The sequence below is a fragment of the Pleurodeles waltl genome, chromosome 8 (assembly GCF_031143425.1).
Source record: "Pleurodeles waltl isolate 20211129_DDA chromosome 8, aPleWal1.hap1.20221129, whole genome shotgun sequence".
In the NCBI taxonomy this organism is placed as follows: domain Eukaryota; kingdom Metazoa; phylum Chordata; class Amphibia; order Caudata; family Salamandridae; genus Pleurodeles; species Pleurodeles waltl.
This window is the reverse complement of record NC_090447.1, coordinates 356,841,727-357,130,084: the sequence shown is the minus strand read 5'-3', so window position 1 is coordinate 357,130,084 and position 288,358 is coordinate 356,841,727.

Below are 288,358 nucleotides of genomic sequence, written 5' to 3'. Positions count from 1 at the left end.
TCCCGCTTTAATTTGCGTGCTTTTCTTTGTGTGATCTCATTTTGATGAAGTTCAATAATCTCATGTAAAATTCTATAGTTTTTGGCAGTTGGTTCTTCCAAGTTCATATTTTTAATTTCTAGTTCTAAAGACGAGATATCTGTTTGCAATCTAGTCACTTTTCTCTCCGAGTTTTCTATAAGGATGTTCATTAGTCTAAGTGAACTAGACAACAGTTCCTGTTCCCAGCTGTCCAGTAAATCTGGGTCAAGGCCGTCAAAAGTGGGAAAAATATGTGAACGTAGTCCTCTCGGTATCCTGTTAAGTTTTACATATTGTTTCAAGGTGGCCCCATCCCACCATTTAGATACTTCTTGCTTCATTAGTTTTTCTAGTTTGAAAAATTTGTCACGGAGTCCCTCTTTCTTCGATTGTTGGGCACCTAATGAGTGTGACTTAGGTATAGTTCCTGTCTGCTCTAAACTGCCAAAAATATCTGCAGCTAATTTATCCCGATCCATGTTTACAATATCAGTTACAAACACACACTACAAACAGTATAATAGTACAAATGGTCTGGAGCAGCACCCCTATGTGCAAGAACACAAAATTAGAAAAAAACCGCTAGGAAGAAGGACATAGGAAACGGGCGCTCACAGTAAGTCCATACAGTCAAGTTCACAGAGTGTTTTTTGTCATGGTGCTCATGACAGGAGGATCTTCCTGACTCCTCCAATGTTTCAAAGGAAACTGACAGTAGCAACAAACAGCTGTCAGAGCACTCACAAGAGTAAAATTTAAGAGTATGGTGATGTAATAAATCCTCTGTGTGAAGGGCAATCACGCCAGGCTCTGGTTCAGGATAAATTTATTTCTTGAAGTAGTTCAATCATGATAGGAAAATGTCCTTTGATAGGAAAATGTCCTTGAAATCATATACAATTAGCCTCCACAGCCAACACGTGTTTCGTCCAATGAGAGATCCCTCTCACGGACTTCATCAGGGCTTAAAATCAGGTACTGCCTGTGTTTAACGGTACACTTATCGTGATCTAAGAAATCTCGTGTGATGAACGCAGTTAATTATCGCATCCCGGTATAGTACTGCAGAAATCCTAAATCAAATATCACATTGATGGAGTCTCTATTGTGTACCCCTATTTCCCCCTGTTCCAAGACCTTGTTCTCATTCCTTTCGTTGAGTCTGTATGCTCTACCTCTGCCCCCCGTCTAGTTTTTCTGGTTCTGCTCTGTGTCGACTCCCTTCCCATTGTCCCTGTCTTATTCGTTGGACCTCCGCTAAAAAAGAGGGAGTGCCGTGTTGTTCTATCCTGTCCTGTCTAGAGATGTTCGAATTAGAACTTATGTCACTAATGTTGGTAGATACACTGTTTAGTGAAGATGAGGAGCCCGCATCATAGTTTTTTGGAGGTTCACATTTTTTAACTAGGTGATCATATTTCCGGGAAAATGTAAAAATCCTTCCATTTTTATAATCTAACTCATCCCGCTTTAATTTGCGTGCTTTTCTTTGTGTGATCTCATTTTGATGAAGTTCAATAATCTCATGTAAAATTCTATAGTTTTTGGCAGTTGGTTCTTCCAAGTTCATATTTTTAATTTCTAGTTCTAAAGACGAGATATCTGTTTGCAATCTAGTCACTTTTCTCTCTGAGTTTTCTATAAGGATGTTCATTAGTCTAAGTGAACTAGACAACAGTTCCTGTTCCCAGCTGTCCAGTAAATCTGGGTCAAGGTCGTCAAAAGTGGGAAAAATATGTGAACGTAGTCCTCTCGGTATCCTGTTAAGTTTTACATATTGTTTCAAGGTGGCCCCATCCCACCATTTAGATACTTCTTGCTTCATTAGTTTTTCTAGTTTGAAAAATTTGTCACGGAGTCCCTCTTTCTTCGATTGTTGGGCACCTAATGAGTGTGACTTAGGTATAGTTCCTGTCTGCTCTAAACTGCCAAAAATATCTGCAGCTAATTTATCCCGATCCATGTTTACAATATCAGTTACAAACACACACTACAAACAGTATAATAGTACAAATGGTCTGGAGCAGCACCCCTATGTGCAAGAACACAAAATTAGAAAAAAACCGCTAGGAAGAAGGACATAGGAAACGGGCGCTCACAGTAAGTCCATATAGTCAAGTTCACAGAGTGTTTTTTGTCATGGTGCTCATGACAGGAGGATCTTCCTGACTCCTCCAATGTTTCAAAGGAAACTGACAGTAGCAACAAACAGCTGTCAGAGCACTCACAAGAGTAAAATTTAAGAGTATGGTGATGTAATAAATCCTCTGTGTGAAGGGCAATCACGCCAGGCTCTGGTTCAGGATAAATTTAATTCTTGAAGTAGTTCAATCATGATAGGAAAATGTCCTTTGATAGGAAAATGTCCTTGAAATCATATACAATTAGCCTCCACAGCCAACACGTGTTTCGTCCAATGAGAGAACCCTCTCACGGACTTCATCAGGGCTTAAAATCAGGTACTGCCTGTGTTTAACGGTACACTTATCGTGATCTAAGAAATCTCGTGTGATGAACGCAGTTAATTATCGCATCCCGGTATAGTACTATACATAGAATTTTACATGAGATTATTGAACTTCATCAAAATGAGATCACACAAAGAAAAGCACGCAAATTAAAGCGGGATGAGTTAGATTATAAAAATGGAAGGATTTTTAAATTTTCCCGGAAATATGATCACCTAGTTAAAAAATGTGAACCTCCAAAAAACTATGATGCGGGCTCCTCATCTTCACTAAACAGTGTATCTACCAACATTAGTGACATAAGTTCTAATTCGAACATCCCTAGACAGGACAGGATAGAACAACACGGCACTCCCTCTTTTTTAGCGGAGGTCCAACGAATAAGACAGGGACAATGGGAAGGGAGTCGACACAGAGCAGAACCAGAAAAACTAGACGGGGGGGCAGAGGTAGAGCATACAGACTCAACGAAAGGAATGAGAACAAGGTCTTGGAACAGGGGGAAATAGGGGTACACAATAGAGACTCCATCAATGTGATATTTGATTTAGGATTTCTGCAGTACTATACCGGGATGCGATAATTAACTGCGTTCATCACACGAGATTTCTTAGATCACGATAAGTGTACCGTTAAACACAGGCAGTACCTGATTTTAAGCCCTGATGAAGTCCGTGAGAAGGATCTCTCATTGGACGAAACACGTGTTGGCTGTGGAGGCTAATTGTATATGATTTCAAGGACATTTTCCTATCAAAGGACATTTTCCTATCATGATTGAACTACTTCAAGAAATAAATTTATCCTGAACCAGAGCCTGGCGTGATTGCCCTTCACACAGAGGATTTATTACATCACCATACTCTTAAATTTTACTCTTGTGAGTGCTCTGACAGCTGTTTGTTGCTACTGTCAGTTTCCTTTGAAACATTGGAGGAGTCAGGAAGATCCTCCTGTCATGAGCACCATGACAAAAAACACTCTGTGAACTTGACTGTATGGACTTACTGTGAGCGCCCGTTTCCTATGTCCTTCTTCCTAGCGGTTTTTTTCTAATTTTGTGTTCTTGCACATAGGGGTGCTGCTCCAGACCATTTGTACTATTATACTGTTTGTAGTGTGTGTTTGTAACTGATATTGTAAACATGGATCGGGATAAATTAGCTGCAGATATTTTTGGCAGTTTAGAGCAGACAGGAACTATACCTAAGTCACACTCATTAGGTGCCCAACAATCGAAGAAAGAGGGACTCCGTGACAAATTTTTCAAACTAGAAAAACTAATGAAGCAAGAAGTATCTAAATGGTGGGATGGGGCCACCTTGAAACAATATGTAAAACTCAACAGGATACCGAGAGGACTACGTTCACATATTTTTCCCACTTTTGACGACCTTGACCCAGATTTACTGGACAGCTGGGAACAGGAACTGTTGTCTAGTTCACTTAGACTAATGAACATCCTTATAGAAAACTCGGAGAGAAAAGTGACTAGATTGCAAACAGATATCTCGTCTTTAGAACTAGAAATTAAAAATATGAACTTGGAAGAACCAACTGCCAAAAACTATAGAATTTTACATGAGATTATTGAACTTCATCAAAATGAGATCACACAAAGAAAAGCACGCAAATTAAAGCGGGATGAGTTAGATTATAAAAATGGAAGGATTTTTACATTTTCCCGGAAATATGATCACCTAGTTAAAAAATGTGAACCTCCAAAAAACTATGATGCGGGCTCCTCATCTTCACTAAACAGTGTATCTACCAACATTAGTGACATAAGTTCTAATTCGAACATCTCTAGACAGGACAGGATAGAACAACACGGCACTCCCTCTTTTTTAGCGGAGGTCCAACGAATAAGACAGGGACAATGGGAAGGGAGTCGACACAGAGCAGAACCAGAAAAACTAGACGGGGGGCAGAGGTAGAGCATACAGACTCAACGAAAGGAATGAGAACAAGGTCTTGGAACAGGGGGAAATAGGGGTACACAATAGAGACTCCATCAATGTGATATTTGATTTAGGATTTCTGCAGTACTATACCGGGATGCGATAATTAACTGCGTTCATCACACGAGATTTCTTAGATTTCTTAGATCACGATAAGTGTACCGTTAAACACAGGCAGTACCTGATTTTAAGCCCTGATGAAGTCCGTGAGAGGGATCTCTCATTGGACGAAACACGTGTTGGCTGTGGAGGCTAATTGTATATGATTTCAAGGACATTTTCCTATCAAAGGACATTTTCCTATCATGATTGAACTACTTCAAGAAATAAATTTATCCTGAACCAGAGCCTGGCGTGATTGCCCTTCACACAGAGGATTTATTACATCACCATACTCTTAAATTTTACTCTTGTGAGTGCTCTGACAGCTGTTTGTTGCAGGCTTCTTTTTGGTTTGATAGGGGTTTGGCTGTTTTCAAGGGGCAGATGTTACAGGGGAGGACTTGGCCATGGAAGGGATGGGTTTGGGTGTGGGTTGGGACCTTTTGGCTTTGGAAGGGGGGTACACAGGGGTAAGGGCAAGGGCAAACATGAAACATTCTTGGGGGAAATGGGTAGGTGTTTAGGAGGGATTTGGGGTTGGGAAGTTGAGGAAGTGCTTGCGTCAGGTGTGGGTGTGGCTGGTGGTGGTACTAATGTGTGCATGTCTGAAATATAATTGTGTTTTGTTGGTGTCTGTTGCATGTGTAAGTGTAAGCTTTTGTGTCTCTTGGTGAGCTGTGGCATAGATGTGATGGGTAAGGTGGGAGTGGTGGATGTGTCTCTGTGGGTGGGGGGTTCTGGGGATATGGTATGACTGGTGGCTGCGTCTGTGGGTGTTGGGGTGGTGTCTGGGGGTATAGGGTGAATAGTGGATGTATCTGTGGGTGTTGGAGTGGTGTCTGGGGGTATGGGTGATTGGTGGCTGCATCTGTGGGTGTTGGGGTGGTATCTGAGGGTTTAGGATGAGTGGTAGCTGTGTCTGTGGGTGTTGGGTGGTGTCTGGGGGTATGGGGTGAGTGGTGTCTGTGTCTCTGGGTATTTTGTTGGTGTCTGGGTGTATGGAGTAAGTGGTGGCTGTGGGTGCTGGGGTAGTGTCAGGGGTATGGTGTGTGTGGCGGTAGGTGTGAATAGGGTGAGTGTCTGTTGAGTGCTTGGGTGCTTGTGTGTCTTGTGGTGTTTGTGGTTATGTGTGCTGCTTGTGGCTGTTGAGGTGTATGTGTACGTATGTGTAAGTGTGCTTGGGACAGATATGGGAATAGGGAAGTTAGATGGGGAAGAGGGAGAGGGGGATTGTGGGGGGTGGAAGGCAGCTGTGAGGGAGGTGGCTGGAGCCTGAAAAGATCTCTGTAGGCCAGACATAGCACTGTGAGTGCCATCCAGGTACGCAACCATCTGTTGGAGCTGGATGCCCTGCACTGGGATGACATTCAGATTTGTAGTCTGACACACAGAAATGCTCCTCAGGAGTTTAATAGCCTCCTCTCTCACTCATGGCAGCAGGGGCAACAGGGGCAGGGAGTGAGGTGCCTGGTACGAAGGAGACGGCTACCCCTTTGTGGGAGCAGGCCGGTCCACCTGGGCGGAAGCAACAGGGAAGGTGGAGATGGAACTGGGGATGGCAGACAAGGATGGAACAGATGTAAGTCCTGAGTGTTCTGCCTCCGCTAGCATTTGTCCACTGGAGGTCGACTTGGAAGAAGACAATGTTGAAACGGTGTCTTCTGTGGCATTCCCCTCACCCTCTGGGTCACTGGGTCCCTCTGTGTGTGATGTTTCATGACTGGAGGTACCATGGCAAGCTGTTTCCCACTGATGTCAGCCCTGTCTCCTCCACTTGCCTGTGATAATTCTGAAATGACAAAGACAAATAGGGTCATTCCATGTGCCTGAACACAACAGCTTTGATTAGACAACATTACCATAATGTACAGTAGCCCCCAGCCACAATGTCCTTCAAAGTGGCTTTATCGTTTGTGGCAGAACATGCATGCATGCTACATGAATTGGAAACTATTGCTCACAGGAAAATCAGAATCATAGGCAACTTCAATTGCATGAGCAAAGTTGTCCAATCCCAATTCCCCTGGATCAAGTAGGAAACATTGTCACCTTGATGATTTGGCTCTTGTAGCACCCTTCAGTAACATCTTGGCATCCAATCTTATGGCAATGCCAAGTTCATTCTCACAGATTTTACACAAGGTCTTATAATCAACAAATGTTCATATACACAATACCACATCATGATGAAATGATGGGCAGATAATCCAGTCATGTTGCAGTACATACAGTAGCCAGAAGAAGATGACATGGAAAACATCCATGTCACACTGTAAAAACTCACCAGTGGTCACTTCGCAATATGTCCAGTGTCTAAATAGTCTCATGGAATTTGCACTAACGTTGCTTTGCTAGATAACACATATTGCACAGAAATGTACACTGGAGACAATCTGGTCAAAATAGCTGAGAGATTTGTCTACAAATATCCACAGCACTATGAATCAGCTAGGCCTTGGGAAATCACCTGTCTTGCTTGGTACTCTTCTAACATTGCATAACTAAAAGGCAATAGTCCATTGAATGTTGTTATGGCTCAGGGAATCTCTATTATCTGAAGAGGGCCTTTAGCATGTTTCTCAATGGGAAGGCACATCACTGTACCTTTTTATCATGGAAACACACATTCCATTTGATTACTGAGTGTACACACTCACATATGATTCCAACATTCCTGCATGTCACTCCCTGATGCATGTCAACAATCAGGGAATGAACCTTCACCAAATAACATGTGCAAAGCACTTAGCCAAATTATTCAACATCAATTTCATGTAAATGTACATTGTGAATAATTACTGTAGGTCTACCTGTCATGTCCTTTATTGCATCTGCAATTGTTCATGACAAATGACATGCAGTACGAAAGTTAGGGTATGTGTGGCCCAACAAACAAGGTTGACACACTCCTGTCTGTAGTACCACATGAACTGTATACCCATCATAAAAAATATTTTCCAAGAGATTTTGGCATGGACACATTTGTGATGGAATCAGACATCATAACACGAAGACAGGTAGATCATGTATGTAACAATAGTTGAAATGATACTATAAAAGTGCAAGGTACAGTTGCTAGCAAGTAGGCACAAATACTGATGCCAACAGTGATATTACCAAAATTATGTAACTGTACATTCCCTACTTACCAAGGGCAAGTATTACTCAATGACTGCACACAAAGGACAATGTATGCTATGTCACATGCATGATGGCCACCATCACATGACAGACAGTAGTAGCGCACCAGTGCTATTGAGACACTTAAGACAAGTGGCCTGTTAGGTATAGATGCCAATATACTCTCTTGAGCAGACACATGGCTGAGTACAGTGATCTATAACCTCATGTAGTTTGGTGTTGGGGCTGACACGCTGAAGACAAGAGGACTGTTGGGTACAAATGACACCTACAACATGAAAAAACATGAGATAATTGACAACTGTACTCAGCCATGTGTCTGCCCAATAGAGTATAAGAGTATATTGGTAGTGGACTGTACTCTGTTGTGTCCTTGGTCACCAGGACAATAGGGAAAGCATATCAGCATGTACCAACTACCATACCTACACAAAGGATAACACATCTTATCTGTCACACATGGGCCATCTTCAATATTCATGGGGAGGTGGCTGCCTCTAACACATCAACATGGCAATGTAACAGGTAGACATCTGCCCAGGACTCACCCCCTTGTAGCTGCTGTGCATCCCTCAAACACCCATCAAGCTTGGGTTAGCTCAGTGCCAGAATGCGGACCATCAGGGGCTCAGAGTCCGGCATGTGCTACGTCCACGTTGGGAGGACCGTCCAGGCTGGACAGCCATGATTTTCTGGGCCCGCATCTCAGTTCCTCCCACCTTTTGCGATAGTGGATGCTCTGCCAGCGATAGACCTTCAAGGTCCTCAACTTCTGGGTGACGGCTCTCCAAATTCCTTGTTTCTGATGGGTGTTGGCCTGTATGGATGCAAACGACAAATGAAGAGGTCACAATTGCCCTTTTTAGGGTAACTGGTGTTGCTTGGGCTCTCTTTATCCTAATGAGGCTGCTGGATGTGGATGACAGCAACACCTGAATTGTGGGGAACTAAGGACCTCATTATGAACACGGTGGGAAAGACCGCACCGCCGGCGGTGACGGTAACTACCCCCAACAGGGTGGAGGTCTGGACCGCCAAATAACAAAGTACATGAAAAACAAACAGCCTGAAAAACATTCACTGCCAGCAGAGGAGTGTCGACAACGATGGAAGATGCTGCCCACAGGCCGACGGAAAGGCCTTATCCGCCCAACCAATAATGAAGCACTAGACCGCCATCAGTTCCGGTACGGGAACCACTGCCACTTAAAGCCAGACGGAAATGAACCAAATAAAAGGAAACAATCACCGGAGGCACACAGTACACGCCGAAGCAGACGTTGAGAGAGAATTGGAAATCATGCCAGTGCTGCTCCTTGCCACATACCTCTGCGACCGTGACCGCCGACGAAGATGATGACAGTAAGTTACATACCCACCCGCTCCACCCACCATGCAACGCACCCACAACCCCTCACAACATCACAAGCCATACCCACCTGAGCAAGAGGTACTTACCCCACAGAAGACCAAGACAACCTGCCCAAAGAATACACATGTGCACAACAACCCCCCACAATGAAACAATGAACCACGTATCCTGAGTGTGCCAACACCAACACTGGGCACACAAATTTTATTACAGCTCCTGTAACAACAGATTGCCCAAATGAGGCCATTCACCAGTCCAAATCAAAAAGGCTGATGGGCCCAAATGGCCCGAACTTGACTCCCACATGTGCACATGGTACTCTACCATAAAGGGACTTCAATGTGGCAGCCAGGCACCTCAGGGAACAGGGGTAAGGGGTGGTGAGGGTGGGGACTTACATCTAGAAGGGGGGGTTTGGGCTTCCATTTAGGAAGTGGAGGGGGTTTGGTTTTAGCCTTCGAAGGTGGGGTAGACAGCTTGGACCGGGGGGTGGCAGATGGACCAGGGCCAGCATGGGGCCTCTTGCTCACTGGGAAAGGGGCATGGGAATTGGAAGGGCGGACAGGGGTGGACTTGGACGTGGAAGGAGTGGACAGGGCAAGTAGGTGTGCACGTTTAGGGATGAGACAGGGTGGGCCAGTGGGTTCAAAAGGGCTGCACAGGACAGGAAGTGTTTTTTAGGGGCAGTTGGGGTGGACCTGGAGGAAGGTGTGGAGTGGAGGTAGAGGGAGTGGTTGTAAGAGGTGTAGGTGTGCATGACGTGGATGCAGGTGCCTGTACAGTATGCTGAGGTGAGGTGGATCTGTGTTGGGTGGGTGTCTGGGGATGTCTGAGTGTAATGGAAGGAGGGGGGTGGACACAGTGGGACAAGACATGCTGCCAGTGTAAATGGATGTTGTCTGGGTGTCTGCAAGTTTGGTGAGTGTGCTGCAAGTGTTACTCAAAGTAGTTGTGGTGAGTGCAGGTTTGGTGTCTAGGGTGCATGACTGGATGTCTGATGTTGTGGTGATTGTAAGAATGGGGCCAGCAACAGTGAATGAGGGTGCAGTGCTTGTGAGTGTGCATGTAGAGGTAAGAGACAGGGAGGCGGAAGAGGTAGACACAGTGGGGGAAGTGGATGTCGTTGTATGTGCCTTTGTATGGTGGCTGTGTGTATGCCTGTGGTGGGAAGTGTGGTGCTTGTTTTTTTCTGTATGTTTTTTGTGTGTTGAGGTGTGTGCGTGGCTGCCTGAACGTGTGCTTGGGATGGGTGAAGGGAGTGGGGTGCTGGAAGGGGTAGAGGTGGTTGGAGGGGGGACGGAAAGACCAGAGACACTGGCTGCCGTCAAAGAGGAGGCCAGAGCCTGAAAAGAACTCTGTAGGCCAGACATGGCACAGTGAATGCCTTCCAGGTATGCATTGCACTGCTGCATCTGGGATGCTCGCCCCTGGATGGCATTCACGATGGTTGTTTGCCCTACAGAGATGGTCCTCGGAGGTCAATAGCCTCCTCAGTGAGGGCAGCATAGCTGACTGGGGCCGGAGATGAGGTACCTAGGGCAAAGGAGACACCCACCCTTCTGGGTGAGCGGGCATGGGCAACTGGGTGGGGTGCAACTGGGTGGGCGGTGAGGATATGAGGGATGGCAGAAGAATGGGTAGGCCCACTAGGGTCCCCCACCACCAGGGAACTCCCATCGGAGGAGGTATCAGAGTCACTACCTCCAGTGGTAGTTGCCTCCCTCGTGGTACTCCCCTCGCCCTCCAACCCACTGGTCCCCTTGGTGTCAGTAGACTCTGCCTCCTTGGAACTGTGGGCTGCTGCATCCCCACTCGCCAGTGCCACTGCTCCCTCGCCAGATGATGCTGATGTACACAGGCAACACAAGAGTACAGGGGTGGGGAGACAAAACAGGAGAGAACAATATTAACACCTGAATGGAAGTACATATTTAATTCACTCATACTCCCACCCATCTAATACACCAACATGCAGCACCTACACCTATAGTCATGCCTATGCCCCTGACTAGTGGCCACAACCCTAGTATACAACCATCTCCCACGTTACAGAAGGACCTGAGGAACTGCAGACCTGTCCCTTATCATCTAATTGACCATGGTAGCCGTATTGCTATAAGACACCAGTCAGAGTCCCTGCCACTAGACGGCATACATACTACAGCACCCTCAGACATCCATCAAGGAGGCATAAATTGGTCTTCAGTGCAGCCTTCAAGCGCCCATCAAAGTTGGGATATGCCACTGCCAGAATGTGGCGCATTTGGGGTGTCAGGGCCCGATGGGCACCCCTTCCTCGTTGGGGGGACTTCCCCAGCTGGGCCTCGTAGGTTTTCCTGGCCTAGCACCACAGGTCCTCCCACCACTTCCTGCAGTGGGTGCTCCGCTTGTTGTAGACCCCCAGGGTCCACACCTCCCTGGCGATGGCCTGCCAGAGTCCCCTCTTCTGATGGGTGCTGACCAGTAGTAGAAACACAAGAAAGAAACACTGAGGTCAGAATAAGCACATGTGATACCACTGGCCATACATCCCCTATGGGACAGACACTTTAAATAGCATTACAACACCTCACTCACGCAGATTGTCATGCATTAAACGGCTGTGCAGTTACAAATTGTGCACACATGTTTTCAGGCATCCACCACCATCACACACACCCATACACCCCAATCTGCCTACTCACCTGCACCTCTGGTTGACCATATAGCTGTGTATTCAGGAGTAGGACCCTGTCCACCAGCTTGTCCACCTCCTCCGTGGTAAAGGCCGGGGCCCTTTCCCCTGTGACTTGTGCCATTTGAGAAACCAGAGTCAAGACACAGCAGCACACTCAGTGGAGTACTTGCATGCACGGAATCCGGGAGTCAAGTGAACCTGGGGTGACGAAATGGCGTACGCTCCGTGGCAGTTTGCACCGTCACCGGCGATCATGATAGGCCCATATTCCCCATTGACATCCATGTTAACCAATGAATGGGTGCCTGGTTGTGAACAGCGCCTTTCGCCATTGCAACAACCGCTAGCGGTATGAGGTCACTTCCACTGATACAAATCAGAATGACAGGGGGCTCCCATTTTGCAAGTACTACGCAGATATTTTTAGGTCATCGGCCCCTTGAGGGCCCTATGGACCCCAGCGCTCATTCGCATGCACAAATGACAATTTACTCACCATAACAGCCAGATGTATCAGTTAAGACATGTAACTCCAGTTGTACATCCTACACTGCTTATGTGTGATCTACATGTTGGACACCAGTGTTTCATACACAACAGGTTGTGAAAATGAATTAGTGTCCCTCACATGTGTCCTCTACTCCTCCTAGGTACAGAACTATGTGGCGAGGGAGTGCCCCATCTGTGTACAGACCTCCTGTTGATTTGGAGACCATGGTGGAACGTCACATCATTATCAATTACAGACTCACTCGTGCTACTATCCATGAACTTTGTCCATTACTGGATCCTATACTGAGACCAGCAAATTGGAATCAGCATGCCATCCCTAATGAAGTGCAGGTGCTCTCTGTACTCTATTGCCTGGCCACGGGCTCATTTAAGTTGACAGTGGGCATGGGTGCAGGGTTTTCACTGCCAATGTTTTGCCTGTCCAGATTTCTGGATGCATTTGTATAACACCTGCAGACATATGTGAAGTTATCCCAAAGTGATGAACTACCTGCCATCAAGTCAGAATTTTATGCCTTTGCCAACTTTCCCCATGTGATAGGTGCCATCAATGGCACCCACATAGCTCTCATCCCCCCAAGAGTAAGTGAACAGGTGTACAGAAACAGGAAGAACTTCCACTCCATGAACATACAATTGGTGTGTACTGCAGACCAGTACATTTCACATGTAAACACCATGTTCCCTGGATCAGTCCATGATTCATTTGTGCTGAGGAACAGCGGTGTGCCACACATGATAGAACAACTACAAGGGGCAGAGGATGGATCATAGGTGAGTGTGTCTGACACTTTTACTGTACATAGCTGACAGACAGGCTGTCTGCAACTGAGGATAGTTAGTTACAGTCCTGTTTCGCCCACTTTTGCAGGTGATTCTGGCTAACCCAACATGTGACACTGACACCAGTGAGGAATCCTAGAACAGATGCGGAGGGGAATTACAATGAAGCCCATGGACGCACTAGGATGGTGATAGAGCGCACTCTAGGTCCCCTGAAGGCTAGATTTTGTTGTCTCCATCTCTCTGGGGGATCCTTGTGCTATGGCCCTGAGAAGGTGTGTAGAATAGTGGTGGCCTGCTGCATGCTGCACAACGTGGCTGTGAGCAAATCTATCCCCCTACTGGAGGAGGAGGGTGGTGTATATCCAGACCAGCTTCCTCTGAGGGGGGATGAGGGTGATGGTGATGATGAAGAGGGGGAAGATGTTCACTCCAGGAACCAATTGATCCAACTATACTTTCAGTGACTATGAGGTACTGTTCACTGATGATGTTCTATGCACTGCACAATGTCAGTCTGACTTATTCACTATGGGGGGGTGGGGTCTGTAGCCATTGACACGTTTACATGAATTTCAGGTGCCATGTGACATGATAACCAACATGGGGTACATTTCTGTTCACTCCACACAATGTTGTGTGCGGGGTGCCATTCCTGCAATAAAGGTATGATTTTTATATTTATTTTCAAATGCATTCACACTTACAATTGAATCAACATAATTACAGGGGACTTTGAAACTGGTGTACATGTGTTACAATAGTTGTCAAGGATGCATTGGTGCTCTTTACAGTGAGAGGGAGTGGGCTGATGGTGGATGTCCATACTGGCTACATGGGCTCAACGATTGGTGGCAGTGGGTATTGATCCATCTGTACCTTGCAAGTTGTTGGTTTGCTATTGGCCGGTGAGGATGGTGGAACAGTGGCACACTTGGGAGACAGTATGTGTCAAAGTCACTTTTTTGAGGGTGTCTTGGTCTAGGCAGGTGTTCCAGTGCCATATCTGGGTCTGAGGGAGCGTTTGAGAGTCTGGTGCTTGGCTGTATGGGTAGGGGTGCTGGTCTCCTGTGAGTCCTCAGACAGTGCCACCAGTCTACTTGCTGCTGCCAATGTTGATGGCTGGTCAATGTCCTGGGCAGTGGTAGGGGCTTCCTGGTTTGTGGGGGTCTCAGGCTGGGCTGAGTTGTGGTTCTGCAGCACCCCTGCAATAGTGGCCATGCTGGCATTGACTTGTTTCCACTGCTTCATGGTCTCTTGATGTTGGGCTATCTGTAGCCTTTGACTCTGCTCCAGGGTGGCCTGGATCTGGCCCATCCTGTCTTGGGTATGATGGTATGCTCCCAGGACCTCTGATATCACCTCCTGGGCTGCAGCATCCATCCTTTGGCATACCCCCTGGGCCACTGGTGCCCTCCCACTGGGCCTAGCCCCATGTGCCTGTGTCCCCTGCACAGTTCAGGCAGGATCACTTGTACTGGGGCCATCATCATCCTGCCTGTTGGTAGGTGGAGACTGTGGCCTCTGTACCTGTGTTCCACCAGTCTGTGGCCTGGATACACTGGTGTGGGGTAAATTGGCATGTGCAGATGTTGTTGCCTGGGTGGTAGGGGTGTCAGTGTTTTCCTGGGTGGGGCTGCTGGAGGGTGACAGTCCAGGACTGTGTGACGGACCAGGGTACTCCTCAGTGTCCATAGTTCCCTCTCCAATGTCCTGAATGGTGCCTCTGTCTCCATGTGGGGCACTGGCACTCCTTGTCCTTTCTGTCAGGGTGGCATGGGTGGTGGTGCCTGTGGTGGGAATGGACATGTAAGTTACATTGACTAATTTGGATGAGGGTGCACATCTCTGTCCTATTTTGTGCAGTTTATTCCCCTTTTGGGCATTGCAGGGACCTTTTGTGCGGTTGCCATTGCATTTTTTATGGGATGTGGTGTTGCATTGTGGGTGGTGTAGTGCCATTGTGATACCTTGCAGGGGTGGGTGGCCGTGCACAGGGGGAGGGATGTGAGCCTGTTGGTGTGTTTGTGGGCATGCAAGGTGAATGGATGTGGTGATTGAGGCCAGGGTGGGGTGTGATCCTGGTGGTAGTTGGAGGGGTGAGGTGGTGCATGCATTCAAAGTGTGGTGGATATGGGGTAATTGTAGATGACTTACCCGAGTCCATTCCTCCAGTGAGTCCCGTGAGGCCATCGGGGTGCAGGATGGCAAGTACCTTTTCCTCCCAGTCGATGTATTCAGGGGTGTAGGTGGGGGTCCTTCACCAGTCTTCTGGACAGCAATGTGGTGCCTGGATGCCATGGACCTCACCTTTCCACACAGGTCGTTCCATCTCTTGCGGATGTCATCCCTCATGCGTGGATGGTTTTCCACTGCATTGACCTTGCTCACTATGGTCTGCCATATCTCTATCTTCCTGGCAATGGGTGTGTGCTGCGCCTGTGCCCGAAGATTTGTGGCTCGACTTTGAGTATCTCATCCACCATTGTTTTTAGCTACCTTTCTGTGAAGCGTGGGTGCTTAGGGGGTGCCATGGTGTGTGTTGTGGATGGTGTTTTGTGTGGCTATTGGTGAGGGTGATGTTTTGTGGTTGGTGTGTGAGTTGTGTGTTGTAGCGTTCTGTGTCTGTGTGTACTGTTGTCAGTCTGGCTTATCTTGTTGGCTTTGCAAAGGATTGTGTAGTGTGTCTGTGCATGTTTTATTGTGTTGTGGATGTGTGTCAGGTATGTGGGTTTCAAACTTGCCAATGTGTGCATTTCTTGCTGTTGGGTCCCATTGCTGGCCGTGGCGGTCTGTACCGCCAATGGTCGTTCGGCATCCACTCACCGCAGCGGTGATTTGTGCATCATTATTTTGGGGGGTGGGAGATTTGTGTGCTTGGCGGTGGTGGGGTGGGATGTGCAGCCTTTCCGCCAACAAGACACTGGCGGTGGCTGGTGGAAACAGAAATATTGGCGAATTCTGGTTTTGGCATCTTTATATGGCAGATTTCTGTTCACCGCCAATGGCGGTCTTCTGTTCACTGTCACCATGGCGGATGACGATGTTTACCGCGTGTTCATAATGACCCCCTAAGTCCAATCCCACACCATGTGACAACTATCGGCCTAATCCGTTTCTGGCCAACTAGCAGAGCTTCATCTCCGCCCAAAGGCAGGGATGATTTGTGGCAGCCAGATGCATGAGAAGATGACTTCTCAGGGAAATTGTGGTGGATCAGATCTCAGCCTTTTCACTCAGTTACTAGTCTCACACATGCAAAGACAAACAGAGGCAGAAAATGGTTCAATAAGATTTATTGAATTAGCTGCTTCTTAGATAAAATGGCATGAAATGCAATATTGAGAATGATGCAACATACTAGAAGCAAAATGATGACAGGGAAAGTAAAACCCAGGAAAAGTCTCACCATACTGTCACTATGAACAATATATGCAATTCCTACCTAAGCTATGTTAGAGCAAAGCAGGATAAGTCCTAATCCACCCTTCAGGATTCCCCCCTAGGAAGACATCATCCTCCATACTTGAGCAAGGAAGCCTGTTGTCTATAGAGACATCATCCCCATATAGGCCAGGGAACCGGTAGTCTCAGCAAGCAGCTGTAACAAAGTCAAATGGCATGCGGTTGTGTTCATCTGGCTGGAATCTCCCTCTACCGTGTATGAGACAGGGAGGTGTTTTCATTATAAAACAACTGATGTTCTGCGAAAATGTCCCTATATATGGATGTGTGTTTTCTGCACATTTTAGACATGCAGTGTACCACTTGTGCGGACAATCCTTTCTCGCTGCAGCCTGGAGGAAAGCACAGAGTGGAAAGAATATTGTGCTAAAAATTTAATACTTTCGTAGGCGAAAGGACAACTAGAGAAAGAAAATGAAACACCACTACCAAAGTGCCAGGTTCTGAGATAATAAAACTGAAGCAGAATAAAAACATTACTAGGCTAAATGGCACAAGCAGCAGGCCTAGTTCCTAAAATAACGTGCCCAGAGACATCACTGAAATGGCTATACAACACTGGTTGTTTAACACACATTTTGTAAACACCTGGCACAAGCATTTTTCTAATTGTCAACACACTAAGGCTTAGGTGAGACAATGAAAGGGCTGGCATGGGTGTCAGTGAAAGCTTCTTCTCTGTGGATGTATGGGCACATGGATTCTCATACCACTTCTGAGTGGGTTTGTGTGTTATGTCCTGGTATCACAGGAGACACCCTTTTCCATATGTGGAACTGCTACAGAGATAACATTCAACATACCAAGGTATGTTTGGTCTGATCGGTTGCATGTCACAAAGCTAGTGATTCACATGTCATGATCACCCCTGAATTAACCAACTAACTGCACTGTGGGTTTGTCACATGCAAAAGGCCTGTACTGTTCAAACAATTTGTCTTGGTGGGTGGGAGTTCAGCCCTCAAACATCGTAATAAGGGGGTCTGGAGAGTGTCGCTGTAGGGGTCTTTCTGGGACCGCTGCAGCGGCCATCTGGCAGTCCGACTGCCAAACTCGTAATCAGGCCTTTTAGTGCCTAATTTCAATCTTGGTGGATGGAATACTCTGTCACAAATGTGATAAATATCCTGTCTGCCATTTTAAGATTCTCATAGGATATAATGGGATCACAATACAGCGGACGGAATATCTGTTACATTTGTGTGTTCCTCTCCACCAAGATCTAATTCAGACCCTTTCTGTTATGCAGCTGCAGATCTTCCTCTGCATCCATGCAGTCAAAAATAGTAATCCACCAAAATTGAGGGATAACAAATAGATAGGTAGTAGTAAAAAAAACAAAAATGGCAGCTAAATGAAACAAAAAAACACAGAAATGAAAGAGAAATAATGTAAAAATATTGAATAAATGTATGAAAAGACGTTATCAATTATTAAACATGTAAAACATGTTGAAAATGTACAAAAATGTTAACAAATTGTAAAGTATTAATCAAATAATAGTATAAATATATACAATTATTTAATATATATATATACTGAAATAACTTATGTTTAAATTATTTTGAAAATATGGTTCTAAAACAATTTTAGACATGTTAAAAAGTTTTAAACAATGGAAAAAAGTGAAAAATGTACATTATTTGCATATACTTTACATTTATCTATTAAAAAATATAAAATAATGATTTATTTATTTAACTACGTATGTTAATTTTTAAGTTGAAATATATATGTCTAAACATGTAAAAATATACATTAAAAACAAAGTTCAAAAACATAAATGAAATTTGAAGAATGTGTTACATGTCTTTATTCTACAAAACTATTGTTATTAATGATAGTATTGCTTACAAATATACAACTATGTATTTGTTATTATATTTCTAAACACAAACAGTACTAATGAAATAAGAAACTATCTCTTCTACATACAAATAAAATTAAAACAAAGGATTTCATACAAACATAATAAAATTAAATATAATCATACTCCAGCATAAACCATTTTTATGAAAGTGTTGGACACAAAAGGGGTGATATTTACTACTGCAACTGTAAACTCAACCAATTTGGGGACAGTGTTTGACAAGACAGGGGTAACATTTACTATTCTTACTTCAAACTAAACAAATTTAGGGAAAGTGTTGGACACAAAATGGATGTTATTTACTATTTCCACTCCAACCTATACCATTTTGGGGAAGGTGCTGTACACTAAAAGGGTTTGCAATTCTCACTCCAATTTATATCAACTTGAAGAAGGTAATGGACACTAAAGAGGTGGAAAATAATGTTCAAACTCCAATCTAAACCAATTTGGGGACAGAGCTGAACACTGAAGGAATGGTATTTACTATATCCACTCCAACCTAAATGAATATAGGGACATTGGTAGACACTAAAAAGGTGACATTTACTATTCCCACTTGAATCTAAACCAATTTGGGTAAAGTGTTGGACACCAATAGGGTGACCATATTGAGGGAATGTGTTGGACACTGAAGAGGTGACATTAAATATTCCCTCTCCATATTGGTGGAAGATATTGTGGACTAAAGGCCCACTATAGGATTTTGTGGAGCAGGGCAACACATCAAGCCAAATTGCTGTTCTGCCCTCCTTCACAGGGAAAGAGCAGGAATGTGCTGTATTTATCCGCAAAAACGCATTCCTGTCCTTTTCACCTGTGCTTATGTCCTTTTGACAGGCTAGCCCCAACGGAGGATCCCGTGCACCATAGTGCAAAGGTGCATGTGTTGCATGCAGGATTGTTTTTGTGCAGGAAGGACCACCTTCCTGCACAAAAACAATCCTGAGAGGTGTTTCCCACTTTCTATGTATGCTGCAGAAGGAGACAAAATGGAGAAAAATAAAGATATTTCTCCTCGATACGTCTCTCCTGAAGAGGTGTGTACTTTTGAGACATTCCCAGCTTTACCATGTTTTGTAAGTCTAGCATAGCTTAAAAAATATGACTTAGTGGTTTGGGCCATGCATGTACCACATTGCATGGTGTGAGCAGGGCACAAACCACTCATAAATATGTCCCTAAAGGGGTGACATTTATTATCCCTACTCCAATATAACCACACTGGCGGAATGTATTGGCCAAAACAAAATTTACATTTACTATTCCCACTCCAATATAACCACTTTGGGGGAAAGTGTTTGACACTGAAGGAGTAACATTTACTATTTCCACTCCAATCCAACCACATTGGGGTAATGTGTTGGACACTTAAGGGGTGGCATTTACTATTCCTACTCCAAAATAACCATATTGCGGGAATGCTTTGGACACTTAAGAGGTGACATTTGTTATTTAAACCCTAATATAACCACATTGGGGGGAAGGTGATGGACACTGAAAGGGTGACAGTTACCATTCCCAATAAAATCTAACCATATTAGGAGAAGGTGTTGGACACTAAACAGGTGCAATTTAATATTCACAATCCAATCTAAGCCTATATGAAGAAGGTGCTGGACGCTAAAGAGGTGAAGTTTACTATTTCTACTGCAATAAAAAACATTTTATACAAGGTACAACAAATTAAACATGTTTATTCACGATCAGTATTCTATACTCCAACACAATTTTTTACTATAAAATAAACTAAAATGTAATCTTAAAACACAATAACTAATACCTCAAACATATATATTCATATTTAAATATTAATATATAAAAATGTATTATTGCTATTTATAATAAACATGTTTTTAAAAATATTTACTTCCATTGCTCAGCTTTAAACCATAAAATAAAAAAAGTCATAATCCAAACTTTACAATACTAGAATAAAAAAATAATACCACCACCTAATAAATATAATTAAAAACATATTTTCAATATACAATTTCAAAACAAAAACAGTTTTTTAATATTTTGTATTATTTAAATTTAATTTTCACAAAAATTAAGGATTGTAAAACTTTCGTATAAAACAATTCTAATTATTTAAGCTTATGAATTTACACTTAGATTTTTTCATGTGTAATAGTATTATAATTTACTTTTTTTATATTCAAAAATATGGTAAATGTAACAACATTGACATTCTGTTTTATTAATTATGTTACAATTTATAAAAAAATAAACATACAAAACTGTAAACTATGAATTTGCATATCAATAATTAACATAAAACATAAAATGTAATTTAAAATATATGTTTTTCAAAAAGCTCCCCACCCTCCTCATCCTGTAAAAATCCAATAAAAAGTTATAAAACTGATATTTATATACATTAACAAAACTAAAAATACAAATGTCAACAATTTCATAACTAAAAAATTATCTTACTAAAAACACAAATCAATAAATTAATAAACCTATATAATCAAACACCCTACAATAACTTACGCACTATTAGCACTTACAAATAATATTACATACAACAATATTTTGTAAATCAATGTTTTTTAAAACAATATTAAAGAAAATCAACAGTTCCTCAAGAAGTTTGCAGTTCACAAATTACCAGGTGCAGAATTTCAGATGCAAAAAAGAAAGTTTATTTGATTCACCACATGAGGAGTTTTGGCCAAAGGCCTTGATCACATGACTACTTCTGTTTAAAACACCATTAATACTGAAAAACATAGAGAAGGGACAAAGGCAAACATCAAACCACACTTAAAAAAATGTATGTCTGCCATCTTAGGGTGGCCTTGCATTCTTCTTAAGTGATACATATTATAAATAACACATCACATTTATGCAACTTCTATATACCCGGAAACAAAAATGCCCCACAAAATGAAACATCATATACAGAAAAAATGAGACATAATTTACCGAAGAACTGAACAAAATCAGGTTGATGTAAGGATTCTAATCGTACCCCCATCTATATACAGACCGGGCCGAGCTCACTCTGAAGTACAAAGGCATAGATCAAAAGCATCTCCAAATTAATCCCAAATACAGCAACTCTTTATATAATGCTGAGGGCACTGAGGATGGGAGTGAGATAAAATGGTACTTGAAATAAGTCACAGGAGCTAAATGCAGACCTTGATGCCCCTATTAGCAAGGACGAATTCTACGTAGCACTGATGGCTCTTCCCTCGGGTAAGCCTAAGGGGGTGGATAGAATTCCATAGGAATTTTACAATAATGTTTTTCATATCTTAAGTAGTGAAACAGTGGATATGTTTTTTGTAGTTCGAAAAGGGCTTCAGATACTGGGGTCTTGGCCTATGACTAATATTGTTGTGTTCTCCAAGAAAGGCAAGCCCTTGCAATACCCCATTTCTTATCATCCCATTACTCTAATTAACAGTGACACTAAGATATATTCTGTGTCAAATAATTGATAATCTGGTGTCCCCATGTCAGCATGGTTTTATTCCCTCAAGGGAAACCACGGATCATGTCCGCCAGGCGATCACTCTGTTTGATGCTGGAGGCGGTGCAGAGGAACCCATGGCTTTGGCAATGTTAGATACAGAGAAGGTGTTTGATGGGGTAGCCTGGGGCAACCTTTGAGCTGTCATGAGGTGGCTTGGGATTAGGCGGGCCTATATCACTGCAATTCATACCATGTATCGGAAACCCATTGAACAGCTTTAAGTCATGGAAGGGGAATCTGACCCTATCAAAATCTCGAGAGGGACAAGACAGAGGTTTCCCTGCTCCCCGCTATTATTTGCCCTCTAGATTGATCATTTGATCCTGAGTTTGGAGGCTAATTCTTTGATCAAGCCTGCGCAATTTCGCAGTAACTATGCTAAGAACCCAATTACGAATTTGGCGGGCTGTCCATCAGCATTGCAGACCCATGGACAGGAGACCATTGTGGAGCTGAAGGTACCTCCCCGGCACAATTACGATGTTTCCACTGGGCTGACCGGTGGAAACCTGCCTACTAGGAGGTTTCCGCCAGTCAGCCCAGTGGAAACAGTGCAGCTGCATTGTCCTCGACTCCTCATGGAGCCAATGCCAGTACCGTCGCACAGAGGGTGCTCTCAGCACCCTCGGAATGTGCAATGTCTGCTCTAGCTGACAGCGGACATTTGGAAAGTACTGGGCAGGGGCCCCCCTGCAGTACCTTTCTGCCCCACATGAAAAGACTGATGGAAAGGGAAGTCATGATCAGCATGGTGGCCCTGAACTCAGCGCCGCCGTGGCTGACCACGACTTCAGCCGCCGCCGCCGCCAACTGGTCAGGAACCATGATCCTGGCGGTGGTGGCTGTCCCCTGGCAGTCTAACTGCAAGGGTTGCAATATGATGGTCGGACCACCAGGACTGAGGCTGTCCAACTGCCAACACGAGTTTGGAGCTCTTAATTGGGCCCTATGAGTTTGGTGTATGCTGACGATGTTGCAGTTGGTACACCTTATCCCGTGGCTTCAATGTGGTAGGCTGAGAAGAAAGCCTGTGTGTTTGGATATACTATCTGAGTCTTACCCTCAATATTCCCTCATACAGGGTAAGACACAGATTGTGTCATATCCAGGGGGCACAGGTTAACACTGTTAAAAAAATGACTTATTTGGGGATTAATATTGAAGCAGATTTAGACCACTTGGTGGAATCTAATCTTGCGCTTGTGCTATCTAAAATCAAACGAGACTTACAAAGGATGGACAATTTATAGCTGTCCATCATTGGGCATTGTAATATCATCAAAATGCTGTTTTTACCCAAGGTACTTTATCAGTTTAGATTCCACTTGAATTCGTGAATCACTGGTTCAAAAGATTAGTAGTTTTCTCTGGTTGTACTCTAAAGTCAGAAAGTCCCTTAAATTCCTCACTCTTAATAGAGAGAGGGAAGGCTGGGCCATTCCTAACTTTAGATTGTATCAGTGGGCTGATGCTTTGCAATACATGAGTTCAGTGGTTCCCAACCTTTTGACTTCTGTGGACCCCTACTTTATGATTACTGGATCCCGAGGACCCCCACTGACTCGTTCTTGGAGTCCGGGGACCCCCCACTAAGTCATTACTGAAAGCTGGGGACCTAATCTTTTAATATTTTTTAATTATCTAAGCAGTCGCGGACCCCCTGAGGAGGCTTTGCGGACCCCCAGTGGTCCCCGGACCATAGGTTGGGAACCACTGCATGAGTTCTCTTATTGGGGTTTGCAATGGTAATCGCGGTCTTAAAGACATGAGCCCCCACATTTATGAGTTACTTTTCAGAGAAAATGCTAGAAATGTTTTTTGGAAAATATTTGAGGCAAGTTATTTTAAAAACGTGAAATTGAAGACTCTTAAGGCAGCACTGAAGGGATGGTTGGCTATGAGGGGGAAATTAGTGCTGGGGAAACTCAACCTCTGTACCCCAAAATGGGAAAACTATGCCCTTCCCTTTTTGACCCACGACCCCTGCTGCGGTGTGCTAGATCTGGCATTCTTAAGGTGGTCTTACCCCAGACTTTTTGTTATTACCTGCTGTTGTGTTGCTGTATCTTTTTGTTGACCTTAGGACTCTGAACATGTTACCATTACTAATCAGTGCTAATATGCATGTGCTTCTCCCCTAAAACATGGTAAACATTGGTGTATACACAATTGGCATTTTTAATCCCTCATAGAGTGATATACCAGATATCCAGGGTCTGTAAGTTAAATGTTACTAGAGGACTTGCAGCACTGATTGTGCCACCCACTTAAGAAGCTCTGTAAACATGTCTCAGGCCTGCCACTGAAGAGCCTGTGTGTGCAGTTTCACTGCTACCCCGATTTGGTCTCTAAAACCTCTTGCCAAGCCCAGAACACCCCTTTTCTTACATACAAATTACCTCTAAAGTAGGCCCTACGTAGCCTATAAACCATGGTGCCATGTAAGCAAATGGCAGGATACATATCTTTAAGTTTTTAATGTCCTGGTATTGAAAAACTCCTAAAGTCATTTTTTATTACTGTGAGGCCTGCCCCTCTCATAGGCCAGCATTGGGAATTCCTTATAAAACTTTAATCTCCAATTCCTAATCTGAGAGGAGTAGCTGCATCATGTGTAGTACAATTGGAATGGTAATAATAAATCATCTTTACTGGTAAAATCAGATATACTATCACTATTTTAGAGAGTGGACATGTCTATGCACTCTCTGCCCTGTGTGCCTACAGCGTATCTCCAAATAACGTCTGGCTTGGGCTAGGTGACAGCTACACTTAAGCATTCCGTTCAGACACCCACAACACAGGATACTCAGCTACATCTTCCTTCATCTGCATACTGATGGGTCTTCCTGGGGAGGAGGTTGGGAAGGGCTCACAATTGCATGTCAAAGGGTAGTACCCATAGTCCACACTAAGGGGCTGATTACCTCCAACTGCCAGTCTGGAGCTGAGGATGACATGAAAGCAGGACTCTTTTGTAGTAACCCCTACATCAAAGGCAATTGTCAGTATAAGTTCTGGGTCTCTTGACCCACTCGAGTAGTACACTTCTGGATTTAAATTAAACTCTGCTGGAGTAAAGACGGTGGTGCTGCCAGGATTGCCACTCTGCCAAGACTGATTGCTCCCAGGAACTGCTGCCCTCCCTTGTTGTGCTGCCCTACTGTCTGCTGATCTCTCCCCTGCCAAGAACACCCAGAGTGACTCCAAGGGCTTGCACCCTGTTCTCCTTGTGGTCTCTGGGACATCAAAGACCTCAGTAGGTACTTCTCATTGACCTCACGCCTGCATAATGTTGCCTTGCAAGGATCAGAGCCCCTGCACCTCTGGGACTCCAGTGCATGTGGAGCGCTTCAACACGTTCTACTTCAGCATTCCCTTAGTTTTCAACTTCAGTGTGAGCATAGCACTACCACCCTTGGCTACACTGCTTTTCAGTTTCAGTGTGCGGTGCTCTGAGACTTTGCTGCACTGCTTCTCATTTCTGGTGTGCTTCTGACTCCGCTGCATCGCTGTTTCTCCTCCAGACAGTGTGCAACCTTTCAAGACTTTGCTGCGCCTTATCTCAAATTCTGAGCACAGGCCGCACCCCTAACCCTGATCTGCATCATTTTCCACACTGCCAGAGCGTGGGCCGAGGTTCCAGCATCTCCTCTTACCCACGCCGCCGGAAGCCGGCCAGGAAAAGTAGAGGAGTTGCAAGGCACTGCAAAACCCCAGCGATGTCAGCCAAAGACAGTTACTGCGGGAGCGGTATTGGGGAACCAGCCCGGGCCACCTTGCAAGCATTTAACCCCAGAGGGCAGTCCCGCCCGACGAGACCCTGCGCAGCACCGTCTGTTTGTCCTGAGTCTGCTCACTTATGGACCCTGAGACTCACCAACCTGTCAGAGAACCACGGCGTGGTCGACAAGCTTGAATGCCCTGCCCTTATTCGACAGTAAGAACATTACCATATCTCCCTTAAAGGGAGGACCTGCTATTTTCTTAATACTGTGATTCTTGATGAGACTAATCTAGTAACTTTAACCCCACATATCTCTTGATCTATTGATTGTTTTTTGTTGTTTTGGTCTTGTTTTAACTAGATAAATATTCTCGATTTTGTCTAACCGATTGTGGAATCTTTTTGTGGTGTCTTCATTGTGTTAAAGTAATTTAAGTGCTATACAAATACTTTACACATTGCCTCTTAAGTTAAGCCTGACTGCCCTGTGCCAAGCTACCAGAGGGTAAGCACAAGTTAAATTTAGGGTGTGTATCTGACTTACCCTGACTAGAGAGGTGGAAACCTCTGCCAACTAGAGACCCCTTTTCTAACACCATGGCTTGGAAATTCGAGGGCTCCAGAGATTAGGAGATGTTTATGATGGGGATAAAATAAGGTCTTTTGAAGAACTACACAAGACTACGGGCTGGATGGAAGGGAGGGTTACAGGTATCTTCAAATTTAATGTAGATGGATATTCAGCTCTTCCTCCATGTTCAATCCTTGCGGTATCACAGTCCCTAAATCAATAATCCACCTTGATTCTCTTTGCCCTAACCTGAGCTCCCTGCCCCTCCCCTCACACTGAACATTAGCTGAAATATGTTTGATGGTAAAAACACCAATTAAATCCTATCTTGGTAATTGTGTTAAACACAATGTCTTGCCTTGGGGTAATATTAAAAACAACACCTAAAACAATATGTTTACCTTTGATATTCCTGGGGATGATATTTTTGACATCCCATTATTCTTGACACAATATTTTTGTATCACAATATTTTTGTTTCAATATCTTGTCCACCACTACCCACCACCAAACCCTCTCTCCTCTTTATCTCACTCTTGCATGCTCCTTTTCACCTCTGCATTCCACATTTGTCACAATTGTTCTGTCTTTCTCTCCTCCTCCTTTTGTATTTACATATCAAAGTGTTTTGAGAAAAAAATAAGTGTTGTTCCCCAAAAATGAGTGCTGATGGGCCCCACCTGTAGCCACTGGCGCAAATTAAGCACTGGTGACCAGTGAGCAAAGGTGAACTCAAGTGTGTGTTCCTGCAAGTAGTAATCCACAACCAAGATTAAGGGACCTATGAAATAATATAGTTTAATTTCTTTATTCAAGGCTCCTGTCATGGAGGGCATTAATTGCTTTTGTCACCTGAATACAGATGAGTCACACTGTGCTCACTCTCCAAAAATAGAAACATTCCAGACTGCTTTTAGATGTTGTTCGTGCACAAAATTGCCATATTTTGGTTTCCACTGACATTTACTTTGTTTTTAAGTGCTAGGAGGTTTCCCAGATATGAACTGGAATAAGCATCTTACCTACACCACTCAAGGTTGAGAAGTAACTGTGGAAGCTGATAAAGTGTTTGTTTCCCCTTGGCACTGATAGAGATTTGCATTATTTTTCTATTGGACTTTTACCAAGTACATTGCATTTCCTAGCAAGCAAAATAGGATTTTGGCCCGCCACTGTCATTTTATGATCAGGCCACTTCTGTTTTACCAGCAATGGAATTTACAGTTCACGAGAAAGGCAGTACGTGACTTATTTTGCAAGACGCAGGAAAGTGCTGTGCCCTTGTCATCATGAGATAACTGGTAACATGTGTTTCATTCCATATCAATTGTCAGACACTGGATGACAAACAAATTTACTCTGATGTAAGTCTTCACCAGCAAAAACAAATAGCAACAGAAGCTACCAGTTTGTTGTCACATATGCAGAAGTAGCCCAGTGCTTATTAATAATTCCTGTCATGACCTTCAACATAGTGCCAAAGGTGACAATGATGGCATGGATGCAAGCGTTCATTTTTTTTTTTTCCCTTTTCTTTACACTTCTGTATACATGGTTATGCTACTCGCAGGGGGAGTTAATCTCCAACCCATTTACTGCACTTCCCATCACAGTTCCTGTGTCCCCCTGTCCTCCCCACCTGTAATCATCTCCATTTCAGAAGTGGTGCCCAGTACCCAGGAGAGAGAGGTGAGGTAGACATTTGGTTTCAGGGTCCTACTGGCATCTTTACTACACGACAGTCCAATTATCTTATGCCTAACCTGAAACAAACCCAAAACATCTGTATTTCATGTCCTAACAACTGTAGCTTTAGCATATTAGACTGAGATACTGGAGAAGGAGCCAGCAGAAGCAGACAGAGATGGGTATACTTGTAAAGCAGTACCACATGCAGTTCACTATAAGCTCATGAGTGCAAGGTAGAGTGAGAGGTGCAGTGGCTGGTGAAACTCCAAAGTGGTGGAGGGAGTGAGCCCGGCCAACATAAGGGTGGTTTGTGACACCTCCTGGTAACCTATGCAAATTTGCCTCTCCCCAGAAGCTTTTGACTCTTTGAACAACTTTGGGTGCCTTTATAATTCCTCAAGTAGATGAGTGTTGTTGATATTTTATGCCTTCTGCCCTAACAGAAACGAATGAATTACTACTGGCAAACACTCATGCTGCTGTGTCCTGATGGGAATTACTCAAGTCAGTGCTGGAATTTGAGAATTCAGCTGCCGTCCTATGCACCACTGCTTGTGTATGGAGGACAGCTCTGAGCTATCCCCACACATGAGGGAGAAAATCCCTCTTGTGCAGGCACCAGAGGGATTTCCTAAAACTGAAAATATTTTTTTTTTTCATTGAAATGATCATCAGTGCGGATGGTGGGCTGACATAATTTCAATGAAAATTAAGTTGAAATGAGCTGATCGGCTCATTTCACTTTCACAGCCTCAGTGCTAGTGGGGCTACCTCAGCCCCCTGAGCACCGATGCAGATGGGAGAAGTATCATTGGAAAGGGGAGAATCTTAGTAGTAGCTTTCCCTAGTGGATTCCTGCTTGGAGATCGCTGCAGGTTGGTGATCTCCAAGCAGAAATCCACACACTAGACACCAGGGAGAGAGAAATGCCCCTTGACAAGGAGTTGTGTTCTCCCCTTAAAAAAAGATTATTTATATAGTCTTTCTGACTCCGAAGGGGCTAGATGGGGGTTATTACCCCCATCTGCCCCCTGAGTGGGGCAGAAAGCCCACTAGACACCAGGGATTATATTTTTTGAGCTGTAGGGTTGAGGTCTGCCCAGTATGGGCATGGCCATGCGCTTTCTGGGATTCTGAGTAAAACAGTCTGGAGAGAGTCACCCAATTCACCCCACCTGATTTGTTAGGTTTCCCTAGGTGCTGGCTCAGCTGGGGCCAAAAAACCACAGCTACTCACTTTGCAAAAAGGGGTCAGTTTTGTGTAGAAAAAGTTAATGTATTCATGTTGTGTTTTGGGCTGTTTTCTGTAGCAGGCACTAGGCCTACCCACACAAGTGAGGTACCATTTTTATGGAGAGACTTAGGCAAACACAGAATAGTAGAACACTTGTTATTACCAATTGTAATTCTCTGCATTTGCATCTTCCAAATGTAAGACAGTGTGTAAGAAAGAAGTCATTTTGAGAAATACCCTCTAATTTACATGTTTGTATGGGTACCCAAAAATTCAGAAATGTGAAAATATCCCCTGCTTCTAAACTGCATTTTTTGTGCCCATTTAGGAAATACATAGGTTTCCTTGATACCTATTTTTCACAATTCATATTTTACCATATGAATTGCTCTATACCTGTTACAGAATGAAACCTGATGGGTCTAGACAGGTCCAGCTTTAGACCTGTGGAATAGTCTTTTTTTTCCTCAGATTCACACACTGCCACCCGACAAATGCACCCCTCATCTCTCCGTAGGCCCCCTTTAACATACATTCATTTGTTTTAAAATGCTTGTGTGAAGGCTGGCTTTACTAATCCATCAGCAATCCACATACAAATATAGTTCTGTTCTTTGCAGCAAGAATATTAACCCTCTACGCTACTTTATGGAGAGTAAAAGCTGCCGCTAGACAAGACTCCCATCTCTCTACCTAGCAAGAACATTAACCACAAGTATCTTGACATTTTAATTGTTTCCTGAAGGCTGGACGCACAAGGAACTTTTCAGCAGGTGCTTTTAAATTATAAATCAAAGCTAAACACAGCGCCCCCCTGACGTCAGTGCCTCCTAATCCAGGTCAGAACACGGTGCGGCCTCACCGTTTGCAATGCCCTAAAGCTGGCTCTGGGTCTAGTACATGCAATGGTATATAGGTTTTGTAAATCGGCCATTGTGATAAGAAGATACAAATGAAAAGGTTATCACAAATGCCTACATTTTCCTACTAATTTTCAAAGTTTTTATTTCAACATTTGATTTCTTTAGGAAAACACTGAAGGATCTACACAAATGATCCCTTGCCGAATTCAGAATGTTGTCTAGCTTCCAGAAATGTATAGTTTTCAGGGAGCCACTATTGGTTTTACACTCATATTCACCACAAACTGGAAGGAGGTTGAAAGCATAAAAATAGGAAAAGCAGGCTATGTCCCAGTAAAAGGCTAAACTGTGTTAAAAAATTTGGCTTTCTGAATCATGTCTGCCTGTTCTAGGAAGCTCGGAAGATGGTGATTTTAACACTACAAACCTTTTGTTGATGCCATTTGCAGGAAAAATGACACTTTCTTCTGCAGCACTTTTTCCCATTGTCACAAAAATAAAACAAAATGCAGCTATATGTTGCCTAATTTCTCAGTCCTCTCCAGGGAAATCCACAAGCCAAAGGTACATTTAGAATATCCAGGACTATGGAAAAAAAGAGCACACAAATTTGGCATGGATAACGTATGTGGACAAAACGTTATGGAGGCCTAAGCATGAACTATCTCGAACAGCCAAAAACGGCTTAGCTCCAGGGGGGAAATGCCTAGTTGTGAAAGGGTTAATGACAGGAGCTGCTTCAGTTATCGGCTCCAGCTGCGGATCCACATGGCTGAGTGGCACTTGTATGCTGGTCCCTGTATAGCAAATACATACAGTCTTTCTCATAAGAGTTAACCCGCATTAGTGAAGGCTTTCACCCAATTCAGTCCAGGCAGATGGCCTACAGTGAAGGTGAAAGATTTGATTTCATGACGGACTGCCAGTACTACTTGGGAGGCCTGTAAGCATGGGGCTGAATCTATCACCTATTAGGCAAGGCTATGCTATTCCTGTCCTCAGCAAACCTAGAAAGGGTGTCCTCAGACAATGGTGCAAATCCACTCCATCGATTCGTGCTGCACGAATTGCTAGAAAGGGTAGTGATAGAGCGGTCCGTAGTAATAATTTACCTGTGTTCGGACGCTCTTTAGGCCGATGGATCTTTTGACTTAGTGGGAACTCTCTGTACTCTTAATTAATCAATTTCATTAAAATCAATAATCAATAACGAACATAGGCAATACCTTGAACAACATAACACTTAACAATTAGTCCAGAATACATTTCGGCGGACCCTGACCTTTCAGCCAGGAATAACCACACCAGTTTATTCAAAGTTAGTGAATTTTATTTCCCTATATTAACAAAGCTAGCACAATATAGATGTGTCTCAACACCAAATGATAAACATATATGAACATTAATAGCTGTCCATAACGTCGAAACAAGTGCAATCTATGAAGCATTTGAATCACAAGGCATTCGATAATAGCAATGCAAATCACTAATACGATAATCTGTAATGAACAAATGGCATACATTTAGTCAGCATAACAAGATCTCAAATTGCATCGTGCGACATATGGAATCCTCGTCTAACCTCAAATTAGCATCTGCATGTGGGACTTCATGCAAAAACAATTTAGCAATATTAATTTTAGAAAACTCCTAACTAGGGCTCCTATCAAAATCAGCAGTTGGTTACCTAAAAGAAACACAATGCAATTTTACAATTTCCTTTCATATTTACCAATTACGATCAGCATACAAGGAAGTCTTCGTCTCACAGGTACCGTTCTTCGGTCAGCATGGGTACCGTTTCTTGATCAGCATGGGACGGGGCATAAGGGGCAGGGGTGAACAGGGCAATTGCCTCACGGCGGCAAGGTAAAACTACTACTTCATGCAAAGGGACAAATCAAAATTAAAGTCTCTAGGGCAAGAATCATTTAAAGTCTCTTTCTCTCGATTAGAGAAAGAATCAAAGTCTCTTTCAAAATGGCGTCGCAGCAAAGTGGGCCATAATAGCTACGAAATCAAAATGGCGGGATGTCCGATGATAGAGAGATGATAGCGCAATGGCAATCATAGCACGTAATGGCTGTAATGGCTACCTTCTTCTCGTGCACCTGGGTTTTATAGACAACAGTTCAAATCCAGTAGGGTCTTCCATTGGAGGGTTCATAGGTTAGCTTCAAATTGACCAATCAAAAACGACAGTTCTCAAGCTTTTACTTAAGCATACATTATCCTTGGAGATGGGTACGCAAGTTGCAACATTGTCTACCAATTAGCTCACTTTCAGAGCCTCCATTGTCCGCACCTGCAAATCGACCTTGAAGGAAAAGAAAATATGCCAGGCTGGCACGAAACCTTAAGATAAGCATGTGAACAGTTTCTGTGGAAAAGTACAGCTTCAAGCAAAAATACACGTTTATTAGCACAGTGGAAAAATACGGGCATCTAAACCGTGAGACCGGGCAACTAGGCCAAAGCCTCCGCTAAAGTAATGCTAAGCTAAGGCATTTCAAACAAGCAAATCATAGCACACGTTTATGATTATGTCGGATTAGTGCAATTCTAATACACCACGTTATATAAAGCACGCATATAAATGATGGCAAACTACTCTGAGGGCACATTTTGTCCCCGTACAATCTTTATTAGTTCGATTAAAGTCACACATGATGATTTCAGCACTACGTTTAAGCGTTAATAAATCAAAACCTTCATTTTCTGCTTCATCAATCCCTCCTCTGATGACTACTTGTCATCACACCAAACCACGCCCACAAATTTTATTCCATTAAAATTCTGTCAGTTCCCTTTTCCTTTTAGTTCCCCTAGTTTGCGCTTTGTATTCTTCTGCCATTCTTTTCATTATTCTCTCTTCCTTCCTTCTTCTAATTCTTTCCATAATCATTATTATTCCCCTTTTTATTCCCCAAATTCCAAATATGCAAATTATTACTATTAATATTCCTTCTATTATTTTCAATAGTATTCCATTCCAAATTCCCCCAATCCAATGTCCCACTGAAGCAAGTCCCTTTCCAACCTTCTCCCACACTCCTGGTTCTTTCAATTCCTTCAAATCTGCACTTTCTTTTGTTAGATTAGCAAGCATAGTCTTAATTTTCACACTATTGTCAGGTATATAGGTACAACAGTGTTGCGCACCAAGCATTTTGCAAACACCACCATCCTTGGCTAAAAGGATGTCTAAAGCAAGCCTATTTTGAAGAGTCATAGCTCTTTCCGCTGCAAGTTCAGCATCTATCAGGATTATAGCACCTGAAAACTTTGTCAACATGTTATCCACTATAGTAGACAACTTTCTTATTTTGATAGAATTCAACACAACTCCCAATGAAGGAATCATGGCTCCAAATATATCTCCTACCACAGCAGCTGCCTCTCTTTTCTGGATACGATGGGATCCAGATGTCTTTTGAATCATCGATACGTCATCCAGTTGATAAACCTTTGGGAACACTATACCCAAATAACATCTCCCCCACCATCGCTTTGGAAGACGATAATAGGCATTATACCCACAAATGTAATATACACCTGGAATGACAGGGTCAAGTCTGTTCATCATGAATGTCCATTTGGCCTTAAAAATAAACGTATGTTTACACTCACTCGCTCCTACAAAAATATTATCATAATAAGATTCACCTCGATATATACAAATTTTCCCTACATGCCAAGCATCTAAAGCTATTTTCCCTTGTGTCTTTATTGCAGCAAAATCATAGTTATCTACTGAAGTCCTCTTATGTAGCTCTTTTTCTAATTTCGCCTTCATCTGTGCCCTTCTATCATCTGTGCGATCTAAAAAGCTTATTTCTACAGCAGAGACTGAGCAAGTAAGGTTCTCCCTATGAGCATGAGCCGTTTCAAAAGGTTGCATTGGTTCGAAAAATTCCCTCATTATTTTAGCATCCCAATCTTTAGCAGTCTGGCTTAGCTGCGCTATTATAGGAACATAAGCAAAGGTAACATCATAATTCGAGTAAAAATACTGTATGTTAGTTTGACCATAAAACCTAGACATTACTATACTACATGTAATCCCATATATAAGAGGCATGTGGTGATAAGTTACCCCTTCCTTTACTGATGTCGGTATCTGTGTACACACATAACAATCTTTCGCATCCATAGTCTCAACATACTCTGTTAGCAAGCGATAGAAAACGTTATACGAAAGCTCTTTCTTGTCGTGCAAGAGCCTCTCATCCAATGCTAGTCTTTTCAATGGTGTTAGTTCAGTGACAGTAACAGGAGCAAAAGTAGAAGCCTCAATATTCTCACTCTCACCCTTTCCATGCATTCCAAGCACAATTGCCATTATTATTATTACACATGTAATTACCAAGCCTATACACACATATTTACAATATTTCTTTCTATTATTTTGCGTAGCGTACCTAGTCATGATCTGTATAGAATCAGAGAGCTAGAAGCACCTATAAATGAAACTACTTAGCAATTCAGTTACAAAGCTGAACGAGCGCAAGGTTCACACCGTCTTCTTCAAAAGGCCAGTCACTTTTCGGTTAGCAGCATTTGTCTCAATTTGGCAATAACTCAGTCTTTATCAGTTTAGCAAGTCTCATCCGGTTTAGCAATGTCTCAGCTGGTTGTTTCTTTCACGTTCTTTCAATCGACAGAGTCTATGAAACTTTTCTTTTCTATTGGTATCTCTTCTTCTTCTTCGTTCTCGATGCTTAGAGATACAAACTCGTCAGTCCAATCGTCATTGACTGCATATGCCCATTCAGGACCGGAATATCTCCTGTTTGGTATCCTTTTCCTTTTCAATTTTGCTTCTCTTTTCGACTCTGCCTCGCTGGCACTTTCCTCTTTTGTCAAGTCTTTTTCCTCACTTGACGATTGTTCCACGACAGTCACTTCCTTTCTTTTCTCTTTCACTTTCGGCCTTCCTCCTTCGTTCAAACTTTCTTTACCCCTTTCTTTTATTGGTGAGATACTTAGGGGGTTATTCTAACTTTGGAGGAGGTGTTAATCCGTCCCAAAAGTGACGGAAAAGTGACGGATTTACCACCAGCCATATTACGAGTCCATTATATCCTATGGAACTCGTAATACGGCTGGTGGTATATCCGTCACTTTACCGTCACTTTTGGGACGGATTAACACTCCTCCAAAGTTAGAATAACCCCCTTAGTCTTCTCTTTGCACCATGTCCATTTGATGGACCTGCGATCTTTTCTGTGGAAGCTTGAACCTTATCGTTCTGTTCTGCCTCGTTCCCTCCTTCTGGGGAATCAATCACGTTCTCTTTTTCTTTTTCTGTATCGTCTGCTTCTGGGAAAGCCCTCCTCTGATCAGGCTCTCCTGCCTTTTCACCTTCTTCGAGCCCTTCGTCACCGTTATTTTCTTCAGGCTCTTTATCACTTTCAGCTGCTTCAGGCTCCTTATCACCTTCAGCTGCTTCAGGCTTTTTGCTACCCTCAGCTGCTTCAGGTTGTTTGTCACCTTCAGCTGCTTCGTCGCTGTCTGAACTTTCTCCTTGGTCTCCCCCAAGCGAGTTGGTGTCTTCGTCTTCAGAGAATATCTCCTTTTCTCCAATTTCTGCCTGTTCGCTTTCAGTTCTGTTCTGTTCTGTCTCAGCACTCAGCACTGTTTTATCAGGCACTGGAAGTTTCAGCGCTTCAACTTCCTCATCTGTGGGACACAACACCTTCTTTGTGTGACTGGCGTGAATCCAGTTGGGAACCCCCGCACACTTCACAGCGGTAGTTGTCGTCAGGATCACTTGGAAAGGGCCTTTCCAACGGGGTTCCAGACACGACTTTCTCACGTGCTTCTTTACCACGACCCAGTCACCTGCTTTCAGTGCGTGTCCTGGACCTTGGATCGGTGGCAAGGTGGTCGCTTCCACCTGGTGAGAGAAAGAGCGAACCACGTCAGCCAGTCCTTTGCAGTAGTCTAACACCATATCATCTGTAATATTCAAAAGCGCGTTTGCGGGAACTGCAGGAAGTCTCATAGCCCTGCCCATGAGTATTTCATGCGGAGACAATCCAGCCTTTCTATCAGGAGTGTTTCTCATTGACATTAGCACTAAGGGCAATGCGTCAGGCCATTTCAAATTTGCCGATGCACATATTTTTGCCATTCTCGATTTCAGCGTACCATTCATCTGCTCCACCAGTCCTGAGGCTTCAGGGCGATAGCTACAGTGCAGCTTTTGCTCAATGTTCAGCGCTTCGCAAAGTAACTTTATCACCTCGTTATTGAAGTGACTTCCCCTATCTGATTCTAAAGAGATCGGGAATCCGAAACGTGGTATCAACTCCCTCAACAATAGCTTCGCAACTGTAAGGCTGTCATTTCTACGTGTAGGGTATGCCTCAATCCAGTGACTAAAAATGCACACAATCACCAACACATATTTCAGACCCCCATGTACAGGCATCTCAATGAAGTCCATCTGCATTCGACTAAAAGGCCCGCTTGCCCTACCAATGTGGCTCGCGTTCACAACTGTTCCCTTTCCTGGGTTCATCTGCTGGCAAGTGACACATCGATGGCAAACTGCTTCTGCAGCTTGACGAAATCTGGGGTTAAACCAGTCAGTTTTGAACAATCTTATCATGGCATCTCTCCATAGGTGAGCCTGCCCATGATAGAACCGCGCAAGCTGTGATAAGAGACTGTTTGGCAAAACAAATTTTCCCTCATGTGAAACCCATAACTCATCTTGTCTCTTTATACATTGTGATTTAATCCAGGAATCTCTTTCATCCTCCCTGACATTATTTTGTAATGCTTTTAGTTCATCTATTGTATCTACGACCTTCAAGGCAAATGCTTCAGCTGGTTCGAGTTCTGGCTCATTTATCATATTCCAATCATCCCTGAGTAATATACAGTTCAAGGCACAAAATCTTGCGACTTGATCCGCATATGCATTTCCCAGAGACACATAGTCCTGTCCTTTCGTATGAGCACTACACTTTACCACTGCAACTTCGGCTGGCACTTGAATGGCATGTAACAATTCCCTTATCCTCTCCCCGTTCTTCACTGGGGATCCTGAAGAAGTCAGGAACCCTCTCTGTGACCATAGTTGTCCAAAGTCATGCACAATCCCAAACCCGTATTGACTATCTGTGTAAATGGTGACTTTCATCAATGCAGATAGTTGACATGCTCTGGTAAGGGCTACAAGTTCTGCTACTTGTGCAGAATAGACTCCTTGAAGCCATCCCGCTTCCAAGACCCCTGTCACAGTACATACAGCATATCCTGCTTTCAAAATCCCCATCCCATCTCTTAGACATGAACCATCAACAAAAAGAATTTGGTCATTTTCATCAAGCTTGGTATCCTTGATGTCCGGTCGAGGTTTTGTGCAAAATTCAGTCACCTGAAGGCAGTCATGCTCGACGTCTTCAGCGTTCTCAATTTCAGCATTTTCTCCAGGAAGCAAGGTTGCTGGATTCAACGTAGTGCACCTTTTCAGCTGCACATTCGGTGAGCCCAGAATTATCGTTTCATACCTTGTGAGTCTTGCTCCAGTCATGTGTTGCGTTCGGGAGCGGGTCAAAAGTATCTCAACTGAGTGAGGGACCATGACTGTTACTGGGTGTCCCATCACTATTCCTTCACTCTGAGTGAGGCTGATACCAACTGCTGCTACGGCGCGCAAACACCCTGGGAGTGCTGCTGCAACCGGATCCAAAGTAGCTGAAAAATATGCTACTGGTCTGTTTACGCCACCATGGGCTTGGGTCAAGACAGACAAAGAACATGCATCACGTTCATGACAAAACAATGTGAAAGGCTTTGTGTAATCAGGCATACCTAAAGCTGGAGCCCTGCACATGCATTCTTTTAGTTCAACAAAAGCATCCATCTCATCTCCTTTCAGCTCAATTTCATCCAAGGCATCCTTCTGGGTCAATTTCAATAGAGGCTTTGCTAGAGTCGAGAAGTTGGGAATCCACTGGCGACAATAACCCACCATTCCCAAAAACTTCCTCACCTCCTTCCTTGTCTTTGGTGGACTCATTTGGAGTACGCTTGTAATTCTTTCCTTCATTATTCTCCGTGACCCTTTCTCTATTTGGTGACCCAAGTATTTCACTTTCTTCTGACAGAACTGTAATTTGGAAGGAGACACCTTATGTCCATTCCTTCCCAAATGGTTCAACAGAGCAATGGTATCGGCTGTGCAGCCACTTTCTGTCTTTGATGCAACCAGTAAGTCATCAATGTACTGTACTAGAATTGACTCGAATGGCAATTCTAATTCTTCCAAATCTTTCTTTAGAATCTGATTGAAGATTGACGGTGACTCAGAAAACCCTTGGGGAATTCGACACCAACTGTATACTCTGTCTAGGAATTTGAAACAAAAGAGGAATTGGCTGTCCTCATGAAGAGGCACAGAAAAGAATGCTTGTGACAAATCGATGACTGAGAACCATTCGGCATCGCAAGGAATTTGAAACATTATTACAGCTGGATTCGGTACGACAGGGCAGCACTTGACTATGATGTCATTTATTTTCCTCAAATCCTGCACGAGTCGGACCTTTCCACTCGGCTTTATTAGTCCCATTATTGGTGAATTACATGGACTGCTTAACACTTCTTTCAGTACCCCCTGCTTTACAAATTCGTCAATGAGTTGAGCAACTTTCATGAGGGTATCTTGTGGCATGTGGTATTGTGGGGTCTGGGGAAAGATTGCATTGGGCTTTACAGTCACTTTCACTGGTTCCGCTCCTTTCATCAATCCCACCTCCTTCCCTGTCATATCCCACACTTCCCTTCCGACTGTTTCCCGTAATTCAGCTGGGATGTCCTCTTCAGTCATCATCGGGAAAAGACAAATCAGAGGATACTCTTCATCTACAGTTTCCACCTCATCCCCCTCTACACTGTCCTCTTCTTCCCCGTCACTACTCGTCTGGATGGTTATTCCTTCGTTCGAACACATGATCGAACAACCCAATTTGCACAATAGGTCTCTCCCTAACAGTGCTATCGGGCTTGAGTCACATACCACAAACTGATGTACCCCTTGATAGTTACCGATGCTGACTGGTACCGGATCTGTAATTGGGTTCGTCAGATGTCTGTTTGCTACTCCCACCACTTGAACTGTCCTCCCTGAGAGTGGCAGATTTGGTACTTCACTGCTCTTAACTGTTGAACGCGTGGCTCCCGTGTCAACCAAGAACGAGACACGATGACCCATTACTCTTCCCTCTACATACGGACGCCTTTGATCAACTTCCAAGGATGCCGCAAGCACACAATCTCCTTCTTCTCCTGAACTTTCACTCTCCCATACGTTGTTTATTCCACTCTCACTGTGTAATGGGAACTGTTGTACTGTGCCATTTGTACTCATTACCTGACCCGATACCTGTGGAGGAACCATCACTTGCTGCTGACTCATTGGTGCCAAGGGTATTTGCATTTGCTGATTAGGTACCATAGGTAACTGCTGTGGCATTGGCTGCATTTGCGTCATCTGCATACGAGGCATCTGCATCTGCTGCGGCTGCATAGGTTGCAATCCCTGCAATTGATTTACGGTCTGAAAGTTTGGGCTTGGACCTCTCATTTTCGGTCCCCTCATTGTCTGAAATGCATTGACATCATTGTTTTGCTGACCAACACCTACACCTGCACCTGCACCTGCACCTTCCTGCACCACCATCGGGCACTCGCGTTTCCAATGACCTACAATTCCGCACACGTGACACGGCATCACCTTCTTCATTGCCTGCACACCCGTCACAACAGTGTTCAAATCCGGACCATTATTCACAAAACCTCCTCTGCCTCTGCCTCTGGCCTGTGGCTGAAACGCCATGTTTCCCTGTAACTGCGGCTGCGGTTGTGGTACCTGCTGTTGGAACCCTTGCATCCCTTGCAAACCCTGCAAACCTTGCAAACCTGTTTGAGCTGCCTTAAGCTGCATCATCATCACCTTCTCTTTCAACTTTTTCTGTTTCACTTCGATTTCGTCGCTACAGTATTTCGCATAATTCAACACCTCATCAATCGGTTTCGACTGCCAACAAATCAAATGTGACTTTATCATCTGACTTATCTCTGGCCTCAGCCCTTCCCCAAATCTGAAGACAAAATGGAGCAGGTCCTTCACCTCTATTGTTTCTGTGCCACTGTAATTCTTGAACGCCTTCAACAACCTCTCATAGTAACTATGAATCGATTCTTTAGCCTCTTGGGCAGTTCGATCAATCTTCTGCCAATCCACGTTTTTCGCGGGTACCTTCGTTTTCAAATGCTCAATCACCTTATAGTACAAGCTCATCACCATAGGTGATGGTGCGCCCGTCTCCCTGTCTCTCTCTGGTTCACTTGTCGGCCAACCTACAGCTCTTTTGCAATCCTCCCACAAATCTGCCGGAACCACAATCTCAAACAGAGTGTTCAGGTCTTCCCAGAGACACTTTGCAAGCTTCACAAACCTGTCAGTCTGCTGATACCATTCAATCGGTTTCTCTCTCAGTTTGGGGAAATCGTCCGTAAAAGACTGAATGTCGCTTCTGTGCCATGGTACATGTACTAATTTTCCCCCTGCTGTCTCCCTCATTGGTAACATTGTTACTGTATCGCTACTCTGCGGTCTTTTCTCATTGTGCTCTGTAGCACTGTCCCTCCTCTTTTCCTTCCTCTTTACCCACCTGCTTTCCCATTTGTCTAAGCACCTCCACACTTGTGCACTCTGCAACAATTCTCTAAGGTGTGTCTTCATGCCTGCTGACCTCATGTGTTCAAAATCTGTGGTCCCAAAATCTAACCTGTAGCTCCTGCTCAAGTGTTTCATCTTATCTATGTCAACCCCGTTTCTGTCAGCTGCTTCCTGCAAGCTCTTATGTACCTTGTTCACTTCCTTCGTAATCCTGGGACATAGATACCTCAACTCTTCTTCCGTGTAGGACTCTAACCTGTTCACACCCATGGTCCCTTCCACCAATTCTTGTGCTTTCATGTTCAACCTAACCCTATTCATATAGTCTTCTCCTTTCCCACTGGCTGAACTTTGTGTAGAATTCAGACTGTTGAACCACTGTGTCAGCTGTTGCGCATTCAACCCCATCAGTGTAGCGTTCACATCGACTGCCATTGATGGTTGCGGCAACTTTTCAGTGTTCGATGTTAGGGGTATTATCAGTGGGGGGCTCGACCTCACCAGTGTTGACTGAGCACATATAGGACTAAACTCCATCAAGGACCCAGACCCAGTTGGCTGAGCCGCTATCGGAGTTATCCCTGGGGTGTTTTCTATGCACCTCCTTTCTGTCCCATTCTGCAGCATTGGTCCTTGACCACTCATACCTAAGTTAGGCTGACTATACAAAGGTACCGGTGGACCTACAGTAATGGGTAGTGATATCGCATCTGGATTTTGTCCATTTCCCATGTTCTGTGGCATGTTCATTCCCACACCATGGGTCATCATTGCCGGCATGCCCATCTGACTCCCCGTCATCTGAACATGTGCGTTTCCTCCCTGCATCTGCTTTTGAGGCATCAAAAACTGAGTTGATTCAGCTTGTGCCATTGTTGGGTTGTAACCATTCTGTATGCCCCTTACGGTTGGATCTAGAATCATTCCTGCACTGTTATCACTGTTGTAATACCCTGGCATCTGCGGCTGATAATTTTCTGCTGGTTTCAACACGGGCACATCTGGATATATTCTCCTAACCTGCGGTATCTGCGGGGTGAACAGCAGACTCGGGTCCTTTGGTCCCGATGATGCTCCTGAACTCTGGGTTTCACTGTTCTGTACCGATGTCGGAGGGGCAGAACTGGTACTTGGACCTTGTCCATTCTCTGCATAAGGCGGTGGACGGTCGTTCAGCAATTGCATTATTAACTCCTCATCCTCTAACTCCTCTTCTCTTCTCAACTTTTCCTCGTCCTCTCTATCCTTGGAACATTTCCTGTCTGTCTTACAGGTGGCTTTCTTACCTGTCTCCTCTCCTTCCTTAGTAATTGCGGGGAACAATTTTATCCCCTGCAATACATCTGACCTCCACACCTTCTGTGCATTATCCCACCTAGCATCCGCTAGTGTCTTTTCTACCTTTCTCATCCTGGTCTCAAACTTCTTCTGCTGTTGCTGTCTGGCCATTAGTTCCCAAATCGCTAGAGCCTCAAACTGTGCTGGCCTTGGAGGCACCTTCATGTCGTACATCGTGAATCTCAAATTCTCTAGAATCCTTATATTGAATGTCCCATGTATCGGGAACGCTACGCTCCCATGTTCCTCTGTCAACTTGTGCCATTGCTTTAGCCAAAGGCACGGAGCTACCCCCTTCTCTTCCATTACAATGTAAGCTGGTGTACCCTCGGGCGGCGTTTCTTCTCCTACGCTCGCTTTAATGTAAGACTCCCCCTTCATCGCACTCCTAAATGCTTTAAAGAATTTCATTTTCTCGCCTGTTATTTCACAAAGTTTGTAATCAATAGGTGACTTTAATTCCCGGAATACTCTTCACCTGCCTTTCCCCTTCCAAACGAGTCCCACGGACTGCGTCCAATCCGTGCGCGACCCTTCTCTACAGCCAACCTATCCCAGCGCGGCTCTTAGTGACGTCACACTCACACACACTGCGGCTGACAAAGCCTCGCGGCTAGTCTTCCTTCACTCACCTCCTCTCGTAACAACTTTTGCATGTATCGCGAGCTACCAAAAAATAAAACAGATCTGTCGGTTTACTACAGGAAGGGTAACACAATCGCTTCAGGACCTTAGGGACCTTTCACTAGCCTCGGCCGCTATTCCGTCTTTCTCAGTCCCCACATTCGCAAGCAAATCTGACCCGCAGATCTACTCTCAACTTGTCAATGATCTATTCTAGTGCACTTAGAATCTTGTCAAAGCCCGAAGTCGAAGTTTCTTTCACTCCCTAACACACGTACTGACTTGTTGACCACGCCCGATCAACCTACTAAACCGCCCAGACCACAACATGGATCAACATACTCCGGAGTCTCTTGACCTCGCAGGGCCCGTCTCAACAACAACAACCACGTGGACCTTTTTCTGCACAAAGCGCCACACGCACATGAAGTTCGACGACTTCCCTACTCTCACACTCGGAGTCGCACCTCCGCTATTTCTATGAAGTTCGACGACTTCACTACTACTACACTCGGAGTCGCACCTCCGCTATCCTCTAAAAGAAAAACCCTTGCAATCTTTTCACACACCCTGCGGCAATAAGCTGTGCAAGCGCAAAACCCTAACTTCACTCATACCATCACTAGTACCTTCAACGCCGAATCCACACCTCCGTTCTCTCCATTCGCAAGCTCCGAGATCCCGGGAAAGTCGCGGTGGACCTAGCCCATCATCATTCTGTCAATCAGTTTTATCCAAAAAATCTAATTCAACTTCTCGAATGGGGTCTCAAAATGCGTAACCGTTAATTCAACACCATGTACTTTAAGAGTACAGGGTCCCAAAAGACGTAACCATCCTCTGCTACCATCTACTGATAGAGCGGTCCGTAGTAATAATTTACCTGTGTTCGGACGCTCTTTAGGCCGATGGATCTTTTGACTTAGTGGGAACTCTCTGTACTCTTAATTAATCAATTTCATTAAAATCAATAATCAATAACGAACATAGGCAATACCTTGAACAACATAACACTTAACAATTAGTCCAGAATACATTTCGGCGGACCCTGACCTTTCAGCCAGGAATAACCACACCAGTTTATTCAAAGTTAGTGAATTTTATTTCCCTATATTAACAAAGCTAGCACAATATAGATGTGTCTCAACACCAAATGATAAACATATATGAACATTAATAGCTGTCCATAACGTCGAAACAAGTGCAATCTATGAAGCATTTGAATCACAAGGCATTCGATAATAGCAATGCAAATCACTAATACGATAATCTGTAATGAACTAATGGCATACATTTAGTCAGCATAACAAGATCTCAAATTGCATCGTGCGACATATGGAATCCTCGTCTAACCTCAAATTAGCATCTGCATGTGGGACTTCATGCAAAAACAATTTAGCAATATTAATTTTAGAAAACTCCTAACTAGGGCTCCTATCAAAATCAGCAGTTGGTTACCTAAAAGAAACACAATGCAATTTTACAATTTCCTTTCATATTTACCAATTACGATCAGCATACAAGGAAGTCTTCGTCTCACAGGTACCGTTCTTCGGTCAGCATGGGTACCGTTTCTTGATCAGCATGGGACGGGGCATAAGGGGCAGGGGTGAACAGGGCAATTGCCTCACGGCGGCAAGGTAAAACTACTACTTCATGCAAAGGGACAAATCAAAATTAAAGTCTCTAGGGCAAGAATCATTTAAAGTCTCTTTCTCTCGATTAGAGAAAGAATCAAAGTCTCTTTCAAAATGGCGTCACAGCAAAGTGGGCCATAATAGCTACGAAATCAAAATGGCGGGATGTCCGATGATAGCGCAATGGCAATCATAGCACGTAATGGCTGTAATGGCTACCTTCTTCTCGTGCACCTGGGTTTTATAGACAACAGTTCAAATCCAGTAGGGTCTTCCATTGGAGGGTTCATAGGTTAGCTTCAAATTGACCAATCAAAAACGACAGTTCTCAAGCTTTTACTTAAGCATACATTATCCTTGGAGATGGGTACGCAAGTTGCAACATTGTCTACCAATTAGCTCACTTTCAGAGCCTCCATTGTCCGCACCTGCAAATCGACCTTGAAGGAAAAGAAAATATGCCAGGCTGGCACGAAACCTTAAGATAAGCATGTGAACAGTTTCTGTGGAAAAGTACAGCTTCAAGCAAAAATACACGTTTATTAGCACAGTGGAAAAATACGGGCATCTAAACCGTGAGACCGGGCAACTAGGCCAAAGCCTCCGCTAAAGTAATGCTAAGCTAAGGCATTTCAAACAAGCAAATCATAGCACACGTTTATGATTATGTCGGATTAGTGCAATTCTAATACACCACGTTATATAAAGCACGCATATAAATGATGGCAAACTACTCTGAGGGCACATTTTGTCCCCGTACAATCTTTATTAGTTCGATTAAAGTCACACATGATGATTTCAGCACTACGTTTAAGCGTTAATAAATCAAAACCTTCATTTTCTGCTTCATCAGTAGGTAAGCTAAGCTGAGCTTCTAGTCACTTGCCAGTGTGGCATGAGAACAATTGAAATTGTGACAACATCACGTTTCACAACATGCAGCCAGCAGCTTTGTGGAAACTAAGGAATCTTAGTAGATACGCCTTATATATAGAATCTGATCTCTGCCTGAACAGTACGTCATTTGTTACCTCGTTTTAACTCTGAGTGCTTCTTTCAGAACATTACGGCCAAGCATCCATCTACTGCAGGACTGCGTGTGCATGCAGGTGTGAGTCTACTCACTTTTCCACTCCCTGTTGCACAGTGCTGTTACTGGTGTTGGGCAGTGAGAGGGAAAAGAACATGGGATAGAAAATAGCCAATCACTGCATGGCTTCATGATAAAGCCATATAATGTTTGCCCATCTTCTGAAACTGAGCCAGCTCCCACCCCATTCTGTCAGGTGCATAACTCAAGGCTTACCTGCATCTGCTGATCTACTCCAGACACTACTCCCTTGCTTTTTATGTTATCAAGCAGAATTAAAGCAGCACCAAGATTAGCTGGGAGCAGGCAAACACAGTGCTCCATAGGAGCTCAGGGGATTGCAGTTTTAATCAGACTGTGGCAGAGTTTTGAAAATATTCACTGACTTGGATGGGCTGCTCCTTTTCAATAATAGATTGCCCTTTTCAGGAATAGATATATTTCATGAGCAAATATAGTGTGCATCCTGAATATTGACCCCAGAATATTGATGGCACACAATATCAAGAACAAAATATCGAAAACAAAGTATTGACAGGTAAGTCTCAATGTCTTATACCTAAATTCACATGTATATGCCTACACCATACATATGCCATCCAGGCATGCAAATGTGGATTCAGGAATAGTACATCTGTACTTCCCTATATGCAGTTACCTTTTGATTTTATCTCCCCCGATATTCCATCCTCGAGATTCTTGTATGATGATATTCTGGGGTTTAAAGCAGGTAGGAACACTTGTGCTCCCTATCGGTGTTTATAAATGCTTTCTTAAGAGGTGCTTCCTCTTTCTACTTGTAACCATTGCAGATTCAGCTCTGAGTGGGTGGAGTTATTCTCGGATGTAGCCTGGGAGAATATTTAGTGTGGCAGGATCTTTCTGTGCATGTGAGAAAAAAAAAGATTATTTTCTCAGAGACAAAACCAACATTCTTCTTCTGTCCACTAAGGAGCCTGAACCTACATAAAAATGGGTTTGCCTGTTGCTGAAGAAAATCCCAGCAGAAAAAAAAGAGCCAGATTGTTATGAGATTCATGCCAACAATTTTATTGCATTCACACACAAACCAAATCCAAAGAACCATAGAAAATAATGACAAAAATATACACTCACTACTTAGAACATCCAAATGATGCACCACACAATCAAAATCACAGCTCCAACTGCTTCAGAGCAGAGAGTCAGCATCAACCAGATGGACACCTCAGTACAACCTCTTCAGCCTCTCTGCGACAAACTCCATTAGCAACACATCCACACGTGCCAACGAATTACAAACATACATCACCCCTCTCCCTATAAATGTTTGCTTGCAACACTGCTCGAACCTAACTGATAATAACAAATGATCAACACATTCCCAACTGCAAGCTACACACTTGTTCAATATCCAATTGATGCACAAGAAAATTTGACCGCCTCCTTCAAGGTAACATTCACTTACAGTTTGTTTCTGAAACAATACTCGCCAAATGCCGTGCACCCATCATTTATGCCTTACTCCCAGACTTCTATAAACTGGTCCACGAACTCAATGAACTCACATAAGGACTCTTACCCCTGACATTTGTCATTCTCTTGCTATGAGACTTTTGCTAGAGTACCTTTTGCTCGTTGCCATATATTAGTTTAATTGTCTTGCCACTTTAAACTATCCTCTACCCATTCTTGACTGATACCAACTTCTCCTCCATCAGAGGGAAACGATCATTCCTTAGCTATGCTATCTTGAGACTTTACCCCAACCTATTTCTGCTGATGGTGAATCGACTGATGTCCTGAGGACGAAGACTGATGCTGCTTGCTGATCTGTTGGATTGGTAACTATCCGATGCAAAATTGTGATTGTCTGTTTGCCTTTTCTTTCTAGGTACCAACTGCTATTTTGATAGAGGCCTTAGTTTACATGTTTTCTAAATTCGTGTTCACTAAAATGTTTTGCATGAAGCCCAACATGCTAATGCTGATTTGAGGTTAGTTAAGGCGTTCACTAATACCTTATGCAAATAGACAAATTATTGAATTCTTGCTTTGTTGAATCATGTATTAATGAGACTCTGCTAAGTTGCTTCATATTAATGATGTGCCTAAATACTGAATGAATATAACTGATGCATTGATCAAAGTCGTGCTTTGATTACTAATTAGGATTGTTTGGCGTGGTTTATTGTTAATAAGATTAACAGACATGATGTTAGATTGTAACCGATAGGGAAATAAATATCTTAACTTTTAACTAAACTGGCGTGGTTATTCGTGACTGAGAAGTTATGGTGAGTTTGATGATTAATTCTCATTAAATGTTTATTGATTAACGATTATTATTATTGATTGTTTATTGATTTATTGGTGATGTCAAGAAGATATTTCGTCCCCAAACATGGTCCAAAGGTTTGTCGACCTAAACGCGTCTCCTTGTAAGTTTACTTATTAAGGCTCTAACATGCAAACACAACCCAGTGTCGCAGACACAGCTCTTAACTACATAATATGACCTCACATCATCTTCCACAATCTAAACATAACTATTCTAGGGCAATTCGCCATCTGGCTAGGCTTGCGCACAAAATGTTCCAAAATCTGAAACAAAATGCAAACAAACCGTCTTGTATCTGAAACAAGTTGTTAAAGGCACATGATCAGCTCTCATGACTTGGACAGCTATTTTAACAGCTGCAAAATTCATGTCACGTTTCTGGAGGTAAGCGTCCACTCATATTTTCACAATGATAATACTGAACAAACAGCTAGAACTGTCACACACAACGTAACTGATATAGAGACAAAAACTCGGAATACCCACATACGGAGCCACAGTCTAAAAATCCAACTCTCACTATTAGACAACAGACGTGCAACAATTGCTATAAATACAACGTGCATAAGGCTATCCCACATCCTTAACATGCTGGCACTGATCTAGAAGCACCACAGTTCGTACAAGAACAGACACTTCAAATGGTTCGCATCCACACTTTCAAGATTTAAGAAAATAAACTGACTCATTAAATAAATATGGCGCTCCTCCTCAACTTTTAACATAGAGAACTCGTGCAATACATGTTAATCATGCACAGAGCAAACACAAAACACTACACCCACATGGCCCACACAGTCTCTTCTAGAACCTGTAAACAAAAGAAAACATTCAACTTTTTATTGAGCTCTGTGATCGAAAAGACTTGACAAACATTATTCCACCTCCCAGGAACTATACAACAAACTATTCAAAGACTTCATAACAGAAACTCAGCCACCAGTCAACATATTTTTTTAATTTTCCTACTTACAGCCTGACAGATTTTTCCAGGTAATACAACCCACAGTTCTCTCCTTACTTTGTCAAAAGGCACTTTTAACCCCATTTCGCACCTTTAGCCTCTCAGATTAAAACAAACTAGAACAAGCATTTGCAATGCAATCAGTCTCGCATTTGTGAAAGTTAAAGCTATTGGCGTTGAAAATGGCTTTTTCTTTTACTTTTGCATGCAGTGGGGTGATTTTGCACAGCGCTTTTGCCATTCATATGACCATGCGGTGCTGGAGAACCTGAAAATGGGAAATAGGTTATGAGGGAGAGGAGACCAGAGTAATATGCTGGCTGTGAAAAAATAACAACATCATGGAAAAAGCAAACACTCATAGAGAATGCAAGATTAAGTAAACCATGTGAAATGTTAGCAGGAACATCATGGTTACGTTCACACTTTTACACGTAGAATATGGTGGCTGAAAAAAACCTGTAACTTTTACTGTTTTAATGTGCATGAGCCAGGGAAAGGGTGCAGTACCACAAGCTGTTACTAGGTGTCCCTTGGGACCTCTTTTGGCCATATAAGGTACTGCACCCTGCAATGTTTGATGCAACACATCTCCATTGACTTTCGGGAGCCATACTGAAAAATGAAGCGTGGCGCCCGTTTTGAGAATAGTTTTACGCTATGCATTCAGATTATGAGGGAGGGGAGGCAAAGTAATATGCACTAAAAGGAGCTCAATTTTCTTGTTTGTAGATGTTCTCATTGTGAAAAGGCAAAATTCAGTCATTCAAAGTGATGTTAACCAGAGGCTTACTCAAGCTGACCCATTGCCCCAGGCTATATGTTGCAGTGGTTGGAAACAAAATGGGAATGACAATAACAAACCAATGGGTGAAGAGAGGTGGCTGAAGGCCACTTTCAGTAAGTGTATTACATATACATTATTTTAGTAAAATCAAAAAAAGGTATTGGGTAACGCCAGACCTAAAAAAGTTTACCTCACCATATGGCAGCTACCACTGTGACCCTGACTCTTGTCTTTGTTTTTGGTCTTCCAATTAAGTTTTGTGTTTCTTTTTTGCACTAAAGGCATGCTTTGTGTGAAGTCTCAAAACACCATCCTCTGCCAAGGTGGAATCCTGTTGTTATTTAGTGGGCGGGTGCTCCAGTTTCCAACAATGTCTTTCACTGCAAGACTTCACAGCCAGCACGGTAGCTCAGGGAGATGCTGACTTGCCAATGAAAACGTGTTGAATGCAGAAAAGAAATGCAAAGCTCAATTGGAGTAACAAAAATAATATTTAAGTTAGGGCACTGCAGGGTGGAAACACGTTTCACATGCAACTTATCCTCCAAGAAACCATGTTTTCATTGACTATGTTATACTACTCCTGGGCTTGGCTTTATGGCTATCCCTCTAAACATCCATTCATGGAGCCGAGTAACGTGGGTGCGTTTTGTGGAATTACTGGTTTTGCAAGCGGCTGTCAAAAAACAAGTATTTAAGCGTCATGCATAAAAAAGGCGTTTACCTCTTGCACCCTTAACATGGATTCAGCTCCAGGTTAGAGGTGCATTTCCTTACATCGGCTGGGTCTCGAAAGTGGACAGATGTTTATCATTTACCAAAGTAAATTACCTGTTTTCCGACTACAGGTCTTTTTCACATTAATGTTGCTTAACAACAGATGCTGGCAGCAAATACAGTCACATTTCAGATTTTTAATGTATTTTTTCAAAGATGGAAGCACATTTATTTTATTTTCAGAACGCAGGCCATTGAGACAGCAGACAATATAAAATCTATTTCACAACACAGATATAATTCTCCATTCTCCCAAACATGTATTTATTTGTGTACTGCATTGGCTCACCTGCCAAGTGTAACATGTGATCACCTTGGCCAGTTCTGTGGTGCTTGTACAAATGTACATTTGTGTTTGTTGCTTGTGGACGCAGGGCTCACACTGGTTTGACAGTTGTTAGTGTTTATGGGTGCCTGTATGCATGCTTGAAAAATGCAAAAAGGGAGACATGCAGCTCTCGTGCGATGCAGGAAAAGGGTGCAGTACCACAGGCTGTCACTAGGTGTCCCTTAGGACATCTTTTGGCCACAGAAGGTACTGCACCATCCAATGTTGAATAGAACACATCCCCAATGAGTTTCAGGCATGGTGCTGACAAATGAAGCACGGTGCCCATTTTGAGAAGCGTTTTACTCTGTGTATTCAGGTTATGGGGGAGGGGAGACAAGAATAATATGCTGTTTTAATTAAAAAAAGAAGTACAAGGTTAGGCTATATGCAACTTCACATAGGCTTGTATAGCTTTCTTCCGATCGAGTTTGCGCTATATAAAACTTCTCGTCCTCATGTGAAGAGCTCAGACACCACAAAGAAACAGCGGCATGCCCAGAACAAAGTAGTGAAAGAAACAACCTATGACCATGCAGCATGAAGCGGCAAGGCAAAATAACAGAATTGTGTCCCACACTAAGCTATATGGCCAATCATGCAAAAACCCATGTAACAGGATCAATCTGCAAGGCAGTAACAAAGCAGCCTCAAGGCAGGACAAATGTGAAGCATTTACATATGAAATCAAGGGAATTTTGAAAGACAGGCCAAGGAACGAATTAAAGTGATGGGTGTGAAATGGGTATGGTTAAAGCCCACACATGTAGATTACCATATGTCAAGAGACAGCACTTGTGCTCTGCCTAGGCTCAACCTAAAAATAGCTGGAACACTTCTAGACCCATTACCAATTAACTATCTTGAAAGAGACTCAAAACTCTTCTTTGCAAAATACAAAGCCACCCCAAAACTACCAAAGGTCTCAGACTACTTTTTAAAAACATAGGTCAGACAGTGGTCTAACGAGAATTGAAAGGTGGCCCCTGCAAAATATATTGAGGGGGCCTCCCACGCTCTGGACCCAGTCAGGTGTCTTAATCCAGGGGCCCGCTGCCCGCTGCCCGTGCACAGAGTGGGAAGGGGACCCCAGGACCTAGCCCACCCCCCTTGCATTGGCTGCTAGGGTATTGTTATGCCACTGAGGTCAAAGCAGACCTCAGATAACCAACAATGAACCTGTGCTCCAGTCCGATGTCCTCCAATTTCTATTATGGCCCACACAACCACATTTTTTTGTCATCATGTTTTAAACTAACTCCCATTCCACTAAAATCACACAGATTCCTGAATCCAGCCCACTTAGTCATCTGAAAAATGAATGGAACCAAATGTTTGTGTGGGACAGTTTAAAAATAAACCAATTAGTTGAAATTGCACCTTATCATTGAGAAGGTCACTTTCTGACAGACAGAGGTCTATAAGGCTTCACAGAGTCCAGTCCACTTTTCACTGCCTACATACTACTTCTAATCTCGTTGATTCACTCTATGGTGTGACATACTAAAAATAAACCAGCAACACCTAGATAATTTATCAAGTAATGAAACACCATTAAGTGACACCCCAACCTTCTTGACTGCCTACATGAGGCTGGGTTATTAACAACCACCTAATACTTAACTGTGACAAAACTAACATACTAATGTAAAGAAGTAAGTTCCTGGTCAGTCAGCAAACTCCTTCTCCCTCCCTGCCATGACGGACAAAATCAGAGTGGACTCCAGTCTCACCCTAAAATCACACACACACAAGAAAAATGTGGTAAATTGTTGCTTCTTCGTCTCCATGCACTATTACCCTAGAAGGCATTCCTCCAACCTACATGTCATGAAAACTCTAAAGGCATGATTTATATCTCTGCAGATTGAATATTCTGTTACAAACATGACAGATATCCTACCCACCTTATTACGATGTCCAAAGGATATCCTGGGATCATAATACGGCGGACGGGATATCTGTCACATTTGTGATAGAGTATTCCCCTCCACCAAGATCTAAATCAGGCCCTATTTCTCTCTTGGATACGCTGTGCCTGAGCACACAAGAAAATTCAGCACTAACCCAAGAGTATGGTGAACACAATAAAAACAAATTACAAAACATACTGCCAGTTTGGCCCAAGAATCTAACATTTCCAACTGCAATAAACACAAACTCTAGATCAACTTTCCACTTTGCACCTTTTACACTTTCTACCACCCAGTCCATTAGATAAGAGCCCTTGGGCATTGCTCGAGTCTTATTCAGAACAATATCTCACTCAATCAAGAATTTTGTACCTTAACATTTTGCAACCCACACAAACGTAATTCCGCCTCTGTGTTCACAAGCAAAACTGGAATGGGGTATTTGATATAAATAGAAATAATGATAATAGCGTGCTTTTGTTTAGTGCTTTATGACACGCTGCTTTTGTATTTAAGAACCGTACACTAATAGGGTTTGCTAGTACTGAAACTACTATCGAATCTAATGTCTGCCTTCTTCCAAATTACTCAAACCTCCAAAACAGTAAATCAGAGCAAAACTACTGGAGACTTTTATGGAAAAGAAGTAACTAATACCAGAAAAGCAAGTCTCAGATTCATGAAACAGAAGACATATCATGCAGTGTTTGTATAGCGTGGCATTAAATAGTTATGTGGCTGCTTGGTGCAGGTGTGGTATTATGTGAGGAATTGGCTTTTGTACTCTTTTAACATTCAAATTGGATGATGATTTTGAAGGTGGTCTTGGATGTGTAGTGCTATGGGCATTTATGTTGAAGAAGGTTGGCATTTGTTGGGAGAACTAGGGTATAATAAGTTACATCTTCCCATATAGTATGACGTCCTGGCTTCAGTAGCCCCTTGTAATTCGTAAAATGTCAGACCACTACACATGTAAAGTGTTATTTGTTGTATTATTGGTATGACCTGGACATGTGAAGGGTTGGGTGTTGTGTGATAGGTTGTCTGAGCCACTATAATAGGATGTAATGCAATCTTTAATAAGTGATGAGTATGGTTTCCTTAATGACTATAGATAATGGGCAGTGGGAGGCACAAACACATGTAGACAAGGGCACTGTGGCAAATGGGACAGGCAATTACTCTTTTTTATCACGTCACTTCAAACACAATTACCATAGAAAGGCACAGTTATCAGCACTAACCAGACCAAGATGTGGGGGAAAGATTCAACCGTGACATGTACAAACAATACATGAGCCACACATTCTGCTGGGCATGACCTCACCATCCAACTCACATCACCCAGACGTACTCATGCCAAAAAGGTCAAACCAGCCATTTGCAGAGGGATCACTGACAGAATATTGGAACTAAAAATGTTGTGTGGAGAGAATATTGTTTCAAAATATCGAGGACCAGTATGTTGAGAAGGTTAGTGCAATTATGTAAGCATAGATTTACTATTCTTAACTCCATATTTATGTACCTTGAAGATGTGTATAGATATATATATATATATATATACATATATATGTATATGTATATATATATATATATATATATATAGACGTTTTATGAGCTACAGAAAGCAGGTTCTTTTTCTGGGCAAATTTGATAGACAGGGTATGGGCCCAATTAAGGCCTTATTTTATCAACTCTTTGATATTTCTCAGCTGTTCAGGTATAACTATTTCTAGGACATGTTTTGAGACATTTGTGTTTTTTAAGAGTAAAATAGTACACCAATGTTGGAAATGGCTCTTTTTGCAGGGTTATCCCCAAATTGTTCACCTTATTCCTGCTATTTTTCCGATTTGTTTTTGCTGATTGATTTTCTCTGCACACCTTACCACTGCTAATCAGTGCAAAAGTGCAAGTTCTCCCTATGTAAATTGTATTGGTGTTTGGGTTATCCATGATTGGCAAATTTGATTTACTAGTAAGTCCCTAGTAAAGTGCATTACAGGTGCCTAGGGTCTGTAAATCAAATGCTATTAGTGGGTCTGCAGCACTGATTGTGCACCCACATGAGTAGCCCTGTGAACATGTCTCAGAACTGCCACTGCAGTGTTTGTGTGTGTAGTTTTAAACTGACAATTTGACCTGGAAAGTGTACCCACTTGTCAGGCCCAAAACTTCCCTTTTTGTACATGTAAGGCACCCCTAAGGTTGGCACTAGGTAGCCCGAGGAGCAGGGTGCTGTGTATGTTAAAGGCGGGACATGTACTGATATGTTTTACATGTCCTAACAGTGAAATACTGCCAAATTCACTTTTCACTGTTGCAAGGCCTATCTCTCTTTCTCTCATAGGTTAACATGGGGGCTGCCTTTAAATATCCTTTAAGTGCAATTTCCCTTTGAGAGCAGATAGAAATCTGGAGTTTGGGGTCTCTGAACTCACAATTTAAAAATACATCTTTTGGTGAAGTTGTTTTTTAGATAGTTAGTTTGAAAATGCCACTTTCAGACAGTGGGCATTTAGGGGGTTATTACAACTTTGGAGGAGGTGTTAATCCGTCCCAAATGTGACGGATATACCACCAGCCGTATTACGAGTTCCATAGGATATAATGGACTCGTAATACGCCTGGTGGTATATCCGTCACTTTACTGTCACTTTTGGGACGGATTAACACTTCCTCCAAAGTTGTAATAACCCCCTTAATTTCTTAAACCATTCTGTGACTCTGTCTGTTTGTGGATTCCCTGTCTGGGTCAGACTGACAGTTGGGATACTTGAGAATCTCCTCTGGACAGTGACACAAAGGGAGATGTGGTGTAGCCTGCATATCCTGAGGAGCCATCTGTGCCTGAATGGGCTGTGCCTGCCCTCACACAATGCAGTCTCCAACTCCCAGGTGTGTGTCTCGGGCCTGGCCTAGGCAAGGCAGGATCCTGTAAACAACAGAGACTTCTCTTTGAAGCTGGGCAACTTCTGAGGAAGAAAAGCGTATAAGTATTGGACCCAAAATCCCAGACTTTAGATCACCTCAAGAACACTTCTGGATCAAGAGGAACCTCTGCCAAGGAGGAGAGCTGAAATGCTGGAGGAGGAGTACTACCCCTTTGCTGTGTGAACTTTGCTGGGTTGGCCTGCAGTTGGGCTTCTGCCTTAAAGAGAGCAAAAACTGGACTTTGCTGTGTATCCTGCTTGGGAGGTTTCTCCAAGGGTTTTGGAGTAGAGCTTGCCTCCTGTTGGAAGTCTCAGGGATATCAAAGACTTCAGCTCCAACTGCCTACAGCACTTGGAACTGTGTGTTTTGTGCTACAACAGAAGAAAAACCACAACGAATGCCACTGACTGCACTGACCTGACGACGCCACTTGGAACTGTGCCCCACGTTGCACCGCAACCCTGGTTTCATCGACGCCACCACCTGTCACCCCCACCGAGCTGCTGCTTGTACCGTGACCTATGGACCCTGCACACTTCCTCAACTTGCTTAAATTGCAGCCTTGGCATCCCCGGCGATGACACTCCACGCTGACACCGATGCCGCTGCCTGCACCATGGCCTGAGGGCACCGCTCGTGAGGTACACGAAGCACCGTCCAGTCCCGCACAACAGACCCGGTCCACTGATGCCAGTGCCATCAACTCCAGTGTCATCAACAGACAGCCCTGTATGCACCGTGACCCATGGACGCCACACAGAGCCCACCCTGTGCCACACCACTGTCTTGGGCCTCCCGACAACCATGCTTCAGCAACGACGCCGCTGCCTGCACCGTGACCTGTGGGCACAGCATAATGCATTGTCCCGACGCCATCCATGACAGCTCTCCTGACTTCGTCATCAGCCCCGGGTTTGATCTGCAACGACCTCCAGAGCCAACGCCTGCTACACCAGCAACGCTGCACTCCGGATCTCATCGCAGGGATCACAACGCCCTATACTTCCAAGGTACTGTTTTCTGGTCTTTCCAATACAGTATCTTGCCTGCGATGCCACAGCCGGCCTGAACTGTTGGATTTGTTGTTCACGACACCATGATCACACCAGACTGAGCTATCGACTTCAAGGAACTGTATTTTTAAGTACATTTTGCAAAATTCATATCTGTATTACTGTATGTTGGGGTTTTCTTGTTTTGGTCTTGTTTTACACAGATAAATATTGGCTATTTTTCTAAAACTGGTGTGGTGTACTTTTGTAGTGTTTTCACTGTGTTACTGTGTGTTATCTGCAAATGCTTTACACATTGCTTCTGAGATAAGCCAGACTGCTTGTGCCAAGCTACCAAGGGGATGAGCAGGGGTTATCTGAGCTGGGTATCTCCCTTATCCTGACTAGAGTGAGGGTCCCTACTTGGACAGGGTGCAAACCTACTGCCAACTAGAGACCCCATTTCAAACAACCAAGAACACAAGGTTTGTCCATGGAGGAAAATAGTTTCTTCAAACTTGGTTGTCTTGTCCTTGAAATCTGTGGAAAGAAATTGCTCAAGCAAACATGAAAAAACGACTCGAAGGCTGTGGTTTAGTGGTTCAGTGGGGTTAAAATGCTGCAGACATTTTCCCTTGCTTGCTCAATGTGTGCATCACTAACTGAATGTGTCTTCTCCTCACTGTTACTTCAGGATCAAATTCCAGTTTGTGATACCTGAAAACTTTAGGCCAAAGAGTATTGTATGAGTAGTCCACTGCAGTAAAGATGAACCTATTTTAACAACTAGATATTGTGGCAGTGAATACCAGATGTGATTCGGGATCCTTCTCAGCCGTCACTTAAAAGAAATCTGCAGGTTGTTTCACATCAGTTTTCTCCCTAGTGACTCGCTGAGGAGTTTGAAATTATTATAAAATCAGTTGCTGAACATTATGCCCGGGGACACTTCCATAGAAGAGTACTCTGTTGAGCAGACATGTTGACACCTTTCAGCGGCTTGAATGAAGCCAGGTCTAAATCTTTGGTCAATAAGGGAAATAGAAGGGAGCAACAAGAAAGACAATGGAGGACTGTAATGAAGTACAGCTAGATCACCGATATAGTATGAGGTTTTTCTCTCTAGCTTACCATTTTCTAAGGAAGTCCTGGATAGTTCCTATTTGTCGCTCCCTGGGGACAAGGTACTATGTTGAGACAATTCGAAATGTAAGACCTGACAACACAGAACGGATTATATTTGAGGTCTCAAGATATTCATATTGTTCTTCATGATTAAGACATACATTAAGTGCAGTTTTTATAAGGTTTTAGATTTTACCCAAATGAAATCAGATTTGTTTATATTCTTTTGATGTTATATATTGCATTGATGTAACGATAATTGAAAGTATTTTATGTGTGTTTTGTAGGGGTAATTCCCTAAAATAACATATTACTACCAATTACTACCGCTACATCAGTATTGTAACATTTTGAACTTATTGGGGCTGGTTCACAAAAACATTTATGAGTATGACATGTAGCACTACTGCAGTATGCTTTTATGAACTGGTACATGCCTTTGTAGAACAGACCAGAAAATTGAAACTCCTTATTAGTAAAAATACGAAGCAGAGTCAGCCTTTGGCGTTTGCTCTAGTTGTATATGAATATTCCCTGATCATTCTAATTTTATTCCATTTCACATGTGTTGGGGCCAGCTGATCAAGGCAAGTGAAAGTACATAAAATAGTACAAAAAGCTTACTCCTTTGCATTCTCAAAAATTACTTTCTGAATAGGCCTATTCATCTCTAAAAAGTGGGTCATAACAAATAAACAAAACAATACATTCCATAAAAGACATCATACTTCCTAAGAGTGTTGGACCTTTACCAATTAAAGTATTGAAATTTAATTATTAATAATGTACTAGTTTAAAATGGCACAGTGCTCAATTTAAGTTGAAAAGGCGGAAACATGTGCAGAAGGTGTACATTATTGCTTATGGATCTGTTGAAAAAAACTGAGGAGGTAACAAGTAGTATGAACGTGAAATTAAATTTAATGAAATGGTCCTCAAGACGGAATCAACAAAAAGATGTTGAACAATTCAGCATCGAGCAGCAATAAATGGTGAAGTCTTACCGCCCTAGATATACTTACCTAGATGTTACATTGTTAGTAGATATTATGGATGCGATATTATTGCAAGTTGGTATATAAAAATAATATATTGCCATACAAGCTACATATTCCCTAATAGTGTGCTGTTTTGACATGGGTCCAAATATATTTGCTCCAAAAGCAGGAAGTGTGGTTTGGTTTTCATCTCCAGAAAATGTATTTTTTTAGCATTGCGTCATTCGTGATATGACACAACACTTTTTACTTTATAACATAAAGTACAATGAACCAGTACTAAGGGCACAGTGGCAAAATTATTAGCCTTACAAACAGTGTTTCAGGTCTCAGGTTATTAGCCCTAATAATGTGTGTTGTCATAACAATATGGTATGATTAATCCGGTGTGTTATAAAGGAGAAATGCTTTGCGCATAATCGCAATATCAACAAGCGCGGTCTTTAAATGATTCAGCAGCAGGTTATGCTGTGCTGCTATGCAAAATCCGTAGTGATACATGGTTGCCATGACACCCTGCTGAGTGTCAAGTCTGTAGGACACTGAACCCTCATATTGGGTTACGAGGTGGTCGTGTCTATATTTCTGTTTTACCAAGAAGGGTCGATCTACAGGATCAATGGGAGGTAAAGTGGATTCGGAAACTTTCATGAACATTTTTTTTTAAAAGGCTCTCACTTGGTCTTTTTTATATTAGATCTATTCTGTAAATCTTTACAGCAGTAATGTAACCAGCAAAAAAAGTACACAGCATTAAATCAATTGTATGCTCGCTGCACATAAATTGTCTATGAAAACAATGTCACATTTAAAAGGCACAGTCAAGTAGCCAAATCATTTATATCAAGCACAGAGGGTTCTGCACTGCAAGATCAAAGGGCTGTGAGAGAGCCCGTAAAAATATGTGCCAGGTTTGCCTGGGGATTAAAATAGGTTGACTGAGCAAACAAGCCAAGTAAATTAAGGTGAGTCTACTACTTGAACAAGCATTGGCAAAGTCATTAGGTCTTGTCTTTGAAAACTATTGGCTTTGCCAATGGTTTTTAGCGATGCTGTGCAGCATAGCTAAAGAGGAAACAAAAAAAGTGCTATGACGCATCAGCTATAATCTTTTTAGGTGCATGCACCACGCATGAGCACACCTACAAATGTGTAGGCTTTCTTGCTTTTCATTTACTAATTTAATTTGGATGGGTAAATAAAAAATAGTAGTGCCAAAGTGTTTTTTTAAAAGTGGGTGAATGGAAGCAGCAAGGAGAGTGGGGGTGGAAACAACAAGGAGGGTGTTGGTGGGAGATGAAGGATCATGGAGGACGGGTTTGGAAGCACCATGGGGGTGCACAATGCAGGCAAAAGAGAACAATCTGGAGTGCAATGAAACAGAAGCATGCAGGTGAAGAGAGTAACATGAAGAACCACATAGGCAAGAAACCAATGCTGGGGAGAAGCACACCTGAAAAGGCACAGCATGGAGGGCCATGGGAGAGAAGCAGACGGGAGAGAGCAACATGGAGCGTAGTGGTGGGGCAAAAATAAGTACACAAGAGAGACAGCTGGAAAACACATGTACTCTCATAGAGTGCTAAACCAAATAGAAAAAAAGACGAGTCTGGAAAGTAAGTAGTAGAAGGACACAAGTAATAAGGCCAGGCTCCAAGGAAGGGACAAACAAAAGAAGAGGAAGGAAAGCCCACCCAACCAGTCTTTGAAGCAGGATTGATTGCGTTTGTAGGTTGTTTTATTGAAAACATGCCACATAATGCGATGAACACTTCATTTTCCTGCACAGCAATTAGAAGACAATCAAATATGACTTTATGCAAATATGAATTTTTCCAGTAAGCACTCGCCTTAGGGTTCTCAGCAACATCCTGCCACAGTTTTCCTCCTCAATGTTCAGATATTGATTTCCCTAAATAAAGCTGATAGGTCGTCGATAGATAGCTATAGACCAATGATTTCCAAAGCCTCTTCAGGGGTCCGCAACTGCTTAGAAAAGTAAATAATATTAACAGTTAAGGTCCCCAGCTTTCAGTACTGACTCAGGGGGGTCCCCAGATTCCACTAATGATTCATTGGGGGTCCCTTAGTTCCAGTAATGATAAAGTGAGGATCCAGAGAAGTCTAAAGGTTGGGAACCACTGCAATAGACAACATATAAATATTTCTTTATCTTTGATATGACTTGGCATAGTTTCAGGTGAAAAAACTGTTCAAGGGTAAACAAACATAAATGTAGGCCACAATATTCCAGTAAAACAACAATCAAATATTGAGTCAAACTGGTTGTTCAAAATGAGAGCCATGTTTGGTGAAAGAGTGGTGGTGGTTAAGGTAGGATGCTTAGCATATTGGTGATGATGGTGGTGCTGGTGGTGAGAGTAGAGGTGGTGAGGGTGAAGAAGGTGGTAAGGATGGTGATGAGGGTAGTGGTGGGGGTTGTGAGTTGGTGGGTGGTGTCGGTGTGGGGAGGGTGATGGTGGTGAGAGTCATGGTAGGATGGTGAGGATTGTTACAGTAGTGGTGTTCACATGGTCGTTTGAGTGGTGTGTTTAGGGCAAGGTTGGTGATGGTGAAGATGATGGTGGTGAAGGTGGTGATGGTGGTTAGAGTGGTGGTTATAGAGGGGGAAGGTAGAGTGGTGGTGGTTAGTGTGGGGTAATGGTGGTGATCAAGGGGATGTTGGCTAGGGTAGCATGGTGGTGGTGGTTAGGGCAAGGTGGTGGTGATTAACATTGTGATGTGGTTAGGGTGGTGATGGCTAAGGTGTATGGGGTGTTGGTTGGGATAGTGGTGGTTGCTAGAGGCACAGTGGTGGCTAGAGTGGTAGTTAAGGAGGTGGTTAGTTTGTTGTTGTTAGTGGTGGTTATGGTAGAGTGGTGGTGGTTACAGTGGTGGCTGTTTGGGTGGTGTTCGTGGGGCGGTGGGGAAAAGGTGGTGGCCATGATGGTGATAGAATAGTTTTGGTTAGGATGGTGGTGGTCAGTGAGATGGTGGTGGTTAGGTGATGGTAGGCTGGTGGGGTCGTGGTGGCGATGGCAGGATGGTGGTGGTGGTAGGGTGGTAGTACAGTTTAATAGTTGTAGTAGGGTGGTGGTGTGGGGTTGACATGGTGGTGGTTGGGGTGTTTAGGTGATGGTGGTAGGGGGTGGTGCTAGGGTGGTGATACACATACTGACATATGTGGGGAGATGGTAGAACAAGCAACAACAAGGACAGTGGGGCACGAAGAAAGAAAAAAGTACCTCATTCCTAGCACCAGCAAAAGCACACTAATGAAGAAGATGCAGTCAGTATTGGGTCCATGTTCCACGGAAGGGAGAAACAAAAAAGAGAAAGTAAAACCAGGCATGCCGAGCATCAGGGGACAGCAAATATGAGTGTCCTTGAAACAAACACATGGCGAGGCTGCAACCCCATGTTAGTTTAAAAAATGTCTCACAAGAGACAGCACATGCGATGTGCCTGCAAGACCTAAAAAAATGAGACAAATGAGCTCCAAGCAGATAATGATCAAATGACCCCAAAATTAACTCCTTACCTATAAAAACACAAAGTGAGATAGCAAAGTGAGCCAATTGCCAATAAATGTGAGTGTTATTACAATGTTGTAAACAAAATAAACAATGTATGTATTACAGAACATTTTTGTGACATTTTTAAATACATAACATACTGTCAACACAGGAGCTAAGATGTTATATGGAATTAAAATGTTTTCCTACTTCCTGCAAGGACACTTGTAACGTTAAAACACAACTCCTCTATATTTGTTGGTGCACACATTCATTATTTATTTGTCATTTCAAGCAAAATTAAAATAACAACTTTAAAATACAGGGGCATATTTATACTCTGGTTGCGCCGAATTTGCGTCGTTTTTTTCGACGCAAATTCGACGCAAAACTAACGCCATATTTATACTTTGGCGCTAGACGCGTCTAGCGCCAAAGTTCCCGGAATGTGCGTCATTTTTTAGCGTGAACCCCTTCCTTGCATTAATGATATGCAAGGGAGGCGTTCCCGTCTTAAAAAATGACTCCCAGGCCTTTACGTGGTATTTATACTCCCGGGCAAAAATGACGCCCGGGAGTGGGCGTGGCCAAAAACGGCGCATTTGCGCCGCTTTTTAACGCCTGGGTCAGGGATGGCGTTAAGGGACAAGTGGGCTCAAAATGAGCCCAGAGTGCCCTCCCCTGCCCCCAGGGACCCCCCTGCCACCCTTGCCCACCCCAGGAGGACACCCAAGGACGGAGGGACCCATCCCATGGACATTAAGGTAAGTTCAGGTAAGTATTTTTTTTTTTTTTTTTGTAGCATAGGGGGGCCTGATTTGTGCCCCCCTACATGCCACTATGCCCAATGACCATGCCCAGGGGACAGAAGTCCCCTGGGCATGGCCATTGGGCAAGGGGGCATGACTCCTATCTTTACAATGATAGGAGTCATGTTGATGATGGATGGGCGTCGAAAATAAATGGCGCAAGTCGGGTTACGATGATTTTTTCGACGCAACCTGACTTGCCCCATTTTAAGACGCCCATGCGCCATTTTCCCCCTACGCCGGCGCTGCCTGGTGTACGTGGTTTTTCTCGCGCACACCAGGCAGCGCCGGTCTGCTTGCGCCGGCTAACGCCATTCAATAAATACGGCGCCCGCATGGCGCTTCAGAATGGCGTTAGCCGGCGATAATTTTTTTGACGCAAAACTGCGTTAGCGCAGTTTTGCGTCAAAAAGTATAAATACGGCCCACAGTGTATTAATGAATTTCTTTGGACATCGTTCTTCCTGCACGTATCATGCCGAAAGAAAGCATCACATAATATGACAATGGAAACATTTACTGAAGTCAAAGCATGCTGCAGACCTTGCACTTGAAAATTTTCCATTTTGCTAACAAAGGAAAGATGCAATAGACCAACAGGCCTGGCAGATGAAAAGTAATTCACAATATGTTTCTATAATATAGAGAAGAAAACATGCACATTTATTTGCTGTGCGCTTTTTGAAGGACTACAAAGTTTGCAACTACAAAATAATGTCAAATACATTTTTAATTTGTAATTAACTTTCTCATGCTCTCACACTAATGGCTTACCCAGCACCGGAACACAGCAGCAGCTTGCCTGCCAGCTTTACTAGGCAAACAAGGTACCCAGGCACAATGCTCCCTCATCCTTCCCATGAGGGAAGATGGCCATTTGACTTGCCTGCTGTCTGAGCCTGTCAAAAGGATTTTTTCTATCAATAAGCCAGCATCCCTGCCTCATTGGCAGTACTAAGGCAGATTGGGAAACCTTTACCGGGCTTAGCAAATCTGCAGTAAATGTAGGAGTGGATTATGCTAACTCCTCATAAAGTTTAGTGCTTTATGTTATTCTCATTAATTGTATTTGCTTCATCCAGTATTTATGTTAAATTCAAAGCAATTCTGACCCATACATTTTGCAACAAATTAGGGTATGATAAAATCCCAGTAACATAATCTATTACGTTTGAATATTTTAGGAATGGGGTAAGGCTCATATAGGTGGTCATTACAACCCTGGCAGACGGTGTTAAAGCTGCGGTAATACCGCAAACAGGCCGGCGGACAAAAAAAGGGAATTACGACCCTGGCGGAAACCGCCAGCTAAAACAGCCACTTTAACACATCGCCCGCCACGGCGGTACAGACAAACAGCGCAGCGGTCACCGCCAACAGACAGGCGGAAGACAATGTACCGCCCACACTATCACAACACACCAATCCGCCACCTTTTCCGGGACGGATTCACCGTGGATAAAAACACGGCGGAAACAGCTTGTGCTATGGGAAAACGCTCACCTCAACACATCCCACGAGGAACGAGGACACCATGGAGCCGGAACTACAAATACTCCCTGCCCTTGCATTCCTGCTCATCTACGACCAACAGCGACGTAGGCGCAGAACATACCGGTGAGTACAGCACCTACGACACGGGGGAGGGGGTAGGCAAAAGTTACGGGGACACCCACCAAACACCACCATCCCCACCCTCGCATATGACAACATACACACCAATGCATTCACAAAAATCTCAGTAACAACCCACAATCCCCCCGGAAGAATGCAAAGACAAAGCGAATAGCGGTCAAACTTTGTATTGTGCCAATATACTACTCATTAAAAAATATACGGATATATATATCACGAAATCTGTCAAAAATAAATGTACAATACAAGAAGTAGTGCAGATATGTACACAACAATGTCCGTGCACCAACAGTCCAAAAATGCATGGGCAATAGATACCTGACCAAAATCCGAGAGAACACTGCCAGGGCATCAGATAGAAACAATACAGGCACCTCAGGGGGAAGGGAAGGGGGGGCACCTCAGCCACATGAATGCGAAGCCAGATCCACGTCGGGGCTCCATGCCCATTGATGTATCCTGGGGAGTGCAAAGCCACAGTCTCTCACGTCACTTCAGTGGGTGGGTTGCCCACTGTGCCATCCTGGGGAGTGCAAAGCCACAGTCTCTCAAGTCTCTACAGTGGGTGGGTTGCCCACTGTGCAATCCTGGGGAGTGCAAAGCAACAGTCTCTCAAGTCTCTACAGTGGGTGGCATGCCCACTGTTACATCCTGGGGAGTGCAAAGCCACAGTCTCTCAAGTCTCTACAGTGGGTGGCTTGCCCACTGTTACATCCTGGGGAGTGCAAAGCCACAGTCTCTCAAGTCTCTACAGTGGGTGGCTTGCCCACTGTTACATCCTGGGGAGTGCAAAGCCACAGTCTCTCAAGTCTCACAAGTGGGTGGGTTGCCCACTGTGCCATCCTGGGAGTGCAAAGACACATCTTCGCAAGTAGATGCAGTTCTCTACTGGTACTGGGTGGGACTGGTGCCCAGACTGGATGAACCTCCCAGTGAAAGTACATGTACTGTCACAGTCCCAGCTGCACATGGGAGAACGATGCCTGATGTGCCGGACTATTCATACCCACACGGTCTTTGCCCTGTTCAGCGGTCTTCACCATGGCAGTCTTGGCCTTGTTCAGCAGGGCTTAGCCATGGCGGTCTTTGCCCTGTTCAGCGGTCTTCACCATGGCGGTCTTTGCCCTGTTCAGCGGTCTTCACCATGGCAGTCTTGGCCTTTTTCAGCGGTGCTTTGCCATGGCTGGCTATGGACTGTTCAGCGGTGCTTTGCCATGGCAGTCTTTGCCCTGTTCAGCGTTTTTCACCATGGCTGTCTTTGCCCTGTTCAGCGGTCTTCACCATGGCAGTCTTGGCGTTGTTCAGCGGTGCTTTGCCATGGCTGGCTATGGACTGTTCAGCGGTGCTTTGCAATGGCAGTCTTTGCCCTGTTCAGCGGTCTTCACCATGGCAGTCTTGGCCTTGTTCAGCGGTGCTTTGCCATGGCTGGCTATGGACTGTTCAGCAGTGCTTTGCCATGGCAGTCTTTGCCCTGTTCAGCGGTCTTCACCATGGCGGTCTTTGCCCTGTTCAGCGGTCTTCACCATGGCAGTCTTGGCCTTGTTCAGCGGTGCTTTGCCATGGCTGGCTATGGACTGTTCAGCTGTGCTTTGCCATGGCAGTCTTTGCCCTGTTCAGCGGTCTTCACCATGGCGGTCTTTGCCCTGTTCAGCGGTCTTCACCATGGCAGTCTTGGCCTTGTTCAGCGGTGCTTTGCCATGGCTGGCTATGGACTGTTCAGCGGTGCTTTGCCATGGCAGTCTTTACCCTGTTCAGCGGTCTTCACCATGGCGGTCTTTGCCCTGTTCAGCGGTCTTCACCATGGCAGTGTTGGCCTTGTTCAGCGGTGCTTTGCCATGGCAGTCTTTGCCCTGTTGAGCAGTCTTCACCATGGCGGTCTTTGCCCTGTTCAGCGGTCTTCACCATGGCAGTCTTGGCCTTGTTCAGCGGTGCTTAGCCATGGCAGTCTTTCCCCTGTTCAGCGGTCTTCACCATGGCGGTCTTTGCCCTGTTCAGCAGTCTTCACCATGGCGGTCTTGGCCTTGTTCAGCGGTGCTTTGCCATGGCTGGCTATGGACTGTTCAGCGGTGCTTTGCCATGGCAGTCTTTGCCCTGTTCAGCGGTCTTCACCATGGCGGTCTTTGCCCTGTTCAGCGGTCTTCACCATGGCAGTCTTGGCCTTGTTCAGCGGTGCTTTGCCATGGTGGTCTTTGCCCTGTTCAGCGGTCTTCACCATGGCGGTCTTTGCCCTGTTCAGCGGTGCTTTGCCATGGCGGTTCTGGTATGGATATTGGTGTGTGGCATGACGATCTCCACACTGGACATTGGTGTGTGGCATGACGATCTCCACACTGGACATTGGTGTGTGGCATGACGAACTCCACACTGGACATTGGTGTGTGGCATGACGATCTCCACACTGGACATTGGTGTGTGGCATGACGAACTCCACACTGGACGTTGGTGTGTGGCATGACGAACTCCAAACTGGACGTTGGTGTGTGGCTTGACGTTCCATCATTGCCCAGCGGGGCTGTGGGATTCTGGACCCTCATGGGCTGTGACTTCGGCGGTGGCGGTGGTCTCCTGACCAGTAACGATACTTGGGCCCTCCTGGGCTATGACTCTGGCGGTGGTCTCCAGACCAGTTACGATACTTGAGCCCTCCTGGGCAGTGACTCTGGCGGTGGTCTCCTGACCAGTTACGATACTTGAGCCCTCCTGGGCTGTGACTCCGGCGGTGGTCTCCTGACCAGTTACGATACTTGAGCCCTCCTGGGCTATGACTCCGGCGGTGACGGTGGTCTTTGGACCAGTGACGATACTTGGGCCCTCCTGGGCTATGACCCTGGCGGTGGCGGTGGTCTCTGGACCAGTGACGGTACTTGAGCCCTCCTGGGCTATGACTCTGGCGGTGGTCTCCTGACCAGTTACGATACTTGAGCCCTCCTGGGCTATGACTCTGGCGGTGGCGGTGGTCTCTGGACCAGTGACCATACTTGGGCCCTCCTGGGCTATGACTCTGGCGGTGGCGGTGGTCTCTGGACCCGTTACGATACTTGAGCCCTCCTGGGCTATGAGTCTGGCGGTGGTCTCCTGACCAGTTACGATACTTGAGCCCTCCTGGGCTATGACTCTGGCGGTGGTCTCTGGACCAGTGACGATACTTGAGCCCTCCTGGGCTATGACTCTGGCGGTGGTTTCTGGACCAGTAACGATACTTGGGCCCTCCTGGGCTGTGACTCTGGCAGTGGTCTCCTGACCAGTAACGACGGTGCTGGCGGTTGTGTCTCGACCTCCGGAAATGATGGCGCACTTCTCTGCCGTGACACTCACAACAGGTTGGGGAGACTTCCTCGGGACCTTCCCCACCTTCTTTGGGTTACAGATGACTCACCAATCGCCTTGGATCCCATTTCACTGTTTGTCCCACCAGGAGTCTTGACACGGTCCCGTCGTCCACTCTCCAATTTCGGAGCCTTTACAGGGGGTGGGCTGACAGTGCCTTGGCTCCGGGTCCTACTGCCTGCCCTGGTGGACGGGGCAATCCAAAAACCTGGTACACGCACCACTGGTACTGGAGGCTTTTTGGCTGAGGCACTATGATGGGACTGATGAATTGGAGGGAGGGGGTGGGGGCAAAAAGGTCAATTTGACATAGGGACAGTTTCTGACGTGCACTGGGATGGGTAGCTGGAGGGGGTCTGGGAGGGAAGAGGAGGTGGTTGTAGGAGGTGTCACTTTAGCTGTTTTGGGTGCAGGTACTGGAGGCTGTCGTGATGTGGATGGATGTTGGGTGAGTGATTGCCGGCGTTTGTGTACTTTGGGAGGGGGCGTCACAGACACACTGGGAGAGGACACAGGGGACGTGTAAATGGCAGTGGAGGTGGTGAGTGCAGGTGAGCGGTTTGTGGTGCTGGGTGTCCTGGTGCGAGTCCTAGTGCCTGTAGATGTGGTGCATGCAGGTGTGTGTGTAGACGAGACTGGGAGGGAGGAGGGAGAAGAGGAGGAGGGGGACACAGTGGAGACAGTGGATGTTGCTGTGTCTGTATGGGTGTGATGCTTGTGTGAGTGCCTGTGGTGTGTGTGGTGCCTATGTTTGCTTGAGCTACTTGTGTGTGTTGACTTGTGTGCCTGCTGGTCTGTAGGTGTGCTTGGGATGGGCTGGGGTACAGGGGATTGGGTCTGGGTGGAGGAGGTTGGAGGGGGGAGGCTGGACACAGGGACAATGGCTGCCATCAGTGCTGAAGCCAGAGATTGCAGGGTTCGCTGAAGGACAGCCTGACCAGAATGAATGCCTTCCAGGAATGCATTACCATGTTTCAACTCTCGTTCTACACCCTGGATGGCATTCACAATGGTAGACTGCCCAACAGTGAGTGACCTGAGGAGGTCAATGGCCTCCTCACTGAGGGCAGCAGGGGTGACTGGGGCAGGGCCTGAGGTGCCTGGGGCGAAGGTGATGCCCACCCTCCTGGGTGAGCGGGCACGGGCGAACGCTGAGGGGCTGCTGGGAGGGCGGTGCTGGTAGGGGAGGTGGCAGCTGTACCTGTAGAAGTGGGGCGCACAGATGGTGCCGCCACCACAGGGGAGCTCCCATCGGCGGACGAGTCCGTGTCGCTGTTTGGTGATCCTGTGGCCGACGTGAAGCTCCCCTCGCCCTCCGTCCCACTGGTGAATTTAGAGTCTGTGGTGTGGCCCTCCATGGCCATGTGGGATGCAGCTCCCTCGTGCTCCGGTGCCACTGTACCTCCGTCTGTTGATGCTGATGTACAGAAGGACAGGGAGAGCAGAAAAAGGGTGGAGACAGAAGAAAGAGAGTTTTAGTGCATGGCATACCACTACCGTTGGCGGACAAGACAAACGCAGCAGCCCCCTGCATTACGCCGTGCTCCTGCCCCATGCACATGCCATTTCTGGGATATGGCCTACATGGCAATGGTAGAAATCTGCCCACATGGATGGCAAAGGGGCAACTATACATCAATTTGCCTTTTTTTTGAGCTGGGGTAGAGTGCCACATGGCCTAAATAACGGAGGGGCCTTGCCTACCTAACTCGCCCTGGCCTAGGGACACCCACAGCCCACCAGCCCCACCCAGACAGCTCCACTGCACACAAAGTCAATTGGATGAGGTTGTACTCACCCCCTTGGGTCTGCTGTGATGTCCTTAAGCGCCCATCCAACTCCGGGTAGGCCACCGCCAGGATCCGGAACATCAGGGGGGTCATGTTGCGACGGGCACCCCTCCCACGTTGGGAGGCCATTCCCAGCTGAGCCTCCGCCGTCTTATTGCTGCAGCGGCGAATGTCCTCCCATCTCTTCCGGCAGTGGGTGCCCCGTCTCTGGTGGGCCCCCAGGGTCCGTACTTCCTTGGCGATGGCACGCCAAATGTCCCTCTTCTTGTGGGCGCTGACCTACATGACATGCACAAGGAAAGAGGAACAGTCATTACCTACAGCACCGTCGTTGTAATTGGCCCCCTCCCAACTCTATCCCTGTGGCCCATTCATCCCCATGCATGACTGTTCTATGTACTCTGCCCCCTTCCCTCATCCACCCAGCCCTCTCCACCCAGGCCTAGCCCATACAACGTGCTCCCTGTGTACTAACCTGTTGGTCTGGAGGACCGTAGAGTAGTGTATACTGGGGGAATACCCCATCCACAAGTTTCTCCAACTCCTGTGCAGTGAAGGCAGGGGCCCTTTCCCCAGATGCAGCAGCCATCGTTGCTTCCAGACCGAGGTCGCAGCAGCACTAGCAGTGTAGGTCCTCTCCTGTCGAAGGTCAGGTATCTAGTGATTGAAGAGATAGAAAATGGTGGTGACGTCCGTGCGGTGACGTCCGCGGCGGTGCGCATCATCACCGCCAGCGCACCTGTTCATTGGCTCCTGGGACCCATAGGGTCCAATGTTAACCAATGCAGCATTGCGCCGCGCTCTACGACCGCCTACCGCGACGGTGTCCAACGCCAGCGCAGTTACCCCACAATTCCATTGTCCCAGTTTAGAGGTCAGGCAGCCGCCATTTCAGGGGACCACATGGCTTCAATTACTACTGCGTCACACATACCGAGGCCTACACTCAAAACCTTTCCCGGATGGGTTAATTGTCTGGTGTAGTCTTGTGTGTGACTGTGGGTACATACCTGGAGGAATGCTGACAGTTTCTTCGCTGTTGTCCTTCTTAGGCACCGTCAGTTGGGACATATTGGAAGATGGCGGAATCCGCCAGTGTACCGACCGCTGGTGGACCTGTTGACAATGGAAGAGCGACATGTCATCGTGACCTACCGGTTTGACAGTGCCACAATCCAGGAACTATGTACCCAGTTGGAGCCAGACCTGATGTCACCAATCCGCCATCCGACTGGAATCCCCCCTGACGTGCAGGTGCTGTCAGTGCTCTATTTCCTTGCAAGTGGGTCTTTTCACACAACAGTGGCCATGGCATCAGGGATGTCCCAGCCTATGTTTTCAAACGTGTTGTCCAGAGTGTTGTCTGCCCTGCTGAAACACGTAAGGATATACATCATTTTCCCTGAGGTGGCGGATTTGCCTACAGTGAAAGGTGACTTCTATGCCCTTGGACATATCCCCAACGTCATAGGTGCCATTGATGGGACCCATGTAGCTCCGGTCCCCCCCGCAGGAATGAACAGGTGTACAGGAACAGGAAGAGATATCATTCCATGAATGTCCAGATGGTCTGTTTGGCAGACCAGTACATCTTGCAGGTAAATGCTATGTTCCCTGGCTCAGTGCATGACACCTACATCCTGCGGAATAGCAGCATCCCTGATATGATGGGTGAACTCCAGAGGCACCGTGTATGGCTATTGGGGGACTCTGGTTACCCCAACCTGTCCTGGCTACTGACCCCATTGAGGAATTCCAGGACCAGGGCAGAGGAACGGTACAATGAGGCCCATGGGCAGACTAGGAGGGTGATCGAGCGGACCTTCGACCTCCTGAAGGCCAGGTTTAGGTGCCTCCATATGACAGGTGGGTCCCTATTCTACTCACAGAAGAAGGTGTGCAACATCATCATCGCCTGCTCCATGCTCCATAACTTGGCATTGCGACGCCAGGTGCCTTAGGATGATCCAGATGACGGTGTTGTTGCAGCGGTTGAGCCTGTGGAGCCTGTGGACAGTGATGAGGATGAAGCTGATGAAGATGAAAACGACAACAGGGAGTCAGTCATACTGCAATATTTTCAATGAGACACAGGTGGGTACAATTTCATGTTTCACATTATATTACATTTCACACATCTACCTCTATCCTGTACCTACATTTCACTCCCTATTTGGTAACTGAGTTGTCCCCTTCCATTTCAGTTTCAGTAATGTGGTAACCTACGTGTCAACAGCTTGCACCCTTGAAAGGCTTGTGAAGTGTGACATTGGTATGTTGACCTTCCAATGGGTAACCTTTTTTAACACTGTAATTGACATTACCAAGTTCACAATCATTGACTGACTCCAATATTATTGAGGTTTCAAGGGTGTTTATTGAAGTGCATACAAATGTAGGGGGGTTGTGAAATGGGGAGAGGTCATGGTGGAAGAATGTCCATGGCAGAGTCCAGTCTATTAGTCTCACAGGTACATAGCACATCTGGCCATTGGAAGTGGAGCTGGGGCAGTTCCAAGCTGGACAGGGTAACAAAGTGGGACAGTGGGGGCACAATCAGGGTGGTCTTATTTCCTGGCGTGGGTCTTGCCATCTTGCTCTGTCCTGTTCCTGGATCTCAGGGCCCGCTTTCGTGGTGGTTGTCCGTCTGCAGGGGGTGGGGTGCTGGTGTGTTGGTCCTGTGGCGGGGCGTCCTGTCCACTAGCGCCGGCGGAGGTGGTGGGCATTTCATCGTCCTGGCTAGTGTCAGGGGCCCCTTGGAGTGCCACGGTGTCCCTCAAGGTCTTTTGAATGTCCATCAGCACCCCTACGATGGTGCCCAGGGTGGAGGCGATGGTCCTGAGCTCCTCCCTGAACCCCAAATACTGCTCCTCCTGCAGACGCAGGGTCTCCGCCAACTTGTCCAGGACCGTTGCCATCGTCTCCTGGGAGTTGTGGTATGATCCCATGATGGAGGATAGGGCCTCGTTGAGAGTAGGTTCCCCTGGCCTGTCCTCCCTCTGTCACACAGCAGCCCTCCCAGTTCCCCGGTGTTCCTGTGCCTCCGTCCCGCCGGACCGTGTGCCCACTACCACTGCCCCCAGGTCCCTGTTGTTGTTGGGGTGGTGGGTCAGCCTGGGTGCCTTGTAGTGGTGGACACACCGCTGATTGTCCTGTCCTGGGTGGGGAGGTATGGGCCCGCTGGGTGGGTGCTGTGCTGGGGTTACCAGAGGGTGTAAGCTCGGTGTTTGGCTGTGGCTGGGCAAGGGGAACCGACTGTCCTGAGGCCCACGATGGTCTGGGCTGGTCATCAAGATCCAGTAGGGCAGAGCTTCTGTCGTCACTGTGGGCCTCTTCTGGGGGTGGAGTGGTGTTGTCTGGACCCTCTGGTGTGGTGACGTTCCTTCGGGTTCCTGCGGGGGTAGAGGTACATGATTATTGCATTTGTGTGTTTCATCGTGTGCAATGGTTGGGTGTGCGTGAACCCCAGTGCAGGCATTCCTGTGTGGGGGCTTGTGTGGTAATGGTTGGGGGGTGTTGTGGGTCTTTGCAGTGGGCATGCTTCAGTGATGGGTGTCCATGCTTAGTTGTGTCATGCAGGTCTTGGGGTTGGGATGGGTGGTTGGTGTTATGGGTAGATTAGTGAGGAGTTAGGGTGATAGGGGAGGGTGTGAGGGTGGGGGTGTGTGATAGCATGCAGGTAGGGTGGGGGATATGACAGTGAAGATTTGACTTACCAGTGTCCGTTCCTCCAACGACTCCTGCGAGGCCCTCAGGATGCAAGATGGACAAGACTTGCTCCTCCCATGTTGTTAGTTGTGGGGGAGGAGGTGGGGGTCCGCCGCCAGTCCGCTGTACCGCGATGTGGTGCCTGGATACCATGGAACGCACCTTCCCCCGTAGATCGTTCCACCTCTTCCTGATGTCCTCCCTATTTCTTGGGTGCTGTCCCACAGCGTTGACCCTGTCCACTATTCTTTGCCATAGCTCCATCTTCCTGGCTATGGATGTGTACTGTACCTGTGAGCCAAATAGCTGTGGCTCTACCCTGATGATTTCCTCCACCATGACCCTGAGCTCCTCCTCGGAGAAGCGGGGGTGTCTTTGGCGTGACATGGGATTGTGTGTGTGATGTGTGGGGTGGTGTATGTGTTGAGTGTGGTGAGTGTAGTGGTATGTGGTGTTTTGTGCGTGGATGTTGTGTGGGTGATGGTGTAGTGTGCCTCTGTGTGATGGTGTTATCTATTCTGTGCTGTCTCTCTCTGGCCTTCGTCTCTAATTTGTGGTCGTAGGGGTTTGTGGGTGATGTGGGTGTGTGTTTTATATTGTGTTGGGTGTGTGGGAGTGGTGTGTGTATGTGTATCAGGTGTGTGTATATGTAATTGTCCAATGTGGCGGTGTTTTGGAGCTGTGTGTATTTTGAGCGTGGCGGTATGTACCGCCAATGGAATACCGCGGTTGAAAGACCGCTGCGTGGATTCGTGGGTCGTAATAGCATGGGCATGTTTCTGTTGGCGTGGAGGTGGAGGATTTGTTTCCGCATATTTATCGCTGACCTTTGGTGTGGCGGCATTGTGTGGGTGTCTGAATTTCGGCGGATTCCGTGATGTGTGTCATAATAGCTGTGGCGGTCTCCCGCCGCCGCCGCTGCGGTGTATTGGCGGTATTCTGCACGGCGGTAAGCGGCTTTTACCGCCAATGTTGTAATGACCCCCATAATCTCTTGAGCTCTCTGAGGAGTCTGTTGTCCTCCAAACATCTCTACTACAAACAATTTATAGCCCATGGAAAAGGGTATATGATCCCTGTCAGTTCTCTTATTCTCTGCTACGTGGTGGCTATATACAAAACTGTAGTCTATGGAAATCTAAACGTGCGTATGCACAGAAAAAGAATAACTACCTCTAGTAAATCTTCTCATTTTGGAAACTTCGCTGCAAGTTTACAAAAATAGCCCTAAACCCCTCGGATGCCCTTGATGCAACGGTTATGTCCTGGGCAGCACCGCTCGGGTGCCAAGGATGTAACCATTATGTCCAGCTAGGGGCCCAGCGGGGAAGCGCTGGCACCCTCCTCCACTGGGCAGGGATGGAAGGGGAATCACTTCCTCTTCCACCCTGCCTTCCCCCTGACCTCCCGTGGTGTCTGATGATGACCTCATCAGAAGCCTGCCCCTCCGCGCTGGAAGCTGAGCTTCCAGCGCTCATCAGCAGAGAAATGCTTTTGCATTTCTCCTCCGATCACTGGAGGGGCTGAGAAAGGCATCAAAGGAAAGAAAACGGCTTTCCTTTCCCTTGATGTCTTTCTCAGCATTTCTGCTGCCCAATCACGATGGGCAAGGGTCACTCCCCTGGGGGGGCAAATTTATTTTAGACCATTTCTGCTCCCCTTGGGGACAGATTGGCCTATTTCTATTAGGCCAATCTGCCCCAGGGAGAAGGGTGGAGAAACCACTCAGGCACCAGGTATTGGTGTGTGTTTTGTTTGGGGGGCAGCCCCTTGGGCAAGGGTCACTCCCCGTGGGGGAACATCACTGTTGGCCATATCTGCCCCTCCTGGGGGCAGATCGGCCTATTTTTGGAAGGCCCATCTGCCTCCAAGGGGGGCATAAAGCCCACCAGAGACCAGGGAAGATTTTTTTCCAAAATAAGAGGGTGGGGGCATGCCCATACCCCGACCACAAATAAATGGGGCCCAAGTTGTTCTGCCCACCGGTGGGGAGATGGGGCAATTACCCCGGATCCACTCCCCGGAGGGGGCAGAAAGCTTACGAGATGCCAGGTAATTCTAAAAAATAAAAAAATTGTGGGGTGGTGGCTACCCACCGGTATGGGACTGGTTATGCCCTCACCCCAAACGAAGGGGGTAACAGTCTTTCAGCTCTCCCCGCACACTAAAACATCTTATCCCATGGCAAGCAAGAGGACATTTGATTATTTTGGGTTTTGGTTTTACATATGGGACATGAGAGCTTGGCTAACTCTCAAAATCTTCCTACTTGGAATGGTGAGGGCCGCACTTTTTGGACTTTGGGACACTGCCATGTACAAAAATGCAGAAGACCTAGACACATCTGAAAACTAAACATTTGGGTGATTCATGGGTGGTGTGCTTTACATGCACCCACACCATTTTCTTACCTACAATCTTCTGCAAACCTCCAACTTTGCTGGAAATCACACATTTTTCCCACATTTTTGTGATTGAACCTTCTGGAATCTGCAGGAATCCACAAAATTCCTACCACCCAGCATTGTCTCATCTACACCGATAATTATTCTGCTGCACTTGTCAGCCTACAAATTTTTTATTTTTCAAACTGCCCTTTAGAACCTGTTTTGGTTCCCCCTCAATTTCAATATCTTTTTGGCTCTTCTCTGTCACCAGGCACTTGGCCCACCTACACAAGTGAGGTATCATTTTTACCGGGAGACTGAGGGGAACGGTGAGTGGTAGAAAATTTGTCCTGGTGCGGTGATCCCACAAAGAAATGTGGGAAAAATGTGATTTGTTAGTCAAATTTGTGGTTTGCTGAGGATTCTGGGTAAAAAAACATTGGGGGATCCACGCAAGTTACACCTACCTGGATTCTCTGGGAGTCTAGTTTTCAGAAATGTTGGGGTTTGGTAGGTTTCCCTATCTGGCTGCTGAGCCCAGGAGCAGAAACACAGGTCCTCCCTGCAAAAATGGGCAGTTTAGTATTTGATCATTTTGATGTGTCCACATAGTATTTTGGGGCATTTCCTTTCGCGGGCACTAGGCCTACCCACACAAGTGAGGTACCATTTTTATTGGGAGAAATGAGGGAATACTGGGTGGAAGGAAATTTGTGGCTCCTCTCAGATTTCAGAACTTTCTGTCACCGAAATGTGAAGAAAAATGTGTTTTTTTTACCAAATGTTGAGGTTTGCAAAGGATTCTGGGTAACAGATCCTGGCGAGAGCCCCACAAGTGACCCCATCTTGGATTCCCCTAGGTGTCTAGTTTTAAAAAATGCACAGGTTTGGATAGTTTCCCTAGGTGCCGGCTGAGCTAGAGGCCAAAATCCACAGCTAGGCACTTGGGGGATTGCTGGGTGGAAGGAAATTTGGGGCTCCTCTCAGATTCCAGAGCTTTCTGTCACCGAAATGTGAGGAAAAAGTGTTTATTTTGCCAAATGTTGAGGTTTGCAAAGGATTTTGGGTAACAGAACCTGGTCAGAGCCCCACAAGTCACCCCATCTTCGATTCCCCTAGGTGTCTAGTTATAAAAAATGCGCCGCTTTGGTAGGTTTTCCTAGGTGCCAGCTGAGCTGAATGCCAAAATCTTCAGCTAGGCACTTTGCAAAAAACACATCAGATTTCAATGTAAAAATGTGATGTGTTCATGTTGTGTTCCCTGTTGCGAGCATTAGGCCTACCCACGCAAGTGAGGTACCATTTTTATCAGGAGACTTGAGGGAACACAGAATAGCAAAACAAGTGTTATTGCCCCTTGTCTTTCTCTACATGTTTTTCTTCCAAATGTAAGACAGTGTGTAAAAAAGGCATCTATTTCAGAAATGCCCTGTAATTCACATGCTACTATGGGCACCCCGAAATTCAGAGATGTGCAAATAACCACTGCTTCTCAACACCTTATCTTGTGCCCATTTTGGAAATACAAAGGTTTCCTTGATACCTATGTTTCATTCTTTATATTTCACCAAATGATTTGCTGCATAACTGGTATTCAATGAAAACCCATTGCAAGGTGCAGCTCATTTATTGGCTCTGGGTACCTATGGTTCTTGATGAACCTACAAGCCCTATATATCCTCGTAATCAGAAGAGTCCAGCAAACGTAACTGTATATTGCTTTAAAAAATCTGACAATGAAGGAAAAAGTTACAGAGAAAAATGTGGAGAAAAATGTCTGTTTCTTTTCACCTCAAATTCAATATTTTTTTATTTCAGCTGATACTTTCTTCAGGAAACCCTTGTAGGATCTACACAAATGACCCCTTGCTGAATTCATAATGTTGTCTACTTTTCAGACATGTTTAGCTGTCTGGGATCCAGCATTGGTTTCACACCCATTTCTGTCACTAACTGGTAGAAGGCTGAAAGCACAAAAAATAGTAAAAATGGGGTATGTCCCAGTAAAATCCCAAAATTGTGTTGAAAAACTAGTTTTCTGATTCAAGTCTGCCTGTTTCTGGAAGCTGGGAAGATGGTGATGTTAGCACCAAAAACCCATTGTTGGTGCTATTTTTAGGGAAAAAAACACAAGCCTTCTTCTGCAGCTCTTTTTCCCCATTTTGTTTTAAACTATTTTTTTCTGTATTTTGGCTAATTTCTTGGTCTCTTTCAGGGGAACCCACAAAGTCTGGGTATCTCTAGAATCTCTACGATGTTGATAAAAAGGACACAAATTTGGTGTGGATAGCTTATGTGGACAAAAAGGTATGACGGCCAAAGCGCAAACTGGCCCAAATATCCCAAAAAAGCCCTGGCACCTGAAGGGAAAAGACCTGGCAGCGAAGGGGTTAAAAATGGTTCCCAGATCAAAGTAGACAACGATTTGGTGAACTGACCCGAGATATTTGAAAATCATTTGTGAATCATACCAGGAATGTCAAACAATCTACGTAAGTTTCCCTGGTCATGCTAACCAGACCTATTCATAAGGGTGCTTGCCCAAATGTAGCTGAAAAAACAGCAGAACAAAGCACTCATGAGGAAGGTCCAATACATTTCACTAAATCCATTTCATTCCAAATGAAACAAGAACACAAAGAGTGATTGAGGAAATTATTATTGCTGGGGCAACTGGCAGTACATGAAGAGATCCTACAGAGAAGATAAAAACAGAAATGCACTTTTGCACTTCATCTACTTCATAGCAATACCCCTAAACACTGAAGCAGTGGACGTCTGCTTTCTTCAAATGTAAACGCAGAGTTTGGATATTAATGTCTTTAGCAAACAATACAGCCATCATGCAATGGTTTTGTAAAATCCAAAGCTCAGCTACAATCTCAACTCACCCTGTCAAATCCAAGTAAACGTCTGCTCTGTTGACAGCTTACCTAATCAATCGGTTCTTCTTTGTGGCAATCACTTTGTTTCCAGGATTTACTAAAATATATTTACAGCACAGCACAGACATTTTATAGTGTTTCTTAATGTCTTCCGTGATGTGTCTAGAATTTACAAATGTGAATATTCCATAGCTCAGCATGAAACCCAATATAACTCAATCATCCCAAACAATTCTGTATGGATAAGCCCTACGGTATTCAGCACCCATATTCTCCTATGATAAAGGACACAGTCCTAGAAGGATAAGGGATGTATAGTCAATAAGACACACTTAATAGCATGCATGTGTACAACAATCATCCACCACCATTGCAAAGCAATCTCAAGTCAGATGTTCATGCATCATAATGGTCATTACACTTAAAAGCTTCCATCATTCCATCATATTTTATTTATTTATTTTGATATATGTTTGCTGTCCCCTTAGTGGAAGAACAAACAAGATATTATATACCTGGACAACAAAGATAGTCTGGCTCTAGAGGATTTTTAGTTCTATTTTGCAAGTCCCAAATGAGGGGCTGATACAAATGTCTGGTGGGATACAGTTCCACATTCTGGGTGCACTGCCTGAGATGGATTGTCAGACTGTTCATTTGATTCTTGAAATTGGGTGGTTCTAGAAGTGAGTTAGCACTGCACAAGGTGCACCCTAAACATTGAATTACTTTTTTGAGCCAGGTATTTTGGGGTGCCTCGATGCATGGTTTTGTTAGTAATGCCATCTACTAGCTCTGATAGAGAGATAGTTGAGGGAGATAAGCACTGGAGTAATATGAGTATTGCATCTTCCTCCAAGATTTGTAGCAGAATTGAGGACTGACTTCAAAGGGGCAAGGAGCACCTTATGATTTCTGGTAAGAGTTATATTTTCCGTAGGCAAGTCTAGAGATAACCAAGGCTTGCACTACATGTTTAAATTCTGAATCTTGAACGGACGGTTTATTTGTTATTGAAAAGCCTGAGCTACAAGGAACATTCTTTGTAGTGGAATTTATATGTGCTTGAAGATTCAGGCTTTTATCAAGGGTGAGCGAGAGAGACTTGGAGCATTCGCTGGTTTTGGAATCTTGGTTTAGGGCATTTAACAAAAGCAACCAGGCTTGGAAAGGGGCTGCACAGTGGATGAGAGGAGATGAGGAGCAATTTCATCTTCGTCAGATTCAATTTCAGTTGGCTGATAGACACTGAGGATTTGATTTAGCAGTGAGGTATCTTCTTGATAAGAAACTTTTTAAATAGTTGTGCATCATTTGTGTAAGGACAGTAAAAAATACTTGACTGTTTTGCACAGTGGTTATTGGTTCAACGGAAAGATTCAATACAATAAGAATTTTAAGAAACAGACACATTGTTCATTGCCCCAGAAAAACACCTGAGAAAAATATCTAAATTAGTGTCTTGCTCCTTGAGGAGGCACAGAAATGCATGTATGTGGCCCCCTGAAGAGTCACATAATGTTTATTTTTTTCAGACTAAGTAAATATCCAAAGCAGCATCTGGCTCCTTGCTAAGACAGAGACACACAAATCTTGGCCTGTGGTCATCTGGTGCCTCAGGAAACCTACCAACCCAACTAAAAATAATTTCCTCATAGTTCTGTAAAAGAAGGTTCTGCAAATTTGTGTGTGGGTTTAGGAAGCTGGCTCTGTATATACTATATCAAAATGGGATATAGTGTGCAGAGAGTCCAAGGGCTCCCCAGAGGCTTAACACAGGCTAAAGTAGATAATGCTAATGCTCTCTTTTGTGGTAGAGTGGTCGAGCAGTTAGGCTTATCAGAGGGCAGTGCAAAGCATTTGTTGTACACACTCAGTCAATCAAGGAAGCGCACACTCAATGACTAACTCCAGGCCAATTTTTATAAAGCAAAAATATGTTTTGTTACTTTATTTCTAGAACCACAAGATTCAGTTTGCAGGTAATTACATTTGCAAGTAAGTAGCAAGCATATGTATCAAAGCCACTATGTTTCAATTTGGCAAGTTTTACGGTTTTCGAGCAAGTAGCAATAATCTATTTTAAAAGTTGACACTGCAATTTTCAAACACAGTTTAGAGGTAGGTACAAGATTTACAGTTTCAGTCTCCGGGGGTTAGGATGCCCACTGGTTGGTGTTCAAGTTAACCCCAAACACCCACCACCAGCAACATTGGGACTGTCGGGTGCAGAGGTCAAATTTGTTGCATGATTTAAAATTGGCTCCTAGGGAGACTGGGGACACTCAGAATTGGATATGCCTGCACATAAGTACCCGCGTCTTTGGAGGGTATATCTGGGAGGTTTAGGAGAGCACCAGGGGGACCACTGGTCAGCACCAAACATATTCAGCAGCACAGGGGTGGGAGGTGCAGGGTGCAAACACTGCATCAAGCTCTCAATGCTTATTCAATAAGGTGACCCCATGGGTCACAAAGATGGTGCAGGTTGGGCCCAGGGGTTCGGTTCCGGAAAACCACAGGATGAAGAAGGAGGAGTGCCGCCTGCTGAACTTTTGTTGGACCAGTGGTCGGACTACCCAAGGCCAGGGGGCTGCGGGTCCAGGGGTACCTTTGGACATCAGAAATCTTTGTCCGGTTCTCTTGTGGTCAGGGGGTGTCCTCCAGAGTAAGGCTGCGTTGTTGTGTTTGCCAGGAAGGGGTCAACCCAGGGTGGACACTAGATTGGAATCACTTGGGGACCTGCTCTGAACTGATGGGACACGGGCCGTGGGCGTCGGGTGCAGAGTGGGCAGGACTCGCGGATCGGAGGCAGTTCTGGAGTTTCTTTCTGGACAGGACTGCTGTCCCAGGGAGATCTTGGTCCTCTGGGGTGCACGCAGTCCTCTTGGGACTTTTAAGTGGTCACTGGTCCTGCAGGATCCGTCACCTTTTTGTAACAGGGGCTTCAGAAGCAGGAGGCAGGAAGGTAAGGCTGGGGCCAAATCAGTTGGTGTCTTCAGTCTTCTCTGTTGTGGATCAGCTTAGCAATCTTTCTTCTTTCTTCTTTTCATCTTCTTGAGGTTGCCAAGAAACTGCTGAGCTAGGTTCAGGGGAGCCCTTAAATCCTGGATTTAGGGGCATCACAGGAGTCAGAGACTTGTCCGGAAGTGGCAGACTGGTACGAACCGGTAAGTCCTGCACTAGAATTATGGCTAAAATACAGGTGGCATTTCTAAGATGCCCTCTGGGTGCATCTTATTAAAATCCCACACTGGCATCAGTTTGGGTTTGTTGTGCTGAGAAGTTTGATTCCAAACTTCCCAGACTTCTGTAGAGCCATCATGGAGCTGTGGAGTTTGTAATGACAAACTCCTAGCCCATGTACTTTATATGGCCACACTGCACTTACAATGTCTAAGAATCAACTTAGAAATGGTAGGGGCAAATTGCTCATGCAGCTATGCCCTCACCTGTGGTATAGTGCACCCTGCCTTAGGGCTTTAAGTTCTGCTGGAGGTGTGACTTGCCTATGCCACAGGTAGTGGTTTGTGGGCATGGCACCCTAAGGGGGGTGCCATATCAACTTTGTCTTCTTCTCCTCACCAGTACATACAAGCTGCAATGGCGGTGTGCATATGTTTGGTGAGGGGGTCCCCTAGGGTGGCATAATACCTGCTGCAGCCCTTGGGGACCTTCCCTGGCCACAGAACCCTTGATACCATGGGTACCTTTTACAAGGGACTTGGCTGTGTGCCAAGGGTGTGCCTATTGGGGATGCAATGGCACAGCTTTGGTGAAGATCACTGGTGCTGGGGCCTGGTTAGCAGGATCCCAGCACACTCTCAGTCAAGTCCACATCCATATCAGGCAAAATGTGGGGGGTAACCATGCCAAAAGGGACAGAAAAAATCCTATAACTCAATGTCCCCTCACTTCTACCAAAAAAACGACTGAAGAGAAGAAACATAGCAAGTATAGGATCAGAAGCACTGTTATATTAGATCCAATAGCTGAGTTAAACACTATGCTGTGCAGGGGGACAAACAGGAGTGTTTCTATACCAACCCACATTAAGGCCCTTTTCTGCCTACACTTTGTAGCCTCAGTAAGATTGTTTGCACAGCGGCTTCCCAAAGTGCCTTTTTGCATTTCTCGTGCTATTATTTTGCTGCGGTGCTGCTAAACATTCATAGATACATATTTTCCCCAGTGCACAGCAAGCACACTAGCTGTATGATTCTATCTGTAATAGTAATTTATTATTTTTCCCATGCAAGTGTACTGCCTAGGTTTTGTATTGCCTAATAATGTGATAAACTGCAGAAGGAACACAGGTGCTAGGCATTAGCCTACTTAGGTGGTCATTATGACCCTGGCGGTATTATAACCGCAGGGCCAAAACGACAGGGGCACCGCCAACAGGCTGGTGGTGCCTCCCGGCGTATAATGACCGCGGCGGTTTACCGGCACAATGGCCCCGGCGGATGTAATTACGAGTCCCCGGCCGCCAGCCTTTTTCTGGTGGTCTGAACCGCCAGGAAAAGGCTGGCGGTACGGGGAGTCGTGGGGCCCCTGGGGGCCCCTGCACTGCCCATGCCACTGGCATGGGCAGTGCACGGGCCCCCTGAGAGGGCCCCATGCGGCTTTTCACTGTCTGCTGTGCAGAAAGTGAAAAGCGCGACGGGTACAACTGCACCCGTCACACGGCCACAACACCGCCGGCTCCATTTGGAGCCGGCTCCTATGTTGCGCCCGTGATCCCCGCTGGGCCAGCGGGCGGAAACCAGGTTTCCGCCCGCTGGCCCAGCGGGGATCTCCAAATGGCTGCGACGGGGGTGCGGCCGCATTGGCGACCGCATGGCGGTCAGATCTTGGCGGACGGCTGATGCCGCCCGCCAATGTCGTAATGACCCCCTACGTCTGGATTGACATTCTAAGCTGTGATGTCTCTAAATAGATAGGGGCATTAAAGATGCCGTAGACGTGAGTGTAAAAGTACAAATATCCCCTTTGTTTAAGTGTTGTGAAAAAGGTGCCCCCTGCTTAATGCATCTTTAAATTGGGTCGTATAACATCTCGTAGTTTTAAAAACATTAAAAATCCCTCATTATTCACCTGTTAGATAAAGATTCCTCAAGCGTTTTTTACCACAGGCAGCATGCTCCTGAACTGCAACTGAATCAGATTTCCTAGCAACCGACAATTCAGTCTGATATAACTCTTACTCACTGACGAGTTATGATTGATCCAGTCATCCCTTTTTCTTTAATTAATTTACATACATAAAAGGTTTATTAAAAAAAATTGCAAGGGCCTAGCATCTTTCTTAACAATAATATTTTGTAAAAATCACGACAAAACAAAGTAAGCTTTGGCAAAGCTGAAACGAGGGTGGCCAATGCCAAGCCTATTGGCGTACTCAAGGCTTGTTTTAAGTGTGATGTCCCTATGGTACCTTTGACAATTGTATAGTCATGACCTTCATGCATGTATGATTTTCTACTTAGTTGGAACTGCGACACATTGTGCAGTTTGGGGATTTATTTAACGCTCTAATAATAATGGTCTTCAAGAAATACCTAAAGGGAAAATGCCAGCAAGTAACAGATGATGAACACGAGAGCACTGCTGAAGAAAGAGACTCGCCTCAGAACACCCTGCTCGTGAGGAGCGTTCAATGAGGCAGCGCGAAGAGAAGATGGCGGGAACAGATCAGAGAGTAGTGTCAAAGATTGGCGTCTGACAGATAGCTGCGGTTTTCCGATTGTACTCATTACAGAGCTGCCCTTTCTCACTTCATAATTACAGACGATGAGGGTCGGACTTCTGTGAAAAGTGAACTGATCCCGGAGTCGGATGAGAGAATGAGAAACAAAGACACTCTGCCGCTCCAACTAACACCCTGTGACCCCAGAGCTTCAAACCCCGGCGCCTTGATTCCCGGTGTTTATGGTGGATGCTTCTGCTTTCATAGGTGTGTGAGCAGGAGCGGAACGAACTCTGCGCGCTCTTTTGAAAATGTTCTCTTTGGCGAGAGGAAAATGTGAGGTAGGCCTAATTTTAAATGCCACTTTCTGAAAACTTCGTTATGTGTTTGAAAGATAAGCACTTGCTGTTCTTAAAAGGAACTAACAGCTTATTCTCGGGTTTGGGTCTGCAAGCGCGCCGGTCCTTAGTAAGTAAAGTTACAAAGGGACGAACCTTTTGGATTGGATGGAGTATCCTAGTAGTACAGTGACTAATGTTATCAATACTCAATATAACCAATCAATAGCTACTAAGAGAATCACTAATCATTTGACATTTATATAAACATTCATGAATAACCACAACTCAATAAAGCGTTTAACAGTTTTATTTCCCTATTACTTATGATACTAAGTCATAAGGTTAATTCAAACTTAATTCAATCAGCTCAGAATTAGTTTAATAATGACCACCAATAATGCTTCAGCATAAGCCAACAAAGATGAATATGTCGACATTAATAGCAGAGTTCAGCAATCAGTTGGTCAATTATTTGTTACTGTCAACGTCACCCAAAGGAACCCTACCTAACCCAAATTAGCATCAGGGACTTCATGCAAAACCAATTTAGAAAACATGAATTTGGAAAACAACTAACTAGAAGAAAACTATAAAACAGCGCAGTTGGTACCTAGAAGAAAAGGCACAAAGTTAATCAGTCACATTGTCATAGCTACCCATCCACAAAATGGATCAGCAACAAAGTCAGTCTTCGTCTTCAGGTCATCAATCGATCAGCAGCGCATCAGGCTCTCAAGAGAATGAGCCCAATGACATAATCTCGAATCGTGTCTTCTGGCATCAGCATTTCACCCCTCGCATCTCGCATCTGGTCTCGCATCTGAAGATTTTGCCCCTTGTCATGATTTTTTATTAGAGTTTTTCAGTCCATCCCTCTAATATCTAATTGGTCAATTAGTTCTCCATATGTGACATTACCAAATAAAAAAATGTTCTACATATCTATGAGTTCTAATATTTTGTCTTTCTCAGTTCATGGATTGGTCCACTGTACGATGTCTTCATCATCCGACTCTTCAGGTATCTAAAATGTTGCATGTTCCTCTTCAGTCAGTGCCTCTATTGTTTGAGTCCTGGGAAAGTGCATTCAGCCTACTCTACACATAATTGTATCAATTTGTCTTCATCATCTCCTGTACGTCAGTACATTGCAGAAAATTCTAGCTAAGCACATAGTTCACGGTCAGTTTGAATGCACCATCTTCGCTACATCGTCCGTTTATTAATTCTGCTTCTGCTTGACTTCTGGTAAGACTAGGCCACAATTTAGGCTAAGTTAGCTTCTAGGATATAATGCAAAACATAGGCTATACATCTCATTATGGCACATTACTACATTATGATTACATATTTTCATTATTTCACGCATTTTAATCTTATTAGTATAAATTCGTATAAGTGGCTACCACTCCCCGTGGGCACGTTTTCAAACATGCACATTATTTTCTCTACAATTAATTTCTCGATGAATCCTCTGTTAATCAAAACACACAAGCATTCATTAATGATTTCTAATTAGCCTATCTGCGTCAACAATCCCTCCTCTGATGATTAAATATGTCATCACATCTTTCTTTAGCATCATTTCATAATTCTGTTCGAGCTGTGTTTTGTCTCCTTCTCAAATCTTCTCTATAAATTATTTCTCTGTTACGTTCTTCCCTCCTCTGATTGCTTTTAGATCTTTTCAATTTTCTTTTGACATAATTTACATAAACCCCATATTCCTAACATGCATGCAATCACAATTAATATTCCCTGTATGATTTTTAATAATACCCCATTGCAAATGTTGCTAAGTCAATTTCCCACTGAAGTAAATCCTTTTCCAACTTTTTCCCAAACACCTGGTTCCTTCAATTCCTTTAAATCCTTGCTTGAGTTAGTCAGATTAGTGAGTAAGTCTCTTATCTCCCTATCGTTGTTCGGAATATACGAACAACAATGCCTAGCATTAATCATCCTACAGACTCTACCGTCTTTCGCTAAAAGAATGTCTAAAGCAAGTTTATTTTGAAGCGTCATAGCTCTATCTGCAGCTAATTCAATATCTATCAGGAGTATTGCTCCTGTAAAGCTCGTCAGCATGTTATCCACAATAGTAGACAACTTTCTTATCTTGAATAAATTCAGAATGACTCCCACTGAAGGAATTACTGCATCAAAGATATCTCCCACAATTGCAGAAGAGGTTTCCCTCCTCTGTCTTTTATGATGTAATTCAGTCAATTTCGGAAACTCATCTATCTAATAAATCTTTGGGAAAACTATCCCTAAATAACATGTACCATACCATCCTCTTGGAAGGCGGTAATAAGCATTAAGTTCACAAATATAATAGATCCCAGGAATTGCAGGGTCGTGACCATTTAACATGAAAGTCCACTTACTCTGAAACAAAAACACATGCCTACATTCACTCGTTCCCACAAATAAAGTGTCAGTGCATGACTTTGGCCTATATATACAAAGCTTCCCTATATGTAATGCATCTAACGCTAATTTCCCTTGCGTTTTAGTAGCAGTGTAAGCATAATCATTCTTGTAAGTCCTTTTCTCTAAACCTCTTTCAAATTTTTCTTTTAATGCCTTTCTTCTATCATCAGTATGTCCTGTAAAGCTCTTTTCTAAAGATATAAGCAAGCATGTAAGGTTGTTTTTATGTGCGTATACAGTTCCAAATGTTAGTGCTGGCTCAAAGAATCCTCTAACTAGCACTATATCATGCTCTCTAGCTACTTTACTCAGATATCTAATAATAGGAACAAACAAAAACACCATGTCATAGTTGGAATAAATATACTGTATATACTCTTGATTATAGAATCTTGTTAGTAGCAAACTACAGCTTATTCCATATCCTAGTGGAAGACTATGGTACGTAACCACTTCTTCTACTGATGAAGAAATTAGCGTACACACAAGACAATTCTTCGCATCCATCGTTTCAACATACTCACTCAGCAAGCGGTAGAAAACATTAGAAGAAAGCTCTCCTTGAGCATTAGTATAATCATGCAAGTACTTCTTATCTAACTTAAACCTCTCCAAAGCTGTTAGTGTATTAGTTTCAGGAGCAGAAGTAATAGTAACTCTTTTCATATCATGAACAGACATTCCCACTATCATCACTATGAACATTATTCCACACATAACGGCCAATCCAACGCTCATGTATTTACAGCGCCTAGCAATTCTATCTTGATTATTTAGCTCAGCCATAATCTATAAAGAATCAGAAAGGAGAAGTAACTCTTAGATAAAGAGCAGTAAAATAAAAAATGAAGAAAAATTATTTTCTCACAGTTCAATTTCACAATCAGGAACCCTTTTCCTTTGTCAAAATCGATTTAGCAGCTTGTCACATCCGGTTTTTAATTGTCGAATCAGGTTATCAATGTCTCTTTTGATTTTATTATCAAAACAGTCTCTTTCTTAGGTTTTCCAGATTAGCTCAACAATTCAGCTTCCTGATCACCTTCAGGTTACATCAAAATACTGACTCGGAACTTCTCTATCAAAACAAACAGACATAAACTTATGGTGCCATTTGTTGGTAGTTGCATACGCCCATTCAGGACCTGCGTAACATCGACTTGCTAATCTCTTTCTTTTCAACCTTCAGTCACCACTTAGTTCTCCTTCACTTAAATCTTCTTTCCTCGTAGTGTGCACTTCTTTCTCTATTGTTTCATTTATGACCAATTCCTTTTTCTTCCCAATCTGCAATTCAGGCCAATTATCTCCTTTTCTTGTTCTTCTATCAATATTCTTCTCAGGATTGGACTCTTCTTTTCTTTCTCTAAGGTGTTTTCTCTGGATTGACCTGCAACGGGTTCAGGAGGAGTCGAATCACTTTGGCTTTGATCTGTCTCAACTCTTTCCCCCTCTTGGTCTGGCACTTGTTCTGTTCGCTTTTCAGCACTGTCTGCTTCTGAGAGAACCTCTGCTGAGCTAGGCTCTCCTGCTGTATCTGTCGAGATTGGTTCTTGTACACCCTCCTGTAATTCTTCACTTTTGTCTCTTACAGGTGTAATGGAACCATCTTCCACAAGCTCTTGTGGAACTTTAGGCTCTGCTAGCTCTTTTTCTGACTCAGATACGGCTACCTGTTTCCCTATTGTTGGTGCTCTCAACAGCACTTCTTCCTGATGTGGTGGACACACCATTCTCTTTGTATGGCTCGCGTGAATCCAGTCCCGGAGCCCTGCACACTTCACAGCTGTCGTAGTTGTTAACACCAACTGGTAAAGGCCCTCCAACGCGGCTCCAAACAAGCCTTGCGAACATGCTTTTTGACACCGACCCAGTCACTGGCTCTCAGGTTGTCCCCTGGATCGTGGATGGGTGGCAGGGTGGTGGCCTGCACCTGCTGAGAGAAAGAGCGAACCACATCTGCCAGACCCTTGCAGTAGTCCAACACCATATCATCTGTAATGTTTACAAGTGCATTGGCTAGAACGGCTGACAATCTCATTGCTCTGCCCATGAGGATCTCATGGGGCAACAACCCTGTCTTCCTGTCAGGTGTGTTTCTCATCAACACCAACACCAAAGGCAATGCATCTGGCCATTTCAGATTTGTAGCTGCACACATCTTTGCAATTCTTGATTTCAGAGTACCATTTATCTGTTGTCCACCAATCCTGATGCTTCAGGGCGATAGCTACAATGCAACTTTTGCTCGATGTTTAGTGCTGCACATAAGAGTTTAATCACATCGTTATTGAAGTGAGTTCCCCTATCTGATTCTAAAGAGATCGGAAACCCGAAACGTGGTATCAATTCCCTAAGCAGCAACTTTGCTACTGTGAGACTGTCGTTCCTTCTTGAAGGGTATGCTTCAATCCAGTGAATAAAAACACACACAATTACCAACATGTACTTCAAACCACCACACGCAGGCATTTCAATGAAATCCAGTTGCATTCTGCTGAATGAACCTCCTGCTCTTCCAATGTGGCTCAAATTCACCACTGTCCCTTTTCCCACGTTTAGTTGTTGACAAATTATACAGCGATGACACACTGCCTCTGCCGCCTGCCTAAACTTGGGATTGAACCAGTCAATCTTGAACAACCAAAGCATGGCATCCCTCCCAATGTGCATCGGGCCATGATAATAACGGGCCATTTGCGACAATAAACTATTGGGCAGGACCATCTGACCATCTTCAGAAACCCTAATCTCATCAGGACGTTGGACACATTTCAATTTAGCCCAGAGACGTTTCCCTTCCTTGTCAACATTACTTTGCAATGTTTTCAACTCTTCCAGAGTATCAATCACTTTTAATGCAAAACTTGTACATGTGTTGTCTTCTTCTGTCATCAATTCCCACTTGTCTTTGAACGATATACAATTCAATGTGCAAAATCTTGCGAGTTGATCTGCATATCCATTTCCCAGTGAGCTGTAATCTTGGGTTTTTTGATGTGCACTACATTTTACCACAGCAATTTCTTCAGGTATCTGTGTTGCATACAACAATTCTTTTATCTTGTCGCCATTTCTCACTGGAGTACCACTAGAAGTCAGGACACCTCTTTGTGACCACAATTGACCAAAATCATGAACAATTCCAAATCCATATTGACTGTCAGTATAGATTGTGACTCTCAATCTTGCAGAAACATGTCATGCTCTAGTAAGAGCTACCAGCTCTGCCACTTGTGCAGAATATACACCTCAAAGCCAGGAAGCTTCTAATGTACCTGTGATTGTGCATACAGCATATTCTGTTCTCAATGTCTCTGTACCATCTCTGAGACATGAGCCATCAACAAAAACAATTTGATCATTTTCTTCCAGTTGGGTAGCTCTGATGTCAGGCCTTGGTTTTGTACACAGTTCAGTTACCTCAAGACAATCATGCTTGATGTTTTCCTCTTTTTCAATTTCACCAGTATCACTTGGAAGTAGTGTTGCCGGGTCCAACACTGTACATCTTTTCAATGTTACATTTGGAGCACCTAGTATGCTCATCTCATACCTTGTCAGTCTTCCACCAGTCAAATATTGTGTTTTCGTCCTTGTCAGTAAAATGTCAATAGAATGTGGTACCATTACCGTCAAAGGGCATCCTATCTCTACTCCCTCACATTGTGAAAGGCTTTGACCAACTGGGCAACTGCCCGCAGACAACCTGCTAAAACTGCTGCGACTGGGTCCAAGGCTGCTGAAAAATAGGCTACTGGGCGATAAGCACCTCCACGGACCTGTCTGTCAAAACAGACAAAGGACATGCATCACGTTCATGACAAAATAATGTGAATGGCTTTGTGTCATCAGGCATTCCCAATGCTGGAGCTCTGCACAAACTCTCTCTCAACTCAGTGAACGCTTTCATCTGATCCTCATCTAAAGTGATGAGGTCAGTAACTTCCTTGTGTGTCAGTTGCTGCAATGGTTTGGTAATCTCAGCAAAATTTGGAATCCACTGACGACAATAACTTACATTCCTAGAAATATTCTGACATCTCTCTGTGAAGTCGGAGGACTTCTTTGCAATATCATGGTAATCCTTTCTCTGGAAATGCTCCTTGATCCTTTCTCAGTCTGGTGTCCCAAGTATTTTACTGACTTCTGACAGTACTGCAATTTCAAAGGTGACACTTTATGTCCATACTTTCCCAAATGATTCAACGGGGTAATCGAGTCGTACTTACACTTGTCCCTTGTTCTGGATGCAATCAGCAAATCATCAATGTACTGCACTAGAGTCAATTGGTATGGTAGTTCCAATGACTCCAAATTCTTTTTCAGGATCTGATTGAACAGAGGCAGTGACTCTGTATACCATTGTGGAAGTCTGCACCAGCTGTAGGCTCTGTCTAGGAATTTGAAACTAAAAAGAAATTGACTATCCTCATGAAGAGGCACAGAAAAGAAAGCTTGTGACAAACCAACCACTGTGAACCACTCTGCATCGCATGGAATCTGAAACGGTATCACTGCTGAGTTTGTCACTACAGGACAAACTTGACCACCATGTTATTCACTTTTCACGAGTCCTGCACAATGCGTACTTTCCCACACAGCTTCTTCAATCCCATTATTGGTGAATTACATGGACTGCTTAACAGTTCTTTCAAAACCCCTTGTTTCAGAAAGTCTCAAATTATCTGTGCCACTTTCATCAGAACATCTTGTGCCATGTTATACTGTGGAAGCTGCAGAAACACTACATTCGGCTTCAGAGTAATCTTAACTGGCTCTACTCCCTTATCAAACCCACTTCTTCACCTGTCAGGTCCCACACATGTTCCTGTACTGTGCTCTTCAAATCTGCATGGAATTCTTTCACAGTAAACATCGGGAAAAACTAATTCAACTGGTACTCTTCGTTAACATTTCAGTTGCAGTTTCAGATGTATGTTCTTCCTCATCATCACTATTAGTCTGAACTGCTATTCCTGAATTCGAACAACTAATGGAACAATTGGTTTTGCACAGCAAATCCCTTCCCAGTAGAGATACTGGACTTGAGTTGCAAACTACAAACTTATGCAGTCCCTGGAAGTTGCCAATCTCAACCTGCACTAGATCTGTGGTCGGATTTGGCAATTGTCTGTTTGCTACTCACACAACTTGAACTGTCCTGCCTGAAAGAGGTAAATTCAGAACTTCTGCACTTCTCACTGTAGATCATGTAGCTCCTGTGTCCATTAGAAATTAAACTCTGTGTCCCATCACCTTTCCCTTCACAAAAGGTTCTCTCTAATCTACCTCTAAGGACTCTGCAAGCATACATGGCTCTTCATCTGAACTAATACTAATCCATTCATCGTTTATTTAATTCTTACAATGTTATGGGAATTGGTGCACTGTGTCATTACTTCTGTCTTGTCTCTGACCTGCTAAGTAATCATCATCTGTTGCTGTTCCATCGGGGCTTGAGGTATCTGCATTTGCTGTCTAGGTACCATAGGAACCTGCTGCTGCATTGGTTGTAACTGTGTCAATTGTGCACACGGCATTTGCATCTGCTGCACGGGCTGAAAATTCTGCACTTGATTCTGAACATTTGGATTAAGTCCTCTCATTCTAGGGACTTTCATAGTTTCAATGGACACTCCCGCTTCCAGTGTCCCGCGTTTCCGCACAGATGACACGGTAACATCTTTTTCATCTCTTGCACATCATTTTGAACCACTACAGTACTCAAATCCGGCCACGAGTCATATTGACTCCATGACCCCTTCCTCTCATCTGAGGTTGGAACATGAAGGTTCCCTGTTGCTGTGGTATGTGTTGCACTAAAGCTCCTTGCACTCCTGTCTGAGCTACCTTAATCTGCATCACCATCGCATTTTCCTTTAACTTTTTCTGTTCAACTCAATCTCATCACTACAGTATTTTGCATACTGCAACACCTCATCAATTTGCTTTGCTTACCAACCGATCAAATGACTATTAATCATCTGCCCTATTGCAGGTCTCAATCCTTCCCCGAACCTGAACACAAAGTGCAACATGTCTATCGGCTCGATCGCTTCTTTGCCACTGTATTCCTTGAACGCTTTCAGTAATCTCTCATAATAGGTATGTATTGACTCTTTCTCCTCCTGCACTGTTCTGTCAATCCTCTGCCAGTCAATATTTTTAGGCAAAATTCTCGTCTTCAGGAATTCAATCACCTTATAATAATGTTTCATCACTTCAGGTGATGGTGCACCCGTAATTCTATCCCTTTCTGGTTCACTCGTTGGCCAATCCACTGCTCTCTTGCACTCAACTCATAAGTCAGCTGGAACCACTATCTCCAACAAGGTATTCAAGTCTTCCCACAGACATTTAGAAAGCTTCACAAATCTATCTGTCTGCTGGTACCACTCAACTGGTTTCTCTCTCAGTTTTTGGTAATCATTTTTAAATGATAAAATATCACTTCTGTGCCATGGAACATGAACGAACTGCCCTCCTGGAATTTCCCTCATTGGTAAAAATTTTACCGGATCTTTTTCTTTCTGAACACCTTCAGACCCATCTTGTGAATCTCGTTTTCGTTTATCTTTCTTCTTCGCCCATCTGCCTTCCCACTTTTCTAATGCTCCCAGAGTTGAGCACTCTTCAATAACTCTTTTAAATGGGCTTTCATCCCTGCTGACCTCATATGCTCAAAATGTTTCGCCTCAATATCTAACCAGTAACTCCTTTTCAAATATTTTGTTCTCTCAATCTCTATGTCATGTTTGTCTGCCAGATCTGCCAATTTCGGATGTATATTGCTCACTTCCCTCATAATCCTTGGACACAAGTACCTCAGTTCTTCTTCTGTGTAGGATTCTAACCTGTTCACTCACGTTTTTCCCTCAACTACCTCAGTTATTTCTGTAGCTGACCTTACACGAGTTATCTGCTCCTCACTCTTGGATTCATTCCGAGGAGTATTCAAACTATCCAACCACTCGCTCAATTGCTGTCCTGTCAATCCCTGTAATGAAATGTTACTTGCATTCAGCAATGGTATCTGCTGCACCACAGCACCTGGAGTCTGCGGTGTCAAAAGCTTCAAGCTCTGACTTGCACTCGGGCCATTTACCTCATCTGGAAGCGCAAAAAGTGGGCTAAGGTCCATTAACGTTCTAGATCCATCAAAGTTCTGACACATAGACGATATCCCCTGCACATGATCACTCACTCCCCTCCTCACGAGGCTCTGTAACATTTCACCCTGTTCTCCTGCATTCGATTTCTTCTGCGCAAACAATGGTACCACTGGACCAACTGTAATCGGCAACAATATTGCATCTGGTGCTGCTCTGACACCTGTATGTTGTGGAATGTCTACTCCCATACTCTGGTTCATTACTGGCGTCACATCTGACTGTGTCCCTGTCATTGGCGTGAACTTCGGCAAACCCAGTGGCTGTGCCTGAGGCAACAACATTGGAGTCGGCTCAATCTGAAATAGCATTAGCCTCGGGACACTTGCTCTGTAGGAATCACTAAGTTCGAGGTCGACTCAAGAATTGGTACTTTTGGATACATTCTCTGTATCAATGGTGGGTGCATTTGTGCTTGGACCACCGAAGTAGTCACTGCATTAGGAGTACTCTGCACTACCCCTTGTACCTGTCCATTATATGTCAGCACTGGTCCCACTGATCCCGTCACTTGAGCTGGAGCAGTTGGTATAGAACTAGTACTTGGAGCCCTTTCATGCGCTGCATATGGCGTAGGTCGATCCCTCAATATCTGAGTAATAAGATCCTCAACATCTGAATCTTCTTTATTTACATAAGTCTTTTTTTTCTTCTTATCCCCTGAACTCTTGTCACTCTTATCAGTATCCTCGTTCTCTTCTGACTCACCTTCTTCTGCAGTAGCAGGAAACAACCTAACACTCTGTAATGTTGTCATTCTCCACTTCTTCTGTTCCCAATCCCATCTTTCTAGGGACTTCTCTACCTTCCTTACTCTCCTCTGGAATTTAATCTCTTGCTGGTGTCTGGCTACAAGCTCCCAAACCGCTAAAGCCTCAAACTGTGCTGGTCTCGGAAGTGGCTTTGCCTCATATAATGTCATTCGCAACTGATCCAAAATTCTCAAATTAAACGTTCCATGCTCTGGAAATGCTAAACCTCCCTGTTTCTCTCTCAATTTGCACCACTGCTTTAACCAAAGACATGTCGCAACACCTCGTTCCTCCATCACAATAAATGCCGGAGAATTTTCCGGTGGGGTAGGCTCCCCAACTGTCGCTTAATGTAAGAATCACGCTTCATGGAACTTCTGATCTCTGTGAAAACCGACATCTTGCTATCTTGTGTATTCGATTCAATGAGGAAATTACTTTTACTCCCAAGATTCCTCACACCCGCTTACTCAACCAATTGCCTCTTACAGACGGCTGCCAATCCGATCGCGACTCTTCCTCTAACCAACCTATCCCAGCACGGCTTACTCTGACATCACACTCACACACTGCGGCTGACAAAGTCTTGCGGCTTGTCTTCCGGAAATCCAGTTCACACAGAACTAATGCAAAAATGATTGCGAGCACTAACCAAAAACCAATAACCAAAAAACAAATCGGCTGGTTTACTACATGAAGGTACACAATCGTTTCAGAGAGCTTACATATTTTCACTGATGGCACTTTCGCTCATGTAGCTAATTCCTCTTTCTCAGTCTCCCACATTCACAAGCAAAATTAGACCCGCAAATTTTACTCTCAACTGAGCAATGGGTCTGTCCTGGTGCACATAGGACTTGCCAAATATCAGTCGAAAATGTATTTTACTTGCTTACCTCACATACTGACTTGTTGACCACGCCCGATCAACCTACTAAACTAAACAAATTACAGCATAAACCCAAGTGTCTCCTACACTTGTCAATATACTTCGGAGTCTTAGACCACGCTTGGTCCGTACATCACCAACAACCACATGGACAATTTTTTAGCACAAAGCGCCACACACATATGAAGTTCGACTACTTCCCTACTCTCATACTACAGAATACGCACATTCCTACTAAACCTCAACTGGAGTACACAAACTCCCTATTTTCCTCACATACATCACAATTCACCTGCGGTCTGCTTAAGCCTTTGCAAGCCCAACCTACCACTTTCAAACTATCACTAAAACGCTGAGAACATACCCAACCTTACCAGCGGGATCCAGGATCTGGGAAAGTCATTTCTGGGCTTAAGGGGACATCATCTTTGCTACAATTGCCATTACAAAAAACAAAAAATGAAAACCTTATAAAATGAACAACTAACCTAACTTAAACTACCACCATAACCATTAATCACCACATAACTATCTCCAAGGAAACTAACCATCAAGCTGCTACTAAAAACTGCAAGCGCACCCAGTCCTTAGTAAGTAAACTTACAAGGGGATGTGTATAGGCCGATTAACCTTTTGGATCGCAACCTAGCCATGTTGTGACTAATGTTATCAATTCTCAAAATAACCAATCAATAGCTACTAAGAGAATCACTATCATTTGACATTTATATCAACATTCATTAATAATCACAACTAAGTAAAGCATTTAACAATTTTATTTCCCTATTAGTTATGATACTAAGTCATAAGGTTAATTCAAACTTTATTCATTCAGCTCAGAATTAGTTTATTAATGACCACCAATAACAAAATCTAACCAGAATTTGAGAAAACATATATTCTAATGCTTCAGCATAACCCAACAAAGATGGATATGTCAACATTAATAGCAGAGTTCAGCAATCAGTTTGTCAATCATTTGTTACTCTCAACGTCACCCAAAGGAACCCTACATAACCCAAATTAGCATCAGCATGTGGGACTTCATGGGAAAACAATTTAGAAACATGAATTTGGAAAACAATTATCTAGAAGAAAACCTTGAAAAAAGGCACAAAGTTAATCAGTCACATTATCATAGCTACCCATCCACGAAATGGATCAGCAACAAAGTCAGTCTTCGTCTTCAGGTCATCAATCGATTAGCAGCGCATCAGGCTCTCAAGAGCATGGGCCCAATGACATAATCCGAATCATGTCTTCTGGCATCAGCATTTTACCCCTCGCATCTAGCATCTGGTCTCGCATCTGAAGATTTTGCGACTTGTCATGACTTTTTATTAGAGTTTTTCAGTCCATCCCCCTAATTCCTAATTGGTCAATTAGTTCTCCATATGTGACGATACCCAATACACTTTATTCTACATATCTATGAGTTCTAATATTTCGTCTTTCTCAGTTCATGGACTGGTCCACTGTACGATGTCTTCATCATCCGGCTCTTCAGGTATCGAAAATGTTGCATGTTCCTCTTCAGTCAGTGTCTCTATTGTTTGAGTCCTGGGAAAGTGCATTCAGCCTAATTTACACATAATTGTATCAATTGGTCTTCATCATCTCCTGTCCGTCGGTACATTGCAGAAACGTCTAGCTAAGCACATAGTTCACGGTCAGTTAAAATGCACCATCTTCCCTACATGGTGCGTTTATTAATTCTGCTTCTGCATGAGGCCTGGTAAGACTAGGCCACAAGTTCGGCTAAGTTAGCTTCTACGATATATTGAAAAACGTAGGTTATACATCTCATTATGGCACATTACTACATTATTATTACATATTTTCATTATTTCACACATTTTTAATCTTATTAGGATAAATTTGTATAAGTGGCTACCACTCCCTGTGGGCACATTTTCAAACATGCACATTATTTTCTCTACAATTAATTTCTCTATGAATCTTTTGTTAATGAAAACACACAAGCATTAATTAATGATTTCTAATTAGCATATCTGCATCAACAGGTCTCACTATATTGAGGTCGGTAATATCGGCCAATAAAAAATATTGCATTCAATACATTACTTGCGATTTATATAATTACTATTCCTCACTCCACCTATATTTACCTAGGTAGGTAAGAATAAGTGGAATTAAGAGAATTAACCCTATATTCATATTCTCCAATGCAGTGATGGATCGCTTCAGTGAATGCAATATTGTTGTCATGCAAAATAACGCATACGATATGCTGATCTACCACGATGAGTAAACCTTGTGTGATAAAGTGTTTTTCAGAACATGCAAAATGTGCAAATGTTGTGTGAAATTTATTTTTGAAATGTTTTAGTTTTAGTGGCACATAAAGTTGTTACTGATGAAGTTGCACCTAGAATGAGCTATCAAGGTCATTTAGAATATTAGATGATGCCATGAATAGTTATGCCACATGTTCATGTGGTATGCATTATTTTTAAAATGGATGCTGTTTCTCATGATCCGTCTAACTTCTCCCGCTCATTGTCCCTCTAAATCAGTATCCCACTGCAAAGCCACTTGATCCATGGAGTATCGATCAAATGACGTCAACGAATTAGTATTGTATACTATTTTGATAGATAGTGTGTATTGTGAATGAGGCTTTTGTGATGTACCCAAAGTATCTCTTTCACGGATTTCTGAGGGAAGTTGCTCTAAAGACCTGTTAGATCTATGAGCCAATGTTCTAGCAACCTTTTATTCATTTTTCTTATACACAACTTTATTAGTTCTGAAAACAGTGACCACTACATCATTTCCAGTTGTCATTGAGCACCCACAGAACAGAACGTCAGATGTATACAGTAATAGCAGCAGATCCAAAATTAGAGCTTCTGTGTTAACATCCGCCACCCTGCCATACCAAAGAACCCAGCCCACAATAAATCTACCATTTACCCAGATGTGGGTATGTTTGCATGAACATCCCCTGGCCTCACAGACAGTTTTTTCTTGCTGTGCACACCAGTCCACTCCACGTTGCCATTGGGACAAGGTAGGAAGGTCAGAGGATTTCCATTTAGATGTAGTGTCTCTCTTTGCTACCATGGTGGGCACTCTGAGCAGAGTCCAATTGGCCCTTGTGCCCCCAACACACTCAAAGATACCAAGCAAGAGTGATGTTGGGAAGAGTTTCACCTCCCACTTCAACACTGCTGTCAGTTCCTCAAATGCGCCTTTCCAATAATGTGCAATGGTCGGGCAGGTCCAAACCATATGATAGAAGCCAAGAGGAGCCCAAGAACTATGCAAAAAAAGCAGGGGAAGCAAGGAGATGTGCCTTTTGCAGGCACAGGGGAGTGAGGCAAGCACCATGTACAGAGTTTGATAATATGACTGGACTAACCTGAGCTTGGAGGAAATGGGAATAGTACAGGGAGCCATGATGACATCATGCCAGTTGTCATCCTCCAGTGGCCCCACTTATTCCTACCATCAGGTCCCTAGGTGCTCTAACATTGCCAGCGTGTTGGCAACCAACGTACAGTAGATCTTGGAAACCCATCCCTTCAATAAAGCCCCCACAAGGATTATAGCCTTTAGAGGGCTGAACTCAGGGACTGTCGAGCCCGTAGTAATGTGTGTTGGTAGTGCTATGTTGATACCAAGATACCAGAAGTTCAGACGTCTCACCTGTATCGCAGATTGCCAGTCCACATATTCCTGAGATGGGTGACACGTGACCAAGAGTGATTTCATATGATTAACTTGCAGGTCAGATGCCTCTATGAAGAGTTGGAGGAGACGGAGACAATGTGGACCACTAATATTCGACCTAGAGAGGAACAAAAGGACTTCTTCAGCATACTGGCAATATGGTCTTCGTTTCCTGTATCCCACTCTCAACCTCTTATCTGTGCAACTCATTGGATAAGTCAAGCCAAAGACTCAATAATAATGCTGAAAAGAAGGGAGGATAGGGGGCAACCCTGCCTGGTCCCACAGCCGATTGGGTATGCGTCAGAGACCACACCATTGATCTGTGCACAAGCAGTTGAATTAGAGAAAAGTAATTTGACATATACAAAGAAGCAAGGACCCATACCCATCCTTCGCAAGACTTGAGGCAAGTATCCCTAGTCCATTGTATCAAATGCCTTTTCAAAATCTGTTAAAAACAGAATCAGTAATGGTGGCAGGAGTTGTTGAAAGGCTAGTGCAATGTGGAGCTGTCGGAGGCAGTGTCTCGTGCCCCTAGTGAGCATAAAGCCCTATTAGTCTGGATGGAAAAGAGTTTAGAGGACATTTTTCAGGTGTGTAGCCAGGATGGTGGCAAAGATCTTAATTTTGACACTAATGAGAGACATGGACTGATATGCTGTGCAGGCAGTGGGGGAGAGGTCAGTTTCAGAATCACCACAGTGGTTGACATGTCCAGCTCCCATAGGAAATGACCAGTCTCAGTGGCTTCGTTGTAAAGAGCATGCAAATAAGGAGAGAAAATCTCTCCTCATTTACTATAGAATTCAATAGGGTACCTGTCTGGGCCAGGTGTCTTTCCTGTCACCAGGGCTGAGATTGCAGTTTCCAATTTCCTCTAGCATGATCGGTTAACCCAGGGCATGTCACTCAGTGTGGGAAACCCCAGACAGTGGAACATCCTCTAGGAGGGGAGAGTGAGTTCAGTCTGGGGACACAGGTCTGCTGCATAAAGATGGTGGTAATAACTCGCTAATATTTGGGCAATCGTCAAGGTGGGTTTTTGGGGGACGATGGCCTCATCCTGTATCTCCAGAACCACTTGTCCAGCCATAGGCCTGGTAGCCAGCAAGTACAGCAGCTTACCATTTTTGTTACACCATTTGTAAACCCTGGCCGTGGAGACCCGCCACACCTGTGCGCCACCTCGAGAGTGCGGTGACGAATCGCAGCCCAGAGAAGCTCGAGCTGTAATAAGGCCTCCCCTTGCGGGTAAGCAGGGAGCTGCACCTCCAACAGGAGGGTGCTGGCCTCAGGTGCTGGAGTTTGAGCTCCTCCTTTTTTCTAAGAAGACTTTAGTGTATCCTTGGATCGTGGCTTTACATGCCACCCATAGGGTACCGGTGACATACCATGCCTTTGTTAGTCTGAAAGTATGCTTGAAGCTCCTTAGCCAGGGCCTGGGAGAAAGTCTTGTCTCAGAGGTTCCACACATTGAGCCACCACACTGGACTCAGAGCAGCAGTCTTTGCGTCCAGATGCGGGAGGACAGGTGCATGATCAGAAATCATATGGGAGAATCTGTATCTTCGAAATGCGCAGGTGGCCGGCATGAAGATGAGAATTATATGTGCATGGGAGCGGTGGGCAGCAGAGGAGTGTGTACTGCTGCTGCCCGAATGGGCATCAGGCAGGCATATATAGGATATGTGAATGTTGCTGCAATTACTCTAGGAGTCCACTAATCAAGTACCATGTTGTGATGCGTACTTAATTTGTTGGGATGTAGTGTTACAACAAATAATAAAAAATCTATCATATTCAAACATTTTGCAAAAGGAACAGAGAACCCATCAACCCCACCACCACCCCATACTTCTACCCCAGAAGCATCTGTTTCCCTGAAAAATAGAACATAACTAAAACAAACATTGAGTAGTGGACCCCTCCTTCATGTAGGATCTCTGCCTGTATCTAGTTAAGAAGGAACATAAGCAAATGCTCAACTTCTCTCTCTGACAATTGCCAAAGGGTCACATTCAGATCACGGGACTCGTAGACAACTCTGCGTCGTCATTTCCCCAGCAAGATGTGAGGAGGCCTTCGCATGTGAAATCTCCTCAGAAGGGGTGGGCACGGGGGCCACCACAGCAGATCCTGGGCATGGTCCAGGGTCCTGGCTGTGTTGCAGAGGCATCCCACCCCAAGGAGGGTGGTCTGACTTTGGCTGGGCTGCGGCCCTTATGAGAACGAGTCCAGACCCTCCGGTTCATGTAGTTTGTGGTCTCTTGTGTCGCTGACGGTAGCCGGTCAGCAGTTTGCAGCGATTCATCGGGATGGCAAAGTTGTTACTCTGCCATAAGCTAAACTCACGCAGCTTCAGATGTGTCAAAAAAGTTTGTTTTCTCCTCGTAGATCACTTTCAACCATGCAGAAAAGAGGAGCATATAGGACAAATTGAGGGCCCTGAGTTCCTGCCGGATGGCTTTGTAGGACCGCCACTTAGCCTAGACCTCTCATGTATAATCTGGGAAGGTTAGGATTTTGGAGTCCTTACAGTGGACGTCACTGAGGCAGTGGGCCTCGCAGAGGATGGAATCTCTATCCCTGAAGTTGAGAGTTCAATCTATCATGGGTTGAGATGGTGCCCCGCGAGGGACTGAGTGTGAGGGCCCTGTGCGCACGCTCCACAACAAACCAGAGTGATAGCTTGTCCACCGGCATACGGGATCTAATCAATTTTTCCAAAAACTCATCTGGGTCGTATGTCTCCATCCCCAGCACAAATCCACCAAATCTGAGGTTACTGTGCCGGGAACAATTTTTGGCATCCTCCACCCGGTAGTACAGCTCTGCTGTCTGACACAGAAGGCTAGAGACTTTAGTTTTGAGTTCAGTGACTAAATCTTTGACTGTCGATATGCGTCCCTTGTCTTTTGGAATCCTGCCGGAGTGGTTACACAAGTCCTGGGGGAGGAGCACCACATCCATAAGAACCTCCCCATTTTTTGTTGTAACAGCAGTCTGAGATGCATGAATGGCCTGGAGGATTGTCACAAGGTCACTAGAGACAGGAGGAAGGCGGTCTGCTGAGGCACCTCCTCTGGGCCCATTTCCTTGGCTCATGGTGTACTTGTTAATCAGGGCTTTGGAGGGTTGGGGACGGGGGTCTTGTCCTTCCCCATTTATATTCCTACTGTGACTCAAGGCCTAGCCCTCTTGCTGCAAAACTCATGGCAGAAGGAGCTGCTAGGCACCCACCAAAGGTAGGTAACTGAGCAGGGGTGAGCAGGAGTGGGCAGAGTAGTAGAAAGTTCAGGGGCCCAGGGTGTGTCCTTGTGGTGTTGTTTGCCAGGGACAGATAGTGGTCGGGACATCGCAGTCAGGAAATCAGCACGGCTCCCCTTGGATCCTAGGCAACCCAACAGTAACCAAAAACAATGCCCAAAGATAATATATATAATAGGAAATGGGGGAGAGGCGCAGAGAGAGGAGAGCCAGGTCCAGGGAGGTTCCCCCATGATTACGCAGTGCAATCTGAGGCAGAGAAGTCATAAACAACAAGGGTGCAGGATTAAGGGTCTCAGTGTCTTCAGGCTGGGTGTGGATGATTTCAGAGTGTCTGCGATCCCTCCCGGCACCACTGGAGCCTCCTAGAGGCTGTCGCTTCCTGCGGGATGACCATGGGCCCGGCTATCATCGAAGAGAGGGTCCAGAAAGGGAGAAAAGGGAGGCCCAGGCCCCCATTTCTGGGGGTGAGACAGTCTGTGAGGGGGCAGCCAAGGTTGCATGCCACTGACCGGCCTTGCCATGTCGGCAGTGGTCAGGGGCATCCCACTCCCCTGCAGCCCCAAGCTTCAGAGCGCAGCCTCAGTGGACAAGCAGAGACTCCACACTACCCACGGGATCCAGACTCACCGCTGCTATGATGGCCACAGCCTCTCCCAGAACCGCAGGCCAGCAAGCCCTCAGCGCTCGGCAGGGTCCACCATATTGGACACTGCCCAGGCCGTGGCAATGTTTTTCCATCTATATTTGCCAGTCAGTTCCTAATGACATCTTAGACCAATACGCTGATGCTATCATGATCTCATTAACTCCCCTGTGTTAGTCTTGCACTTTCCATGGTTTTTCTGGTGGTAATTGCCTAGACGAACCAGTGTGCAATTGGTAGCAGCTTGCACAATAAGAATGAATTACACTTTGCCCATGTTTTTCTTCATTATTTTATACTTTGAATACACTTTGCCCATGTTTTTCTTCATTATTTTACACCTTGTGTAAATAAGATGCTATTCACACATACAGGCATGGTGCAATTGCTTTTTGCATTCTAATGGTTAGTGTGTGTTATTTGCCGCCATGAAATTGACCAATTATTGTGTCATGTGCTAGTATGAAAATTGGAAACACGTGCATTTTGCCTCTGGTTATACACTGGTGCCCGTTGGTAGATTAGCATAAATTGTGTTCTATCCTAATCTGATGAACACTTACTAGTAGGTTACCTGCAGGTGATTTCTGGTGTGAAACTGCACTGTACTAGTAACAGAAAGCACAAGTCGGGTGCAAATGCTATTCGTATCCCTTATCTGAGGGGTACAAATACTTGGTTTATGCTTACCCCTCATAGGCTAAGCATAAACCAGGCATGCAAAAAGAGTCGTTTGAAAATCTACATCCCAATTTACAGAATCTGGATTAGTGGAATTTTTGAAGCCCATTGTGCAGTTAGGAGAGTGTGAAATCTCATTATATAGTGGGATTTGCACAATCATAAATTTTGTATTATGAGCTGTATAGGGATCATTATAGTAGAGGGTGGACATCCCAAATGTACTGAACACCTAAAAAGTCTTAAACTAGTGGTTAGTCACAGAAATGTAGCAGGTGATTCTAGCCCTTATAATGCATGCAAAGTACCCCCTTTTTAAGCAGGGGTCAGTAGGGATGGAAAGGTTTACCTAGGGAGTTAAAAGCATTCAAAAGGTAGTTAAAATGGTGAAAACACTCTTTTAGTTCCTTCCACTCCAGAAAGGATCTGCAGGAAACTTGAAATGCTGAAACGTAGTCACTTATGCTAACTGATTGGAAAGTTTCATGCAGATCCATGCAGATTCATCAAACGGCACAAAAGTTATAAGGAAATCAAAACATATTTTCAATGGAGTTGAAATGAAATGCTAACTACGTAGTTTCTGTCAATTATTTAATAAAAATGTATATGGAAACTGAACAGATGTGAGACCTGATATGTTTAATAGAGATTCCCCTGTCATCCTGAAGTCTGCAATGTCCTTCCGTGTATAAGCTCTATGCTTCCTTTGCACCGTGGCGTTTGTAGACACGTGGCGCATCGCTCAATAAAGACGCATGGACCTTCGGTGTTGCTCTCATACTCGGAACTGCGTCACCGCAGTTCCTGTCTTTATTTATAGACTGCTGCTCCGTGCCCCTCCCGGACACGTCGAGCACGTTACTGAAACACGGAGAGCCCGCATGGCTCTCCGTTCACACTTTACATCTCCCCCATGTTTTACTCCACATGGACAGGGATTAACCAAATGAACTTAAACAGATGATAAAAACATTTTCATATGAAAAGCTTCAATAGACAATTGAAATAATTCTCTCTTTGATAACAAATAATTGAAAACACCGCAAATTTGTTTCTTAACACCCTGAACCCTAGTGTTGCTCACAGAGTCCCTTTTAGATGGCTGGGGGTCGTTGCACACTGTTCCCAACGTTCTTCTCACTGTGTGCTTACACTCCAGATGACACCAACACTTACTTTCCAACAAAATATTCAACAAACAAAGTCTTTTAGCTGACTGCTCGGCACAGGATTAGGGCGTAAGTCATATCTCGCACTTCTAGTGCTACCACTTCCATGTTCAAAAGCCGAACCAGGCCTGGTTTGTTCGATCCTCGTTGGCTCCGTAACATCCTTCCTTTCTTCAGCCAGTATTGGTGAATCATAGGAAATGTCCTCTATCTCTCCATCTTCACTGGCCAACTCTCTGAGACCAGCCCTCTTAAAATGTGATACGTTTCGTGTTACTCTTTGTCTCCCTCTTGCTGCCGTTATCATGGATCCTTTTATGCCAATCACTTCCCACACATCAGGCTCAAACGGCGTTCAGAACTTCCCTCCTCCTCGCCGACATCTCACAACCACTCGATCTCCTTCTTGGAATCCTCGATACTTCGCTCGTCTTTGGATACTCGCCCTCTGGTTAGTGGCTTCTCGCCTGCTTTGAGTGGCCTTTACATCCAATACAGGAGGTGTCCATTTAGGACCGGAGGGAATACAATCACGTGGAGACACTTTGAACATCAAAGAGGAGGGAGCACAACCAGTGGTGCTATGAGGCGTTTGACGGTAAGCACTTAAAAATTGATACAGACATTGTTCACTATTCTCATTTTGCTCCACTCCAATCCTGAGAGCCCTGTTCAAAGTTCGCATGAACCTTTCCACGTCCCCATTTGCCTGAGGCCAGTAAGGCATTATCTTACGATGACGAATCGCCAGACTGTCAAGGTATGACCTAAACTCTTGTCCATGGAAAGGAGGACCATTATCAGTTCGGATTTCATCAGGCAAACCAAACAAAGCAAATGTCTTTTGTAGAATTGGCCTTACATTTTCAAACGACGTTGACGCCACAACTTCCACCACAGGGAATTTGGTATAAGAGTCAATTAAAACCACAGTCAATCTCCCATCTGGGAAACTCCCAAAGTCCATGCTCACTTTAGCCCAGGGTTTCAGAGTGGCCGGTTCAGTTACCATTGGGCAGCTCGGGGACTCTATTGACGTGATGATGCAAGAATGACATCTCCCTACCATTTCATCAACCTTAGTATCCATACCCGGGAACCAGACTTTAGCTTGTAATCTTGCTTTGGTTTTAGCAGCCCCTTGGTGCCCTTGATGAGCCAACTCGATCACCCTTGACCAGAGACATTGTGGAAGCACGATTCGCCTTCCTCTCAGAACCAACCCATCACAATCCGTAGATAGCTCATCATGCACCTTCCAGATACTCTGCATAGCCACTTTTTGATCAGGACAGGACATGTGGGTCTTCTCTAGAAAATATTTCCACTTTTTGTGACTTAACGCCTCTTTGACGTTATTCAACATCGCATCTTCCTGGGTAGCGTTCACAATGTCGGTTACGAGGAGAGCATTAGGACATGCCGACTGCACAACCATGCTAACAAAAACTTCAGTATTTTCTTCATCCTGTTCTTGATGAACATCAAACAACTTTGGAGACGGGTGTCGAGACAGATAATCTGCAGGATTATTCGCACCAGGCCGATATACCACCGTGAATCTATAAGGTTGAAGTAGGACAGTCCATCGTTCAATTCTCGGAGGTGCAAGACGCGGACTACCCGTAAACAAGGGGACCAAAGGCTTGTGGTCAGTCACTACTTGAAACTCGTGTCCATACAAATACAGGTGGAAATGGCGGCACGCCCATCGAATGGCTAGAGCCTCACGCTCGATCTGCGCATACCGGGTTTCGACCGCCGACAACGCCCGACTGGCGTATGCAACAGGAATCCACTCTTGATGCCTCTGTTCCTGTAAGAGCACCGCTCCAAGCCCAACGGGGCTCGCATCCACCACCACTTCAGTTTTCCTACCTGGGTTAAAATAAGCCATAGTCGCTTTATCCAGCAATGCATTTTTAATATCAACAAATGCCTGTTGCGCATCTGGAGTCCAGTCCCAACGGTGCTGCCCTTTCGTGAGTTGTCGAAGAGGTTCAGACATGGTGGCAAGCTGTGGTATAAACCTTTCGCAATATGTGGCCATTCCTAGAAAACTACGAACTTCCGTTGGATTTTGCGGAACAGGGGCTTGACGGATCGCTTCAGCCTTCCGTGGGTCCACTTGCAGACCATCTTTTGAAAACACATATCCGAAAAACTCTACCGAGTTTTGATAGAAGGCACACTTCTTCTTATGAAGTGTTAGCCCCGCTTCAGTCAATCTTTTCAATGTCGCCCTTAGATGACGATAATGCTCTTCTCTCGTCTTAGAGTATATCAAAATGTCATCACTTAAGTTGATTACCCCAGGTAATCCGGACAGCGTTTCTCGAATTGCATTCTGAAATACTTCGGCGGCTGACGACACTCCAAAACTTAGGGGGTGATTCTAAGTCCGGCGGGCGGCGGAGGCCGCCCGCCAGACTTCCCCAACCAAAATACCGCTCCGCGGTCGAAAGACCGCTGAGGGTATTTTGGGATTTGCCCTGGGCTGGCGGGCGACCGCCAAAAGGCCGCCCGCCAGCCCAGGGCAAATCAACCTTCCCACGAGGACGCCGGCTCAGAATTGAGCCGGCGTAGTGGGAAGTTGCGACGGGTGCAGTGGCACCCGTCGTGTATTTCAGTGTCTGCAAAGCAGACACTGAAATACAAAGTGGGGCCCTCTTACGGGGGCCCCTGCAGTGCCCATGCCGTTGGCATGGGCACTGCAGGGGCCCCCAGGGGCCCCGCGGCACCCCCTACTGCCATCCTGTTCCTGGCGGGAGACCCGCCAGGAACAGGATGGCGGTAGGGGGTGTCAGAATCCCACGCTCCGCCGCCATGGAGGATTCTGTAGGGCAGCGGAAAACCGGCGGGAGACCGCCGGTTTTCCTAGTCTGACCGCGGCCGAACCGCCGCGGTCAGAATGCCCTGCGGGGCACTGCCGGTCTGTCGGCGGTGCTCCCGCCGACCCTTGCCCCGGCGGTCTGAGACCGCCGGGGTCAGAATGACCCCCTTAGTCTCGTGTACCTTCTTAGCCCTACATGTGTCGAGAAGGTAGTAATGTTCCTACTTTCCGGGTCCAGCTCCAGCTGATGATACCCCGCATTAAGATCCAACTTTGAGAACCACTGGGCCCCATTCAGGTCTGCAATGATGTCATCCATAGTAGGGGTTATGTGCCTCTCTCTCCTGATAGCCTTATTCGGCAGGCGCATGTCCACACATAGACGAATCGCTCCCGGCTGTTTAGGTTTTGGTGCGATCACCAACGGTGACACCCATGGTGTAGGCCCATCCACTTTTTCAATGACTCCTTGTTCTTCCAACGACAACAACTCCTTCTCAACAACCGGCCGTAGATGAAAAGGCACCCGACGATGTCGTAAGGCCACAGGAACCACATTGTGGTCTATGTGCAACTTGATGCGTTTTCCTTTCAAACATCCTAGCCCCTCGAACAGCTGCGGGAACTCATGGAGAAGGCGTCATATATTTGACGCGCAAAGAATACTAACTCTAGCTCTTCAGCCGTGTGACATCCTAGCAAGGTGCCACGATCCCCAGCCACAACGTAGAACTTTGCCTCTGTTGATCTGTCTCCACTGCTTACAGCCACTTCTACGGTTCCTTTGAGGGGGAGGAGATCTCTTCCCCCATAATTATATATCTTGGTAGCTGTCAAGGTAAGTGGCGGGGCAGGTACTAATTTTTTGAAAAGGGTTTCGTCCATGACATTGACAGACGCTCCTGTGTCAATGAGTACAGAAACCAGCGTGCCATTGACGTGAACATCACTCATGGGCGGGGGTCTCTTTTTTCCTGGTTTTCCTCCCGTAAAGGATATTACAAAAATGTCCTCTTCTTCATCCTCCTCAAAAACTGGACCGCTTGCTGTCACCTGATCCCTTATTTCCTCCGCACTTTTGGATACAGCTCTGACATTCGTGTCTCTTCCTTTCTGTTCTCCCGGCTTATTTCTCCTGGACCTGCACATTTTAGCAAAATGGTTAGGTTTCCCACAGCGGTTACACGACTGCCCTTTTGCCGGACACCGCGCATTCGGTCGATGTTCATAGCCACAGCTTCCGCAGGCTCTATCACTGGGTTTAGTAGGGTTCATCTTACGAGGCGTTGTCTGACGTGTCCGGACGGCATCCACCTGTTCCTCTTTGACTTGAACTACGCGAGTCGATGACGCAGCAGCCAATGACTGACCTCTCACTGCCGCCATAGCATCTGCTCGTACTGCCGATAGTTCATGTGACCTCGCCAGAATCAGAATATCATCAAGGGACATGCCCTGTTGCCGAAGGATCAGCTTTCTCAAAGTATTAGACCGACATCCTTGAATGATCTGTGCTCGGATCTCTTCTTGTTGGTTGAGACCCGTGCACGAACTCACCAGTTTTCTCAATCTGGCATAAAACATATCCATTGACTCGACGTCAGTCTGTTGCGCCTGTCTCAGTTTAAAACGTTCATAATCCGAGTTAAGTTGAGGATCAAAATGCCTGTTCAAAGCAGTCACCGCTGCGTCAAAATCAGACTTGTCCCCTGTATCAGGGAGAGAATCAAAAAGCTCCTGTAGTTCATCTCCACCCATCAGCAGCATCACAGATCTACGCACTGCTCCATCCGTCTCTCCGGTAGCGCAAAAATAGTTCTCTAGGCGATTTATCCACAGACGCCACCTTGGCGCAGCTGTGGCCGGGTCAATCAGTTGGCTAAACTGTGGTAAAGAGGTAATCGAGGAGTGAATACTATTATTTAGTTGTGCTGGGAGTTGAGGATTCCCTGGTGGTTGAGGAGGATTGGCATTGTTAGCATTGTCTTGTGGTGGGGCACTCATTTTCACACTCCCTCAGTCTAGTGTGTTGCAAGGGTTAATAAAGTCCTTTTTTTTTTCTTCTTTTGTCTTTTTTTTTCTTATTTATTTTTTTTCTTCCCTTTTTATTTCACCCTTTCTTTTCTTTATTTTTTTTTTTTTTTTATTTATTTTATTTTTTTATTTTCCTGGGGGTCCACCTGCCAGGTTCACCCCCTCCTTCTCTCTGGCGTTGTCAATTTCTCTTGAGACACGCCTTCCCCTTCTTTTATTTAACCGATCCCTTGCCTGGGGAAAACACGCGTCAATTTCAGCTGTCTCAGTCCCGAGACGCTCGTAAACAAATCGCTCGGCTGAGACAGCCCAAATCGTCAGTTTCAGCTGCTTATTTGCAGCACGGACACGCCCGAAGGCAAAGCGTTCAACGGAGCGATCTCCGCTCCACGTGACGGTCCTCTTCTGGGGCGGGGCGGGGCTCACCTTCTTGGGTTTCCCCGACCGGGAAACCACACGGCACCACCCTCCTTCGGCGCAATGCAAGCCACTCAGCGATCGGCTCCCGCAGTGACTATTATCTCCTCACAGCGGCCGGCACCGCACCGCGTGTTTTTTTTTTCTTTCAACGGTCGGCTGAACCGCTTTTCAGGTATGTTCTTTCGTCGCTCATACCCTTTTTTATAATTATTTCATTACAGCGCGATGTCTCGCATCCCGCTCGTCGCCATTGTAGACACGTGGCGCATCGCTCAATAAAGACGCATGGACCTTCGGTGTTGCTCTCATACTCGGAACTGCGTCACCGCAGTTCCTGTCTTTATTTATAGACTGCTGCTCCGTGCCCCTCCCGGACACGTCGAGCACGTTACTGAAACACGGAGAGCCCGCATGGCTCTCCGTTCACACTTTACAGCGTTTACGGTTCTTACCCATAGGCAAATCATTTTTCCTTTGCTGCTTGTAGGCTGTACCAAAGACCGTTGATTCTTTTTATCTCATTCCCTAGACTGCAATATGCACCCCGGCTTTGTTTTAAACAGAGGAGGTTGCCTTCTCTGTCTGCACCTAGTTTAAATGCCTAGGTTTGATGTCTGAAGCTATGTATAGTTTAGCACCACGCTTATCGTTTAGAAAAGCCTTCTGCTCCCCAATGCTTTAATCACTTAAGAACGTCACCCAATTGTCTGCTGTGGATATTCCATTCTATATGAGCTTTGATAGATATGAACAGTTTTTCAGCCTACGCCAAAGATTCACATTGACGTGCTTTTATCCAATAAGCTATTCAGCTGCGGCTGACACAAAATAAAAGGGGTGGAGGGTACACGGGGGCAGTGTGGGCTGAACATGCAGGGTGAGGAGAGTGCGTGGAGGGGCAGTTTAATAAAAATAAAAAAATAATAAAAAACACTTACCTGGTGCTGCCGGCCTCCTCGCAGTCCTCTGCTCCTCTGCTTCCTGGTCCCAAAGACTCCCTGTGCAATCCCAGTGCTGCCCTCGTGCTATGACCAAGCATGAGAGCAGCACGGGGATTGGCCGAGCAGGCGGGCTTGCCACTCGCTCAGGCACAGGGAGTCTGTGCTGTTTCTCCAACCCAGCTGTCAAATACATCCAGGTTGGAGAAACCTAACTGCACATGTCTGTTTGGCCGGCCTAGAACAGCCAGCCGAACAGATGTGCGCAGTTAAGTGCACTCACTCCCCCCCTTCCATGCACTAGCCCACCCCTCCCTTCATAGGTTGGCTCAGCCAGCAGCAGAAAAATAAAATGAGAGTTAAATATTGTTTTATTTTTCTGCTGCTGGCTCTGAGCCAGCGGGGTGACGCTCTTCTGCCATTGCGGAGGAGCCGCCGCTGAAGCTATCTCACTTAAGATTTCATTGCTTGCTCAAAACATTGTCCTTAGAGTATTTTTATACAGCGGAGCAATGCATATAGAGCACTATATAAGTGATCCACCTGCTAATTTCCCACAGTACTGTGTTCTACCACTTATATTCAGGGACTAAAATACAAACTGCATTTTGTAATACATTTTATAGTACTACAGTGGTACAACAAAGGTACTACAGTAGTACTACAAATGTACTACAAGGTGCTATTCACAGACATACATACACAGTTTCTGCCTCCTCTTTTTCTTTCTCTTTCTGTGCAGCAATCTCTGCCCCGACTGCTGAGTGTCCGTACATGTAAATATATGTTATATTATACTTACTACTGAAGGGGAAAAGATTAGGGAGTAGTGAGGAGTGATTGAGGAGGCTTAGAAAGGGATTTAGGGAGGGCTGTCCACCCACATTGCTATTCACAAACTGCTCTTCTAAAGTTACTACAGTTAAAAGGGATGCAAAACAGAAGTACATTTCTCCTGGTCATCGACTCCACAGTGGGAGCGGAGATCTCCATATGGTAAAGCATAGTAAAAGTTAAAAAAAACTTATTAAACTTAAAAACAGGTATTAAAATTACTTATTATGTTAAATATTATTTTAAATGGATTGTAAATATTTATTTTAAATGTAGAAAATAAGAAATAAATCATACAGCATTACTAATTTAAATTTGAATTCAATCTTTCATTAGTTTCAATATATTAAATTTATACAGATTTTTTGAAGTTTAAATTAAAAAGACATTCCACCCAAAGTTCAAAATGTATAATTTTTTTAAATTGTATTAATTATTAACAGTGATGTATAAAATTAATTCAAATAACAATTATATTTTCATAAAAACACTGTGACTGTAAGTTTAAGTTTAAAAAAGGTGGTTAAAATAAATACTAAATTGGTATTATTTATATACGATCTATCTATCTATCTATCTATCTATCTATCTATCTATCTATCTATCTATCTATCTATCTATCTATCTATATATTTATTTATATTTGCATCTATTTTTAACAAGTTAATTTCCCTCTATTTCCTGTGGGATTTCATTTTAAGTCCCTACTTTCATTATTTTTTAAAAGAGGCTGTTGCGGCATCAGTGGTTGGCCATCTAAAGCCCAAAATGGAGAACAGTTACTATAGTCTTTAAAACCGTACTCACAGTATCAACTTGAAACGATCAATCTCACCATATGCTATTGTATGCCAATTCATTACTCGATCCCGCCTCTTCAACAAGATACATAAAATGTATGAAAGGACCTGTGGAACCTTGCAGGCAACTGGATGGTACGGACCAATTGAATAAGCTCCCAATACTAAACAGACAGGCCTGCAGAGATCTGCCACAAATTGCTTGTCACTGGAAGGCTCTAACATAGTCCACCGTGTAGGTACTAAATAGTCACATTCTCTGATCTCTGGCATCCTACAATGACAAAAACTATTACAATAATGCAGTCTATTTTGGCATATTTCTTCAATTGAATTCTGATAAAGTCAATCATATAAAGAAGGGCTGAAAGGCAGTCTATCAGGGTGGATCTCTGTTCCCCTTTCACTCTTTATTAACACCTGTTCTATGTTATGGATCAATAGGATCACAGAGTAGATGTTCCTTTAAACAGACAGCATAGAAAAGTTAACAGGGAAAATAAACCATAAACTACCAGCATACTAACAAGACCTGCAGAACTAATCAGCTATGCCAGCATAACAAGTTACTAAAATGTGGGTTTGTCTCTCACACTTCCCCATCTATCACAATGCTAAACACAGTGCTGCATCCTATAACATGAAAACCTTACCTTTCTGATCATCACGCACAACATGGAAACACTTCCAACATAGGTTTAAAGAAAATATAGCACACTTCCAATCACAGACCCACAAGCTGTAGCATGCTCTTCATGTGGATAAGTCCTTCAACACTCCAAAAAGGGTAGTGATTGCTATACAGATGTCATGATGCAATCCAATACAAAGAAAATGGACCCCACTCCATCCCAATATTTCGTAGAGAGACTCCCTTGAAGTTGTATAGAGCTGCTCTTCTTAGTCACTTGAAATGTTGAAAATGTGACAAAACTGATGGTGATCTTATCCATATTCTATGGAAATGGCCAGCCGTATAAAGCAACTGATGACAGAAATAGACCACGATACATGGGGCCAGCCAACGTCCAATAACGCCTTAAGTCCAGCTATCCACATGATATGTCGCTTGTAGTGGGGCCTACCAATCATAGCCACAGATAAATTGCCACATCCATGGCAGCTATCAAAGTTTGTCTAATTTGGTATTGACTGACAGACTGTACCTATACTTGATGAATGTCTAACTGAACGTTTCAGAATAGCAAACTGTGAAAGACTTGAATGTAATATAAATGGTCAATTTGCGGTTCTTGACCTGATTTGGGACACTTCCTTGTGCAGCGGGAAGCCAGGAGTGGGGAATCTTTGGCCACGCCACTGATGGATCTAATAGTTTTCTCTCCCTCTTGAGTCTGCTGTGATGTGGTGGGATTGCTTGCCCTAGCATGTCTGTGGCCCATCCTCTAGCACGATACAATCATGTGTTGATAAACGAGAGGGCCGGTACATTGTTTATGTTTGAAGACAAATTCCTGTTTTGATCTTGTTCTTGCATATTGATTTTGCCATTTTCTCTCCAGTGTCATTTTGTGTTTATCTGTTATTGATACACTGGCTCTATAACAATTGGATCCCGTATCTTCTTATCCTTCCTCTCTGTGTATGCTCATTGCACCCTTTCCTCATTTCAATTTTGCAAGTCTATATAAAGAATTGACACAAAAAAGAGAGTGCACGTCTTCCCTCCTCCTCCTACTCCTCCCTTAGTACGTAGGCATAGTACACAATCTGAAATACCTTCATTTGCTAGAAATTGATTGGCAAACAAAGTCTACCAGAGCAAGCATAGGAAGTGTTGTATGTCAGAAAACAGTGCACAAAAATATTGTGCTACCAAAATGTTGTTGACTAAATGTCAACTACCAAAAAATCCTGTAAATTATATAAAGATATGTATAGATGTACTATTCTCATATCCACATCTACATACCCTGAAGATGTATTATATCGAGGAGGTTAAGAACAGAAGGGGAGAGTCAGGCTTGAGCTTGATACCTGGCTGTGGCACAGTTTAAGGTCCTCTTGGAACCTAGAGCCAAAAACAAACGAAACCTACATGTCGCTCTTGCCTGCCAGCCACGCCATAATGACATGCACCAGTGAAAGGGTTGCCCATCTAGCGGCTGAATTGCCCAATGTGAAATTAGAATCACTAGATCATTCCCACCTTTTCTGCTTGACCAAATTGTGTGAGTCTAGGTGAATGTTTTGTTTCACTGACCTTCCTTTTTCTTTACGATCATATAAGAGAGCATTGACAAATATTTGTGTTCAGGATATGTGCTGTAAGATACAACAACTCTTGTGTTTGATTTAATAGAAAATAATGTTTCTTCATGTATAATAATAATAATGTCACCTATAGGACGCACGTAACAACAGACTCGTCTTTTTTCACCAATAGCATTGTCAGGGTGGGGGTTATGGTGTGTGAATGAATGTTTGTATGTTCAAGTTGAAATATTATCAGTTTTATAAAATGCTTGTCAATAATGTCATATAAACTGCTTCTGCATGTTAACGAAGTAGACATTTTTTATTTTGAAGAAACTTTGCCTCATTACGAAGCTGTCGGTCTTAAGACCGCCAGCCTAGCGGTGGCGATCAGGACTGCCGCTGTTGTGGCAGTCTGACCACCACATTAAGGGCCAGATGTAGCAAAGGTTTTTACCCATTCTGTGTCTATGGAAAAAAGTGTTCGTACATATGGCCCCAAGTCCCTGGAGGTCAGACCACCAAGGTTCTGCTGTCTCCAACGGGATCGGTGATCCCAACGGGTTGACAGTGGGTGGAGGTCGCAGTCCGCCAGGGCAGCACCGCCCTCCGGATTACAACCTTGTTCCACCACCAGCCTTTTCATGACAGTTTCACCACCATAAAAAGACTGGCAGAGAACAGGTGAGGGAGGTAACAGGGGGGGCTCCTGCGCTGCCCATGCACTTGGATGGGCAGTGCAGAGGTCCCTCTTCCCAGCACCCTCACAATGTTCACTATCTTCTGTGTAGACAGTGAACATTGTGAGGGTGCTGGTGAACCATGCCGGAGACAGCATTGCTGCCAGCTCGATTTTGAGACGGAGATAATGGTGCTGCTGGTTTCCCTCTAGGCTGACAGACGGAAATGGAGATTCTGTCCTTCAGCCTAGCGGGAATCACCTAATAGGTCTGGCAAAGTGGTCGCCACTATTGCAGCAGCCACCCAGGTGGAAGTTTGGCAGACAGCTATCCCATCCGTCAAACTCTTAATTAGGCCCTTTATCATAGTTCATATTATGTTTCTGCTGCAATTTACATGACACACATTCTCAGGGCTCAGCTTGTGCTTAGGTTCTTAGAGCCAAGCCAAACCTTTGGCTCAGTTCTGCCTCGGGTGGCACTGTTAAATATTTGGCTCGCCCACCTCTAGTATTATACACACATAATATATATATACTGTAGTGAAACCAAACTTTCCTTTAAATACTTACCATCATGATATTTTTGTGTTCAGTATTCTGGCTACGGTATTTGGGTAGCACGATAATTAAACTAGATATTCAGGTAGTATATGGTAGGAAGGCCATTGTATTACCATTATTAATGTGGATCCACAGTGTTAATCCGCTTCAGCTGTGATTACATTTGTTAAACTCCTTTTCATTTTTATTTTGCCTAAAACCTTCCCTTTGGAATGTATTCTAAGCCACACAGGAGAGACCAATAAGACCCCGAAATGTTTAGCTTAGCTTCCAACAAATGGTGTCATTATAAGCATTTAAAACCCGGCAAGGATAGATAAAACATCACAACTCCCCTGCCAGTTGCGATGGTATTTATCAATGCTTTGCAGCTGCAATTACCGATGACCCCAAACCACGAGAGAGTGATCAGAAAATGGAAGCTGTACATAATGGACAGTTTCCACTGTGTGACTCGCAGCTAGAGGCACCGGAAGACAAAGACAGAGGTCCAGGGAACGGCTGCCTGTTCCCACTCCTCACCCCATGTTTATTCACATGATTTCTGATCTTTAATTTATGTTAATTATGTTGGACTATTTATCACGTGTAAACTGTAAAGCTGTGAACTGAGCACCTTGAGCGAGATGAAGATGTCCTGTTCTTCTGTAGATTATATTGTTACAGATTTCAGGATTAGTTCTATTTTGTTTGAGAACTTGGCAGTATGCCATTTTGGCATGCAATGGCACAACCTTCCAGTACAACATTTAGGGCCTCATTATGAGTTTGGTGTTCTTTTGGGAAGACCGCCATGTTGGCGGTAATCCGACCACCATATTGAGTCACACTGTGAAGACTGCCAAAATTCAGCCAAAAATCTGAAACTGCCAGGCCACTGGAGTGTGGGAAAGAGGCGGTCCCACCACCAGCACCACCAGCCTGACAAAAATCCACACACCAGATGACGAGGTACAAATCACCACAGCGGCTCTTACATGGCAGAAAACCATTGGCGGTGCAAACCACCACAGTCAGAACTCACATCAGTCAGAACACTACACCACATTGGATAGTTTGAATACCCCCACCTTACACACATCCTCACTGCACTATATAACACACCCCTACACAACCCACAATCCTTTGCAACAAAAACTCCATTCAGATTCCCAGAGAGTAGACAACATAATAGATATAACACCTTTACGCAATAGGCACACATACACATCACACTCAGCATACAACCCACATCAGCACAACTAACACAATACACACATCACTAGCACACACAATCTGTGACTACCCTCTCACCCTCACAACGCAGCACCCACACCTCATCAATTACCCAAAACTGCACCCTTACACTCACAACACCCCTACACACCGTATACACAACCACTAACATGCTCCCACAAAAAACACCCACGTTTCACTGACCACGAGTTGAGGGTCATGGTGGATGAAATTGTCAGGATAGAGCCACAACAGTTTAGAGCACAGGTCCAACAAATATTGATTGCCAGGAAAATGGATTTGTGGCAAAGGAAAGTTCAGTAGGCAGCCATCCATGCACAAGGGAGGGCATCAGGAAGAGGTGGAACGTCCTCAGGAGGAAGGTGCGTTCCATGGCATCATGCCACCAGATAGCCATGCAGAAGACTGGCGGTTGGCCCCCACCTCCTCCCCTACAGTTCACATCATGGGAGGAGAAGGTCATAGACATACTGCAACTTGAGGGTCTGACTGGAATAGCTGGGGGATTGGAGTCTGGTAAGTACCCACAAAAGTCATGTCACACATTTGTCTTGTCCTGAATGCTTACTCACCACCCAAATATTCCCTAATTAACTAAATGTCCCACTGCACCTCCCACCTAATCACCTAATGACTCTCTACTGCATGAGTGCACCCCACTCAGCCCAACTGCCCCCCACAGCCCTTGGCAATGGCATGTTAACTACTGGCTAATCATAGCACTACGACTCCCAGAATGCACTAACTCATCATTGTGAAAACCTGTAATGTGCACAGCACATCACATGTAATGCATGTACAGCTAACGTACTAGCTACACCATCTAGATTGTTTTAATGAGGACCGGTACATGACAAGGACAGCAATGTAATGGCACACTCACAATAGCAAACAAAGCAAAACACAGCTACAGCTGAGTGACCATTTCTAATGGCCACAGATCAAGGGGCATATGTATACTAGCGTCACCATTTTAGCATTATTATTTTGACTCTAAAACAGTGCAAACCTAACTTCATATTTATATTTTGACACTAGACCCGTCTAGCGTCAAAATATAGGGCTCAGCGCCATATTGTGGATGCAGCAAACTACCTTGCGCTAATTAGATGCAAGGTAGGCGTTTCCCATCCATAATATCACACAAAAACCCCTAACGCCTTATTTATACTCTGGCGCCAAAAATTATGCACATGGAGTAGGCGGACCCAAATAATGGTGCTAAGCCTGCTTAGCACCAGTATTTAAGGCCTGGGTCTGACCAGGAGTTAGGGGACGTGTGGACCCATTTCCATGGCTCAACACCATGGAATGGGTCCACTGATGCCCACCCGAAGCCCCAGCCGGGAACACCCCCACCCACACCAGAGAGACACCACAAGATGGGGACCCCATCCAGGGTAAGTTCAGGTGAGTATTTTTTATTTTATTTTTAAATTGTATTTTCTGTGCCACTGGGGCCCCTTACATGGGGCCCCCTGTCTGGCACTGGGTATGATAGCCTTGCCCAGGGGACACTGGTCCCCTGGGCTGACCATTGGGGTGGTAGGCATGACTCTTTACTAAGACAGGAGTCATTGTTGGGTGCTAGCGTAATTTCTGACCTGCTAATGCCTTTTTCCCTACCGCCATCCCCCCAGCTAGTGTATTTTTCTTAGACGCTAGCCATTCCTTAGTGCCAGCATGCACCATTCCATAAATACGGCACCCGGCTGGCACTTTGAATGTTGCTAGCAGACACAATGGATTTTGACGCAAGACTGAGCTATTGCAGTCTTGCGTCAAAATCCATAAATATGGGCCCAAATAACCCAAGCCAGGAACAGACTGACCTGGGCTGGAAAGTAAGATGGCTAATTTGATGCACATGCACAACATCTAGATACAGGACTATTACCCTTGCATACTCACATACTGTGTTCCCACTAAGACACCATTGTGCATTGCGCAGTTTTAATGTGTGACATCTAGAAAGCCTGACTATTCACTAGGGAGCAGAGGTGAACAGTCATGTCAATTATTAGACATAACCACAACCCATCTGCAGTGCAATCTGTACCAAACTTGTATGACAACACCCAACATGGAGAATGGAAATCAAGTCAAGAGTTGTATGTACAACAAAGGTATGCTGTGCAGCACCTGTCAATGTCATTGCAGGGAATCATGTAAAGCCACTGTCTGCATCTCACAAAGAGGCAGCCAAACACACATTGTAACCAGAACTCTGTGTCTCACTCCCTCCACAGGTAATCCCGCCATTGCCACCATGTACAGCATACCTGAGGCTGCCAGTCCCACTCAGGATGAAGGCCCCAGAGAGGACAACACGCCTGCATGTCTGGACAATGACGAACAACCTGGCCCATCTGGGACACCTGGTCAGTCAACGACTCCCTGTCTCACCCTGCCCACATCAACCCACGACCCCTGATGCATCCACATCAGAGGCAAATATTCACCCCCAAACCTGTGCCCCGAGGACTGTTCAGTCGTGTGCCCCGCAGTACAAGGACCTGAGTCGAACCTTAGCATCCCTGACAATGAAGGACCTACTACCACTGGGAGTGGGCACACTGTGCCAGGGGCACAGGCACCTGGGGGTAGGGTTGCTATAGGCCAGAAGATGGGACCTCAAAAGGACCCCAATGATCAGGAAACCATTGTCCAAGTCCTGGGAGCATACCAAAGTTCCCAGGACCGGATGGGCCAAATAATCACCATGGTAGGGAAAAATCAAAGGCTGCAGAGGGAATTCCACCAGGAAGTCATGTAGCAGTGGCAGGCAGAAAATCCCCACATGGCTTCCATTGCAGGAGTGCTGAGTGCCATCAACACCACCCTGACTGGTTTCTCAAAACACCATCAGGCTCCTTCTACCAGCAACGTAACATCTTCCCCATCTTCATTTGTTCCAGCTAGTGGAATGGAGGCCCTGCCAGAGGAACCATATGCCTCAGATATTCATCCCTCTGTAATTGAAGAACCCCCCTCGCAAACGTGGTCATCCACTAAAACATTCGGCTGGAGCAGATCCCAAAACTAAACCCACTGCCAGGAAGTGAACCTCTCCTGATTTGCCACTCGTGTGCCACCAATACACCCTGTGAACTGTTCTGAGACATAACTCCATTTTCCCATGGTACAAGGACACTGGACTTGTGTAACCAACTGGTGTAGCAGCTATTCTGATGAATCCATCTACCATGACCTCAGTCATCACCTTATTTTTCATTTTGGCACTTTATTTTGACTTTTAGTATTCTGGTGTGCACAATAAATCACAATTCAACACAGCTACTGTACATATGTCTTTTATAATACATCAACAATTGTCGTGTTTGCCAACTGTGGTTTGGTCATGTCCCCCTGCATCAAACAGCCACTGTATTGGCCATTGGATGGAGGCTTCCTAGGCAGGAGACACATGGTAACAGAAATGTCATTGGACAGATGTCAGAGAGGTTAAAATCCAGGGCAACACAATAGTATAGTCAGTATACCAATCTGCAAACAGAGCATGACACAGAGTACCATCAGGATGCAAGGCATGGTGGCATACAATGCACATATAAAGGTAATAGAAGTCATGGCCATGGTAAACTAGCTACAAAGCAGGGGCACCCATATTGGACCTATATATCACAAGGTGCAGTCTCTTCATATACCCATACCCTGGATACATGATCACATGGAACATACAAAGAACATCACTGAGGAACCCAGTACTTGAACCATACACTACCATATGCTCCATACCTGGAGGATTGTCACTCACCTTTGTCAGAATACCGTTACCTGCACCTTGGACAGCAACATCAGGGTACAAACACAGCTAGGTCCTATGGTCATTACAAAGTACCCCACCCATTGTGAAGCCAGAGCCCATGATCCAATCATCACACATAGGCCACAAACTTCAGCTGACATGTAATACACCATTTCACATCCCCCCAACCCTACTGGTAATAGGAAAGGACTAAGCATTCACAATCCCATTCGTATGAAAGACGTACTAACAAGGTACCATCCCACTGTAACTATATCCATTTTACCAGCTATCTGTCAGGCACACCTCTCATGTCTCTCAGCAATTACCATTGGCTACTGACAATGAATACGTCAAGCCTAGGTTGCAGACGCAAACACAAAATAGCACTTTCAGTGAGTGGAAGGAAAAGAGGATAGGAGAATGCAAGAAACATGCCTCCATACTGAGTAGTCCATTACAGAAGTGTATGTTAGGATCAGATGTAACAATATATGATATACCAGACCATATTGTACTGTAACTTTACATTCTATCAGTCTGCATCCACAACTCACACATATGTATTGGAGCTCACGAAATGAATACCTCAAGCCTACCTCAAGATCATTCATTCCACTGATGAATCAAGTCAGAGGTGTAATGGCAGCCATCTACTTCAAGTTGCGCACATTCAACTCAGCAAAAGGTCAACTTCACATACCTATATGTCAGTGGAAGTACTGATTGATTAAATTTGGCCTAGAGTCACCTGCTCCTTCTTCCTGTGGCTCTTCATCACTTGCCATATCAGCAATTCCAGCCACTGGTCCAGCTGGCTACCCCTGATCTGCTATCAATGGTATCTTACATCTCAGGACTAGATTGTGAAGCATGCAGCGGGCAACGATTATTCGGCATACCTTGTGGGGGGGAGTAGAGGAGGGCTCCTCCAGAGCAGTCAAGTCCCTGAATCTTGCCTTGAGGAGCCCAAGTGTTCACTCGATTACATGCCTTGTCCTCTCGTGGGCCTCATTGTAACAGAGTTCCCCTGGGCTTGGCTGGGAACCTTACTGGTGTCAACAGCCTAGGACGGTTTGGATAGCCTGAGTCACCTGTGAACACAATGGTATGACAAGTCAGAAATAGTTCCTGTGACTAGCTATATTGTTATGACAGGAGACATAACACACAAACACACACTACAATGCAAACTTACCAAGCAGCCAGGCCCTCCCTGTTTGTAGTCGTGCTATCAGATGTGGGACATTGCTATTCCACCTGATGTAGGAATCATGCACAGATCCTGGAAACTTGGCTGTGACTTGTGAGATGTACTGGTCTGTCAGACACAGCACTTGTACGTTGATTGAGTGGTAGTTCTTCCTGTTCCTATACACCTGTTCATTGGCACTGGGAGGGACCAGGGCTACATGGGTGCCATTAATGGCTCCTACCACATGAGGAATGTGTCCCATCTCATAAAAGTCTGCCTTAACATAGGCCAAATCTGCTCATTGTCGAAACCTGATGTAGCTGTCCAGGTGTTTAATAAATGCACACAGTACACCATACTGAACATGGGCAGAGACATCCCTGCTGTTAAGGCGACAGTATTCCTGTGCCCAGGAAGTGTAGCACTGACAAGACTTGAACAATGGGAGGTATACCATAGGGATTGCGAAGGGCTTGCATCAGATTTGGCTCCATCTGAGTACAAAGAACCATGATGGTATGACGATTCAGATGATATTTCTGGATGACATGCCTTTCCTCCATGGTTTTGAGGTCTACCAGTGGACGGTACACTGGTGGTTGTCTCACCACTCTCCTCATGGCAGGATAACTATGTTGAGAGAAGAGAATATACTATGAGTCATGCTGTATGCACACATCATTAACACCTTGTATATTGCCTAACACCTAACATCTGTAGAGGATGCGTAGCACTTCTGACATATACAGTACAGCCCGTAGATATACACCTAATTCACCCTCATTGCTGCACATTGGCTAGCATGTAAATGGTATTGTTCATATGAAACTAATGCTAGTGTACATGTGTGTAAGATGTAGCTGTCCTGCACTAATCACACATATGTTTTGGATTCTACCAATGTCTACCTGTGGCCTGTCTACGTCAGAGTAGCTTTACATGGTTTTCACCATATATACTTCCTCAACATGTAATTTTGTTAAAATCAGCACAATATGTTGCACAACCATGATGGCACTACATACAGATACACAGCATTTTGGGGGAGCAAGTGATTGACGCTGATAAGTAAGCACATCCATCGATGACATGCCCAAAATGGCAGGCGCCTGACCTACTGTAGTGGATAGTTGGGAGTGACCTAAGTCCTCTGGCAGAAGTCGTCATGGCGGTAGGCTGTGCCTACTTGCTGTGACTGATGTGTACTGACTACTCCTATTGGTATGGTGCATGTGTACATGACTTTCTCTTTTTGTCTGTGTCATCCATGCAGGTCAACGCCCATCAGAAGAAGGGGATTTGGCGTGCCATACCCAAGCAAGTGTAGACCCTGGGGGTCCACAGCTGGTGAAGCACCTGTTGTAGAAAGTGGTGGGAGGACCTAAGATGCTGGGCCCGGAAGACCGATGGGGATGTCCTCCCATCGAGGGAGTGGTACTCGTTGGACCCTGACCCTGAGGTCCAGCTGGGGATGTCGTCCCAACGAGAGAGTGGTGCAGGTTGGACTCTGACCCCCCTAATGGTATTTTGGCAGAAGCCTACCCTGAGGTCGATGGGCATTTTAGGGAAGCACAGCAGCCACAAGCAGGTAAGTACTGACTGTATTCTTGTACTTGGCTCTAGTAGTATGGTGTTTGCTGTCACAATTTTGAAGCTGTAACAATGTATTAGGTAATACATGTATGTAGACTAGTGGGAATATGCAGCACTCACTTTGCCTGACTAATAGATGGAGATCTGGCGTTTGGGTTGGCCATGTATACGTTTTCTGTGTCAATGTATATCTATGACTGCATGTGGAGATGCACAATTGACATTGCCAAATGTACAACTGCTCCCAGACATATAAATATGTATATACGCTGCTGTATCATCCTACCCATCTTTTATTAACAGGTCCATTCTTCTGAATATGTGAATATGTAGCTCTATGGTGTCAGACCACTCCCATCTGTGTAGACCACCTACTGAGTGCCTGACACATTTGGTACAGGGCCTAGTGGCCTTTTGTACAGGTACAGGTATTGACTACATGTGAGGCTGGCATCTCAATCAGTCAACAGAAATGGCCAGTATAGGACTGTACATATGGGTTTGTGGAGGTGTCCCCATTGTCCCTTCATATTCATACCATGGTGCATGTTAGGGTTGTAACAGAATGACATCCAACTATGGCTGTCTGGTTGTTAATATGTGGCCTTTAATATGCATTTCCATGCCACTGAACTGTAGGCGATTCACTATTATCCCAATGCCCTTGTTTTACAAGAGGTAAGTGATTAGGCTGTCCTACTCTCTGACAATGTGCATGGCCATGCTATAAGTGCCAAAAGCCTACCAATACTAGTGCAACATATGGTATCAGCTGCCTACATCATGTCACAATGGTTACTTGGGGGCAGATGTTGTTGTTGAGTGGGACAATCATTGCTACCCTCAGCCTAGCTGATGTGGACAGGTTGGACAGGAAATGGTCACTTCTTACTTCGAGATGTTATGGTTTGGCTTAACTACTTTTTGTCATACAGGTTTTTTTGTTGTTTGATATGTTTTAAGTGCAATGGCAGTCGTATAGGACCATGTGTACATGTCTTTTGAGTGGGATATGTGTGTTGTCTGGACTTGGATACAGGTAATCACGTCAGGAATTGTGTGAGTGATGTTGGTTTACTCATGTTGTCCTGTCGTGGAACTGTATCTGCATGTCAGGTGGAATGACTGCTCTCTGTGATTGTCAGTGGATGTCTCATGTGTGCTATGTAGACCACTGTAGCTGTACATGCATGTATGATGTGATGTGGTATATCTGTGTAAAGTGACTACAGATATTCCTCTGGGATTTGGTACATGTAGTGACATGGCTGTGCTCCAGACATGGATTCTAAACATCAGATGGCACCTATATGAGAGTGCCAAATGTCGTGTCTTCATCAGAGATTGTTTCCATAATGGCATATGAACAGAGGGTTGAGCTAGGCATGTGATTGGAATGGCAGGTGCTGTGTCGTCTGTTAATAAAGTTGTCTTTACTTGCATAGGACATGACCTATGGACAAGGACTGGTCAGATGTTAAATCAGAACATGCATGATATGATGTGATCAGTCAACTGCTTTTCCTAAAGGTGATAGGTGTATAGAGAGATATGACTAGGGTTAGGACAGAATTTCAGCTTTAGCCAGGTCATGATGAGCATGCTGACATAGCTTTCAGGTGTTTTGATGGAATGCTCCTGCTGTGCTACTTTACATGGATTATGATGTCAGTGGGAGAGATGACATAGAGGGGTGGGTAGAAGTAACATGTTGTGACATGATGTAGGATATGTGGTTTTCGATATGGGATGGCCTAGCCAGGAGATGTATGCCTACAGTTGTGTATGTTGCAATAAGTGTATGTGAAGAATGTGATGACCCTCTCTCTCTCTCTCTCTCCCTCTCTATTTGTGTGCATCAGCATTAGTAGGCAAAAGAGAAGGAGTACAGATGAGTGGGGATGCTGCTGGCCACAGACCCGGAGTGCTGATACCACCGACAGCAAGGGACCCAGTGGCCCAGACGGTGAGGGCAGTGCCACAGGGGAGACAGAAACATCATAATCATTCTCGGAGTCATCCTCCAGTGGACACTCCCTGGCAGTGGCAGTGGCCTCCCTGTAGCTCCCCACCCAGTTGTCCGTGCCCGCTCACCCAGGAGGGTGGGTGTCTCCTTTGCTGCAGACACCTCTGCCTCTGCCCCTGACCCTGTCAGCCCTGCTTCCCTCAGTGAGGAAGCTATTGATCTCCTGAGGTCGATCTTTGTGGGTCAATCAACCATTGTGAATGTCATCCAGGGACTGGCAACTCAAGTCCAGCAGAGTAATGCATTCCTGGAGGTCCTTCATGGTGCACTGGCTCACATACAGAGATCCTTTCAGGCTCTGGACTCCACAATGACCGCAGCCAGTCACCATATGTCTTCTGCCCCCTCTTCCCCAACCGCCAGCATCACTGATCTAGCCACAACTGCTATCCTACCCACAGTCAGCACAATAGTAGACCCTCAGGCACCCACCCCAATCACCACATCCGCAGACACCACAGACACACCTCCATGCAATATATCCACCATGCCTGCAGTCACCACCCCAGCAGACAGTCATCCATCCACCATGGCATCTCCCAGCACCTCCACCCCCCTCCTCCCAAGACACATAAACGCCCACGCTCACCCACCCTACAAACACCAAGCACCCACAAGCATACCTCGCACACACATGCACCCAAGACAGTCACCAAAACACCTCTTACAACCACTCCTTCCATTCCCAAACCCTTTTGCCATGACTGTCCCGTCTGTCAAAGAAGGCTTTCCTCTCAGAGTTTTCCCTTTTCCCTACTCCTCTCCCACCCTATTATACCCCAAAATGTTTTGTGTCCCTTCCCAAGTCAGGTCTTCCACCTCCAAGACCTCTCCTGCCCCCCGCAAGTACCCATGCCCCCCCAAGAAGTTAACCCCTCCCAAGAGTTCCCAGCCCTCCCCTAAGCCTTGACGTAAGCCCCTCCCAGTCCAATCCCATAGATCCCCCTCCCAAACCTAAGCCCAACCCCCCTGGCTCCCTCCCTAATGCCTGAGGTACCTGCCTGCCCCCTTGATGCCCCTACCTGTGGAGGTTACATGGCAGTCAGAAGTCAAGTTGGGGCAGTTGGAAATGCCATATGTGCATGTTGCACATATGTGTTTGGAGTGACCTATGGCCTTAATCTGTGTGAAATGTTTTTATATATATTTATTCATTTATTTACATATATCTGGGAGAACCTGTTGTTGGTTCGAAGATTACATCTTTGTCCTGCCTTTCTTTTCTTAGGCTGTTTAGGTCTTGGCTGTTTTTGTTTGTGTGTGAGTAAGTTTTGTGTGTGTAGTGGTTGTGCTACCAGTTGTGTCTGGGTAGCATGTGTGGGTGTGAGCATTGCATTTGTCCCGCAGTGATGGGTGTGTATTGTGTGATGGACATGTATGAGTTGGGGACATGTATTTGTGCTTATAATGTGTGTTGTGATTGTGTTGACATGTGTTGTTTGCAGTGTGCCTTTGTGCGGTTGTACTGTGCGTGTGTGTGTGATGATTGGTATGTCAGATCCGTTGTGTTGTGTCTTCGCGAGGTATGATGTATGCCTCGTTGCATGGATGTGTGATTATGTGTGTGAGTTCTCTGGTGTTGTTACATTCTGTTGTATGTATGATTTGTCAATTGGAGGTGTGTATTGTGGATGCTTAACAGTGCTTTTGAGGTGTTGCTGTTGTGGTGTAGTTGAGTCATTTGGTGGTGTTGTGTGTTGACTGTGACTGTGCCGATACTGTGTATCTGGAGCTTGGTGTGTGTTTTTGGCGTGTGTGTGATGTCCGTAGTGCGTGTACTATGTATGTGCATGTGTGTATGTGGCTGTCTGTGAGTGTGCATGTCATTGTGAGGTTATGTTTGTGTGTGTCGCCCTCGCCACCCGTTCTGGATGTGTATGTTATGTGTGCCTAGGTAGATTGGTATTTTGCAACAGTGACACGTAAGTGTGTGCACTCACAGTTGCTGTCGTCGTCGCTGATTCTGGAGTCTTTGGGCGAGCAGGAGCAGCAGGAAGACGTGTAGTTCAGGTTCAGTGGCGGCTCCAGAAGGGTATGTGTTCCTGAAGGTGAGTGTCTCCTTTTGTAGAGTTGGTTTAGGCCAGGGTTTCTGTGGTGATGCAACAGTGGAGGAAACCTTGGTGGTGTGCAGCCTCGTAATCTGTCTGGCGGGAATATGATCTCCGCCGGCCTGCAGGTGACTATCGCCGTCCATGGCGGCCTGACCACACTGACGGTTCCAGCGGTGGATTTTCTGTATTCTGTTGGGAATACCACCATGGTCATAATTTGGCAGCCTTCTCCACCAGCCTGCTGGCGGTACGACTGCCAACATGGCAGTAGTATGGGAAATTATCCTCTCTGTTAGACCTGTCAGCTCTTGCCGTGGTTAACCCTGTCTATGGGCTTCTGACCTCCTATTTTTGATCCTGTGCTGAATTTCGTTTCTTCTGGCTTTAGGACTCTGGGCACTTTACCACTGCTGACCAGTGCTAAAGTGCAAGTGCTTCCTGTCTAATGAAGTGATTGGTTTATCCATTTTTGGCATATTTGATTTACCAGTAAGTACCTAGTATAGTGCACCTAGTGTGCCCAAGGCATGTAAATCAAATGCTACTAGTGGGCCTGCAGCACTGATTGTGCCACCCACATGAGTAGCCCTTGAAATATGGCTCAGGCCTGCCACTGCAAAGACTGTGTGCAGTTTTAAACTGCCATTTCGACCTGGAAAGTACACCCACTTGCTAGGTCCAAACCTCCTCTTTTACTACATGTAAGCCACCCATAAGGTAGGCCTAAGGCAGCCCCATCTGCAAGGTGAAGTGTATTTAAAAGGTAGGACATGTACTGATGTGTTTTACATGCCCTGACAGTGAACTACTACTAAATTCGTTTTTCATTATTGCAAGGGCTATCTTTCCCATAGAGTAACATGGGGATTGCCTTGAAATATCTTTTAAGTTTAAATACACAGCAGATAGAGATATGGAATTTGAGGTCTCTAAACTCACAATTTAAAAATAGATCTTTTGGTGATGGTGATTTTTAAATTGTAAGTTTGAAAATGCATGTTTAGAAAGTGCAAAAATTAACAACAACAGCAACAAAAAAATGCAAAAACAACAGGTGATGGACGGAATGCAATACAAATCAAACATTCACACCCCAGTCACAGATCTGGGTTTAATCCATCAGTTTTTTGCTTGCCATGCCATTCCAGTTTGGACCAAGCCATATGCAAATCAGTCTTGACTCTGTTCCTCTTGAGAACAGTGCAGCCCGAACTGCCAGGGCAGGTCTTCTCTGGACCAGAATCAAGGATCTTGGGACAGTTGTCAGGGTATCACCCTTCATCAGCCAGGCTAGCTTGAATCTTGTGGCATAGCAAGCAAGGGACCCATGTCTGGGCACACCCTTCCCACTTAGGGTGACAAATTCAAAATGCAAAAGCAAAAATGCTGGCCTGGCATTTTGGGTGGGACTTGACCCATGGGGAACAAGGTCAAGACTGATCTGCATATGTCTGGGTCCAAACTGGGGTGTCATGGTGAGCAAAAGAAGCTTTAATATATTTTTAATTGTCTCTATACTTAACCATAGAGAGATATACACGCCTACTCTGGAGTCTCCTACGTTAAAGATAGGGAAAAGTAAAACAAGAAAGTTTAATTACCTCGAAACAAAATGCAGTGGAAACATTTTTATGCTAAGTATTAACGTAAATTAATTGTATTAAGTTATTTCAAATGTAGAAGAAACATAGAAGAAAATAAAAAAATGCTTCAGCAGTATTAACTTAATTTTGAATTAAATCTCTAGTTAATTTAAATATGTTAAATTAAATAAAAACTATTTTCCTGAAGATTAAATTACAAAAATAAGCTCCTACCTAAAGTAAAATACATCTACATTAATAATTAATAATATTGATGTCTAGAAATATTTTAAAGTATTTTAATTATATTTACATACAAAATAATGTTGCATTAATTTATAATTTCAAAAAAGGTTTTACAAATATTTTATAACTAAATATTTAAATAATAAATATGTTTTGTTTGTGGATTTTGTTAACTTTGAATAATGCAGTGCCAGTGATTGGCCATATGTCGTCCTGGGCTTGCTTCTTCTCTTAGCTGGAGTAGTTCGTTGTTGTTTTGGCCCCTTTTATGTTTGTAGTAACTCTAAATGCAGTTTGTGAATAGCAATGGGCTTTGGCCCAGATTTACTAACACTTTGCCTCGGTTTGCTTTACGCATGTTGATTTGCGTTAGATAATGTTTCAAAGTAACCCAGTTCTTTTTTTGCAGTTTCATGCTGTGCAAACTCAGCTTGAAGGCATTGGAGTGCTTTACTTGAGCACCAGATTACATTACACAAGTAATTTGCCTAGAATCACAGGATGTTGAGTCTACGCCTTGACTCAAATCTGCTTCCCCAGTTCCATAGTTAGCAGCTCCTGCCATTAGGCCCAATCTGCCACATTACCAATGTGTTGGCTAGCACTACTTTGTGTCACTTTGCACGTCTTGTTGAAGGCGATGAAAACCGCTGGCAAATTTCTATCCATGAATTTTGGATGCTTGTAAACTGCATTCCCATGAGAGTTACTTATCTTATTAGCGCTATAGAGAAACATATCCATCTGAACAATATAGGTAAAGAGAGATCTTGGCCGCATGCTCAGATTTACTAGCCTTGTTACACAAAAAGAAAACTAATGTTATCAGTTTGTTAATTGCACCCAGTACAGTTAGTCACGTAAAGTTCTGGTAAACATTAAACCTGTGCAGGCAAAGTGTGCCCCCACTCAGCCTTTTCTTTCTGACATCAGCAAATTATTTATGCGCAGAGATCTCCTCTTTTGGCTTACTAGAAAACCCTGCTTGCCTTTGGCCATTAACTACCCCAGAAGTGTAGTGTCATGATAGCAAGGCACACAACATTTCCTGCCACTTTTTCAAATAAAAGCTCCACTGCAAGGAAATCTTGACAAAAGGTGCACACATATTTCTTTTGAAGTACAACACAGGAGCTTATTCTGAAGATAAAAACACAAGATTAGCCGTACAAAAACACCTACATAGATTCTTGGATACATTTCGAAATTTCATTGCTCACCAAGAGTGTGTCTAAAGGATGACCTATGATAACAGCAACAATGCTCTAAGAACATCTGAAGTAGGGTCCACCACTCATGCAGGCAAGTATTCACCTCTTTTGCAACCCTGAACAATGACCCAAGGATGACCCCACTTTATCAGAGGTGCAACTGTTTACATCTTATTTTTAATACATTCTCTAGAAACATATTTCCCAGGCATCTCTCCGCTCCAAGACAGACTGTCCCACTATTGGGTATTAAAGGAATTGCATTTCACATGTGTGAGCAGAACAGAGTACCCCTCCCCTTTTAGTTGTTCTTAAGCTTAAAGGACTAATCCAGCGTGCTGTGCACACATGGGTTCGAATCCCATCCTCATTGCCAATATGAAGTCACTTTGAGGAGTCCAGCAGGTAAGTATGAAAGTAATTTTATTGTAAGAGACAGGACAACCAACCAGCAAGCGAACCCACCAGGACAAATACCACTCCACTTTTGAACGGTTGGCCGGAGCCTTCGAACTGTCTTTCGGGCTCATGCACAGATGAAATAAAAAGATGGTGGGTCTCGTGCACTCCACAGAACACAGAAAACCTCTGGCCTAGACTACGCTGTACTATAAACAGCATAATCAAATTTATACTAATCTTTGTCTCAACTTTCACAGACACCTTATCGTTCTCAGAACAGACATCCCTTTTTCAGACACATCTCAAGAGTTAGGAAATTATGATTATGTAGCATAAAGTGGCACATACTACAGCAGCGTTGTTTCACTATTTTGTCATTTTAACACACATTAATGCTGCCTGGGTAAAAGCTTCAGATCGTTAGAACCAATTGAACACCTGCATACAGACATCAACTGACAATTGAACCGTTGCAAAAGGTCTGCCACTGTGGGGTTTAGTAAATTTTGATCTGTTTGACCTAGAAACGGTTTTTGTGGCCATCTGCAGAACACGGTGGATTATGTGGCAAGCGTAGTAAATCTATAATTATTTAGAAAACTCAACAGCAGCAGAATTACACCATTCCTGAGCCCCTGCTCTAATGCAGTGAGCATGTTGCCTTGAAAGTGACCCCTGAGCCTACAGCCTTTGCACAATTTGATGTCATAACTCAAAAGGCGGTAGCAGACATTAGACCACATCTCCTTTAACAATATATCCATTACACTACTCCCAAAGAGATGCTCTATTAAATGTAACTAGCATTGCAAAAAGCGTCTGGTTTTCCTGCCTTACAAGCTGATTCCCAGAGAAACAATCAAACCACAAGGAAAGCTGTAACCTTGTTAATGACATCCTAGAGCCTTGGGGTTTCAGGGGTTGCACTGGCACTTTCATAACTGTACAATCTTGTGCTGTCCTTTTATGCTTTTCTAGTGATAAGTAAAATGCTGCAGTCCTTGAAGCCACTTGAGTTCCATACTCCCACCCACCCTAAGTTTACTAAAACACTTGCAGTGCAACTCCTCAAACAGTGCAGCTCTCTGAAGAGATCAGTCATTTGCCCTGCAACCTCAGTATTCATTCGATGCCAGGCAAATTGGCTGTGTACAATAAGGTATACACTGGCTGCCTCATTAATATGCACGAAGGAGGATTATTTTGCCTACCAACTGCACACAGCAAACAATGCAGGGTCCTCTTATCATTCAGTTTCGCCAGTGCCGGCATTGCAACGTTTGTCCCTCCTGGTCACAATGTGGTTTAAAGTGGTACATTTTGAAAAGAACATCAGGATGAGCCCAGTCAATAAAAACCCATTTTGCTCCCCCATTGATAATAGCTTGCACATGCCACTCCCCAAATGCCGTCCTCCTTAGGGATGCATAAACGTATATAGCACAAATAATGCTGGGGAACAGCTGATCGCTGTACATTAAAGCTGGGAGTATTGTAAGTTCAAATATGAATGTGTACATCAAGTAAAGATTTACATCTTTGAAACACAGTTATATTTCACAATTGCATTTCAGACACAGAGAGATCCGGGCTTTATTATGCATTTGCAGTATTTATGTATGGGGATACTGTAAGGAATCACTGGGTTTTGCTCGTTTCCCGTAACTAAATCCAGATATTATATGTTTTGTCCCCAAGAGCGGAAATAATCATGCAAATCAAGAATTACTGGGTTCTTTTATGCTCTTAGTTTTCCACCTGCTCTGGCCACAGGGGGTGGGGGTTTGCAAGTGCATCTGATATAGTGCAGGCGATGACCAGGTAGCACATGGGCCAAATGCGCCTGGATAGAGGACCCAATATTTTATTGAGTGTAGATCACACCCATTAAGACCCGGTACAGTTTCGTCACTTGGTAATTTTTGAGTCTTGCATGCCCCCCCCACCCCCAGCCAATTTCGGCCCCAGGAACCCCATCCCCCAGGGAACAGCCTTAATATATTTTTTTCCGGCAGGTGGGTTGTGCTGCCCACCTCCCCAGGCCGATCTCAGCCATGGGGACCCCATCCACTGGGGTCCGGCCTGTACGTTTTATTTTTGGGGGGGCTGTGAAGTCCCCTTATCCAGGCTGATTTCGGCCCCAGGGACACCATCCCCGAGGGCCCGACCATGTCACCTTGGTGCCCCCCACACTACTTACTTGCACCACCTACAAAAATCCTCTGTACACCATAATATGTAATCCTGCCAATTTTTAACAAAATCAAAATGACATCTCTCACACCACTCAGCCTACAAAAGTGTATGTAAAATATATTGGATTTAAGCATGTTTTAGGGCCCCCATTTTTTCTTTGCACACCCGTGACCAAATCCCACAAAATGTTTACTCCTCTGACAATGAAACAAGTGCAACAGGTCTGCAAATTTGGCGGACATTCGTCAAGCCGGTGCAAACAGGACAAAACTTACAAAGTTCCCTACGTCGAAAATATTATTTCTAAACAAAAAAGTTAACCTATTACCACTCAAAGAAGTGGTAAAAGGTTGTTAACATCAATAAAACCTAATACCTGACCATATGTAAGACCCAAACCCAGAATGCTGCGAAACGCTGACCGTATAATAATGCAAAATTGTGATAAAAATAACATGGCTGTTTTTTACCTTTACAGCCAACAACTAATCTCATAACTAATTCTCAGCACCAAGAACTTACCACGGTATACCACAGCACAATATAGAAGAACATTTTATACTACCTATAAGGTTAACATTATTTACACTTTTTACATATACAGCCAGAAAATTAACATTTCCATGTTATTCTATATATTTCGGATATATAACATTGACATTTTTTCACTCACTTTAACAGTACATTTCCTTTAGTTTACACACTCCACTTAACACCACTCCACTGTATAACAGTTGACTTTACACCACTCCACTGTACGCTATTTAGAGTGTGCCACTCCAGTTTACGGCACTCCAGTATACTCCACTACATTCTACGCTAATCCACTGTATTTTACCCCACTGTATTCCACCCAACTCCACTGTACACCACTCCAGTCTACACCACTTTACTCTGCACAATTATACTGTTTACCACTGTATTCTACTATACTTCTGTGTATGCCAGTTTACTGGTTGCCCCTAAACTGTAGTGCCAACAACTATACACTATTCTACTCTATGCAACTCCACTTTATGCTATTTCACTAGATGCTATTTCACTAGTTCCTTTTACACTACTGGAGTGTACGCTATTCAAATATATGCTACTCCACTCTACGGCATTCCATTCTACTGAAATTCAGTATAGGCCACTGGACTGTACCTATATCCACTGTATGCTATTTTGCCTTTTAAGGTACATTCTGTGCCACTCCCATACACTACACCTCACTGTATATCACTAGACTTTACGCTTCTATAATTTACCCTATTGAACTGTACAACACTCTACTGTACGCTACTCACTATATGCACTCTGAACACTCAACAGCACAAAACTCAACTTTATTATACCGAACATAACTCAATTCTATACTGCTCCACTGTTTTGCACTTCACTTTATGCTACTCCACTGTACTCTTATTACACTGAGTCCCACTGTAGTGCACGATATTTCGCTCTTGTTGGAAATGGCCCTTTCTGCAGAATCATCCCTGGACTTTTTGCCTTCCTCCTCCTTGTTTCATTACCTTGTTTTTACTAGTTTTAGGATTCTGGGCACTTTACCACTGCTGACCAGTGCTAAAGTGCTGGTGCTCTGTACACTAAACATGTTATCATTGGCTTCTCCACTTGTACGTCCCTAGTAAAGTAAAGTGATTGTGCCATCCACTACAGTAGTCTTTTAAACATGTCTTAGGCTTGCCACTGCAGAGCCTATGCACGCAGATCTAAACTGCCATTGTGACCTGGCAAGTGCACCCACTTGCCAAGTCCAAACCTTCCTTTTTTATTACATATGTCATCCCTAAGATAGGCCTTAGTGGCAGGGTGCACTGGATGTAAAATGTTGGATATGTTTCACATGTCACGGTTGTGAAAAACTATAAAAATGTGTTTTTCACTACTGCAAGGCCCATCTCTTCCATGGGTTAACATTGTGGTTACCTGTAGCAGACTTTAAACGTAACTTTCAATTTGGAAATTATAGAAATGTGGAGTTTGGTGTCTCTGGACTTACAATGTAAAATCACAATTTATAGTAAAATCGGATTTTAGAAGTTTTTTCTGAAAGTGCCACTTTTAAAAAGTTGCCATTTTCTTTTTTTAACCATTCTGCGCCTCTGCATGTCTCAGAATACACGTCTGGGGTTGGTGACAGCTGGGCTGTATGCATTCCCTCTAGACAGTCACACACAAATGAAGCTTAGGTATGACTTACTGGGCCTTAATGGGCCATTAAATGGCTTGATGGGTGGGCAAGGCTTACCACTGCCTCACTTATACCTGAATAGGGCTGTGCCTCTCCCCACACAAAGGGCTGCATAAACCCCTGTAGAGTATCTGGAGACAGGGAAGGAAAGGCAGGGACCTTGTGATTTTCAAAGGCCTCTTTGAATTCTTCCCCACTTTAAAGGCACATTTGAGTATAAATACTGGACCCCAAACCCACCAAATTAGAACGCTACTGGAACCAAGGACACTCTGCCAGGAAGGAGTGCTTTGCTGTGAGGGGGGACTGTCGCTCTACAACTGCACTGCTGTGTTGGCCTACTGCTTGCTGTGTTCTGCGCTTTAGGAGGGACTGTCACTTTGCTACTTGCTTTGCAGTGTTGATCTGCTGCTTCTGCCCTCGAGTGAAAAGGACTGGACTTGTTCTCTACATCCTTGAACTCAAGATTCTCCAAGGGTTTTCAAGCTTGCTCCCTGTTCCCCACAGTCTCAGAGACATCAACAACTGCCTGCAACACTCCTGGTGCTGCTTGACCCTGCCATTTATGAGTCCTACCCTTGCCTGAGGTGCACCTTCCAGTCCTGTGCCTCAGAAGTGGGTTATACAGCTTATTTCTGCAAAAACCGACGTATCTCTACCTCAATGCTTTGCTTCATTAAATAGACTGTTTTAGCGGAACCCGGTATGGGTTCTGTTGCAGGCCTTCCCTCCATCGTGGTCAGCCTGAATTTGATTTGCACCTGTCTCTCGCAACCTCAATGAATCTTTTGAGTCCTAGTGACTTCTGAGCACTGTTTTCACATTAAGGGGCAGATTTATACTTTTTACCGCAAACCTGCGTTAGAGCAAGTCTGCAGAAAAAAGTATAACGCCGGCTAGCGCCATTTCAAGATGCCGACCGGGCACCATATTAAAGGAATGGTGCTGGCCGGCGCTAAGGCCCTGTTAGTGTCCTTTGAAAGGAGGCTAACAGGACCTGGGAGGTGTAGGGGAAACCGGGGCTTGTGCACCAATTTATGACACTACACTGTTTAGAGGCAAAAGAATAGCCTCTAAGCAGTGTAGCGCCATTTTCTGGTGCAAAAGACCCATGAACACGGCTCCTGTCTTAGTAAAGACAGGAACCATGCCCACCACCCCAATGGTCATGCCCAGGTGACGAATGTCCCCTGTGCATGGCCACCGGGGCCAGCGCCATGCAGGGGACCCCAAGTCAGGGCCCATGAGTGGCATAGGACAGAAAAAATAAGTAAATTAGTAAAGACAGGAGCCATGCCCACCACCCCAACGGCCATGCCCAGGTGACGAATGTCCCCTGTGCATGGCCACTGGGGCCAGCACCATGCAGGGGACCCCAAGTCAGGGCCCACGAAGTGGCATTGGACAGAAAAAATAATACCAACCCGCACTTACCTTCGGATGGGTCCCCCATCCGTTGGTGACCTCCTGGTGTGGGTAGGGGTGGGTTGGTGTCTCCCTGGGGACAGGGAAGAGCACCTGTGGGCAATTTCCATGGTCCCTGACTATTTAAATTTGCGGTTAGGTCCCCTTACGCCTGCCCTGACCCAGACGTTAAATAATGGCACTAAGCAGGCTTAGCGCCATTATTTAAGGCCCTCCTCCTCCCATGCATGATTTTTGCACTAGAGGATAAATAAGGGGCTGGGGCCTTTGAGGCATTTTTTGCCCTGTAATGCCTACCTTGCATCTCATTGATGCAAGGTAGTTTTCAGCAGGCAAAAAATGACATAAACTCCAACATTTTGTCGCTAGACATGTCTAGCGCCAAAATATAAATATGGAGGTAAGTTAGCACCGGATTTGCATGAAAAAAAAAATGATGCAAATCCAGCGCAAACAGAGTATAAATATGGGCCTTAATCTTTAAAAATTCAGATCTAAAGTTCTACTTATAGGATTTTTGTCATTCACATCTTGTTTTACTCAGATAACTATTTTCTGTTTTTCTAATCTATCGTGTGTTATTGTAATTAAGTTTTGCACAAATACTTTAAACAGTGTCTCTTAAGCTAAGCCTGACTGCTCTGTGCCAAGGTACCAGAGGGTGAGCACGGGTTGATTTAGGGTGTATATGTGACTTAACCTGTCTAGGATTGTGGCCCCTTCTTGTACAGGGTGAATACCTCTGCCAATCAGGGACCCAATTTCCAACAACTCTGCGCAACTGCACTCTATGGCACTGCAATATACGCCACTCCACTTTATGCAATTTTACTTTGCAACACTACACTGTACCACACTCAACAATATGTAAACCTACTCCACACCACTCAGCTGTACCCCACTCCACTGTATGGCATTCCCTTATACCCCACTCTAGAGTACGATATTCCAATTTATGCCACTCCCTTGTAGCACATTCCACTGCACGCCACTCAGCTGTACGCTATTTCAGTATAAAACATTCCAATATAAGGCCATTCACTGTACAACACTCCAGTTTATAGCACTTCATTGTTCACCAGTGTAGTGTACTCAAATGTACTCTACAATATTTACAGGATGTAACTCCACTTTACCACACTCCACTCTATGCCATCACACTATATACCACTGCACTGTACGCCACTATACTCTATGCCACTCCAATATACGCCACTCTACAGTATCCAAATTTAGTCTACGCCTCTCCACTGTATGCAACAAGACTCTATGCCACTCCGCTATATGCCATTCCAGTGTTTCCCACTCCAGTATCCCTCATTGCACTTTACTCCACTCCACTATACCACAATATACTGCACCACAGTACACTATACAATACTATCCTCCACTATATTGTACCACACTCCACCTAATAACACTCCACGCCACAAGACTAATCTGTACGAATATTACAAATGTGCTACTAAAATTATGTAAAAATCATTGAAGTTGACAAAAAGACAAAAGGCTAAAGATGTGTTATAAGTAGGAAAATATTATTTATATTTGGTATACAAACCCAACTTGAACTACACAAACATTAGAAACTCTAAAATTATAGTTATCACTTAAATTTATGATTTATGCACCACTTATGCACCTATTTATTTCTTATTTGTAACAAGCCCAACTTAAACTACAGAAAAACAAGAAATTCAAAACGTATAATTATGTGTTAAATGTATTGTCTATCCACCACTTTCAAATTACTGTCATACTTATAACTCATTTATACCCAGGCACCACCTTTAAATTAATATCACTCGTGCACCTCCGTACATAGATGTCACCTCCCCCACCACACTACATTAAGACAGTCCATTTCCTGTTTTTGTAGCAATGGCTTTCCGGTGTGTAATATTGGTAGTCTTGATTCTGCTCTTTCCTGTGTATGAGATTAGTCATTTAAAAGTCAGAACTGAATTTTCCCTTAACTGAAAGTCCCTTCTCGGTTTTAAGTCCATTAAGAGACTTCTGTAAATACAAAGCTAAGATAGGAATGTATAGATCGGAAAATAAGTGGATTTAAAGAAAACATGACTCTACTCATCTGTGCCTATATTTAGCATTGTCAGTAGGACAAGACGACGCAAGTGTTTCCCTTAATTACATTCAATGAGAGTGCTCTAGGCCTTGGATAATCCCTTTTCAGCAGCACGAGGCGCTGAGAAGGTTACACCCTTCCTCAGGCAAGAACATAAAAACATTGTCATCTGTAGAATTAATACAATCAACATCCTAGGTGGCGGCAGCTTTCACTATGCTCCATCTTGTGGCCTATACTAAACCCACACATGATGAGTACTGCTCTCGCCGAGAGGAGAATAGGAGCATTACATTGTGGGACATTCTTTGTTATAATTTTAATTCAATGCTCATTGACATGGACCTTTTTATGAAGGCCAGCAAAATGTGTTACTTTTCAAAACAGCTCTGAATCATTGTGTATCAAGAGATTTTCCGTGGGAGGCTACTGAATTATATTTATATTCATAGCTGCCTTCATGTAGCATGCTTCTCCACTTACTTTTGGAGTGTTGATGTCAAACAGGAGAAAGAACCTCGGCTGCGACCTTGTAAGAGAGGTATGTATGAATTCTTAGAGACCGAAAGACACCATGGGACAGATTTGCAAGGCCCTAGCGCCTCCTTGCGCCATACTAGCATTATTTTTTACGCTAATGTGGCTCAAGGAGGCAATTTTCACTGCACCAAATTTACAAAGTGGCGCAATGCATGCATTGCGTCACTTTGCGACCCCTTGTGCCACATTATGCCTGCGTCAGGCATAATGTCTGCAAGGTGGGCATCCTGGCGTTAGGAGGCCTGCAAAAATGGTGTAGTGAAATCAACAAGATTACACTGTGCCATTTCTGGCATCATTTTTAACGCCTGCTCAAAGCAGGCTTTAAAGTGTTGCACCCATTTTAATTAATGGGCCTCCTTGTACTTTGCTGCACTAGCATCAACATTTTTGATGCTAGTGAGGCAAAGTGCCACAATAGCGTAAAAACTTGACGCTATTGGCCCAAAGTGCTCCACGGTGCGCCATTTTGTAAATATGTCACACCTATGGTGTCGTTAGGTGGAACGGGGGCGACGCAAGAAAACTGGTGCACCAGCACTGACGCGCCAGTTTCCTGTAAATATGTCCCCATGAGTCTTGGTGGCACGTGATAGATTATACCTCCAATGCCAGACTGATAGAAGGCCCCTACCTGAGGTGTGACTGTAGGTGAGTTTTTTCTCTTTTTTAAACAGATAGGCTAGGCATGTGCCATAGGTTTAGGATAGAGGTGGGGCTTGTCACACAAGCAGATAAGCAACAATAATGTGGAAACGTGATTTACCCCCAAGAGTAGGTGTATGGTAAATTGTCATGCATTAGGCAAAGTAAACCAGTTTTCTTCAGTGGCATAAAAGAGTACTTGCAACCTGTTTGAGCAAAGTGGGACGATTTCGAGTTGACAGTGTTGACGGTGAATTTGAGACTCGGGACCACACAGCCCCAGTTTCCCAGATGCTGACGTTGGTGCAGCAACAGCGGGATTCCCTCAAAGGTTGACTATAAGGTGTCCTTCATATGCAATAAAGAAGGACTGGCAGAGGAAACATTTTTGTTTTCACTGCAGATTTCGTGGACTCCTTTTTGTTTCACAGTGTCATTTCCAGAACATTTTAACTGTTTCCAGCCACTTCTTCAAACAAGCATTGGCAAACCTAATAGGGTTAATCTGCCTCAATAGGATCTTGGTAGTGTTTTAACCTCTTCGTTGCGGGCGTCGGCCACTGGCCGACGCCCACACACCCTCCCTGGTTGCGTGTCACGACCAGTGGCCGACACCAGGAAGGGTATCAATAAATCCTCGGGTGCATAGCACCCGAGGATTTATTATTTTTTTTAAACCCCCCCCGGGAGACACGGAAGCTTCCGTGTCTCCCCCCGCCCCCCCACCCGCCCCTTTGTGACGTCAGCGCGCCTCGCGGCGCGCTGACGTTGCAAAGGTGTTTTCCCCATCAAAGCAGGAAGCAGCCTTACCGCCGCTTCCTGCTTTGATGGGGAAAACGGCCTTTCCCACGTTCGGGAAGGCCTCGTAAGAAAGGGGAGTGTCTCCCCTTTCTTACGAGGCCTTCCTGAAAGTGTTTCCTGGCCCCCGATCGCAGCACAGCGAGACACTCCCCTTTCTTACGAGGCCTTCCTGAAAGTGTTTCCTGGCCCCCGGTCGCAGCTGTGCTGCGATCGGGGGCCAGGAAACACTTTCAGGTTTCCTGGCCCCCCGATCGCAGCACAGCTGCGATCGGGGGGCCAGGAAACACTTTGAAAAGGCCTCGTAAGAAAGAGGAGAGTCTCCCCTTTCTTACGAGGCCTTCTCAAAGTGTTTCCTGGCCCCCGATCGCAGCACAGCTGCGATCAGGGGCCAGGAAACACCACTAGACGCCAGGGATTTCACTTTGGGGGGGCGGCCCCCTCGGAAAACGGGCCGCCCCCCCCCGGGGGCATAATTAATAAAAAAAAAAAAGGTAGGTGCCCCCTGGGGGGGGGGGGGGGGCGCGATCGCGCCCCACCCCCCAGGGGATTGTTTTTTTTCTCATAAAAATAAAATGACAGGGGGTCGCCCGTGGGCAGGGTGACCCCCTGTGGGGGCAATTTTTTTTTTAGATGTTGTAGGGTTTCCCTGGGGGCCATTTTGGCCCCCAAGGAAACCATACAACAACTAAAAAAAATAGATCTATATATAGATCTATATTTATATATCTATGTAGATAGATATATCTATGTACATGGATATATCTATAGATATATCCATGTACATAGATATATATATATATATAGAGGTAGATCTATATATACCAAAGAGATTTATAAAGTGTGCTACTCACCTGTGAGGGTCTCAAGGCGCTTGGGAGGGGGTGGGGGGAGGGAAAGGGGCTGGGAGGTTCACTGTTCGAAAAGCCAGGTTTTGAGGCCCTTCCTGAAAAGAAGTAGGTTTTGGGTCTTGCGAAGGTGGGTTGTGAGGGCGTTCCAGGTTTTGGGTGCAAGGTAAGAGAAGGATCTGCCCCCGGTGGTGGTGTGTTTGATGCGGGGGACAGAGGCGAGAGAGAGGTCAGCTGAGCGGACGTTTCGTGTGGGGGTTTGGAAGGTGACTCTCGTTGAGGTAGGCAGGGCCTGTGTTGTGGAGTGATTTGTGTGCGAGGATGAGGATCTTGAAGGTGATCCTTTTGTCAATGGGGAGCCAGTGGAGGGATTTGAGGTGTGGAGAGATGTGTTCGTGTCGGCGGAGGTCGAGGATGAGTCGTGCTGCTGAGTTCTAGATGCGTGTAGTTTGCGCTTGAGTTTTAGAGTGGTGCCGACGTAGAGGGCGTTTCCGTAATCAAGCCTGCTGCTGATGTGTGCGTGAGTGACAGTTTTTCTGGTCTCTGTGGGGATCCATTTGAATGTTTTTCAGTATACGGAGTGTGTTGAAGCATGAGGAGGTGAGAGCGTTGATTTGTTGGGTCATCGAGAGGGAGGAGTCTAGGATGATGCTGAGGTTGCGTGCGTGGTTGGCGGGGGTGGGTGCAGGGCCTAGCGTGGTGGGCCACCATGAGGGGTCCCAGGTGTTTTTGTGTGGGCCAAAGAGGATTATTTCGGTTTTGCTTGAGTTGAGTTTCAGGTGATTGGCTGTCATATATATATCACTTTTGTTAATATGTGTGTGGTGTCCCTGGGGGGAAAAGGGTCCGACTTGTCTAGTGGCAGTTTTAGTGCCATAAAGAAGCGCAGAAGGTTTATATGCCTACTGCAAAGAGCAAATCTGTATTTTATGTAAATAGCTGAGTACATTAGCAAAGTCTATGGAGAGATGAAGGGCACTTTTGCTGGGTGGTAATGAGGGAATCCGAGGAGGAGGGAGTGGGAGCACCAATAATGATTGTTGGACTGGGCGCAGGAGGTGCTAAAGACTGTGACGAATGGTATGTGACAAGGTGTTTTTTGAGTGTCTTGAAAGTACGTGCTGATTGAGGGAAGAAGCGCAGGTAAGGTGGCCTCTACTGTTGCACGTATCTCACACACCATCGATTTTGTGACTGTCTACGTAGGCTAGTGTTTTAGAGCAACAGTTTAGCCAATAGCAGAGATGGCATCTTGATGGATGACTGCTGCCTGCACTCGGGTTATAGAGGACCGCTCTGACATAGGATCAGAGACTGAGACATCAGATACTGAGACAGCATCTGAGGGATAGGACAATGGCGCAGACTCTGGGAGTGATTTTTCAGTCAGAGGAGTCCCATTCGATAACTCCTCTTCCAGTACATTATGAGGGAGGTGATGAGGACAGTCCTGCTGTCCCTTCGCAAGCTGTTTGTGCAACTGGGTAATAGTGGGTTAGGCCAACCCAGAGAGCAGGTGAATGCGGCGGCAAGCAGAGAGAGAGTGCTCTCTTGGGAGCTCCCCAATTTAGTTCAGCCCCAAATTCCACCACCCAAATCATATTGTGGAGACATCAAAATTATCCATGGCAAAACAAACTGGTTTTGTAAGGCAGGCACCTGTGTTTTTGGTCCTGGATTCGGCGGCCATATAGAGAAACACACTAAACCCAAACATTTCTGGAAACTAGACATTCGGGGGAGTCCACAGAGGTGTGACTTGTGTGGCTTCCCCAAAGTTTTCTTACCCAGAATACCCTGCAAAGCTGAAATGTTGAAAAAAACCTCAATTTTTCTCGCATTTTTGTCACACAAACTACAGGAATATGCTGGGATCCACAATATTCCTACCACCCAGTGACTCCTCACCTGTCCTGATAAAAACACTACCCCACTTGAGTGCCTACACCTAGTGTCTGTGTCAGGAATGGATCACCCCAGGGTCAACAGCTGCCTCACGTAAGGACCAACATTGACCGTTGTGTGATCTATTCCTGTCGCAGGCACCAGGCCTAACCACACAAGTGAGGTATCATTTTTATCGGGAGGCTTGGGGGAACGCTGGGTGGAAGGAAATTTGTGGCTCCTCTCAGATTCCAGAACTTTCTGTCACCGAAATGTGAGGAAAACTTGTTTTTTTAGCCACTTTTTGAGGTTTGCAAAGGATTCTGGGTAACAGAACCTGGTCCGAGCCCCGCAAGTCACCCCTCCTTGGATTCCCCTAGGTCTCTAGTTTTCAGAAATGCACAGGTTTGGTAGGTTTCCCTAGGTGCCGGCTGAGCTAGAGGCCAAAATCTACAGGTAGGCACTTTGCAAAAAACAGCTCTGTTTTCTGTGATGTGTCCACGTTGTGTTTTGGGGCATTTCCTGTCGCGGGCGCTAGGCCTACCCACACAAGTGAGGTATCATTTTTATCGGGAGACTTGGAGGGACGCTGGGTGGAAGGAAATTTGAGGCTCCTCTCAGATTCCAGAACTTTCTGTCACCGAAATGTGAGGAAAACTTGTTTTTTTAGCCACTTTTTGAGGTTTGCAAAGGATTCTGGGTAACAGAACCTGGTCAGAGCCCCGCGAGTCACCCCATCTTGGATTCCCCTAGGTCTCTAGTTTTAAAAAATGTACAGGTTTGGTAGGTTTCCCTAAGTGCCGGCTGAGCTAGAGGCCAAAATCTACAGGTAGGCACTTTGCAAAAAACAGCTCTGTTTTCTGTGATGTGTCCACGTTGTGTTTTGGGGCATATCCTGTCGCGGCCGCTAGGCCTACCCACACAAGTGAGGTATCATTTTTATCGGGAGACTTGGGGGGACGCTGGGTGGAAGGAAATTTGAGGCTCCTCTCCGATTCCAGAACTTTCTGTCACCGAAATGTGAGGAAAACTTGTTTTTTTAGCCACTTTTTGAGGTTTGCAAAGGATTCTGGGTAACAGAACCTGGTCAGAGCCCCGCAAGTCACCCCATCTTGGATTCCCCTAGGTCTCTAGTTTTCAAAAATGTACAGGTTTGGTAGGTTTCCCTAGGTGCCGGCTGAGCTAGAGGCCAAAATCTACAGGTAGGCACTTTGCAAAAAACAGCTCTGTTTTCTGTGATGTGTCCACGTTGTGTTTTGGGGCATTTCCTGTCGCGGGCGCTAGGCCTACCCACACAAGTGAGGTATCATTTTTATCGGGAGACTTGGGGGGACGCTGGGTGGAAGGAAATTTGAGGCTCCAATCAGATTCCAGAACTTTCTGTCACCGAAATGTGAGGAAAACTTGTTTTTTTAGCCACTTTCTGAGGTTTGCAAAGGATTCTGGGTAACAGAACCTGGTCAGAGCCCCGCGAGTCACCCCATCTTGGATTCCCCTAGGTCTCTAGTTTTAAAAAATGTACAGGTTTGGTAGGTTTCCCTAGGTGCCGGCTGAGCTAGAGGCCAAAATCTACAGGTAGGCACTTTGCAAAAAACAGCTCTGTTTTCTGTGATGTGTCCACGTTGTGTTTTGGGGCATTTCCTGTCGCGGGCGCTAGGCCTACCCACACAAGTGAGGTATCATTTTTATCGGGAGCCTTGGGGGGACGCTGGGTGGAAGGAAATTTGAGGCTCCTCTCCGATTCCAGAACTTTCTGTCACCGAAATGTGAGGAAAACTTGTTTTTTTAGCCACTTTTTGAGGTTTGCAAAGGATTCTGGGTAACAGAACCTGGTCAGAGCCCCGCGAGTTACCCCATCTTGGATTCCCCTAGGTCTCTAGTTTTCAAAAATGTACAGGTTTGGTAGGTTTCCCTAGGTGCCGGCTGAGCTAGAGGCCAAAATCTACAGGTAGGCACTTTGCAAAAAACAGCTCTGTTTTCTGTGATGTGTCCACGTTGTGTTTTGGGGCATTTCCTGTCGCGGGCGCTAGGCCTACCCACACAAGTGAGGTATCATTTTTATCGGGAGACTTGGGGGGACGCTGGGTGGAAGGAAATTTGAGGCTCCTCTCAGATTCCAGAACTTTCTGTCACCGAAATGTGAGGAAAACTTGTTTTTTTAGCCACTTTTTGAGGTTTGCAAAGGATTCTGGGTAACAGAACCTGGTGAGAGCCCCGCGAGTCACCCCATCTTGGATTCCCCTAGGTCTCTAGTTTTAAAAAATGTACAGGTTTGGTAGGTTTCCCTATGTGCCGGCTGAGCTAGAGGCCATAATCTACAGGTAGGCACTTTGCAAAAAAACAGCTCTGTATTTTGTGAAAAAATGGGATGTGTCCACGTTGTGTTTTGGGGCATTTCCTGTCGCGGGCGCTAGGCCTACCCACACAAGTGAGGTATCATTTTTATCGGGAGACTTGGGGGAACATAGAATAGCAAAACAAGTGTTATTGCCCCTTATCTTTCTCTACATTTTTTCCTTCCAAATATAAGAGAGTGTGTAAAAAAGACGTCTATTTGAGAAATGCCCTGCAATTCACATGCTAGTATGGGCACCTCGGAATTCAAAGATGTGCAAATAACCACTGCTCCTCAAAACCTTATCTTGATCCCATTTTGGAAATGCAAAGGTTTTCTTGATACCTCTTTTTCACTCCTCATATTTCAGCAAATGAATTGCTGTATACCCAGTATAGAATGAAAACCAACTGCAGGGTGCACCTCATTTATTGGCTCTGGGTACCTAGGGTTCTTGATGAACCTATAAGCCCTTTATATCCCCGCAACCAGAAGAGTCCAGCAGACAAAACGGTATATTGCTTTCAGAAATCTGACATCGCAGGAAAAAGTTACAGAGTAAAACATAAAGAAAAATGGCTGTTGTTTTCAGCTCAATTTCAATATTTTTTTATTTCAGCTGTTATTTTCTGTAGGAAAACCTTGTAGGATCTACACAAATGAACCCTTGCTGAATTCAGAATCTTGTCTAGTTTTCAGAAATGTTTAGCTTTCCGGGATCCAGCATTGGTTTCACACCCATTCCTGTCACTAACTGGAAGGAGGTTGAAAGCACCAAAAATAGTAAAAATGGGGTATGTCCCAGTAAAATGCCAAATTTGTGTTGGAAAATGTGGTTTTCTGATTCAAGTCTGCCCGTTCCTGAAAGGTGGGAAGATAGTGATTTCAGCACCAGAAACCCTTTGTTGGTGGCATTTTCAGGGAAAAAACCACAAGCCTTCTTCGGCGGCCCTTTTTCCCCATTTTTTTGGAAAAAACTAAATTTTCACTGTATTTTGGCTATTTTCTTGGTCTCCTCCAGGGTAAACCACAAACTCTGGGTACCATTAGAATCCCTAGGATGTTGGAAAAAAAGGACGCAAATTTGGCGTGGTTAGCTTATGTGGACAAAAAGTTATGAAGCCCTAAGCGCGAACTACCCCAAATAGCCAAAAAAGGGCTCAGCACTGGGGGGAAAAGGCCCAGCAGCTAAGGGGTTAATATTAATAGAGCTATTAATAGAGCTCTCTTAATTACAAGACCTTCCTTTATGTACCCCCGTCGAAATATTGAATTATTCAAATAAGCAGTGGCAAACAAAATGATGTCCTCTGATTAACCAGTCTGTTACCTATGCAAGTATTTCTTTTTTAAATTGCCTGCTATTGCTGCAGAATAGGTAACTGTCTAAGGGCTTTAGAGAGGAAGTCAAACTCTCGAAATATTTTTTTTGAAGTCTATATTACAACTAAAAGAAAGTGATTCGTATTTCCACCACTGTTTCCATATGCAAAGTGCCACATTATAAAGACAGCCTCTAAGGCTACATTACAGTTATCCTTACAACTTTTTAACACTCTTAAAGTAAGGTTCTGCCACAGTTTACTGTTGGACTTTTTTGCTTATGCAGGGTCATCTCCAATCTTTTTACCTCATGCCTCCTATTTTTTCTGACCTGTTGCTGTTGGCTTTTGAACTCTGAGCACTTTACCACTGCTAACCAGTGCTAAAGTGCATATGCTCTCTGTGTAAATTGTATTGTTGATTGGCTTATCCATGCTTGGCCTATTTGATTCACTGGTAAGTCCCTAGTACAGTGCACTAGAGATGCCAGGGCATGTAAATCAAATGCTACTAGTGGGCCTGCAGCATTGGTTGTGCCATCCACATTAGTAGCTCTGTTATCATGTCTCAGACCTGCCACTGCAGTGTCTGTGTGTGCAGTTTTTAAACTGTAAATTCGACTTTGCAATTGTACCCACTTGCCAGGCCTAAGCCTTCCCTTTTATTACATGTAAGGCAACCCTAAGGTAGGCCCTAGGTAGCCCCAAGGGCATGGTGCAGTGTATGATTAAGGTAGGACATATAGTGATGTGTTTTATATGACCTGACAGTGAAATGTTGCTAAATTCGTTTTTCGCTGTTGCAAGGCCTGCCCCTCTCATAGGTGAACATGGGGGCTACCTTTAAATATGATTAAAGTGTAGATTCCCTTTGGGAGCAGATAGACATGTGGAGTTTGGGGTCTCTGAGCTCACAATGTAAAATACATCTTTTAGTACAGTTGATTTTAAGATTATGTGTTTGAAAATGCCAGTTTTAGAAAGTGGGCATTTTCTAGCTTAACCCATTTATGTGACTCTGCCTGTTTGTGGATTCCGTGTCGGTGTCAGTTTGACAGTTGGGCTGGTTGCACCTCACAGTAGACAGTGATACAAAGGGAGCTGGGGTGTAGTCTACATTTCCTGATGAGCCATCTGTGGTGCTAGAAGGGAGGGAGGAGTGGTCACTCACACCTGAAAGGGCTGTGCCTGCCCTCACACAATGTAGTCTCCAACCCTCTGGTGTGTGTCTGGGGCCTGGCCTGGGCAAAGCAGAATTTCACAAACAAGAGAGAATTTACATTAAAGTAGGCCTACTTCAAAGGGCAACATGGGTATAAGAAGGGCACCCAAAACCACAGACTTTACAACACTTCTGGAAACCAAGAGGAACCTCTGCCTGGAGAAGAGCTGAAGAGTTGAGGAAGAAGAGCTGCCCTGCCTGTGACTGTGCTTTGTGGAGCTATCCTGCAGTTGCTGCTTCTGCCTGATTAAGAGGGCAATGACTGGACTTTGTGTGCCTTCCATCTTGTGAAGATCTCCAAGGGCTTGATTTAGAGCTTGCCTCCTGTTGTTTGAAGTCTCAGGAACAGCAAAGACCGAGTGGTGCCCATCCAGTTCCTGGGACCCTGAAAAGGTGAAGCTGGCAGCCTAAGAGGAAGAAATACACTCACAGAATGCCGTGCGGGGAATAGATCGACATGACTCCGATCTGCAGCTGAAAAATCGACACACCGCCGGCTTCGTGGTGGAAAATTGACGCTCGCCTGCAACGTCACCGGAAGATTGACACCCGGAGCTGAGGAAACGATGCACAGCATCGCTGAAGGAGGCTGTTGAGATCGCAACCCGCGCTGTGTGGTTTGCGGATCATCGTGAGGCTGGATTCCCGACGCAAGTACCATTGGGCATGTAAAAACAACTCAAGGCCCACCCGGACCCAAGAGTGCTGACTGGATCGACGCATCGCTCTCCTGCGGAGAGAAGAAATGACGCGCTGACCCGACGAAAGGAGAAATGACACAAGATCTTGCTCATGAGTGAAATCGACGCATTGCAAGCCCTTTTTGACGCACACTCGCCCGTGTAGGGTTATTTTTGATGCACACAAGCTACATTTTCACGCCAACAGTGTTAGTGTGTGTTTAAAACTACATGAAGACTCTTTTTTAATTTTTATTGATAACTTAACTTGTGTATTGTGGATTTTTGTCGTTTAGGTCTTGTTTTGTTTAGATAAATATTTTCTATTTTTCTAAACCTGTGTTGTGTCATTTTGTAGTATTTTCATTAAGTTACTGTGTGTGTTGGTACAAATACTTTACACCTAGCCCTCTGAAGTTAAGCCTACTGCTCGTGCCAATCTACCAAGGGGGTAAGCAGGGGTTAGCAGAGGGTGATTCTCTTGTACTCTGACTAGAGTAAGGGTCCTTGCTTGGACAGGTGTAACCTGATTGCCAACCAAAGACCCCATTTCTAACATTTACCCCAGCCCATCCAAAAGTCTGGATTACTGCTCAGTGGTTAACTTCCATAACAGCATTTGTTATAAGTAACATGCAAATATGGTACCCATTTAAGGAGATGATAATTAAATTAATCCAATTCATAGAGGGAGTGTCAATCTGAACTAGAATCCACTGGTAGAAATTGCTCCACGGTAGAATCCGTATATTGGAGGAACATCCACTTGAAGATATTACTTTATATTTAGTGCTGCACAGACTGTTGGGTTATCTGTGAAAGATAAGTTTGTTTTCTCTATAACAGAGAGGACCGGTCTACCTTTTCAGGCAATAAGCTAAAGACGCAATCATCTGAATCAGCTGCTCAAAGTACTTATCGATAACGGAAACAATAATAAAATAAATATGCACTACCATACAGTATTTATTTAAGTCCATTTTCCTGACAAATGTATTTCCGTTGCCCTTATCATGTCCTTGATATGCAGAACGGATTTAGGAGTGAAAATTGTGTGCACCGCTGCTTGAGACAGATAATAACTGAATGGCACATTAGGTAAAAAAAAACAAGGCCTCACCTAACACACTGCTTTTCCGGAGAACGGAAAAGAATGGCTCAGAATGAAGCACAAACCTCAAATTCTCAAAACATATCCTCTATGTAAGAAATTGGATTATTATCTAGGGTTAGCAACTGCCCATTTCAAAGAATAATCACATCCCTAGTCAGGGTGGACCTTCCAAGTCACTAAATTAACCTGATCTCCACCCCCCCGGTAGCTATGGCACAGACAGGCTTAACTGAGGACAATGTGTAAAGTATTTATGCAATACAAAAACTGTAATAAAGTCAAAATTCCAAACATTAAAAATCCCAAACCGAATTATAAAAGTAAAGTAAAAGGTATAATAAACAAAATGACACTGAATTTACAATTATCCAATAAGAGGAACCACAGATATGAAGTTTTTTTAAATTTAAAATGTAGTTGAAATTAGCACCAAGAAGCAGAAAGCACCAATGATAGTCAATGGTTGTGGAAGACTGCGACCTAGGTGCAACTTGAGGCTGACTGCAATAGAGAGTGGGTTGAATACACCAACCAGGTTCGTCCTGATCAAAGGTTGTACCTTCTGACTTAACTTCGCCAAGATTTCGCCACCTTTACCCCTGAGCAGATTTGAATGTGCTTAGGTTGGTAGATTGGGGGGAAGCAGAGGTGCACAAAATTCACCTTTCCCACCTTTGTGCTTTCATTTTTGACTGGACACAACCTGCCGTTGCTGTCCATTGGGTCCAGCAACAGTCTCCCTCCATCAGCAATCTGTCGCTAGTACACCGCCTGCAGGACTGTAACATCTAAGTAGGCTTGGTGGGAATCTGCTACCCTGACGGCCAGGAAGAGCACTCCGTCGTGGAAGTCTTTGGCTCAGACGCAATACATCTAAATACGGTGGGTGGAACACCATCAACTTGACGGTCTTTTTGGGTCTGCCGCCGCTGCGGATTGGAGGTAGCACCGTCAAGATCTAAATCAGGCTATTAGTCTTTGAAATTCCAATTCACCGTAGTAGTATACTTCTTAACCCCACCAGGACCTCCTGGGAGGCACTTAGAGGCTCACAGGGTGTCAGGCGGAGGCCAACAGCATGGTCCAGTCACTGGTCAGCTGGGGACCTCCAAGGACAGGCCTCTTGCAGCTTGTTGTCTCGCTGTAGCCACACAAGTGGTTAGTCTACTGAAACTTGAAGTCCACTTCCTTGTCCTGGGTACAAGAGGGATCATGTCTGGTCCTTCATTGCTGCTCTCGAGTCACACACAGACAGCAGGTCCAGTCCTTTTCTGACCTCCGCAGGACCAGAAAGTGTTCTGCAGTGGGTGCTTGAGGGAATCACATTTATGCTTTGAACACAAGGGGTAGAGTGATTCCTGGGTACATCGTAAACAGTGGGAAAAAGTCTCCTGTGCAACTCTATCTACTTTTTCATCAGGTCCTGTTTGCCTCACTACAAATAATCCCACAGTGCTCTTCACTTTTAAAATCCATGATTGGAACCCTTTTGCTCTTGGTGCCCAGGTGGTACAGCCAGAGAAATGAGTAATACCTGCCTCTCTGTCCACCCCAAACCAGTTCAGAAGTAGCTTCTCTCCCATTGGGTTTGGAACCAGAATGGCCAGTGTGGGCAATAGGGATAATGGCTTTCCCTTCTTCAAGTACTTCCTTAGATTAAACTATGAATGAACGTGTCCCTTTCAAGTTAATGAGTCGCTGGGTCCACCCCAACAGTCCTTCCTTGCCGGATTGGAATTATATAACCCAGACCCAGTTGGTCCTGTTTCCTCACTCTTTTCATGCTTCATAAAATGTTCAAATGGCTCCCTGTCAACACCAGGCGAACTGTCATTCAAGCTCTTTCATTCAGACATCTGGACTATGAAAATGCACTCTATGTAGGAAACACCACACATCTCCTACAGAGAATGCAGACCATACAGGATTCAGCAGCCAGACTCATCTTCGACCTCCTTAAATGGACGCACATCACTCCACACATCAAGAAGCTCCACTGGCCAGACCCACCATGAAATTGCTGCAAGGACTAGGAAATTTTGTGGCACAAAAAATAAAAATTTGAGGCACAGCATTGCATTTTTGCAGCAACTTTGCAGCACCTTATGTTAGTGACATTGAGTAGTTATGTAACCTTTTATCTTGTAATGGATGGTGAACTGTATATATAGTTTAACTAGTCACATTTTATTTTTGCGAAGCAGCCTATTAGTAAGGAGATTGGTTTGCAAAAAAGGAATAGATTCTGTTAAAGTTGGTGTGCAATTTGAAACCCCTTTTACCAAAACCATTCTTAGTACAGCTAGCCATTTATCTTCTGCATGTTTCGCAGTACCATATTGTGTACTCAAGATATTAAACATTTAAATTAATGAATTGCATAGTGACAGCAGTTTCTATTACAGCCTGGGACTTTTACATTTACAGATTAATAGGGAGAGCCGAGGGTCTGACTTGGATGTTAGAGCCCATTCACAATCCAAGCCCTGGAAATGTTTGTTATGTAAATCATATAACAAACATAACATAAAATATGTCAATGCCTCTTCAAAATTCAAAAAAGTGTTTTGACATGTGGAAGTGTTGACATTAATATGCCATGTTGTAGCCCAGCACTCAGAAATACATATTAAAAGTGATAGTTTTTAAACATAAACCATTAGTGAACTAAGAGGCAAAACAGTTGTCATGTACATGGCCCAGATTATTATAAAGGAACTTTACAGTGTATTAAACAAACATCTTCGGTTTTGTACAACTGGTATTCTGAACTCATATTTGAAAGTGTTGTATTAAGCGATAATGAAGAAAAAGGAGCTTTGCTTAAATAAAATATCACACAATTTATGCGGTAAACTGCATTTATCCAGGTTTTCTGGTTTCATTTCGTACACACCAGCCACTAGATGGATAATTGTGTTTTATTTTTTATGTAAAGGTCTTTTTTTTCCTCTTTTTGCACATTTTACTGCAGTTTTTGTATAGCAGAAAGTTAAAGAGAGCACCAGTTACATTACACCAGGTCTCATTCATTTTTTAAAGGCACAGGGAAAGTAAGTTGAAAAACCAAAAAAAGGGTTACACAACATTTAGCTTTTTTTACTTTGCCTCACACTCACTGACTTTGTCCCATGACATTTAGCATCACAGCATACTTTTTTGTGCAGTTGAATGAAATCCTGGCAGTCATGAAAACAACCAAGAGTATCATAGAAAGGGTGGCTCCCTAATTTTCTCCTCTCCCAAGGCAATGTTTTAGTGCCCATAGGTTTACCTAAATAAAATACAACACAACACGCTACAAGTGGAAAGCTGTGTTGGCTCTAGACATTTTTTAATAAAAAAAAAAAAACAACAACAATGTAGAGGCATACCCAGCACCCTGGCTCTCCCTGCGCCCGGGGCAAATTTAGATGCAGTGAGAGGGAGGAGGAGTGGAGGAGTGGAGTTGGGGAGAAGCTTGTTAAACTGCTCCTTTCTGGCAGTGGCATTGCTTAGAGAGACGTCTTCGGGCAAGCAGGCGGGGTTCGGGCTCTGCTGTCTTACATTAAAGCAGAGCGTATTCAGAGCCAAAAGGTGGCCTGCATTTGAAAATTACGCAAAAGAAACACAGAAGATAACAGATTATTTACATTTTGCGGGCCCAGGACATGAAATCATGGGCGTTGCACACATCAGCTGATGTTGCTTTAAAAACGTGATTTACAATTTTGTGAAAAGCTGCGGGGTCTGACTGGCTCCCCATTCAGAAGAGATGCCAGTTCAAAATGCTGATCCACACCTAAAGAGCCCTTCACAATCGAGGACCATCTTACATCAACAACCGTATGGACTTTCATCAACCCTCCAGACACCTGCGTTCTACCTCCCTCTCCTTCTCACCCCCGAACATCTGTCGAAGCAGCAGTGGAGGATGCTTCTTTTACCTTACTTCAAAGACCTGAAACAACCTCTCCCTTCACCTCCAGACCTCATCCTCTCTCCTGGAATTCAGGCTCAAGACCTGGCTATTCAACTGATCCCTCCAAAGGAAGTAGCTTCTTGGCGCCTGCATACTCTCACGGGTTATTAGCCTTGCAATAGAAATCCTCTTTTGATTTGATCTTGTCACCAGATGTAGGCTATTGTTCTACTCTGGGATACATTTTCAGTCCTCATTAAGGTCATGCAATTGCTGAGCAGCTGCTGGCAGGCTAATGCAAATTAGCCTCAAGAAGCTTCTGGCAGAGAAAAGATAACTTTCTAAAAGTTACTTTACCTAATTATGTATTCCAAATCTGACTTTACTAATGAATAGTTGCTGGGCCTGCAAACCTGGATGTGCTCCAGTAAAGATCCCTAAAGCCAATCATCTGCCTTTGCAGGCGTCAATGTTTGTTGTAACCCCATTAGAATGTTTTACAAAGAACAATGCTTGTTTTCAGAGACCAAAGTTTGTTAGGACCAATGCTTGTTTAAGACCAATGCTTGTTTAGAACACATGTTGCTCAAGCCTCTAGCATTCCTAAGACTCAGACTGAGTGTGACCAGATGCAGCAGGTATTTATACCATACCCGGCCTGAGTGAATTGCTTGCTGTAAAGGTCACTGGCTGCAGAGAAGAAGTCTCTGCTTCTCCACATTTGATCTTCATGTTCAGTCCTGTATCTTGGATGCCATTTCTGGGGAGAGGGTTAGATTGAGAGAGTTAACTACTAAAAAAGCGGTAACGTGCTGTGCATGCTCGAAAGGCATTTATTTGTGAAAACCTGATGCTGATCTGATATTTAACAGTTGGATTTTTCGGAGAGCAATACACTGAAGAAGGCTAATTAGTGGTGGTCACTGAAATACTCGCCGCTTGTCGAGTAGTAATGCTTATCGTTGTTGCTTGCTATAAATCGCAGAAAATAAATTCTTTCAGACAATTATTATAAAGACAATATATTGTAAATATGTTTGTTATCGCTAAGTTTAATATGACATTTGCATAATTCTAAATTGATTTTGGTGATACGGAGCGTTCTGTGTAGGGCCAGAAAGTTTGTCATTGCCATTCTCAACTTACACTGTGATATAACATTGATTAAACCAATCGCTTGTGTTTTTGACAATAACCCCATGTTCCCAAAGTGATGCAAACATTACACTGTGATTTTTTGATATTAACCTTGTGTTCCCAGAGTGATGCAAACCTTGTACTGTGATCTTTTGATATTAACCATATGTTTCATGAGTGATGCAAACTTTGCACCGTGATCTTTTGATATTAATCCAATGTTTTCAGTGTGATCAAAAACACTGAATTATGTTCCTTGGAATTCAAATTATGGTGTGGTAATTAACCAATGAATGTCTGCAGACTCTAATTATGTGATAATTTGTTGTCATTATTTGTTATCTATTTAAATGTCTATGACGTCGAGTGAGTCAACATCTTGGGAAACCTCAGAAAGGTCATTCAAACAAGGTATCCACGCAAAGTCAAGAACATTATGTAGGCGTTAATTGACGTGACTTGGGACCAATCTGGGATCATTGTGGGAGTAGCTACTTTAGGAAGTTCAAGGTTCTTATTTAATTACAGATAATCCACATAGTTTCCTGAAAATTCCTAGTGAGAGAGGGAGAGCGTTCTAAAGTGGGAAAGGGGATCTAACAGTTGCACCTTTATTTACATATAGTAGTTAGAGACTAGTATATACATGGGTTATGAGTTGTGCAATTTATAATAGGAAATTCCGTCTCTTCAAGAACCCTCACTATTTGTTTGGATCAGGATCTGCAGCCCCAGTGTCCCTCTATCTCTTCATCCATCACCTTTCCCCTGGGATGCTCCGGTGCCGATCACATGCATTTAAGTGGGAAACACGCAACCTCTAAGAGGAATTGGGAATAAGCAACTTTGTCATCATTGTGTCTCCGTGGGACAAACAGGTTAGTGCTTGACAGTTGTACTTTTAATAAATATGAAAAAATAGTCTTTGAATGACTATTTTTGCTGAATGACTATTTTTGCTGATTCATTTGATAATTTACAGATTAAAGTTTATAATCTGTACTTAAACGTTTTCTGAGATCCAGCTACAACCCTGCCAGTGAAAATAACTTTTTGAGTCTACTCAGTGGAGGAACATGTCAATTTTAATTCCCATGCCCTTGTTGTATTTATGACACATACTCTAGGGACTTATAGGCAAGTGCATATGTTAAGCGGGGATAAGTCAATTTACTAATTTTAAAGAGGAACACTGGCACTTTACTCCTGTTTAGCAAGGGTAAAGTGCACAGTCTTCAAACACCAACAAAAGAAGGGTCCAGAAAACAGCACAAAAAATCCAATGTGACCATGCACAAAAGACAGAACTGCTACACATGTTTCAGCAGTAATTATCATACCTGCCAATCAGTTGTCGTTCTCTGTCATTTCAGATGAAAGCTACCAGAAGCTTTCAAAGCTGCCAAGTGCTCTTTCAAAATCTGCATTTTGATTGTCAAGACTTGTAGTCTGTTTCAGATAAAAGTCAGTGACATTTGGTTTTCCTGAAAGTGAGATGCACGTGCCACATCAATGGCTTTCTTTTTTCTTTTTTAAGCTCCAGGACTTTCATGTTTTCATCAGACCTTGACACAGCAGGAGAGAGAAAAAGGCAGGAAATGGAGTACAAAGGAAGAAGAGAAAGATAAGAAAACAGTGTAATAGGAGAAAGCAGGGATTAAAAAACAACGTGAAAGAGTGTGATAAAGACAAAGAAATGTAGAGTCGTGGTAAAAAGAGGACTTAGCCCCCTGGTGGTCGATGTTAAAGCGGCGGTAATACCGCCAACAGGCCGGCGGAAAAAAATGGAATTACGACCGTGGCGGAAACCGCCAACAGAGACAGCCACTTTAACACTCTGACCGCCACGGCAGTACAAAGAAACAGCACGGCGGCCTCCTCCAACAGACAGGCTGAAGACAATGTAGCACCCACACTATTATGAGAGGCCAATCCGCCACCTTTTCCGGGGCCGAACCAACGTGAACAAAAACACGGCGGAAACAGGACTTGGAAGGGAAAATACTCACCTCTCCACACCCCACGAGGAACCAGGACGCCATGGAGCCAGAACTCCAGATACTCCCATCAATGGTATTCCTGCTCCACTATCAGGAGCACCAAAGACGGCGGCGACGACCACAGTGAGTACTGCACCTACAATACAGGGGAGGGAAAAGAGAGTGACACACACACGCAAAACGCAAAACCCCCACCCCCACCCTCACCCACAACAACATACACACAAATATATGCTGCAACATTACATTTACACCCCCCCAACCCCCCTGGAAGAACGCAAGGACAAAAGGAAATGAGTTGAACGATTGTAATCATGAAAAAAACAGTACTCAAAACTTGAAATACATTATATACAAATATGTACACCAACTACACAAGTCTGGATAGTGCCCCAAATATTGTCCGTGGACCACTGGGCCCAAAAGGCATGGGCGAGGCCCACACTAGATACTAGATTTCAAATGGAGAGAACACTGCAGGGGCATCAGATCGAAATGAAACAGGCACCTCAGGGGGAAGGGAAGCGGGAGCACCTCAGCCGGATGAGTGCACAACGCCACTGTTCCACGAGGGGGCTCCACGCCCACTGCTGTATCCTGGGGAGTGTAAAGCCACAGTCTCTCAAGTCTCTCTAGTGGGTGGATTGCCCACTGCATTATCCTGGGGAGTGCAAAGCCACAGTCTCTCAAGTCTCTCCAGAGGGTGGGTTACCCACTGCATTATCCTGGGGAGTGCAAAGCCACAGTCTCTCAAGTCTATCCAGTGGGTGTGTTGCCCACTACATTATCGTGGGGAGTGCAAAGCCACAGTCTCTCCAGTGGATGCCTTTCTCCACTGGTTCTGGTGGAGGTATTGTGCCCAGAGTGCTTCATCCTGCCAAGGACTGAGGTAGTGGATGCCTTTCTCCACTGGTTCTGGAGGGGGCTTTGTGCCCAGAGTACTTCATCCTGCCAAGGACTGAGGTAGTGGATGCCTTTCTCCAGTGAAGGTGATGCATCATGGAAGCTGCCCAGGCTCCTGGAACTGACCACCAGACTTGGACGACTGACCACTGGGGATGGCAGCCATGTCTGCGCTGGTGCCACTGGCTCAGGATGTCGCAGGGCCGCTGGGGGTGCTTGTGGCGGTCTCTGTGACAGCGGTGCTTGCGACGGGCTCTGTGGCATCGGTGCCAGCGGCGGGCTCTGTGGCATCGGTGCTGGCGGCGGACTCTGTGGCGGTGGTGCTGGTGGCGGGCTCTGTGGCATCGGTGCTTCCGTCGGGCTCTGTGGCGGCGGTGCTGGTGGCGGGCTCAGTGACTGCGGTGCTGGTGGCGGACTCTGTGGCGGCGGTGCTGGTGGCAGGCTCAGTGACTGCGGTGCTGGTGGCGGGCTCAGTGACTGCAGTGCTGATGGCGGGCTCAATGACAGCGGTGCTGGTGGCGGTGCTGGTGGCGGTGCATGTGGCGGTGCAGGTGGCGGTGCAGGTGGCTGGTCCCATTGTCGGTGCCACCATGCCCTCTCCTGACCTGTTCTTTATTTTCTGGCCCTTCCCCACCTTGGATGGTGTCGCAGCTGTCTTGCCACTATCCCCTTTCATTTTTCCTGAGCCCTTGGTGGCAGGTGTTTTCGGCTTCTCCCCCTGGGATGTTGGCAACTTTTTTACTTTAGCAGGTGGCGGAATGTCCTTGCCCTCACTCCGTGGCACACTAGCAGCCCTGATGCTTGGCGCACTCCAATAGCCCACAGTTGCTGGCACCACTGTGCCCGGTGATGTGGTGGCTGAGGTGCTGGATGGGACCTGGAAAGCCTGGCCCTAGGAGACTGACAGGGGGGAAGGTGTATGGGAAGAGGTCAATATTAGCCTGGAAACGTTTCTTAGACACACTGGGACGGGTAGATGGAGTGGGTTTGGGAGTGGAGAAAGAGGTAGTGGTTGTAGGAGGTGTACATTTGCTGAATTTGGGTGAAGGTACATGGGCTTGAGGCTGTTGTGAGGTGGATGGCTGTTGGGTGGGTGTGTGCCTGCGTTTGTGTACTTTGGGAGGAAGGCTCACAGACACACTGGTAGAGGACACAGGGGATGTGTGAATGGTAGTAGGGGTGATGAATGCATGTGAGCGGTGTGTGGTGATGGGCATGCTGGTGATGGAGGTAGTGGCTGAAGATGTAATGCATGCAGGTGTGAGTGGAGACGAGACAGGGAGGGAGGAGGAGGATGTGGAGGAGGAGGACACAGTGGAGGTGGTGGATGTTGGTATGTGTGCATGGGTATGATGCTTGTGTGAGTGCCTTTGGGATGTGTGGTGCTTATGTTTGCCAGAGCCACCCTTGTGTGTTGAGATGTGTGCATGTTGGTCTGATGGTGTGCTTGGGATAGGCTGAGGTACAGGGGATTGGGTCTGGGTGGAGGAAGTTGGAAGAGGAGGCTTGACACAGGGACAATGGCTGCCATCAGTGCTGAGGCCAGAGCCTGAAATGCTCTCTGTTGGGCTGCCTGGCCAGAATGAATGCCCTCCAGGTCTGTATTTGTTTGTTGCAAATGCCACTCGACACCCTGGATGGCATTCACAATGGTGGACTGCCCAACAGTGAGGGATCTCAGGAGGTCAATAGCCTCCTCACTGAAGGCAGCAGGGCTGACTGGGGTAGAGCCTGAGGTGCCTGGGGTAAAGGAGATGCCCACCCTCCTGGGTGAGCGGCCACAAGACACACGCTGAGGGGCTGCTGGGGGGGCAGTGCTGGTAGGGGGGGTGGCGGCTGTACCTGTTGATGCGGGGGGCATAGAGGGGCCCACCACCGCAAAGGAGTTCCCATCATAGGAGGAGTCATTGTCGCTGCTGTCACCTCCTGTCCCCGCCGTGGAGCTCCCCTCAACCTCCGTCCCACTGGTGGCTTCAGACTCCGTTGTCTCGCCCTCCATGGCCAAGTGGGATGCAGCACCCACCTGCTCCGGTGCCACTGCTTCTCTGCCTGATGATGCTATTGCACACAAGAACAGGGAGACCACAAAAAGGGGGGGAGACAGAAGAAAGACATGTTCAGTGCATGCAATACCATTACCGTTGGCGAATAATACAGACACAGCAGCCCTCTGCACTATGCGATCCACTTATAGTTCCTGGATTAATTACATGCCCATGGAGTACAAGGCCTATGCCCGATTGCTGCACACATGAAAGTCACAGGAGCCTGACTAGGTGTAGATGGCTCTTACCACTGGTGGAGTTGGGGTGCCACATAGCCTGCCTCACAAAGGGTCCTTGCATACAAAGCTCGCCCTGGCCTAGGGTAACCCACTGCCCACCTCCCCCACCCAGACACCTTGCAATGCGCGCAGAGTCAGATGGCTACTGTGATGCCCTCAAGCGCCCATCCAACTCCAGATAGGCCACCGCCTGGATCCGGAGCATCAGGGGAGTCATGGTGCGACAGGTACCCCTCCCACATTGGGAGGCCATCCCCAGCTGGGCCTCCGCCGTCTTCTTGCTCCAGTGGCACATGTCCTCCCATTGTTTCCGCCAGTGGGTGCTCCGTCTGTGGTGGACCCCCAGGGCCCGGATGTCCTTGGCGATGGCACACCAAATATCCTTCTTCTGGTGGGCGCTGACCCAGTGGAATAGTACAGGGGAAAAGGACAAACTTTAACCGTCCGGACCGTCACAGTCATTGGCCCACATTCCCACCCTTCCCTGACGCACATACACTCACCGTCCGCTCATGCAGGGCTCAGCCCCCCCCATGTATCTTCCATCCACAACACTCCAAACAGGCATTGCCCATGCAGCATGCTCACAGTGTACTTACCTGTTTGTCTGGAGGACCGTAGAGTAGCGTGTACTGGGGGAGGACCTCATCCACTAACTTCTCCAACTCTTCCGAAGTGAAGGCAGGGGCCCTTTACCCAGACACATGAGCCATTGTCGCTTCCAGACTGAGGTCACAGCAGCACTTGCAGTGTAGGTCCTCTCCTGTCGAAGGTCAGGTATCAAGTGAGTGAACAGACAGAAAATGGCGGTCACGTCGGTGGCGGTGCATACCGTCACCGCCGGCGTACATCGTCATTGGCTCCTCAGACCCATAGAGTCCACTGTTAACCAATGCAGGATTGTGAGGCGGTCTTCGACTGCCTACCGCGACGGTGTACAACGCCAGCGCAGTCACTTCATATCCCCTTGTCCCACCTTACATGTCAGGCAGCCACCATTTCAGAGGGCCACATGGCATTAATAATAACTGTGTCACACCTATCTAGGCCTTGCATACACACAGTAACAGGCACATTGCGGATTGACAAATGTGTGCTAATGACTTTTTGTAATACCTCAGTGTTGGCTGACTCTCTGCTTGCTGTTCTCGTCCATAGGGCACGTCCGCTGGGGCAGGTGATGAGATGGCGGCATCCTCCGGTGTACAGACCGCTGGTGGACCTGTCGACAATGGAAGAGAGACACGTAATAGTCACCTACAGAATTGATCGTGCAACAATCCATAAACTGTGTGCCCAGTTGGAGTCAGACCTGATGTCAGCTATCTGCCATCCCACAGGGATCCCACCTCTAGTGCAGGTCCTGTCAGTACTCCATTTCCTGGCAAGTGGGTCTTTTCAAACTACAGTGGCCATTGCATCAGGGATGTTCCAGCCTATGTTCTCAAACGTGTTGTCGAGAATGTTGTCTGCCCTGCTGAAACACATGTGCAGCTACATCGTGTTCCCCGAGGTGGAGGATTTGCCTACAGTGAAAGGTGACTTCTATGCCCTGGGACATATCCCCAACATCATAGGTACCATTGATGGGACATATGTGGCCTTGGTACCCCCCGCAGGAGTGAACAGGTGTACAGAAACCGGAAGAGATACCAGTCTATGAATGTGCAGATTATGTGTTTGGCCGACCAGTACATCTCCCATATGAATGCCAAGTTTCCTGGATCAGTGCATGACGCTTACATTTTGAGGAATAGCAGCATCCCTTATGTGATGGGGCAACTCCAGAGGCACTGTGTGTGGCTAATAGGTGAGGACAAGGACCCTATTCCCTGTGAATAGTTGTCTGGGTCTGGGGTTCTCCCTAATGGTTAGTGTGTGTCTAACAGTTGTCCCTCGACATTTGCAGGTGACTCTGGGTACCCCGACCTGTCATGGCTACTGACCCCAGTGAGAAATCCCAGGACAAGGGCAGAGGAACGCTACAATGAGGCACATGGGCGAACTAGGAGAGTGATTGAAAGGACCTTTGGCCTCTTGAAGGCCAGGTTCCGGTGCCTCCATATGACAGGTGGTTCTCTCTACTACTCACCAAAGAAGGTGTGCCAGATCACTGTGGCCTGCTGTATGCTGCACAATCTGGCTTTGCGACAACAGGTGCCTTTCTGCAGGAGGATGGTCCAGAAGGAGGTCTTGTGGCAGCTGTGGAGACTGTGGACAGTGAAGAAGAAGAAGCAGAAGAAGAGGATATCGACAACAGAAACAACATTATCCAGCAATACTTCCAGTGAGACACAGGTAAGAAGATGTCACTGCCTCACACATCTCATACTATTGTTTGAGCTAGCATAAATTTGTCACTTTCACCCAGTGTATGGACCCTGACTTGTCACTTTGCCTTTCCATTTCACAGATGCGGGTCCCACTGTGTGACCTCTGCTATATTACCTCATGGACTAGAGCTGTGTTACATTGGTGTGTTGACAATACAATTGACATTGCTATATTCAATAGTTATTGCAAATGCACATTTGTGAAAGCACAGACTGACTCCAGATTGTTTTGTGATTTAAGGGTGTTTATTTCAGTGCTAATTAGTGGAGGTGGTTGTAAAATGGGCAGGGGTGATGGTGGAGTAATGTCCGTGGCAGAGTCCAGTCTATTTGTTTCACGGGGGCATTGTCCAAAGGGGCATAGGAAGTGGAGCTAGGGCAGTTGATAGATGGACAGGGTGACAAAGTGGGACAAAAGAATGACATTCAGAGGGGTCTCATTTCCTGGCAGGGGTCTTGGCATTGTTCTCTGTCTTTGTCCTGGATCTCAGGGACCATTTGCACGGTGGTTCTCCATCTGCAGGGGGTGGGGTGCTGGTGTTGTGGTGCTGTGGCGGTACCTCCCGTCCACTAGCGCCGGCCCATGTTGTGGGCTGTTCATCATCCAGGGTAGTGTCAGGGGCCCCTTGTTGTGCCACAGTGTCCCTCCTCGTGTTCACAAGGTCCTTCAGCACCCCTACAATGGTGACCAGGATGGTGTTGATGGACTTAAGTTCCTCCCTGATCCCCAGATACTGTTCCTCCTGCAGCGGCTGGGTCTCCTGAAAGTTGGCCAGTACCGTTGCCATCGTCTCCTGGGAATGATGGTACGCTCCCATGATGTTGGAGAGGGCCTCGTGGACAGTGGGTTGCCTGGGCCTGTCCTCCCCCTGTCGCACAGCAGTCCTCCCAGTTCCCCTGTTTTCCTGTTCCTCTGTCCCCTGAACCGTGTGCCCACTGCCACTGCCCCTAGGTCCCTGATTTTCTTGGGGTGGTGGGTTTGCATGGGTTCCCTGTAGTGGTGGACACACTGCTGCTTGACGTGTCCTGGGGGCAGAGGGATGGGCCTGCTGAGTGGGTGCTGGGCTTATGTTTCCTGAGGGGGGAGGCTCTGTGGTGGCATGTGCCAGTGTCAGGGGAACCGACTGTCCCGAGGTCCCAGATGGGCTGGGCTGGTCATCTTGATCCAGTTGGACAGAGCTGCTGTCATCACTGTCGGCCTCTTCTGTTGGGGGAGTGGACATGTCTGGAACCACCTGTCCGGGGATGTTGGGTAGTGGTCCTGCAGGGGTGTAAAGGCATGATTATTGCATCTGTGTGTGCCATTGTGTGCAATGGGTGGGTGACCCTGTACTCCAGTGCTTGCATTCTTGTCTAGGACCTTGTGTGATAATTGGTTTGGGGTCTGGGTGGGTATCTGTAGTGGACATGCTTTGGTGATGGGTGCCCATGCTTTGGTGATGCATGCAGGGCTTGGTGTTGGGATGAGTGGGTTGTAATAGTGGGACATTTGTGAGGTGTTGGAGTGATGGGGGTGAGGGTGAGGGTGGGAGTATGTGATAGCATGCAGGTAGGGTGGGGGGATAAAGTAGTAAAGATTTGCCTTACCAGAGTCCATTCCTCCTGCTACTCCTGCGAGGCACTGACGATGCAGTATAGCCAAGACTTGCTCCTCCCAAGTTGTTAGTTGTGGGGGAGGAGGTGGGGATCCACCGCCAGTCCTCTGTACTGTAATCTGGTGTCTTGAGACCACGGAACGCACCTTCCCCAGTAGGTCCTTCCACCTCTTCCTGATGTCATCCTGTGTTCTTGGATGCTGTCCCACTGCATTGACCCTGTCAACGATTCTTCGCCATAGCTCCATCTTCCTAGCAATGGAGGTGTGCTGCACCTGTGATCCGAATAGCTGTGGCTCTACCCGGACGATTTCCTCCACCATGACCCTGAGCTCCTCCTCCGAGAACCTGGGGTGTCTGTTGTGATGTGTGAGGTGATGTCGGTTGTGATGTGTGAGGGAATATGTTGGTGTGTGTTGTCTGAGGTGCGTGGATGGTGTGTGTGTGATGGTGTTTTGTGCCTGTGGATGCTAGTGTTGTTTCTGGTGGTGTCTCTCTCTGGGCTTCTTTCTCAGTTTTGGTCGTAAGGGTTTGTGGGTGATGCGTGTGTGTGTTTTATATTGGATTGGGTGTGTGGGAGTGGTGTGTGTATGTGTATCAGGTGTGTGTATTTCGAATTGTCCAATGTGGTTGTGTTTTGTAAATGTGTGTGTATTTTGAGCGTGGCTGTGTGTACCGCCAATGGTTTACCGCGGTTGAAAGACTGCTGCGTGGATTCATGGGTCGTGATAGTGTGGGCGTGTTCCTGTTGGCGTGACAGTGGAGGTTTTGTTATCGCCAGTTTGGTGTGGCAGACTTGTGTGGGTGTCTAGATTTTGGCAGATTTAGGGCTCTGGGTTGTAATAGCTGTGGCAGAATTCCGCCGCCGCAGCGGTGTGTTGGCAGTCTTCTGCACGGCGGTAAGCAGGATTTACTTCCAATGTTGTAATGAGGGCCTTAGTTATAAGTCAACACTACTCAGCATTGGTGCTCAGAAATCCTGGCGTTTGGCCCCTTGGTAGGGGGTTGCTCAGAAAAACGTGGGCCATTGCACGTATTTATATAGCAATTCAAGCAGTGCAATGGTCTATCAGGTCGGCACTTAGGAGTCTAGACCAGAAATGCACAACAAGGCCAGAGCCCACACTTATTAAGAAGCTCCTGTAATAAACCCCTTTTGTTCCTTCCGTCAGACCCTGTTTAGTTCAACCATTCCAGGCTGTCTCCTCTCATTCAGCCCATTCAACTGCACTCTACCTAGACATTATTGCCACCTACCAAGCATACACAGGAAAGCACCTCTTTTTCAAATCATGCCACGTGCACAGGGTAATTTTAAGAAACATGCTGCAGTGCATCGACTTCCATACATGAAGCCAATGAACTTCTTCCACATCAAATGTATCATTGTTTACAACAATATTACTGTAACCATATGGTGTGCCTTCACTGCACATCTACTCCAGGTGTGACTTGTAGCGACTAGCAACCCTCCTAGATTGTATACTGCTGTGCGTTATGACCTTCTTATGTTATGGTTTTGTTTATGGGTTTGCAATAAGGCATGGGAGAAGACATACCTTCCTTTAATGAGTTCATTACCAACCCATAACAACTCTGTCTGTACACGGATGCTGAGTACAATGATATCGTAGTGACAGCTTTTTCATGCACGAGGTGATTTGGAGACTCTAGTGAGAATGCATGCATTTTAACTAAAGTTCCTCCTCCCCTTAGTTAGAAGAAATTTGAGTAATTTTTCAACCATCATCTAAACGTGTTTTGAGTACAGTTATCACTGACCTTTTTGTGCTGAGCTCTTACCGTGCAGTATTGTTGTGTAGCCAGCACAGTTTGAACATTTGTCTATTCGAGGCAGGCTCTGAGGTTTATGCAGAATATATGGGAGTAAATGGGCTTCACAAAGGCAAATAGTGACTACTGCCTTCAGCCCTCGACCTTTGCATTAACCATGCCTACCACAGGCGTGGGACGGAAACTGCGGAGAGGGAACAATGGGATAAGGAGGCATAGCATTCACTAATGCTGGATTGCACATGGTAATGGTTTCCACTACACCAATATCCGGAAGAAAAACTGAATTACTTCAATGTACTCAGTATATTTTAATGCACTGTAATGTACGCCTTACAATAGTCTATTTAGGAAAGAACCTGACATGATCTGTGGATAAGCTTTTCCCTAAATAAATTCCAGGCCGTGGTACATCTGAAGAGGTTCAGTGCCTTTATGGGTCTCACCTAGAAACGTCTCTGTGTCGGGTAACAGATCTACTGTATCCATAATAGTCTTATAGTGGGATTTGCATCTGTCTATTACCCATGATTTGATGGTTCTCTCTCACCCATCTCTTTCTAAGTTAATAGCCCCGCAGCACCTACTTGCTGCTTTCAGACCCCTCAGACTCACAAATTAAGTTACCACCCACCACTGCATCGAGGACTGGCCATTTTTTAAAGGATTTAAAACCATTCAAAGATGGCTGTTTGTATTCACATGCGCGTGCATGCTGTGGCCATCTTGGGATGGTTTCTCTTTCATTTAGGAAAAATCATTCAAAGATGGCTGTTGCACATGTCAACACATGCTTGATGGCCATCTTTGAATGTTTTTTCCTAAAACAAAAGTAAAAGTTCTTCTTTTACTTTAAGAAAAATCATTAAAAATATGCTCGACTGCCATCTTTTTCTTAAAAGAAAACCAATTCCAAGATGGCTGTCCTGCATGTGTATGCCTATTGCCCATCTTGGAATGGTGTTTAAAAAAAAACATTCAAAGAGAGCCACCAAGCCAGCACAATGCAGTGGCCAGCAAGGAAAATACAAGCACTAGCAAAGTCAATGGGCGCCACCTGCACGACCTTCAGCATTCACTAATGCTTGTTCAGCTGGTATTATTAGAATATCTTAAGGTCTACTTTTATTTAGAATGTTATCTATAAGTAAGCCCACTGGGCTTGTGAAGCAACTTTTGGTCCAGAATACACACTTTAGGAAATCATTCCCTCTGATTCCCACACTTATTCAGCATCTGTTGTGTATGCCTCCATCTGCTACCTTCAGAATCGCTTCTATGACCACGTAGAACTGACTGCACTGTACCTGGTTATGAGTAACAGTCACACTCCAGTACTACAGTGGCAAAGCACTTCTCCTCTAACTCAGATTACATACATGAAACAAAATGCAATTCTGCATTCCCACATATAAGAAACAATTCCCAACACCCGCATCATCAGGCTTGTTAATGCATTCAACTAAATTGTCACTGCCAAGTCAATCTCACTAGTCATCTATAAACTACATGGCTGGTTAGTGATCTCCTCGTTTAAAGCGTTTTATGTGTTCACTTTTGATATTTGTCAGAGTGGGTAGCTTTTTGTCTCTGAAAGAGGAAACGATCCAGACCAGAATTACAATTCAAGTTCCTCTGGGCAGGGGACAGTTTACCTCACGTGTTACATGGTTCACTGCTCACCCACAGTCAGTAGCGTAGCAAGGATGCCATGGTTCCTAGAGCAAGCAAGGAAAGTAGCCCTTTGGCTAGTGTTGGGAGAATAAATTACAGCAATTATCAGGGTGCAATTGGCCCCTGAAGTCTCTGGAAACCTGCAGCACTGCACTTGCTCCACCAATGATAGCTCCGCTCCTGCCCACAATAACTCCGTCTATCTCTATCCCCTGAAAAGGGTGGACTGTGTGACAACATTTTTAGAAATGAGTCCATAAGGGGTGGAGGAATCGCAAAATGCATTCCTTGTATAAAAATTATACAGTTGATGCAAATACACTTCGCTAGTCGCCTGTATTAAAACTGCAATAGGGAAAACATTAGAGCATATTTACAAGCCGATAGAGCCACCACAGCGTAACATTGTTTGATGTTCCGGTGGCGCAGTATGACAGCTCATATTCACAAGGCCACACAAAGCCACCTTGTGCAGCTTTTCATGGCATTGTAAATATGGCCCCCTTTCATGCATTACCCTGCGTGAAAGGAGCATTCCATGGGTGTTGCTGTGGGTGTTATCACACAACACCCATGGAATCTGACACATTCCCAGATTTACAACGCTGGGAATACGTCAGATTGCTACGCCACCTCAGGGGTGGCATAAAAGTGTCTCAACAAGGATAAATATCTTTATTTCTCCTTGTTTTTTCTTTCTATGTGTGCTGCATTCTGCGGAAAACTCCATTAATGATTGTTTATGTGCAGGAAGGTGTCCCTTCCTTCACATAAACAATCATCTCTGCAATACAGGCACCCTTGCACTACTGTGCAAGGGTGCCTGCACTGGAGTTAGTCCCCAATCCCTGCACTTTCCTAATGGTGCAACTCGGAGCTGCAAGATGGCTTTCACATTGACGACTCCAACAACACCAACACCACCACCCTCCTGGAGAACCTGGACAAGACTGGACTCACCCAACTGGTCACCGAACCCATGCAGAAATCCACACATGTACTCAACCCTATTTTCACCTCTATAGAAAGAATCAAATTCAGCCACACCACAGAACTCACCTGGACTGACTACACCATCGAACACTTGACTATCACCCATGCCCACACACCATCACCAGGTGCCAGATCTCCTCCCACCGCAGCTGGGGCAAGGTCAGACCAATCCAGTGGACACAGGCCCCCACCATCTCCCAATCCCTGGCCTCAATAGACCTTGACCAGACCACCCAGAACTTCACCCCCTGGATCACCGACAGCACCAACAGCGTTGCTCCACTGGACTATACAAAATACAACTATACCTCCAAGCATGCCATCTGGTACACCATAACTCAGGACCAACAAACGCAAGTGCCACAACGGTAGAAATTATGGCACGTTCCCTAGAAACCTGCCTACAAAGCAGCTCACAAAACAGCCCTCAGCAACTGTCACTGGCACATCAAATAAGTCAAGAAAGCAGCCATCACCACCTTTATCGACTCCGCAGCCAACCACACCAAGGAACTCTTCCAAATAGTCGAAGAATTCTCCCACTCCACTGCCATAGAGAACAACATCCACCCATCTCAAGAACTATGCAACACCCTCTCAGACTTCTTCCACAGCAAGATCATCAAAATCTACAACAGGTTCAGCCTCTAACCCTCCACCTTCAACACCCTCAACACCAATGACATCAACCAACCAGCAAACATAAGCCAACCAGCAAACATCAGCCAAACCATTACCACCTGGTCTCCACTCACTGCCTGAGCCACCTTAGCCATCATGTCTTCTATTCACTCTAGAGCACCCTACGACCTCTACCCCAACACCTCTACAACCCTGCAATGAACCCATTTAGCTTGCAACTCACTAGCATCATCAACATCTCCATCTCTGCAACAATCTTCGCACAGATGGAAATACGCTGACATCAGACCCCTTCCAAAGAAAAGCTCTGCCAACACTAGTGATCCCAAAAACTATTGTCCGATCTCCCTGCTTCCCTACCCATCCAAAGTACTTGAGAAAGCCATCAACTAGCAGCTTACTGAGGCAAAAACACCTACTAGATTACTCACAGGATTACGTGCAAACCACAACACTAATACTGCACTGATCGCTGCCACAGATGACATAATAACACTCCTTGACCATGGAGATTCTGCTCTGACCCTCCTTGACCTCTCCGTGGCGTTCAACACTGTCTTCCACAACACCCTCATCAACAGAGTCTACAACATAGGCATACAGCAAGACCCCCTCAATTGAATCGCATCCTTCCATACAGACGCACAAAAAGCATCTGACTGCCTCCCTTCACCTCCGCACCAAAGACATCAGAAAACATGTATCCCTCAGCCCCACCCTTTTCAACATCTACATAATCCCCTTCACAGACTTCGTTAGATCCCATGTACTCAATGTAATTTACTACACAACTCCCCTTGCTCACCGTTGACCCCTCCAAATCCAACTTTCACAACACCATGACCAAGGTAGCCAAATGGAAGAGAGACAACTACCCCCAACTCAATACTGACAAAGCCAAAGTACTGATCTTTTTGGAGGCACACCTCTGCATGGGACCACAGCTGGTGGCCTGCAACACTCTGACCTACACCCACACCTACCGACCATGCATGCAACCTCAGCATCATCCTCAACAGCCAACCCACCATGAAACAACAAGTCAACAATCACCTCCTCCTGCTTCCACACACTTCGCATGCTTCACAGAATCTTCAGATGGATCCCAACCAACACCAGAAAGACCATCACTCAGGTCCTCATCACCGGCTGCCTCCACTATGGCTCCTCAAAAGTCTGCGGACCATACAGAACTCTGCTGCAAGACTCATCTTGGACCTCCCCGAACGAACCCATAACACCTTCCAACTGAGAGACCACCACTTGCTCCCCACCCAGAAGAGATGCCAGTTCAAGATCCGCATGCCCGCCTACAAAGCCCTCCATGACCTAGAGCATGGCTACATCAACCGTCGATTGAATTTCCACCAACCCTCCAGACACCTGCGCTCCTCCGCATTCACCCAGACACACTCCCTCTGCATCCATCTCAGTTGGAGCAGTAGCCGGTTCTCATACATTGCTGCCAAAACCTGGAACAAACTTCCTCTCCAGCTCCGCACAGCCCCTTCGCTAGCAGACTTTCGTAAGAGACTCAAGACCTGGCTCTTAGATGAAGACAGAGTGCCCAGATACCCCTTGGGGTGACAGTGCTGTGCTTTACAAATGCAGTTTGAATGATTGATTGGTCAGTAAGATTGGGGGTGAGCTTCAGATTTCCCGACAGTCAAGGTGGCATGTAAATATAATGTTAAAATGCATTATTTGACAAGCAGGGCGAATGAGAGGGGCTGAAGGCACAGTGGAAAAGGAGAGCAATATGGATTGCTGGGGTACTAAGTGAGAGAACACAATATTTGGTAAAGTACTTTAATTTTTTAAGACTTTCAAAACACAGAAAGGGAGACAGTGCGTTTGCGTTTTGTCCCCATTTATGTCAAAAATTTTGGTGAAATCCATCAGACACCTCATCTTACCTGACTGAATGCACCTGTACACAAATATTTACTAGAAAATACATTTATTAGGGGGTATACCACTCCAAACCAGCTGCATAGCTTCTTGGGGGTGTTTGGGCTGTTACACTCCCTCTAATATATGTATTTAGGTGGGTACAGGTGTTTTCAGTCGGGTATGGTGAGGTCTCTGTCGGATTTCACCAGGGACTTTTACATACACACAGACAGAAACTCACACATTCTCTCCCTCTCTTTATTTTGAATGTCCTCAAAATGTTGGTAATTTTACAAGATACTGCGATTTCTCTCTAAGTACTGCTACCAGTCCACCTTCTCCTTCCTTTCCACTGCCCGTTAAGTCCCTCTTATATATCCTGCTTGTCGTATAATGTATTTTACCATTATATGTCAGTCTGATTGCTGGAAAATCTGAATCTCTCACCTCGCCTCCCTATCTTACTGACTAAGCTATGCCCCTGCCCCAAACACTCTCCCCACCTCAAAGCTACACCCCTAGGTATTCTCTAACTTAATAAGAATTGTACCAGTGCACATTTTGCACCTGTGATAGGTGTGATGGAGCCTGGGCCCTAACTTTTCCTTCTGGGATCCAATGAGTCTTTTCTTCTCTGTTCTGAAGGGTGAAGAGATAGTTTTACCCAATCATTCATTTCAATAACAGTGCAACTCAATGGTCACACATTAAACTCAGAGTCCAATTAAGGTTTCAACTTGTTTTATTACAGACTTAAAGCCAAAGTTACATAGGTGAGTTTCAAAACCATAATATAAAAATACAAAATCACCAATCAGTTAGGGCATTATACAATAATAAATCGAAGCAACATTAAAAAAAATTCAAAAGACTTTAATAGTAGCAATGAAGAAAATCAGGAAAAGTACTTGATGTCTGGATTCTAATTAAGTTCTCCTGCCTAACCACTGAATCTAATTCCTAAACTTCCTAATACTGAAAGACTATCTGGGAAAGGTTAGCAAACAGAATTTCAGTAGAAGATTCTGTTCAAGAGAAGTGTGGCGGAATAAAGCCACAAAGAAAGTATGAGGTTTGTATCTCACAAACATCCGTTATGAGCAAGGGGCAAAGAGAATTTCAGTCCTTTGCCAACCAAACTATATTTCTAAGTTTTTGTCTGTCCAGAGGTAATGACATCACATTTCAAAACGTCTTGTTTGAAAAACAAAACCCTCAAATAATTTAATCAGAATCTACAATTTCAGAAGTCTCGCAAATCCGACCTTGCGAGGTGCACTCCTGGTCTCAGTGGTTTCAAAGAAGTTATATCTGCCAACTTCCAAGATACTCCTCTCATCCTTGCACTGCTCGTTTCACGTTTCCTTATCACTCATGCACACTAGATGCCTTATTACCTTCATTTTGGACACCAACACCTGCAGCTCTGGAACAAAACATTCAAAAAGCAAACTCCATGTTGAAGATTAACTAAAAAAATATATGTGGCCTTCACTCCAGTCAAGTTGATTAAAACATGAATGTACTTTCAGGTTAAATACATTCTGTTACTTATAGTTGAACTAAATAATGATTATAAAAAGTAATACTTCTAAAACATTATACATAAATATGCACACTTGTCCAAGTAGAGACCACAGTCCTAGTCAGGGTAAGTCACAACACAATCCAAATTATCCTGTGCCCACCTTCTGGTAGTTTGGCACTGAGCAGTCAGGCTTAACTTAGAAGGCAATGTGTAAAGTATTTGTGCAGCACTTATACAATAACACAGTGAAAACACCACAAAAATACACCAGACAGGATTAGAAAAATGGAGAACATTTGTCTGAATAAAATACTATGAAAATCCAATGTACACAAGCAAGGTTATGAATATTTAAAGATTAAGTCCCACTAAAGCGCTTGGAAACACAATAGTTCCACCTGGGGCTATCACAATGCCGTTGACAGGGCCGTTCCCACAAGTCCGACACCACCGGTGCAGGTCACGAAGTCACACGGACCCCCAGGTACAGTACCTTTGGAAAATGGGGCATCGGTTCAGCACTGCGAGGCAGGTGAAGGCAAGGCATCAGGTCCATCTGGCTGCAGGGAAAGCTGATGCAGCATTGTTGCCGATGTGTCAATTCCTGGTGACCCGGCATGGTCGCTGGATCCAGTCGGTCAAGACGTGATGTGCTGATTTCGCAGTGTTCTGATGATCCTGCGTGACGTCAGCAGTGTCGCAGCAACGTCGGACTTGCGCTTCAGGCTGCAGTTATAGCGATTTCCAGGGAGCAGAAGCAGGTTAAAAAAAGGAAACAAATATGGGCTTGAGTGTCCTGTGTTTGTGGCTGACTGTGTGGAATGCACTAGGGGAGCTGTCAACCAGCAAAGACCAGACATGGATTGGAGACAGGCTGTATGGCTTAGAAGGTAGTAAGTAGAGAGAAATGTCCACTTTCTAAAAGTGCCATTTTTAAAATAGTAATATTAAATTCAACCTCACCAGTAAGCAGCATTTTCTATTGCCCTTCAAAGTTCTAAAACCAGCAAAAACAGTGTCAGAAAAGTTAAGGGAGGCAGGCAATACATTGGGGGATGACCACCTTAAGTCTGTTAGGTCTAACACATAACATAACTTCAAATGATGATTGGATATAGCTTACATAAAATGTTATATCCAACTATGCACTTTTTGTATATCCATTGCAGTGCACCATTTAAATGAAAGCGCTTCTTCTCGTTATACAGAAATGTGACCACCAAATTGTGACATAAGAAAGTGACCACCCTTTCACATTCACATTCAAGAGGCATAGTGGCACAGCCGACTACGCTGTTTCAGGTGCTCACAGGGAGCATGCCTAAGAGTAGACCAAGACAAAGATTGGAGCAGAGAAGTGTATCCATTCATGGGGTTGATACTTTGTTACATGAACTGGTTCTTGTGTTTTTTTGTATGGCCTTTTATTGCAATTGGTAGTGTCTCACAGTGCTTTAATGCACAAAATTAGGGAAAAATGTAGGGGAGAGCAGATAAACTTCAATCAATCAATCAATTTCTGTAAAGTACCACTACTCACCCATGAGAGTCTCAAGGCACTGGTGAGAGGGGAAGGGCCTCATACCAAGAGCCATGTCTTGAGGTTATTCCTAAAGATGGTGAGCGATGGGCTTTGTCTGAGATGCAGTGGGAGGCTGTTCCGGCTCTTTGCTGCAATGTAGGTGAAGGATCGTCCTCCCTGCGGTGGTTTTATGAATGTGAGGGATGGTGGCCAGGGCCAGCTGGGTGGAGTGGAGAGATCTAGTGGGGGTGTGGAAGGAGACACAGTGGTTCAGGTAGGCTGGTCCTGCGTTGTGTATGGCCTTGTACATGTGAATGAGTAGCTTGAAGGTGATTTGTTTCTCGACTGGGAGTCCGTGGAGGGTCCTTAGGTGTTGGGAGATATGTTCTCGGTGTGGGAGGTCCAGGATGAGTCTGGCAGTGGTGTTTTCAATGAGTTGTCATTTTTTAATGTTTTTAGTTGAGGTGCTGGCATAAAGGGCGTTGCCATAGTCAAGCTTGCTTGTGAGTCAGGCGTGGGTGACTGTCCTGCGGTAGTCTGCTGGGATCCATCTGAAGATCTTCTAAAGTTTGCAGAGTGTGTGCCAGCAGGAGGAGGTGACTAAGTTTGCCTGGAGGGTCATGCATAGGGAGGAGTCAAGTATGATGCCTAGGTTGGGGAATGCTCCATCAGTGCAGGGGGGGGCACTGAGGGATATGGGCCACCAGGTGTCGTCCCAAGCTGAGGTGGATTTCTGAAGATAATGAGCTCAGTCTTGTCAGAGTTCAGCTTGAGGCAGCTTTCTCTCATCCAGGTGGCGACTGCTTCTATTCCTGAGTGGAAGTTCCTTTTGGCCGTGTCCGGGTCTTCGGTGAGGGGAAATGATGAGTTGTGTGTCATCAGCATATGACACTATGTTCATACTGTGGTTTCTGACGATGGCTGCGAGAGGGGCCATGTATACCTTGTACAGTGTGGGACTCAGTGAGGATCCTTAGGGGACTCCGCAGTTGCCTCCCATGGGTCTGTATGTGTATGGCAGGAGTCTGACCCTCTGAGTCCTCCAGGAGAGGAGGAAGTGAATCCATTCCAGGGCTTTTCCATGGATTCCTATGTCATTGTGTCTGGTCCGTAGAATGCTGTGGGAGACCCTGTCAAAGGCTGCTGAGAGGTCGAGGAGTATGAGCGCTGTGGTGTGGCTGCAGTCCAGGAGTAATCGGATGTCGTTTGTGGCTGGCAGGAGGACTGTGTCCATTCTGTCGTTGCTGCGGAAACCAGACTGGGAGCTGTCCAGGGAGTTGTTGGCCTTAATGAAATTCCGTAGTTGTGCGTTGATTGTTTTCTCCAGTACTTTGGCGGGGTACAAGTGTGTGTAAGCAAGCACCAAAAAAGCAGCGTAAAGTTGAAGCTTGCACTCCCTGTCTGCTAGCAGCTGGAAGCGACCGGCCTGACTGTTCACTGTATCTTGTTCCATGGTGCAAGGAGCAAGCTGAGATCCCACAGCCTTCCCTTTTATGAGCAGTTGCCCGCTACACAGCAAGTATGTGAAATAAAATATAACTCACTGCACAGTCATCAGAATGCCACAGAGAGCAAGGCTATTTCATCCTCAGTCGCTACATCAGCTAGGTCTGACATAATGCACACAGGGTACAGAGCTCCATGTGGAGACCCTGAATCATGCACATAGTCTTTGGAGTGTGGCATGTGTGCTTTGTAGGAACTTAGGGACCTATTTATGAAAAAGTCATGTAACGCAGCAAGTCACCTTGCTGCACTGCATGACAGGGAAAGGGCAGAAATGTGTGTATTTAAGGCAATGTGACACATTCTTGCCTTTTTTTCCTGTGCTGGTGTCTTTCTGGAAGCCTAACGCCAATGCAGACGTGCTTGCACCATGGTGCAAAGGTGCCTGTGTTGCATGCAGAATGTTTTTTGTGAAGGAAGGGACACCTTTCTGCAAAAAAACAATCCTAATTGACATATTCCTCTATCTGTGAATGCTACATCCAGAAAGAGGGAGTAACAAAAAAAAAAAAAAGACATTTCTAATTGTTACACCTCTCCTGAAAAAGCAAAGCTTTTTGGTGCATTCCCAGGTTTACCAATTCTGGTAAATCTGGGAATGCATCAAAAACCATGGGAACTGTATGGGAACGCCTATGCAATGCTCATGGAATGCCTTCCCAGTGCAGAGTGAGACAACACAGCTATTTGCATTGCATTGCATTACTCCAGATTTATGGAGCCACTCAGGGCCATGCAAAGGGGCCTTGCGTGGCTTCATAAATCTGACTTAAGGTTTGCGTTGCTCTTACACGGTGCAACAGTGACACAAACCAGCTCGTAAATTGGCCCCTTTTTTGTGTGCGCCCAGTCAATCCACACTTTTACATTTCGGGCTGCTGACTGGTGAAGGTGCCAGCAATTAATTTAAGAAACACTGACAAAGCCAATAGGTCTGTCTTTCCTCAAACATTAAAAAGGCCTGTTGCAATGCAAACACAAAAAGAATACCGATTTCCTTATGTATTAAATGCTTCCACAGGATAAATAATATAATGCGTGATGAGTCAGCATTCTTTTGAGATGTAAAATTGCATTGCAAGCAAGTGCTCCAAAGGATGTGGAACAATACACCAAAGGACAAAGAGCAGGCAGTGTAAGATTAATAATCTGTGGGCTAAGCCAGAGCCTACTCTTTTTAAGTATGTTTTAAAGAATTAGGAAACGGCAGACTTACATTCAAACCAGCCCTAAAAATAATCTGTTTTTATTTCTGGGCAAACATTTACTGTAGCAAGCAGTGGGGGGTGCCCCAAATCTCAAGGGGAGGGGTGGGTGGTGTACGCCGCCACCCACCTCAGTCCTCTTCCTGCAATTATGCTGGTGTCCCAGAAGTCCCTGGGACACCAGCACAGGCTCCCCAGCAATCCTGGTGCTGCTCTCATGCTGTACTTGGAAGGAGATCAGTGCCAGGATTCTTCTGAGTGGCTTGTCCTGCCACTCAGACAGTGCCCTGGGGCCTGTTCAGTTTCAGCAACCCATCTGTAACAGCCGGTTTGGAGAAACCTAAGTGCACATGTCATTGTGGCTAGCATGCTCACATAGGTTTAATGCACACTGACTCCACTTCTCCTCCTCCCCTTCTTATGGACCAGCCACACCCCTCCCCGCACCTGCTGGCTGAGCCAGCAGCTGAAAAAATAAAACAATATTAAAATATAATTTTATTTTTCAGCTGCTGGCTCAGCCAGTGGGGCGACACTCATTCACCATTGCGAAGGAGCTACCCCTGGTGGAAAGATATCTGACTGCCCTGTTCAGGGAAGTTCCTGTTCGGGAGCCCCTTGTAACATGGGGTCTTCGTAAATGCCCACTTTACCCATTCCTTAGAAGGACTTATTCAGCATGAAAGCTCAAGCAAACCTTCTGGATACTGTATTACCATTAGTGCTTATGAAGACTTTCCAGGTTCTCCTCTGACTTGCGGCTCATTTTCTAGTCACACTCCTGCAACACCGATTCCTAAAAGAAATCTGCTAAAACCATTGAGTAAAAAGTGAAATGAAATGAGGATTTTATGCATGCGATGCATTGTATCACAGAGAAGTATATGCATAACCTTTACAACAATATTTTTCTGCATTCCTACATCAATAGTAGAGCCATTTGTTTTACTATACAAAATTGCATTTTGTCTCTAGAAAATGCTATATTCTAGGGCCCATATTTATACTTTTTGACGCTAAACTGCGCTAACGCAGTTTAGCGTCAAAAAATTTAGCGCCATGCGGGCGCCGTATTTATGGAATGGCGTTAGCCGGCGCAAGCAGACCGGCGCTGCCTGGTGTGCGTGGAAAAAAACCACGTAGACCAGGCAGCGCCGGCGTTGGGCAAAAATGACGTTAGGGCGTCTTAAAATGGGGCAAGTCAGGTTGAGGCAAAAAAATCGCCTCAACCCGATTTGCGCCATTTTTTTACGACGCCCAGACGCCATTTCATGACTCCTGTCTTAGTAAAGACAGGAGTCATGCCCCCTTGCCCAATGGCCATGCCCAGGGGACTTGTGTCCCCTGGGCATGGTCATTGGGCATAGTGGCATGTAGGGGGGCACAAATAAGGCCCCCCTATGCCACCCAAAAAAAATTAAAAAATATAAAAAATTATACTTACCTGAACTCACCTGAATGTCCCTGGGGTGGGTCCCTCCATCCTTGGGTGTCCTCCTGGGGTGGGCAGGGGTGGCAGGGGGGGGTCCCTGGGGGCAGGGGAGGGCACCTGTGGGCTCATTTTGAGCCCACAGGCCCCTTAACGCCTACCCTGACCCAGGCGTTAAATAGTGGCGCAAATGCGGGGTTTTTTGACCCGCCAACTCCCGGGCGTGATTTTTGCCCGGGAGTATAAATACGACGCATTTGCGTCGCCGTCATTTTTTTAGACGGGAACGCCTTCCTTGCATCTCATTAACGCAAGGAAGGCGTTCACGCAAAAAAATGACGCTATTTGCCAATACTTTGGCGCTAGACGCGTCTAACGCCAAAGTATAAATATGGCGTTAGTTTTGCGCCGAATTTGCGTCGAAAAAAACGACGCTAATTCGGCGCAAACGGAGTATAAATACGGGCCTAGGTGTTTTAAACAAAATATAGTAAGGGAGTTTGTTGTGTTAATCTGGCACTGTGGGCCCCTAAAACGTCCAGCAACTGAAAGACCTAAGAGGCCTGATTTATGAAAAGTTAGTGCCGCATTTGCATCATTTTGTGGCGCAAAAGCGGCGCAAACTTATAAAATATAATTATATTTTGTGTTTGCATCGCTTTTGCGCCAAAAAAATTACGCAAATGCGGGGCTACCTTTTCATACATCAGGTCCATAGTGCATACGAAAGCCGTTGATGCTGCCAAATGCCTGGATTACTGAACAGGAGGGTGTCTAATCCTGATCCCCCTTCATGCTCCTAGACGTCCTATCTCTCTAGCTCTCTGTCTTGCAGGTTCATTTTTATCCCTGCGTTTGCACTTTGTGTCCATTTTCCTATTACTCTCTTCCTCCTTCGTTCTCTATTCTTTTTGCCGTTTTCTCTCTTCCTCTGGGTCAATATCTGGTGGTGAAAAATAAGTTCTACTCCCCACAAGTGAATGCAGTTGCCACCACATATTAAGCACTGAATAAAACAATAAAAACATTTGGGTGCTACAAATATACACATCTAACCGCAGGTTTGTGTACAGCCACGTGAAAGAATGTTCCCAGTGTGTTACATTCCATAAGTACGCAATGCTAATCATTTTAATACATATGTCTCCCCTTGCTGGCTTTCAACGTTCACTTGTCAGAGATATACTAGCCATTATTAGGGTGAGACCTGTTCGCGTTTGCCAGCATGAAGGCGGAAATGGTCTCTTTTCATGGGAATGATTTCAGCTCAGTCGTTTGCAGGCTGCTTTTAATTACAGTGACTAGCTGCACATTCAATGAGTGGACAAACACGAGGAGCTTGGAAACAAGCATTGTAATTGATCGTTAATGAGGAGGAATTTGCTTCAAATGGATGAACACTGATTCAGAAAAGCAATCTATTAGGCATTAACCATTACAAAATCAAGGGGGTATTCTGGTCTCGACCAGCATTCGTTTTTATTTTGTTTAGCTCTGCGTGCCTCGTAAGGCACACTGTCTACATTTATCAATCTTCTCATGATACCTAATGCTGTGCAGACTCACAGAGCCAATGAGAACCCGTCACCTGTATTTTTTATATTTTCTGGTGATCACTGAGGAATGTGTGTATTGTACTGGCATTATATAGTGCTTTCTTATGTAGAGAGTTTATTCGAGCTAGGAAGCAATAGAGCTCTGTGCATGAGGCGAGTGACCAACATGGGGCAGGGTAAACAGATGGAAACAAAAATTGACGAATGGAACGTTATGTGGTTCTCTGTTACTGTGTATCTCCCTGAAGTTGGTTCTCAAAGGTTTTTTCTCTCATGTGTGACTTTTCTTTCTTCCCCACCTTTTCACGTTCAAGCAATGCACAGTTCGGGGTGGCAGGTCTTTTCTATGGACTAACTAGGCCAGCACCTATTTCTTGAGAAACCTGCAAAGCTGCATATGGCTAGCACCTTTGTACCCTTTGTGGCAAAAGATGGATGCTCAAAGTACTATTAGGGAGAGTGAGGAGCAGGGGGCAGGTTTCCACGTATCTGCGCAAGTCCCACTAGCTACCATACAACTGTTGTCCCTTTATGGTGATGCAACACCTTAAGCTGACACAATCTTAAATCAATGCAACTCAGCACTCCCTTGTTTGAAATTTGGTTATAAGTTGTGTGGCCACCAATCACTTCCCCGCAATAACACTCAATAAATGATTATCCAGTCAGTACTTTTTCTTTAGAAAAAGGAGAAACACATCTATTGCACACACACTACGAAATATTATGCAGTAATTTACAAATATACATTGGAAGATGGAACACACCATAAATGACATTGTGTAATCACTAGTGACTCCCTAGATGGGTCACCCAATCATTGGCATAACTGTGATAAGGATGTATCAATAAAACATATGCAATCATCCATAAAACCCAATAAAACATTTATCAGGAAGTAGCTTTGTATTCGTGCATTCTTTTATATATATCACAGTGACCTGTAGTGAAAAGAACAACCCCTAGAGAGCATCACTGTAAAACAGCATGGTGAAAAAACATTGCTGTACAACCATACAATCACCCCCAGAAGGTTAATCACATGAAGATAGCATGGTGAAAAGCATTTCAATGTAACCATAAAATCCGCCGCTATAGGACGTAACCACATAAACAGTGCATTATACATTTTTAGGCCTTCCAGGCTTTTAAAATTATTAACATACCCAAGGCCCCTAGAGGACAAACTACTGCCAGCTGTAGAGAAAAAATTCAACTCACGGGAAAGCTTAAATGCCTTGAACAGTGGAAAAGGTGATGGCTTTGTGGTCTCCTCCAAAGTAGGGTGAAGACTCAGAAGATGACCTACCATCATCATAGGACCACCATAGGCTGAGTGAGTTATGGGCGAAAATGTGGTTGAGATGAGAAGCCCTGCAAGGCGTTATGGGGTGCTCCACTGGGAGTCCAGTGAATAAGTTAGTATTGGCTGGGGGCAGTTGAAGGAGCCCCCCCCATTCTGACTCGCAAGCTCCAACATGGCCTGCACCTCTGTGTGCAGCTGCGGGAGCCAGTTGCTTCCTTCTCCCTGCCCACTCCTGCAGGCAGGTACACTGCGGTCTATGGCAGCCTCCTGCTACCTCCAGACACGGGCATGGGGAGCCAGAGGCTGAACCCGATGCTCCCCCTATGATTTCTGTGAATTTGGGGGTCGGGGATTGGGTCCCATCCATCTAGAAGGAGTACCCTCGGGGAATGTGATCCCCTGGCATGTTAAGAATAGAGGGAGGGAGGGCCCACGCACCCCCCCCCCCACTATGGGTACTATATGAATATACTTGTGTTGCTCCACCCCACCACTCAGAGGGTAAAGTAAGGAACAGCAGTGGAGCTGCATGCATGTACGTTGGTAAAAGGTCAATGTTGCCAAACTTTAAAATGCCAAAACATGGGACACTTTGGGCTGACATGGATGATCCTTGGGACATTTTACTCCTGGTTGCGAGCTCTATCCATCAGTGACAGTTGCAGCAACCTCTGAAGCAGTGCAGGCCTCAAAAAGCTGGTCCTCCTGGCTTCCTGTGCCAGTGCTCCTTTGTGATTTTGTTGAGGGGTGCAGAAAAATCCATGGCTTCTTCCAACTGGTCCCTGGGGGGAAAGAGGGGAGCCTCCCTGGCCCTTGGCAAAATCCACTGGTCCTATGGTCAATTAGACAGAGTCCTGGGTCCTCAGCAGGAGTTAGGGGGTTCCTCCTTCCAGTTCTCCGTGGCAGTCCCATGAGCCAGCAGCGAAGCAGATAGAAAATCTGTAAGCAAGAGAAGAGTCTTCCCCTGGTGCAAGAGTTAATAAAGGGAAGAGGAAGGCTCCAGAAGACAGGCACCCCTAATCAATACTGGGGTGCCACATCACCTCTCCAGCCCTGTCCCAACCCTCCTGCACAGCATGTTGGGACAATCCAAAATGGCGTCATCCAGAAGCCACTGGTCCTGGGGTCTCAGCTCCACCGCTCACTGACATCATTGCCAGGGACTTGCACACTATAATTTCAAATGGGTCCCCCTAGTGGGTAGGCTCCAGTTGTCTTGGCACTCCACATGGTTCAGTGGGCTTGCGCAGGCCTATCCCTGGTGCAGTGTGACAGCTGGGTGATTGATACAGATCATTCTGCCCCACCCCTTTCCTCATCAGGAGCTAGGAGAAGCAGTGCTAATTACTCCTTTTTTGTGAGGGTGGCCTTTGTTCCTGCTGCTGGGGAAAATGCAATTACTGGACACAGCAGGGTTACAAAAAGCCCAGGCTCTGATCCTGAGATGAGCCAGGAAAACATGTAAACTCTAAATGCTCCAGAAGATGTACAGTTATCATTTTGGAAGTTACAAATTTGGTTTTCTCACACAGGTTACACTCCAATTGTCTTTGTATGCCAATGAAAAGTGAAACTACACTTAAAGGCAGCTCCCTCCCTATGTGTATAATGAAGTGTCACTATAGTTAAAAGAGTAAAGCACACTGACTATCCCTAATAGTGTATACTACCATCACAAGGCCTGTCCCAGATTAATACATACCCCTGCAAAGTCCCAATTGCGCCAGGGCACCTGTGCACTGTTACCAGGCTGTGCACGATGGTAGTCTCCCATGGGCAGCCAGCACACTTGTGCACACATGTACACGTCTCACCAGCCAAGTGCCCCTTATCCTTCCCACATTGCAGTAGTATTATCTTAAAAGGTGGGCGCTGGTGGTAAACATGTGCAGTCCGTTTACCATGTGATTACTGTGGGTGAGACACAGGTAGTGAGGCTCACCCTCAGTAAATAGTCCAAAAAACGGGTGATCAGAAAATCAAAAAAATCCAGGCATACTGCTGGGGCAGAAACCTGTGCAACACCCCTACAATCATGTATCATTATAATGGAATTAACTCATGAACAGAAATTTAATCAAAGTGAAGTTCTGTTGCAATCTGTCAAAACTTATTTTGATTGAAAATACAGACAAGCTTCATTGAAGCATATAAGCAAACAGTAGCCAGTGCTTTTCGCTCCATCAGAACTATCTCAGGAACTATACACTATATTGACATTTCATTATACTTTATTTGATAATATTTGGCAAGTATCTTGTGTCACATGCATCATTCCATGTAAAACCTTATATATTAGGGCATACTCTAGCATTTTACAAGCAAGTACTTGGTAAACTGTACACTTCTCCATATTTCTCTGATATGGTAGCAGGGTGACACATCCCAGAGAGGAGGCTCTCTGCATACTACCTTAAACTGGCATAACTAGCTCTTGCTGACCTAAATTTGAGGTTAACACTAGCTATTTCAACATAATTTATACTCAGAATCTAATAATCGCAGTTTTTACTGTAAACATTAAAATGCATGGGACAAAAGGATTTTTTTGTTTTTTATGAAAGCAACCTTTTTCAAATTTAAAACCAGGTTAATTTACTCACCAAAGTGAGGAAAGGGTTGATGTATTTCGCACCCCTAAAGAACATTTGGTGGATTCATCGAGTCAAAAAAGGTTTTAAGATTCACTATGCAAAAATCCATCAGTCAGGAGTGTTAGATTCTCCAGATCGCTATGCAATAAAAATGTTAGGCCTTCTGTACGTGTTGTGCAATTTCACCCGGAGTGGAAATTCCTGATGAAATAGTGCAAGTCCACTTATAAGTATGTTAGGGCCAGAATAATTGGATCTGAAAACACTGGACCGGATAATGCTGAGACCCCAGGCCTCCTATACAAGCTGCAAGCAGCAGCATTGTCCAGCCACTGGTCGCCTTCGGCACCTTTTCCGGGGTAGCATACAGTGCTTCCCTTAGAAATGCATAAGCATGCATTTAAGCATTGGCATCCCACACACACTTTTTCAAAAAACTGAGAACAGGTTGAAAACGTATGTATTTTCTTTGCCGAGATGATGAAAAAGTACACTGGAAAACAACTGGAAACACGGGCCTCCCATTTTAGGGAAATGGCTGGACTTCTCAAGGAGATGCCATCTGGTAAATTTACTTCCAGCCCTCCGGTATCTCCATTGTAAAGTCTAGCCAACTTGTAATGAGGGCCATTGTGTCTGAACACCCAGGATGAGTTATTGCCCTAATGCAATGGTAGATTGTGTTAAGTCACTGGTGGAGATAACACTCTCTTGCAATTGGCAGCTTCAGACATAGACATTTAGGGCCAGATGTAGGAAACAGTTTGCACATCGCAAACAGCGAATTTCGCTATTTGCGACGTGCAAACTGCACTTTGCAAGGCACAAAACCCGTTTTGCGAGTCGCAGTTAGGAAGGGTAGTCCCCTTCCTAATTGCGAGGGGAGTCCCCTTCTTAATTGCGAGGGGAGTCCCCTTCCTAATTGCGAGTCGCAGTGCAATGCCAGATTGCTTTGTGACCGCGAACGCAGTCGCAAAGCAATCGCAGTTTGCACCCATTTGAAGTGGGTGGTAACCCATTCGCAAAAGTGCAGGGGTCCTCTTGGGAACCCTTCCCCTTTTGAATGGAACTGCAAACATTTTTTCAGAGCAGGCAGTGGTCCCATGGACCACTGCCTGCTCTAAAAAATGTAACGAAAATGTTAAATTTTTCGTTTTTGTAATGCATCTCGTTTTCCTTTAAGGAAAACGGGCTGCATTACAAAAAAAAAAAAAATGATTTATTAAAAAGCAGTCACAGACATGGTGGTCTGCCGTCCACAGCAGGCCACCATCCCTGTGAATGCCGCCACTCGCAAGGGGGTCGCAAATTGCAACCCACCTCATTAATATTAATGAGGTGGGCCTTTGCGACCCCCTTGCGAGTCGCAGATAGTGTCAGGGACACCATCCTACATTCCAATTTGCACCTCGCATATTGCGAGTCGCTCTGACTCGCAATTTGCAAGTTGCAAATTGGAATCTACCTACATCTGGCGCTTAGTAGCTTAAACAAAGACCTGGAGGCAATTAGCCTTCAGACTTCATTCAGATGAACAGAGAAAGATATGCATTGCATGAATCCCGAAACACCACCCTCAAAAGCGAAGTGGTACCCCCAACTAATAAAAGGCAGATTTGGGGTTGCAAAATAAAAGATACTAACGTCCAGTAAAGGGGGGGGTCATTTGTTATGCACTCAACAGTAGGTTGGGCTCTGAACCAGTTCATGGAAAACCAGTTACATCTCTAACTTGAACAGCAGGCAATTAAAAAAAATGGCAGTGACTGATGCCCGAAATTGGACTGGCACCCACGATGGGCCGCTCAGGTAGCAAACATTGGGCACCATATGGCACAAACAACTGCTCGCTGGCATAATTTTCCGTGGCAGTTGCACCTATAGGCACGGGCCGTACTCTGGATCAACAGGTTCAGAGATAGTATCCCACTATACCTTAAAGAAATGGTATTTTGACAACAGTAAAGAGTGTTCCATCACAAATGGTTCCTAATTCAGAATGGCCAGCTCCAGCCAAGAGTATGCCCCGAAGGGGCCTAGGTTGTGAAAGAAACCCCTTGTGCTTTCTTTGATTGTGGAAATAATAATACAGCCATCAATACATTAATTAACCTTGAGAAGCAGCTCATGTGCCCGCTCACCAACAGATGAGCGTGCAGGGGCGCTTTCATGGTTAGATGGCTCCAACACATCCTGAACCCGGATACAGATATCAGTGCCAGCTGCCTTTAAGTCTTTGCAGCTCCAGTGCCTGGGGCAGCTTAGAGGAGTTCCTTTACTCTCCTGCGCAGTCAGCATCTCTTCATATAAAAATGGACTCGGCAACAGGGCTTCTCCAATGTCCTAGGCTTACTCCAAGTCAACAGAACAATAGCAAATTGCAAATCCTTCTTCAGAAGTGTCTTCACTCTAGTGCTGGAGATTTTCCTCACAGGTTCTTTATTCATTTATTTTTATTTTGCAGTTTTATGTGCCATGAAAGTATTGGAGCTCTTTTCCTTACCACTGTTACACAAGGTCACATTTCTGTTTTTTAGGGACAGGGAGATGTAATGATTTGTCCAGAATCACAGGATGTTGAGCTGACGCTGAGACTCGAAATTGGTTCTAAAGTCAAGAGCTCTGGCGGTAATGGCACATCCTCTCCGTAAGATAAATGCAAAATCCTCACTATGCAGGGTTGGTACCTATGGCAGACTAAGGTCACTGACTGCCAGAAAGCCAGGCTCAGTCTCGCAGAGTGCCATGGTTAAAATAAAAGTTACTAACCAACTAATGAGGGGCACACTGCCTTCACAGGAGGAAGGTGTCAATGAAAGACGATGTGCATCACACAGATGCAGTGGAGACTGAGTGAGGTGTCATCTGTTTCCAAACAGCTCTACACATGACACAAATTCGAATGCCGCACAGACAGAATTCTTCCAATATTCAGTTTTTTATTCTGACCATTGGTAAGCTGGTTGTGGGGACATTTTGGGACTGGCCTACCAAAGTTGGCTGTGTTCACTTGCTAAACTTTAAATATAGCTCTTCACTGGCAGGATGTGAATGTTGATTCCTCAGCCTTCCCAGGTTCACTTCCAGAATATGCTGGCAGAGACCACTGCCGTTGTCACATACACATATGAAACTGGAAGGGGAAATTGCATTTTATTTCAATGACACATGGAAACAATGTATACAACAAACGGAGTCACAAGAGGACTTCCTAGCAGGTGTGGCAGGATAATGTACCCTCTTTCCAATTGCGTAATTTTCTTATGGAGCTCGACTAGTGAAATAATGTACTCCTGGGCCTGAAGAAATAAATTTCGCTTTTCTTGGAAAAGTTGTCAATTTACACACTGCTGACCCTTCTCTATTAGTCAAAACCAGTCCACCTCATCTCATTGACTTCAGTCTAATTGGCTTTCCGCCTGCTCCAGAGCCATGATGAAGTTCCTGGTTTTTGTGCTGATGCATGGATTAACCACATTCTACCCTAAAATTATTTCATGATCACTACAACCAATCAACCTCCACCCTCTCGCTATTTCCTAACATTCACAGGCAAACCCATGCTCTGGCTCACTCCACTTGCCCCCAAAAGAATTCCTCTTAGAGACCAGGTAAATACCTCCATTTCCACTTTTAAGATTCCTGAGCACACACGACTTCAGTTTCACCTCTGTCAAACCTCAAGGGATTTATCCCTTTGCCATCATCTTTACACACTAAATTGGCATCTTCAACCAAGTGGCAAATACACTATAAACATAAGGGAGACTTGGCTAATTAGACGATCTATTGGACAGTAACTGGATTACATCTAAATAGGCTGACTTTATCAGTCAATTTACTGTGCTTAAAATGGGCTTGGGGAAAAACTATGTCCCCTTGCTCCTCATTGGCCAACCTGTGTTTGTTCAGTGAAACCCAATGCTTTGTACATAATAGGCTTGCTGGCTGTTGTGCGCTCTAAACTGTACAATGAAAGAGTACTATATATTTCTTATCTTTGTAGTACGAGCTTGCCTTACCAGTCTAAAAGGTAAAAATGTTGGTGAAATTAATATTTTGTGTCAATGTAAATTTTGATTTTGTAAAGAGGTTACGGTCCATACTTCTCTCCAGTCAAACTGGATACACATTCTTGGGACTGAGGCAGTGTGTGGGAAACATATTCTGAATCCTTATAGGCACCCCTGGGAAGCTGTTGTTGGAGCAAGTCACAGGTAGGGCCTTAAAAGCAGCTAACAACTCTGACTTGTTGATGTTTTTTTTTATAAAGAGCAGGATATTAGAGCACTTTACAAGAGAACCAGACTAAATTACATTAAACATTGTTTTGTTCCTTTCAAGCATAGAAAGAATAAGGGCCATATTTACAAGGCCCTGTGGCCAGGGTAGCTCAGCAAGTGCCTTGCTGTGCTGCCCTGCACCACCGGGAAAGGGCAGAAATGTGCCATATCTACAAGTTATGGCACATTTCTGTTCTCTCTACCTGCGCTGGCACAGAAATTGCTGACATGTGCCAGCACAGGCACCCTTGCACCATGGCACAAGGTTGCCTGTGTGGTGGGAATGATTGTTTTTGTGAAGGAAGGAATGCCTCTCTGCACAAAAACTACCAATGGAGGCATTTTCCTCCTTCGACATGTGCTGCAGAACCCAACACACCTAGAAAGAGGCAAAGATGGGGCGAAATAAAGCTATTTCACCCCGTTGCATCACCCTTACGCCACCTTTGGGGTGGTGTAGGCTTTTGACGCATTCCCAGGTTTACAAAACCTTGTACATCTCAGAATGCATTAAAATCCATGGATGTTGTGTGGGAACACCCATGTAACACCCATAGCGATGCCTCACTGACGTAAACTAAGGCAACTCTGTGACTTGCTCTGCGTTGCCTTACTCCATATCTACACTTCCATGAAGACCCACGCAGAGTCAGCAGCCTGCGCTGCCGTTGCATCACTAAAAGTGATGCACTGGCAGCACAGGCTGCTTGTAAATATGGGCCTAAATGATTTGCCCACAACCACAGAGTGTTGAGCCAAAGCTGGGATTTGCACCTACTTTCCCAGTTCCAATGTCAGTAGCTCTAACCACTAAGCCTTATTCTTTGAAAGACCCAGCAACAGGCCTTTGTTACCAGGAGAATGGGTCTGAGGTGAGAAGCAGTGTACAGAGGTGGTTTATGAGCTAGATCACAACAAAACAATTCATTTTGAGTTTTGGATATTTCACAGTGCTTAAATAATGGCAGCTCAGGCTAGCATTTGGTAGCACTGATTCGATTTGGTCACACAAAGGGAGCTGAGGTTTGCCCTGCATATCCTGTTGGCCCTTCACCAGGCTGATGGGCCGTCCTGAGCCAGGGTGGTGGGAGGAGCTGGCACTTGTACCTGAATAGGGCTGTGCCTGTCCTCACACAAAGCAGTCTCCAACCCCCTGGAGTGTGCCTGGGGCCAGGGCAGGGTCTTGTGCACTATAAGGACTTATCTTTGAAGTTTGCCTACTTTAAAGACAGAAATGGCATAAATACTGGACCTCTGACACCACAGAGTTAGAATGCTTCTGGACTGAGGACATTCCGCCAGGAAGAACAGCTGGATGCTGTAGGAGGGACTGTCACTCGGCCTGTTGTTTAGGTGTCCTGGCCTGCAGCTTGCTGCTTCTGTTCTGGGAGTGAAAGGACAGGACTTTGCTTTCGACATACTGCTTCCAAAGATTCTCCAAGGGCTTGGACTGAACTTACCTCTTGTTAAGAAGTCTCAGGGACATCAAATACTTCACCTACCAGCAGCTGGGCTCTCTTGCTGAGAGTCCTGACTTGCCAAGTGGTGCCAAATCCAGTTCCTGGGCCCTTGGTAGTGAGTTATGGTGCAACCAAGAAGAAACCAAGTCCATCTACTCCAGAGTGACTTCAGAACCGGTGCCGCGGTCCAACTCTGTGCCGCTGAATGCACCTGAGCCATGGTCCCCGCTGAGTGCAATGACAGCGACTAATGATACAGGCCCAACACTAGCGCAGCACCTCCGAAGTCCTGACACAGTGTGAGTCCAGAGCACTGTGTCACCAACGTCTGTGGCACCTGGCTCTGAGTCCACTGCAACACTGTGACCCCATGGTGTCATCGCAAAACCGCAAAGTTGATGCCTTGCATCTAGACCTACTGGATTTATCTACCTCATCTTGTCATAAGGAACCAATGTCTCACCACCATTGCCTCATCACCTCCTGTGCAACCATTAGGAACTGATAACTCACCTCCCCAGTAGCAGTAAGGAACAGAGGCTGCACAGGCTCTAACAACACCTAACCACCCTGACTCCATGCTACGTCTTTGTTTCCTCATCATTTTCCAAGGTACTGTACCTGGGGTCTGTGCGAATCCATGTGACTGGTCTGCAATCCCTCAGGAGTGGTGCTGGCTGGTGGAAATTACTCCATCAAGACATCATAAGAGCCACAGTTGGAGATATTGCGTTTCTAAGTGCTATACTACATTTAGGCCCTCATTATGACATTGGCAGTAAATTCCACTTAAAGCCATGCCGACTGCCGCCAACATACCGCCACGGTGGCGGATATCTGTTAACCATATTATTACACACACACACCAATCTGTCATTATTCAGCCACAAACACAAATCCGCCAGCCCAAAGGTCCGTGATAAACTGGTGGTAGCAAAACCCACAGCGTTACGCCAACAGAACAACGCCCACAACATTATGATCCACGAATCACCACGGGGGACATTTAATGGCGGTAAACCATTGGCAGTTCATACCGCCGCGCTCAAAATACACACACTCAAACAAAACAACACCACATTGGACAATTCAAACTACACACACCTGACACACATACACACACTGCACCCACACCACTGTAAAACACACTCCCACCTCACCCACAACCCTTTACGAATAAAACCAATTGCGAGCAGAGAAAGACAGCAAGAACACTCACACAACCAGAGCCACACACCACCATGCACCTTACATCACACACCCCAACACATCACCCTCACCCCCACCAATCACACTACACCTATGGCACCACAACGACTCCCCAGGTTCTCAGAGGAGGAGCTAAGGGTCATGGTGGAGGGAATCATCCGGGTAGAGCCACAGCTATTTGGATCACAGGTGCAGCAGATATCCATTGCTAGGAAAGATGGAGCTATGACGGAGGATCGTGGACAGGGTGAATGCCGTGGGACAGCACTCCAGAACAAGGGATGACATCAGGAAGAGGTGGAACGACCTACAGGGGAAGGTGCACTCCATTGCAGCAAGACACCAGATAGCAGTACAGAGGACTAGCGGTGAACCCCCGCCTCCTCCCCCACAACTAACAACATGGGAGGAGCAAGTCTTGGCAATCATGCATCCTGAGGGCCTGGCAGGAGCAGCAGGAGGACTGGACTCTGGTAAGTCAACTCTTTACTACTATCAACCCCCTACCTGCATGCCCCACCCTCAGCCAATGTCACCGGAGAAGAGGTGCCAGCAACATCCAGTCCCCCCACAGAAGAGGCCCACAGTGATGATAGCAGCTCTGGTCGCCTGGATCTGGATGACCAACCTGGCCCATCAGGGACTTCCGGACAGTCGGTTACCCAGCACACTCTCACACCACCACAGAGCCTCCCCTCTCAGGAAACACCAGCACAGCACCCACCCACAGGCCCATACCTCTGTCCCCAGGACACGTGAATCAACAGTGTGTCCACTACAGGGACCCCTGGGCACACCACAAATTCAGGCCAATCAGGGACCTGCTGTCAGTGGCAAGTGGGCACACAGTTAAGGGGACAGAGGCACAGCACAACAGGGAAGCTGGGAGGACTGCTGTGCACCGGGGGGAGGACAGGCCCAGGGAACCGACCCTCCAGGAGACACTCACTGCGATCCTGGGAGCATACCAACATTCCCAGGATAAGCTAGGCCAGATCCTGGACAAGACGCAGGAGAACTTGCGGCTGCAGGAGGGGTACCTGGGGATCAGGGAGGACTTGAAGGCCATTAGCATCACCCTGGTCTCCATTTCAGGGGTCCTGGCAGATATGGCCAACAGTATGAGGGAGGAAGTGGCACAACAGCGGGCCTCTGACACTAACCAGACTACTGAACAGCCCTCTACCTCTGCTGCTGCTAGTGGACAGGAGGCCCGCCACAGGACCAACAGGCCACCAGCACCAATCCCCCTGCAGAAGGAGAACCACCCCGCAAATGTTCCCTGAAATCCAGGCAGAAGCCAGAGACTATTGCCAAGACCCCGGCCAGGAAAAAGACTCTCCTGATTGTCCCCCTTGTGTCCCACTCTGTCACCCTGTCCACCTTGAACTGCCATTAGTCCCCTTCCTATGCCCCCTTGGACTATGCACCTGTGCTACAAATAGACTGGACTCCACCCTGGACTTTCCTCCATCATCACCCCAGCCCATTGCACTTCCCCTTTACTTCAGAGCACTGCAATAAACACACTTTGAAAAAATACAAGTATGGTGTATGTCAAATGATTTCAAAATGTATTGGTTTAACAAGGTTCAAACATTGCAATTTAATTGTACAGTAATATTTACATAGGAAAGACCTGTAGTTGGCTGCACTGAACACACCAGGAGCAATAGTGGGGCACCAAATCTGCAAAAAAATATGCCAAAGGGTTCAGTGAGTGGGCATAGAAGTAGGAATTCACAGCCTGCCACTGACAATTTCACACATCAAACTGTAAATGAAATGTGAAATAACACTGTCTTACCTGTGGTGTGTCATTGGAAGTATTGACGAATGACTGCACTTCTGTTGTCCTCATTCTCATCCTCTGCCTCCTCATCTTCACTGTTCACAGGGTCCACTGCTGCCACACAGCCATCTCCAGCCTCCTCCTCCTGCAGAAAAGGCACTTGGCAGGGCAAGGCAAGGTTGTGCAACATACAGCATGCCACAATGATCTGGCAGACCTTCTTGGGTGAGTAACACAGGGATCCACCAGTTAGATGGAGGCAATTAAACCTGGCCTTCATGAGGCTGAATGTCCTTTCTATTATCCTTCTTGTTCACCCATGTGCCTCATTGTAACATTCCTCTGCCCTTCTCCTGGGATTCCTCACAGGGATCAGTAGCCATGAGAAGTTGAGGTAACCAGAGTCACCTGCAAATATTGAGGGACAACTGTTAGCCACACACTAACCCTATGGCCCACAACATACCCATACACCAACATCCACTGGGTGGGAACCAGAGCCCACCTATTAGCCACACCCGGTGCCTCTGGAGTTGGGCCATCACATTTGGGATGCTTCTATTCCTCAGGATAAAAGCATCATGTACCGACCCAGGATACTTAGCATTGACATGAGAAATGTACTGGTCTGCAAAACACACCATCTGCACATTCATTGAGTAATGACTTTGGCGGTTTCTGAAGAACTGTTCATTTTGCCGGGGGGGACAAATGCAATATGTGTCCCATCAATCGCACCTATGATGTTAGGGATATGTCCCATTGCATAGAAGGCAGCCTTCACTGTGGCCAAATCCTCCACCTGGGGGAAAACGATGTAGCTGCACATGTATTTAATCAGGGCAGACAACACTCTGGTTAGCACTATTGAGAACATTGACTGAGACATTCCTGCTGCCAAGCCCACTGTCACTTGGAAAGAACAAGTTGCCAAGTAATGGAGCACAGTTAGGACTTGCACAAGAGGGGGGATCCTGGTGGGGTGATGGATAGTAGATATTAGGTCAGGCTCCAATTGGGCAAAAAGCTCTGTGATTGTTGCCCTGTCCAGTCTATAGGTGAGGATAATGTGCCTGACCTCCATTGTTGCCAAGTCCACCAGGGGTCTGTACACAGGGGGATGTCTCCATCTCCTATTCATCCGCAGCAGTTACAATCTATGGGGCAAAAGAGTGAGTTGCTGGTAATTATCTGTACATTGTAACCACTACAGTTCAATGCATGTTATGATTGTTACAATATTTTGGTGGCATATGTCCAAAATGTGAATTTGTGTACTGTGATGCAGTTAGGATCCATGGCCTGCACCCCCCTCTTTAAATGGGGTCCGCCTATCCAGTATGGAGGGACAGATGGAAATGAGGTAATTCTGCTGACGTTCTGCGCTGTTGTGGGAGGCAGTCTAGAACTGGCGTGGAACTCCTCATTGGTTATCATTGGGCCCTATGAGGTACAGTGGCAAATGGTGATGTACACTGGCAGTGTATGCACCGCTGCGGACGTGAGCGCCATTGTCTATCTGTTCACTCACTTACTACCTGATCTTCAGCAGGAGAGGACCTACACTGCATGTGCTGCTGTGACCTGTGTCTGGAACCGACCATGGCTCGTGTGACTGGGGAAAGGGCCCCTGTCTTCACCTCAGCGGAGGTGGAGCGACTGGTGGACGAGGTCCTACCCCAGTACTGACTGCTGTATGGGCCTCCAGACCAACATGTGAGTACACTCTGAGTGCGATGCATGGGGCATGAATTCATGGAGTGGTGTGTGTGAAGGCCTCTTGTGGGGGGGGAGTTGGTGGATGGGCCCTGAGCAGCGTACACCATGTATGCTGTGCCATGGCTGTGGTAATGGAGATGGGAAGGGGCATGGTGGGCCATAAGAGTAACAGGCAGGACGGTTGGACTAATACCTTTCCCTGTGTGTATTTCTCTGCAGGTCAGCACCCATCAAAAGAAGGGTATATGGCGTGCCATCGCCAAGGACGTGCGGACCCTCAGGGTCTATGGCAGGCGGAGCACCCACTGTCGCAAACGGTGGGAGGACCTGAGATGTTGGGCACGGAAGACGGCGGAGGCCCAGCTGGGGATGGCCTCCCAACGAGGAAGGGATGCCCGTCAAACCCTGACCCCCCCTGATGGCCCACATACTGGTGGTGGCCTATCCGGAGCTAGATGGGCACCTGGGGGCATCACAGCAGCAACAAGGAGGTGAGTACAGTGCACTTCATTACAACTTACGCCTGGCGGGTGGTATCTAGGTGGGGGATGTGGGCCTTGTGGGTGCCCCTAGGCCAGGCCTGACATTGCAGAGTAGGTCCCATGTTGGGCAGGGTTCTGATGTGAAAGTCCTACAACCAAGCAAGTAGGCATCCACTGCTGGGCAGAGGTCTGTGGGTCTCAGGTATGCTGCAATTGGTGGTATGTGTCCCTATCAATGGGCCGGTGACTAGCATTGTAACTGGTAGTGCATTGCCTAGTGCGTAGTGCTGTTCCCTGTGTGTGATTGTGTTGTGTAGGCCAATGGTGGTGTTGGTGCCGCATTGACCAAGTGTATCCTTTGTCTCTTCCCCACCCCCCTCTTTTTGTTTTGTCACCCTGTCCTTATGTGCATTAGCATCATCTGGCGGAGGAGCAGAGGCACCGGCAATGGACGGAGCTGCATCCCACAGGACCCAGGAAGCCGAATCCACAGACGGTGAGGGCACCAGTGGGACAGAGGGTGAGTGGAGCACCACGGCGGTGACTGAAGGGGACTGTTCAGACACGGATACCTCCTCCGATGGAAGCTCCCTGGTGGTGGCAGACGCCACTCTGCCCACCCCAGCTACAGGTACATCCGCCACCCCTTTAACAGCACCACCGTCCCAGCAGCCCCTCAACGAGTTGCCCGTGCCCGCTCACCCAGGAGGATGGGCATCTCCTTCGCCCCAGGCACCTCAGGCCCTGCCCCAGTCAGCCCTGCTGCCCTGAGTGAGAAGGCTATTGACCTCCTGAGATCCATCTCTGTTTGGCAGTCTACCATTGTGAATGCCATCCAGGGGCTGGCAGCCCAAATGCAACAGACCAATGCATTTCTGGAGGACATTCACACTGGTTTGGCTTCCCAAAGAGATCAATCCAGGCTCTGGCCTCCTCTCTGATGGCAGCCATTGTCCCTTTTTCCACCCTCCCCCCTCCAACGTCCTCCACCCAATCCAATTCCCCTCAACCCCAACCTATCCCAAGCACACAGACAGGTGAGCAGGCACCCAGGACAACACACAAGATGGGACATGGCAAACACAAGCACCACACTTCATCCCACAGGCATTCCCACAAACACCATCCAGATGAAGACATACCAACATCCACTGCCTTCTCTGTGTCCCCCTTCCAGTTGCATCTCCGCTCACACCTGCATGCGCTTCATCCTCATCCACTACCACCATCACCAGCACACATATCAGCACACACTCCTCAATGGCAGTCACCACCCCCACATCCATGCACACATCCCCTGTGTCCTCTCCCACTGTGTTGGTGCCCCCTCCTCCCAAAGTCCACAAACGCAAGCACTCAGACACCCAACAGCCATCCACCTCACAACAGCATCCAGCCCATGCACCTGCACCCAAACACAGCAGACTGACACCTCCTACAACCACTCCCTCTTCCCCCCCAATGTCCCTAAGAAGCTTTTCCTCTCCACCGTTGACCTCTTCCCTACTCCTCCACCCCCGTCCTTCACATCAGGCCAGGGTGGTCAAAACCCATCCAAGCACCTCAGCCACCCAGTCCACGGGCACAGTAGTGTCCCCAGCAACTCAAGGGTGGAAATGATCCTGGCCACCAGTCAGCCAGCCGGAAAGGGTGCCTGGCCCAAGTGCTGCAGGAAGGAAGGGCAAGGAGGTAGCCCCAAGTGCTGCAGGAAAGAAGGGCAAAGAGCCATCCCCAGGTGCTGCAGGAAAGAAGGGCAAGGAGCCATCCCCAAGTGCTGCAGGAAAAAAGGGCAAGGAGCCATCCCCAAGTGCTGCAGGAAAGAAGGGCAAGGAGCCATCCCCAAGTGCTGCAGGAAGGAAGGGCAAGGAGCCAGCCCCAAGTGCTGCAGGAAGGAAGGGCAAGGAGCCATCCCCAGCTGCTGGCAGGAAAGGCAAGGGGCCTGGTGCTGGGACTCAGTCTGTGACCCCCACCACCAACCATGGTAGTGCAGCCGTCCGAGGCTGCAGGGGGTGGGGTGGAGCCTCCCCCCACCACCACCAGCTCCACCAGCAGCACCGCCACCAGCACCACCACCAGCACCAGTGGGCAGCCATCCGAGGATGCCGGGATGGGCTGGAGCCTCCCCCCACCACTACCAGCTCCACCAGCAGCAGCACCACTGCCAAAAATGAACAGCCATCAGCGCTGGTTGACAGTGTGCAGTCCTGCGTCCATGGGCTATTGTGCGGCCTGGCCCCTGCAAATCCTGTGGGTATGACACCCAGCTGACAGACTGTGACCTTGCACTCCCCAAGATCTGCATCACAGGGCACGATGCCCCCTCCAGAACCAGTGGAGATGCCATCCACTCACCCCATCCTCTCCAGGATGCAGCTCATTGGGCACGATGCCCCCTCCAGAACCAGTGGAGAAGCCATCCACTCACCCCATCCTCCCCAGGATGAAGCTCACTGGGCACGATGCCCCCTCCAGAACAAGTGGAGAAGCCATCCACTTGTGAGACTGTGGCCTTGCACTCTCCAGGACAGAGTGATGGGCATGTTGCCCCCACCAGAGCAGTGGGCAAGTCACCCACTTGAGAGACTGTGGCCTCGCCCTCCCCAGGACAGAGTAATGGGCATGTTGCCCCCTCCAGAGGCAGTGGGAAAGTCACCCACTTGAGAGACTGTGACCTTGCCCTCCCCAGGACAACTTACGGCTGCGGTGCCCTCTCATTCCCCTTCCCCCTGAGGTGCCTGGCTATTTTCGACCTGATGCCCCTGCAGTGTTCTCTCCGTGTTGTTGCAGGAGTGAGGTGGGGCCTTGGACTTTGTGTTGTGGCCCTATGGCCTATGAACATTGAGGACTGGGCAGTGTCCCTTGATTTGTAAATATGTATATACGTTTTGGTTTGGATGCACGTCTTGCTACTAATTTATCGTATTGCACTCTTTTTACTCTACTGTAGTTGACCTTGCATTATTCCTGAGGGGTACTGGGTCAATATGTTATGTGACTGCATCTGCTTGTGTGTATGGTGTTGGGGGTGGAGGTGTTGCATGTGCGTGTCACACTTTTTTCCCTCCCTCCTTCCCCTGTGTGCTAGGTGGCTGTACTCGCCGTGGTCGTCTTCTCCGTCATTGGTGTTCGTAGTGGAGCAGCATTGGAAGAGCATTGGGAAGACATGCAGCTCGGGCTCCATGGCGGCGTGGTTGTTCCCTGAGTCTCCACAGTTGAGTCCTTTGACTTCTGTGCAGTGTTTCCGTCAGGCTTTTGATGTCGTTGGGACCTCCCCAGAAAAGGTGGCCGATTGGCCTCTTATAATATGGTGGGCGGAACATTGTCTTCCCCCCGGCTGTAGACGGTTACCGCCGTGGTGCCTGTTGATTCCGCCCTGGAGGTCTGTGTGTTAAAGTTGCTGTCTGTCTGACCTGTTTCCGCCATGGTCATAATTTGGCGGTAATTACCGCCGGCCTGTTGGCGGTATTACCGCCACTTTATCACCGACCGCCAGGGTTGAAATGAGGGCCTTAATCTTTTAAAATGTATATCTTTGCTTGTGTATGTTTGATATTTGTCATTTTGGTCTTGTTTTACTCAGATAAACATTGCCTGTTGTTCTAAACTGGTGTGAAGTACTTTTGTGGTGTTTTCATTGTGTTACTGTGTGTGTGTGTATACAAAAACTTTAAACATTGCCTTTGAGAGAAGCCTAACTGCATGAGCCAAGCTACCAAGGGGGTAAGCAGGGGTTATCTTAGCTGTCTGACTCCCTTTATCTGACTAGAGTGAGGGTCCCTACTTGGACAGGGTGCCAACAACTGCCAATTAGAGACTCCATTTTAACAATCCCCATGGTTTCCATATCAACATTGGTTTCCATATTAACAACTTGCCCCACTTTACTGTACTGTGAACTGTTACACACACCTGTCTGATTTTCTGTATTCTTATATTCCCATAGTTTAGCAGTATCTAATAGATTTTTGATGTTATTATTCAGTTTTGCTTTGGTATTTACATTCTTTATTCCTGTAACATGATCACGATTTAAATTGTCATGACCTGCAAACCAAAGCATCTTTACTAAAGGGAATCTTAGATGAGAAATGAACGCTATCAATAACAGTTAAGTGATGAGAGGCGTGCTTGAATTAATCTCAGTGACTGGTGATTGTGCTGGGCCAAATTCCAGTCCATCATTTTTCACCCACAATGACACTCTATCCAGAGACCATATGGAAATCAGTCTAATTTCTGCCCCAAAAAGAACACTCAAGCCCAAATTGCCAGACCATGATACTTTCAGGTGTGTAGCCTAGCTCTCTTCCCTTATTTACAGATAAACTTCCACAATTTAGGATTTTAGCACCAAACTGTAAAATCAGCATCTAAAGATTGGCAAACAGCTGGAAATGGATGTCTCCAAAGCTGTGTGCATAAGAGTGCATTGAATATAAGTATCCAGAGTCACAACATGAAACTTTATTATCATGAGAAACTATATCATGCTTTCACAAAGATTGCAAGTCTGCTACCAAGACAAACTTTATTTATGTCATAGCGGTAAACAGATAAGCTCAGAAATCTCAGATGTGTAACGGCAGGAAACACTTGAGAATCATGCTGACTGGACACAATGGTCAGCCATTGTGAACCTTGAATTGTATCACCCAATAATCCGTCACAGAATGAAAAGCTGTACATGGAGGGACAATGTGGGAATGTGTGGATGATGGGGAATTATTTCTTGTTTATTTCTGGTAACTGGGATTTACTGTCACTCGTTTCCTAAAGCAAACATTGAAGTAAGACCATTTCCTTATACTAATCCATCACTAATCCTTCCTGGGTTCCAGAGTGGCATGCTTCTCACTGAAAAGCGCTTTGATGCCTTGTCAGGGGTAGTAAACGCTACATAAATACAATTACAATACAATACAATAAGAAATTAGCATTTTCTGTCCAATAATCAATCATCTCCGTGCATGGAATACATGAACTCATACCTGCACGAGTGTTTCTGATACAGGACAGTTCTGTCTCCCCTAGTTGTATAATACCTCATTTATTTTTAGTTTTTTTAAATGCATTGATACATGCATTTATAATCCTCTAGGCTCTTAAACTGACTTGTGAACAGTCCCCCTGTGACCTTAATACCTACTAATGTTCTAAGTGAGGGCATGCTCTGGGTGTGCTATGAGACAAAAGTATAGGTGGCCCTTTATAGTGATCCAGACATGCAGTCCACTTACTACCCTAATCCTGTATCATTCCATATATAATGTTTCATTTGACTGTTCAGTTCTAAGGCACTTCTGTCCTACCAGAATTGTAGAAGACCAAGTCTTTCTAAGGCTCAGTGAAGCCTAGCTTCCTCTCACACAGCTCTTGGTTGACTGGTGTAAGGGAGGACTATTGGGGACTTCAATCTTTAATATTCAATCTCAACTGGAAACATGAAGTTCTCACACCCACTTAGTTCAAGATGTTGGACCTTTGGAGTGAGTGTGAATTAATCAGGAGCTGCAAATCAACAATCTATCATTATGAATGTTATTCACATTTTATGGGAGTCAATAATGTAATTTGATGTGAGTTTCAAGGCTTTATTGAAATCTTTTAACATGTATTTATTTATTGAAGATCATCAATTAGTCAATGAAAATACCAGTACAATACAGAACAAGGCATAAAGCACATTCCACATAAGTAAATCAATATTCTAGGCTAAGAAGAGTATGAGTAAAGAATCAGTTAGACCCCATGAAGAGCTCTTAGCTTAGATGTGAAAGCATTCGTCGTTTTGTAAATCATCAGGAGAGTTTACCATAAGGAGAGGTTCAAGAAACTCAATAGTACTTCATGAGTAGCATAGAATCAGACATGAAAAATAAGGGATCTCTAAGTGTAAAATTGAGAAGTGTCAGTGATTGGTCTATATCTAAAGTCAGTCACCTCTAGAGCATGGGCTCGTAGAGTGTGTCCTCTGTTCTGGTAATATGCAATTTTATTAACTTTTAATTCCGGAAAATGTGTCAATTGTTGCAGCAGCTCATCATCTCGTCCAATCAGACATCAATCTCCCCATGGGAACAGGACAGCTTCCTTCGAATAAGAAGACTAAAACAAACAGCATCTTAAAGATGACATACAAATATGCCACAAAATGTAACATGACTATCAAATCAGCTTAGTTTTCCAGCGCTTCAGTCTAAAAGAAAGAAACAGTTCAGGGTGAGTGCAGTACATTTCTTGATGAAATCATTCCCTTCCCGATACACTTCTATTGCCAAAACTTAGTCATAAGGAAACATTCTTTGCAAATTTAAACTAAACATTTTAACACATTGTTATAGACTATGAAAAATATGTGAGTAAGATAGATGAAGCATAATATTTCATTTATCTATTCTTTATTGCTTCAGCTCACATTTGTGTCAATTCAGATTTATAACTCGAGTTCCTAACTTCGGTCAGGGTAAGAGAAAAGAAAAATGCATTAGTCAGTAACGTTAGCCAAATACATGTAACTATGGAGCTTTCTGTAAAAATCTGCGTTAAAATGGTGCTTCTCGTGTTGAGGCCTTCACGTTTACTCTACATCTTAATTACAATAACTTTAATTTCATTAAACACCTATCTTTTTTCCCTATCACATCTAGGGAGTGCCATTTGCGTTCCTATTACCATCCGTTCATTGTCAAAAGAGACCTTCTTGCTATTAGATTTGTGTGCTCTTAGATCTCTGAAAGTATCCTCATAGAGCACACCCAGGTTCACCCAGCCCACATTGGGGCACATACAACCAATGGCAACAGGTCTATTTGTTTTTTTGCTGCGTTAATTCTAGCTCTTCCCTTAAAACCAACATTAAAGGGTTCCTCAGTACCCCCCAGCAAAGGCATCAATAAGGTGTTTTGATGGGGCTGTGAGAGCTAGATCCCAGTCTACTCACACAGTTATGCCCTATACATTGCTGACTCAGTTCTTCTGTAGTGATATGCCTGCAGGGGCTACTTTATCATCAAGACCCAAGCCTTCAAATTCATTTCAGCAGCCCCACTGCCATCTATGATAGTGGTGCTTTACAGCTTGCTGGTTCTATTGTCTTCAGAAATCCTGCTGCTAGTCAAAGTCTATTTACCTCTTCATCCTTCATACACGTAGATGTGGGCAATGTCTTGTGCCCCAATTGTTGCTCGATTCCATGTATTTGGACATCAATCACACTCTGCTCAACAGGGTGTTTAGATCACTAATACACAGTTTTAAGAGTGTTGTGGGCAAAACACCCTTCTGCCTCACTCACTTATGTACTGGGAAAAGTGCTGCTTAACTCATCAACTTTCCATAGCAGACTCTTGTGGTGTTTCTGGTACATACTGTTTGCATGGTGGACAAAACGGCTACATCCAAGTCCTCGTCTACCAGCTTTTCCTATTACAGCAGATGGTCAATGGCATGGAAGGGTGGTTGAAAGTCCACCACGATAAGAAAGGGGAACACTTTCTGCTGTTCTGTGTTCGTCCTCATATTGATTTGAAGCGCTTCTTCAAAATCATCTATCCCATAATCCACTGGGACAGTCACACATATTGACAACCTACCTTCGGAAGCAGAAAGCTTCCAATTGCCATAGGATATTCCTGTGCGTCACAATACTGCCCCATAGGGGATCACGAGGAAACATGCATTGATGCCTCTCTCACCTCCTAATGCACTCTATGCTTGGTGACAAAGCACTGCAAGTTTTATTATGTCTTCATCACAAATAAGTCACCATCTTATATTGATATTTAATTCCTAGTGATCCCAATTGAGTGACTGGACGAGAGATATGAAGCAGGACAGGGTAGTTGGAGAAGAGACAGCGCGGCACAGCACCATATCCTTTGATCTTGCATTAGAGATGAATTGCAGAACAGGGATAGGAATGGGCAGAGATGGAGGGAGCAAGTCTTGAGTTTCAGTGCAGAGCAGGACTGACAGTGGCCTGGAATTGAGGGAATGCACTTTTCCTTCATCCCGGAATGTTGGTTGCTCTGACCTGGGCCCATCAGCTATTTTTAACTGGAGGGCTGGTAATGCAGAAATGACAAAGGACCAGGATGGAGGCAAGCAGGTAGCACTTACTTGCCACTCTCTCTAGTTTCATCATTCCCTGGTCTGCCCACCTCTCTTCCTTTCAGTCATCAGACAGGAAAACGCAGTGGGCATCAATAGGCTGGGTAGTCAGAACTAACAATAAGCTGGGCAGTAGCAATGGCACAACATAGGTGCAAAGTGCTGCCATGGGTTTGGTGCTATGTAAAGACGTCGGGTATAATTTGGGAATATGAAGAGTGGCCTCACTGTTAAAAATGGGTCACCATGGCCAAGAAAAGTTAGCGCTGCCTTTGCGCCATTGTTTGGACGCAAAAGCAACGCTAACCCAGTGCCATATTTAGATATTGTTGCTAGAGCAGTCTAGCGACACATTTCCGGACTTTGCGTCACTTTTTTGGAGCGCCACCTCACCTTGCGTCATTTAATGACAATGATATACAAGGTATTATCAAAATGTTTTCGCCTAGTCAGACCAGCCATTAAGATGATGCCCAGCCACAAATATATAAGGAAAACACACAGAAGGAACCCTGGCAAGCAACTGAACAACATGGACCTGTTACTGCTACAGCTTGGCACCTGGAGAAGACGACAGCGACGATGCCAAGTGCCACCAGCACCACCACAGCAACCCCAAACACCACCACTGCAGTCACAAAGGTAGCGCAGAAGGAGAGATATTTTGCCAGCGTGCATCTATCCTTGGCCTCAGAGAAGAAGAGGTCAACAGACTAGCGTCTGAAGCAGGAGTCCATTGTACGGATGCTCCACCACATTGCTCCTGACATCAAAGCAAGAGTGGAAATCCACACAACCATACGACCCATGACCAGACTCCTGGCTGTCCTCCACATGCTGGCCTCTGGATCATTCCACAACACTGCAGCACAAGTTGGTGTGATATCACAACCATCCCTTTGTGCCTTCCTTCCTATGGTCCTGGAAGCCATCATCCGCCTCACACCCCACCTCATCCAGTTCCCCAAAACACACAGACTGCAGGAGGAGACCATGCAAGGATTCTATCAAATTGCTGGATTATTGTGTGCTGGGTGCAATGGACTGCACCCATGCCCAACTTGTCCATCCTTGTGCAAATAAACACCTCTACAGGAACTGCAAACATACACACTCAATCAGTATGCAGGCCATTATGGACCATTGTGTCATATTCAATAACATCCTTACAAAATATCCCGGCAGCATCCATGATTTCTTCAGACACTCAACAATCAATCAACGCTTCCAGGATAGACAATATGGCAATTGCCTACTTATAGATATGCCAGCATACAATTCTTAACAGACACAACACTCTAAACTTGTGGGACAAACAATACATACACCACACTAAACACACATGAACACGGAAACACAGATGTTTAGACAACAACACATATGCCACATGCCTCACTACACCACATTCAATGCACATCACCCTCACATATGCCCATATGTACAAGTACATAGCACCACCTGACTGACACTTCACGTGCTGGATTGGTGGAGCAATGTCCCAATTGCATTCAAAAGCTTGGGTCAAACCACTACATGTGTCCTCTGGTATATTACAAAATACAGGTCCATCTCAAATAATACTTAGCATGAAATAGCTCAGCTAGGTGTATGGCATTGGGCATGCCACCATCAAACAACTCCCATATTGGCACTGCCTCACATTTAGCATGCATCTACATATCACCACAACATACCTGATATACTCATTCTGTTCACCTTTCCCTTGAGTGGTGCATAGTGCAGCACATATTGAAATACAAGATCACCATCATTGATAGATCATGTGTAGGAATGGACACCTCACAACACACCAACAATCATACACGTAAATCCCATATCTCCTTACCATGATACAAGGGTGCCAACAGTGGACTGTGCAGCTGAAACACTGCCAATGCACTGGTAGAGGCCAGAAATGCATAATATTGAGGAGACATAGGACTTTTCAAGGCTGGACAGGTGATGCAGGGCAGTGCAGAAAAGCACCTCTTGCCCTGACCTGTCCCACAGGTGTCTGCAAATTCTTGCATACATCACAATACATCCTATACAACTGGGACACACTCTGCATATAAACCACATGTACATACGCATGCTAGCCAGCAATTAGCAACAACAACACTTTGTGCAAGGGAGGTATTTCAAGGGAAAGGGGTACAATTCACATGCAACACAGGGCACAGCACCTGTCACAATGCACACAGCACACAAAATAAGTACAAATTTCTCAAACATCACTCTTCTGCAAGTCTAAAGTTAAGGGACCAAGGGCCAGATAAAAGAAAAGTAGTACAGAATTCAAAGCAGCGCCACTTATTCTTGCACCCCTTAGTGCCCCACTACCACCACCATGTGTGCGCCATATTAAATATATGATGCACCATGGCACACACTAGGGGCAATAGTGTCATGATACGTGATGCTATTGATGGACTGTATAGGATTAGTGCAAAATGTGGGTGCAAATCCTGCACAGTACATAGGGGCCCATTGAAATCAATGGTGTGCATCCTTTTAATGCCTGCTCTGTACAGGTGTTAAAATTAGCCGCTAAAATTGATGCAGTGGAATATCTTAGATTCCAATTAACCATTTTAGCAGTCACCCTAACAGCAGAGTCCCTCCCCTTGCATTAATGATGCTTGCCACAGGCGTAATGTGGCACAAGGGGCGACCAAATGGGGCAATGCATGCATTACGCAACTTTGTAAATATGTCGCAGTGTTTTTGTCCTTGTTGGGCCACATTAAGGTGGCTCAAGGAGGCGCTAGTCCCTCTTAAATTTGGGCCTCAGAATCAAATATAGACAAGATCACACATGTTCTGCATGGGTGAACTGTTTGAACAGACATTTATTAACAACCACCAGGTCCCTGAGGCACAACCCATGATTGATAAATGCACCACCACACACCAATACAGCCATCCATTCAAACAGGAACACACACAATACTAGATGCAAGTCTGAATCACCACTCCACTGAAAACAAATATGTACCATGTCACATGGCAAATAACAAATATGCATGTTTGACACATTTTCTCACTTTCCTTTGTAGCGGACCAAGGGTACGGCATCCAGCTATGGGTCATGACCCCATTTGGAAATCCAACAATTGATGCTGAAGAGGCATACAATGAAGGTCTCAGAAGGACCAGGAATGTGTTGGAGAGGACATTTGGCCTCATCACGTCCAGGTTCAGGTGCCTAGCCCTAACAGGAGGAAGCCTGTTACATGCACCACCCCTGGTGTGCAAAATGATACTTGTGTGTGCTATTTTGCACAACATCTGTGCATGCACCAATGTCCCCTGTGATGAACAGGTAGATGTCTACAGTGGGGAGGATGAGGACAATGCTACATAACAGGAGGATGAGGAACAACCAAACTCTACTAATGGAGCACGCAGAAGAGACCAAATTGTGCGAAACATTTTCTCAATGACACTGTACTCCAAGATTCAATCCTTAAAATATTGCAATAAAATCATTTTAACTCTGATCTCCAATGGCGTATTCATTATCACCATAACATACCATGTTTAGCTTGCACCTATCCCAGAGAGCATGGCTACATCACAACAGATGTAGGTACCTAAGGGCCAGATGTACCAAAGCGTTTGCGAGTCGCAAATGGCGAAAAACTCCGTTTGCGAGGCGCAAAAGCCTCACCGGTATTCAGAAATGCATTTTGCGAGTCGGATCCGACTGGCAAAATGCATTACCGACTCGCAAATAGGAAGGGGTGTTCCCTTCCTATTTGCGACTTGCAATGCAATGCAATTCCATTTGCGACCGCAAAAGCGGTCGCAAATGGAATCGCAGTTACCATCCACTTGAAGTGGATGGTAACCCAGTCGCAAACGGGAAGGGGTCCCCATGGGTCCCCTTCCCCTTTGTGACTGGACAAATAAATATTTTTTCAGAGCAGGCAGTGGTCCAATGGACCACTACCTGCCCTGAAAAAATCAGAAACTAAAGGTTTCGTTTTTTTTTTTCTAAGTGCAGCTTGTTTTCCTTTAAGGAAAACGGGTTGCACTTTGAAAAAAAAAAAACTGCTTTATTAAAAAGTAGTCACGGACATGGTGGTCTGCTGACTCCAGCAGGCCACCATCCTCGTGAGTGCCCATACTCGCAATGGGGTTGCAAACTGCGACCCACCTCATTAATATTAATGAGGTGGGTCTTTACGACCCCATTGCGAGTTGCAGAAGGTGTCTGAGACACCTTTCTGCATTCCATATTGCAACTTGCAATTTGCGAGTCGCAGGGACTCGCAAATTGCACGTCGCAATTTGGATATTTCCTACATCTGGCCCTTAGGAACATAGTCAGGAACTTAAAACAAATACATAGAATGCACTATCATCACATGAATGTGTTGGTGAAATGGAGGCATAGTCTGTAGCAATAACAATGTTACATTGTCACACACATATCACACAAGTGTGTTGGCTTGACATATGTCTACAGCAATCCTGGAAATACATGTGAAGACTGCTGTAAAGATGTCTTCTCTAGGTAGGAAAAGGTTAACAATTACTAACAATTGCAGGTTTGTGTCTGCTAGGTAACCAAGCAAATCTGAATGACACTATCCCACATGATTACTGAAAGCATAATAGAGAGAGTGACATACCGGGACCAAAACTCCTAAATGTCTAGGGGCCAGATATACGAACGCATTTTCCCATAGACACAGAATGGATAAAACCCCTTGCTACATCTGGCCCTATGTCTCTCACACTCAAGCCAGTTTGGAATGTAAGGCAAACAATGTCCAAACATGTCACAGACCCTTGTCAAATTGTATGTGTGATGAAGGAGACAGATAGGTTGAATGTTGCATTTTCTCTACTCATAGCTGTCATGAGTAATCACACGTACTAAATACACTTATTGTAAATGTGACATTAGGTGTAGAATGCAGATCTGAGTGTGTGCCCAAGTCTAAAAAATGATGTGAAAGGAGAACTGACAGACTCCCTTACATCACTTTGAAATCCAATATGTGGAGGTCACTCAGACACTACACAAGTGTTGTGGCTGGTGTTCTGTAATGTGTGGGGGTCAGTCATGTGATCTAGCAAAGCCTGGAAATGTGAGGGTAAATATTGCTTAGCCTGTAGAAGAAAGTCTACAAAGTTCCCAAGTCTGACTTAATATGCTATGCATGAATGAAGGGACAATGTTGATGACGAAGATGGATACTAAGGGTAACCAGCAAAAATTATGCCAGCAATGTTGAACTAGAACCAACCTGACAAAATATGCCATCCATGTGGGTGAAGGAACACACATAGACTAAAACTCACTGTATAACACAACAATGTTTCCATGTAACAGCAGACATGTTGACAGCGAATGTGTAGTGCCGTACACATTCCAGTCGCATTGCCAGTGACTACAAATACATGCTTGGTCAGCACAAGCTAGTGTAACAGAAGCAAGTGATAAATGACAGTATCTGTACCCTAGGTCTAAAGATATGACCCAGGTCCACAATCTATCAATAACCTAACCAAGCATCATAGCAATAATCTCACCTATGTATGCCATGTCAAAACCATAGCAAGTGAAGAGACATGTCCAACACAAACAAGCTGTAAGTCCCTAGTAAATAACGGGCAAGCCTGACATCAACAGCCTTAAAGTAAAGTTAACCAAATATTCTTGGCCAATGGACCACAAATGTACAGGTGTATGTCTGCAAGTGACTGTGCATTGCAATGCTGATGACTGATCTTGAGGATGACAGCCCCCCACGCCATGCCCAGAGGAGGCTATATTGACTCTTGATACAGTCAGGGGCCTGCTGCCTGTTCACAGTGAACTGAGCTGAGGTTACCACAGTCAACCTGTGTCAATACATGCAACAATGGGCCTGTGTGAGCATACAAAGTGCCACTGGAGCACTGATGACTGGAGCGCCATCACTGCCTGAGAGCAGCTCTGCCATACTGATTGTCAGCTAATAGGGAAATTTGGAAAATAAACAAAAGGCTGAGTCCTCGTACATTCCAATGGTATGTGCTAAACATATAGGCCCTCATTATGACATTGGTGGTAAGTCCAGCTTACCGCCATGCCGACTGCCGCCAACATACCGTGACCGCGGCGGTATACCGCTATCCATATTATGACACACACATAGTAATCCGTCACTATACAGACACAAACGCAAGTCCGCCAGCCCAAAGGTCAGTGATAAAATGGCAGTACCAAAACCCACACTGTTACGCCAACAGAACTACGCCCACAGCATTATGACCCACGAATCACTGCGGCGGACATTCAACCTTGGTAAACCATTGGCGGTACATACAGCCGCGCTCAAAATACACACACACATACAAAACAACACCACATTGGACAACTCAAACTACACACACCTGACACTCATTCACACACCACACCCTCACATCCACACCACTATAAAACACACACACACAATACCCACAACCCTTTACGGCTAACAAATATTGCCACCAGAGAGAGATACAGCAAGAGCACCCACAGAACCAGAGTCACAGAACACCATCACCCATACACCATCTACACACCTCACAGCACACACCCCAACACATCATCCCACACACCGTCACACACACCACTCACACTACAACCATGGCACCACAAAGACACCCCAGGTTCTCAGAGGAGGAGCTAAGGGTCATGGTGGAGGAAATCATCCGGATAGAGCCACATCTATTTGAATCACAGGTGCAGCAGACATCCATTGCAAGAAAGATGGAGCTATAGTGGAGAATTGTGGACAGGGTCAACGCCGTGGGACAGCACCCCAGAACAAGAGATGACATCAGGAAGAGGTGGAACGACCTACAGTGGAAGGTGCGTTCCGTGGTTGCAAGACACCAGATAGCTGTACAGAGTACTGGCGGTGGACCCCCATCTCCTAACCCACAACTAACAACATGGGAGGAGCAAGTCTTGGCAATACTGCATCCTGAGGGCCTGGCAAGAGTCACAGGAGGACTGGACTCTGGTAAGTCAACTTTTTACTACTTTCACTCCCCCTACCTGCATGCCATCACATAATTCCACCCCTGCCCTCACCCCCATCACCCCACCACCTCACACACACCCCACCATCACAACCCACCCATCCCAGTACCCAGCACTGCATGCACCACCAATGCATGGACATCAGTCACAGCCCTGCATGGACACCCATCACCACAGCATGCACACTAGAGAGAGTCACCTAGCCCACAAAATAACTACTCACACAAGGCACAGCTGACAGGGCACTCATAACCATACAGGGCAACAAACCCATGTACAAGATGTCACACGCAGAAACATTAACACTGCATTACATCCCCACAGATCCCACACCCAATGTCACCAAAGAGGAGGTGCCAGCAACAACCAGTCCCCCCCCAGAAGAGGTCCACAGTGATGACAGCAGCTCTGCTCGCCTGGATCTGGATGACCAACCTGGCCCATCAGGGACCTCCGGACAGTCGGTTACCCAGCCACAGTCCCATACCACCACAGAGCCTCCCCCCTCAGGAAACACCACCACAGCACCCATCCAGCGGGCCCATACCTCTGTCCTCAGGACACGTCAATCAGCAGTGAGTCCACCACTACAGGGACCCCAGGCCACCCCAAAAACACAGGACGATCAGGGACCTGGGCCAGTGGCAGTGGGCACACAGTTCAGGAGACAGAGGCACAGGACAACAGGGAAGCTGGGAGGTCTGCTGTGCGACAGGGGGAGGACAGACCCAGGGAACTGACTCTCCACAAGGCACTCACCAACATCCTGGGAGCATACCACCATTCCCAGGAGACAATGGGCCAGATACTGGCCAAGTTGCAGGAGACCCAGCGGCTGCAGGAGGGACAGTACCTGGGTATCAGGGAGGACTTGAAGTCCATTAACACCACAGTGGTCACCATTGCAGGGGTGCTGGCAGACATGGCCAAAACCATGAGGGAGGCAGTATCACACCAACGGGCCCCTGACACTAGCCACACTAATGAACAGCCCTCCACCTCCGCTGATGCTAGTGGACAGGAGGCCCCGCCACAGGAACAACAGGCCATCAACACCCCCCCTGCAGAAGGTGAACCACCCCGCAAATGGTCCCTGCGATCTAGGCAGAAGCCAGAGAACATTGCCAAGACCCCCACCAGGAAATAAGACTATCCTGATTGTCACCCTTGGGTCCCCACTGTGTCACCCTGTCCACCTTGAACTACCATTGCTCCCCTTCCTATGCCCCTTTGGACAATGCACCTGTGATACAAAGAGAATGGACTCTATCCTGTACTCTCCTCCACCATCACCCAAGCCCATTGCACATCCCCATTTACTTCTTTGCAATTAAATAATCACCCTTTGAAAAAATACAAGTATGTAGTATGGCAAATGATTTAAGTATGTATTCCATTAACAATCTGTAGACATTGCAATTAGACTGTACAGTAATGTATACATAGCTATGACCTGTATTGTGCTGCAGTCAATACACCAGGAGCCAGAGTAGGGCACAGATATCTATGAATAGACATGTCAAAGGGTACAGTAAGTGGCCACAGTAGTGGGAACAGCAGCCTCCCAGTGAAAATATACAACACAAAACTTCAATGGAAGGTGAAATTACAGTGTCTTACCTGTGTGTCACTGGAAGAACTGTCGAATGATAGATGTTCTGTTGTCCACATCCTCATCCTCTGCCTCCTCTTCGTCGCTGTCCACTGTCCACTGTCCTCAGGCTCCACCGCTGCCACACGACCATCTCCAGCCTCATCCTCCTGCAGAAAAGGCACCTGGCGTCTCAAGGCAAGGTTGTGCAACATGCCACGATGATCTGCAGTCAGGTTCAATAAATTCTGTTGGAGTGATAGTGAAGGTAAAGTGCTAATGGTCATATGACACTGGAATGGTATCTTGTGGCTGGGTAGTTATAGCGTGACAATATAAGGGCTGCACTATATTTTAAACAATGCTTATTCCTGCTGATCCACATTTGTATTTATGTTCCTTTTGACTATAACTTAAGTATTTACACTAGGGTGAATTTGGGGACATGTATAGGGACCATTAGAACCATGGGTGTTTTGCACGGTATAATAGGGTGCTACCTTGAGTGTTGACTTGTTTGTTTGGACACTGTCTCACCTAATAGATTGTAAATCACTGGGCTCCACTTTGAGTTAATGGTACAGGTGTTGTGATATTCAATATGATTCTATTGAATAAAATGTTTGTCTCTGTTGATTTTGGGGATTCAGAATAGCTCATTTAAGGAGCGACTATAACCCAGCCCTGAAGAAGTAAAGTGACGAAACACGTGTTGGCTGAGGAGTCGTTACAAGGAATTTGGATGTTTGATACTAATTTAGTGGTATAGAAGGACTTGGAGTTATACTCAAGGATGAATGCAATGGACTTTGGAGACAATATGGAATTCAGTATTCAGTGACTGAGAAGTCGTTACAAGGAATTTGGATGTTTCATTTCGATTCAGAGTTATAAAAAGAATTGGAGATATATTCAGGGATATAATGTAATGGATTTTTTCTTGATTTTCGAGGGAATGAATAATGAATTTTGAGTTTGAAAATTAAAGTGTTAGGAATTTTACGAATTATTATATCTAAGATACTGCCTTTCATTGAGCCGTTTATTGCAAAATATGTGCTGTGATAATCTGTATTATATACATTGAAACTTGTTAGAAGGGTGAACAACTGTAATTCTAAGACAAGCGTACACATGCTCAACGGGTGCCTCAGTATTTGCAGAAGCATAATTGGTTGGTTTTACAGCCGAAGGTTGGTGTTTTAGAGTGTATTCCCCAGTGTAGTGCACCGTTGCAAATATAGTTGTTGCATTAATACAATATTGGGAGTCCCCCTTGGTGCGCCATTTCTCCCATTTAAATACACCCCTTCTGGTAGAAAATTCAGGCATCCACTACTGGGCAGGGATCTGTGGGTCTCAGGTATGCTGCCACTGGTGTTAGGTATTACTGTCCATGGCCTGCTGACTAGCACTGTGACTGGTAGTGCATCGCCTAGTGCGTAGGGCTGACCCCTCTGTGTTGTGTACGCCAACGGTGGTGTTGTTGCTGGCATTGACCAAGTGTATCGTCTGTCTCTTCCCCCCTTTTTTGTTTTGTCACCCTGTACGTCTGTGCATTAGCATCACCTGGTGGAGGAGCAGAGGCACCGGCGACAGAGGGAGCTGCATCCCACAGGGACCAGGAGGCCAAATCCACTGACGGTGAGGGCACCAGTGGGACGGAGGGCGAGGGGAGCTCCATGGCGGAGACTGGAGGGGACAGTTCTGAAAGTGATACCTCCCCCGATGGAAGCTCCCTGTTGGTGGTGGACACCTCTGTGGCCACCCCAACTACAGGTACAGCCGCCACCACCAAACCAGCACTGCCCCCCTAGCAGCCCCTCAGCGAGTTTTCCGTGCTCGCTCTCCCAGGAGGGTGGGCATCTCCTTTGCCCCAGGCACCTCAGGCCCTGCCCCAGTGAGCCCTGCTGCCCTGAGTGAGGAGACTATTGACCTCCTGCAATCTATCTCTGTTGGGCAGTCAACCATTGTGAATGCCATCCAGGGGCTGGCAGGGCATTTGCAACATACAAATGCATTCCTGGAGGGCATTCACTCTGGGGTGGGAGCTCAACATAGATCATTCCAGGCTCTGGCCTCCTCCCTGATGGCAGCCATTGCCCCTGTCTCTAGCCTCCCCCTTCCAACTTCCTCTAGCCAGTCCCATTCCCCTGAACCCCAACCTATCCCAAGCACACATCCAGACCAGATGCACCCACAGGAGTGGCTCAGGCAAACACAAGCACCACACATCATCCCTCAGGCACTCACACACACACCATCCAGAAGCAGACACACCAACATCCACTGCCTCCACTGTGCCCCCTCTTCCTCGTCATCCACCTCCCTCCCAGTAGTGTCTACACTCACCCCTGCATGCACTACATCCTCATCCACTACCATCATCATGCCTCTCACTACACGCCCCTCACTGGCAGTCACCACCCCCACATCCATGCACACGTCCCCTGTGTCCTCTCCCACTGTGTCTGTGCCCCCACATCCCAAGGTACACAAATGCAAGCACTCAGACACCCAACAGCCATCCACCTGACAACAGCATCCAGCCCATGCACCTGCACCCAAACTCAGCAGATAGACACTTCCTACAACCACTCCCTCTTCCTCCACTCCCAAACCTTCACCCTCTTCCTGCCCCAGTGTCCCTAAGAAGCTTTTATTCTCCACCCTTGACCTCTTCCGTACCCCTTCCCCCCCGTCCTTCACTTCGGGCCAGGGTGGGCAGAACCCAGGCCAGCACCTCAGCCACCCAATCCACGGCCACTGTAGTTTCGGCAGCTACTGCAGGTGTGAGAGGCTCCAAGGAGACACCCATCAGCACTGGCAGTGTGCCTGCACCAGCTGCCAGGGGGATGGGCAAGGAGGCACCACTACACGGCGAGGGCAAGGAGGCACCACCATCTGCCAAAGGCAAGGAGGCACTACCAGCTGCCAAGGGCAAGGAGGCAGCAACCAGCTGCCAAGGGTAAGGGCAAAGGGCCTGTCCCTGCAGGCAGGAAGGACAGGATGCCTTGTGCTGTGAGCGGATCTGAGCCCCCACCACCAACCATGGCGCTTCAGCCATCCAATACTGCAGGGGAAGGGCTGAAGCCTCCCCCCACAACTGGAAGCACTGCCACCAGCACCGCCACCTGCACAGCCACCTGCACCGCCACCTGCACTGCCACCAGCACTGCCACCAGCACCAATGGCAGCAGCAGCAGCCCCAGTGGGCAGCCGTCCGAGGCTGCAGGGGAAGGGCATGAGCCTCTCCCAACCACTGACAGCACCGCCACCAGCATCGAAACCAGCACCACCTCCAGCAACACTGGCAGCAGCAGCAGCCCCAGTGGGCAGCCGTCCGAGGCTGCAGGGGAAGGGCAGGAGCCTCCACCCACCACTGAAAGCACCGCCACCAGCACCGCCACCTGCACTGCCACCTGCACTGCCACCAGCACTGCCACCAGCACCACTGGCAGCAGCCCTAGTGGGCAACTGCCTGAGGCTGAAGGGGAAGGGTAGGAGCCTCCCCAACCACTGGCAGCACCGCCACCAGCACCGCCACCAGCACCACCACCTGCACCACCACCTGCACCGCCACCAGCACCACTGGCAGCAGCCCCAGTGGGCAGACATCCGAGGCTGCAGGGGAAGGGCTGGAGCCTCCGTCCACCACTGGCAGCACCAACACCATCACCGGCACTGCCACCACTGTGCAGCAGTTGCTGCCGGCGGATGGACTGTAGTCCTGCATCCATGGAGGGTTATGCATCCTGCCCACTGTATATCCACTTACCGCAGTCTTGCCAGAATGAAGCACACTGGGCACAAGGTCCCCTCCAGAACCAGTGGAAGAAGTCATCCACTCACCGCATCCTTGCCAGGATGAAGAACACTGGACACAAGGCCCCCTCCAGAACCAGTGGAAGAAGGCATCAACTAGATACTGTGGCCTGGCACTCCCCAGGAGCAGGCAGTGGGCAAATCACCCACTTGAGAGACTGTGGCCTTACACTCCTAAGGAGCAAGCAGTGGGCAAACCACCCACTTGAGAGACTGTGGCCTTGCACTCCCCAGGACCAAGCAGTGGGCAAACCACCCACTTGAGAGACTGTGGCCTTGCACTCCTCAGGAGCAAGCTGTGGACAAATCACCCACTTGAGAGACTGTGGCCTTGCACTCCCCAGGACCAAGCAGTTGGGCAAACCACCCACTTAAGAGACTGTGGTTTTGCACTCCCCAGGACATTGCAGAGGGCATGTTGCACCCTCCAGGACCAGTGGCGTTGTACCATCTTCCGGCTGAGGTGCCCCCTATTCCCCTTCCCCCTGAGGTGCCTGTGTATTTTTGACCAGATGCCCCAGCAGTGCTCTCTCCGTGTTGAGGCAGGAGTCAAGTGGGACCTTGGCCTATGTGATATGGCCCTGTGGCCCACAGACATTATGGACTGGGCAGTTTCCCTCCATTTGTATATCTGTAAATACTGTTTTGATTTTTGAGGACGCATTTCTCGTATTTTTTCTTATTACACTCACTTAAATCACTTCCTTTTCTCCTTGCATTATTCCTGAGGGGTATGGGGTGGATATGTAATGTTGTTGCATCTGTTTGTGTGTATGGTGTTGGGGAGGGGTGGGGGTGTTGTGTGTTGCATGTGTTTGTCACTCTCTTTTTCTTCCCCCCTCCCCTGTGTGCTAGGCGGCAGTACTCACCGTGCTCGTCGTCACCGGCGTTGGTATTCCTGGTGTAGGAGGAGGTAGACCAGCATAGGGAAGATCTGCAGTTCAGGCTCCATGGCGTTGTGGTTCTTCCCTGAGTCTCCAGAGGGGAGTCCTTTGCCTTCCGTGTACTGTTTCCACTGTGCTTTTGATGTTGTTGGTACCGCCCCGGAAAAGGTGGCGGATGGGACAGTTGTAATATTGTGGGCGGTACATTGTCTTCCTCCTGGCTGTTGGCTGTTACTGCCGAGGTGCTTGTTTGCTACAGCCGTGGCGGTCGGTGTGTTAAAGTGGCTGTCTGTGTTGGCGGTTTTCGCCATGGTCATAATTCTATTTTTTTACTGCCAGCCTGTTGGTGGTATTACCGCTGCTTTATCACCGACCGCAAGGGTTGTAATGAGGGCCATAATTCCTAAATCTTAGCACACATGTCCCACCTAGCTGGACCAGGCTTGGTGCCATCTATTTGCTTATAGACATTTACATATGAAAATGTGTATGTGTCACATATGTACCTTCAAACTTATATGGACTGCACATATGTTTCCACAAAAGGAAACATACTTAACACAGATATGAGTACACAGCCTTGAGACAATTGGCCTACATATATCCATGCTGGCAATGAAGTATTGGTATTTGTCACATCCCTAAACACACCACTGTAGTATGCATTACTTTTCATGCATGAAACATATCTTTTCACACCCAAACATGTCACATACATACCAACAATGACACATGTCAGCACACCATCTTCAACAATTTGCGTACAGGGGGAACTATACGTCATGCGTGTCGCTTTGCATCATGAAGTCTGGCACTTAGAACACATCAGAGTGTGAGGCATATTTGCACTTACATTGTCATGGGTTACCGGATCTTAACCTTAACCGGATCTTAACCCTACCTTCGTCAACAGCATCCTTTGGTAAAGATTTGCCAAAGGTATCATATGCATGACCATGTTTTGCACATGGCCCATCCTATCCTATGCTGTGTTGTGAAACATAACAATGTGATAGACCTCCAATATGAGTTCCATCACATATGTGCACTCCCAGTACACACATTTTACACATGTGGAAACCTGAATTTGGAAAAGAGTTTTTATACAGATGCACATTTCCAAACAGTATCAGTCCTCCCATTCATCACACACACCTACAAACATATGGAAACACATGACTATGTTACCAGTACACAGTGAAATACTCATGCATGCAAATGTTGGCTTACCATACAAACAACAAAGATGCATAGCCCCTGTAACTAGTATTATGAATATGTAAAATCCACACATGCCCATCATGCGTCAAGAAAAATGACGCATATGGTTTTTGTACATACATCACAAATGCCAAAAATGATGCCTCTCTCCTGTGTGTCAAAACTAAATGGTTAAGCCTTGTCATCCTTCATGCCAAAATCCACGCATGGCCGTCATAAAAACTGACACATATGGTCCTTCAAACATTGCAAAAACAGAAAACGACACTTTGCACCTGTGCGTCTAAACTAAATGGTTATGGCTTGTCAGCATTCATATAAAAATTCACGCATGGCGTCCAAAAAAATCGACGCCTATCAGAAAATGTGGTGCATATGGCCAGGAAGTGATGTAATAGGACTTCCTTGGTGCACACGTGCAAAAGTGAACTTACTTTCACTTTTACTTTACAGTCATATAGGGGCTCATTCCGACCCCGGCGGCCGGGGATGCGGGAGCACCGCCAACAGGCTGGCGGTGCCCCGCAGGGCATTCTGACCGCGGCGGTTTGGCCGCGGTCAGACCAGGAAAACCGGCGGTCTCCCGCCGGTTTTCCGCTGCCCTGGGAATCCCCCAAGGCGGCGCAGCTTCCGACCCCCTCACCGCCATCCTGTTCCTGGCGGTTCCGACCGCCAGGAACAGGATGGCGGTGAGGGGTGTCGTGGGGCCCCTAGGGGCCCCTGCAGTGCCCATGCCAATGGCAATGGCATGGGCACTGCAGGGGCCCCCGTAAGAGGGCCCCACTTTGAATTCCAGTGTCTGCTCAGCAGACCCTGGAATTCGCGACGGGTGCAACTGCACCCGTCGCACCTTCCCACTCCGCCGGCTCCATTCGGAGCCGGCTTCCTCGTGGGAAGGGGTTTCCCGCGGTCTTTCGACCGCGGAGCGGCCATATGGTGGTTCCCTCCAGACGGGCGGCTCCCGCCGCCCGCCAGGGTCTGAATGACCCCCATAGTCTTTGCTTGAGAAAGGTTGTGTGGTGCTTGTGCTGGTGTGAGGAGTGTTGGATTTTGAGTCTTTTGTGCTGTGTCCTGTCTGTGTCTTGTCCATCTTGTAATTTTTGTCATATTATTGTACATTAGTGTCTGTTATTGTGTAGGTATTGGGTGTCTATCTTAGGGTAGTTAAGTTTGTTGGGGTAGTTGGGGAATAGTTTTTTTTATTTTTTGTGGGGTATTGAGGCTGCAGTGGAGAGAAACTGCAACATGTCTGGGAAGGAAAGGGTGCAGAGGATGACTGGGGATGAACTGGGAGGGTTCATCTGGTTAGTGTGCCACTACCTCCCCAACATGGTGGCTATGGGTGGCCCTGTGATCTTGGGCTACCCAACAGAGGCAAGGAAGCTGTGCTGGGCTAGGTGCTGCTCCAGCTTTGAAACATCTTCTCGGTGGACCGCCCCAACCACCAACTGATGCACTGGTGGGCAGACCTCATCAGCCATGAAAGGGATGTCCTGGATCACCTGGTCATTCGGGTCAGTGGAACTGTTGATTAGTACCTCTTATGCATAGCAAAATCCTTATTTGCATGTGCCTGGCAGTAGGACATAAGGATTACTTCAGCATGGCAAGACAAAGTTGAGGACAGCAAGTTTTGTGTCTCAGCCAACCTGCATTCATTATAGGTCAGCAATGCACTGGTAGCAGACAATTAGCACATTCTTCTCATTGTACCTTGTGTATCGCATATACATATTGAAGTGCCCAAAACAAAACACACATGTGCAATGGTGAAAGGGTTCTTGTTTCGCAGGCACAAATTTTCATGTCCATCGTGGCTTGACAACTGTGGAAGTTTGTGAAGTAATGTTTAAGTGATAACAAACATGACGATGGAGTATTGGTAGTCATGGATGTGTGTGTTCCTTGAATCATGTATGTGAAGAGTGACACAGCAAGGACTCAAGTGGAAGAAGGACTTAGTGGCTTTGACTGCAACACTAGTGTCATAGTTTTTTAAAGTAATGTGGCTGATGGAGGCAAGTAATGCTGCACCATATGTCAAATGTTGCGCAATGCAAGCATTGTGGCACTTTTCTACCCTGATGCCACATAATACCTGTGCCAGGCATGAGGAATACAAAGGGTGTATTCCTGCCGTAGAAGGCACACAAAACCTGAGCAGTTAAATCTAGTAGGTTCCGCTGTGCCAATTTTGGAGTTGACTTGAATGCGTGCCTAAGGCAGGTTGGCTACGTGACACTCCCATTGATTTAAATGTGCCTAATTTTACTTAGCAGGTTTGGCACCTTCATGTATTGTGCAAAGCATGCTAAGTGCCAGCATAATATCATAGTTTACATTGTTAGTGTCCTGACATGTGCCATGAAATACCATATGTCAAATACAGCACACACATGGTGGAGTTATGGAGTGGTGGGGGGTCAGAAAAAGTGGAGCATCTGAGTTGATGCTCCTTTTCACACAGATTTACTACATTGTACTAAGCTTCTGACATTTGATAGTGTCCTGTCCCCAAGAGACATTGTTACGTATGTATTTGAGACATGTACGTATGGATGAATCCCATATCTGTATGTGTTTTTTGGGCTTACAATGCCTGTGTAGATAATATGTTATAGATGCCAGTTGGTCATTCCTAAAACTAAGTTGACTAGGTCACTCAGCTAAGCCAGAGGAATGTGTAACAGTTGTACATGCTTTTCTTAGTACAACAATCACAAAGCTATGTTTTCCTGTCATGTCTTGCAGATGGACCTCCACCCTACACCATTGGCAATGTTTCCCGTTTTGAAGACCCCGACGCATCCAGTAAGTGTTATCTTGTATGTCAAATGTGTAGATCAATGGTTGTGTGTGAGAGAGTATGATGTGTGCAATGCCATGCTCAAATGGCATATGAGTCAATTAAAACACCATCATCTCTTCTTGGGTATCAACATCATGTCTGATGTAATGTTGAGGATGTGGAATGAGTTAAATTATGCACAGGTGCCAACGTGTGATGCAATTGATTTGAGACTCTTTGGAAAAGGTAAATAATGCACTAAAACACAGTGATTGCAGTCATGACATGTGTCAGAGCTGCTGGCTTTCAGAAATGTATGGATGTTATCAACATATTTGACACAGCACATGTTACTGCACTGTCTGCCACACTTTGCACAAATTTATTCTGGACATGGTACAAGTTACGTATATGTGTCGAGGTCTCCAAGGGGCTTATCACTGAGACACTTGCAACACCGGCGCTTCACTACTTTTCAGAAATGAAGTGAGGCACCGCCCATGTAAGGAGCTTTTTGAGAATGCCGACAGTCAGTTGAGTACACATAGAGATTTCAGCTCTTCTCCAGAAGGATGTGGTACATGTCTGCGGATTGTAGCAAACAAGATGTGTGCAAATGAACCTACATAATCTACTCATCATGGTGAGTGTGAGCGAGCATGGTCACATCATATGTGTATGAGATGTGCATGTTGAGTGTTTACCTGGTACTTAGGAGATGTTTGAAGTTTGTGCACAGATAGTGTGCAACATTGGATAGCCATTATCCCTGTGACATAAACAATACATCGTGGATACTTGGGAGGCAGATTGGTATGGACTTAGGGTTTGATGTTGTTTTAGGGTGTCTGGTGGACAACATGTGGCATCTGAAAATGCTGTCTCCTTTTATTCATGTTTTAGTGGCATCAATAACTCCAGCACAGAAGCGTGCCTTCGAAAAGAGGGCAGAGAGATACAGGCACATCTGTGAGGTCCAGAGAGGGTACCGCAGGATGGTCAAACAGTACAGAATGGAGAAAGCATTGGGGTCGTTTTAGGTGTTTCCGCATTGAGGACCAGCACCATAAATAGTGTAACCTCAACGCAGAAGGTCAGGGGTGAGTCTGCAGGTTCCGCCCCCTCAACATCCATGGCACCTACCGCAATGGCATCCTAGCAACAGTCACCACCAGCTGCCACTGCCTCAAATTTTGAGGATGAGATGCGCAAGGACATGGCAGAGATGAAATCAAGGTCGGCAAACCTGGAGGAGGCGAATGAGCGCAGCTACAAACTGTTGAAATTCATTAAGAGGAAGCTCTAACTTTGGACAATTTCCTCTTCCAAGTTCCTTAGGGCCAGATGTAGGTAGGTATCAAATTGCGACTTGCAATTTGCAAGTCATAGCGACTCGCAAATTGCAACTCGCAATACGAGATGCATAAAGGTGTCTCAGACACCTTCTGCGACTCGCTATGGGGTCGCAAAGAGCCACCTCATGAATATTTATGAGATGGGTCGCAGTTTGCGACCCAATAGCGAGTCTAGGCACTCACAGGGATGGTGGCCTGCTGGAGACAGCAGACCACCATGTCCGTGACTGCTTTTTTAATAAAGCAGTTTTTTTGTTTTCTTTTTGCAGCCCGTTTTCCTTAAAGGAAAACGGGCTGCAAAAAGAAAACATACCGAAACCATTTAGTTTCGATTTTTTCAGAGTAGGCAGTGTTCCATAGGACCACTGCCTGCTCTGAAAAAATATTTTTTGGGGCATTCACAAAGGGGAAGGGGTCCCTTGGGGACCCCTTCCCTTTTGCAAATGAGTTACCATCCACTTCAAGTGGATGGTAACTGCGAGTTGGTTTGCGACAGCTTTCGCTGTCACAAAGCAACTCAACATCGCGATGCGGTCGCAAATAGGAAGGGAAAACCCCTTCCTATTTGCGAGTCGGAATCACATTTTGCGAGTCGGTACCGACTCGCAAAATGTGACTCTGCATCGCGTAAGGCCTTTTGCGCCTCGCAAACTGCGTTTTTCACCATTTGCGAGGCGCAAAAGGCTTCCTACATTTGGCTCTTAGTTCCTTCCCTTTCCCTAGTTTTCATTGTAAATACTTTTAGTGGGTTTTAGGACTTAGTTAGTATAGTTCGAGGGTGGTGTTTTGGATAATGTTTTGTTTTGAGTGGGTGTTGGGAGATATGTAAAGGGGTATATGATAAAAAAATATTTAAAAAAATATTAAAAACAAACTACAAATATATATATATATATATATATATATATATATATGTTTAGGCAAAAGGTTTAGTTCGTCTATGTTTAGCTTTAGTTCATGTTGTCCTTCTCGTCTATTGTCTCTTAAGGGATGGGGCGACAATGTTTATTGTGTGGCGTTACATGTATAAGATACATTGAGAATAGGATAGTTAGTAGTAGGGATAAGTTAGTATAGGTTAGGTTAGTTGAGGTTCGTGTGTAGTTTAGGTTTTTGATAGGTAGTGTCTTTTTAATATAAATACATCTTGTTAATTTTCTACAATGTCCATTATGATTGACTGTCTGTGTGTTATCATGTCAGCACTGGCCACGTTTGACAAATGCCTTTGGGTGTGCATTCAATATTGATTTATATGTGTGACTATGTGTATCCCCTATGACCAAGGACCTGTCAGATTGGCAGCAGTATGACATCAGCTACTCAATATATTTTTCAGCGCAGTTCTTGACACTCTGATTGTGTATGGATACAAATTCTAAGACAGGCACTTATGCAAAATCTATTGTTTGTGCTAAATTCTGTGACGTTAATTCTTGAAAAGTTTAGCACATTGCACTTCACCTCATTTGGGGAATCAATACTGGCACACAAATGGCTGCCCCTCATAGTCTTACATATGCCTATTTTGTTGGTCACATCAATGTTGTACTGGTACAATCATCATGGATACTTCCAGACACTTGTGTTCTGAACCACACATGCCATATGGAAACTTGCATGATACCTGTTTATCACACTCTTGGAAGACTCAGACATGTTATCATGGCCCACAATGCTATCAGTCACCTTATTCATGTTTGGGTCTATGTGTGCGGCTTTGTGTCTGACAGAAAGCAACAAGCCCTTTTGTTCTGTAGTCATTGTACAAGCTTCACACAATGCATACATTTGAAACAGTTGATGGATTACAGAAAAAACAGCACATATGTAATGATAGTAATTTATTTATACGTGCAGGTTTTGCACCAGATGATTTACAATGTACAGTTTACTGACCCCCATGAGAGATCCCAAGCCATTGAATGTCCAGTCAGCGTCCAATGGTGAGGGACATGTCATGAGACATGCGCAGGAGAGGTGAGCATCAGTGAGGAGGTGTCCAATTTGACAATAGGAAGGAATTGAGACCATGGCAGTCCAGGCATGATGAGTCAACTGTGGTAGAGTGAAGAGGGCACGTTGGAAGCTGTCACTACACTGGCATGATCTTAAACACAGACCTAAAGAGATACTGTCCATGTGGCACAGACTGTAGCTACCGGGTGGTTTTTCTAGTGAACGTTGTTGCTTCCACATCTTTATCTTCTGATGTGTGTGGTGCCTCCTGTGTCATGCGTCGTGGTGTTGTTGAAGTTGAGGGGGGCACACACACATCAGGGGATAGAGATGTGAAAGCAAAGGTCCCGGCAGCTGCCATTTGTGGGAAAGCGAAAGACATCACTGCAGCAAGGAGGAACTGCTGATTTCGCAACACAGCAGCTACATCACGGTGGTAGGCAGCCATGTTTTCAATGAGGGAGGCCAGATCCCACTGCATGGACTCCAGAACATTTTGGATGGCCTAAAGCCTGTTGTCAATCATGCTTCTGCCACTTTGGGAGGACAATTGTTCCAGCCTCTGCCTCAGGACAGCAGCTAGGTTGGCCAGGGACTGCAGGAGTCCACATAGCAGAGAGTGGGTGCCTCTGATGGCAGCAGAATTGCCCTTATTTAGACTGAGGCACCTCTGCACTCCCTCTAGGCTACCCACCATGGTCTCCAGCTACACCCGCACCTGCTGTGCCAGCTCCCACTGGATTTCTACTGCTGTCTTCTAAAAGGTAATGTCTGGGTCTTCAGAGTCTAGGGCTCTGGCTGGACTGGGCGGTACAGTGTATTGGTTGTTGGGTGGTTCAAGTGGAGACCCTGCAATGCTGTGTGTCCTCCCTGTGACTGGAGATGGTGTCTGGAAAGAACCCAGGACATCCTTGAGAGTGTCAGCATTGATGGTCAGCAGCTGATCATCCAGATCATCAGGGAAAATCGAGAACAGGCAGCTGCACAAGAAGTAAAGCTTCATCCTCTGCAATGGGATAGTGAAAGGTCAATATGGGACTGTGGTAGCAGTTGACATGAGCCATCATTTACTTGCTACTGGTGGCTTAGTGACATGATACAGACCCGCACATCAAGGCACACATTTATGGACCCCAAGTGGTGCGCTGTGCCACCTGAGCATCATTTCAATGGAGTCACCATTGACACAATCTGCCAGTCCACATTTCCCAGTGTGTTACCACCTTGATTGATGATGGTCTTATGCATATGTACCCCTTTCATTGATTTTACTGTATTACAAATGCATGCCTTGGGTGTTGTTAGGGATTTGTGCACACACCACAAATGGAGATGTATAGAATATTTTTCATTTGGATTTAGATATTTGAGTAAGTAACTGACTCACCTGCCACCCTATGTGTGTTGTTGGACTGATGGAACTGTCTGAGTTGTCAACATGCACCCTCCTAGCCACTTTGAGTCATGTGTCCAGCATCCTGCAACCACCTCGTTGGTGTGCAAACAGGATTTTCTCCCTTCTTGCAGAACAACACTCATCAATTCATCATAGGTTTCCTTGTTACTGAGTGGCAAGGGTGCCTACATCTCTGAAATGAATGTTTTTTGCTGGAAGGTAGACCTTCCTGTTTGCAAACATACACATGTGGTGGTCCATTGTTATGTTGTGTGGTGCAGGATGCGGAACACATGACTCACAGTGACTAGGAGGATGCATGTGGAAAGCTTACCCACTTCCATCACTCAGACAACACACATGAGGTGGCATGAGGACCTTACCCATTTTTAGGGTTGCTGATGTGTGGATGCATCATGTTGGGACACCACATCAGGCATGGCATTGTAGTTGTAGTACTGGTGACTGACATTGTTGTACTCCTAGTGTGGACTACTTTCAATGTGTTTTGAAATCATCATCAATCATTGTAAGAGGCAGACAGCATTCCTGTTAGTTGAATATGCACGATGTGTACCTTCCTACACATGTGCATTAGGAACCGCAAGAGGGACACCCGTATACCATGCCATTTGTGTGGAAAAGTTGGTATTGTCTGCCATATGTTTTGGCATGCACAAGGTTATTTGAGGGATGCATTGCCTATCTGTGACAACTACACATCCCTGCACATTTGAAATGATAAAGCATAGCATAACATGCTGAGCTGTAGCATTGAGTCTTTCTTCATAAATGGGTAAATATGTTCCTCAATATCCTGACACAGACATTATAGTTATCTACCAATGCATATTTTTGTTACCGTACACTCCAGTAGTGGATAGTAGTAGCTCATAATTACCATGCCAAGGTAAGGCACCTTACATACCTTATCGTGTCCTAAATCTCATGTCCCCCTCTCCCACCTGACACTGCATATTGTAGGCATTCCATGTGTATATTTCTGATCTTCCCATGCAACACATGTGTGACCCACCCAGCTTCTGATGCCTTTACAAATATTGCACATCTGTATTTGGTTCAGTGTAGTTCAGGAACTCAAGGGTGGTGTGGGACTAAGAAGTGAGACAAGTTTGTATTTTCAAAGATTGTAGTTGTTCATTGTGTGTTGCAGTGTGCATCCCACATAGGGTAAACTTTCTTTGTATTTGGTACATTGATCCTAGACCACCATTTTTCTAGCAGCACCCTTGCCCCAGCCAACAACACCATGGAAGCTCCTTATTTACATTACCGGACACCATGGTGGACATTTCCCCTGTAGCCTCATCAGTTTTGTCACTAATGTGGTGCTTTACTGCATCGGCACCATATATGATGGCACTAGTGCAGCAAAGCATAGGGAGGCCCATTACTTAGAATGCTTGTGTCACTTTCACATATGCCTTTGGCACGCATCACAAATTTAGTTTACAAATAGCACAGTGCACTCTTTATGGAATGTCTGGCCCATTTGTTTTTCCTTCCCTGCGTAAGAAATATTTCCTTGCATACATCATATATGGCATACGCATATTGTGGTGCAAGGATGTACAAAGTGGATCTATGCATGCATTGTGTGACTTTGTTAAGGTAGCACAAGGGGAATGGGCAGCTTGAGTCCACATTGGCATAATTCGATATGATACTTATGTTGCAGTAAGGGCTTGTAAATATGTGCCCTTAGTGAGACAGTGAGACCACTTGTAGCTGATGTTGTGCACGAAGGAGTCCCTTTGTGCATGACACCAACCATTCCCACTAGACAGGCAACCTTGCTACTTGATGACATGGAAGCTACTTGTACAGCAGCACAGATGATGATCACAGACATTCCACCATATGTTGTGTCTGATCATTTTTGTGGCAATTCCCAATGGTGCTTGGAGGAGTCTTGCAGTTCTTGTTGGCCCACCCTGTGCAACAAGCGTTGTACATGTTGCCCAATGAGTGTTACACATGGGCAGGTGGTCCAGTTGCAATAGTGTAGGGATTGATGTGAGGGTTGGATGATGGTCTACGCATTTAGGGGGAAGGTGTGAGCGCATTAGAAGTGTTTGGTCATTAATGTGTCCCAATGAGAGCCTTTTTCATGCATTCAGAGGGTCCTATGTGCCTCCCCCTTCTGCCATTTGTTAGTTTCAAGATTGCCCCCACTGTAACTTATCCTGCATTTGTGGTAAGTCTTGGAAGTGTGAACTGTTCTGTCCTGAGACTCCGGTGTCCACCTTCTATGGGATGACCGCTGCCACCATCTCTTCCAGGTCATCCAGCTGGTCCTAGGGTACCGGACTTCCACCTCAGGTCTGCAGTGCTGCCTTTTGGTTCCTGGCCTGTATCTCTTTTGGTCTGCACTTGCTATCATGCCAGCGCTTCTTACAATCGGTGACAGTCCTCTTCACCTCTGCCACACTTTTGACTTTACTGACAATTGACTGCCATATGGTAATTTGGAAGTGAAAAAGAGCTGGTGTTGGTGCTTCGTCACCTCTCTGACCAAGATGTTATTCTCCTCCTCACTGAAGAGACACTTCTGCTTCCTTTTCTCCTTCTCCTGTGAATTTGTTTACACATCCTGGTTTGTACTGGGCTGATTGGGGTCTCTCTGGGGTCTCTCCTGACCTTCACTGTCCATCTTGGGTCCTTGTGGCTTGTTTGGCAATCTTGCAGGCTTTTTTTACACTAATGCTGCAAAATATGGCGCAATATTGATAAGCCTAAAGAAACATGGCACTAATCGTGCTAATGCCAGCCTTGCAGTATTAGCATAGTTTTTCCTTACGAGGTGTTGCAAAGGGAAGCATAATTATTTTTTACGTTAACCTTTCCTTAGCGCCATGGTGCGTCGTTTTCTAAGTACAGTACACGGGTGGCACAAGGAAAGGTCATTAACCGGTGTTCATTTTTTTGATGCACCACTGTGCTAGCGCAGTTTTGCCTCAATTTTCATAAATTTAGGCCCATGTTTTTTAGACAAGGCTGCAAAGGTGTACACTAATGTCTTGACATTAAGCACAGTAAGGTTTTTGAGATTGCAAAAAAAAAAATATATATATATATAGAGCCCATGTTTCTCGCACGATTCCCACATTCGCTCACTCTAGTGATCTCCCAATGCATGTGATACCAAAGTTGGACCCCCCCCCCATATCACAGTTGGGTTGCAAAATCATACAAGCTGCCTAACAAAAACAAAGGCCCATATTTATGAAAAAGTGGTGAATCAGAACTGATGTGCCACTTTTTCTGCACCCCCCTACCGGCTCCTAACGACACCATGATTGCACCGTATTTATAATGCGGTGCGTCATGGCGGTCATTAGAGCAATAGTTTCAAAATTTTAGATGCTATTGTGGTGCTTTGCTACAGTAGCATCAAAAATTTGGATGCTAGTCTAGCACAATGCAAGGAGGCCAGTAGGTTTCTATGAGCGTGTCATTTTAAAGCCTGCTCTGAGCAGATGTTAAAAATGATGCCAAAAATGGTGCAGTGAAATCTGTTAAATTTCACTGCACCATTTTTACAGTCCTCCTAACGCCAGAATGCCCCACTTGCAGACATTATGCCTGGAGCAGGCATAATGTAGCACAATGCATTGTGCCACTTTGTAAGAAAGGCCACCTTAGCACTGCTTTAGTGTTAAAAAAATGACTCAAATGCGGAGCAAGAGGCTCTTAACTTTGCCCCAAAGTTTGCAGAACCATGACGACAGGACTTTGCAAGGTTATAATGAGACATTCTAGGGCCATTTACCAAGCAGGCATGCAGCCCACTTTAGATCGCATGCAAGGAGCTGGATAAAAGTCCCTTTAAAACTGGTAAACCAGTATATTTTATCCTGAAATACGTGCAATGAATGTTCAGGTCCACGCACGAAGCAACACTGTCACGAGAAGTGATATCCCTCTTGCAGAAAGGATGCAAGCTTGTATCCAGCTGATAAGCAACAAAAACCGTCTCATCAGTCAGCAGATGAGGTCAGGCATTCCACTGCTTCATTGTGACAAACTCTCTTGAAATATTTTGATTGGACAGAAGGGTTGTTTTAAATGAACTTCTATTACACCACTGAGACTATGGCCCTCATTACATCCCTGGCGGTAAATCCCGCTTTCCGCCGTGCAGAAGACCGCCAACATACCGTTGCGGCAGCGGAATTCCGGTACAGGTATTACGACTCACAGCTCGGAATCCGGCACATTACAGACACCCACACAAGTCAGCCACACCAAAGGTCAGTGATAAACTGCGATACCAAAACCTACACCGTCACACCAACAGGAATACGCCCACACTATCAGGACCCACGAATCAACGCGGCGGTCTTTCAACCGCAGTAGTCCATTGGCGGTACACACCGCCGGGTTCAAAATACATACACATTTACAAAACACAACCACATTGGACAATTCAAAATACACACACCTGACACACAAACACACACCACACCCACACACCCAATCCAATATAAAACACCCACCCACATCACCCACAAACCCTTACAACCAAAATTCTGAAAGAAGGTCAGAGAGAGAGACTACCTAACACAACACCAGCATCCACAGACACACAACAACATCACACACAACATCCACGCACCTCAAACAACACACACCAACACATCCCCTCACACATCACAACAGACACCACCTCACACATCACCCACACCACATCATGGCACCTCAAAGACACCCCAGGTTCTCTGAGGAGGAGCTCAGGGTCATGGTGGAGGAAATCGTCCGGGTAGAGCCACAGCTATTCGGATCACAGGTGCAGCACACCTCCATTGCAAGGAAAATGGAGCTATGGCAGAGAATTGTCGACAGGGTCAACGCAGTGGGACAGCATCCAAGAACACAGTATGACATCAGGAAGAGGTGGAACGACCTACGAGGGAAGATACATTCCGTGGTATCCAGGTACCAGATTGCTGTACAGAGGACTGGTGGTGGACCCCAACCTCCTCCCCCACAACTAACAATTTGGGAGGAGCAAGTCTTGGCGATCATGCATCCTGAGGGCCTCGCAGGAGTAGCAGGAGGACTGGACTCTGGTAAGTCATATCTTTACTACTTCATCCCCCCCACCCCACCTGCATGCCATCACATACTCCCACCCTCACCCTCACACCCATCACCCCAACAACCCACAGATACCCCACTAACACAACCCACACACCCCAAAATCAAGCCCTGAATGTAACACCAATGCATGGACACCCATCACCAAAGCATGTCGAGTAGAGAGACTCACTCATGTCTCAAAATTACCAATCACACAAGGGCCACAGCAATAATGCAAGCACAGGAGTAGAGGGTAACTCACCCATTGCACAAGATGGCACACACAGATACAATAACTATGCATTACCACCCCAACAGGACCCATGCCCAACGTCCCCAAGCAGGAGGTGCCAGACATATCCAGTCCCCCCACAGAAGAGACCCACAGTGACGACAGCAGCTCTGCACGCCTGGATCAAGTAGACCAGCCCAGCCCGTCAGGGACATCGGGACAGTCGGTTCCCCTGACACAGTCAGAAACCACCACTGAATCTCCCTCCTCAGGAAACACCACCACAGCACCCACCCAGTGGGCCCATCCCTCTGTCCCCAGGACACGTCAATCAGCAGTGTGTCCACCACTACAGGGACCCCAGGCAACCCCACTAACACAGGATGATCAGGGACCTGGGGGCGGTGGCAGTGGGCACACGGTTCAGGGGACAGAGGCACAGGATAACAGGGAAGCTGGGAGGACTGCTGTGCGATAGGGGGAGGACAGACCCAGGGAACCCACTCTCCACGAGGCACTCTCCAACATCATGGGAGTTTACCACCATTCCCAGGAGACCATGGGCACGGTACTGGCCAAGTTTCAGGAGACCCAGCGGCTGCAGGAGGAACACTACCTGGGATCAGGGAGGACTTGAAGTCCATAAACACCACCCTGGTCACCATTGCAGGGGTGCTGGCAGATCTTCTCAACACCAGGAGGGACACAGTGGCACACCAATGGGCCCCTGACAAAAGCCTGGATGATGAACAGCCCTCCACCTCCACCGGCGCTAGTGGACAGGAGACACCGCCACAGGAACAACAGGCCAACAGCACCCCACCCCTGCAGACGGAGAACCACCCCGCAAACTGTCCCTGAGATCCAGGAACAAGACAGAGAACATTGCCAAGACCGCCGCCAGGAAATAAGACCCTTCTGAATGTCACCCTTCTGTCCCACTTTGTCACCCTGTCCACCTTAAACTGCCATCGCTCCCCTCCCTATGCCCCATTGGACAATGCACCTGTGAAACAAATAGACTGGACACTGCCATGGACATTCCTCCACCATCACCCCAGCCCATTTCACACACCCCTCGAATTATTTGCACAGAAATAAACACACTTGAATCACAAAACAATCTGGAGTCTGTCTGTGCTTTCATTAATGTGTAATTGCAAAACCTCTGGAATATAGCAATGTCAATGTACTTGTTCACATACCAATATAACACAGCTGTAGGCCAGCAGTAAACATAGCAGAGGGCACAAAGTGGGAGCCAGATCTGTGAAATGGAAAGGCAAAGTAACAAATCAGGGTACATACACTGAGTGAAAATGACAGACTTATGCTAGCTCCAACAATAGTATGAGATGTGGGAAGCAGTTACATCTTCTTACCTGTGTCTCACTGGAAGTAGTGCATTATGATGTTGTTTCGGTTGTCGACATCTTCTTCTTCTGTCTCCTCTTCTTCACTGTCCACAGACTCCACAGCTGCCACGGGACGACCATCTGGCCCATACTCCTTCAGAAAAGGCACCTGACATCGCAAAGCCAGGTTGTGCTGCATACAGCATGCCACGATGATCTGGCACACCATCTTCAGTGAGTAGTATAGGGATCCACCTTTCAGATGGAGGCACCGGAATCTTGCCTTCAGGAGGCCGAAGGTGCGTTCTATAATCCTCCTAGTTTGCCCATGTGCCTCATTGTAGCGTTCCTCTGCCCTTGTCCTGGGATTCCTCACTGTGGTCAGTAGCCATGACAGGTTTTGGTAGAGTCACCTGCAAATGTTGAGGGACAAATGTTAGACACACACTAACCCTTAGGGACAACCCCATACCCAGACACCTATGTCAACTGTATTGGGACCTTGGCCTCACCTATTAGCCACACACGGTGCCTCTGGAGTTGCCCCATCACATAAGGGATGCTGCTATTCCTCAAAATGTAAGCGTCATGCACAGAGCCAGGATACTTGGCATTCACATGGGAGATGTACTGGTCTGCCAAACACACCATCTGCACATTCATCGAATAGTAGCTTTTCCGGTTTCTGTACACCTGTTCATTCCTGCGGGGAGGGAACAAATGCCACATATGTACCATCAATGACTGTGGGTAAATCCTCCACTTGAGGGAAAACGATGTAGCTGCGCATGTGTTTCAGCAGGACAGATAACACTCTGCACAACATGTTAAAGAACATTGGCTGGGACATCCCTGATGCCATGGCCGCTGTTGTTTGAAAAGACCCCCTAGCCAGGAAATGGAGTACAGACAGAACCTGCACTAGAGGGGGGATTCCTGTGTGATGGCAGATAGCTGAAATCAGGTCTGGCTCCAACTAGGCACACAGTTCCATGATTGTTGCACGATCAAGTCTGTATGTGATAATGATGTGTCTCTCTTCCATTGTCAACAGGTCCACAAGGGGTCTGTACACCAGAGGATGCCGCCATCTCATCACCTGCCCCAGCAGACATTCCCTATGGAGGAGAACAGCGAGCAGAGGGTCATCCAACACTTAGGTATCACATTGTGTTATTTGGTTAAAATTTGGAAATTTGCAATGTGCCTTTATCTGTCCGTATTCCAGGCCTAAATAGGTGTGACACCGTTTTTTCCATGCCATGTGGCCCCCTGTAATGGCGGATGCCTGACCTGTAAGGTGGGACAAAGGGAAATGAGGTAACTGCGCTGGCACTGTACACCGTAACGGTGGGAAGTCGAAGACCGTGGTGCAATTCAGCATTGGTTAATATTGGGCCCTATGGGTCCCAGGAGCCAATGACGATGTACGCCGGCAGTGACGGCATGCACCGCCGCGGACGTGACCGCCATTTTCTTACTGTTCACTCACTTGATACCTGACCTTCAACAGGAGAGGACCTACACTGCAAGAGCTGCTGTGACCTGTGTCTGGAAGCGACGATGGCTACAGTGTCTGGGGAAAGGGCCCCTGCCTTCACTTTGGAGGAGTTGAAGAAACTGGTGGATGGGGTCCTCCCCCAGTACACACAACTGTACGGTCCTCGAGACAAACAGGTGAGTACACTGTGAGCATGGTGGATGGCACCTGAGTGTATGGAGTGTCGTGGATGGAAGAGGGTGGGGAGGGGACAGGCCAGTATGTCAGGATTGTGTGTGTTTGTATGGCAGGGCCAGTGTGGGAGGTCTTTGGCAATGAGTGAGATGAAATGTACGGCTAGAAACATCCATTTTTACTTCACTTTTCCTCTAGGTCAGCGCCCACCAGAAGAAGGGTATTTGGCGTGCCATCGCCAAGGACGTCCGGACCCTGGGGGTCTACCATAGACGTAGCACCCACTGCCGTAAAAGATGGGAGGAACTGCGCCGCTGGAGCAAGAAGACGGCGGAGGCCCAGCTGGGGATGGCCTCCCAACGTAGAAGGGGTGCCCATCGCACCATGACCCCCCTGATGTACCGGATCCTGGCAGTGGCCTATCCGGAGTTGGATGGGTGCTTGAGAGCATCACAGCAGCCACAAGGGGGTGAGTACGCTCTAATTCAGCTGACTTTACGCACACTACAAGGTGTCTGGGTTGGGGAGGTGGGCTGTGGGTTACCCTAGGCCAGGGCGAACTTGGTAGGCAAGGTCCCTTGTTAGGCAGGCTCTGTGGCACCCCAACCCCACTACTGGTAATAGCCATCTACACCTAGTCAGGCTCCTGTGGCTTCCAGGTGTGCAGCAATTGGGCTTAGGCCTCGTCCCACATGGGTAGGTGAATTTGCTAGGAACTGTTAGTGCATGGCTTAGTGCAGAGGGCTGTTCCCTGTGTGTTGTGTCCACCAACGGTAGTGGTGTTGCATGCACTGAACATGTGTTTCTCCTGTCTTCCCCCCCCTTTTTGTTTTGTCTCCCTGTTCTTGCATGCAATAGCATAATCTGGCAGAGGTGCAGTGGCACCGGAGCAGGAAGGAACTGCAACCCACTTGGCCCTGGAGGGTGAAGCAACGGAGTCTGAAGCCACCAGTGGGACGGAGGATGAGGGGAGCCCCACGACGGGGACAGGAGCATACACCAGCGACAGCGACTCCTCCTCTGAAGGGAGCTCCCTTGCGGTGGCGGGCACCTCTGTGCCCACCGCATCAACAGGTACAGCCTCCACCCCTCCTACCAGCACTGCCCTCTCAGCAACCCTTCAGCGTGTGTCCCGTGCCCGCTCACCCCAGAGGGTGGGCATCTCCTTTGCCCCAGGCACCTCAGCCCCTTCCCCAGTCAGCCCTGCTGCCCTCAGTGAGGAGGCTATTGACCTCCTGAGATCCCTCACTGTTGGGCAATCTACCATTTTGAATGCCATCCAGGGTGTTGAGAGGCATTTGCAACAAACAAATGTATACCTGGAGGGCATTCATTCTGAGCAGGCGGCCCAACAGAGAGCATATCAGGCTCTGGCCTCAGCACTGATGGCAGCCATTGTCCCTGGTTCCAGCCTCCCCCTCCAACTTCCTCCACCCAGACCCAATCTCCTGTACCTCTGCCTATCCCAAGCACACCATCAGACCAGCATGCACACTCATCAACACACAAGAGTGGACATGGCAAACATAAGCACCACACATCCCACAAGCACTCACACAAGCACCATCCCCATGCAGACACAGCAACATCCACTGCCTCCACTGTGTCCCCCTCCTCCACGTCCTCCTCCTCCCTCCCTGTCTCGTCTCCACTCACACCTGTATGCACTACATCCTCAGCCACTACCTCCATCACCAGCACGCGCATCACCACACACCGCTCACGTGCACTCACCACCCCCACTACCATTCACACATCCCCAGTGTCCTCTCCCAGTGTGTCTGTGAGCCCTCCTCCCAAAGTACACAAACGCAGGCACACACCCACCCAACAGACATCCACCTCACAACAGCCTCTGACCCATGCACCTTCACCCAAATTCAGTAAAGGTACTCCTACAATCACTACCTCTTCCTCCACTCCCAAACCCCCTCCATCTTCCTGTCCCAGTGAGTCTAAAAAACTTTACCTGGCAAACTTTTACCTCTTCCTTTCACCTTCCCCACTCAGCCTTCCCCTAGGGCCAGGCTTTCCAGGTCCCAGCCCAGCACCTCAGCCACCAAATCCCCAGGCACAGTGGTGCCAGCAACTGCGGGGTCATTGAGTGCGCCACCGCTCAGGGCTGCCAGTGTGCCACCTTGCGAGGCCAAGGACATTCCGCCACCTGCCAAGGTGAAGAAGGTGCCCACATCCCGGAGGGAGAAGCTGCACCCATCAGCCACCAAGGGCTCAGCCAAAACTAAAGGGGAAAGTGGCAAGACACATGCGGCACCATCAAAGGTGGGGAAGGGACAAAAGCAGAAAAGCAGGTCAGGACAGGGCATGGTGGCACCGACTGAGGGACTAGTGTCACCCCTTCTGTCAACAACTACACCAACCTGAACGGCGGCGAACACTGCAACCTGCCCGGCCACCAGCACAGCCACCTGCACCGCCACCTGCACGTCTGCAGCCTCAGCAACAGTCCCCAGCATCTACCCCAGTGGGCAGCCGTCCTAGGCTGCAGTAGACGTCCTGCTGTGTCCCTCAACAGGTGATGACACATGCACCACTGCCAGCACCGCCGCCACAGACACCGCCGCAAGCACCGCCACCAGCCTCGCGACGTGCTCGGACAGTGGCACCACCGCTGACATGGCTACCATCCACATTGGTCAGCCGTCCGCGGCTGGAGGAGACTTCCTGGACCCTGCCCAGCTTCCATGGGGCATGACTTTCATCACTGTTTGCACCTGCAGGTGGAAGGCGAAGCCGCAACAGGGTGGGGTATGTCTCTGCCTCCATGGCGTATCATGCTACCTGTTCCAAGGCAATCTTGTGGCACACACACCCATGTGAGGGAATGGGACTGGCCACACTGCATGTGGAGCACTCTGGGCACAAGGCCCCCTCCAGAACCAGTGGCGAAAAGCATCCACTACCTCATACCTTGGCAGGATGAAGCACTCTGGGCACAAGGCCCCCTCCAGAACCAGTGGAGAAAAGCATCCACTGCCTCAGTCCTTGGCAGGATGAAGCACTCTGGGCACAAGGCCCCCTCCAGAACCAGTGGAGAATCACAACCACTACCTCAGTCCTTGGCAGGATGAAGCACTCTGGGCACAAGGCCCCCGCCAGAACCAGTGGAGAATGTTATCCACTTGAGAGACTGTGGCTTTGCACTCCCCAGGATAGAGCAGTGGGCAAACCACCCACTGGAAAGACTTGAGAGACTGTGGCTTTGCACTCACAAGAATAGAGCAGTGGGCAAACCACCCACTGGAAAGACTTGTGAGACTGTGGCTTTGCACTCCCCAGGATACAGCAGTGGGCAAACCACCCACTGTAAAGACTTGAGAGACTGGCTTTGCACTCCTCAGGATACAGCAATGGGCATGGAGCCCCCTCGTGCAGCAGTGGCGTTGTGTGTTCATCCGGCTCAGGTGCCCCCCCTCCCCTTCCCCCTGAGGTGCCTGTTTAATTTCGATCTGATGCCCCTGCAGTGTTCTCTCCGTTTCGAGTCAGGTATCTTGTGTGGGCTTCGCCCATGCATTTTGGGACCACTGGTCCACGGACAATGATTGGTGCACTATCCGGACTTGTGTAGTTGGTATACATATTTGTATATACTGATTTTTGAACTTTCACTATCTGATTTTTCATGATTACAATCGTTACAATCATTTAATTTTGTCCTTGCGTTCTTCCAGGGGGTGGGGGGTGTATATGTAATGTTGCTGCATGTATTTGTGTGTATGGTGTTGTGGGTGAGGGTGGGGTGGGGTGGGGGTATTGTATGTTGCGTGTGTGTATCACTCTCTTTTCCCTCCCCCCTCCCCTGTGTTGTAGGTGCAGTACTCACCGTGGTCGTCGACGGCGTCTATCCTGCTCCTGATAGAACAGGAGGAAGACCAGGACCTGTAGTTCGGGCTCCATGGCGTCCTGGTTCCTCGTTGGGTGTCGAGAGGTGAGTGGTTTCCCTTCTGTGTACTGTTTCCGCTGTGCTTTTGATAGCGTTGGTTCCGTCCCCAGAAAAGGTGGCGGATAGGCCTGTTGTTATACGGTGGGCAGTACTTTGTCCTCCGCCTGTCTGCTGGCGGTTACCGCCGCGGTGTTTGTTTCTACCGCCGTGGCGGTCGGAGTGTTAAAGTGGCTGTCTAGTTGGCGGTTTCCACCATGGTCGTGATTCCATTTTTTTTCCGCCGGCCTGTTGGCGGTTTTACCGCTGCTTTACCACCGTCCGCCAGGGTTGTAATGAGGGCCTATATGTCTCAGAGAGAAAATATTGTTTGTGCGGAGGCAATGCAGTTTGCAAAAAATGGTCCCCCTGCATTATGAGAACAACCATGGCGATACTCTCTTGGCCCTTCCTGTGATGCCTAATTGTCAGTTCATGAGACTCATCAAGCTTCTGGGAGTGCCTCTTTGCAGTCTCATCCTCAGGCTGTGGGTGTTTTGCAGGTGGTAGTTTGTGGCTGGTCGAGTTTTGTGACCTCAATCTAAGCTGTATAACTTATATCTGAATAATGGGGGCATTCCAGTGGGGTGGCTTCTGTCGGCCAGTCTCCAACAGGTGTAAATGTGATCAATGGGACCTTTGCTTCAGAAGTGTCTTCCGTTCCTGGTATTGACAATGTTTTCTGTTGGTGGGGTCTCTACAGGCAGTTATGAGGTGTGAATGTGACTAGTGCTACAGGGTTGGTGTCAGTTTATTACTGTCCTGATGCTTTCCAGTATAGAATGTGTTTCCTGCTTGTGGGTAGTGGCAGCTGGTGTCATTTGAAAGTGGTAGGGGATTAAAAGTTCTAGATGAGAGGTTGGTGGCAAGCGAGCGTAGCGAGTGAGCACGACCATCATAAGGGGGGACCCGAGGGGTTCTCACCCCTAGAAAAGTTTGTTAAAAAGAGTGGGCAAATGGTGCATTTTCAAGCAAATTTGAGAAAGCAAGTGAGTTAATAGCGTGCTATATAAAACTGCAAAATAAAACTGTTATTGTAATATGTAAAGCCTAAGCCTTTAGATATACTGCAGTAAGTACTAATTAACACATGATGGTGAGAGAGCGTAGCTTATATAATCTATATTAACATGAAATGTTTATGAATTAAGGTGTGATGCTGCCACATAGAAACTATGATAATAGCAATTATGCTTAGACGTGCGCTTGAATTGTGACCACGATGAGTGGCCACCAATGTATACATAGACTAATAATAATGACCAAAGTGTTTATATTATGTTTAAATAAGTTTATACTAATGTTTGCGTTATTAAATCTGTATTGAAAACCTCATAGGCCTTAAGTTAGCATGAGCCGAAGCTTGACTGCCCTGGCTCTCATATTAAATGCATTTTTCTATTTTCCAGTGTGCTGACTCACAAGGGGCCATGACCCTGTTTATTCTTTTTCTTCGACTTGGAAGATGAATGTAACCATGTAAGATCCGTTCTCACCATCTCCCCTCGTCCACAGACTAAGGCGGTCATTACAACATTGGCGGTAAAAGCCGCTTACCGCCGTGCAGAAGACTGCCAACACACCACCGCGGCTGCGGAATTCCACCACAGCTATTATGACCCACATCTCGGAACCCCCCAAAATTCAGACACTCACACAAGTCCGCCACACCAAAGGTCAGTGATAAACTGGTGAAAACAAAACCTCCACCGTCACGCCAACAGAAATACGCCCACACTATCAAAACACACGAATCCACGTGGCGGTCTTTCAAACCGCGGTATTCCATTGGCGGTACACACCGCCGCACTCAAAATACACACACATTTAAAAAACACAACCACATTGGACAATTCGAAATACACACACCTGAGACACATACACACACCACTCCCAAACACCCAATACAATATAAAACACACACCCACATCACCCACAAACCCCTACAACAAAAATTGAGAACGAAGCTCAGAGAGAGACACCACCAGCAAGTACAACAGCATCCACAGGCACATAACACCATCACCCAACTTCTACTCACCTCACACAACACACCACTACATATCACCACACTTATCACCACACACACCACACATCACCTATACCACCCCATGGCACGGAAAAGACACCCCAGGTTCTCGGAGGAGGAGCTCAGGGTCATGGTGGAGGAAATCGTCCGGGTAGAGCCACAGCTATTTGGATCACAGGTGCAGCACACCTCAATTGCAAGGAAGATGGAGCTATGGCGAAGAATAGTGGACAGGGTCAATGCAGTGGGACAGCACCCAAGAAATCGGGAGGACATCAGGAAAAGGTGGAACGACCTATGGGGGAAGGTGCGTTCCGTGGTCTCAAGACACCACCTCGCGGTTCAGCGGACTGGCGGCGGACCCCCACCTCCTTACCCACAACTAACAACATGGGAGGAGCAGGTCTTGGCGATTCTGCATCCTGAGGGCCTCGCAGGAGTAGGTGGAGGAATGGACTCTGGTAAGTCAAATCTTAACTATTACATCCCCTACCCTACCTGCATGCTATCACATCCCCCACCCTCGCCCTCACTCCTATCACTCCAACTCCTCACAAATGTACCAATATCACAAACCAGCCATCCCAGCACCAAGCCCTGCATGCAACAACAAAGCATGGACACCCATCACCAAAGCATGCACAATGCACATAGCCATACACCCCCCTAAACCATCATCACACAGGAATGCCAGCACTGGGGTACACGGTCACCCACCCACTGCACACCATGCCACCCACAGATGCAATAATCATGCCTTTCCACCCCTGCAGGACTCCTACCCAACGTCCCCAGACAGGAGGGTCCAGACATGTCCACTCCACCCACATAAGAGGCCCACAGTGATGACAGCACCTCTGTCCAACTGGATCTAGATGACCTGCCCGGCCCATCGGGGCCTCGGGACAGTCGGTTCCCCTCACACAGGCACAGGCCACCACAGACCTTCCCCCCTCTGGAAACACCAGCACAGCACCCACCCAGCGGGCCCATACCTCCGTCCCCAGGACACGTCAATCAGCTGTGTGTCCACCACTACAGGGAACCCAGGATAACCCATCACCCCAACAACAACAGGGACCTGGGGGCAGTGGCAGTGGGCACATGGTCCAGGCGACGGAGACCCAGGAACACAGGGGAACTGGGAGGGCTGCTGTGCGACAGGGGGTGGACAGGCCAAGGGAACCCACTCTCCACGAGGCCCTCTCCTCCATCATGGGAGCATACCACCACTCCCAGGAGACGATGGCAACGGTACTGGCCAAGTTTCAGGAGACCCAGCGCATGCAGGAGAAACAGTATATGGGCTTCAGGGAGGGACTCAGAACCATCAGCTCCACCCTGGGCACCATCGTAGGGGTGCTGAAGGAAGTACTCAACACCAGGAGGGACACTGTGGCACTCCAAGGGGCCCCTGACACTAGCATGGACGATGAACTGCCCACCACCTCCGCCGGCGCTAGTGGACAGGACGCCCCGCCACAGGACCACAACACCAGCACCCCACCCCCCGCAGAGGGAGAACCACCTTGCAAACGGTCCCTGAGATCCAGGAACAAGACAGAGCACGATGCCAAGACCCCCGCCAAGAAATGAGACCACCCTGATTGTCATCCCACTGTCCCACTTTGTCACCCTGTCCATAATTAAACTGCCCCAGCTCCATTTCCTATGCCCATATGAGCAATGCACCTGTGAGACTAATAGACTGGACTCTGCCATTGACACTCCTCCGCCATCACCCCTCACCATTTAACTTCCCACTCCAATATTTAGCAGTTAAATAAACTCACCTAAAGCACAAAATTATCTGGAGTCTGTCTGTGATTTCGAAATAGTGTATTTGCAATTACAGTGACAAAATGTTTTTGAAATAGTAATGTCAACATACCTATGTAACACAGCTCTAGTCCATGAGGAATGTAAGCAGACGACACACGTTGGGACCCACATCTGTGAAACCGTAAGGGAAAGTGACAACTCAGTGACCATACACTGGGTGAAAACGACAGACAGGATAGAGGCAGTAGTGTAAAAGTACATGTATTAGGCAGGAATGTATTCTCACCTGTGTTTCACTGGAAATATTGCGGATCACTGAGTCCCTGCTCTGCATGTCTTCTTCCTCTGCTTCATCCTCATCACTGTCCACAGGCTCCACAGCTGCCACAACACCGCCATCTGGACCATCCTCCTGCAGAAAAGGCACCTGTTGTCGCAAAGCCAAGTTGTGAAGCATACAGCAGGCCACAATGATCTGGCACACCTTCTTTGGTGAGTAGAATAGGGATCCACCTGTCATATGCAGGCACCTGAACCTGGCCTTCAGGAGGACGAAGGTCCGCTCGATCACCCTCCTAGTTCGCCCATGGGCCTCATTGTAGCGTTCCTCTGCCCTGGTCCTGGGATTCCTCACTGGGGTCAGTAGCCATGACAGGTTGGGGTACCCAGAGTCACCTGCAAATGGCGACAACTGTTAGACACACACTAACCTGTAGGGATAACCCCAGACAACCATTCTCACTGTCTTGCTTCCAGGGGCTCACCTAATAGCCACACACAGTGCCTCTGGAGTTGACCCATCACATAAGGGATGCTGCTATTCCGCAGGATCTAGATGTCATGCACTGAGCCAGGGAACATGGCATTCACATGGGAGATGTACTGTTCTGCCAAACATACCATCTGTACATTCATAGAATGATAACTCTTCCGGTTTCTGTATACCTGTTCACTCCTGTGGGGGGGGGGGGCAAAGCCACATGGGCCCCATCAATGGCACCTATGATGTTGGGGATATGTCCCAGGCCATAGAAATCTCCTTTCACTGTAGGCAAATCCTCCACCTGAGGGGAAACGATGTAGCTCCGCATGTGTTTCAGCAGGGCAGACAACACTCTGGACAATACGTTGGAAAACATAGGCTGGGACATCCCTGATGCCATGGCCACAGTTGTTTGAAAAGACCCACTTGCAAGGAAATGGAGCACTGACAGCACCTGCACTTGAGGGGGGATTCCTGTGGGATGGCGGATTGCTGACATCAGGTCTGGCTCCAACTGGGTACACAGTTCCTGGATTGTGGCACGGTCAAACTTGTAGGTGATTATCAAATGTCGCTCCTCCATTGTCGACAGCTCCACCAACAGTCGGTACACTGGAGGATGCCGCCATCTCCTCCCATGTTCCAGCGGACGGTGCCTATGAAGGACAACAACGACCACAGAGTCAAACAACTCAGAGGTACGTACCCACAGTTTACACAGAACACCAATCATACACAAAAGGTGGCCTGTATGTGTGTTGAGACTAGGCCTGGGTATGTGTGACGCAGTATAAAATGAGGCCATGGGGGCCCCCGAAATGGCGGCTGCCTGACCTCTAAAGTGGGACAATGGGATGTGAGGTAACTGCGCTGGCGTTGTACACCGTCGCGGTAGGCGGTCGGAGACCGCGGCGCAATGCTGCATTGGTTAACATTGGACCCTATGGGTCCCAGGAGCCAATGACGATGTACGCCGGCGGTGATGGTAGGCACCGCTGCGGACGTGACCGCCGCGGACGTGACCGCCATTTTCTATCTGTTCAATCACTCGATACCTGATCTTCGACAGGAGAGGACCTACACTGCAAGTGCTGCTGTGACCTCAGTCTGGAAGAGACAATGGCTCGTGCGTCTGGGGAAAGGGCCATTACCTTCACATCGGAGGAGTTGGAGAAGCTTGTTGATGGGGTCCTCCCCCAGTACATGCTACTCTACGGTCCTCCAGACAAACAGGTAAGTACACAGGGAGCATGTTGTATGGGCAATGCCTGTGTGGAGAGGGCTGGATGTAAGAAGGAAGGTGGCAGAGTGCTGCGTGCATGAAAGACGGTGGGTGCATGTGCCACATGGCAAGGGTAGGGATGGGGGCCACTCACTTTGACGGTGCAGTTGGTAATGACTTCTCTTCTTCCCCTGTACATTTCATGTAGGTCAGCGCCCACCAGAAGAAAGATATTTGGCGTGCCATCGCCAAGGACGTCCGAACCCTGGGGGTCTACCACAGATGGAGCACCCACTGCCGGAAAAGATGGGAGGACATTCGCCGCTGGAGCAAGAAGGCGGCGGAGGCTCAGCTGGGGATGGCATCCCAACGTGGGAGGGGTGCCCGTCGAACCATGACCCCCCTGATGTTCAGGATCCTGGCGGTGGCCTACCCGGAGTTGGATGGGCGCTTGAGGGCATCACAGCAGACACAAGGGGGTGAGTACACTCTCATTCAGCTGACTTTGCGTGCAGTGGAGTTGTCTGGGTGGTGGAGGAGGGCTGTGGGTTTCCCTAGGCCAGGGCGAGTTCCGTAGGCTAGGCCCCTCCATAAGGCATGGCCCTGTGGTCCCCCAACCCACCTCTGTAGAGTGCCAAGTACAGCTATTCATGCCCCTGTGTCATCTATGTGTGCAGATGTCGTTCATAGCCTTGTAGGCCATTTCCCAGGAATTGCACTGTAGAGCCCAAGAGCGCGGCATAGTGCAAGGGGCTTCTGTGTCTGTCTTGTCCTCCAACGGTAGCGGTAATCCATGCACTCAACATGTCTTTATTCTGTCTCCCCCCCTTTTTGTGGTCTACCTGTTCTTGTGTGCATTAGCATCATCAGGCGGAGGAGCAGTGGCAATGGAGCACAAGGGAGCTGCATCCAACATGGCCCTGGAGGGCGAGACTACGGACTCTGAATTCACCAGTGGGACGGAGGGTGAGGGAAGCTCCACGGCGGGGACAGGAGCTGAGACCAGCGACACAGACTCGTCCTCTGATGGGAGCTCCCTTGTGGTGGCGGCAACATCTGTGCCCCCCGCATCTACAGGTACAGCCGCCACCCCCCCGACCAGCACCGCCCTCCCAGCAGCCCCTCAGCCTTCGCCCCGTGCCCGTTCACCCAGGATGGTGGGCATCACCTTCGTCCCAGGCACCTCAGGCACTGCCCCAGTCACCCCTGCTGCCCTCAGTGAGGAGGCCATTGACCTCTTCAGGTCACTCACTGTTGGGCAGTCTACCATTTTGAATGCCATCCAGGGTGTAGAAAGGCAGTTGCAACAAACTAATGCATTCCTGGAGGTCATTCATTTTGGTCAGGAGGCCCTTCACTGATCTTTTCAAACTCTGGCCTCAGCACTGATGGCAACCATTGTCCCTGTGTCTAGCCTCCCCCTCCAACTTCCGCCACCCAGACCCAATCCCCTGTACCTCCGCCTATCCCAAGCACACCATCAGACCAGCCTGCACACACCTCACCACACAAGGGAAGCTCAGGCAAACATAAGCACCACACATCCCACAGGCACTCACGCAAGCATCACACACATGCAGACACACCAATATCCACTGCCTCCACTGTGTCCCCCTCCTCATCGTCTCCCTCCTCCCTCCCAGTCTCATCTACACACACACCTGCATGCACTACCTCTACAGCCACTACGTCCCTCACCAGCACACCCACCAGCACACCCCGCTCACGTGCAGTCACCACCCCCACTACCGTTCACACGTCCCCTGTGTCCTCTCCCAGTGTGTCTGTGATGCCCCCTCCGAAGATACACAAACACAGGCACACACCCACCCAACAGCCATCCACCTCACGACAGCCTCCAGCGCATGCACCTGCACCCAAAGTCACCAAACGTACACCTCCTACTACCACCACCTCTTCCTCCACTCCCAAACCCCCTCTAGCTACCCATCCCAGTGTGTCCAAAAGAATTTTCCTGTCCAGCCTTGACCTTTTTCCCACACCTCCCCAACCCAGTCCATCTCATAGGTCCCGAAGTAGCACCTCAGCCACAACATCTCCGGGACCAGTGGTGCCTGTAGTCACAGGTATGTGGAGTGCACCGGCCACCAGGACAGCTAGTGTGGCACAGAGCCACAGCACAGCCAGTCCCCCCGTGAAGCATCAGAAGTTGGACAGTGCCCGACGGGAGAGGGGGAAGACTCCAGCCACCAAAGCCGCTCCCAGGGGTCCCGGTGGGAGTGTGGAGTCAGCTGTTACACCTCCCAAGGTGGGGAAGGGCCACAAGAAGCCCGGCAAGTCTGGGAAGAGCAGCACGGCGGAGAAGACCGCCATCATCCTAGCTGTGCGCCACCGCCAGCCCCATCCCAGCTGCCCAGGAGGGCCCCGCCAGGCCCAGCCCAGCTGCCCAGGAGGCCACCGCCAGCCCCAGCCCAGCTGCTCAGGAGGCCACCGCCAGCCCCATCCCACCTGCCCAGGAGGGCCCCGCCAGCCCCAGCCCTGCTGCCCAGGAGGGCCCCACCAGCCCCATCCCAGCTGCCCAGGAGGGCAGCCCCAGCCCAGCTGCCCAGGAGGGCCCCACCAGCCCCAGCCCAGCTGCCCAGGAGGGCCCCGCCAGCCCCAGCTGCCCAGGAGGGCTCTGCCAGCCCCAGCCCAGCTGGGCCATGAAGGACCGTCAGCACAAGCCCCGCTGAACAGGGCACCGCCAACTCAAGCACCGCTGAACAGGGCACCACCAAATCAAGCACCGCTGAACAGGGCACCGCCAAATCAAACACCACTGAACAGGGCACAGCCAACTCAAGCCCCGCTGGGCCATGAAGAACAGCCAGCACAAGCCGCGCTGGGCCATGAAGGACCGCCAGCACAAGCCCCGCTGAACAGGGCACCGCCAACTCAAGCACCGCTGAACAGGGTACCACCAAATCAAGCACCGCTGAACAGGGCACCGCCAAATCAAGCACCGCTGAACAGGGCACCGCCAACTCAAGCCCCGATGGGCCATGAAGGACCGCCAGCACAAGCCCCGCTGAACAGGGCACCGCCAACTCAGGCACCGCTGAACAGGGCACCGCCAAATCAAGCACCGCTGAACAGGGCACCGCCAACTCAAGAACCGCTGAACAGGGCACTGTTATCCACTTGAGAGACTGTGGCTTTTCACTCCCCAGGATTGAACAGTGGGCAAACCACCCACTGGAGAGACTTGAGAGACTGTGGCTTTGCACTCCCCAGGATTGAACAGTGGGCAACCCACCCACTGTATAGACTTGAGAGACTGTGGCTTTGCACTCCCCAGGATTGAACAGTGGGCAGCCCACCCACTGGAGAGACTTGAGAGACTGTGGCTTTGCACTCCCCAGGATTGAACAGTGGGCAAGCCACCCACTGTAGAGACTTGAGAGACTGTGGCTTTGCACTCCCCAGGGTTGAACAGGTGGCAAACCACCCACTGTAGAGGCTTGAGAGACTGTGGCTTTGCACTCCCCAGGATATGGCAGTGGGAAACCCACCCACTGTAGAGACTTGAGAGACTGTGGCTTTGCACTCCCCAGGATTGAACAGTGGACATTGAGCCCCCTCGTGGATCTGGCGTTGTGCACTCATCCGGCTGAGGTGCCCCCCCTTCCCATCCCCCTGAGGTGCCTGTTGTATTTGTATCTGATGCCCCTGCAGTGTTCTCTCTGTTTTGATCTGGTATTGAGTCTGGGCCTCGCCCATGCATTTTGGGCCCAGTGGTCCACAGACTATAAATGGTGCAATACCTGGACTTGTATTATTGGTGTATATATTTGTTTATAGTGTATATATATTTTGGAGTACTGTATTTTAATAGATTACAATAGTTACAATCATTTCCTTTTGTCTTTGCATTCTTCCGGGGGACTTGGGGGTTGTAACAGTAATGTATCAACATGTATTAGTGTGTGTGTTGTAGTGGGTGAGGGTGGGGGTGTTGCGTGTGTGTGTCCCTGTGTTTTCCCTCCCCTGTGTCGTAGGTGCAGTACTCACCGTGGTCTTCGCCGCCGGCATTCGTGCTCCTGTTACAGGAGCAGGAAGACTATCGCAGGTAGAATTTGGAGTTCCGGGTCCATGGTGTCCTAGTTCCTCGTGGAGTGTGATGAGGTGAGCGTTTTCCCTTCGAAATTCCTGTTACCGCCGTGTTTTTATCTGCGGTGAATCCGCCCCGGAAAAGGTGGCGGATTGGCTTGTCATAATAGTGTGGGCTGTACATTGTCTCCCGCCTGTCTGTTGGCGGTGACCGCCGCGCTGTTTGTTTGTACCGCCGTGGCGGTCTGAGTGTTAAAGTGGCTGTCTTTGTTGGTGGTTTCCGCCACGGTCGTAATTGCAAATTTGTTTACCGCGGGCCTGTTGGCGGTCTTACCGCCGCTTTAACACCGTCCGCCAGGGTTGTAATGAGGGCCTAAATGTTAAAAGTGAATTGAAACAATGTAGATTAATTAATGTACAAGGTCATTCAAACTGGTGAAAACAATGGAACTGCTGACCAAAAGATGTGCAAAGAATTACAGAAGGATGAAATCATACCGGACGTACCACCTCCGAAGACGTCAATTACGAAGACCAATCAAAAACGTATAATATGGGGTGAAGAGTTAGATTACCTAATGTGTTTTATGATAGGTTAAAGATAGTGGGGTATAGCAAATGTCCAATAGAATTTTGGGGGAATGTACATCCAAAAAGGGATAAAAACCCATGTCACGGGGAATCATTTAGGTGGGTTAGGGAATGCTATTGATTTTATCCAGAAACTCTGTCACTCAGTTTGGTGACTTGGTGGGTTACTTAAAACCAGGTGTTCATCAAACTGACGCAAATAGACAAACGACCAAGATTATGCTTTGTTGAACTGACGCGTTATTGACACTCTGCTAAATTGATCTATGTTCACTCCGTGTTATGTTCTGATGTTTGTAATTCTCGCTTTAATGAAAGCTTACCAAAGTTGCCATATCGTGACTATGTTATTATGTTTCTTGGTTTTGAGATTAACGCATTTGCTATTAGACTGTAATTAATAGGGAATAAAACTCATATAATTCTACTAAACGAGGTGTGGTTATTCATGTCTGAAAGGTCATGGTAGCGTCTTTGAATTGATTAATGACTTTGACTAAAGTGAAATACATTGTCGTGATAAATATTGATGACATTATTGATGTATTGATTGATATATTGATTAGCTATCTCGTCCTAAGGTGTCTCTCAACTGGGTCAAAAGATTCATTGGCCTAAAACGAGTCCTGATGTGTAATAAAATATCATAAAGGGACGCGTTAGCAGTTCTGGTAGCAGAGCGATGGTTTGGCCCTTTGGGGCCCTAGGACGGAGAATCATTGTTTAAATTGTTTTTCCGAGATAATGCAAATTGGAGGTATGATGTGTTTCTAAATTCACCATGATTTTCCCGGGATCTCGGAGCCTGCCTAAGTGAGTTGGGAATGTTCTCGGCGTCATAGCATGTATGGTGTAGGGTCTGCGCTTGATCAGCTTATGCATTTTGCAGATGAATTGTGAAGTTTGTGTGTATATGGGCCAGGTAATGTTGTTTTAGTAGGAGTGGGTGTACTCCGCAGTATGAGAGTAGGGAAGTCGGCGTACTTCATATGAGTGTGGCACTTTGTGCTCAAAATTATCCATGTGGTTGGTTGTTTAGGTACGGACCCGTCGTGGTCTAAGACTCCGGAGTATATTGACAAGTGTAGGAGACACTTGGGTTTATGTTGTAATTTGTGCGGTTTAATAGGTCAAACGGGCGTGATTGACAACTCGAGTTTGAGTCAAATTGTATGTATAAAACCTTCGATGGAGATTTGGCAAGTTCTAAAGTTCACTAGGATGAACCATTGACAAGTCGAGAGAAGGATTTGCGGGTCAAATTCTGCTTGCGGGTGTGGGAACTGAGAAGGAGAGAGTAGCGGCTGGGGCTTCAAGTGAAATCTCTGTAAAGTTCTGAAGCTAATGTGTTACCCTTCCTGTAGTAAACGGGCAAATTTGTGTTGTTGTTGAGGGTGCTCGCAGTAATTTTGCATTAGTTTGGTGTGAATCCAGTGAGGGGCGGACGAGCCGCAAGACTTTGTCAGCTGCAGTGTGTGAGTGTGACATCAGTGGTGCCGCGCTGAGATAGGTCAGTTGTCGAGGGGGGTCGCGCATGGATTGGCTGCCGTCCGTGAGAGGCAATAGGTTGAGAAAGGTGGGTGAAGAGTGTCCTGGGAATTAAAGTCACTCTCTGATTAAATACAACAAAAGAAAAGACGCAATAATGAATTTTGGCAAGTCTTTTAAGAGTGCTCTGAAAGGAGATGCATACATTATGGCGAGTGAAGGGGAGCCCACACCGCCTGAGGGAACTCCGGCTTACATAGTTATGGAGGAAAAGGGTGTCGCGCCTTGTTTATGGATGAAACAGTGGCGCAAATTGACGGAAAAAGAGGGATGTTTAGCGTTCCCAGAACATGGGACATTCAATACGAGAGTGCTAGAAAATCTGAGGTGGATGTTAAGTGTACAGAAACCACCTCCGAGGCCAGCTCAATATGAGGCTTTAGCGACTTGGGATTTAATGGCTCTTAAACAGAGACAAGAGAAATTCCAAAGAAGAATAAAAAGGGCAGAAAAGACTTATGCGTAATCTAGATGGGATAATGAAAGCAAAATGTGGAGACGGGGAATAGTTGATGGGTTAAAATTATTTCCAGCTATTACACAGGGAGATGAGGCACAGGGAAAGAAAGCCACCTGTAAAACAGACAAAGACTCTAGTAAGCTCAAAGAAACTAAGAGATCTTGGGAAGAAGAAGATGATTCAGACGATGAAGAATTCCTAAATCGGATATTACATGATCGCCCGCCACCTTACGCGGTAAGCGATAATGTCCCGAGCACTAGTACGGGTCCTGGGAACCAGACGCAGGAGAAGGGAGTTACTGATACAGTACAGACTAGTGATACGGGTTTGATACAGAATGGTGTCAGTGTACCCACTGCGCCAGACATGCAGATACAGTTGCAACCTCCACCGCAGATACAGAGAATCTATCCAGATGTCCCGGTACTAGAGACTACTACAAACCTGATAGTGCCGCCAGAACCGATATATTCAAAATCGAGGTTAGTGCAGATTGAGTCAACTCCGCAATTGCTGCCCCAGCCGCAGCCACAACTGATACCGGGATATAATCCAGCAGCAGGACCTCCATTAATACCTGCCCCGGCTTCACTAGATCAGACCTTTGGAGTCGCTGCTCCACGAGGTTTGGGACCAGGTCAGACACCAGCTGCAATATCATTGCCAATTACTGTTGGTCCACCGGTGCCATTGTATGCACAAGGTAAGTCTGGTGTATGTGATCAGGGAGTAATGCCCCAAGATGTGCTAAGAGGAGGGTCCATAGGAACCCCTCCTTTAATGGCCCCAGGAGAACAAGCGGTTGAAAAACCAAGGTCTTTGATAGACCTTAGCCCAGTTGAAGCACCATTGGAAGCAATGAGACAGGCAGGGCTAGGGGTGTTAACCCCACAGACAATAAGTACGAATGCTTCACAGTCGCTGATGATGCATGCGGGGAACATTACACTGCAAGGTTTTACGGTACAACAGTTGAATGAGTGGTTAGAAAAGACCTATACTACGCAAAAGACTACAGTAACAGCAGTAGAACCGGAAAGGTCAGAGAAAAATGATTATCTGAACTTTGTGAGACTGGGCGTGGAAGCTGCTGAATTAGTGGAAGGAACAATGGGGGTGAACAGGCTAGAGTCATACACAGAAGCAGAGTTGAGATACCTGTGCCCTAAGATTGCTAAAGAAGTAGGCAAAGTGCATCAGAAATTAGCGAACCTGGCAGACAAGTACAACATTGATATTGAAAACATTAAACATTTGAAAAGAAGTTACAGGTTAGACTTTGATTCAAAAGACTTTGAGCATATGAGATCTGCCGGAATGAAAGCGCATTTAAAGGAAATACTGCAAAGTGCGCAAATCTGGGGAGCCTTAGAAAAGTGGGAAGGCAGATGGGCTAAGAAAAGAGATAAGGAGAAAGATGACAGCCCAGGAGCTAGTAAAGCCAAAGCCACACCAGACACGGAATCAGTAAAGATACTACCAATGAGAGAAACAGCTGGTGGGGTCTTAATTCATGTACCATGGTCCCGAGGAGACATCCTATCTTTTACTAATGATTATCCCAGGTTGAGGGAGAAACCGATTGAGTGGTACCAACAAACAGATACGTTTGTGAAGCTTGCAACGTGTCTCTGGGAAGACCTGAATATCATTGTTCCGTCTGACTTATGGCTTGAGTGCAAGAGAGGGGTAGACTGGCCGATGAAGGAGCCAGCAAGGGATAAGGTGACCGGAGCACCCTCTGAGGAGGTGATGAAGTACTCTTATAAAGTGATTGAGTTTTTGAAGCAGAAAGTGTCGTCGAAAGTGACTGATTGGCAGAAAATCGACCGGACCTCACAGGAGGTTAAGGAATCAATACATGCTTACTATGAGAGATTGTTAAAGGCATTCAAACATTACAGTGGTACTGAGACCATTGAGCCGTAAGACATGAATCATCTCGTGTTCAGATTTGTTGAAGGGCTGAGACCAGAGGTTAGCTAGATGATTAAGAATCATTTGATCTGTTGGCAAGCGAAGCCGATTGATGAGGTATTGCAGTATGCGAAATACTGCAGTGATGAGATTGAACTGAAGCAGAAAAAGTTGAAGGAGAAGGTGATGGTGATGCAGATAAGGGCAGCACAGGCAGGAATGCAGGGAAATGGAATTCAACAAATGATACAGCAGCAACCGCAAGGGAATGGCGTATTTCAGGCACAACCAAGAGGTCGAGATTTTGTGAATCGCGGTCCAGACTTGAATACTGTTGTGGTTCAAAATGACGTGCAAGGGATGAAAAAGATGTGTTCATGTCACGCGTGCGGGGCGTGGGGCATTGGAAGCGGGAATGTCCAAGTGTGGTGCAGGATGGTGTCATTCAACAAAGCACTAATGTCGGTACATTGCAAAATATGAGAGGTCCAAAATTGAGAAATCAAAACCCGAACTTCCAAAATAACATGGCTCAGATGCAAGGGTTACAGCCCATGCAGCAAATGCAAATGCCGCGTGTTCAGCCAGCGCAAATACAGCAAGTACAACAGCTGGTTCCCATGGTACCTAGACAGCAAATGCAATTACCAATGGCTCCAATGGGACAGCAACAGGTGATGCTTCCTCAGCAGGTCACAGGTCAGGTGATGAGTCAAAATAATACAGTACAACAGTTCCCATTGCGAGGTGAAGATGGAATGAATGAAGAATGGTCGGATGACAGCTCAGACAGCGAAAAGTGCAGGCTTGCAGCGTCCCTAGAGGTAGATCAGAGGGGACCCTATGTAGAGGGAAAGGTAATGGGTCACAAGGTTTCATTTTTGGTTGATACCGGAGCTACACGGTCCACGGTCAGGAGTGCAGAAGTTCCGAAATTGCCACTTTCAGGGCGTACCATAAGAGTGGTTGGAGTAGCTAACCAGTACTTGACAAACCCAATTACAGATCCAGTGCAGGTTGAGATTTGCAACTTCCAGGGACTGCATAAGTTTGTAGTCTGCGATTCAAGTCCAGTATCCCTACTGGGAAGAGACTTATTGTGCAAGACGAAATGTTCGATTACATGTTCCAATGATGGAATTGAAGTGCAGACAAACAGTGATGATGAAGGAGATGATGGTCAGTTCGCAGAATTAGAGAAAGAAACTGCAAATGAAGATTACCCTTTGATTACATTGTTCCCGATGCTTACAGTGATTGATTTGCCTGCCGAGTTACAGGGAACTGTGACAGAGAAAGTGTGGGATTTGACAGGAAAGGAAGCGGGACTAATAAAAGGAGTAGAACCAGTTAAAGTACAAGTGAAGCCAAATGCAGTATTTCCTCAGGTGCCGCAATACCATATGGCACAAGATGTCCTTATTCAGGTGTCACAAATAATTGCAGACTTTGTAAAGCAAGGAGTCCTGAAGGAAGTGTTGAGCAGCCCTTGTGATTCACCGATAATGGGTCTGAAAAAGCCTTGTGGGAAGGTTCAAATTGTGCAGGACTTGAGAAAAATAAACGAGATTGTGGTAAAGTGTTGCTCCATTGTGCCCAATCCAGCAGTGATTATGTTTCAGGTCCCGTGTGATGCCGAATGGTTCACCGTTGTAGACCTGTCACAAGCTTTCTTTTCGATACCTCTTCATGAAGACAGACAGTTTTTATTCAGTTTAAAATTCCTAGACAAAGTGTACAGTTGGTGCAGAATTCCTCAAGTGTTTTCTGAATCACCGTCCATCTTCAATGAGATATTGAAAAAGGACTTAGAGTCCCTAGTACTGCCTTTCAATTCAACTCTAGAACAGTACATTGACGATTTGCTGATTGTGTCCAGGACAAAAGATGACTGTAAATATGATACAATCGCCTTACTGAATCATTTGGGAAAGAACGGACATAAAGTGTCGCCAAAGAAGCTGCAGTACTGTCAGAAAGAGGTAAAATACTTAGGACACTTGATTGAGAAAGGTCCAGGAGAATATCGAAGGAAACGGTGACTGCTATTTTGCAAATTAACCCTCCGACAACCAAGAGAGATGTCAGGATGTTTTTGGGAATGGTGGGCTACTGTCGCCAGTGGATACCCAACTTCTCAATTATCTCTAAACCATTGATAAAGCTGACAGGCAAAGAGATTAAGGACGAGCTGTATACTATAGCTTTATCCAAGGAAGAGCTTGAATCATTCATGGAATTGAGAGAGTGCATATGCAGAGCACCAGCTTTGGGTATGCCTGATTATACGAAGCCGTTTCTACTGTTTTGTCATGAACGTGATGCTTGTTCTTTGTCTGTCTTAACACAGGTCCATGGAGGTGCAAACCGCCCTGTAGCATATTTTTCAGCTACCTTGGACCCCGTCTCAGCAGCCTTACCAGGTTGTTTGCGAGCAGTTGCAGCAGTTGGTCAAAGCCTCACGCAGTGTGAAGGCATAGTGATGGGACATCCCTTGACAGTAATGGTTCCTCATTCAGTTGAGATTTTGTTAACTCGAACCAAAACTCAGCACATGACAAATGCCCGTCTTTCCAGATATGAGACAATTATATTGGGGTCACCCAATGTTTCGCTGAAACGATGTACTGTTTTGAACCCGGCAACTCTACTTCCTGTTGAGAATACCGAGGTTAATAATGAAGAGGAGGTGGAACATGATTGTCTTGAGGTAACAGAACTATGTACCAAGCCCGACCTGATATTCAAGATACGCAGTTAAAAGAAAATGACTGCATTATGTTTGTTGATGGATCCTGTTTGAGAGACTCAGTCGGAATGCTGAGAGCCGGTTACGCTGTATGTACCATAGCTGGTATCATCGAAGCTTCTTGACTCGAGAGAGTGTATTCCGCACAAGTGGCAGAGCTAATTGCCCTTACTAAGGCGTGCCACGCAGCTGAAAATCTGAAAGTCACTATCTATACTGACAGCAGATACAGATTTGGAATTATACATGATTTTGGCCAATTGTGGTCGCAGAGAGGTTTCATGACCTCCTCTGGTTCCCCTGTGAAAAATGGTGAACAAATTGAGGGTTTGTTACATGCAATTCAGTTACCTCTTGAAATTGCCGTGGTGAAATGCAATGCTCACGTTAAGTCACAAGACTTTGTGTCCATGGGAAACGGTTATGCAGATCAAGTCACAAGGTTTTGCGCATTGAACTGTATATCGTTCAAGGATCAGTGGGAATTGTTACTGCAAACTGAAAATGACATATGCCTGAACCTTGCATTGAGGGTGGTCGATACACTAGATGGGCTAAAGACACTACAGGGTCGTGCTAGCAAAGAGGAAAAACGCTCCTGGCAGAGAATGCAATGTGTACAAAGGGCTGATGACTTGTGGGTCTCAGAAGAGGGGAGCTTAGTTTTACCAAACAGTCTCCTGTCACAATTTGCGAGACTCTATCATGGACAGGCTCATCTTGAAAGAGATGCAATGATCAGGTCATTTAAAATCGATTGGTTTAACCCAAAGTTCAGACATGCCGCAGAGGTTACCTGTCACAGGTGCATCATCTGTCAACAGATGAATGCTGGAAAAGGGACTGTGGTAACTTTGAGCCACATAGGGAGAGCTGGTGGTCCATTTAGCAAGATGCAAATGGATTTCATTGAAATGCCTGTTTGCGGAGGGTTGAAGTACGTGTTGGTGATTGTGTGTGTTTTCAGCCACTGGATTGAAGCTTACCCCACACGTAGAAATGACAGTCTTACAGTTGCAAAGCTGCTGCTCAGGGAACTAATCCCTAGGTTTGGGTTTCCGGTCTCTATAGAATCAGATAGGGGCAGACACTTCGACAATGAGGTGATAAGCTCTTGTGTGCTGCATTAGACATCGAACAGAAGCTGCATTGTAGCTACCGTCCCGAACCATCAGGATTAGTAGAGCAAATGAATGGTACTTTAAAATCAAGAATGGCGAAGATGTGCGCAGCTACCAATATGAAATGGCCAGATGCATTGCCCTTAGTGCTGATGTCAATGAGGAACACCCTTGATAAGAAGAAAGGACTATCACCACACGAGATCCTTATGGGTAGAGCTATGAGGCTTCCCGCAGTACCTGCAAATGCTCTTGTGAATATCATAGATGATATGGTGTTGGACTACTGCAAAGGCTTGGCTGATGTGATTCGCTCTTTTTCTCACCAGGTGGAAGCTAACACATTGCCACCGATCGGTGATCCAGGTCACACCCTGCAAGCCGGTGACTGGGTGGTTGTCAAGAAGCACGTGAGAAAGTCGTGACAACAACCACTGCTGTGAAATGTGCAGGCGTTCCAAATTCATGCCAGTCACACCAAGAAGGTAACGTGTCCAACTGATGAGGAACTTGAAGTTTCCGACTCAACAGTTCCAGAGAGGGAAGTCTCAGGGCCTGCAAATAGCCAAGAGGGAACTGAGATTGCAGGAGAGCCCACTGAGAACAACCTTGTCCCTCAAACAGTAAACGAGTTCAGGAGAGGTGACAGTGTGCCTATCTCAGTAGAGGCAACAGGAGAACTAAGTCAAGGAGAAGTTCTCCCAGAAGCAGACAGATATGGGTTAGATCTTGAACCTGTTACAGATCCAGAAGAAGAAGAGGAAGAAGGAGAAATAGTAGAAAGAGATCAAAGTACACTGGCATCCCCTGAGCCAGTTGCAGGTCCATCAAGAGAAAACACCATATTACAAGAGGAGGGTGCTGTTCAGCGTCCTGAAAAGACAAGCAGGAAGAAGACGCATAAGGGAGATAACTGGCCAGAGAAACAGGCTGCAAAAGTAAGAAGTGTACCAGGTGAAACAATAACAGAAGTAACTGATACATCCCAAATAGAGGACCTGAGTGAAGGAGAATTGCAAGGTGAACTCAGACTGAAAAGAAAAAGAATCGCAAATAGAAGGTACGCAGGTCCTGAGTGGGCATATGCAACAACATCTGAATGGCAACAAGAATTCTTAGGGCCATATTTATACTTTTTGACGCACAACTGCGCCAACGCAGTTGTGCGTCAAAAATTTTAACGCCGGCTAACGCCATTCCAAAGCGCCATGCGGGCGCCTTATTTATGGAATGACGTTAGCCGGCGCAGCTGACTGGTGTGCGTCAAAAAAAATGACCCACACCAGGCAGCGCCGGCGTAGGGGAAAATGGAGCTTGGGCGTCAAAAAATGGGGCAAGTCAGGTCTGAGGCAAAATATTGGCCTCAACCCGATTTGCGCCATTTTTTTTTTACTCCCAACCCCCATTGAAATGACTCCTGTCTTAGCACAGACAGGAGTCATGCCCCCTTGCCCAATGGCCATGCCCAGGGGACTTATGTCCCCTGGGCATGGTCATTGGGCATAGTGGCATGTAGGGGGGCACAAATCAGGCCCCCCTATGCCACAAAAAAATAAAAATAAAAATACTTACCTGAACTTACCTTAAGTTCCCTGGGATGGGTCCCTCCATCCTTGGGCGTCCTCCTGGGGTGGGCAAGGGTGGCAGGGGGTGTCCCTGGGGGCATGGGAGGGCACCTCTGGGCTCCTTCCGAGCCCACAGGTCCCTTAACGCCTGCCCTGACCAGGCGTTAAAAAATTACGCAAAAGCGGCTGGACGTCATTTTTTTTGACCCGCCCACTCCCGTGCATCATTTTTGCACGGGAGTTTAAATAAGGCGCACATGCCTTGGAGTCATTTTTTACACGGGAACGCCTACCTTGCATCTCATTAACGCAAGGTAGGTGTCCACGCTAAAAAATGACGCAAACTCCAAGATCTTTGGCGCTAGACGGGTCTAACGCCAAAGTATAAATATGAAGTTAGCTTTGCGTCGGATTTGCGTAAAAAAAAACAACGCAATTCCGGCGCAAACAGAGTATAAATATGCCCCTTAGTGTTCTGTTTTGATCGAGAAGTACCAGGCCAATACTACGGTACCTGAAGAAACCCAAAGACAAGACTTTGTTAGAAATCGAAAACTGAAAAACTAAAGAAAAGAGACTTATAAATTACCGGATGCGACACTGATAACCTGATTTGACATTGAGAACTTGATTATGACAAGCTGCTAACCTGATTTGACAAAGGGGTCCTGGAGTGAGTGAAACGCTGTAAATACACGCAGAGAGAGAAAGAGACTTTTGCATCAAGAAAAAAAAAAAAAAAAAGAAGAAAAGAAAAGAAAAGAGTTTTATATCGTCCTCAAGTTGATTATTGTTCTGCTATCTGATTCTTTAGAGACATGGCTTATAATAGAGGTAGTAACAAGAAGGGTAAGGTGTGTGGTTGGTTGAGTCTTATATTAGGTATTGTGTGTGCAATAATAATTGTGGGAGTGATTGTGGGAATGCTGTGGTTGGATAAGAAAGTGACTAACCATGCTTCAAAACCTGAAACTACAACATTAACACCGTGGGAAAGGTTTGAGCAGGATGCAAAACACTTGCATGAGGGAACTAACTCAAAGGGGGAACTTTCTACTAATGTCTTCTATCGCTTGCTGAATGAGTATGTTAAGACCATGGATGCGAAAAACTGCTATGTGTGCACAAAGATTCCTTCATCAGTGCAAGAAAGGGTCACCTACCATAGCCTTCCACTAACTTACGGGATAAGTTGTAGCTTGCTAATAACAAGATTCTATAATCAAGAGCATGTGCAATACTTTTATTCAAATCTGGATGTTGTGTTTTCTTTTCTGCGCGTGATTGAGTTTCTGAACAAGCTAGCTAAAGAGCATAGTATAAAATTAGTGAGAGGTTTCTTTGAACCAACGCTTACATTTGGGACAGCTTATGCACACTGCAACAATCTGACCTGCTTATTGACACCTGTAGAGAAAAGCTTTTTAGATCACACTGATGATAGACGCAAAGCATTAAAAGAAAGATTAGAAAAAGGGTTAGAGAAGCGCACATATGCAAATGATTATGCTTACACTGCAATAAAGACGCAAGGCAAACTAGCTATAGATGCATTACATGTAGGAAGGCTTTGTATATATAGGCCAAAATCTGAGCACTACACTTTATTTGTGGGAACGAGTGAATGCAGACATGTGTTTTTGTTTCAGAGTAAATGGACATTCATGTTAAATGGACAGGATCCAGCGATCCCTGGGATTTATTATATCTGTGGATTTAATGCTTATTACCGTCTCCCTTAGGGATGGTATGGGACATGTTATTTGGGAATAGTTTTCCCAAAGATTTATCAGATTGATGACTTAAAGCAAATACCTAAAACGTCTGAATTACAACATGCTAGACAAAAACGAGAGACAGCGGCTGCTGTCGTTGGAGACATATTTGGAGCCATAATTCCTTCGGTAAGGGTTATTTTAAACTCCATAAAGATTCAAAAGTTGTCTACTATTGTGGATAACATGCTGAAAAATTTTACAGGGGCTATACTCCTGATGGATACTAAACTTGCTGCGGAAAGAGCTATGACTCTTCAAAATTGGCTTGCTTTAGACATTCTTTTAGCAAAGAGTGGCGGAGTCTGCAAGATGCTCAACAAGTGTCATTGCTGCTCATTTATACCGGATAATAGTAAAAAGATTAGAGGTATGCTTACTAACCTAACTAAAGATAGTGCAGATCTGAAGGATTTGAAGGAACCTGGAGTGTGGGAGAAATTGGGAAAAGGAATTGCCAGAGTAGGGAGCTGGTTTAGCAATATTTGGAATGGGGTACTTGCAAACATTTTAGGGGGTCTATTAATTGTTCTGGCTTGTCTATTAGGATTGAGGGGAGCATGCAAAATAAATGATAAAATCAAAAGAAATTGGACAAAGAGAAGCAAAAGGAATGAGGAAAGTGAAAGGGAGAAAATGTTTAATGAAATCTGGGAGAGCTCACACAAGGGACAAGATGTTGAAATAAGCATTATGCGTAAAGTGAAAAATTAAAGTGAAAGGTTAAAGGAAAGGTTTGTGATGACGAACGTCATCAGAGGAGGGACTGAGAGAGCGTAGCTTATATAATCTATGTTAACATGAAATGTTTATGAATTAAGGTGTGATGCTGCCACATAGAAACTATAATAATAGCAATTATGCTTAGACGTGCGCTTGAATTATGACCACGATGAGTGGCCACCAATGTATACATAGACTAATAATAATGACCAAAGTGTTTATATTATGTTTAAATAAGTTTATACTAATGTTTGCGTTATTAAATCTGTATTGAAAACCTCATAGGCATTAAGTTAGCATGAGCCGAATCTTGACTGCCCTGGCTCTCATATTAAATGCATTTTTCTATTTTCCAGTGTGCTGACTCACAAGGGGCCATGACCCTGTTTATTCTTTTTCTTCGACTTGGAAGATGAATGTAACCATGTTAGATCCGTTCTCACCATCTCCCCTCGTCCACAGACTAAATGTTAAAAGTGAATTGAAACAATGTAGATTAATGTAATGTACAAGGTCATTCAAACCGGTGAAAACAATGGAACTGCTGACCAAAAGATGTGCAAAGATTTACAGAAGGATTAAATCATACCGGACGTACCACCTCTGAAGACATCAATTACGAAGACCAATCAAAAACTTTTAAAATATTATGGGGTGAAGAGTTAGATTACCTAATGTGTTTTATGATAGGTTAAAGATAGTGGGGTATAGCAAATGTCCAATAGAATTTTGGGGGAATATACATCGAAAAAGGGATTAAAACCCATGTCACGGGGAGTCATTTAGGTGGGTTAGGGAATGCTATTGATTTTATCCAGAAACTCTGTCACTCAGTTTGGGGACTTGGTGGGTCACTTAAAACCATCCTCGCCCTTAGATTTGCCTAATTTTACACTTTACTTCCTTATGAGGAAAGTGCCCTTTTGCCCTGGAGCTGAGTATTTGACTGATGGCGATTTGACTGAAGTCCTGGGGACGAAGACTGATCCTGTGCGCTGACCTAAACTTTGGAGGGTAATTATGACAATGCAATTGTAATTTGTCTGTTTGCTTTTCCTTTCTAGGTATCAACTGCTTGCCTTTGACAGAGACCTTAGCTAGATGGTTTCCAAATTGGTGTTCTAAATTGTTTTGCATGAAGCCCAACATGCGAATGCTAATCAGTGGTTAGGACAGGTGTTCATCAAACTGACGCAAATAGACAAATGACCAAGATTATGCTTTGTTGAACTGACGCGTTATTGACACTCTGCTAAATTGATCTATGTTCACTCTGTGTTATGTTCTGATGTTTGTAGTTCTCGCTTTAATGAAAGCTTACCAAAGTTGCCATATCGTGACTATGCTATTATGTTTCTTGGTGTTGAGATTAACGCATTTGCTATTAGACTGTAATTAATAGGGAATAAAACTCATAAAATTCTACTAAACGAGGTGTGGTTATTCATGCCTGAAAGGTCATGGTAGCGTCTTTGAATTGATTAATGACTTTGACTAAAGTAAAATACATTGTCGTGATAAATATTGATGACATTATTGATGTATTGATTGATATATTGATTAGCTATCTCGTCCTAAGGTGTCTCTCAACTGGGTCAAAAGAATCATTTTCCTAAACCGAGTCCTGATGTGTAATAAAATATCATAAAGGGACGCATTAGCAATAGCAAGTAACACAGTCATTGCCATTCGTTCCCTTCTGGTGTAACAAAAATAGCATTTAAAACTATTTTTTAGAAGATATTCTATAACTTCTTGAAAGTAAAAAGGCACTTCAGTTCTGCATCTCACATTGGTAATGTATAAATTATAGTAAACAGAACAGATGACAACTGCAAATTCCCTGGCCTGGTCACAAGGCCTGCATCAAAGGCAAGGATGGGGTCTCATGGGATTTTTCTTTCCGAAATTTACACTACATGCACTCCAGCCTGAGGTCATACATACTTCTTTCCATTGCCAATCTGCTCTGTTGTACTTGTTACCGGCCCGAGTTCATGCCCTGACAAATTACTTCAATGTATTGCTTGCATTCGAGAGGGGCTGAGAAGGCTGCTTTCCCCAAAGCTATTTGTCAGGTCATAAACACTGGGCTCAGGATGGGCATAGGCTGTAAACTAATTTTTACATTTGTGGAATAATTGAGGCAGATGTCGAAGTCGAAAACTTTTCTCTTAAACAATTCCATTGTAAGTGCACAGATCGCCCCTCCATCATTTTGCACATCGAAAAGCCATGAAAATACCCCTGCATCATGCTTCATCGCAAGAAGTGAACACATTGCTACTGTTCACTACTGGGCACTCCTTCACTACTACCAATGCAAAAAACTCGTGGATGATGCTGCTGTCCATTGCCCATACAAAAAGTCTTATGTACGTTACTCCTTCATTATACCTATGCACCATACCCATGCGTAACAGCTCTGTGCACAATAGCTCTGTAAATTAGCTCTGGAACAAAAACCTTTGTTAAAGTTCCAGCAGGCCCCCGAAGTTGCCCCCGTAGTTTTTGTGGCAGCGCTCGCCCCTCCCGGGGCGGGGCGGGCCTGAAAGGGCTTATATATCACTGGCAGTCCACTCGCTGTATGCGTGGACGCTGCTGCCTGTGCCGATGCCATCCATTGCATCCATAACTCTGGATCCACGTCCCCCCCAAGGCTTTTCAGGATTTACACTCACCCGAGCTCTGAACTCTTCGTCATAACTGAGCCATGCAAACCCCCCAAAATGCATTTGTGCCTTTCTAATAATGTCCATGTATTTAAACAGTGCAATGGCCCTGTCCGGGTATTTCTCGCAGTATATACTAGCAAATATCAAAAAGGCCGACATCCAATTGTCCATTGTGATAGGGACCCTGGGCCTGCGCGCTAACTCCCATTCCTCCTCCTTGGAACCCTCCTTGGCCTGTATGTCCCTGTGCAGTAGCTTAAACAGATCCACATATTCGTGTTTCCATATCCTAGCTTTTGTTTTTTCTGCTATGTGAGACCCGAGTGGCATAGCCAAACCCATATATGGAAGACGTTTCTTATGGACTCCCCCTTCCTTGTCCTCTGGTGTTGTATCTCCCACCGCCGCATTACTGCCTGTGGCTGTGTCTAGCGTGGCAGCGCCTTCCTTATCCTTGTTCTCGGCCGTTCCCTGTACGGAACTAGTGCCTGGTATTTCTAAAACTGATCCGTCCCCTACCCCAATGGACCTACTTGTTTTTGCCTCCCTTGGTGTCCCTCCCCCTTCGCCCCTCACTGACCACCATCTCTTACCTCCGACATTATCTCCCAAGCTCCTTGGCACTCTCTTCAGATTTCTGCCGTCCCCCTGTGGGCCCTTCCCTTAGAATCGTATCCTGCAAAACAGAAATCGAAGAAGAGGTTGCGCCGCTCTTGCGCCCTCGCCCCCCCCTTTTTTGACAACGCTCACCTCCACGTCCAGTATCTCACCATCTTCCCATTCATCCCCTTCTTCCTCATAGTCCAGTTCCAATTCATCTTCTCCTCCCCACTGGCCCATGTATTGGGCGAAACCTCTTGCTTTGGTTGATGCAGTCTCAATCGCCTCCGTACCCGAATGACGCACACCATCGGGACGGTACCCGTGCTCCCCCGGGGTGGAGAAGGCCGCCGCAGACCCCTCCAGTGCTTCGTACCAACGTGCTTGGGCCGTATTACATCCAGTTGGCATAGCCCTTCTCCTGCCAACCTCGGCCGTTGGCATTGGTTTACTTCTACCCCCATGACCCTATGCGTCACCGGGCTTTCCCGCGCCAACTTGCCCTTCGGCCTGGTGCCTCTTGTCTCTGATCCCCTTCTGACTGTGGGACCCAGACCTAGGTTCCGCTTCCCACCCCTTGCTGCTGTGCCCCTTTGCTCTCCCTGGCCTCTCCGGCCCTTTTGGCCACTTCGTTGCGAGCGTTCGCCTCCTCCCTGTCCTTGCACAACTGGGCCCACCTAGCCTCCGCCTCTAGAACAACCCTGCGTTGTTCCCTTATCCTGGCCTCTAGGTCCCAGGTCTCTGCCTGGTCCCAATTCCCCTGCGAGGGTGGGGCTGGGGCCCCCGTGGGCCCCGCCTCGTCTGTTACCTTGGTTTTCACCACTCTGGCCTGGCGGGGAGCTGCCTTGGCTCTAGCCGACCGCACTCTGGGTTTCCCCGCATACTTGCCTTTTTTCCTCGCTGGGGCCCCAAAGCCCCCGGGGCTATATCCCTCTCCCTGGTGGTATGACAAGTCTAGTGGTGCAGCTTCCCCGCTGGGCCCAAGCAGGGGCTGCTCGATCGCCCCACCTTGTAATACGGGCCCTCCCTCACCAGTCGGTTGTCCCTCCGCGCCTGAGGGGTCGGCCCCTGTTGATGCGCTATCTGCATCTGCGGTTCCCTGTCCCGCGTCCTGTGTGCCTTGGGCTTCTCCGCTAAACATCAGCGGGCTATGTGCCTTGGGAAACCCTTGCTGTCTGCCTGCGTCATGACCTGGGGCCGCCGGCCCCTCATCCCTGTCCCCATCTGAGTCCTGGGACTCGCATGCCGCGATTGCCGCCGCGACCTGACTTGATGCAGCCCTTGTCGGGCGTGACATCCCCACCCAGGCCTGCTCTAGTACTCCTGGTCTAAGCAGGTCCACCCGGCCTGCCTCACCTAAAACGTAGGGTGCGGCCCTCACTGCTTCTGCGTCGTGGCTGGTTGCCATGGCGCCTCTCTGCTTTTATATTATTATATATATATATATTTTTTTTTTTATGCCCCTCCACTTGTGGCCCTGTTACAGGGCCGAAAAGCGTGGGCCCTATTAGCTACAGGGGTGTGGCCCGCTGGGGCTCCTTCTGCAGGGTAACTGGCCTATAGCCTGTTTCCCCCCGTCCCACCCTTTTCGGTTCTGATGCCAGAAAGATTTTTGATTTGATGGTTTTTTTTATTTTTTTTATATATAGCCCGGGGCACTCGGGCCAAACCTCTCTCTTCTTCCCATTTTTAATTTTTTTTGTACTTTTTAATTTGTTCCTTTTAGGGCCCCCTCGCTTTTGCTGCGAGTGCGTGGGCCCGCGGCCCCCCGCGGGGGTGTGACCGCGCTTGAGCCGGTGTTGTGGCGTGCGCGTGTATGCGCGGCCCAGCGCGCCTGCCTCACGCGCAGCAGCGTGTATTGAAAATGCGGCCCCCCCACCGGCCTGCCCGCGCTGACCCCGGCTCCCGGTACAAGTGCCGGCCGGCCTGCCCGTAAAAATTGCCCCCTGCCTCGCCCCACAAGGCCCTGACTGCAAAGCGCCTTACCGCTATCTGGCCCAAAAAACACCTGCTCTGCATCCAAAAACAGCTCCCTATCTGCCCCAGTCGGCGCGGAAAAGAGGCCGACCCCACCCCTCCACCCCCCTTATAAACCCTGCCTCAATCCCTCCCCCACTTACCTGTCCAACAATAGGGCGCCTCTGCGCCACTTCCTGTGCCCCAAAAGTACCCGCGGAGAGACTAGACCGGGTCTCTTTCTCTGCGGGCCCCTCCATTAACAATGTATCTGTGTCCAAACTGCAGCCCACGGGTTTCAAATACAAGGAAAGTTAGCCCAACCTTTCATCCTTCAATGGTCAATGAAATTAGTTTGCTTGAGCTAATATTATTAATATGCATTCTCTGTTTTTACCTCTGAAACAGCAATTAACATGGCGTTAGGACCCAATCAGTATGCGATGAAAGATGGTCTGCTTTTTCATTTTCATGCGTCTTTTGCTCCTTGTTGGTCATGAAATGTATCCCTGTCCTTGACAGCAGGCTATAATTAAAGTGTAATTTCTTTATGTTATTTGGCCACTTGTTTTTGCTTGGTGGGGGATGTGGTCTAGTGATCAAAAGTATCATCCATGGAGCCTGTCCAATGTGGGGTTTGGAGGGGTCTTTTCCTTGGTTTCTTGGCAAATTAGCTGTAATGTGTGATCCTGGGCGAATCACTGTATCTCTTCATAGAGCAACATTTTGTCTATAGAGAAAAATTAAGAAGTGTTTCAACCACAAATATCACGCAGTCGTAGATGTTTTACATTAACATACCTCCTACAACCTAATAGAATTGCGATAATCCACTAATGTGCTTCATCAAGCTGAAGGTGAGAGGGAAGTATGCCTTGAACCACACGATACAACTTTTGTGAAAGGAAATAAGTGGGTGAGAGAGAGACATCTGTGACACCCCCTTTATAAAGCTGCCATTACGACTTGTGCTGAAATGTGCTATAAACGAAGCAGCCAAACATCTACATGTTGTCCATTACTAACTGTAGAAAACCCACTTTTCACATTGTTCCCATCTTTTGTTCTCTGCTGGGTACTATTGGTATTTTGACTCTGCACATTGAGAACTCACTAACTGGTTTCTCCGTGCATGTTTTTCCTTCATGACATGTAGGTTACTTTTAATTTTGTCATCTGCAGGCACGCATCCTGTCTCTTCTTTGCAGGAGAGGGCTGCAGGAAGACTAATTTCCTTTGCAGGAGCTCACTACGGTCTGAAGGTTTAATCTGAAGGAGGGAGTGACAGCACCTTCCTAGGAGCCTCAAGAGGAGATAGGAGAGGGATGTTTGTGGGTGGGACTAGGTCACTCCTATAGGGTAGCTTCAAAGGATTAGTAAACCATGAAAATGTTCTTTAATGGAAGCCTAAAATGAGAGGTCACCAAACCAGTTTGGGTGGCATCAGACTTGATATTCTATGGGAGGGAATCAATCTAAATGTGTTACACAAGGGTAGCCTATTTTTTTTTTTATGTGACTACTGTAACCTTTTAAAAGATTTGAACTGACCACTGTAAGTAAGAGATTGTAATAACTTGCGTTGGGGAGGGCAGTAATCTGAGTAGGGGCATTACTCCCACTTAAGCTGGGTGCAATACCTGATCGTGTTTCAAACAGAAGTGTCGGATTTTGCACAGACTTACTTCTGCTGCCTGTTGCTTCACAACTGGGACACAGAACTTCTGCCTTAAGGAAGCAGCAGGTGTGTGTGTGACCATCAGAATACGGAGGGAAGACAGACAGAAGACCCACAAATATGTGTGGTGCAGGACTTGGAGGCAGATGAGAGGCTCCTGGTCTGTGATTGGGAATGTGACTGCCCCGACTAAGACGTGAGTGTGTCATTCTATGAAAAGATCTGTGTCAGCACATCATATCATAAAGAGACAACAGAGCACCAAAAATATTTCTTGTGAAGCAGACCAGCTGGCCAGTTGTAGCTTGTCGAGCTGAACTAGGTGAAGATTCAGTGTTGGAACTTACAGTGAGTGACAAAGCCAGCTAAAACTCATGGCAAGTTGGTATCAGAAAGAGGCATGTGAGGACCTTGGTGTCAACACCAGGGTCTGAACTGGTAACTGAGAAGGGGATATCGTCTAAAGGCGTAGGCAGACTCGGATGAACCAGAAGAATCTCTCTGCTGTGGAGACACTTCTGCAGGAACTTTTTGAAGTTTGGAGGTGGAGTAATGCCATGTGTCTGGAAGGGGACGATGCCACTAGTGACCACACTGGAGTACTGTACAGGAATGTTTATTGTCTGCCCAAGCAGAATGTAGAAACCATGTGGAATAGGATAGTTACTTCAAACATTATAATTATACTAGCCCTGCTCCAATTTTTGTCATTTAGTCTTATTTTAACTACAAAATGTGTTTTGTTTATACTAAATCGGTCTGGGGGCTTTGCTGGATTGATTCTTGATACAGACTGGACAGTGCTTAATTTGTAAATAATAACGTGCTGGTGCCCAAAGCCCTCCTCTCAAACATGCGGCTGCTAAAATTAAATGTGGTAACACAGAATACCGAGCCGGCGTAATCCTGAAGCCATCTCAGGTCTCTTCAATCCATATAAAGCCACTCACTGCCCTTTCAGCTCACTCTGGCAGCTTTCTACTTTCTCCCTTTGTGACGCTTTTTCGTTTTTCCCTTCCTCCATCACAGCAAATGCTTGAGGCAGAAGAATAAGCACCGGCCCTCAAAAATAAGTGCTGGTGTTCAGCACCGGTAACAACAAGCACAAATTAAGCACTGAGACTGGGGCAGAAAATAGGCCCGAGCACCAAAATACAAGTGGCCTCCACTAGCAAATCAGATATTTAAATAAGTGGCCCACATATGGAAATCAGGGCAGTTTGAGGTTCTAAAGACACACTGCATAGGTGTTTCGTAAGGTATGGGAAACTGCATTGAATTTTTGCTTTCTGCCGGCAACGATTATGATAATATCAGGGAAAGCACCAATAAAAACTGGCCTACTCACCAATAAAAAAGCCCACAAACAGCTCACAAAATCTGGTACTGTCAGATTGCCCTATAGGCAGTTCCAACACTGCCGTTAGCACATTCCCAAAAGTAGCCACCTGTCTCGTTCTACAATACTAAGACATAGAGAAAGGCAGATTTACAATTCGAAAATGGTTGTTTTAAGAAATATATAGGAACTGCTTTTAGAAAAGAAATAAAGCTTGTAAACGCCATCCCCCATCAATCCCGCCTACTTTGACCTCTGGTTGTTATGGAGAATGTAGTGCCTCATAAGGAACTTTCATTTCTCCTGCTCACCTTCTCGATTGAGCAAGTAGAGGTGCCAAGAAGGGACATACTTATAACTGGATGCTTGTGTACCTAGTTCTACAAATTCTACTTACTATATACATGTACCCAAGCCTACAGGGGCATATTGGGATGTCCTTTTGTATAAATCACCATCTGGACTGGCCACTTGTGCTTCCTTAGATTGCCCCCAGATCCTGTCAGCTCTTGCATAAGTCAACAAGCTGATCTAGAACCTAGTAAAGGCATTGAGAGTTACCAATTTATGATTGGCACTTTGCGTGTGTGGAGATGCTCTGCATGTGTACAGACAACAGAAAATATTTGTTGGCGAGCTGAGGACTAAGGGGCATATTTATGAAAAGTGGCTTGGCACCTAGTGCAGCGCCACTTTTCTTGCACTTTTTAGCTCCCAACTAACGCCGCCATGTGTGCGCCGCAGTTTATATACGACGCACCATGGCAGTAGTTAGGGAACTAGCGTCAGATTTTTTTACACTAGTTCTGCATTTTGCAGCATTAGCGTCAACAATTTTGGGTCTAATCCTGCAAAGCACCCAGAGGCCCACTGTAACCAATGAGAGTCTCCTTTTAATGCCTGCCCTGAACAGGCATTAAAAATGCTGAAAAAAATTACGCTAAGAAATCTCTTAGATTTCTTTGCACTATTTTTTCAGCCCCCCTTCTAATTGGGGAACACCCCCTTTGCATACATTATGCCTGGCGCAGGCAAAATGTAGCACAAAGGATTACAAAGTGGTGGAATTCATGCATTGTGCCACTTTGAAAATAAGGTGCAGCGTTCTGGCCATCTAACGCACCATTAGTGTAAAAAAAAAATGATGCTAATGTGTTGTTAGAATGGTGTTAGGCCCTCTTAAATCTGGGCCTAAGAGTTTTGGAGCTGGTTTTAGGGGGTTCATTCCCTAACTCTCCCATGAATCTAGCTATCTTTTCAGATACTACTCTGCAGAATAGTGAGATTGTCAAATGTGATTTCTACATCATACTGTATTTTAATTCCAATCCATTTTTCACTCCCTGGATTAAGCCTTTTTTGCTAGCTGTTACAAAATTTTGGGAAGCAAGTTTTCAAAATGAATGACTGTTATTCAAATGGAATGAAATAATCTTAAATCCTGAGACACCTATGGTAAATATCAGTATGCTGCCCCGTTACCACCTAATATCACAAGACCCATTGAAAAGGTCTTTGCAATCTAGTTATGTATTTTTCCAATATATTAAAACATTGGTGAAGCTCAAACCAAAGCTCACTACGTGGAGCAAGTGCTGAAAAAATAGCCTCACTATTATAATCAGTGTCACTCCATTTGTGGTCGAATGGATGGTGCTAAACTGTGGAACAAGGAGCCCTCGCACTTGGTCAAAGTGCGTGTTTTTAGTCAATCATTTTTTAACCTATACCTATTACTCTGCTCCCTTTTTTGGCACGATTGGCAGTATTTAGCATCAATCTAAAATCTGCTAGTAAGAGGTTAAAAACTGTGTTCAGTATTACCTGGGGAGGGGGGAAGGTCTAGTATTATGGCATAGTCACTTAAATGTATAAGGATGTAAATATACATGCTTTGGGGCAAGCAGTAGTATGTTTTGATCTCGGTCTCCTCATTTAACAAACTTGGAATTTTGGGCAACTCGTATTTTTGCTAGGCCTCTGTTCATTAATCAAGGATTAAGTGGTGCTTTGACAGAGATTAGTGGAAGAAATAAACAGTTAACAAACATTGCCATTACAGGACCTCTGTTTAATATTCATTCGTCCATGCAGGGCTGTTTAATGGCAAGTGTCTGTTTATGCATCTCTGTAGATGAAAGTTCTTCTAAAGCTGCATTCTGCAGGACCCTGCCTGTGTTGCAGCTCCTCTCACCCAACCATGGGCAAGTACCACTCTTATAACTCACTTAGGGCTTGCCCTGTGAGTGACAAAATGCAGTATATCTGGAGGCATATTTATTAATGTTTGCCACAATGCAGGACAGCAAGAAAAGTTGCTGTGATACGTTGTGTTAACCCCTTTGCCGCCACAGACATAATGGTTGCGTCCCTGGCTGCGCCTCTCAGGTGCCATGGACGTAACCATTACGTTGGTGTACCAGCACTCGGAGGAAGCGCTAGCGCTCCCCCCTAGGGCTGCCCCCCCACTCCTCCCAGTTCAGGGCTGGAAGGGGAACCCTCAACCCCCCTGACCCCCCAGTGAAGTATGACATTGCGCTGGAAGCATGCTTCCAGCGCGATTGCGGAAGAGAAATGCTGAGCATTTCTGTTCTGCTTGGGAGGAAGGGGCCAGCAGAGACATGAAAGTAAAGGAAAGGTCTTTCCTTCCCTTTCACGTCTCTGCAAGCATTTCTGCTGCCCGACCGCAATGCGATCGGGCAGAAGAAATGCCCATTAGACACCAGGGAATTTTTTTGGGGGGGGAAATGGTCGTAAGGGGAGCGGCCCCTTGAGCAAGGGCCGCTCCCCAGGGGGGCAAATAATTTTCAGGCCCTTTCTGCGCCCCCTGGGGACAGAAAACCCACTAGACACCAGGGATTTTTTCTTTTTTTTCTTTTATGTTTAGGGAGTGATCCCTACAGCAAGGGTCGCTCCCTGGGGGCCAAATTGTTTCTAGGTCATTTCTGCCCCCCCCCGGGGGCAGATCGGCCTAATATAGATCGGCTGTTCTGCCCCGGGGGGGGGGCAGAAACCACTAGACACCAGTTTTTTTTTTTTTTAATGAACATAAGGGGAGCGGCCCCTTAGGCAAGGGCCGCTCCCCAGGGGGGCAAATATTTTAAAGGTGATTTCTGCCCCCCCCGGGGGCCGATCTGCCTAATATAATTAGGCCGATCTGCCTCCTGGGGGGGGACAGAAAACCCCCTAGACACCAGGGATTTGTTTTTGTTTTTTTTCTTTCATGTTTAGGGAGCAACCCCTTCAGCAAGGGTCGCTCCCTGGAGGGCAAAATTGTTTCTAGGCCATTTCTGCCCCCATCCAAGGGCAGATGGGCCTAATATAATTAGGCCGATCTGCCCCCGGGGGGGGGGAACAAACCACTAGACACCAGGGAGTTTTTTTTTTATCATATACTTACGTATAAGGGAAGCGGCCCCTTGTGTAAGGGCCGCTCCCCAGGGGGGAAAATAATTTTTCGGCCATTTCGGCCCCCCGGGGGCAGATCGGCCTAATGTAATTAGGCCGATCTGCCTCTGGGGGGCAGAAACCTCTAGACACCAGGGATATATGTATATATTTGTATTTACTTTATGTTTTTATGCATGGGGAGCGAACCCCTAGGCAAGGGTCGCTCCCCTGGGAGGCAAATTGTATTTAGGTCATTTCTGCCCCCCTTGGGGGCAGATCAGCCAATTTGTGCTAGGCCAATCTGCCCCCAAGGGGTGGAGAAATCACTAGATACCAGGGATTGGTGTGTGTGTGTATGTGTGTGTTTTGTTTGGGGGGCTGCCCCTTGGGCAAGGGTCCCTCCCCATGGGGGCACATTACTGTTGACCATATCTGGGCCCCCTTGGGATCGGCCTATTTTTGGAAGGCCCATCTGCCCCCAAGGGAGGCAGAAAGCACACCAGAGACCATGGAAGTTTTTTTTTCAAAATTAGGGGGTGGGGGTGTGGCCATACCCCCACCCCAAATAAATGGGGCCAAAGTTGTTCTGCCCACCATTAGGAAGATGGGGCAAGTACCCCCAATCCACACCGGAGGGGGCAGAAAGTCTAATGGAATTTAAAAAAACAAAAATTTGTGGGGTGGTGGCTACCAACCAGTATTGGCCTGGTTATGCCCCTGCCCCAACTGAAGGGGGTAACAGTCTGTCATCTCTCCCCTCGCACACTAAAACATTTTATCCCATGGCAAGCAAGAAGTCATTTTATTGTTTTGGGTTTTGGTTTTACATTTGGGCCATGAGAGCTTGGTACCTCTCAAAATCGTCCCACTTGGAATGGTGAGGGCTGCACTTTTTTTACTCTTAGACGCTGCCATGTAGTAAAATCCACAAGACCCAGACACATCTGAAAACTAAACATCTGGTTGATTCCAGGGTGGTGTGCTTCACATGCACCCCGCACCATTTTCTTACCCACAATGCCCTGCAAACCTCCAACTTTGCTGAAAATCACACATTTTTCCCACTGTTTTGTGATGGAACCTTCTGGAATCTGCAGGAATCCACAATATTCCTACCACCCAACATTGTCCCATCTATAAAAATTCTGCTGCACTTGTCAGCCTAAAGATTTTTTTTTCCAAACTGCCCTTTTGGACCCGCTTTGGTTCCCCCTCAATTTCAACATGTTTTTGGCTCTTTCCCGTCACAGGCACTTGGCCCACCTACACAAGTGAGGTATCATTTTTACAGAGAGACTGAGGGGAACGTTGGGTGGTAGGAAATTTGTCCTGGTGTGGTGATCCCACTCACAAATGTGGGAAAAAAGTGTTTTTTTTAGCTAAATTTGAGGTTTGCTGAGGATTCTGGGTAAGAAAACATTGGGGGATCCACGCAAGTCACACCTCCCTGGACTCCCTCGGATGTCTAGTTTTCAGAAATGTCTGGGTTTGGTAGGTTTCCCTAGATGGCTGCTGATCCCAGGACCAAAAACGCAGTTGCCCCCCCCCAAAAACAGGTTGTTTTGTATTTGATAATTTTGATGTGTCCAGATAGTATTTTGGGGCGTTTCCTGTCGGAGGCACTATGCCTACCCACACAAGTGAGGTATCATTTTTATCAGGAGACTTGAGGGAACGCTGGGTTAAAGTAAATTTGTGGCTCCTCTAAGACTCCAGAACTTTCTGTCACTGGAATGTGAGGAGAAAGTGTTTTTTCAGCCACATTTTGAGGTTTGCAAAGGATTCTGGGTAACAAAACCTGGTGAGAGCCCCACAAGTCACCCCATCTTGGATTCCTCTAGGTGTCTAGGTGTCACAAATGCACAGGTTTGGTAGATTTCCCTAGGTGCCGGCTGAGCTAGAGGACAAAATCCACAGGTAGGCACTTTGCAAAAAACACCTCTGTTTTCTTTGGGAAAATGTGATTTGTCCACGTAGTGTTTTGGGGCATTTCCTGTCGTGGGCGCTAGGTCTACCCACACAAGTGAGGTATCATTTTTATCAGGAGACTTGGGGAAACACTGGGTGGAAAGAAATTTGTGGCTCCTCTCAGATTCCAGAACTTTCTGTCACCGAAATGAGAGGAAAAAGTGTTTTTTGGGCCAAATGTTGAGGTTTGCAAAGGATTCTGGGTAACAGAACCTGGTCAGAGGGAGATTCCGACCAGGGAACCACACCTAGACGCTGACTGCCTCGTTGCAGATGCTGAACCAGATCACAGGCCTTTGCTCTGGTATGAGTGTGTCCGTCTCCCTAGTGATACAGAAAGGCAAGCTGAAAGCTTAACATGCTGTGCTCTAAATAGAACAAGCAGAGGGAGAGTAGAAACGGTTAGGAATTATGATAGCTTTATTTCTATGTTTTACTCTCCTGGTTACTATATCAATCCTACTATGTTGTATTGCTCTGGTTATTGCGGCTCACGCCTTAATATCTAAAATACAGTCGTTTTATTAAAACATTATATAAAACTTATACTGTCTTTGTCATTTGTACATGATACCATATAGTGAATGAGAGAGTTGGTTTGGATCTGAGTGACCACGACTTCCCTGAGAAGTTCCAAAGATGTCATGCGCTCGGCTGCCCAATCATTTCTTCCCCGTGGGGGAAATGAGGCACTGCTAGTTAGCCGGAGCAACAACCGGATTTAGGGTGACAGAGTTCCTTACACGTGGGTCAGACTCAGTCCCCCACACCGTTATCGATCCTGCTGCCTAGAAATCCAGTAGTCTCATTTAGGATAATGAGAGCCCACGCGACATGGAGTCACCCCATCGTGGATTCCCCTAGGTGTCTAGTTTCCATAAATGTGCAGGTTTGGTAGGTTTCCCTAGGTGCCGGCTGAGCTAGAGGCCAAAATCCACAGGTAGGCACTTTGCAAAAAACACATCAAATTTCAATGTAAAAATGTGATGTGTCCATGTTGCGTTTCCTGTCGCGAGCATCAGGCCTACCCATGCAAGTGAGGTACCATTTTTATCGGGAGACTTGGGGGAACACAGAATACCAAAACAAGTGTTATTGCTCCTTGTTTTTCTCTTCATTTTTCCCTTCCAAATGTAAGACAGTGTGTAAAAAAGACGTGTAATTGAGAAATGCTCTGTAATTCACATGCTAGTATGGGCACCCCGGAATTTAGAGATGTGCAAATAACCACTGCTTCTCAACACCTTATCTTGTGCCCATTTTGGAAATACAAAGGTTTTCTTGATACCTATTTTTCACTCTTTATAGTTCAGCAAATGAATTGCTGTATACCTGGTATAGAATGAAAACCCATTGCAAGGTGCACCTCATTAATTGTCTATGAGTACCTAGGGTTCTTGATGAACCTACAAGCCCTATATATCCCCGCAACCAGAAGAGTCGAGCAGACATAATGGTACATTGCTTTCAAAAGTCTGACTTCACAGAAAAAAGTTACTGAGTAAAACATTGTGAAAAATTGTTGTTTTTTTCACCTCAATTTCAATATTTTTTTATTTCAGCTGTTATTTTCTGTAGGATACCCTTGTAGGACCTACACAAATGACCCCTTGCTAAATTTAGAATTTTGTCTACTTTTCAGAAATGTTTAGCTTTCTGGGATCCAGCATTGGTTTCATACCCATTTCTGTCACTAAGTGGAAGGAGGCTGAAAGAACAAAAATAGTAAAAATGGGGCATGTCCCAGTAAAATTCCAAAATTGTGTTGAAAAATTGGGTTTGCTGATCCAAGTATGCCTGTTCCTGAAAGCTGGGAAGATGGTGATTTTAGCACCACAAACCCTTTGTTGGTGCCGTTATCAGGGAAAAAATCACAAGCCTTCTTCTGCAGCCCTTTTTTCCCATATTTTTGAAAAAACAAAATTTTCGCTGTATTTTGGCTAATTTCTTGGTCTCCTTCAGGGGAACCCAGAAAGTCTGGGTACCTCTAGAATCCCTAGAATGTTGGGAAAAAAGGACGCAAATTTGGTGTGGGTAGCTTATGTGGACAAAAAGTTATGAGGGCCTAAGCACAAACTGCCCCAAATAGCCAAAGAAAAGGCTTGGCACCTGAGGGGGAAAAGGCCTGGCAGCGAAGGGGTTAAAGGCAGACAACAGAAATGTGCCATATCAACTATGATATGGCACATTTTTGCTGTCTCCTACTGCTGGCAACTGTGTGCTGCCAAGGGCCAATGCAGGCACCCATGCGCCATGAACCAAGGATCCATTTACAGGCAGGAATGTTTTTGTGCAGCAAGGAACATCTTCCCACCCCAAAATAATCCTCAACAGCATTTTCCTCTTCATAACTGTGCTGCAAATTGCAGCACATGTGGTAGAGGAAATACCGAGCAGAAATAAAGATATTTCTGCTCGTTACATCTCACTGGGGAAGACATAGATAGCATGTTGATCCATTTCCAGGTTTACAATTTTTGTAAATCTGGGAATGCGCCAACATTTAAGGGTGGATGCTGGTTGAAAATCCATACTCCACCTACAGAACGCCTTCCCAATGCAAGGTAAGGCGAGGCAGCGCTATGCACTACCTTGCGTTACTTTATATTTACTAACTCGTGCAAAGCCACGCATAGTGGCTTTTCATGGTTCAATAAATAGCAACAATGATTTTGTATCTGAGCTGCACACAAAAGTGAAGCAACCCTGAAGCAAAACCTTAGTAAATCTGCCCCTTGGTATCACACAGCAGGTTAGGGTTGGGAGTGAGACGGGCCATTAAAAACAGTACAAACCCACAGAAAATAAGACGGTTGGCCATCCCAGAGGTAACTGCCCAGTGATCTTTGTGGACATTAGTGTTTTACTTTTACATGTATTTGTACTGTTAACTTTCTGTCTCTCAACATTGAAGCCAATTTATATTTAGCAGGTGTGTTGCTGTGCAAACGGATCAGGATGATCTCTCCTTGCACCAATTTGATTCTGGCGAAGGAGTGTCCCAGTGATGAAGCATGCCACCTAGTGTCAGTAATGGGCTATACCACCTTTAGAGAGGAAACCACCTAGTCCTCATAATAATTTCCAAAAAGCATGAACAACAATGAGTCATAAAGTATTTACATCCACAGAAACATAGGGACTTTCTGAAATGTTTCAAATTTCTTCACACACAGGGCTCCTCCCCAGTGTTATAGTATAGATTTGCAGTGGTATTGAGAGGTAGAACTATAATTGGCTCTATTAAGGGTTTCTCCTTTAGCGTGGATATACTAATTTGTTTAGCTAACGGCATAACAGAAGTAACATCATGAAACCAATGAGCTGCAGAATGTGACATTACTGGTAATATTTCATTTATTCATATAAAAGCAGGTGAGTATAATTGCCCCAAGCATGAAATTATTAGACCATCACAGAAAGGTCACTAAAGTGCATTGTCTTAAAATTTTGCAATGTATCTATTTGTAATGAACAAGTGATGAAGATCGATGTCACTGTTCCAGAAAGTAATGGGCAGTGTTGCTCCCCAGACAGACTGTTTGTGCAACTTTAGCTTGAGATTATAATGAGCATTTCGGCCTCTAGTAGTAATTAATATTAGTAATTACAGACACTACAAGCAATAGAGGCCCAGTCAGTGCAGAGCAACATTAACCCTAGAACACATAGCATTATAGACTACATAAGGAGCAGAATTTGCCTCAGGCTCTAATTTACATTAATAGTACCATGTAGTATGTGCACACTAGGCCCCTGACATTAGAAACACTACAAGCACACTACAGTATAAGGGGTACTGAACTCAGCCCTGTTGTCCCAAGCAATATAGTATTATCAGTCCTAGGCACAAAAAGCTATATTGGTCCAATGTAGCAGTACTGCCATATACAATAATATATTAGTGGCTCATGAATTTGATTTTCACTTAGAAGCCCTGTGGTAGTCCTCTAAAGCAGAACATTAATGGGGAAATCAGCATCTGAAAGGATCTGGTCTTCAGCGTGGATGCTTGGCCATCCAGATGTTTCACGTGGTCAGGAGGACTGAGATGGCAACACATGACAGACATTGGTGGTATAATTCCAGTCTGCCTCCTCAGCTTACACCAATGCTTGTTTGTTCCTGTTTAAAGCTCACAATAAACGTGATTCACCTATTCCATTCCCTGAGGACGAGCATTTTCATGTGAACCGCTACTCATGAGGTGGACCCAAGACGCATTTGCATATGATAGGTCTTCTGCAGTGGCTCAGATGAGACAAGAAACAATGGAATTGATGACTGCACATAGTAATTAAGTACTATACGAGCTCTACCTTAATAAACAATGCTTTTCGTCAATATTGGTTCTAGCATTTATATCCTTTACTTTTGGGTTTTTTTCTATGTGTGTAATAGACAGTGAAGTGTCCGATATGGACCCCATATCTTGCTTTCCCTAAGCATTAAAGCTGCACTTCACAGTGATGTTCAATAAATCCTAAATGCACCTGGAGTTATTTTGCTCTGGCGTGGAGCAGACATGGTCTAACGTTTCATTCTGGACTGCCCTTTTGTGGGTGGGCCCAACAGGGTTCAGACTGGGCATTAATTGGGTTTGATAAATTCCTGTGACTGGTTATTCTTAGCTTTAAAGAGAGACAAACCTGTCAGATTCTAATTTCCCACTTGATGTTTTCACCTTAACCTTAACTTTCACTGATTTGAAGCTGACATTTAGCTTTCTCTTGCGAGAGAAAAGCAAAAAACCTGGCGGCTGCTCTTGTGCTTGGGATCAAACGATGTCAAGTGACAGCCAGTCAATGAGTGTTTAGACACATGTCAGAGCAGGACACATTTATGTTCCCACCCACCACTCCGGCAACACTCGTGATGGCGGGTGCTTTGAACGCTTAAAATGCAGCGTTTCTGTTTTCGTTATTTCGCACCTCAGTCTTGATAATACGAGTCAACAAGTGCGTTTGACGCATTCGGAACAGCTGTTTTGCGCCGGCTTTCATGCCAGGAGGCAGCGTCAGCCTTCATATAGTCTCTGATTTCAAATGTCTCAATTATAGCTCCGTAGAAGTCGGTGAACATTTCAGATGGGCACGCACCCGTGCGGCATACGAATTAGGTTGTTTTTTATTGTGTTTACCCCCGGCGGGGCGTTGCGAGCTCGGCCGAGTGTCATTGCGCTGTTTATCATCACACATCTAATTAGACGACCAACTCGGCGCTGTCGGGAGAAGGGAGGATTTGTGTGCGTGCCTTTAATAGATCTTGGTCTCTTTTTATCATCCCGTCTCCTTGTCTCTCCCCGGCTCGGTGTCTAGCCGTCCACCGCACAACCTCAGCATGTGTCGAATGTTGTTAAAATGATTTCCTCAGAGCTCTGCATTAGCCCCGAGTGCAGCGGTGCGGTGGGAACTCTTCGCTCCCGAGTCTACCAACGGCGGTGCAAGTGCGAGGCGCACGAGCGACTGCTCAAAATTTCCCGCAGGGGTGATAACACGGTGCTTAGGCCTAAAACGCGTTTAATCAAATTTGCTACCGTTTAAGGCCGTAGAGACCGCTTTAAAAGACCCCCGGGGGGCTTTTTTTTATTAGCATTATAATGTTCCATAGATTGTGAATTAGGTCCATAGGGCCAGATGTAGCAAAGGGTTTTACCCATTTTGTGTCTATGGGAAAATTTGTTTGTACATATGGCCCTTAGTCCCTTGTTTCTGTGACTCCCCATACTCCTAAGGGATGGCAGGTTTCTTGATGGTAGTATGGAAATAAGGCAGAGGAAGGTTGTCTTTTCCCCACTGAGTGCAGTATCTAGGTGAACAAGCATTGACAAAGCCAGTAGGTCACCGTCAAGGTGTAATAATGCATGGGTTCAGTGATGTGCATGAAAACCAATGGTATGTCCCGGCCTGTCATTTGCTACATTATGGTTTGTCATTGCATGGTATGGTATGGAATGACCTGTCATTGTGTAATATGTTATGGCCTGTCACTGTATCGTATGAATTTGAGGGTGGGAGGAAAGGGGGGCAGAGGCACCCAGACGTAGGTTAGGAGAGATGGACTGGGTAAAGGCAACACAGATGGGCGGAGGGAGAGACAGTAACGTGTCTGCAATACAACTAAAATAACAAAAGTTAAAAAAAGGTAAGTGACACTTACATTCCAAAATAAACTTTCTCAACTCTGATGTAGCATGTTTGAAGCAGTAACATAGACAAAGATATGGAGAGAGGGTTCAAAGTCCACAGGGACGGACAGTGGGAGGGATAGGGGCAAAGGCAACACTGACGGAGGGAAGGATGGTGAGAAGAAGAAGGGTGGCAAAGGTGCATGGACCAAGGGAGCGGTTAGGGCAACTGTTTCCCATCTGTGCGTCGCAGCACACCGGTGCACCATCAAAACTAGCCAGGGGCGCCGCCAACGTATACACACCAGCTCTGTTCTGTCACAGGTCCCTACGTTTATTCCAAGAACAGGGTATATGTTCTTGTTTATCCATCACCGTCTTATTTAATTGTAAAATGTCACATTCAAATTCACAAGTAAACTCTAGTACCGCCACTGAGAGAGCCCAATGGGTGGACTCTCCTTTATTAGTGCTCTGAAGCGATATCATGAGCTAACTGCATGGGGCAGCAGTTCCCAATCTGTGTGTCCCAGCATTCCGGTGCACCATCAAAACTAGCCAGGCGCGCCTCCAATTGATGCACACCAGCACTGTTCTGTCACAGGTCCCTACATTTTTACCAAGAACAACACACATGATCCTGTTTACCCAGTGCCACCTTATTTCATATTAAAATGGTATATCCAAATTCACAAGTAAACTTTAGTAACTCCACTCAGAGAACCCAGTGGGCGGACTCTTATTTATCAGTGCTCTGAGGCAAGATCACGAGCTAACTGTATGGAGGCTCAGCCACGAGCTATCTATGGCGGGCAGAAGCACAAGATGGGTGTTGTACTCCTGCTCATTCCCTACAAAATCTGACGGAGCCTGATAAACAGTGACTGAAGGCAGTGTGTGAGCCCGCTGCTGTGCTATGGTGGCTCCTACCACAGTGACCCTGTGGTGGCCTCAGACCTGCACCACATGGCTGAACCTGGGCTACGTGCTGGAACCACACCTGGGCAAGAACTGCTCTTAGACCAACACATGGGTCTTGGTCTATGTTATGATGCTATTGTGCATGGTATTCTTGTAAGTAAATACGTAATAACCCGCTTCCTGATTCCCATACGACTGAAAAAGTGCTTGAAACCAAATAACGCATATTGATGGCAATATCACTTGCCAGTATTTGTGAATACCCTTTGCTACTTTCCCTGTCACAGGATGATTTTCAACGTTATTTGCTGTATTTTCCTCCTTTGTATGCTCGTTATCTCCAATTCCCCATGAAAGTGAAAATTAAATATAATGTTTTAAAATAACATTGAGATTGTTTGCGTTTTTAACACAATCATGTACATTTATTGTCAGAATTGTTTCTTTGTTGATGCAGGTTTGTATGCTCTCTCGTTAGAGGCAGGGAGGGGTAGCTTGCATAGATTAGCCAGCAGAGATCACTCCCGTATCTTGGTGTGGAATGTACTGCTCACCTGGAGTGCGGGGGAACCACATTTTTCGAGACTACCTGCCAAATATATCAGCATTGCGTGCTGTGCCCAACTTCAGGGATGGCAACTGTTTAGATGGGGCTAAACCTAAGAAATGGCGGTTGCTTGGATGTAATAGGGTTCTAGTTAAGAAGCAAAACAGAGGTACCAATGAATTATCAGTCAGTCTCAGAACCCGGTCCTGCAGGAAAGATGGGAGTGGGTACAGTTGTAATGGCTTTGGAGCAAAGACAGGACTTTACGCATGCTCCTGTGGTGTGCAGGACGGTGGGGTGGGGGTGAGAAGAACATCACTAATAGCTGGCATCAGTTTCTTAACACCCCAGTGTATGGAGGAGCTACAAAGAGTTAATATGGTTTCCCCATGATCACACACATTTCGATATAGTGAGCCAAAAACTGAACCCATGCTTCCTTTCTGAGACTTCCAACCTTCAAACCATGTCAATGGGAGAAAAGGGAGGGTGCATGCATACCTGACATTGAGAATGTGTGAGTTAGAGGCCAGTGTGGTGTCAGCCACAGTTTTGGATGATTAACTGTCATCTGAACTTTGTCGTCATCGCCCACAGTCAGAATCAATTAGTTCTTGTCAAGGAGAAAGGGCTCAATTCAATGTGGAGGTCTCAGACATCTTGTATTTGACATCACCAGATGTTAAGACTGTGGGGGTTCACGTTTTATTTCTAAACAACTGGGATGCTAGAAAGGTTTTAATAACTTAAGCCTACTCTCTAAGGTGAGCACAGCCTTGCATTTGCTTTTTTACTCTACTGCTGTTGCCATGATAAATTCAGCCTCAATTTCCTTTTGACATTCCTGATTCTTTATGCTTATTAGATTCATGTTAAGCTGGTTTACCTTTCACTCACAGGGGAATGTTTATTGTTTGCAGGACAAGAAGATTAACCCTTTCCTAGACAACCAGTACGCTATTTTACACGCTATGTTGTTGTCTCGAAAATATGCAGACTGCTTCTCTCACTCACTCTCTCATATGCTTCTTCTGTTTCTGCTTGTTGCAAGGTTTGCTCTAATCAGGATCCCTCTTGCTTTTTCTCTCCCTTCTCACTTGCTCCACATATGCAGTGCGTGCACATATCGAGCCTTGGGTCTTAGACTGATCTCGGCCATTCCCACCTCTCTGTTAGAAACTCCAGATGTAATTTGTGTCTCTACCCATCTACGCATCGCCTCCTCTTCGTGGGTGAGATCTCTGGAGCACACGGTCCCAGAGCTCCCTGCAGCAAGCAGGCAGGGGACGCACCCTTCAACTGTGGGCAACAGAGGGGGCCGATACCCGGCATCGGCAGTAGAATCCCTTTTCAGAATGCCCTCACTTCCAGCTATAACCCCTTTTTTCTGTCTTCCTCTGCTGGAACAGGGTTTCCGTGCCCTGCCTAGTGCAGGGGATCATATTCCCATGTGTACGCTACAGGTGTGCGTCCTAATTTCACCCCTATGATTCTAATACTTTCATTGCATTCTTCCCAATTATTTTCAGGGACTAAAACGGAAGTATCCCAAAGCCAGGCTCACATCCTCCACCTGCCCAAAAAAGTAACATGATGGGAAGCTGCAGTCAACTGCCAATAGGTCAAGGGAGCCGTGTGTAAAAAAGTTTGGGAACCAATGGGTTAAGGGCAACACAGATGGGCACAGAGTGAGAGAGGGCAAACTAAAGAGCATCATGTCTGCAATGCAACAAAAAGAACAAAAGTCATAAAAATGTAACACATAAAGCAATAAAAAGATGGAGAGAGGAGTCAGAATAAACAGGGGCAGAGGGTAGGAGGGGGCAAAGGCAGCACTGTTTGTTGAACAGAGGGTGGGAGAGAGGAAAGCACATTGATGTAGTGTGGGAAGGAAGGGAGTGGGTAAAGGCAACACAGACGGACAGAGGGAGAAAAGGCAACAGGAAGAAAAATCACATCTGCAATACAACTAAAAGACCAAAAGAAAGAAAAATGTTACACAGTACTCTGAATATAAACTTTCTCAACCATGTTGTTGCATGTTTGTTGCAGGAACAATGTTGGAGATTTGGAGAAAGAGGCTAAAAGCCACAGAGATGGAGAGTAGGAGAGAGGGGGAAAAGGCAACATGAATGGATGGGAGAAGGGTGAGAGGCTGCAAGGGCAGCATGGAAGTAAATGTCATATAACAAAAACAACAAAATGTAGAAAAATATAATGAACGAGCCTGAAAATAAACTTTCTCTGCTACAGGGAAGTGTGTTTGAACTAGGAGAATGAGTGGGATGGAAATAGACAGCCTGCAAATAGATGAAGTATCATGCAATATTATGCAATATTATGTTGTGCTTCATCACCGATGCAGCGTTATGGAGTGCTTCCTTCAAAAGGAAAAATAGGCCAGCCATCAAAGCGCGAGGTGGGAAAGGACACTCATTGGGAACGAAAACATTACTTGGGACATGTGGGACAATCACATAAAGAGACAATAAATCAGTACATGCTAACCAAACAAACGCATGGTGGGCTCTAATCCCCCTTTAAGTTAGCAACAAGTTTCGCAAGCAAAGGCACATGCTCTGTATCAAGTGAGACCTAAAAATAAGCCACTAGGAACTTCACTACAATGAAACCAATAACTGCTTCCTAGGAAACGTCTGGGTTTGGGTAAAGTGAGTGCACATGTCCCGGATATGTGCTGGATAACTGAACCATAGATGTGTAGGGCTCTTTAATGATGCTATCCTACTCATTAGAGGAAAAACATATGTCTGTCAATCCGCATCATATTTCTCCTCTCTGGGTTTTATGTACCACATGTTTTCAGACAATAAATTCGTCCTCACCTTGGATCATAAACAGAGATTGGTGAAGAGGCATTGCATATCTGCAGATGTACAGTACTGGAAAGAAGTACTTAGAAACCATATTGCATCTAGAAAACAGAGAGAGTAAATATGTCGAATCAGACTTTGCAGTTCAGGGAAGCCAAGGTTATGTGGCACTCTCGCTTTAACTAAAGTGTCTCTCCGATAGGAGGGGTTTGACATCTTATTCATTAAAAATATGATGAATGTTTTAACCAATGTTGTTAAGAAGTTACTTGACTCTTCTTGTGAAAGAGAGGGATCTTCATCAGATCAGTAATACAATTTACATTTATTGACTGCAAGCGTTCCATGAATGTTTAGTGCCTACGGCCCATATTTATACTTTTTTAGCGCTGAATTTGCGTCACTTTTTGACGCAAAAGCGGCGCAAACTTACAAAATACAATTGTATTTTATGTTTGCGATGCTTCTGCGTAAAAAAATCATGCAAATGATGCGCTAAAAAAGTATAAATATGGGCTTAAGTTTCTTACCACTAAGTCCATTACTCTGAGTCCAATATTCCCTTTTCCCATCATTTCGAAATGAGGCATTCATGCTGCCACAGACATTTTTTCAAAGCTCAAAGTTCTTTAGAAACAAAGTAAAATATACCCCCGCCAGATATATACCTTTGTCTTACTTCCCTCCATCTGCCTTAAATAGTTGACGCAACCCACCATTTACTCATCCAAAACATAACCATTTGAAAGAAATTCTGAAAAGGAGGGTGGGATGTAATGATCGGAAGAGGGAAGGCTGAACTCATAGTAATGGAATTAATTTAGGGCCTGAGGTATGATGCCTTTTTGCGGTTGCAAAAGGCAAAAATCATCGTTTGCGACTGAGAAAAGGCCAGGTACGATGTACCATCCCTGTTTTGTGATTCAGTATGCAGCTACTTACTCGTAAAATAGGGATTGCAACTTGCAATTAGGAAGGGGCATGCCGAGGGCGTCCCCTTCCTAATTGTGAGTCGCAGTGTTATGTATGATTGTTTTGTGACCATGAATGCAGTCGCAAAATGATCACAGTTAACACCAATTTCAAATTGGTATTCACCCATTCGCAAACAGGAAGGGGTCCCTTTCCCACTTTTGTGAATGCATGCAAAAATATTTTTTCAGAGCAAGCAGTGGTACCGTGAACCACTGCCTGCGCTGAAAAACTGAAAAAAAACCTTTTCATTTTTCTTTTTGAAAAGCAGCCCGTTTTCCTCTAAGGAAAACAGGCTACATTTAAAAAAAAAAAAAAACACTTTATTGAAAATCAGCCACAGACATAGTGGTCTGCTGAGCCCAGCAGGCCACCATCGCTGTGAATGCAGCCATTCCCAATGGGGGCGCAAAATGCAACCTACCTCATGAATACTAATGAGGTAGGTCATTTGCAACCCCATCGAAAATCGCGAAATGTGTCTGAGACACATTTGTACATTTCTTTTTGTGAGTCCCTAATTGCGATTCACAATGAATCACAATTAGAGTCTCGAAAAATGAAATGGTTGTACATCTGACACTTAGAAATTCTTCCCATTCCCCGTTCCTCTCAGTCAGAATGCCCTTGGGAGCACCGCCAGCCTGTTGGTGGTGCTCCCGCGGTCGTTGACCGCCAGGGTCAGAATGACCCCCTTAGTCACTTCTGTAATGTTTAACAAATGTGGCGGGACGTGACTACATAGCTGCCCTGTAAATTTATTTTAGGGACGCACCCCGCAACTCTGCCTATGACACTGCCATGCTTCTGGAGGATCTTCCCTCAATACTTGCTGGTGGAGAAACCCCTCTGTACTGGTACAGTTAGGAAATCATAGATTTAAGCCATCTACTCAAAGTCAGAAGTATTGGGCGACCACCCCTGTTAGCGGCCCCTAAAATCACAAAAAGAATCAGTATATCTAATTTGAGAACTTTTTTCAAGGTAAATAAGGAAAGCTCTTCTAACATCCAGTGTTTTTAATTCTAATTCATCTTGAGATGAAGGTTTAGGAAAACATCTGGAAGAATGATTTGTTTTGCAAAATTGATGTGGAAGAAAACTTCAAGGAAAAAAGAAAGACACAATTTTAAAATTAAACCATCTGGAAAAATTCGCAGATACAGATGCTTGGCTGAAAGAGACCCAATTTCTCCTATTCTTTTGTTGGAGGGATTGCAACCAGTCAGAACACTTGCCAAGTTAAATACTTTAACTCAAATGATTCTTAGGGTTCCAAATGGGAATCCTTCAAAGCATCTAAAACCAAAATCATATCCTGAAAACGTAAAGGAGTCATCACATTAGGCCTGTTTTTTGCTTTCATCACTCCAGCAATTTACAGGGATTTCATGGCAATGTAACTCTTACTCCGGTTTCCAGTGATGTTTACATGTAAGACTGTCATACCAGCAGTTACTCCACTGTGCCTGCCAAGTATGATTCTTCCTTTTCTTCCTTGGAACCCAAGTGCAACAAATTCATCTCACCCCGATGAGACTTTACATTTTGTACCAGCAAAACTGCCCTGCTGCACCTTGTCAATTGCTCATTGCTTCCTCCTAACAATGTAATTGCGTGTAAGGTCAGTACCCAACCCAACACACTGTGTCAAGAATTTACGTATTATAATAACAGGTGTGTATACAGCCAATGCATCAGCACAGATTTATATGTGGATGTAAAAGTCGGTAGCACATGCATGATCCTGGTTAATGACATAGTCTAGCAGCATAGATCATAGGCATTTAAAAAGCATGTTTGTACATGTTGAAATATGATTTTAATATTGAGATAACATCACTCATGTAGATATATACCATTTCTAGCTGGACTTTATTGATAGTTTAAATTGTAAATCCATTTTTGCTACACTGTTTACGTCAAATCTTATTTTTTCCTTATTTCCAATGACATTTTAGAGGTAACTAGTTAGTATATATATATATATATATATATATATATATATATATATATATATATATATATATATATATATATATATATATAAATATATATATATATATATACATATCAAAACAAATCCCTTTCAGGGTTAGAGTGATGCATGAATTATGCAAAAAGAAGAGTGAACTCTGGGCAGTTCCCAAGTTTAGGTGGAGAGCAGCTCTAGTAAGGAGCACTCTGCAACACCAGCGACACTCTAAATTTGCTCACCTCAAATGTCTGTTTATCTAGCAAAGTCTTTAAGCATAGGATCAGCCAGTGCTATCCATGCTGAGCTAGATAGTGACAAAGTACTTTGCCATTTGTACAGCAAAGTCTTTAAGCATAGGTTTGACACAATGTCAACCTTGCCGAGCTGCAAAATGAGAAAAGCCATTTACCAACTCAAGGCACAGTATTACAGCTTTGGACTGGTAAAATGCCACCCAAGCCAACCTGGAATGAATAAAAGCAACCCCTGACATGTGTTTCACTCTCTTTAATGCTCTTCAGAGAGGTTTAGCTTTGTCCAGACACAAGGGGAGCACCCAGTATAAGTAAAAACAAATGTCTTTCAGGGTTAGAGTGACACATAAATTATGCAAAAAGGAGAGAGAACTCTGGGTAGTTTCCAAGTTTAGGTGGAGAGCAGCTCTAGTAAGGAGCAC